The 272,447-nt window shown below is 43.3% G+C and overlaps 16 protein-coding genes and 2 long non-coding RNA genes across 30 annotated transcripts in view; 7 read left to right on the top strand and 11 right to left on the bottom strand.

The window, feature by feature from the left end:
- Positions 1-2,698: 2,698 nt before the first annotated feature.
- LOC106589476 (integrin, beta 4) lies at positions 2,699-31,176 on the top strand. Of its 4 annotated transcripts, none has more exons than XM_014179506.3 (39): positions 2,699-2,954; positions 9,397-9,482; positions 9,711-9,793; positions 9,883-9,978; positions 10,227-10,431; positions 10,534-10,630; positions 10,815-10,986; positions 11,270-11,533; positions 11,783-11,872; positions 12,009-12,131; positions 12,831-12,998; positions 13,089-13,165; positions 14,154-14,359; positions 14,644-14,747; positions 16,339-16,693; positions 17,091-17,197; positions 17,301-17,334; positions 17,470-17,664; positions 17,850-17,953; positions 18,069-18,127; positions 18,253-18,425; positions 18,531-18,710; positions 18,917-19,065; positions 19,172-19,379; positions 20,623-20,940; positions 21,092-21,261; positions 21,593-21,773; positions 21,998-22,135; positions 22,289-22,471; positions 22,666-22,794; positions 24,648-24,839; positions 25,132-25,305; positions 25,838-25,960; positions 26,350-26,499; positions 27,118-27,306; positions 27,701-27,856; positions 28,133-28,297; positions 28,499-28,780; positions 28,887-31,176. In XM_014179506.3, the coding sequence occupies exons 2-39, from the start codon at positions 9,404-9,406 to the stop codon at positions 29,033-29,035; spliced, it is 6,027 nt and encodes a 2,008-aa protein (XP_014034981.2). In that variant the 5' UTR covers positions 2,699-2,954; positions 9,397-9,403; the 3' UTR covers positions 29,036-31,176. The 4 variants fall into 4 exon arrangements, with proteins under 4 accessions (XP_014034981.2, XP_082826604.1, XP_014034983.2 ...); XM_082970478.1 differs by lacking the exon at positions 2,699-2,954 and adding an exon at positions 5,016-5,083; XM_014179507.3 differs by lacking the exon at positions 2,699-2,954 and adding an exon at positions 5,254-5,698.
- A 64-nt stretch (positions 31,177-31,240) lies between these two features.
- On the bottom strand, positions 31,241-47,527 carry LOC106589475 (butyrophilin subfamily 1 member A1). The gene is made up of 9 exons (XM_014179504.3): positions 47,354-47,527; positions 44,095-44,185; positions 43,423-43,521; positions 43,240-43,347; positions 42,898-43,056; positions 35,699-35,839; positions 35,316-35,367; positions 32,979-33,005; positions 31,241-32,880 (listed from the first exon to the last, which is right to left on the bottom strand). The coding sequence occupies exons 2-9, from the start codon at positions 44,155-44,157 to the stop codon at positions 32,294-32,296; spliced, it is 1,236 nt and encodes a 411-aa protein (XP_014034979.2). The 5' UTR covers positions 44,158-44,185; positions 47,354-47,527; the 3' UTR covers positions 31,241-32,293.
- Positions 47,528-47,904: 377 nt separating this feature from the next.
- si:ch211-250n8.1 (uncharacterized) lies at positions 47,905-74,031 on the top strand. The gene is made up of 16 exons (XM_014179502.3): positions 47,905-48,063; positions 51,427-51,534; positions 51,624-51,699; positions 51,826-51,982; positions 52,144-52,189; positions 52,835-52,893; positions 53,081-53,116; positions 53,233-53,285; positions 53,386-53,518; positions 71,487-71,704; positions 72,406-72,451; positions 72,625-72,690; positions 72,776-72,835; positions 72,956-73,041; positions 73,498-73,592; positions 73,753-74,031. Exons 1-16 carry the CDS (start codon positions 48,027-48,029, stop codon positions 73,785-73,787), a joined length of 1,311 nt encoding a protein of 436 aa, XP_014034977.2. The 5' UTR covers positions 47,905-48,026; the 3' UTR covers positions 73,788-74,031.
- LOC106589474 (histone H3.3A) lies at positions 73,945-76,303 on the bottom strand. The gene is made up of 4 exons (XM_045710104.2): positions 76,155-76,303; positions 75,173-75,304; positions 74,871-75,024; positions 73,945-74,735 (listed from the first exon to the last, which is right to left on the bottom strand). The coding sequence occupies exons 2-4, from the start codon at positions 75,298-75,300 to the stop codon at positions 74,607-74,609; spliced, it is 411 nt and encodes a 136-aa protein (XP_045566060.1). The 5' UTR covers positions 75,301-75,304; positions 76,155-76,303; the 3' UTR covers positions 73,945-74,606.
- A 99-nt stretch (positions 76,304-76,402) lies between these two features.
- On the top strand, positions 76,403-85,143 carry unk (unk zinc finger). Of its 2 annotated transcripts, none has more exons than XM_045710010.2 (14): positions 76,403-78,779; positions 79,288-79,497; positions 80,315-80,491; positions 80,627-80,757; positions 80,855-80,990; positions 81,079-81,196; positions 81,375-81,462; positions 81,579-81,946; positions 82,184-82,400; positions 82,688-82,783; positions 82,865-83,050; positions 83,207-83,388; positions 83,572-83,832; positions 83,979-85,143. In XM_045710010.2, exons 1-14 carry the CDS (start codon positions 78,649-78,651, stop codon positions 84,129-84,131), a joined length of 2,454 nt encoding a protein of 817 aa, XP_045565966.1. In that variant the 5' UTR covers positions 76,403-78,648; the 3' UTR covers positions 84,132-85,143. The 2 variants fall into 2 exon arrangements, with proteins under 2 accessions (XP_045565966.1, XP_014034976.2); XM_014179501.3 differs by lacking the exon at positions 76,403-78,779 and adding an exon at positions 78,804-79,049.
- Positions 85,070-102,519, bottom strand: LOC106589471 (protein unc-13 homolog D). Of its 2 annotated transcripts, none has more exons than XM_045710008.2 (34): positions 102,289-102,519; positions 100,667-100,699; positions 100,493-100,543; positions 100,200-100,256; positions 99,956-100,063; positions 99,713-99,772; positions 99,506-99,572; positions 99,119-99,299; positions 98,888-98,932; positions 98,722-98,793; positions 98,579-98,648; positions 98,323-98,427; positions 97,916-98,008; positions 97,730-97,830; positions 97,529-97,646; positions 97,319-97,440; positions 94,983-95,073; positions 94,825-94,881; positions 94,591-94,688; positions 94,391-94,442; positions 94,177-94,307; positions 93,928-94,048; positions 92,882-93,034; positions 92,627-92,722; positions 92,241-92,447; positions 91,993-92,067; positions 91,788-91,867; positions 91,488-91,602; positions 86,401-86,472; positions 86,169-86,207; positions 85,964-86,084; positions 85,751-85,874; positions 85,341-85,558; positions 85,070-85,264 (listed from the first exon to the last, which is right to left on the bottom strand). In XM_045710008.2, exons 1-34 carry the CDS (start codon positions 102,349-102,351, stop codon positions 85,152-85,154), a joined length of 3,309 nt encoding a protein of 1,102 aa, XP_045565964.2. In that variant the 5' UTR covers positions 102,352-102,519; the 3' UTR covers positions 85,070-85,151. The 2 variants fall into 2 exon arrangements, with proteins under 2 accessions (XP_045565964.2, XP_014034974.2); XM_014179499.3 differs by having other exon boundaries at positions 86,169-86,252; positions 102,289-102,510.
- A 4,401-nt stretch (positions 102,520-106,920) lies between these two features.
- Positions 106,921-115,799, top strand: wbp2 (WW domain binding protein 2). The gene is made up of 8 exons (XM_014179498.3): positions 106,921-107,159; positions 110,088-110,196; positions 110,318-110,456; positions 110,974-111,066; positions 111,174-111,317; positions 111,463-111,585; positions 111,776-111,846; positions 115,091-115,799. Exons 1-8 carry the CDS (start codon positions 107,101-107,103, stop codon positions 115,136-115,138), a joined length of 786 nt encoding a protein of 261 aa, XP_014034973.1. The 5' UTR covers positions 106,921-107,100; the 3' UTR covers positions 115,139-115,799.
- A 23,145-nt stretch (positions 115,800-138,944) lies between these two features.
- trim65 (tripartite motif containing 65) lies at positions 138,945-164,555 on the bottom strand. The gene is made up of 8 exons (XM_014179489.3): positions 164,103-164,555; positions 160,721-161,195; positions 160,373-160,468; positions 152,988-153,218; positions 142,751-142,919; positions 141,028-141,117; positions 140,583-140,800; positions 138,945-140,449 (listed from the first exon to the last, which is right to left on the bottom strand). The coding sequence occupies exons 2-8, from the start codon at positions 161,153-161,155 to the stop codon at positions 140,141-140,143; spliced, it is 1,548 nt and encodes a 515-aa protein (XP_014034964.2). The 5' UTR covers positions 161,156-161,195; positions 164,103-164,555; the 3' UTR covers positions 138,945-140,140.
- A 106-nt stretch (positions 164,556-164,661) lies between these two features.
- On the top strand, positions 164,662-169,653 carry LOC106589469 (large ribosomal subunit protein mL38). 2 transcript variants are annotated; one of them, XM_045710463.2, is made up of 4 exons: positions 164,662-164,868; positions 167,875-168,077; positions 168,426-168,471; positions 169,023-169,653. In XM_045710463.2, the coding sequence occupies exons 1-4, from the start codon at positions 164,850-164,852 to the stop codon at positions 169,046-169,048; spliced, it is 294 nt and encodes a 97-aa protein (XP_045566419.1). In that variant the 5' UTR covers positions 164,662-164,849; the 3' UTR covers positions 169,049-169,653. The 2 variants fall into 2 exon arrangements, with proteins under 2 accessions (XP_045566419.1, XP_014034972.1); XM_014179497.3 differs by having other exon boundaries at positions 164,662-164,908.
- Positions 169,654-169,913: 260 nt separating this feature from the next.
- Positions 169,914-192,224, bottom strand: fdxr (ferredoxin reductase). Of its 3 annotated transcripts, XM_014179492.3 has the most exons (13): positions 192,194-192,212; positions 191,519-191,785; positions 191,188-191,288; positions 181,703-181,798; positions 181,454-181,576; positions 181,228-181,341; positions 179,411-179,512; positions 177,141-177,248; positions 176,241-176,325; positions 175,024-175,223; positions 174,643-174,814; positions 174,097-174,270; positions 169,914-171,055 (listed from the first exon to the last, which is right to left on the bottom strand). In XM_014179492.3, the coding sequence occupies exons 2-13, from the start codon at positions 191,607-191,609 to the stop codon at positions 170,925-170,927; spliced, it is 1,497 nt and encodes a 498-aa protein (XP_014034967.1). In that variant the 5' UTR covers positions 191,610-191,785; positions 192,194-192,212; the 3' UTR covers positions 169,914-170,924. The 3 variants fall into 3 exon arrangements, with proteins under 3 accessions (XP_014034967.1, XP_014034966.1, XP_014034971.1); XM_014179491.3 differs by having other exon boundaries at positions 191,519-192,224; XM_014179496.3 differs by lacking the exon at positions 191,188-191,288 and having other exon boundaries at positions 191,519-192,224.
- A 2,785-nt stretch (positions 192,225-195,009) lies between these two features.
- Positions 195,010-197,217, bottom strand: LOC106589236 (uncharacterized). The gene is made up of 4 exons (XM_014178959.3): positions 197,040-197,217; positions 196,527-196,898; positions 195,921-196,051; positions 195,010-195,415 (listed from the first exon to the last, which is right to left on the bottom strand). Exons 1-4 carry the CDS (start codon positions 197,104-197,106, stop codon positions 195,263-195,265), a joined length of 723 nt encoding a protein of 240 aa, XP_014034434.1. The 5' UTR covers positions 197,107-197,217; the 3' UTR covers positions 195,010-195,262.
- A 158-nt stretch (positions 197,218-197,375) lies between these two features.
- Positions 197,376-200,233, bottom strand: LOC106589235 (uncharacterized). The gene is made up of 4 exons (XR_001324804.3): positions 200,119-200,233; positions 198,948-199,037; positions 198,402-198,746; positions 197,376-198,113 (listed from the first exon to the last, which is right to left on the bottom strand). It is a non-coding gene; the product is annotated as an uncharacterized LOC106589235 (long non-coding RNA).
- Positions 200,234-202,218: 1,985 nt separating this feature from the next.
- On the bottom strand, positions 202,219-214,774 carry LOC106589462 (nuclear prelamin A recognition factor). Of its 2 annotated transcripts, XM_082970477.1 has the most exons (11): positions 214,497-214,774; positions 212,971-213,032; positions 212,564-212,773; positions 211,918-212,050; positions 211,566-211,700; positions 210,847-210,965; positions 210,549-210,678; positions 206,668-206,740; positions 204,657-204,839; positions 204,317-204,474; positions 202,219-203,994 (listed from the first exon to the last, which is right to left on the bottom strand). In XM_082970477.1, exons 2-11 carry the CDS (start codon positions 213,025-213,027, stop codon positions 203,687-203,689), a joined length of 1,506 nt encoding a protein of 501 aa, XP_082826603.1. In that variant the 5' UTR covers positions 213,028-213,032; positions 214,497-214,774; the 3' UTR covers positions 202,219-203,686. The 2 variants fall into 2 exon arrangements, with proteins under 2 accessions (XP_082826603.1, XP_014034955.1); XM_014179480.3 differs by lacking the exon at positions 214,497-214,774 and having other exon boundaries at positions 204,657-204,794; positions 212,971-214,480.
- Positions 214,532-218,658, top strand: LOC106589464 (cytochrome b-245 chaperone 1 homolog). Of its 4 annotated transcripts, none has more exons than XM_045710439.2 (6): positions 214,532-214,561; positions 216,329-216,416; positions 216,519-216,560; positions 216,693-216,863; positions 217,087-217,231; positions 217,450-218,658. In XM_045710439.2, exons 2-6 carry the CDS (start codon positions 216,329-216,331, stop codon positions 217,598-217,600), a joined length of 597 nt encoding a protein of 198 aa, XP_045566395.1. In that variant the 5' UTR covers positions 214,532-214,561; the 3' UTR covers positions 217,601-218,658. The 4 variants fall into 4 exon arrangements, with proteins under 4 accessions (XP_045566395.1, XP_014034962.1, XP_045566393.1 ...); XM_014179487.3 differs by lacking the exon at positions 214,532-214,561 and adding an exon at positions 215,066-215,224; XM_045710437.2 differs by lacking the exon at positions 214,532-214,561 and adding an exon at positions 215,132-215,402.
- Positions 218,232-222,266, bottom strand: hexd (hexosaminidase d). Its single transcript, XM_014179481.3, has 13 exons — positions 222,084-222,266; positions 221,709-221,810; positions 221,503-221,618; positions 221,253-221,340; positions 220,897-221,061; positions 220,529-220,712; positions 220,321-220,392; positions 220,021-220,219; positions 219,764-219,846; positions 219,591-219,669; positions 219,382-219,492; positions 219,112-219,201; positions 218,232-218,951 (listed from the first exon to the last, which is right to left on the bottom strand). Exons 2-13 carry the CDS (start codon positions 221,796-221,798, stop codon positions 218,750-218,752), a joined length of 1,479 nt encoding a protein of 492 aa, XP_014034956.1. The 5' UTR covers positions 221,799-221,810; positions 222,084-222,266; the 3' UTR covers positions 218,232-218,749.
- A 3,686-nt stretch (positions 222,267-225,952) lies between these two features.
- LOC145865561 (uncharacterized) lies at positions 225,953-227,640 on the bottom strand. The gene is made up of 2 exons (XR_014383030.1): positions 226,634-227,640; positions 225,953-226,377 (listed from the first exon to the last, which is right to left on the bottom strand). It is a non-coding gene; the product is annotated as an uncharacterized LOC145865561 (long non-coding RNA).
- Positions 227,641-228,318: 678 nt separating this feature from the next.
- On the top strand, positions 228,319-264,674 carry ogfod3 (2-oxoglutarate and iron dependent oxygenase domain containing 3). The gene is given in 9 exon segments (NM_001139776.1): positions 228,319-228,479; positions 228,956-229,179; positions 230,472-230,547; positions 230,638-230,680; positions 233,118-233,182; positions 234,951-235,007; positions 240,572-240,725; positions 244,612-244,735; positions 263,520-264,674. Coding segments are annotated over 9 exon segments (960 nt in total). The 5' UTR covers positions 228,319-228,411; the 3' UTR covers positions 263,669-264,674.
- A 7,235-nt stretch (positions 264,675-271,909) lies between these two features.
- The window catches only part of LOC106589234 (urotensin-2 receptor), a 1,264-nt gene continuing 726 nt past the window's right edge, over positions 271,910-272,447 (bottom strand). Inside the window, exon 1 of the mRNA XM_014178958.3 lies at positions 271,910-272,447. This exon is cut by the window's right edge and continues 726 nt beyond it. Coding sequence (XP_014034433.1) covers positions 271,938-272,447 — 510 coding nt within the window. The 3' untranslated portion in view covers positions 271,910-271,937.

Below are 272,447 nucleotides of genomic sequence, written 5' to 3'. Positions count from 1 at the left end.
GACGTGCTCCGTCCAACGTTTTACATATGCGCGCAGGAAAATAGATAATGACGGTAGAGAATAAAAAATACCGTAAGAACTGATAATTGATCGCATTGTGCAGTTGATTATTTAATGTTATGATGGACAGCTTTGCAGAAACTAAAACATACACAGCCTCTGCTCAACAAACTCCAACTCGAAAACGAATCGTGTATCACTCTCACAGCAATCAAGCAGTGCATTCCGCCAAGACTCGTTCACACTCTAGTCCTGTAGCAGCCACAGCTAGACCTCGTTTCAAATGTATCAAGAAATAATCTAATTTGTATGCCTAGCAGTCAACAAATGTACACTGTTTAAAGCGCACGTTAATAAATCAATCACGAATGACAGCTCCAATAAGCCCCCTATGCTGAACGACATGTGAACGGTAGGCTGGTTAGCAGCATGACTCTTTATAGTTTTCAGTTCGTCGGTAGTGGGTCCTGCGCGCTCTGGGCATTACTGACTCAAATGAACGAAATTAGTCGAAGTTTTTTCTTCTTTTGACAGTACGAGTCGAAAAGATCAGAGGGAGTAAAAAGAGCCGAACTTCCCATCAATCACTACAACGGAGCTCTTAAAGGGGCAATGTCGTCTTAAAAGGCAATGACATAGAAACTGAATAATAATAATGTATCATTAAATAATAATGATTAATAATAACAATCAGGATGTTGTGTCCAATGGGCTAAATGCAGATGGAAAATCCCCATGCTTCAGCCTATTTACATTGTATAGCCACTATGCTTCATCAGTTGGGCTACGGGTGATAATGCTTATTGCTAATAGCACATCTGATAATGTAGACCGTGCATAGGCTATATGCATGGTCCAATATTTTAAAATCATTTTAACATAATTTTTACCAATATGTTATTGGGCCCATTTCTGCAGGTGGAAATTATATTTTAGATGGTGTCAGAATAATTGTATTTTCATTCATTTTGGAGTAGAAACGTGGAGTTTTTCCTAAAAGCATGATGGTCATGACCTTCTTACATGAAAGGGGAGATTAACTTGGTCCCAGACAATCAATCTGATATTGACTAAAGTTTCAGTCATGGGATTTTTCTTGTTGTTGCTTTAACCTCTGTGCCATATCCTTTCTACTGTATTGAAGATGTCACAAGTGGCTGGTTTGTCTCTGAGTACAGAGGCCTGTACTCATCAAGGGGAGTTTTGAGTGAAAGCCAATATGGTGGTAACAAAGGAAGCCATGAAAGAGAACTAAGACACATCCAAGATTCCCTGTCATGGCATTTCAGACTAATCTTGAGACATTCCAAATGAACAAACATTTAAGTGAATAGCTGGGTTAGCTGACAATGTCATGACCACAATGTGATGGGGCAGAAGTCCATGTGTTGTGTTATGGGCAGATAGCTAGCAACAATGACAAGAAGCTACATGTGGGGAATCGTAAGTGGCTCGTTGTATCTTGTTACTGATACCATGTCTTGTTTTGACTCTTGCCATGTCTATGCTAATATGGCAAAATAATCGATAGCTAGCTAACCAACAACTTTAATGATGTATTTGAGAGCAATCAAGTGCTCCTTGTGCAAATGTATTTATGTCTTTAATTTGTTGTCAAACTATGCCAACAATCCTTTGATTCTATGCCAACCCCCGTTTTGCTCCATTGTTGCGCATGCATTGTTTTTGTTGCTAAACAACCCACCCGTCTATATTGACTGAGGTTCCTGTGTTTTTCAGCTCTTTCACTGCCCAGATATTAATATGTCTATCGGGAATGTCAGCTATGAATATTGAAGATGTCTGTCATGACAGACGTTGTTCAGAGCCACTGGCAAGCACTCCTGGTTAGCATCCCATCACTAGCTCGGCTTCCCAAGATGCTCCTGAACACTAAAACCAGATGAGAGTGGAGTCTGGAGAACTAGGAACAGAAGTAAAAAAAATAAAAATAAACAGTATGAGTTTCAATATATCATTCAACTTTATTCTGCTTGTGCAAAAACAGTTTCTACTACTTTTCTCTTTCTCATCCCCTCTCAATCACCGCTCTCTGTTATCAGTATTGTTATTTGTGGGGGGGTTCTCTTCCTCTCTCCCTCCCTCCTACCCTCTGTTGTTGGCAGTGTGCTGAAATGCGTCTGTACCACGCGCGCACCCACACACACTTTTGGCTGAGCTGGACCTGTCCTTGGAACTGTGTGTGTTTCTGCACACAGGTGAGTCACGAGACGCACCCAAAGTACAGCTAAGTGCTGACCCGGCCTTAACATTGCCTCAAAAATAAGACCTGTCATCCGGTGCACTGACACAAGGTTGACTCACAATGTATTCAGTGAATAACAAGTCGAATTGTCTAAAACATTATCCTCGCCAAATTTGGTGAAGGTAAGACAGCCTTTTTTAAAGCTAGATATCCTACATAACAGGCTAGCTACTGGTCTAAGATATTTTCAGTCCATGTTTGGACAAAATGCACTGAAACACCAAGCACTTATTTAGCCTGGGCCTATAGCTTCAAGAATGGGTGTTCCACTCCTCCGAGAAACAGGCCAAATGTTGCATTGGCAGTCTTTGTACCCGTTTTATTGAAAAAAGTTCCACACAAAGACTATTGAGCAAGTGCAATGATCTAAGAACGGGCGCCTTTGTCATGGAAATCCGAGGTTGGCACTAGACAGTGGGTTTCCCAGAGCGCGAGAGTTGGAGTTGGGGACAGTATTGGGGGGACTCCCAAAAAAAGCTCTAAACTTGGACATTTTGTACGCAATGACATTTTGACTGGATTAGTGTAAAATAGGCTATGGTAGGCTAAATGTCGTCGAAGCCAGTCAATATCATGATTCACGCGCATCCCGTGGGCGCCTATACCACCTGCCATCGGTAAAGAACAAGTTGTGTTTATCGGTAACAAACAAAGTTGTGCAGCCTAACATTTTTAGAGTGGAACAAACGTGAGTATCTGTTTAAATCTGTGTTTGATTATGTCAAATTCTATTATCAATTTGCACTATTCAAAAAGCACCTAATTGTCGACAACGAAGGGCCCACTAGCCTACAGTTATGCTACTGAAGTGTCAAATATTTATTTACAGAATGTCATCGCCCCCGACATTGCGGGAGAGTAATTTTTCTTTTTTTCTTTCTTCCACTGTGCTTTTGGCATGTCTAAATGTTTGGCATTGGGAGCGCCACCCGCAGCGGTCATTTCAACAAACAGGGCACAGTCAGAATCCGGATGCCGCATAACGTTTAGAAGCAGCTTTAAAGCACATGAGTGTTTGTTAGACATCTCTCTGAGAAATCTGGCATACAATTAGTCTAGCAGGCCTATATATTACAACTTGTATTGCTTTTTTATGTTGTTCATTGAGCATTCAATATCATGCTTTTATAAAGTTGTTAAAAAAACAAAAACTCTTAGAGGTTAGAGGTTACTGGGTTGCCTGGCAGCTATGCCCTATCTGAGAAGAGTGTAAGGGTGTGTCACAAAACCAACATCCTTTTATCAAGTTCCCTGTTACCGCCACACTAGCCTGCCATGGGCTGGCTTTCCTGCAGGCATCCAGTAGGTCTCCTTTGAAGTTTCTATGTATGTGTCAGAGCATTGCGATAGTTGGTCGAATATTCACGTCAAGATGGTTTGTACAACACCTGAAAGTAACAGGTATACTGCAATAATAGGCACAATAAGTACTTACACATGTATACTGGACTGTAGTAAACCTTTTCATATGAACGTCTTACCGGTAATATTGAAGCATTGTTCAAGATTAAGGACACCCTCCTCTCCTACCGTTGCTGACGCTAGAACCCTTGCACAAATTAAAAAGTTGTAGGAAAACAACACCCTATAACTCCCTCAATCAAAAACTAAGGCAAAGTGATGTTTGTATTGGCAACATTGCCAAAAACTAAGGAGAGAAGGAGGGAAGAAGGGAGTGGTGTTTTGCAACATTTCTATTCCTCTGGAGAGGACTAAACCATTGTTAAATCCTAACTTTGTTTATATGAGCACGGCTGGGTTCTGTTTTAATGATGCCGTTTCCAAACAGTCCATTGTGGTGGAAAGGGCTGTTTTATCACCTATGAGTCATAGTATGCCAGACAGGAGTCTGAGTACTCTATGAGATGCAGTGCCTGTTCTCTCTAATTGCTGAATAAGCCTGTTTGATGTGTTTTCAGTCCTCTGTGGATCAGAGAGTCTCGGTCTCCTGAGTCTTAAGACCCCATAGATCTACTGCCTTGGTTTTGAGCTGCGTCTCATGGGCTAGGTGTGGACACTGGACAGTGGTTTGTCCAGTAAGAGCAGGTCAAGCCACAGGAGCTGTGTAACCTGTAACAGCTGGTCTGTGGTCTGTGGTCTGGTCAGGGCAGAGCTCATATCCCCTCCAAGGTGAACAGTAACAGATACAGCACAGAGGTCATGTCTTTATCTCTTTCAATAGAGCTGACGGCAGTAAAATACTATAATGTGGTCAGATGTACATATACTATATTTCACGGTGCATGAAAGTGCATGCAACTCTTCTTTAACACACACACACAAACACACACACAGTCAGAGGTTAGCCCCAGAGAGAGGGCAGTGTGCCAGGTGGGCATGGTGACTGGGTCTGGTGCCCTCTGCTCCCCCTCTTCTCACTGGTCTCTGTGCCCAGGAATGCACATTACTGCACTGCCTGCTTTTCCACCTCATTTACTCCAGCTGCACGCACAGTTTAGGAGTGTGTGTGTGTGTGTGTGTGTGTGTGTGTGTGTGTGTGTGTGTGTGTGTGTGTGTGTGTGTGTGTGTGTGTGTGTGTGTGTGTGTGTGTGTGTGTGTTTCAAGTTCAATAAATGTTCTTGTGCTGTGTGATATCATGTCACTAATTAAAGTGAGTTTGTATATTTGCACACACACACACACACACACACACACACACAGAGGTATGTGCAAGTCCAGTACTGCACTCCAGCTCTTTGTGTACTTTTGACTGTGACTGTTTCCCGTAGCCTCCAGACAGTGTTCTGTTCTCTGCCACTCCCATGAGATTGGGCCACAGAGGGAGGGGCCAGCTTCGCCAGGCTCAAGCCCACACAGGTGAGCCCAGCCTTGTAAGGAATGTAGCAGGGAGGGGGGCCTGACACATTTAGAGGTGTGGAGCTTTGAAAGTAAAAACGCCAGGTGACCTATAGGGGGAGAGGAAGGGAGTTATCTATACTGTTAGCTACTTACCTGAGCTTGAGACAGGGAGAGAGTGTGAGTGGGTGCAAGTTAGAGGAGGGATCAAATCTCAGCACACATATTTTTACACTCACATGCTCACACAAACACACTCGGTGGCTCTCACTCTCCCTTGTCTCTCTCTCTCATTTCAAGACTGTGACAATCACGGGCGCCTCGCCTCCAGGTTCAAGGGGATAGGAGTCAATATTTGACGGAGCAGAGAAGGAAGGAAGGAAGAAAGAAAGAAAGAGAGAGAGAGAGAGAGAGGGGGAAAGTAGAAGTGTGTTTCTCCCCAGTGCACTTGCATTAGAGATCCCTGGAAACGTGGAACTTGGACTTGAAGGCTCGTAAAGAAGGTTTCCCCCCCCCCAGACGCAGGTGGATACTAACTTTACAGAAGAGTGGGGAGTTAAAGAAAAGGGGATTAAGCTTTTCCTTATTTTTTTGGTTAGACTTTTGGACTTGGATTGGGCAAGGCAGACATAAGAGGTTTGTTTGATCAGTAATCTCTTTAACAATGGTATAAACTCAATAATTGCGCCCATTGTTTTCACGGATCTACCACTACTTATAGTTATCTACTTGAGTATTACAAAAGTCGTTTTATTATATTTATTTTTTATTTATCCTTATTAGAGTCCTATAGAAATATTCTTATGGGGCATGGATGTCCTGGCCACGAGGCAGCAAGCATGCAGAGGACTGTGCATTATAAGATAGTTAAAGCATATCACTTTACAATGTCTACGACCTGTGTTTTTTTATTAGAGTGTATGTTACTCAAATCAAGGATCACGAAAGTAAGTTAGAGTTGGCGTCTGTAGCTCTACTTCTTACCAGGTGTTTTGTTGTTATCCCTCTGATATTTTTCTGCATGCCATTCCTCTATAATTAACCATATTTAGACCAAAATGGGACAGAAGTGAAGACAGTTATGTAATAAGAATTCAGTTTTGCAGATGAAATGAACTCACAATAGAGGCTGTTTTTGCAGGTATCCACCTGCCCTTAGAGATAAGGATTTATAAATTGCTGATTCGAAGGGATACAAAAAGCATTTCATATATTTTATTGCAATCAGACCATATTTGTGAATAGTTTGTAAGAAATGTTGTTGCCTAACAACATTCTTCTTCTTGCAGAATGTGTTTTTTTTTCCCACCAACTACTATTGAGTACCGCTCCCTTTCTGGTCACATAGACCCAACTAGATTTACAGGGAAATTACAGTGTGCATTGTGACAGTGCAGACCACAAGGGACTCTCGTTCTGATTGCAGCAGAATGAAAAACCACAGACCGAGAAAAGGTCCTGGACATCTCTCCACTCTTGCACTCTCAGATAGCTGTTCCTACATGTATTTACCTGGTCAGATGTATTTACCTGGCTTAGATGGATTGATGGTGTGGTAATTTAGTAACTGTGTTTATACGGGGCTGACTGAGTGCTCCAGGTGTGTAGTTGAGGGTTGATTTACCTAGCTGTCTCATGTAAGGCCCTGGCTGTGCTCCCTGTCACTGACCGACGTGACGCTCCCTAATGATGTCATAACGGTTTAGGTCCCCTCCCTTTGTTGGAATGTTCACCTGGCCGCCAGGCATGTTATTTAAAACAACTACTGAGCTAGCAATGATTCGTGTCTTTTCTTGTATCTTTTTCCCTGTCTTTCTCCCTCTTTCGGTCTTTACATTCTGAATCTGTCTTTTTATACATCTCCCACTGGGCACGGATGTCATTTTAACGTAGAGTTTTTCATTTACATTTGGTTGAATTGTCAACTAACATGAAATCAACAAAACATTTCAACATATCATTGGATTTAGGTTCAAAGTTGAAATCCCTTACGTTGATTATTTTTTGCAAATCGAATCAGTTTTCCATGTTTATTCAACGTCATCACATAAAATATTTTAGTTGAAATTATGTGGAAACAACATTGATTCAACCATTTTCACCCAGTGGTACTATTGTTTATTTGGATACCTATTAACTGTTACAGTCACAACTTTCTGGGGTCCATATATTTGTCCATTTTTAACCCCCTTTTTTCAATCTTGTCTCATCGTTACAACTCTCCAACGGGCTCAGGAGATGTGAAGGTCGAGTCATGCCGTCCTCCAAAACATGACCCGCCAATCCGTGCTCCTTAACACCCGCACCAATGTGTCGGAGGGAACACAGTTCAACTGACGACCGAAGTCAGCCTGCAGGCACCTGGCCCGCCACAATGAGTCGCTAGAGCGCAATGAGCCAAGTAAAGCCCCCCCAGCCAGCCAAGCCCTCAAGACGTTGGGCCAATTGTGCGCTGCCCTGTGAGACTCCCTGTCACAGCCGGTTGTGACACAGCCTGGGATTGAACCTGGCTCTGTAGTGACACCTCAAGCACTGTGATGCAGTGCCTTAGACCACTATTCCACTCAGGAGGCCCTTATGTTTTTTCATTTAGACCAAGGTAAATTCAAGCAGAACTATATTGTTTTTTCCCTCAAACTCTTAGCATTTTAACTGTCTCCATGAGAAAGTCTCTTCAACTTTAGACATTCTTCTTCTTTGATATGGCTGTGTTTAACACTAGTTAACAGACGATCTTTAGGTACCTTACATTCCTTCTCACAGTGAAGATATCATTGGTCCTGTTTTTCTCTCTTAGCCTACTCAACCTGGTCAGTGATAAATGTGACCGGTAATACCAGAAACCCACACACACATGCACGTGCATACACACACACCTGTAGGCAGCTCAAGTTCACGATAAGGTGCTACACTACAGTAAGTGCCAGTTCCTGTGTTTTTCTGCTCTGTTTTTGTGATGGTTGGGTCAGTTTCTCGCCTAGGGGTGAAATTCCTGTTCGGTGAGTCAATCGTCAAAATAGTGTGGTGGTGGTGGGGTGGGGTGGGGGGGGGGTTGGATCATAAAACCCTCTTTCTCCTCTTATTCAATTACTAGCACATTCTGTCAGCATTCACTTCAAATGTAAGATTCCCTGTGGAGAAAATGTGTGTGGTTTCCCATGTCATTGATTGCTATCTACTACTGTATAAGACTACAGCTCCTTTCACACAACGTTTACATCAAACAATGTCTCTCTCGCTGTCTGGAAGAACATTCCCCTGAAATATCTCACACAGTTACACTTCAGCGCTTCCCCAATGCAATTCGTTTCACCATGCATGCCCCAACTCGTTTTTACAAGCTGATTCTCCCACTCCTCTGGTCTGTCTGAAGTTTGGCTGTGGAGGATCTGTCTTTAGTTTGGCATATGGATAACATAAAAGGGATTCGTGCGCTGCAGTCAGGGTATGGCAGGATATAGCTGGCTCTGTCTGGATAGAGGGTGAAATTGCCTTTAGTTTCCGTCTGTTTGATGTGCTAGGGATGGTTTTTCGTTCGAAGTTACATCTGCTTATTAAAGGGATAATCCATATTTTAGTTTTTTTTTCATTAGTCCACTGTTTATACAGTCCAAAAATGTTTTATGAAGTGGACAGTGACACTTTGCTTCTTGAAAGTCCAATATCTTGAAAACTTGACTGCTGACATGTCAAAATATGTTGGACTGTATCAGTAGTGGACTAATGGAAACAATACCAAATATAGTTTTTGAGTGGATTTTCCCTTTAAGGAGTGTTCAGTGTAGAAGTTTTTTGACAGTAGAGATATTTCTTTGGACCTAGTTGAACATGCAGATCGGCTGAGCACAGATCCTTCTCTGAATGTGTGGATGGTTCACAGTGTCTCTCTGTTCTGTAGAAGTGTACGGTCTGCGGTAAGCCCACAGAGAGACCTGAGCCAACCAGGGCCAGATGGTTTGGGTTACACCATAATATTTCTGTAGAGGAATAACCAGATACTGAGGTCACTGGAGGAATATGCGATACAGGAGGCAGATAATGCAACACAGGAGGCAATACTGGAGGCTGAAAGTCAACTTTCTTTAAATGATGACGCTCTTTGAGTCAACTTGATGATACTCTTACCTGACCTTTCCAAGTAGAAGTTGCTTTAGGCACATATCTAGGATCACCTTAACCTCTCCAAAGGAGTGAAAACGCAAAACTGACCTTCCATCAGTGTCAAGTAGCAACTTTAACCTGCAGTACTCCTACCTCACCAGATCAGTGTAGTCTAGCCCGTGGGGAAAGTTGAAAGGTCATAAGCTGTGTGTGTGTGTGTGTGTGTGTTGCAGGAGGGAGATGGGGAGATGGACATTAAATCTCATGGTGGGGGTTGTACTTCTTTCTGTCCTCACAGCCAGTTGCTACGCTGAAAAAGGTGAGAATTATTTTCATGAATCAAGTGATTGTTACTGTATGTCTCGTATTACTACAGTATTGACTCTTTCTTTGAATATTTTAATATGCCGATAGACCCCATCTTGTTTATGCAGTTGAGCAATAGGTTGAATCATCTTTACTGAAAATCAAATAATATTTTTCATTGGAATTCTACTGATGCTAAATGCTAACACAGATATTTCTGCTATGCTTCTCTGCCCAATAGTGAATCACTGTCTGGCTACGAGGGCTAGCACCTGTTCAGAATGTATTCAGTCAGGGAAGGGCTGTGCCTACTGTCCAGATGAGGTGAGAAGAAACTACTACTCAAGTTGCCCACAGACGCCGCTTACCCGCCACAAATATTTAGTGTGACCCATGTTTGTGTTTGCATACAGATCTTTGATGGACCCCGCTGCGACCTTCATGAGAACATCATAAACCACGGCTGTAAAAGCGCGGTGACAGCCAAAAGCAGTATGTCGATGGAGAGAGTAAGTATCATAATGACACTAATCCTTACTACATGGATGCGTGAATTCACAGGTATTCATTAGACTGTTCATCTGGCTACCTCGGTAATACTGTAATACAGAACAGTCTGCAGCCGAACGATGAATGTGCAAGGTGTGCTCACAAGCAAGGTGTGCTTTTTGCGGAGGTTGGAGACACTTCTCTTTGTCCTCCGTGTTACATACATGATATGACACACTCCTCCCTCCCTCCCTCCTTCCCGCTACAGAACGAGCAGATCGACATGTTGTTGAAGCAGTCCCAGGTAGCTCCTCAGGAGATGTCTATGACTCTGCTGCCAGGGGAGGAGAGGGAGATAGAGATGGAGGTGTTTGAACCAGCTAAAGGACCTCTGGACCTCTACATTCTTATGGACTTCTCCAACTCCATGGAGGACGATCTGGACAACCTCAAGAGAATGGGTGCTGAGCTGGGTAAGTTCCAGGTGAACGATGAGTCTGATTGTTACATCATTGACTGCAGTGTTGGAGTACTGGAGTAGTCTGTGGTACTGATATGTTCTGTTCCCCATACAGCTGCGTTGGTAGGTAAGCTATCTGATGATTACACCATCGGTTTCGGCAAGTTTGTGGACAAAGTGGTGGAACCCCAGACAGACATGAGACCATCCAAGTAAGAACTTTAAAACTATTTTGATCATCTCTACACAGACACACATCCAGATACAGATACACACATAGACCCAAAAGTAAACATTACTATGGTACGAAAATATCTGCATTTATACTCATACTCATGGCCCTTCCTTCTCTCTATTTTGCTCCCAACCCCCTCCTCCCTCCCTCCCTCTCTCCAGACTTGCCAAGCCTTGGCCCAACAGCGACCCTCCCTTCTCGTTCCGTCATGTGATCACTCTGACCTCTGACCTGCGGTCCTTCACCGAGAAACTGCAGAAGGAGAGGATCTCAGGGAACCTGGACGCTCCAGAGGGGGGCTTTGACGCCATTCTGCAGGCTGCAGTCTGCGGGGTAGGACAATAGAGTTAGATTTACTAAGACGGATATTACCATTCAATGTTTTGTGGTTAGGTGACACAGGCGACCATCTTTGCTGTACTGTCTGGGATGTTTAATTAGTTGAAGCTTGCTGTTTGATTGGTTAACTGTAGTGCACCGCTGCGTGACTCTTTAAGAGCCTCCTTACACATGTATAGAACTCTCTCCTTAACCCTTTTCTTCTCCTTCTCCCCTTTTTTCCAACTGTATCTCTCGCCCTCTTTCTTTCTGTCTCTTTCCTCTTCCTCCCCTCCAGGAAAAGATCGGCTGGCGTAGCCATGCCACCCACCTCCTGGTCTTCTCCACCGAGTCGGCCTTCCACTACGAGGCGGACGGTGCCAACGTGCTGGCGGGCATCATGCCACGCAACGACGAGCAGTGCCACCTGGACCCCAATGGGAAATACACAGAGGACACCAGGCAGGACTACCCCTCTGTGCCCACCCTGGTCCGCCTGCTGGGCAAACACAACATTATCCCCATCTTCGCCATCACAAACCACTCCTTTACCTATTATCAGGTAAGAACTAAAAGAGTTACTACTTACCTTACTATCCCTGACCCTGAACCTGAACCTTACTCTAACCCTACAAACACAGCATCATGCCTATTTTCACCATCACCAGTCAATCATACTTACTGTAATGGGGGTTTGGCCACTGAGTTTAGCCACTGTCTGCTCTGGGAGGCCTGAAATACCTCTTAACTCATCGTTAGCATTGCAGATAAAACATATCTTATTCATGTTTTGTGGGTTCTCCCTGTGTAGAAGCTTTATGAGTATTTCCCCATCGCTGAGTTGGGTCTGCTACAGGAAGACTCTGCTAACATCCTCAATATCCTGGAGAAAGCCTTTGAGGTAAGAATGGGCTTGTTTTACAGGTGTGGCAAATTGAACACATTAATTCAATTTGATTCTACTTTATGCATCCCTAAGGGCTATTACGTAAGGCATTGCCAGATGTCCTAATAATGCTCTCTGTCTGTCTTCTCAGAATATCCGTTCTAAGATCAGTATCCGTGCTGAGGACAAGCCTAAAGCTATAGAAGCTCAGGTCCTATCATACAGTGGCAGTGTTGCGCAGGCTGGAACATTCAAAGTCAAGCCTGGACAAATAGTAAGAAACACTTAGATGTCACATACATACATACATACATACATACATACATACATACACACACACACACACACACACACACACACACACACACACACACACACACACACACACACACACACACACACACACACACACACACACACACACACACACACACACACACACAGCTAGCATGTTAAAATTATGACAATCTTTGTATACAAACCCTGTATTGCTGATCCTATGTACTGGCCAATGAGAGACTTTAAGCCACTGGTCAGCCATATTGGTACTCCCCAGAAGAAGCAGTCCCCCATAGGAATGAATGGAATTCATCAGTATTTCAATTACATGTTTCAATACCAAAATGTATTTTAGTATTTTTGGTTGTAGTGGGGACAGTAACATTAAAACTTTCAACATATTATACTTTAAGGAAATGTTTTTATTTATTTTTCCTTTTATTTTGGGGGGTTTAGCTCATATAATATAATTCAAAAGTATGCATTTAGGTGTCTTTAATAGGATAAATATGGCTAAAACAAAATGTAGACATTAATAAATGCATTTCTTTAGCTTCCAAAATATTTTTACAATGGTGTGGGTGCCAAGATGGAGTCGCGGTGGCTTCAAAACAGCACCCCCTGTCAGTCATCTATTGTGTATATATAAATCATTTACACACACACACACACTAACCCATTCTGTGTTTTCCAGGGGAAGTTTAAGGTGCGTGTCAAGGCCAGTGAGATGGTTGGGGAGCAACATGTGTGTAGTCTGGAGCAGGGTGACAAAAAGGGGAAGATGAGAGTCAAACCAACAACCTTCAGCACAGCTCTAAACATCAACGCCGAAGTGCTCTGTAAAACCTGCGACTGTGAGAAGGTATGAAGACAGACAGACACATATGAGCACAAAGAAACACACACGGGTTTTGGTTTCTAACGGTCTGCTTTCTCTCTCCGCTTCCTAAAGACTCCCACTGAAAATGCAGCGCGGTGTACGGGCCACGGGGACCTGGTCTGTGGGAAGTGCCGGTGCTACGTTGGCTGGTGAGACAAACAGAACTGAATGTACTTTCTCTCTCATGTGCTATATCCTCCTGAGATCTTATGTTATGTAGAAAATCGAAGCTATAAAAACAAAGAGAGTCGCACACTCCGTATGTATAACCTCCCAGTAATTAGAAGAAAAAATGGGGGGGGGGCGATTTGTTAGATTTGTTAAATTATTGGGAGGTTATACATATGAAGTGTGCGACTCTCTTTGTTTTTATAGCTTCGATTTTTTTTACAGACGTGTTTGAGGTGAAAGAAGTGAAAAATTGTCCTCTGCAGTGGTCATTTAGACCTAAATATGAATAAATGAACATTACAGTGAATGGGTACAGTAGGTGAAAAACAGCTGTGACATCTGGGTGTCCACTACGGAGGACATTCCTGGATTTTATTTTATTTAGCTCTTATTTCGTGTGGGGAAAAAGTACACAGTCCTGACAACTCCCTCGATTACTCCTGAGATATTCACTTACTGGAAACAATTTCAATATCAAACTTCACAAAAATTATAATTAGTAATTACACACGCACACTTCTTTTCAAATTTCCATAAAATGTCCTAACGTTGTCAAGGTCACACCCCCCACACCTGTGAGTTGAAAAGCCCAGAATGTCCTCTCAATGGGTCAACATGACTTAATACAGTGGCTTGTGTGGCCTCAGAGATACGGACCGAGAACTGATGCCCACGAGAGAGGGTAAAAATGAGGTGCTGGGTCTCAGGAGGATATAATAATAATTGATAGTGCTTTTCCAGTGCTAAAAGCAATATTACATTATAAGGTGGGAAACTCACTCCTACCACCGCTGATGTATAGCACCCTAGGGTGATGCACGGCAGAACGCTCACCACACATCAGTTACAGTATTATGTTGGAGAGCTGAGGAGTGATATATGCCAATTAGGAATCAATTACACTTGGACAGAAGAAAGAACATGATCATAGAAGACCATCTTTCCTCCCGTGGTGTGTGTCCCCAGGCTGGGTCCGTTCTGTAACTGCTCAACCAGTGCGTCGCCGGTCGCAGGTAGTTCCTGTCTGGGCCCTGACGTGGGGGAGCCGTGTTCTGGCCGAGGAGATTGCCTGTGTGGAACGTGTGTGTGTTACAACACCGACCAGTACGAGGGACCCCTCTGTCAGTTTGACAAGTCCCAGTGTCAACGATACGGAGGCTTCCTCTGCAACGGTGAGTGTGCGGCCGTCTTCATCGCCTCAGATACCGAGCTTGTGGCACCGCGTTGCGTTAGAATAACGCTGTCTGTCGGGAGACAATGGGGCTGTCATAAGACGTGTACATCTTTGTCATACAGTTTGTGTTCCCTAAACTCCATAAAATCTGAATCTTTGTGAGAGTGCGTGAGAGAGTGAAGCACTTGAAGTAGATTCTAACCATTTCTGTGTCTCTGTGTGTGTGTGTGTGTGTGTGTGTGTGTGTGTGTGTGTGTGTGTGTGTGTGTGTGTGTGTGTTAGACCGTGGTCGTTGCTTCATGGGCCAGTGTGCGTGTGCAGAGGGCTGGGAGGGACCGGCCTGTGAGTGTCCCATGAGCAACCAGACCTGTCTGGACACTAAAGGGGTGAGCGCTACATCATCTCTCTCTCTCTTTGTCTCTTTGCCTCTGTTTCTCTCTCTCTCTCTCTCTCTCTCTCTCTCTCTCTCTCTCTCTCTCTCTCTCTCTCTCTCTCTCTCTCTGCCTCTGTTTCTCTCTCTCTCTCTCTCTCTCTCTCTCTCTCTCTGTCTCTGTTTCTCTCTCTCGTCTCTGTTTCTCTCTCTCTTTCTCTCTCTTTGTCTCTTTCTCTCTCTCTCTCTCTCTCTCTCTCTCTCTCTCTTTGTCTCTTTCTCTCTCTCTCTCTCTCTCTCTCTCTCTCTCTCTGTCTCTCTCTCTCTCTCTCTCTCTCTCTCTGTTTCGTTCTCTCTGTGTCTCTGTTTCTCTCTCTCTCTCTTTGTCTCTGTTTCTCTCTTGCTCTCTCTCTCTTTGTCTCTGTTTCTCTCTCTCCCTCTTTTGATCTGTTTCTCTTTCTCTCTCTTTGTCTCTGTTTCTCTCTCTCGCTCTCTCTCTTTGTCTCTGTTTCTCTCCCTCTTTATCTGTTTTTCTCTTTCTCTCTCTTTGTCTCTGTTTCTCTCTCTCAATTCATTTCAAAGGGGCTTTATTGGCATGGGAATCACATGTTAACATTGCCAAAGCAAGTGAAAAACAATAAACAAAAGTGAGAAGACACAAAACAACATTAACAAAAAACTATTAGAAATGAATAGTAAACATTGCACTCAACAAAGTTTCAAAAAGATGAAGACATTTCAAGTGTTATATTATCAGCTATGTACAGTGTTTTAGCAAGGTGCAAATAATTGTGGAACGAATAGTGGGGAAAGATAAATAAACATACAAATATTGGCGGTTTTTACAAATATTTTCTCATGGAAACTGGCCACAAATCTTGCTGTTGTGATTGCATATTGTGGTATTTTGCCTAACAGATAGTTTAGCAATGTTGGATTTGTTTTCAAATTCTTTGTGGCTGTATGATCTGTGGGAAATATTTGTCTCTAATGTAGTCCTACATTTGTCAGGAGGTTAGGAAGAAGTGTAGCTCAGCTCTGACTATGGCGACCTCTCTCAATAATAAGGCTATACTCAACTGAGTCTGTTCATAGTCAAGGATTTTCTTCATTTTGGGTCAGTCAAAGTGGTCAGGTATTCTGACTCTGTGTACTCTCTGTTTAGGGCCAGATAGCATTCCAATTTGCTCAGTTTTTTGGTTGATTCTTTCCAGTGTGTCAAATAGTTCTCTTTTTGTATTGCTGGCCTGGGGCTCTGTGGGGTCTGTCTGTGAACAGAGCCCTAGAACCAGCTGGCTGAGGGGACTTCTATAGGTTAATTTCTCTGTAGGTTAGGGTTTCGTGGAGGAATGTGTGGGCATCACTTCATTTTAGGTGGTTGTAGAATTAAACAGCTCTTTTCTAGAGGGTATAGTCCTGTTTCTGCTCTGCGTGGATTGTTTGGGGGTTTGCGTTGTACACAAAGTATATTTTAGTAAAATTCTGCATGTGGAGTCTCAATTGGGTGTTTGTCCTATTTTGTGAACTCTCCCTCCCTCCCTCCCTCCAGATTGCTACAATATTTTTCATGAATGATCTAACCCCCCCCCCCCCCCCCCCCCCCCCAGGGTGTCTGTAACGGGCGTGGCGTGTGTAAGTGCGGTCGTTGTGAGTGCCAGGACTCTGGCCTGGCCATGACCCCCACCTGTGAGGCTAACTTCCAGGCCCAGCTGGGGATGTGTGAGGACAAGAGGAGCTGTGTTCAGTGTCAGGCCTGGAAGACAGGAGAGAAAAAGGACAGCAGCCAGTGTGACCAGTGCAAGTTCAAAGTGGTCATGGTGGACGAGCTCAAGGAAAATAAAGAGGTGATTGAGGCGTGTAGTTTCCGTGACGAGGATGACGACTGTACGTACCACTACACCGTGGACTACCCAGAGGATCAGGCTGACAAGGAACTGGAGGTCCAGGTGCTCAAAAAGAAAGGTGAGGCATGACCAACGTTCATATATGGGTGACAGGTAGCCTAGCGGTTGGAGTGTTGGCCCAGTAACCGAAAGGTCAACAAGGTTAAACATTTTCTTTTTGATGTGCCCAGGGTCGCTGTTGATAATGGCAGAAAATGGCTACCCCACACTCTGAGGGTGTCTCAGGGAGAGTGGGATATGCAACAACAACAAAAAACATTTCCAAGTCACACAATTCACACAAGGACAAATATAGGCACCCACCTAATTATTATAATCTTTATACCTTTGTTTATATGACGCTAATACAACTATGGGCGTTCCCTGGTTTGTTCTGGAAGTGCTCAGCATCTTTGTGACTTGCACCCTGGTTGTGATGCTGATGTTATTGTTGATGTTGTCGTCTGTCCTCTTAGACTGTCCCCCTGCTGGCTTCCTGTGGCTGATCCCTCTCATCATGTTCCTCATGTTACTGCTGGGTCTACTGCTGCTCTGCTGCTGGAAGTACTGCGCCTGCTGCAAGGTACTGTCCAGTCACAACCATAACACAACCAACCATGGCCTTGCCATACTCTGAAGGAAATAATCCCTCTTTGCCTCCCTCCCTCATTCTCTTTCTCTCTCAGGCATGTCTTGCTCTACTGCCATGCTGTGGAAGAGGTGAGTTACTCAAGCCATATCACTTTTATGAACCTTTTAATATCCTTCTGTGCGTATATTACTAGATCTGCACCGTGTTTCCAGGCAGTATTATAACGTGTGATTGAACATGTGTTTTCCTATGTGTGTCTGTAGGCCGTATGGTTGGCTTTAAGGAGGACCAGTACATGCTCCGCCAATCCCTGCTCACCTCTGACCACCTGGACACGCCCCTAGTGAGGACCGGCCCGCCTAAGAGCACCGACGTGGTTCGCTGGAAGATCACCGACAATGTGCACCGATTGCCCAATCACCCGCTGGCGCAGGTCCAGCCCAACCCCAAAGAGACCAGTGAGTGTGAAGTGTTCCCGAATTCCATCTCTCCCATTGGTTGGAGTTATCACTAGAACTTCCTGGTTTACATGATCATGATTCTGAGTGATGAAACCTGAACCCTAATCCACCTCCTCTTCCCCTCTACTCTTCCTAATTTGCCTCTCCTCCTCCTGCCCTTCCACTCCTCCTACTCTCTATAGTCCAGTTCCCTCTGTCCCTGCGTCTGAACAGGTTGTTCACAGAAAGTCTGTCTCACCCCGACGCCAGAGACACGGAGATGCTACGCAGGGAGGTTGATGACAACGTGAGTGTGTTTGTGTGAGTGTGAGCAAAGCTGGGTGTATATATGCAGTATTGTATGACCATCCTTGTGACAGTGGATTGCGTGTGTATACTTTATCTGTGTCTTCTCTGTTTAGCTGAATGAAGTGTACAAGCATGTTCCTGGAGCCCAGAGGGTCCAGAAGACCAAATTTAGGTGAGTCACTTATTTCAGGATAACTTCCAATCCTTCTTGAATTTATTACAATGTGAATCACTTTTGTGCATGTTGTCTAAATCGTATTTTCTCATATCATTACTGATATTCTGGTTGTGTTTCAGATTACAGAGAAATGCTGGTAAAAGAAAAGACCACACAATTGTCGACACAGTCGTGTCCGCTCCTCGCTCCAGCTACCCCGACATCGTCAAATTGACTGAGAAAAACGTCCAGTCTGGAAACTTCCAAGACCTCAAAGTGGTGCCGGGCTACTACACAGTGGCCACAGACAAAGGTGTGTGTTTGTGTGTATGTCTGTGTGTCTGTGTGTTGGGAGTTTATTAAATGTCTCTCCATCTCGCTCTCTCTCCCTCTATCTCTCTCTCTCTTCTCTCTGCAGAGGCGGCTGGCGCCGTGGAGTTCCAGGAGGGGGTGGAGATGGTGGATGTGCGCGTGCCGCTCTTCATCAAGGAAGATGATGATGATAAGAAGCAGCTGCAGGTGGAGGCGTTGGACGTTCCTCTGGGCATCGCTGAGATAGGGAAACGCTTCGTCAACATCACCATCATCAAAGAACACGGTGAGAGCCAATCAGAGGAGCCTTATCTAACCCCTGACCTCCATACTCTTACACACACATGATTATTCAAAACCATATAGCATTACAAAACACTTTCTTACTATTTATTTCCAGTGAATGTGTATATTTCTCTTTTCTTTTGTGTACTTCCCTTCCCCTGACCTTATTTAGCTCATAATTGTGTGTGTCTTTCCTCTCCTCTCCAGCCAAGAGTATTATGACGTTCCTTCAGCCTTCCTACACCTACAGCCGACAGGACGGAGTGGCTAACATCCCCATTAGCAGAGAGATCATAGAGGACGGACACACACAAGTCACCTACCGCACCCGAGATCTCACCGCCAAGGACAAGAAGGTAGCACGCACGCACGCGTGCGCACACACACACACACTAAAAGACAGCAATAGTCTAAGTGACTGTTTATTTTTCCAATCCTAACTACTCTTCCCTCTCTCGCCAGGACTATGTGACAGTGGATGGGGAACTGTCCTACGGGCCAGGGGAGACCCAGAAGACTGTCCCTGTGCGTCTATTGGAGCTGGGAGAGGGAGACGGTCTGCTGAAGGACACACAGGTCAAACAATTTGTCATGGACCTCACTAACCCAAGACAGGGAGCCAAGCTGGGACGCTACCCCAGAACCACCGTCACCATCACTGACCAACCAGGTGAGGTTATATACTACTGTCACTATCACTGACCAACCAGGAGCGAGGTTATATACTACTGTCACCATCACTGACCAACCAGGTGAGGTTATATACTACTGTCACTATCACTGACCAACCAGGAGCGAGGTTATATACTACTATCACTGACTAATCAGGTGAGAGGTTATATACTACTGTCACCATCACTGACCAACCAGGAGCGAGGTTATATACTACTGTCACCATCACTGACCAACCAGGAGCGAGGTTATATACTACTATCACTATCACTGACCAACCAGGAGCGAGGTTATATACTACTGTCACTGACCAACCAGGTGAGGTTATATACTACTGTCACCATCACTGACCAACCAGGAGCGAGGTTATATACTACTGTCACTATCACTGACCAACCAGGAGCGAGGTTATATACTACTGTCACTATCACTGACCAATCAGGTGAGAGGTTATATACTACTGTCACTATCACTGACCAACCAGGTGAGAGGTTATATACTACTGTCACTATCACTGACCAATCAGGTGAGAGGTTATATACTACTGTCACTATCACTGACCAACCAGGTGAGAGGTTATATACTACTGTCACTATCACTGACCAACCAGGTGAGAGGTTATATACTACTGTCACTATCACTGACCAACCAGGTGAGGTTATATACTACTGTCACTATCACTGACCAACCAGGTGAGGTTATATACTACTGTCACCATCACTGACCAACCAGGTGAGATTATATACTACTGTCACCATCACTCACCAACCAGGTGAGGTTATATACTACTGTCACTATCACTCACCAACCAGGTGAGGTTATATACTACTGTCACTATCACTGACCAACCAGGTGAGGTTATATACTACTATCACTGACCAACCAGGTGAGAGATTATATACTACTGTCACTATCACTGACCAACCAGGTGAGGTTATATACTACTGTCACCATCACTGACCAACCAGGTGAGAGGACAGGGTCCAGGGTGTATCACATAGCATGAAAAAAGAAAGAAAGATATCTGTATATTATTTTGATCATTTCAGAGTTTTAATATAACAGTGTTTCTTTGGATCTTCGTCGGTTCACAGGATAGCGTCGCACAACCTGTCCCGGACATTATTATCTTGGGTGTTGAGAGCATGGCTAACAGCCGCATTTGTGGTTAGAAAGCCAGCCATAACTTCCTCCTCTGTAACATGGCCATAACACACTTCCTCTACCCTTGCTTCCCTCAGAGCCCAGTGTGGTGATGTTTATGAAGAGCACCCAGAGCTTCTCCACAGCTGACCCAACCTACTCCATCCCCGTGGTCCGCACACGCAACCAGGAGGGGCCTGCCACCGTCCACTGGAAGACCCGCAATGCCAAGCGCTTCGAGCTGTCCGGTCCCCTCAAGTTTGGTCCCGGGGAGACTGAGAAGAACATCGTGATCGACCCACGCCCTCACCCTGGACCGGTCAAACCGGAAATCTTCCAGCTGGAGTTGTTTGACCCCAGTACGAACGCTGCGGTCGGGGAGAGGAAGACGACAATGGTCACGGTTACTGACGGAGGTAATACACACAGAAACAGACACTGAAACACACACACACACACACACACACACACACACACACACACACACACACACACATACAGCAAGGGGTATCTATAAGTAATCTGATGCATGAGATGTGCATCACTAAAATAAGTTTATTCCCTCAGCACTACCAGAGATTGCCCAGAAGCAGCAGCAGGGTAAGGAGTTCATCAACCAGACAGCCATGTCTCCTGGTGGTCGTCTCTTCTCTCCCACCAACGTGAAGGCTAAAGCCACTGGTCCACGAAACATCCGTCTCAACTGGGACCCCTTAGGAAGCCCCCTGGGCTACAAGGTAAGGAACCCCCCCACTCAAGATCTAACCCCTTGGACTGCAAGGTGCTGAGAGAAACTGTCATACAGGACTTAACTTAACCTTGACTTAAACCCTTTTACCCCGTGAGGAGCACAGTTCATCAACAGAGGAACTCAATAGATTCGCCCCCATTACACACCTGCCAATTTTTGCTGTTGGAAATTAGGAGATTATTTTCCAAAAATCTTTGGAGTGTAATTTTGGAGTATAGAAATAAACGTTGGAATGTATTCCATTTAAGATTGTTCATTCCAACCAGTGTTTCACCTGTGTTTTCTATATCTTCTGTTTCCCTCTCCCTGGTCACCAGGTGAAGTATTGGATCTATGGGGACCCTGAGACTGATGAGCAGGTGATAGATGTGAAGACCACCCACGCTGAGCTGACCAACCTGTACCCCTTCTGTGACTACGAGATGAAGGTGTGTGGCTACAACGCCCTGGGAAACGGAAACTACAGCGACATGGTGCCCTGTCGGACCCTGGAGGACGGTGAGTGGAGCACACTTCCTGTTCCTGTCAAAGATGGACTACATTTATTGTCTTTCACAAATAACACTTCTAGGATTGTGGACAGTTTTTTCTTTTTCTTGTTGTATATTGTTGGGTCGACATAGGACAACGATTGTGTAGATGGTTTTCCCCCTTTCCTACCTTGTGATAAATGCTTCCTCCTTTCTTTCCTCCCCTCATCCCTCTCTCCTCTCCTCCTCCAGTCCCCAGTGAGCCCGGTCGTCTTGCGTTCAACGTCATCAGTCCAACTGTCACTCAGGTCAGCTGGGCGGAGCCTGCCGAGACCAACGGTGTCATCACCAACTACGAGGTCCTCTACACACCCATCAATGACCACACAAGTGAGTGGCCAATCAAATCGAAGAATCACCGAATGCCTCTTAATGCCTGTGCTTCTAAGACATTCTAACACGTACATATGAGAAGTCAGTCATTTAATGGGATCTCTGTGTTCTCCTCGTCCTTCTCCTCGTCCCTCGTCCTTCCCCCTGTAGAGCCGATGGGTGTAGCTAAGAAGGTTAAGATAGACAATCCTAAGAAGAGGATGTTGCTAATTGAGAACCTGCAGTCGGCCCAGACCTACTGCTATAAGGTCCGGGCTAAGAACAGCGTTGGCTGGGGTCCATTCCGAGAGGCAACCATCAACCTGGCCTCACAGCCCGTCAGACCCATGTCCAGTGAGTTCCTCTATGGCACCGCGTTGCTGTTTTGTGGAAAATAAATCCTCAAATGAACCAATGAAAACCAACTGTCGCTGCAGCCCTCAAGGACCGGAATTGTGCTGTCTCCTACTATAGAATACTATATTGAATTTGATACTTTTAGCATGACCATAGCTTCCTGTTTGAGTCTCCTCCATCTCTCCCTGCAGTCCCTATCATCCCAGACATCCCAATAGTGGACGCGGAGGCGGGGGATGAGTACGACGGCTACCTGATGTACAGCAGTGAGGTCTTGAGGTCGCCAACAGGCTCCAAGAGACCCAGTGTCTCAGACGAAGGTGGGTACGCACAGACTACGCCACCTTAGCTGGCTCTCAGGAGCCTGTCTCTCTGCAGCCTACCTTCAGTGGCGTACTGTGTGTTGTGGTTTTGTAGTGTGTTTTCAGTGGATCCCATGAAGAATAGCTGTTGCTAAGTAACAGCTAATGGGGATGAAGCTCACTGTTTTAGATGTATGCATATTGGGGAGTAGCCCCCTCATTAAGCCAGTGAGCTTCACTGCTCTGTGAAACCAAGTGAATGCAGACTGGATAGGACAGGACTGTTATAAATGGGGTCCATGCAAAGAAAGATATGTCTACACATCTTCTGTAGTCCAGTCCTCTGCTCACTGAAGGAGAGAGGGAAACAAAATAAAAACAGAAAAGGTCTTAGAGTGTCATGGTCAAGGGGCTTACAAATACGAGGGCCTCCTCCACCCTTCTCGCTCTCTTTTTGCACTCTTTCTTCTTTCTCTTTCTGCCTCTTTCTTCTTTCTTTCTCTTTATTTGTTTCGTTCCTTCCCCCCCCCCTCTCTCTTTCTCTCTACCGAGGTGTCTTTTAAGAAACTGACATTTATTTTACATCTCATGATATCATCAGAATATTTTCGTCTTCATGGCTTTGGGTTCTATCATGCCAGTCTTCATACCAGTCTTCATTTTCTTCTTTATGGCTTTATCGTGCCAGCCAAACCTCTCCTACCATTGATCCAAACTGCAAAGAAATCTGTGATTGCTGAGAGCCTCCAGACATCTGTAGTTGTAGATATCACCGAAGCTACATACATGCTGCCTCCTCCTCTTCCTCCTTCCTCCTTCACTCCTTCCATCGCTCGCCCTTTCACCAATCACCACGCTTCACAAAAACAACAACTGCCATGCAAACTATCAATCCAGACCATCACCCACCCACCCACCCTGCTTGCTTCTCCCCTCCATAACAAGGCTTTATCAAGTTGGTGGGTTCCAAGCTGGACCTGCGTTCGGTGTCCTGGAAGAGGCATGTGGATGTGATCCCCTACCACCTCAGCACAGACACAGACACCAGCACTGACGAGACTCCCCGGGCCAGTCGAGCACAGACCCCATCCCTGAAAGGTGAAGACCACCTACCTGGAGTGCTAGACAGCCAGACAAGACAGATAGATAGACAGCATGCCAGCTACTGCGCATGGCAGCCACCAACCTCCAATGCAGCTGCAGTGCCCCCTTATCATCTCCTCTCTGGCTATGCAAAATATGCACGATCGGGGATCCTTTAAGATGAGCCTGAGTCTTCAGATTGCTAATCATCAGCATGCGCCATTCCACAAATCTGCCATCTGCCCTGAAACTGCAACCTGGTTCTACTCTTATCCCTACCCCTGCTGCACCCCGCGACCTTCCACCCCAAAGAGGGTTCCAGGCATCAACTGCCCCACCTCCAGTTGATGATCGTGGACAGGCTTTTCCAGGTGCCTGTTTGTCTCCTCTGTCTGTCCTCTTTACACCTCTCTGTGGAGAGAGACCCTGGAAAGGAGGCAGCTTGTAAAGCTTGTATAAAGGCTTTTCATGGGTGTGAAGGTGGTGATAGCAAAAATATGTCCCTGTGTGCAGTCTGAGGTTGTAAGGTGGCCATTTCTCTTGCAGTTCGTTGTGATTTGTTGCCATCGATGCACTTGAATCAATTGTTTTGGTTCCAAAATGTTTGGTTTGGGTTATGTTGGGTTCCAGAATGTTTGGTTTGGGTTATGTTGGGTTCCAGAATGTTTGGTTTGGGTTATGTTGGGTTCCAGAATGTTTGGTTTGGGTTATGTTGGGTTCCAGAATGTTATTGATGTTCTTTATGTTCTCCTCTCACTTCTCCTGCTCTCCTCATCTTTGTCTGTCAGACCAAATGAACGGGAGGTGGGAACAAAACTTCCTGTTCCCCGGGGGAAATAATTCCATGTCGCGCAGTGCCAATATGTCTTCTTCCAGCTACAGCCAGCTGTCTCCCATGTCCACCCTCAGCTCCAACCACAGAGGAGGGGCCGGGGGTTCCATGACTACGGATTCCTCCACAACATACCTCTCTGGACAAGGTACGGATGGATGCAGATTCTTTCTAAAAATGTGTCAGCTTTTGAATCTTTCTGTTGACTTATGTATGATAGTGACAAGAAATTCCAGCTGGCTTGTCTTCACCAGAACAGTAGCTACACTATACAGAGTTCAGCAAACTTGGAGATTTAGAGTTTCAATGGGCAACGTGTTGACACTGAAAGTTCGAAAGGCATTGCACTCAGAATGCATGCTAGAATTCTATGGTTCTGTATCCATGTCTCTGGTGGTCATCATTGTTCTACTCCTGTCTTTTCTTCTCCTCTCCTACAGGAGGAAACTCGCTCTCCCGCACACAGATTATCGGGGGCGGGATGCGCACAGAGAATGTTGTCATGAGAAAGCGGTCAGAGAACAGAGGTTACTATGAGTATGACGACAACATCCGAGACTCCATCGTCATAGGAGACCTGTCCAGTGGATTGTCGGGATACACAGACGGCAAAAGTAAGATTAGTTGAAGTTGAGGCATATTTTGAGATAAAGAGCCGATCATTTACGATCCACACTGACACACGTCCCCGGTCACAGGCATATTTCACCGAGCCACTGAGATGAGGTCTTTGACTATGAGGCTTTTGCTGAGGAAAATGCCACTGCATAGTATTTAGATATTTCTGTCCTCTACTATTGAAAGCTGGGAGAAGCTTATCTGTTTGCCTGTAGCAGTCGGGGCTATAAATGTCAGATATACACATCATCTGCAACAGGTTTACTGAGGAGATGCATGAGGCGGATGGCTTGGATGTCAGTTATCGATTATTGGGGCTGGTGGCTGTACAGGGCTATGCAGGAGCTATGGTGACTGTCGCTCTCCTCTTCTCTCTTCTGTCGCTCTCTCTCCTTCGATCCTCTCCCCTCCCTTGCCTCTTTCTCTCCCCTCACTGTGCTCCTTCTCCCACTCCTTCAATTCCCTCCCTCTCCTGTCCTCCTTCTCTCGTCCATTTGCTCCCTTTTTGCTCGCTCCCTGCGTTCTCAGGTACATATGGCTTCAGCCCCACTCAGACACAGTACAGCTACAGTATGTCTCAGGTCTTGCGGGGCAGGACCCAGTCTGAGGATGTCAACGATGCGCTACTGAATCTGGACAGGGTGCTCCAGGGTGAGTCCGTCTGCATGCAGCACACACAGAGCTGTCCTCTCTCACACCACTGGGACTATAGCAGGGCTTAAAGCTACACCGTGGGTTCATAGTAGGACTTACCACGCCCATTGCTGGTTTGAGAGGAAGGCTTGGTGTCGCTAAAGCTGTTTTTTGCTGTGACATGTTTGGTTTAGGGAAAGTTCTCTCTTTCTCCCTCTCTCTCTCTCTTTAGTTCTCTCTCTCCATCGAGATCACTCCCCGCTCACTAATCCTATCTTACCTAGTAACTGTCACTGTAACCCCTGTAATTTACTTGACTCCACTTAACCCCTAACCCCTGACCTCTCTTTCTCCCCCCACCTCTCTCTGTCTGTCTCTATCTCACTGACCTCTCTCTCCCCCGTCAGACTCTCGTTTGGCCCCTGGGGTCCCTGACACCCCCACCAGGTTGGTGTTCTCTGCCCTGGGCCCCACGGCCCTGAAGGTCAGCTGGCAGGAGCCCCACTGTGATAGGGATGTGCTGGGGTACTGTGTCCTCTACCAGCTACTCAATGGAGGTATGGACCCATGATGATTTGCGTCACATTGTAAATACATGGGGTTTTGTTGATGTGCGGAAGAAGAATGTTGTTTTTCACTTGTGAACATAGTTCACAGGTTTTTATTTACTAGGATTTGAAGAAATGTGTCTTTAACACTTTCCTTAACCCTGTCAACTTATTTAGATCTCAAAACCTTGTCCCAGCATACCTTCAAACTTTTTCAGCGGGGACCCCATGTTTTCAGCCAGAATTTCTGGGGACCCCATTTTTTGCACAATAACTTCTCGTGACCCCACCCCAAATATAATGACACAGGCTTAAAATCGGTAAATTCCGATTTTTACTTCAACAAATAACATTAAATTCATTACATTTTCATCTCTTATCAAAATGAAAATAAACCAATAAATACATTTACTCATAAAAAAAAAAAAAAAATTTAAGTATCTTTCTCAAAAATGTTTGTATATTGTCCCATACAATAATCTGTACTCTTAATTTTTTGTTCCAACCCCCCCCCCCCAAAAAAAAACAATTGGCAACCCCACTGCAGTTCCCCCTTAGTGGGGTCGCGACCCAGACTTTGAGTACCACTGCTCTACAGTAATCAAAGCCCTTTGTCTCTCTCTCCAGGTGATATGAAGCGCATAGACGTGTCCAGCCCAGCAGAGAACTCTGTGGTGGTGCAGGACCTGCTGCCTAACCACTCCTACCTGTTCAAGGTGAAGGCTCAGAGTCTGGAGGGCTGGGGACCAGAGAGGGAGGGAGTCATCACCATAGAGTCAGCCGTCAACCCCAACAGCCCACTCAGTCCAATGCCAGGTAATCAGCAATACATCTCTGTCGATCCATTTTTATCAACACTCCTTTGCTAGCTAATTCACACCTGACCTCTGTCTCTCTTTCTGTTTTACTCTATATTTACTTTACCTCTCTCCAATTCCCTCTTTTTATCTTTAATCTCCTTTGTCCCTTCTTTACATCTTCCTATTTTTTATCTTCCTCTCTCTCTCTCTCTCTCTCTCTCTCTCTCTCTCTCTCTCTCTTTCACTCTGTCTCTCTTTCTCTTCCTCATTCTCTCTCACTCACTCTGTCTTTCCCCCCTCCAGTTTCTCCCTTCACTCTGAGCACCCCCAGTGCTCCAGACCCCCTAATATTCACAGCTCTGTCCCTTACCTCTATCCCCTCTAACTCCCGTTCTCCCCCTCTCCCTCAGGTTCTCCCTTCACTCTCAGTACCCCCAGTGCTCCAGGCCCCCTGGTGTTCACAGCTCTGTCCCCCGAGGCACTGCAGTTGAGCTGGGAGAAACCCCGCAAACCCAACGGAGATATCCTGGGCTACGTGGTCACCTGTGAACAGCTGCACGGAAGAGGTGAGACTGAGCGCTGACTCCAAATCAGATTTGGGGGATTTTAGAGCTTTTTGTCCACTGTCATTTGCTAGGATCTATACATAGGCATGCGATCAACAGAGACTTTGAATATCACAAATGTCAATTACTCTTCTATTTTGCTCATCTTCAGGTCTTCTTGACTTGTTATGGACAATGCCAGCAAATGACCATTCACTTTCATAGTCATATTTGTATTCACTTTAATTTCATATTCTAATCCCCGCCTCCCTCCTTCTCTCTCTCTCCCCCCTCCAGGTGACATGCGTTCCTTCCAGGTGAGCGGTAACAGCGCTGAGACCAGTCTGACGGTTCCGGACCTGTGTGAGAACATGCCATACAAGTTCAAAGTTCAGGCCAGGACGACCCAGGGCTTCGGGCCCGAGAGGGAGGGCATCATCACCATCGAGTCTCAGGATGGGGGTAAGAGGACGGAGTCCTACAACAGTCTTTTTTTATCCAGGGTTTTTATCTAGTGTTTAAATTGAAATGAATAATGTGTCGGTACTCACTTTAAATTTACCATACTGGGTTTCATATTTAGAAGCCGATATTCTATACGTTTGTACATTTGGAATGATATTGTATATATAATTCTCTGTCTCTCTTTTTCCCCTTCTGTAGGTAGCACGTCTCAAATAGGTGGAATAGGAGGTATGTCTCAACTAGGAGGCCTAGGTGGTATGTCTCAACTAGGAGGCCTAGGTGGTATGTCTCAACTAGGAGGCCTAGGTGGTATGTCTCAACTAGGAGGCCAAGGTGGTATGTCCCAAATAGAAGGCCTAGGAGGTATGTCTCAGTACAGCAGTCAGTCCTTGACCAAGAGAGGTGTGTTCCAACTGCCGACAGAGGTCAGCACCCACAGCAACGTCACACACACCATGATCAACGACCCCTACTTCTCAGGTATCAATTGAATCTCTTTATCTCTCTCTCTCTCTCTCCCTCACACACACACACGCAGACACACACAGTGTCTCTCTCGCACGCTAACTCCCTCTCCTACCCCTAGGAGACGGTATGATGATGACATCCCAGCACACAGAGACCAGCGGCATGGTAACACGTCATGTGACTAAGGAGGTGGTCCAGAGGAGCATGCAGGTGGCCGGTTCCAGCAGCGTCACTAAGAAGGTCGAGAGGTCGTTCTATGAGGCCTGAGGTCAAAGGTCAACAACAAGATGGCGGTGTCCCTGGGGCCCGACACATCCTCCTCACCTCTGTTACAGTGGATCCTGTCCTGTCCTGCCCTCTGTCTGACATGGGATTAATTTCATTATTTTGTTTATAGTTTTGTCTCTTGTTTCTATTTTGTTGAAAACATTTTACATTCAAAGAACTACCACCCCCACAGAGGTCTTGTTGGAAGTTTGTAATTTTTATACACAATACTCATGGCTCCCTCTATTGGTTCTAGCTGGTATTACACCCAGAGGCTTTAGATTAGGCTATTACACTGTCTGAGGTCGTATCACAATAGTTTAAAGTAGAGCCTGCACAGGTGTTAATATCTCTTGGCAGAGATTAGCTGAGAGATAATGGAGGGAGAGTGTGTACAAGTGTTTATACTGGCTGGCTGCTAGATGTCTTGCAAGATGGCTGCAGTTTGTTAAATTGATTACATTTACATTTTTTTTTAAATTATAGTCATTTAGCAGACGCTCTTATCCAGAGCGACTTACAGTTAGTGCATTCATCTTAAAATAGCTAGGTGGGACAACCAGTGGCGGTTCTAGACCATTTCAACTGCGGGGGCCAAGCTGGGGCCAGTTGTACTGTTAAAGGGGCCAGTTACATTAGACGTTATTGTTGTCATATCGTTTTCTTCACTGCATTGCAGGCATTAGCAGGTAAAAGACCATGTTCATAATCATCATCGTTGCCACTGTCTAACGGATGTAAAAAAAGAACGATAGCAAAAATGTGTTTTGTAAAAATGATTTCATACTCCACATTTAGGGGTGCCACAAGGGGGTCCAAAATTGTTGTCACAGGGGCAGTGCCCCCCCCCCCCCCCCCCAGAACCGCTAGTGGGGACAACCACATATCACAGGTTGTCTCATCTTTGTAGCAACCGCCTGCCAGTACACTTAACTATGTTTGTTTGTAGGGGCTCATAGAGAATTGCATTATTAGATTGTTGGTGATACTCGCAGTCATTACTATTACAAACATGAAATATATTAGGCTGACGTGTTTTCTTTGTCAGAAGAGATTGAATTGAAATGTTGATGCCAAATACTGTATTGCGATGTATTGTTTGTGTAAAAATATGTTTCCTATGGTTTTGCATATTTCTTTTTTTTGTACATTTTCCATGCTGAACAAAGTTAAAGAGATTCTCTGGTACTTGTGTATACTTTTTAGCCAGTAGTTCTGAAGGTAGCGCTCACAAGCCAAAAGTGGTCCCCAGAAAATTCCGTACTATATCACATATCTGCAGATATGTGCACCACGTCATTGCTCTCTCTCGTGCACTGCTGTGTGTGCTATCTTGCTATCTGTCACTCAGATGGCGAGGGGCTGAAGCTCATTGGCTGAAACTCGCCCCACATGGGGCAAAATGTAGAGAAAATGGAGCCGCACAGCTTCCAGAAAACAGTCGCTATCAAATTAGGAATTTTGTGGCTAATTGAGATAAAACAGTAATTCTGCTCATAGATTATGCATGTATGAATTACACATGGACACATCCAGCCCAAATCGGGAGCTTTAAAAAATACTTACTAGTCGCCAAAGTTCCGGAGCATGTCTTTAATAAATCCATAATGCAGATATAACATCATAAGGTATTTCCATGTAACAGTATTTCATACTTTAAATGTTTATCTCATTACTGTATAATTGTTTTAAAAAGAGTGCTTCGGTCTACAAGCATGTTATGCCTAACTAATATATTCTAGCATAGATAGAAAACTTGGTCCTTATATTTCAGAGGGATATGTTTTGTGACAAAAAGATTGTATTCTCTTTATAATGTATTTTTACACCTATGCTGTGCTTTGTTTCAATTCTAAATACTGTCCATTGGTATACTGTCTATTGTAACAAGTCCTTACACTTAGTGAAATATATGGCGAAAATAATTATACTGGTCGAATGTAGAAGTTGAATTTGATTAAAAAAAATACAAATTAAAGTCATAATCATATTTCATAAATATACCAAAAATAAATGTTTATACTTTGTCATTATAGCTATTCATGAATTACTTCGTGTAACGTTGATACAATAATCTGTTTGTTTTTATATCTGGCATGTCCATTTTATGGCATTTAATAAAGATTGAATATGAACCTCAATACTATAGTTGCATTTCTATCTATTCTCATAACCTTTGTAGACCACAAACCGGCAAAACAGATCTTTGAAAATGTTGTTCATTTATTGATGACTGAAAAAAAGCATTGTTCACACCATTATACACACGGTCAATATCATACCGCAACTTCCAAAAATATGCTGATACGCATTATGAGACTACTGCATGCTGTCTTTCTTCTGTGCGCAAACGCTCACTGAACTACATCATTTCAACTACATGGGATCTTTGGGTAATTTGGGCAGCACTTTCTTTTACAGTGTCTTTATACCATGAAATACTATGGCAATTTAACAACCAATACATATAGTTACCACTTCATTTCCAGATGGTATAAACTGGTATGAAGGCACTTTAAAAGAAAAAGTGTTGGGAGGGGTTAATGATTGCTCTTCAACCCTTGTCCTGAGGAGTGCAGGCTTTTGTTCCAGCCTAATTCGAACATACCTGATTTAACTAATCAACTAATCATCAAACCATTGAATAAGGTGTGTTAGGGCTGGAGTAGAGCAAAAGCCTGCACTCCACTAGCCTGGAATTGACACGGAATATTGCTACGTTTACAATATTAAGGGCTCGATTCAATCAGATCTGCGCTAGCCGACACCGGCATAGCTGTTGTTCTGACGTTTGTCTGAGGTGGAACCGTGTTAGAACGGTCAAATTCACAAGCGGCTCCCAGTATCATACCTATCGTGAACATTGCCATCCCAATGCAGCCTTGTTTACAAGTTCGAACACTGGAATGTGTGATGTAATCTACACATTGATTAAGCTCATAGAAATCCTCATTATTTCATTGAATGATTTTCAGTTTGAGCTTCATTACTTATGTGCAGTCATCACTTTCTCGTTCTGAACGTCTAACGTGAGTGGGACGGGTGTGGCTTCATGACAATGACTATGAGCAGCTGCTCACCGATTTGACAGCTCCAATGCAGTTACAACGCCGACACCGCCAAAACATCAGCTATGCGGGCGTCAGCTATCGCGGGTTAACGCTTAATCGGATTGAATCGAGCTTTAAGTGTGGATTCTAGGCTAGCTCTCCAGGACCAGTTTTAAAGATGCTGTGATATGTTATCTAAGCACTTAGCTTAGCACCAGAGACAGGGTCCAGGGCAGAAGCAGGGTTCCCTGGTCTGTGCTGACCTGATCACCAGACCCTTCACCACCTCTACAGTCCCAAACACAGGGAACAGTCTCTCTGTGAAGGTCTCGTTGAACGTGTAGATGTGGGACCTCTTCTCCACGTTGTAGAAGGAGAGCTGGCCTTGCTCATAGTCCAGGTAGACCCCCACCTTCCTGGGGACCAGCATCTGGGCCAGCGGGGTGGAAGGCACCGTCAGGGCCTTGAGGTCTGAGCCCCTCTCCAGCCGCAGGGTGAGGTAGCCCGTCTTTGTGTTGAGGGAACTATAACCCTTCCTTTGGGCAGAGGCTTTAGCCACTCCCAGCCGCCAGTCCCGGTCACCCACTTCAACTTCCCAGTAATGGCGCCCAGAGGTGTAGCCCTCGTTTCCCAGAGCGCACCACCAGCCATCGAAGCGACACGTGCAGTTAGGGATGTCTCGCCGCTCCAGGCCACAGCACATGCGCTTGTCGTCGTTGGAGAGGATGAGGTCAGGGTTGGCTGTCTTGGGGTCAAGGGTCACTTCCTCTGCAGCATCACAGATCCAGTTCCATACTGAGAAAAAAAGTTGTTAGGGTGAGAAATGGGATGACTGTATTTACAGTTTCCTTTACTCCTCAATAAAGCATGAGTCCAGCATGAGATTCACATACCATTATGGGGAATGTAGCGGGCTGCATCTGAAAGTGTAAACAAAACTGTGGTTAAAATACTGTTAAAGTTAAATCTTAACTCATTTTCTGTTACGTAACTGCAAAGGACTCATGTATGTTTGTCCATTCCTCTGGTGTCTACTGGAATTAGTTATTTCTTTAATGTTTTATCAGTACCAATTGGCAGCACTTCAAGTGATTCATCAACCATTCCAGCAAACATGCCCACTAAGACTGTGTTTAGACAGGCAGCCCAATTCAGATCATTCTTTTTACTAATTGGTCTTTTCACTAAAGAAGGTCTGATGTGATTGGTCAACAGACCAATTCATGGAAATAAATATCAGAATTGGGCTGCCTGTGTAAACACACCCATTGGCACAATGTGGGCCCAATGCGGGCCAAAATATTGGCCCCATGTAGGCTGCCCACACTGGGCTGATGGGCAGCCCTCACTGCCTGAAATAAACCCATATTTTCCCAGAAAACATGCCCACACTGGCATGATGTCGGCCCGATGTGGGCTAAAATAATGGCCCTATTTGAGCTGTCCACCTTATACATTTGATCTATTATTTAACCCTCAAAGGAATTTAGTGAATGACAACTATCATACATATATTTTTTCAAGAGAAACGGCTAAGTTTCTCATATGTCACATGCACGTATTTTTAATTTTTTTGGCAGTGTACTAGATCAGAATGAATTTGCATCACACAACAGAACACTTAAACTGGAACCACCCTCTCAGTAACGGGTTACACAAAAATAACTGTGTGCAAACCATGCCCCCAAATATTCTAATGAACCCCCGCCTCTACATTGTGAAGTAACAGGGCTTGTTGTGGGATAGCCTGTGTTGGGCTTGGTTTGTGCTTGTTGTGGGATAGCCTGTGTTGGGCTTGGTGTGTGCTTGTTGAGGGATAGCCTGTGTTGGGCTTGGTGTGGGCTTGTTGTGGGCTAGCCTGTGTTGGGCTTGGTGTGGGCTTGTTGTGGGCTAGCCTGTGTTGGGCTTGGTGTGTGCTTGTTGTGGGATAGCCTGTGTTGGGCTGGTGTAGCCTGTGTTGGGCTGGTGTAGGCTAGCCCTGATGTGGGCTTGCTGTGGGCTAGTCCATGCTTGACTAGAGTGGGAATGGTGTGGGCTAGCCTGTGCCCACCTTGCCCTGATGTGATATCTTGACCACTGATCGATTATTACCCTTCATCAATACTTAGTGGCATAATCAAACTAGTCATCATCTCTCATTGTCACACATTGACACACCTGTGATCTCCAACATCTCTTTGTCACTGATTGCTGTTATACTTGTGTAAAGGCTAGATTTAATCAGATATGTGCTAGCTGACACCCTGTTGCTGTTTTTTTGGCGGTGTCAGAGGTGGAACTGCGTTAAGGTGCCCACATTCTAGGTTCGGTTGCTCCTAGCGGAACTCGGCTAGGCAAAGCGAACGTCTGTGCCTCGCATACTCCCTTAAAAGACCTTCGCTTGAAAAACGAGAAAAAAGCATCAATATTACTGTTTGTCCCTCTTTAGATGCTGTAGCAACAACATAGTCAATTACACTTCCTCAAAATACTCTGAATTAATCTAAGATCAATTAAGAAATCTGTAATACATTTTGACGTCTTAATCGCGCAATTTCACATCTAACAAAGATGTTTGGTGCAGTATTTCTCAAGTAAAAAATTGTGCATGAAAATTAGTCGTCTCTCGTTGAATGACAACAAACACTTCATTGAAGAATCCCGTCCATAGTTCCCACTCCGATTTCGGCTACCAAACTTCGACTTGCCTCAAGAAAAAATGTAATGTGCTCAAACAGCCCAACAAAATGAACTGCTGAACACCAAAATGGCACAAAATGTCTTCATAATACATGCGCAAACTGTTTCGACTGGGAAGCATGTGACAGGCTTTAGAGCTGTCAAATCCACAAGCGGCTGCCGACATTATATCTATTATTGACATTGCCATTGGCTGCACCGAGTCATATTTAGAAATCCCATGCAGCTGTGTTTACAAATTTGAACACTGGAATATAATCTACATCTCCATTAGGCTGATAAGAAACCTTATTATTTCATTTTATAATTTTCAATTTGAACATAATTATTTCTATATAGCCTACACTTTCTCATTCTAAACTTCTAACGTGATTGGGACGGGTGTGGCTTCATGATAATGACCACGAACACCCGCTCACCGATTTGACAGCTCCAACACAGTTCCACCTCCTGCACCACCAAAACAGGGCGTCGGCTAGCGCAGGTTAACGCATGACCTAATTGAATCTAACACTTTCTTGATGACTCCAACAAGTCAAAGCTCTACACACCAATCTTCTGACTCCTCTGTTTTCTGATCAGCCACTGCTTGGTTACGTCCTCCTGCAAACACAGAGGATAGGCTTGAGTGAGTTTATCTGTGTGATATGTATCTAATCAGGCACATGAATTGATAATCAGTTAGTTTACATTAACATTCATTTAGCAGACGCTGTTATCCAGAGCGTCTTAGTTAGTGTATTCATCTTAAGGTAGCTAAGACAGACAACTGCATATCAGTCGTAGTAAGCAAATAGTTTCCTCAATAAGTAGCTATCAGCAAATCAGTGCTAATAAGAAAGGAAAAGTGTGAGTGTTAGGTCAAGACAGGCAAGGGTGTTCGTTTTTATTATTTGTATTATAATTTTTTGTTGACTCATTGAAACTCACACACCTTGTCAGGGCTGTCTGCACTCAACACGACCCACATGACCAGCTCCATGGCTGGGAGAAGGTTCGGCAGACGCCCCCTCCTCCACTGGAACTCCAGATCATCCAACATCATCAATACGGGCTCACCGGGCCAGATAATGGGCTAGAAAGAGAGGGAAGTCAATATGGTTATTACTTTATATACTAAGAAACTAAAAGAGGGTAGGAGAGGCGGGATTTAGAGGGAGATGGCATCTTCTGTTACTGGCCTTTCTGAATTCAGAGCTACATTATACAGTAAGTCCATATATATATGGCACACGAAGGATAGGGGATTGTTCATCTTTGATGAGAGGCCTGGGGCCTGGCATCCAGTGGCATCCACCATTTTGTGGGGCCGTCCCAGGATCCCCTACTGCTTTGCTCTTGAGCTCAAAGGTAAAATACATCCCAAACACTAGTGGACTAAACTCTGCTCCTCAGCTGAACAGTTAAATTGGGATCTGCCCACCAAGATCTCTTTGTCATTCAATACCACTCTGAAAAGTTTAGATCCCATCTCTCCTACAATATCAGTCTGAAGAGCATGTCAGCATGTCAGTACTTTGCTTTATTTTTGTGTTTTTTGTTAAATGTCTACTCAGCCCACATGCCCACAAGCTCTATATATGTAATGTATACAATCACAATGTATTTATACCATAATCGACCCATTTTATGTAATGCCCACCGCCCTCATATGCCATGTCTGTTAAAATGTTTTACTTGGTTCTTCAATGATAGACGGAACAGATAAGGTTAAGTTTGAGTCTATACAAGTAAAGACCAAAAAAAATCAAACTTATCACATGGAATGTCCACAGGCTCCATGATGGGAAAAAACATATGGATCTCGAACACCTAAAGAGACTGGTCAGCAGATGTGTTTTTTTTTTGCAAAAGTAGAAATAGTTGACAAATTGAAATTGAACATTTAAAGAGGAGCTGGGTTGGAGAGGCCTATGCTGCCACCTACTGTATTAACAGCAGAGGTGTCGGCATCCTGATAAATAAGAATACACAATTTTCCCTTATATCCCAGCATATGGACCAAGAAGGCAGTTTTGTAATGTTGAATTGTACCTTACATGTTGAAAAATGCACATTGATTTCATTGTATATCCCACCAGGGGCACATCTGGTGTTTTAGATAGAATTCAGGCTATAGTAGATCAAATCCTGACAGGAACCATTATTTTAGCAGGTGAACTAAATCAGACATTTGATAAGATTGACAGCCGTAGTAATAAAGACGGTTAATTTAGGGAGCCTCCAAGAGGCTGAACATTTTCATCTCTACAAATGATTTACAGGACAACACAAGATCTACAACTCATCCAGAACGCCGCAGCCCGTCTGGTGTTCAACCTTCCCAAGTTCTCTCACGTCACCCCGCTCCTCCGCTCTCTCCACTGGCTTCCAGTTGAAGCTCGCATCCGCTACAAGACCATGGTGATTGCCTACGGAGCTGTGAAGGGAACGGCACCTCCATACCTTCAGGCTCTGATCAGGCCCTACACCCAAACAAGGGCACTGCGTTCATCCACCTCTGGCCTGCTGGCCCCCCTACCTCTGAGGAAGCACAGTTCCCGCTAAGCCCAGTCAAAACTGTTCGCTGCTCTGACACCCCAATGGTGGAACAAGCTCCCTCACGACGCCAGGACAGCGGAGTCAATCACCACCTTCCGGAGACACCTGAAACCCCACCTCTTTAAGGAATACCTAGGATAGGATAAAGTAATCCTTCTAACCCCCCCCCCCCCTTAAAAGATTTAGATGCACTGTTGTAAAGTGGTTGTTCCACTGGATATCATAAGGTGAATGCACCAATTTGTAAGTCGCTCTGGATAAGAGCGTCTGCTAAATGACTTAAATGTAAATGTAAATGTAAGATTGCTATTCCCAACTACAAAATACTATTCCTTCTCCTTCTCAAAGTAAGAAAAGCTATTCAACAATTGAGTACATTTTCTTTCTTTTTTTAAATGCACTCAACAACTTACTGGATAAAAACATTCATGACATAGTGATATTGGATCATTCTCCGGTATCATGCTTAATAACACAGTAATAGAAAATACATTTAGCGACAGAATTTGGAGAATGAACAGAGCGCATTTTCTGAACACAAATTATATTAAACACGTAAAAAATTTTTTTTGAAACTTTACCATTACAAATGTAAACATAGAGGACAGAGAAAAGCTGACACCTGATCTAATCTGGGAATCATTTAAGGTGTACATTAGGGGAATGAAAATCTCATACTCTGAAAAGGTTACATCTGATTGAAAAATTAAACTTAAAGAAAAATAAATCACTATCTTAGAAAAAATGTATCTGAACTTAAGCAGGAATACAATCTTTTACTTCTGAAGAGAGATAACTACAGGTTAAACTCAAATAAAGCATACAACTTAATGGCAAATAAACCAGGTAAATATCTTGCAGCTCTCATAAAACGAATACATGTTAAACCAGTTATAATTTTAAAAGATAAAGATACAAAAGCGGTATTTAGAAACAACAATGAGATTAATGACAATTTTAAAAGTTTCTATGAAAATGTATATAAATCAGAATGAAATAACAGTGTGATGGATCCTATGTCCTTCTTTGACTCAACAACTCTGAAGCAACTATCAGCAGACAAAAACAATCTTTAAAAACAGCGATCACCCAAAAATAAATATTAGATATTGTTAAAACATTTGCACAGAGAAAAGCACTGGAAATGGATGGCTTTCCCATAGAATTCTATTCTAACATTTTGGGATAAAGTAGCCCCCCTATCTACACAAGTGACAACACACGTCACTTAATTCAGTACATCTTAGTTCCATGTATCAAACCGTTATTTCAGTTATATTAAAACCAGGAAAATCTGGAGAGTCCCCTGCTGATTATAGACCCATAACTTTATTAAATTGTGACAATAAAAAAGCTTACAAGCAATAGAATAGCAAAAGTCTTACCAGACTTCTACATATCAATCAAACAGGGTTTAGTAAAAATAGACACTTACAAACAAATACAAGAACATGTTTCAGTTTAACACAACACGCAAAAACAAGATATGGATTCATCAATAATGGCTGTTGATGCAGAAAAGGCTTTTGATCGTCTTGAATTGCCTTTTCTATTAAAAACGTTGTAAGCTGTCAACTTTGCAGCTTAAATAATAAATTAAATTAAAATATTATATAAATGTCCTAAAGCAAAAATATACATGAATACAGTGCCTTGCAAAAGTATTCATCCCCCTTGGTGTTTTTCCTGTTTTGTTGCATTACAACCTGTAATTGAAATAGATTTTTATTTGGATTTCATGTAATGGACATAGTCCAAATTGGTGAAATGAAATGAAAAAAATACTTGTTTCAAAAAATTCTAAAAAATAAAACATGGAAAAGTGGTGCGTGCATATGTATACGCCCCCTTTGCTATGAAACCCCTAAATAAGATCTGGTGCAACCAATTACCTTCATAAGTCACATTATTAGTTAAATAAAGCCCACCTGTGTGCAATCTAAGTGTCACATGAACTGTCACATGATCTCAGTATATATACACCTGTTCTGAAAGGCCCCAGAGTCTGTAACACCACTAAGAAAGGGGCACCACCAAGCAAGCGGCACCATGAAGACCAAGGAGCTCTCCAAACAGGTCAGGGACAAAGTTGTGGAGAAGTACAGATAAGGGTTGGGTTATAAAAAAATATCAGAAACTTTGAACATCCCACGGAGCACCATTAAATCCATTATTAAAAAATGGAAAGAATATGGCAACACAACAACCCTGCCATGAGAGGGCCGCCCACCAAACTCACGGACCAAGCAAGGAGGGCATTAATCAGAGAGGAAACAAAGAGACCGAAGATAACCCTGAAGGAGCTGCAAAGCTCCACAGCGGAGATTGGAGTATCTGTCCATAGGACAACTTTAAGCCGTACACTTCACAGAGCTGGGCTTTACGGAAGAGTGGCCATAAAAAAGCCATTGCTTAAAGAAAAAAATAAGCAAACACGTTTGATGTTTGCCAAAAGGCATGTGGGAGACTTCCCAAACATATAGAAGAAGGTACTCTGGTCAGATGAGACTAAAATTGAGCTTTTTGGCCATCAAGGAAAACGCTGTCTGGTGCAAACCCAACACCTCTCATCACCCCGAGAACCCTATCCCCACAGTGAAGCATGATGGTGGAAGCATCATACTGTGGGGATGTTTTTCATCGGCAGTGACTGGGAAACTGGTCAGAATTGAAGGAATGATGGATGCGCTAAATAAAGGGAAATTCTTGAGGGAATCCTGTTTCAGTCTTCCAGAGATTTGAGCCTGTGACGGAGGTTCACCTTCCAGCAGGACAATGACCCTAAGCATACTGCTAAAGTAACACATGAGGGAAACATGTAAATGTCTTGGAATGGCCTAGGCAAAGCCCAGACCTCATTCCAATTGAGAATTTGTGGTATGACTTAAAGATTGCTGTACACCAGCGGAACCTATCCAATTTGAAGGAGCTGGAGCAGTTTTGCCTTGAAGAATGGGAAACAATCCCAGTGGCTAGATATGCCAAGCTTATAGAGACATACCCCAAGAGACTTGCAGCTGTAATTGCTGCAAAAGGTGGCTCTACAAAGTATTGACTTTGAGGGGGGTGAATAGTTATGCACGCTCAAGTTTTTCTGTCTTATTTCTTGTTTATTTCACAAGAAAAAATATTTTGCATCTTCAAAGTGGTAGGCACGTTGTGTAAATCAAATGATACAACCCCCCCCCCCAAAAAAAACGATTTTAATTCCAAGTTGTAAGGCAACAAGATAGGAAAAATGCCAAGGAGGTGAATACTTCCGCAAGCCTCTGTAATACATTATCTGATTAAATTGTTTTAGAAAGGGGCACAAGACAGGGATGTCCCTTCTCCCCCCTCCTGTTTGCACTGGCAAATGAACCACTGGCAGAAAGAATTAGACAGGACTCAAACGTAACAGGTATCAGTATTGTTAAACATACAATTATTTGCAGATGATCTCCTGATATACCTGACTAATATTGAAAACTCAATGCCCCTTTTTTTTTAAATATTTTCAGAATAATCAAAAATCTCAGGTTATAAAATGTACGTGGAAAAAACTAAATAATGGCAATAGGAAAAAGAAAAAGAACAACTCCCGATCTACAGCAATCCTTTAAGTGGACCACAAAAAGATTAAATACTTAGGATGCTTAATAAGTGACATTAAACAGCAAATATATAAATATAACTTTATTCCATTACTCAACAATATGAAAGCAGATCTAATTAAATTAAATAATCTTCCCAGAAATCTTACAGGTAGAATAAACCTCTTTAGAATGGCATGGCTGCCAAAGTTTTTGTATTTATTTTCAGTAATACCATTTAGCCCACCGATGACATTCTTTAAAAAAAGTATACTCGGTCCTAACAGACTTTATATGGGCCAATAAAATTCATGGAATAAAAGGGAAAGTTTTACATCTTCCTAAGTCTGAGGGTGATTTTAACCTTCCAGACTTTCCAGAATTGTATCAACTTGCTACCTAAGGCTTTTACTTGCGACATATATTTAAATTCACTAAAGAGGAACAATGAGTACATGTTAAAGATGCGCAAGCTCACCCCCAGAATATTTTTACATGTCTATTTACAAAGGATAAAGCTAAGAACATGAACAACTTTATAGTTAATAACACTATAACGATATGGAAGAAAATGAAATGTATTTTACAAGTACCAATATCACTTCCTAGAAACACAACCTTATGGAACAATCCTTGAATAGCTTTTCAGAGTTCATCAATAAATTGGCTCACATGGAAAACTAAAGGCACAGAAACCGTAAATGACTTGTTAACAGGAAATACATTTATTTCCATGACAGAATTAAAAAGTAATTCTGGACTGACCAATGTAGATACGTTCAAATACATGCAATTTAAAAGTTACATATCACAAAATGTATATTTCAAATATTTTAGACATTAGAGTAACCATGAGGGAATCCTATTTGAGTCAGAAAATGATGTTCATATGATAGGGAAGATATATAAATCCTTGCAGAGATCATATCTAAGTGACAATCTCTTACAAAAAATAGAAACTATTGGAAAAAATATTGTAAAAGAACTGATGGAGGGAAAGTCGTAGCATAACTAACGAAATTACATTTAATGAAAATGTACGCTTAATCCAATATAAACTAATGTATAGAATGCATTACACAAGAGACAAATTTTACAAATTCTACAGTACAACAACAGAGTCGTCTCTCAAGTGTAAAACTAATAATGACTGAATAATCCATGCTTTCTGGGAATGCTATGAAGTCTGGAAGTTGTGGGCGGAGCTCGAAAGTTGGCTGTCAGAAGTATTACAATGTAAACTTTCTTTTAATCCGCCTGTCTGCATATTTTAAGACATGGCATATGGGGTGTAGTGAGATACCCAATGGGCTAGACGATTCCTTTTTCCTCACTCATCTTGAAAAAACGTATGCTAAAAAGTTGGAAGTCAATGGACACAATGGAAAAACCAAATGATTTATTATTGAATTATTGAAATAGCATGGACGACCAAGGAGCTGCTCCTTAATTACAGAGGTGTCAGAGACGGAGGGATAAAGAGAGAGAGAGAGAGAGAGAGAGAGAGAGAGAGAGAGAGAGAGAGAGAGAGAGAGAAATAGGAATTGGAGCAAGAGTAAGTCTTTAATCAAATAGGTGTGACAGCCTTGGAGTCTGACAGCAACAGAAATAGATGGAGAGGGAGAGAGGAATACAGAGAAAGGGAAAGAGAAAGAAGGGGGAGGCCAAGGGATAACAACAACTCTAATAAGTTAATCAGTAAACTACTCGCTGTGCCAGAGAATAAAATTAGATAAAGAAGGACAACGTGTCTTTGTTAATTTGTCAACAACAAGTAGTAGTGTAGTACAACCACTTTAGTAATACACTGGACTCACAGGAGGCTGCTTGAGGGGAAAGTGGCTCATAATAATGGCCGGAACGGACCAAATGGAATGGCATCAAATACCTGGAAATGTGTATGATGTATATGATACCATTCCTCTGATGCCGCTCCAGTCATTACCACAAGCCCGTTTTTTCCAACTAAGGTGCCACCAACCTCCTGTCGTAGTGACCCAATCCCTCCCCTATTCCATACCTCTAGTTTGTTTCTGAGCTGGTGTGTCCAGTCCATGATGACCCGTTTGTGGGATGCCATGTCATACTCTCCACCTGTCTCCAGCATACACAACAGGTGACCTTTCCACTCCCTCTTCTCTGGCCAATCAGCCTGCAGCTCTGTCTGGATGCTCCTTGGCTGCGAAAGAAAAGGACATGGGTCAATAAAGAGATCATTAAGTAAAAACTACATTAACAAGTCTCACATCAAGGCCTGATAATAGTTTATCAACAAAGAGAACAATGACAAAGGATTGATTTCAAGAAATAAAGGCTTTTAAAGTAAAACTTAGTTTCACTTCCTTCAAATATGAGTGCTCACCTGTACTCTATTCTCCAGCACGGCAGCCCACTCCACTATGCATTCTCTACACACACTGGGAGGCCAGGAGTCTTCATTGGTCCAGATGTGGGCTAGGACATTTGACCTCTGCAAAGAGAGAGAGAGTTAATAGTAGAGAGAGAGCGGTTGTGTGCATGTGTGTGTGTTTGTGTATGTGTGTACCTGGCACAGTCTGTTGAGTTCCCTGGCCAGCTCCATTATAAACAGCTGACTCTCCACTAAAGGTTCTTTCTTCTCATTTGTCACTTTCTTACGAGACTCCTAGAACAGAGAGAGAGCAATGGATGAGAGAGAAAAAGAGGGAAGGGTAAAAAAAATCACTTGAAGCACTGCTACACAGATCAACCACAGAGGGGAAATGAACCAATCCTTTCTTTCTCTTGAGTACATCTTGACAAGAACAAATATCAGTACTATTATCCATTTACTACAGTGGGCAGTAATCTTGGTAATCTTAAACAAATCTACTTTAAAACAAAAGTATACACCTCACACACATGGTTATGGGCTTCAAAAAATGAAACACCTGTACCATATCAGATATACTGTAGAGTTGAAATGTATTGCTATTTTTTCATTATGAAATGATGAAAAATGCTAAATAACATTCCACCCATGAGGCCACTAGGTCATTTGACTGCAGGAAAGGGCGACGAGGTGTCTGAGAGTTGAGGTGTCTGAGAGTTGAGGTGTCTGAGAGTTGAGGTGTCTGAGAGTTGAGGTGTCTGAGAGTTGAGGTGTCTGAGAGTCGAGGTGTCTGAGGGTCGAGGTGTCTGAGGGTCGAGGTGTCTGAGAGTCGAGGTGTCTGAGAGTTGAGGTGTCCCGGGGTCCTACCTTGAGGCGGATCTTCATTTTTTTGGCCGGCTCGATGAGGAACTGGAGGCAGTCCTTCATCATGTTGGCAGCTGGGAGGGAGAGAGAGGCCCTGTGGCACAGTGATACACAGGTTTAATGATACACAGGTTTAATACGCTGGTGCAGTGATACACAACTTTATTATGCACTGGCACTCACTCTGTCAGTGCTAGGCCTGATTTACAGCTGACTGGGCTCCAATAGCACCTCAAATCGATGTGTGTGTGTGTGTGTGTGTGTGTGTGTGTGTGTGTGTGTGTGTGTGTGTGTGTGTGTGTGTGTGTGTGTGTGTGTGTGTATGTGACCAGGTGTTCAATGCATGTACCTAGGAGACAGCCACCTTACCTTAGGTCCAGGGCTAGCCCAACATTGGACTAAACGAGCTTAACGATACTCCTTAGTCCAAGAACCTTACATGTTCTGTTTAAAGGGCAAATTGGCTCTGGAAGCCAAAACAGCCACATACTCCATCTAAACAAGAATCGATTCTCAATTGCAGTATGGTTCTAGAAACATAAATCCCTCTGCTTTCATATCCTATCAAAATCATTTCACAAATGAAAAATACACACTTACTGTACACTGTTTAAACCTGAAAGATAAGGTCCTCATAAGACATGACATATAGGGGTGTAGTGAGATACCCAATGGGCTGCAAGATTCTCTTCTCATTCATCTTGAAAAAACATTTAAAAACGTGGAAATCAATTAATCCGCCATAATTAACACAATGGGAAAATCTAATGATTTATTATCTGAATATTGAAATAGCATGGGCGACAGAGCTAAAAACTAATTGGTACAATTTAAGGCCATGTGGCAAACAATAATGCAGGCACTAAGGACGGGGGTGTGAGCATGCGGGTCGGGGCAGAGGAGATGTAGTCGTTGTTTTTGTATGTATTTGGTGTAAAAAAATAAGTTATATATTTTTTAAGTAAATATTATAAAAAATAAAAAACCATAACGCAAGCGATGCATGTTAATGTTCAGACCGAACCTCTGGGCTAGTTCAGGGTCAGCTCAGTCATGACTCCCACGGTCAGCCAGTCAAGCAGATTACTATACGTTCAAGTTTTCTCTTTGTAGAAAACTACAAAGAGGCAAGCCTAAAATAAAGAGGTTAACTAACACAAGACAACTACAGAAACTGGCAGGCCTAGATGCGTCTGGTCACAGATTGTCTATCAATCCTGATTGCCACCACCTGTTGTGCTAATCAAGGCTTCCTGGCAGAGGACAGCCTTTGACCCGATTGGTGCTGCCACCTGGGGACGGAGTGTAGAAGTGTATCCTGGTAGTGTGTTGCCTAACCGTGTGCTAACACTAAACTATCCCCATATCGAAACGGTGTGTGTGTGTGTGTGTGTTGTGTGCGTGAGTGCGTGCGTATACTGTGCAACTTTTTTATCATTACATCGCAGTTGATATCCTCTGTGGGCTCATTGGAACGGCCTCACCTAAAACTGGCCTGGCTTGACGGAAAGAAAGAGAGAGAGAGAGAGAGAGAGAGAGAGAGAGAGAGAGAGAGAGAGAGAGAGAGAGAGAGGAGAGAGAGAGAGAGAGAGAGAGAGGAGAGAGAGAGAGAGAGAGAGAGAGAACCAGGAGTGCGAGGAAGACATAAACTGCAGAATGACATGTTTGTGTGGGCCTTGATGTCAGGCAGATACCCCATGGAGATGTAAAGCAGCAGCTGAGAGCGTTTTTCCACAGCCCACCGATCGACCGTTTGGCCCCAGTGGTGTTGAATCAGCAGCAGCCCCCTGGCCTGCAGTCTCCAGTTAGTTTGATGTACAAGAGGGTACCTTTTCTGTACTTTTTGTGACAGAGGCAGCAGGGGAAACGGGCCAAAAGAAGATGCAATTCATCAACTTTCCAATGAGAACACAGCAGAGTAACAATGATGCTTTGTGTTTGGAAATGTTGCCTACAAATGATTTTCACAGCTGGTTGGTTGTTAGGGTTATTTTGGAGGCACTATGCCATCACCTTATAATAACACCTTGAAAGGACTTATCCTTAATCAGGTGGAGTTACCCTCCTGTGGGGTTTTGTTCCAACCCTGCCCTAAAACAACAGATTCTACTAATAAGGTGATGCTCAGGAACTTGATTAGTTGAATTAGGTGTGTTATAGTTGGGTTGAAACGAAAGCCTGCATAACCAGTATCTCTCCAAGAGGAGGGCTGGCCACCACTGTTCTAACACCGTTTGATCAATAAGAGCCCCTTCCCCTTAGACCTGAACTTGTAACTTGTCATTTAGACTTATTGGTTTAGATCAGAATTGACAGAATAATTTAGGCCTACACGCCAATATTTATGCACCGTAGTACTACGCAAAGATGGGAGTTTTGAATGCGGCAGTTGAGCCACTGAACCTAAACGTGATTGTAACACTTTCACAACAGGTGAACCTGCGTCTTCTATTTCTGTGGTCAAAACAACAAGCCGGAGTAGCGCATGTTCAAAACGAGTGACTGGGACACGTGCGCGCACACAGTGACCGGGAGAGTCTACCGAGGACACATGCAGAACCCGTGCCACTAATCCGGTTAACGAATTAAACGGAGTTGAGTAAACTGTAATACACATAAAGCCAAATTTGTAAACACGAAAGGTAGTTTCCGGCGAAACATAATAACTTAGGCTATCTAGTTAATGGACACCTTTATCATTACGCACCTGAAATGAAAGTTGTATTAGGCTATGCATTAGGTGTATTGTAGATTGTAGTGGATTTGAGATAAGAGGAGATCCCGGATTATAATGTACCTGTCCCTGACCACAACCTTAATGACTTTCTATTCTAGGACACACAAGACAACACCTCTGGCCGGTAAGAACAGATTATCACAACAGAGTGGGCTGGAGGTTTCCTTTGGACTGGTTCCAACGCGTAATATCACACGAGTAATACCATTATGAAGCCAATATAATAAGAACATATATTGACACAATACTTCTGTAGCTGACCCGACCACTCCCCAGAGCTCACAGCGCAGACGTCATCAAGTAATAAAAACGATTCCACTTTCAGGGCGCAGCATGCAGAACGTTAAACAATTCTCCAAACATATCCAAACTCAATGTTGCAAGACTAGCTTGGATAATGCAACCATCATTTTATGCGTAAAGCTTGCGTCTACAGTAGCCTACATGGATTATTTTAGACATCGTGGAGAAACAAACAAGAAAACATTGCATTGAAATTAAGACGTCTGAAGCAGAAATACTTACCTATGGAATCCACAAGGAAATGGTTGTAGTCCAGAAAATCACGTAAATGTTTTCGGTAGTAGTAGGGCCTATGACTAACTACTGTTGTAGCCTACTCTGCACCTCACTACCGTTATACATGCGCCAGGCTCTATCTACTGCAACTGCATTGAATGAGTGAGTGAGTGAACTTATTAGCACCCCACTGTGCGAATAAAAGTTCGGGTGTTTCCGAAAATTGACGAATACAGACGAAACAGGTAGACATCTTTGTTGAGTCTTCACGCGTTTTGATAATTCACTTTTCTTTCCACAAGAGGTCGCCAGAGTATAGAATCTCATTTACAGCGCGTCAATTTGAGAGACCACGATTAAATGACAGAACAATGTAGCCATTCAGTGTGTGCAAAATGAAGCAGTCTATTCTGAAACTGAGTAGGCTAGCTTCAATGTTTTCGAGTGAGAATTGGTTATTGCAGCTGTCACTGACATTTCCTGTCCAACCTCCCCAAAATGTGATTAATGTAGTCTATTTTGAAATTGATATCATGTTTACATTTCCCTATCTGTAACAGCCTAAGGGAAAGGGTGTCTCGGTATGTTTTAGACATGCGGAAGTGTGTGTAAGCTATGACGCGTTGTTAAATGACAGGCGTCTATATCTGCGTCTATATCTGCGCTAATAATATTCATTATGCCTCCGAAAGACCCGCTGCTCGGGACCCTCAAAGGTAAGAACATACTGCAAATGGACACCGAGTGAATGGAGACATGCATATGGGTGTTATGCGTTGTTCATTTGTAGATACACAGACAGGAATAGGCTGAGCGAGAGTATCAGCAGATATTTACTCAGCCTAGTATAGCCTAATCATTAGTCAGACGCTCCTACATAGGCGGCTCAGGTTACGCTCATGTGCTGCAGCAGGGACTATAGAATAAGTACTTTCTTCTACCAGAAAATTGCTTCATAATCTATCTTTTGTGAAGCATGTGTTATCTCTGAATGTTACACATATCATCCTCTGTATGAAATATTTTGAAGGATCACTTTCCCGATTTTACTATTGGAGCTGCGTCTTTGATGTATTAATGCAGTTTCACTGCACCTTTCACCTATTTTATTCTATCACTCAACCACCTGACGCAATCTAGTGCTGGTGAAGCCTATCAGACACTATGCAAAACAGGGGCGAAAATCTGATGTCAACTTTGGGGGGGACAATTACATGAAATTTTCTCAAGAGCAATTCCTGAGGGGGACACCAAAAGTAGTGCTGTAACACATAGCCTACATTGTAATATGGTAAATGTATATTGAGGAACCAAAGAAATAAGGTGTTTGCCGTACTCCTAACTACCGGTACCCAAAACTACACAACTACTCACAACAGCAATACCATTGCCTTTAACAAATCTTAGTTCAGTCACCAGTTTAAGTTGAGAGTGGGGGTATCCATGGCATTTTCCAATTAGGTTCCTATTTTACAAGTCAAAAAAATTGAGAACCTTTCATAATGTTGCCAAACAAAGACTCAACAAACCTACCTGAGACTCCGTCTCTGCCAGTCTGTCCCTGCATATCTGTCCCCAACTCTGCTGTCTGTGTGCCATCTGTTGCCTGCTCTGCCTAATGACATCATTGTGAAACATTTCCATTAGAATTTCATTTCTTTCTTATGAACATTTTATCAACTAGTCTTTGAGATATTAGGCTACTAGGGTTCTTACTTTGCGTTTTGGTGTACTGAAAAATATTCTGATGTCCGTCTTTTATTTTTCTGCCATTTTTCTAACTGGCTGGCTACACACACAGTGTGTAGGTTATTTACAGTAGGAGATGGGCTTCTATCATCTTATCTTTTATCATTCTATTTGGGCTTCGATCTAAAAGGTAGCTAGCAAATGTGAAACGGATTAAAATGACAAGAGTTGACAGCTGTATGAGTTCACCATTTACACAACATATGCTGCAACCTTTTGTAATTTTAATAGTTTGTTTCATATTGGCTGGCTTCCAACAATAGCTGAATTTGCAAAGCAAGCGAGCACCAATTCCGTTTCAGTGGTGTTTGCTATAATCTTTGCTACCCAGGTTAAATAAAATAAATAAATAAAAGTTCCCTTGCGACAATTTAGCTTTTGCAACGAGACCATTAAATATATTTAAGACAATGGTAGAAGAGAGTGTAGTTCTGTTCAGTTTGGACTTCAGTTTATCGCTAACCTTATCACAGGGACTTTGAAGCACTAACTTACATCATCTGCATGCTGATCTCAGAATAAATTGACGATAGCAAAGATTCCATCTTTGACGAGGCCACATAAATGGAATAGGTACTAGCTAGCTTAATGGTTAATATTTGCGCGCTAGCTCTGCATATTCAGCTAGTGTGTGCGCGATTGACTGGATTAACCTCACGTCAGTTACGTTCATTGAGTGCCTTTCAGACAGTACGACACGACCCCTCTGTTACCTTGCCAGTGGAGCTAACCATTGTGAGGAAAAGGGTGGGGGGTCACAATCTTTTGAAACTTAAAAACGCGCTACTAAGTGTCTATAATCAGCACAATTGCTTTCATTGCGTATTATTAATATTATTTAAATTACATAGTTATGTTTCAGTGATATGTTGGGGGGGACAAATCATATTTTTCCCAGGATGGGGGGGTCGTGTCCCCCCCGTCCCCCCCGGGATTTCTGCCCCTGATGCAAAACACAAATAGACAAAAGCAGTGATGTTTTCAGGTTGCCAAGTAACTGGGTCCTCCTTGGTCATCAAGTGTGGAAGAGGTGCCCTCTGTCAGTCATCATCATACAGCAAAAGGAAAGACACCACCCACATGTCTGCCATATTTTGCCCATGTATTGTGCATATATCACAAGCCTACACAGAAAATTGGCCAGTGTTGATTTCTAGTGTTGTTTAAGGAGTTAAATCTTCACTCAGTTAGAGTGAAATGAACACTCAAAATAACCCCAGTGTTGGTGTTAATAACCAGAGATATTTCCATCCAATCCACACCCATCATTATCATATTACCCTGCATGTTATGCAGGTAGATTTTTTTTGGGGGGGATTGTTTTTAATATCTGTGTTTTTGCATTGATTGATTCATCTTATGCTACACAAAATTACACAGCATACATTTTTCTAAACTAATCCAATCAGTTAGTTAGATTTATTGCACCGTTACTGAACTGTTTGTTTCCCGGTTTAAATGGTTTAGGTAGTCTCTTTTACCAGAGTTCCTAACCCTGGTAGTCAATCTGAATGTAAGTGAATAAAAATTCCAACTTGATTCCAAAACGGAATTAAACATCACTTTGCCCGCCAGCATAATGTGACTTGCAGGCCTGATGTGGCCTGTAATTTGTAATCCAGGATTTTCCTAACACCACTGTGTTAGGGTAAAACGAGGCCATCAAAGTAAGGTCTTATGATATATGTAATGTATTGTCATAAAGTTAAACCACAGAGGGGAAATGAACCAATCCTTTCTTTCTCTTGAGTACATCTTGACAAATCTCAGTATTTTAATGATAACATTCGCCTCATTTGGTGGAAGCCATAGGCCTTTAAAAGAAAATAATTAATAGGAAAATATACAAAAATAGGAAATATGCAAATTAGGCGTTACACCACATAGTGTTAAAACAACACCCAAAATCACTTACTGTAACGTTTTTTTATGTTCAACACTAGATTAACACTAGTGTTGAACATAAATAACACTGTGAGCGTTAATTACCCCATAGTGTTACATTTGAGTAACAATGGCAAGTCTAATGCTGTGTTCATTTTTTACATTATAAAGTGTTGCATTAACACTCAAAATGTAACAGTATAATCACAGTACTATTTAACACTCTGTAGAGTAGGACCATATGTTATCTGGGATGGTGTTAAAATGAACTCCCAAAGTATTGATTTAAAACTTCTAAATTGACTGTGTATGGTCTATTGTTGTGTCTATGTCTACCCATAGCATTGTTCCCTCAACGCCTGTGCACATACAGTATCTACCCAATGTGGCCCATGTAATGTGTGCGCACATATATTGCATTGTGTGTATATTTTTTCCTCGTCCAGTATGCATCCTGAACCTGCAGACAGAAGAGGGGACAGTGACAGATGTCAACCCTCACCTCTCCTCCTGCTGTGAACTACTGGAGCTCATCCTTAGGAAGGGCCTTCAGCGTGAGTATTATAACAAAGCAAAGCCATGCAGACAGGAGTACAGAACATTAGAGCCTGCCTACATTCTAACTAGTGTGTGTCTCCCTCAGAGCCAGTCCTTGGTCTAGTACACAGGGACTACTGGCAATGTTTCGAGCAACTCCTCCAACACGACAACTGTGGCAGGTAAACTACCTACAGCACATTTAGAGATTGTGTTCTAGAAAATAACATACAGTGACTACTAACCCCCCTGTTGTTGTCTTGGCTCCCTCACTGGTGTGTATATATGTTCCTGTGCGTGTATTCTAGACTGAGTGCTGTGTCGCTTGCGGTTGAACAGACCTTAGCCTGCAGGAAGCTGTTGTCAGCTCAGGGACGAGGACGCTACCTCCTTAGGCTAGCCCTCAGACGGAGAGTTCTAGAAGGAGTCATCAAACACCTGTTACACACACCCAAAGTACTAGAGGTCTGTTATCTCTCACTCATATTGGCTCTAATACCTTGTTGTTACATTGTTGTAACATTACAATTGACATTCCTTTGATGTTCAGTAATTAGGCTATATTCCAGTTATGTTTGAATAGGCTATCATATCATTGACTTGTTTTACTGGTTTCTATTTTCCAGTGGTACAACCCAGCTATTTCACTTTTTAAGAATGAGGAATTTGTAGGTGAGGCTTTTCTTCTCTTCCTGATTGTTTTGTTTTCACTGAATGGTTGCTGTTGGCATTGGCCTTAATATCAGGAAGTCATTTTCATCACAGCAGGTCAAATAAAATAAAATTATATTGGTCACATACACGTACTTAGCAGATGTTATTGGTCACATACACGTACTTAGCAGATGTTATTGGTCACATACAAGTACTTAGCAGATGTTATTGGTCATATACACGTACTTAGCAGATGTTATTGGTCACATACACGTACTTAGCAGATGTTATTGGTCACATACACGTACTTAGCAGATGTTATTGGTCACATACACGTACTTAGCAGATGTTATTGCGGGTGTAGCGAAATGCTTGTGTTCCTAGCAACAACAGTGCAGTAGTATCTAACAATTCACAACAATACACACACATCTAAAAGTAAAAGAATGGAATAAAGAAATATATAAATATTAGGACGAGCAATGTCGGAGTGGCATTGACTAAAATACAGTAGAATAGAATACAGTATATACTGTACATATGAGTTGATTAAAGCCGTGTGTAAACATGATTAAAGTGACCAGTGTTCCATTATTAAAGTTCAACTTGTCAAGTGTCCAACAACACTCATGATGACTGAGTCAAATATCCTTCCTCTCTAAGAGCCTTTCATGTCCCTGCTCATGGTCCTCTCAGAAATGGAATTCAAACTGGACATGGAGGTACAAAGTGTTTCCTTCCCTCTCCTGTTTGCCTGACTATGATGTGGTTGATGCACAGTATCAGAAAGCATGAGTCAAGTCTCTGCTTAGACTGTTGGCCTAAAACAAAATGTTGCAAATACAAAGAGTTCTCAAAACATAGAATGTCACTGCTCACATCAGCAAAATGTCTGCCTTTTCACTTAAGAACTGCAGTTTTCTGGATGAGAGCTGGCTTCTACCGGTAAGATATTGAAATGAGCCCTGTACAATCTCAGATCTATGTATGACTTCCCTTCCTCATAGTTAGTCTGTGTATATTTTGCCTATTGAAGTGAGGACTATGTCTGTGTTTTCCAGGTGTGTGATATGTATGAGGCAGTACCATGTCGTGAGCTAGGGATGGTGCTCAGGTAAGTGGCAGTGTTTGTATCCTTCCTCATAATACACAGTCATCTCTCTCTCTCTCTCCCTCTCTTCTCCTCTCCCACCTCTCTCTCTCTCTTCCCCCAGGTATCTCAGTGGCCGTGTCTTTGTCCTGAAACTGTTGCCAGGTAGCCAGGCTCAGGTGGACAAGTGTGTACATCCAGGTGACATCATTGATGAGATCAACGGAATCTCCTTACGGAATGCCTGCAATGGACAGGTAAGGAGACCTTTACAAGAAAAATAGCTCCAGTCCTAATCTAACACACCTGCTTTTTAGTCAGCCGCTCCTCAGGACCATGCAAAATCATCCGACTTAATATAAAAATAATTAATACAAAAACGGAGCTATATTGTATGCAAAGAAAATTGGACAATTCTATGATTTTATCCTAATACAATTGCTCAGAGAAAGAGATTTTGTTTAACAAGTAATACTTTTTTTCTAAAAAAAAGATAGGGGTCAAAATGATTGGAACCCTTGTTTTCAGTACCTTTTAATAGCTCACCTTGCGAGGATAAAGTCACTGAGCCTTTTTCTAAAAATGTTTTATGAGATTGGAGAACACATTGGGAAGGATCTTAGACCATTCCTCCATATAGAATATTTCCAGATCTATGATATCCTACGTCTGCGTTTATAGACTGCCCTCTTCCATTCAAACCACAGGTTTTCAATGGGGTTTATGTCCAGAGACTTAGATGGCCATTGTAAAATGTTGATTTTTGTGGTCAATTAACAATTTCTTTGTGGATTTTGTGTGCTTGGGGTTATTGTCTTGCTGGAAGATCCACTGGCAAAGGCAACCAGGTTTTGGGCAAAAATGTCCTGGTACTGGGTAAAGGATGCTGTTGACCTTAACAAGGGCCCCAGGACCAGTGGAAGCAAAAAAGCCCCACAGCAATATATTTTACAGTAGGTATGGGGTTCTTTTCTGCCTATGAATCCTTCTTTCAACGTGAAACCCACCACAGTTGTGTGTGGCCAAAGAGCTTTTTTCATGTCATCTGATCATAGCACTGGCTCCAATCCAAGTGCCAATGCCGTTTAGCAAACTCCAGGCATTTAAATGTGTTCAATAACATGAAAATAGAGCTCTTTGGCCGAGCACACCAGTGGTGGGTTTCACGTTGAAAGAAAGATGCATAGGCAGAAAAGAACCCCACAGCTACTGTAACATATAGTGGTGGCACCCCAGTGCCTTCAGAAAGTATTCATACCCCTTCACTTTTCCCACATTTTGTTGTGTTACAGCCTGAATTTAAAATTGATTAAATTGAGATTTTGTGTCACACCATACCCCATAATGTCAAAGTGGAATTACGTTTTTAGAAATTCTTACAATTGTATTACAAATAAAAAGCTGAAATGTCTTTTGAGTCAATATGTATTCAACCTCTTTGTTATGGTAAGCCTAAATAACAAGTCACATAATGAGTTGCATGGACTCTGTGTGCAATAATAGTGTTTAACTGGATTTTTTCATGACTATGCCATCATCTCTGTACCCCACATATACAATTACCTGTGAGGTCCCTCAGTCAAGCAGTGAATTTCAAACACAGATTCAACCACAAAGACCAGGGAGGTTTCCCAATGCCTCGCAAAGAAGGGCACAAATTGGTATATGGTTAAAAATAAAATAAATATCCCTTTGTGCATGGCCAAATTATTAATTACACTTTGGATGGTGTATCAATACTAGAAAGATACAGGCGTCCTTCCTAACTCAGTTGCCGAAGGGGAAATAAACCGCTCAGGGATTTCACCATGAGGCCAATGGTGACTTTAAAACAGTTACAGAGTTTAATTGCTGTGAGGAAACTGATGATGGATCAACAACATTGTAGTTACTCCACAATACTAACCTAAATGACAGAATGAAAAGAAGGAAGCCTGTACAGAACACAAATATTCCATAAAAATATTCCAAAACATGCATCCTGTTTGCAATAAGGCACTAAAGTAAAACTGCATAAAAATGTGGCAAAGAAATTAACTTTATGTGCTGAATACAAAACGTTATGATTGGGGCAAATCCCCACAACACATCACTGAGTACTACTATTCATATTTTCAAGCATGGTGGTGGCTGCATCATGTTATGGGTATGCTTTTCATCGACAAGGACTAGGGAGTTTTTTATAATAAAAATAAACACAATAATGCTATGCACAGGCAAGATCCTAGAGGAAAACCTTTCAGCAGGACAATAACCTAAAATACAAGGCCAAATATACACTGGAGTTGCTTACCAAAACGACATTGAATGTTCCTGAGTGGCTTAGTTACAGTTTTGACTTAAATCAGCTTGAAAATCTATGGCAAGACTTGAAAATGGCTGTCTAGCAAGGATCAACAACCAACTTGACAGAGCTTGAAGAATGTAAAAATATTAAGGTGCAAATATTGTACAATCCAGGTGTGCAAATCTCTTAGAGACTTACCTAGAAAGACACAGCTGTAATCACATTTTTTTTTATAACAAATGTTAGAATTTTTCTTTGACATTACAGAGTATTTTGTGTGAATTGATGCCAAAAAAATTACAATTAAATCAATTTAAATCCCACCTTGTAACACAACAAAATGTGTGAATACTTTCTGAAGGCACTACAGTACAGTATATGGGGCTATTTTGCTTCCACTGGTCCTGTGGAACTTTGAAGAAAGTTGAAGCTCATTTATTGCACTTCTATACAATTTAAAAACCCTAAAATGCTATTTGGAGAACAACAAAAACAAGCTAAAATTTCCCCAGCCATTATCACATTGGTTGCGGTAGCTTCATTCACCTCAGTCGATCTACAAACACAAAGCCTATTAGCTAGGCAGCCCCACGCACCTCTCTGATTCAGAGAGGTTGAGTTACCGTAATTTCCGGACTATTAAGCGCACCTGAATATAAGCCGCACCCACTGAATTATAAAAAAAAAAAAAATGAACATAAATAAGCCGCACATGTCTATAAGCCGCAGGTGCCTACCGGTACATTGAAACAAATGAACTTTACACAGGCTTTAACGAAACACGGCTTGTAACAAAAATAAATAGGCTTTAACGAAACACGGCTTGTAACAAAAAATAAAAAATTTGCAGTAAGCTTTAGTTGTCTTTTTGCACTGAGTCAATTCCTCACGCTGCTGTTTCCAACGTCTTATCATCGACTCATTAAGACCAAGCTCCCGTGCAGCAGCTCTATTTCCTTTTCCAACAGCCAGATCAATCGCCTTCAATTTGAAAGCTGCATCATATGCATTTCTCCGTGTCTTTGCCATGATGAGGGTGACAAAATGACTACCGTAATCAGAATGATGGGAAGTTTGAGAGCGCTCGATTTAATCTAAACAGTAAACAAAAAAGTTTTTGACCGTAACCCGTTCGGCAATTTCATTGGTCTAATGAAAGCTCCATGCCGCCAAAAAACTGAGCACGTCACAGAATATTTTTTTTTTAGAAAAAAATATTTAAAGCGGGAAAAATCCATATATTAGCCGCGTCATTGTTTAAGCCGCGAGGTTCAAAGCCTGGGAAAAAAGTTGCGGCTTATAGTCCAGAATTTACGGTAAATGCGGAAGACACATTTCAGTTGAATACATTCAGTTGGATAACTGACTAGGTATCCCCCTTTCCCCTTTACAATTAGCCACTACACATTAACGATAATTTAATACGTAGAGAGGGATCTGTTAGCAGAAAAGGTATTTTATTAACAAAAGGTAAACAAATACGTTTGCTTTACAGAACTTTTTTTGTGTACATTACACAGCTAATCTCCTGCAATGCTAAAAATTATAACTAGGGGTTGGGGAGAATTTTTTGCAGTTTTAAAAGCAAATTTCCTTTGCAATTATACACATTTTGCCGTGTTAATATTGTCACGGCTCACTTTGATAGCAGGAGGGGTGAAGTCAGGCGCAGGAGACTGAGATCCGTTTAAACGTATGTTTAATAATCCAAACAGGAAAAATGCCGCAACAAGGCAGGTTGCAAAAACAACTAGGAAGGAGGACAGTTCCAAAGATCCACAAGGACGGGGCGCAGCCCGGCAACCCGAATGCCTAAACAAGCAGCTTCACTGGGAAAACATACAAAAATTCCCGACTATCAAACAACATGACAAAGAACAATCCCGCACAAATCCCCAAACGAAACAGACAAACTAAATACCCCCACTAATTGACTAACACAAAACAGGTGCAGACCTAATCAGACAAAACCAACAGACACAGAAACATAGATCGGTGACAGGTAGTAGACAGGCGACGACGACTGCCGAGCACCGCCCGACCGGGGAGAGGCACCACCTTCCGTGGACGTTGTGACAGTACCCCCCCTGACGTGCGGCTCCCGCAGCGCACCGACGCCGGCCTCGAGGACGACCCGGAGGGCGAGGCGCAGGGCGATCCGGATGGAGACTGTGGAATTCCCGCAGCAGAGCTGGATCCAGAATGTCCCCCACCGGGATCCAGCACCTCTCCTCCGAGCCGTACCCCTCCCAGTCCACGAGGTACTGCAGGCCCCCTACCCGAAGCCGGGAGTCCAAGATGGACCGGACTGTGTACGCCGGGCCCCCCCCCCCCCCGATGTCCAGGGGGGGCGGAGGGACCTCCCGCACCTCAGTGTCCTGCAGCGGACCAGCTACCACCGGCCTGAGGAGAGAAACATGAAACGAGGGGTTAATACGGTAATATGAAAGAAGTTGAAACCTATAACACACCTCGTTTATTCTCCTCAGGACTTTGAACGGCCCCACAAATCGAGGACCCAGCTTCCGGCAGGGCAGGCGGAGGGGCAGGTTCCGGGTCGAGAGCCAGACCCTGTCCCCCGGGGTAAACACGGGGGCCTCACTGCGGCGGCGGACCGCGCTCTCCTTGTGCCGTCCTACAGCCCATTTAAGGGCCTCCTGGACGGCACTCCAGGTCTCCTTTGAGCGCTGTACCCATTCCTCCACCGCAGGAGCCTCCGTCTGGCTCTGATGCCATGGCACTAGGACCGGCTGGTACCCCAACACCACCTGAAAGGGCGACAGGTTAGTAGAGGAGTGGCGCAGAGAGTTCTGCGCCATCTCGGCCCATGGGACGAACCTCGCCCACTCCCCTGGCCGGTCCTGGCAATAGGAATAGCAGAAACCTGCACACATCCTAGTTAATACGCTCCACCTGCCCATTGCTCTCGGGGTGAAGACCTGAAGTCAAACTGACCGAGACCCCCAGTCTCTCCATAAATGCCCTCCACACCCGGGACGTGAACTGGGGACCTCGATCAGAGACGATGTCCTTGGGAACCCCGCAGTGCCGGAAGACATGCATAAACAGGGCCTCCGCGATCTGTAGGGCCGTAGGAAGACCGGACAAAGGGAGTAGATGGCAGGACTTCGAGAACCGATCCACAACGACCAGGATCGTGGTGTTCCCCTGAGATGGTGGGAGATCCGTGAGGAAATCCACCGACAGGTGGGATCATGGTTGCTGTTGAACGGGGAGGGGCTGTTGTTTCCCTCGAGGCAGGTGTCTAGGAGCCTTACACTGGGCGCACACCGAACAGGAAGAGACATAATGCCTCACATCCTTAACCAAAGTGGGCCACCAGTACTTCCCTTTCAGACCCCGCACCGTCCGTTCAACACCAGGATGACCCGAGGAGGGTAGTGTGCGACCACTGGATCAGACGATCGCGAACACCGAGCGGGACGTACCTCCGACCCGCGGGACACTGGGGTGGAATGGGTTCTGACCCATGATCCACCGCCTGCTCGATGTCCGCATCCACCTCCCAGACCACTGGTGCCACCAGACAGGAGGCAGGGAGTATGTGAGTGGGATCAATGGCCCGCTTCTCGGTGTCGTAGAGACGCGACAGTGCATCGGCCTTCAGGTTCCGGGAACCTGGGATGTACGAGAGGGTGAACTGAAACCTCGTAAAAAACGTGGCCCACCTGGCTTGACGAGGGTTAAGTCTCCTCGCTGCCCGGATGTACTCCAGATTACGGTGATCAGTCCAGATGAGGAAAGGATGTCGTGCCCCCTCAAGCCAATGTCTCCACACCTTCAGGGCCTTGACCACGGCTAGCAACTCCCTGTCCCCCACATCATAGTTACGCTCCGCCGGACTCAGCTTCTTCGAAAAGAATGCACAGGGGCGAAGCTTCGGAGGCGCGCCTGAACGCTGCGACAGAACTGCTCCTACCCCAGCCTCGGACGCGTCCACCTCCACTATGAATGGCAAAGAGGGGTCCGGATACGCCAGCACTGGAGCGTCAGCAAACAGAGCCTTCAGATGACAAAAGGCTCTGTCCGCCTCTGCCGACCACCGCAGTCGCACCGGACCCCCTTCATCAGTGAGGTAATGGGAGCTGCCACCTGACCAAAGCCCCGGATAAACCTCCGGTAGTAGTTGGCAAAACCCAAGAACCGCTGCACCTCCTTCACCGTGGCTGGAGTCGGCCAATTACGCACGAGCGCAATGCGGTCACATTCCATCACCACCCCGGAGGTGGAAATGCGATATCCCAGAAAAGAGACGGCTTGTTTGGAGAACTCACATTTCTCAGCCTTGACGTACAGGTCATGCTCCAGCAATCGCCTAAGCACTTTACGCACCAGAGACACATGCGTGGCGCGTGGGGCGGAGTAGATCAGAATGTCATCGATGTACACCACCACACCCTGACCGAGCAGGTCCCTGAGAACCTTGTCCACAAAGGATTGAAAGACGGTGGGAGCATTTTTTTACCCCATATGGCATGACGAGGTACTCATAATGGCCAGATGTGGTACTAAATGCAGTTTTCCACTCGTCCCCAGCTCGGATACGCACAAGGTTATACGCGCTCCTGAGATCTAATTTTGTGAAGAAGCGAGCCCCGTGAAATGACTCCACTGCCGTAGCGATGAGAGGTAGCGGGTAACTGAAACCCACTGTGATGGAATTTAGACCTCTATAGTCAATGCATGGGTGCAGACCTCCCTCCTTCTTCTTCACAAAAAAGAAGCTCGAGGAGACGGGTGACGTAGATAACCGAATGTATCCCTGTCTCAAGGACTCAGCGACGTATGTCTCCATAGCCGCTGTCTCCTCCTGAGACAGAGGATACACGTGACTCTTGGGAAGGGCAGCGTTAGCCTGGAGGTATATCGCACAATCTCCTCGTCGATGAGGGAGTAATTGAGTCGCCTTCGTTTTACTGAAGGCGATAGCCAAATCGGCATTTCCGATGGAAACTCCTATACACCTGCCTGAGCACTCCCTCGACCACCCCTTAAGCCCCTCTGCCTCCACGAAATCTTGGGGTTGTGAGTGGCTAGCCAGGGAATTCCCAGTACCACCGTAAACGCTGGGGAATCAATGAGGAACAGGCTTATACATTCCTCATGACCCCCCCGCGTCACCATGACCAGTGGCACTGTGACTTCCCTCACTTGGCCGGACCCTAATGGTCGACTATCTAGGGCGTGCACGGGGAAGGGTTGGTCCAGCTGAACCAGGGGAATCCCTAACTTATTGGCGACCCCACGGTCCATAAAACTCCCAGCCGCGCCTGAATCGACTAGTGCCTTATTCTGGAAGTGAGGGGAATACTCAGGAAAACAAATGGAGGCATACATGTGGCCGACAGAGGGCTCTGGGTGTGGCTGGTTCTGACTCACCTGGGGGGTCGACATGGTGCTCTGCCTGCCATCTGAACTCCCGGGCGAGCTTCTCCAGCACCGGTCCGCAGTGTACCCTCTGCGACCACAGTGGGCGCAGGAGAGGTCCCCGCCTCCGGTCCTCCTAGCTGCAGTCCCTCCTATCTCCATGGGCGTTGGAGCAGGAGGACTGGGAGGTGGAACAAAAAGGCCCCGATTGGAACGCCCCCGGGCAGCCAGCAGGTTGTCCAGCCTGATGGACAGATATATGAGCTGGTCCAGGGTGATGGTATTGTCCCGACAAGCCAGCTCCCGGCGGCTTGTCGGGAGCTGGTCAATCAGTAGTGGTCAATCAGGGCCCATTCATTCCACCCCGATCCAGCGGCGAGGGTCCGGAACTCCAAGGCAAAGTCCTGAGCGCTCCTCGTCTCCTGTCTCAGGTGGAACAATCGTTCATCCGCCGCCTTGCCCTCCGGGGAATGATCGAATACCGCCCGGAAGCGGCGGGTGAACTCCGTGTAGTCATCCCTAGCCGAGTCTGGGCCCTCCCAGACTGCGTTGGCCCATTCTAGGGCTCTACCCGTGAGATAAGGACACTCACCCTCTCCTCTTCGGGGGGGGGGGCAGGTACAGTTCTAGCTGGAGTGGGAACCCCTTGCACCCAGCGGCCGTCCCATCGAACTCCCTGGGGGCGTGATCCTCATCCCACTCGAGCTGGGTTCCGTTGGTGCCGGTAGAGACACAGGGTGGTGAGCTGGCATTGGTGTGGGTGGGGGAGCAACTCTCTCCCAGCTCTACAAACGCGCCAGCACCTGGTCCATGGCTGTGCCCAGGCGATGGAGGAGGCTAGCATGCTGTGTCACCTGTTCCTCCATGGACGGCGCTTTTGCTCCTGCTGACTCCATGTTTTTGGTGCGGGATTCTGTCACGGCTCACTTTGATAGCAGGAGGGGTGAAGTCAGGCGCAGGAGACTGAGATCCGTTTAAACGTATGTTTAATAATCCAAACAGGAAAAATGCCGCAACAAGGCAGGTTGCAAAAACAACTAGGAAGGAGGACAGCTCCAAAGATCCACAAGGACGGGGCGCAGCCCGGCAACCCTAATGCCTAAACAAGCAGCTTCACTGGGAAAACATACAAAAATTCCCGACTATCAAACAACATGACAAAGAACAATCCCGCACAAATCCCCAAACGAAACAGACTAACTAAATACCCCCACTAATTGACTAACACAAAACAGGTGCAGACCTAATCAGACAAAACCAACAGACACAGAAATATAGATCGTGGCAGCTAGTAGGCAGGCGACAACGACCGCCGAGCACCGCCCGACCGGGGAGAGGCGCCACCTTCCGTGGACGTTGTGACAAATATGATATCTGAGTGAAAGTGACTAACAAAATTAACAGGGACACTGGGCACGTGCCCTGCTTTCTGTCAGAATTCCAGTCGTTAAATAAAGGTTAAATAAAATTCCAATAAACGTTATACCCCTTGATCTTCAAGAATAGGACTTTGAAATATGGAAGTATAGATTAGCCAAATTGTTTTACCTGAGCATAACCCCACAACCAAGGACTTATTAGCCAACCCTATTCTGTTGTCTATTTTGTTGTCATGGAGGACTGATTGGGCTCATTGTTTCGAGTTGAAAAATAAATACTGCGCTCATGGAATGGCATGCTTTGAGAATGACTGAAAAGTGCTAATTACATGTGATAAATGAATGCCATATGCTGCATTTTCTATAGGCCTATTGTTTACCTTTTTGTTGGTGACACTTTGATATATTGATAATATGCAGCTGTTTAAAGGGCACATCCACAGATGAAATAATAACAAAACGGTCGACCTGCCTCTGGTTTGGTAAAAAGCTGGGGGATGGGCCTAGAGAAATGTAACCACAGTCAGATTAATAGACAGAGCTATGGATGCAAGGACTGACCATCCATGATATAAAAATTATTGTTTTAACCATGTTATGAAGCTACACAGTGTTTGTTTACATTTACAATGTTTACAAACATTGGAGAAAAACAATCAAACCCAGAAATGCTGATAGAATGTAAGATGTCGCCGGAGCAGATGGCAGACATTTTACGTGCCCCCAATGGATAGTGTTTTTTTGTTCGTAATTGTTTTATTTTTTACAATTTTTGTACATAATGTTGCCGTCTCTTATGACCGAAAATAACTTCTAATCATCAGGACTGCGATTACTCACCACGGACTAGCAGAATCCTTTTTCTTCTTTCACAACTCTGACGAGCCCGAGGCGGAGGATATACGGCTCCCTCGGGAACATGCCCTGACCCCAGTGATCTGCGTGAATAGGAGGCGGAGAAAGAGAGGCTGGAGGGCGGGCTGTCTTCTGAGGAGTCGGAGGCGATCAAATAAACCCCCACTCCCCTCAATTCTGCTAGCAAACATGCAATCTTTGAACAATAAAATTGACAAGTAATTGTGAAGATTAAACTACCAATGGGACATTAAAAACTGTAACATCTTATGCTTCACGGAGTCGTGGCTGAACGTTGACAATATCAACATACAGCTGGCTGGTTATACGATGTACCGGCAGGATAGAACAGCGGCGTCTGGTAAGACAAGGGGCAGCGGTCTATGTATTTTTGTAAACAACAGCTGGTGCACGATATCTAAGGAAGTCTCGAGCTATTGCTTGCCTGAGGTAGAGTTTCTCATGATAAGCTGCAGACCAAATTACCTACTGAGAGAGTTTTCATCTATATTATTTGTAGCTGTTTACATACCACCACAGTCAGAGGCTGGCACTAAGATAGCATTGAATGAGCTGTATACCTCCATAAGGAAACAAGAAAATGCTCACCTAGAGGTGGCGCTCCTAGTACCCGGGGACTTTAATGCAGGAAAACTTAAATCAGTTTGACCAAATTTCTATCAGCATGTTAAACATGCAACCAGGGGGAAAAGAACTCTGGACCACCTATACTCAACACACAGAGATGCATACAAATCTCTCCCTCGAAATCCATTTGGCAAATGTGACGATAATTCCATCCTCCTGATTCCTGCTTACAAGCAAAAATTAAAGCAGGAAGCACCAGTGACTAGATCAATAAAAAAGTGGTCAGATGAAGCAGATGCTAAGCTACAGGACTGTTTTTCTAGCACAGACTGGAATATGTTCCGGGATTCCTCCAATTGCATTGAGGAGTACACCACATCTGCCAAAGCTTCATCAATAAGTGCATCGATGACGTCGTCCCCAAAGTGACTGTAAGTACATACCCCAACCAGCATCCGCACTGAGCTAAAGGCTAGAGCTGCTGCTTTCATGGAGCGGGTCTCTAATCCGGAAGCTTATAAGAAATCCCGCTATGCCCTCCGACGAACCATCAAACAGGCAATGCGTCAATACAGGACTAAGATCGAGTCGTACTACACCGGCTCTGATGCTCATCGGATGTGGCAGGGCCTGTAAACCATTACAGATTAAAGGGAAGCACAGCCAAGAGCTGCCCAGTGACACGAGCGTACCGGATGAGCTAAACTACTTCTATGCTCGCTTCGAGGCAAATAACACTGAAACATGCATGAGAGCACCAGCTGTACCGGAAGACTGTGTGATAACGCTCTCCGCAGCCGATGTGAGTAAGATCTTTAGACAGGTCAATATTCACAAGGCTGCAGGGCCAGACGGATTACTGCGAGCATTCACTGACCAATTAGCAAGTATCTTCACTGTCATTTTCAACCTCTCCCTGTCCGAGTCTGTAATACCAACATGTTTTAAGTAGACCACCATAGTGCCTGTGCCCAAGAACACTAAGGTAACCTGCCTGAATGACTACCGACCCGTAGCACTCACATCTGTAGTCATGAAGGGCTTTGAAAGACTGGTCATGGCTCACCTCAACACCATTATCCCAGAAACCCTAGACCCACTCCAATTTGCATACCGCCCCAACAGATCCACAGATGATGCAGTCTCTATTGCACTCCACACTGCCCTTTCCCACCTGGAAAAAAGGAACACCTATGTGAGAATGCTATTCATTGACTACAGTTCAGTGTTCAACACCATAGTGCCCTCAAAGCTCATCAATAAGCTAAGGACCCTGGGACTAAACACCTTGCTCTGCAACTGGATCCTGAACTTCCTGACGGGCCGCCCTCAGCTGGTAAGGGTAGGTAACAACACATCCACCACTCTGATCCTCAACACAGGGGCCCCTCAGGGGTGCGTTCTCAGCCTCCTCCTGTACTCCCTGTTCACTCATGACTGCACGGCCAGGCACGACTCCAACACCATCATTAAGTTTGCAGATGACACAACAGTGGTAGGCCTGATCACCGACAACAACGAGACAGCCAATAGGGAGGAGGTCAGGGACCTGGCCAGGTGGTGCCAGGACAACAACCTCTCCCTCAATGTGATCAAGACTAAGGAGATGATTGTGGACTACAGGAAAAAGAGGACCGAGCACGCCCCCATTCTCATCGACGGGGCTGCAGTGGAGCAGGTTGAGAGCTTCAAGTTCCTTGGTGTCCACATCACCAACAAACTATCATGGTCCAAACACACCAAGACAGTTGTGAAGCGGGCATGACAAAACCTATTCCCCCTCAGGAGACTGATAAGATTTGGCATGGTCCTCAAAAGGTTCTACAGTTGCACCATTGAGAGCATCCTGACTGGTTGCATCACTGCCTGGTATGGCAACTGCTCGGCCTCTGACCTCAAGGCACTACAGAGGGTAGTGCAAACGGCCCAGTGCATCACTGGGGCCAAGCTTCCTGTCATCTAGGACCTCTATACCAGACGGTCAGAGGAAGGCCCTAAAAATTGTCAAAGAGTCTAGCCACCCTAGTCATTGACTGTTCTCTGTTACCACATGGCAAGCGGTACCAGAGCGCCAAGTCTAGTTCCAAGAGGCTTCTAAACAGCTTCTACCCCGAAGCCATAAGACTCCTGAACATCTAGTGAAATGGCTACCCAAACTACTCACATTGCCCCCCCCCCCCCCACACCACTTTCTGTTGTCATCTATGCATAGTCACTTTAATTAACTCTACCTACGGTGAGGAAAAAAGTATTTGATCCCCTGCTGATTTTGTACGTTTGCCCACTGACAAAGAAAGGATCAGTCTATAATTTTAATGGTAGGTTTATTTGAACAGTGAGAGACAGAATAACAACAACAAAAATCCAGAAAAACGCATGTCAAAAATGTTATAAATTGATTTGCATTTTAATGAGGGAAATAAGTATTTGACCCCTCTGCAAAACATGACTTAGTACTTGGTGGCAAAACCCTTGTTGGCAATCACAGAGGTCAGACGTTTCTTGTAGTTGGCCACCAGGTTTGCACACATCTCAGGAGGGATTTTGTCCCACTCCTCTTTGCAGATCTTTTCCAAGTCATTAAGGTTTCGAGGATGACGTTTGGCAACTTGAACCTTCAGCTCCCTCCACAGATTTTCTATGGGATTAAGGTCTGGAGACTGGCTAGGCCACTCCAGGACCTTAATGTGTTTCTTCTTGAGCCACTCCTTTGTTGCCTTGGCTGTGTGTTTTGGGTCATTTTCATGCTGGAATACCCATCCACGACCCATTTTCAATGCCCTGGCTGAGGGAAGGAGGTTCTCACCCAGGATTTGACGGTACATGGCCCCGTCCATCGTCCCTTTGATGTGGTGAAGTTGTCCTGTCCCCTTAGCAGAAAAACACCCCCAAAGCATAATGTTTCCACCTCCATGTTTGACGGTGGGTATGGTGTTCTTTGGGTCATAGGCAGCATTCCTCTTCCTCACAAACACGGCGAGTTGAGTTAATGCCAAAGAGCGCCATTTCACCCAGTTGTCCTCTGAATCATTCAGATGTTCATTGGCAAACTTCAGACGGGCATGTATATATGCTTTTTTGAGCAGGGAGACCTTGCGGGCGCTGCAGGATTTCAGTCCTTCACGGCGTAGTGTGTTACCAATTGTTTTCTTGGTGACTATGGTCCCAGCTGCCTTGAGATCATTGACAAGATTCTCCCGTGTAGTTCTGGGCTGATTCCTCACCGTTCTCATGATCATTGCAACTCCACGAGGTGAGATCTTGCATGGAGCCCCAGGCCGAGGGAGATTGACAGTTCTTTTGTGTTTCTTCCATTTGCGAATAATCGCACCAACTGTTGTCACCTTCTCACCAAGCTGCTTGGCAATGGTCTTGTAGCCCATTCCAGCCTTGTGTAGGTCTACAGTCGTGTTCCTGACATCCTTGGAGAGCTCTTTGGTCTTGGCCATGTTGGAGAGTTTGGAATCTGATTGATTGATTGCTTCTGTGGACAGGTGTCTTTTATACAGGTAACAAACTGAGATTAGGAGCACTCCCTTTAAGAGTGTGCTCCTAATCTCAGCTCATTACCTGTATAAAAGACACCTGGGAGGCAGAAATCTTTCTGATTGAGAGGGGGTCAAATACTTATTTCCCTCATTAAAATGCAAATCAATTTATAACATTTTTGACATGCGTTTTTCTGGATTTTTTTGTTGTTATTCTGTCTCTCACTGTTCAAATAAACCTACCGTTAAAATTATAGACTAATCACTTCTTTGTCAGTGGGCAAACGTACAAAATCAGCAGGGGATAAAAAATTTTCCCTCACTTTACATGTACATACTACCTCAACTAACCGGTGCCCCCGCACATTGACTCTGTACCGGCACCTCCCTGTATATATTGTTATTTTTTTACTGCTGCTCTTTAATTACTTGTTACTTTATCTCTTATTCTTATCCGTATTTTTTAAAACTGCACTGTCGGTTAGGGGCTCGTAAGTAAGCATTTCACTGTTGTATTCGGCCCATGTGACTAGTAGAATTTGATTTGATTTTGATTTGCTGCTCCAGATACACAAATAGTCTAAAGAAGACCAGTTTTATTGCTTCTTTAATCAGAACAACAGTTTTCAGCTGTGCTAACATAATTGCAAAAAGGTTTTCTAAGGATCAATTAGCCTTTTAAAATGATGAACTTGGAATAGCTAACACAACGTGCCATTGGAACACAGGAATGATGGTTGCTGATAATGGGCCTCTGTACGCCATTGTAGATATTCCATAACAAATCTGCCGTTTCCAGCTACAATAGTTATTTACAACATTAACAATGTCTACACTGTATTTCTGATCAATTTTATGTTATTATAATGGACAATAAAATTACTTTCGAAAACAAGGAAATGTATAGGTCACATATATATACATACATATATATATTATATATATATATATAGTTGAAGTCGGAAGTTTACGTTCACAATTTCTGACATTTAATCCAAGTAAAAATTCCCTGTCTTAGGTCAATTAGGATGACCACTTTATTTTAAGAATGTGAAATGTCAGAATAATAGTAGAGAGAATGATTTCTTTCAGCTTTTATTTCTTTCATCACATTCCCAGTGGATCAGAAGTTTACATACACTCAGTATTTGGTAGCATTGCCTTTAAATTGTTTAACTTGGGTCAAACGCTTCGGGTAGCCTTCCATAAGCTTCCCACAATAAGTTGGGTGAATTCTGGCCCATTCCTCCTGACAGAGCTGGTGTAACTGAATCAGGTCTGTAGGCCTCCTTGCTCGCACACACTTTTTCAGTTCTGCCCACAAATTTTCAATATGATTGAGGTCAGGGCTTTGTGATAGCCACTCCAATACCTTGACTTTGTTGTCCTTAAGCCATTTAGCCACAACTTTGGAAGTATGCTTGGGGTCATTGTCCGTTTGGAAGACCCATTTGCGACCAAGCTTTAACTTCCTGACTGATGACTTGAGATGTTGCTTCAATATATCCACATAATTTTCCTTCTTCATGATGCCATCTATTTTGTGAAATGCACCAGTCCCTCCTGCAGCAAAGAGCCCCCACAACATGATGCTGCCACCCCCGTGCTTCAAGGTTGGGATGGTGTTCTTCGGCTTGCAAGCCTCGCCCTTTTCCCTCCAAACATAACGATGGTCAATATGGCCAAACAGTTCTATTTTTGGTTCATCAGACCAGAGGACATTTCTCCAAAAAGTATGATCTTTGTCCCCATGTGTAGTTGCAAACCGTAATCTGGCTTTTTTTATGGCGTTTTGGAGCAGTGGCTTCTTCCTTGCCGAGTGGCCTTTCAGGTTATGTCGATATAGGACTCGTTTTACTGTGGATATAAATGATTTTGTACCTGTTTCCTCCAGCATCTTCACAAGGTCCTTTGCTGTTGTTCTAGGATTAATTTGCACATTTCGCACCAAAGTACGTTCATCTCTAGGAGACAGAATGCGTCTCCTTCCTGAGTGGTATGACGGCTGCGTGGTCCCATGGTGTTTATACTTGCGTACTATTGTTTGTACATATGAACGTGGTATCTTCAGGTGTTTGGAAATTGCTCCCAAGGATGAACCAGACTTGTGGAGGTCTACAATTTTTTTCTGAGATCTTGGCTGATTTCTTTTGATTTTCCTATGATGTCAAGCAAAGAGGCACTGAGTTTGAAGGTAGGCTTTGAAATACATCCACAGGTACACCTCCAATTGACTCAAATTATGTCAATTAGCCTATCAGAAGCTTCTAAAGTCATGACATAATTTTCTGGAATTTTCCAAGCTGTTTAAAGGCACAGTCAACTTAGTGTTTGTAAACTTCTGAACCACTGGAATTGTAATAGTGAATTATGTTAAATAATCTGTCTGTAAACAATTGTTGGAGAAATGACTTGTGTCATGCACAAAGTAGATGTCCTAACCGACTTGCCAAAACTATAGTTTCTTTACAAGAATTTTGTGGAGTGGTTGAAAAACAAGTTTTAATGACACCAACCTAAGTGTATGTAAACTTCGGACTTCAACTGTATATATATATATATACAGTACCAGTCAAAAGTTTGGACACACCTACTCATTTTTCTTTATTTTTACGTTTTAGTGAAGACATCAAAACTGTGAAATAACATATATGGAATCATGTAGTAACCACAGAAGTGTTAAACAAATCAAAATATATTTTATATTTGAGATTCTTCAAATTAGCCATCCTTTGCCTTGATGACAACTTTGAACACTCTTGGCATTCTCTCAACCAGCTTCACCTGGAATGCTTTTCCAACAGTCTTGAAGGAGTTCCCACATATGCTCAGCACTTGTTGGCTGCTTTTCCTTCACTTTGCGGTTCAACTCATCTCAAACCATCTCAATTGGGTTGAGGTCGGGTGATTGTGGAGGCCAGGTCATCTGATGCAGTACTCCATCACTCTCCTTCTTGGTCAAATAGCCCTTACACAGCCCGGAGGTGTGTTTTGGGTCATTGTCCTGTTGAAAAACAAAAGAGAGTCCCACTAAGCACAAACCAGATGGGATGGCGTATTGCTGCAGAATGCTGTGGTAGCCATGCTGGTTAAGTGTGCCTTCAATTCTAAATAAATCAAAGACAGTGTTACCAGCAAAGCACCGCCACACCATCACACCTCCTCCTCCATGCTTCATGGCTGGATCCACACATGCAGAGATCATCCGTTCACCTATTTTGCGTCTCACAAAGACACAGCGGTTGGAACAAAAAATCTACAATTTGGACTCATCAGACCAAAGGTCAGATTTCCACTGATCTAATGTCCATTGCTCGTGTTTCTTGGCCCAAGCAAGTCTCTTCTTATTGGTTTCCTTTAGTAGTGGTTTCTTTGCAGCAATTTGACCATGAAGGCCTGATTCACGCAGTCTCCTCTGAACAGTTGATGTTGAGATGTGTCTGTTACTTGAACTCTGTGAAGCATTTATTTGGGCTGCATTTTCTGAGACTGGTAACTCTAATGAACTTATCCTCTGCAACAGAGGTAATGCTGGGTCTTCCTTTCCTGTGGCGTTCCTCATGAGAGCCAGTTTCATCATAGCGCTTGATGGTTTTTGCGACTGCACTTGAAGAAACTTTCAAAGTTCTTGACATTTTCCGGATTGACTGACCTTCATGTCTGAAAGTAATGATAGACTGCCATTTCTCTTTGCTTATTTGAGTTGTTCTTGCCATAATATAGACTTGGTCTTTTACCAAATAGGGCTATCTTCTGTATACCACCCCTACCTTCTCACAACACAACTGATTGGCTCAAACGCATTAAGAAGGAAATCAATTCTACAAATAATCTTTTAACAAGGCACACCTGTTAATTGAAATGCATTCCAGGTGACTACCTCATGAAGCTGGTTGAGAGAATGCCAAGAGTGTGCAAAGCTGTAATCAAGGCAAAGGGTGGCTACTTTGAAGAATCTCAAATATAAAGTATATTTTGATTTGTTTAACACTTTTTTGGTTACTACATGATTCCACGTGTTATTTCATTGTTTTGATGTCTTCACTATTATTCTACAATATAGAAAATAGTAAAAATAAAGAAAAACCCTTGAATGACTAGGTGTCCAATCTTATGGTTGGTGCTGTATACAGCCACACCTTAGACAAACCATATATTTATTTAATATGCTGTACAGGGCGTTTTTCTCTTTGAATATTTAATTGAGACATTGTGCTTTTGTGTGTGTGTGTGTTCTCAGGCAGGTGTGGTCCTCTCCAGGCTTAAGGGGCGTCCCCTGTCCCTGCGTGTGTTACGGTGGTGTGTGCAGGACGGGGGTGTATATCGCCCCATCATCAAACTCCTAAGAGCTCTTAGAGAAGAGAACCCCTCCCTGCAGCTAGGCCCCTCCCCTTCCTCCCAAGAACCCACCAATCAGGGCCAGAGGCCCACACCCTCTCAGTGCCTCAAAGACGGAAGGCAAGTCTGAGGGATTGTTGTTGCGTTAATGCACCTGTTATTGGTTTGCAGCCCGCTAATAAGAAAGCAATTTGGTGGTATTACCAATGATGTATATAAACCCTGGATTGCTATGTATTGGACAATGAGAGGCTTTGAAGTCACCAGTCGGCAATATTGGCACTCCCCAGAAGAAGCAGTCCTCCATAGGAATGAATGGAATTCTACAGAATTTCAATGAAATGTTTCAAGGACAAAATGACATGTATTTAGTATTTTTTGTGGGGACAGTAACATTAGTACATTCTGCAAATGTTACTTTAAGGAAAAAAATGTATTTTTTCACGTTTTTATTTGTATGTTTAGCTTACATATAATTAATCAAAGGTGCATTAATTTGCAATAGAATAAATGTAGCGAAAACAAACATAGACATTAATTAATGCATATCTATAGCTTCCAAAGTATTTTTTATAACAGTGGGGGAGTTCCAAGATGGAGGTGCGGTATCGTCAGCGGTGGCTGTTAGTCATCTAATGTATATATAAATGATTGGGTACTACCATATTGCTTATACCAATCCCATCCATTCAGATCTACTGTGTTCAGGGCGTAGGGCTATTTGTAGTTTCACACTGAAATCTGTTTCTAATCTCTTATGTTAAAATAATACACAGGCATGTTTACCTAATCTGAGGCACTAAACCCCTCTCTCCCCACAGAATTGTGTACATTGTGCAGTTCTTGGGAAAGACAAACATTGGAATGGTAGATATGTTATTTTTATAATTACATGGTGTGTATTGTCTTAGTGTTTCACTGTTTGAGAAGATTTTTATTTTGTACTATTTGCACATCAATTGTGGTTTGTTGTGTACTTGTGGTTATTGTGTGTTAAATTGTGTGTGACTGTGTGTATGTTTTATCTCTTTTCTTGACAGTATGGAGGCAAGGAGGTGCTTCAACATGGAATCCCCCTGGTCTTACAGCAAAACCAGCCCAGCATGGTACTGACAAATAGAGACATGCTGACCTGACTAGTTTGTTGTAATCTAATCTAACTACTAACATATCCTCTCACTTTCCCAACAGGAAGTACTTTTAGACCTTAAGGAAACCCACTTGATCTGCACTGAGAAATCCAATATGACAGTGAGTAACTGGTACATAATATCACACGTTGGTTAAACAGGTTTTGTCCAGTGGATCGAAATTATTATATAGGGTTGTTGGTTGAAATACTGAATTTTCCCCCTTTGTGTTTATGTTTAGGAGTTGTTCCAGCATCATTATCCAGAGATCTCATGTGTAGGGCGGTTTGGCCAGCCGGACTATACCGTCTTTGCCTTCTGCGTAGTGTGAGTATTAATAAAAAAAATCAGCCATTATATCAGAGAATAGTCCCAGGCCCTCTCACCATTGCAGATACATTCCAATAAATACAAATGTTACAACCTTAAGACATGCCTTTTTACATAGTCTGTGCAAAAACACACTCAAATGAGTCATTCCTCATTGTACAGTAGACCTAATAACTGGACAGGAATAGTAGCATCCTGGTTTCCTGTCGTTCCAGCTATAAAAATACCCTTAACCAGGTTTAGGGTCAGTTTACACTATCCCCATCCTAACAATAACATTCAGAAGGGGAAATAGAGAACAGTTCTTAGATCAGCATCTAGGGGCAACCTCAATGAATTTCTAAAGCTCTCCTCTGGAGAAAACCATTAACAGCAGTGATGACGCATCCTGAGCTGGCACAGTTCCGTTGCCTGAGAGCAGATGTCAGAACGTGTAATTGGCTCCGTTTTCAGAGACTCCCCAGAAACTCCTCAGTCAACAGGATTCTGCTGTGTGGTGCTTAGAGCCAGCACGGTCAAAGAATGTGAGGAGATCGTCAACCGCATCGGTGAGTATAATTGAAGACAATTAAATATCTCTGGTATGATCATTGGCTTGTGGGATGCCATCAAGACTGTAAACATTTGAAATATTGGGATAGTCTTTCAATTAAAATCCCGTTCGTCACACTTCAAAATCAGATTTTTTTTTTTTTTTCAATTCCACAGCTACTGGTTTCAAGCACACGGAGTGGTTCGTATGAAAAGAAACCCCTTGACAACTGGATATGTGCCAAGCATCAAAATCTTGTGGCAATTGAATAAACACGTGCTTTGAAAAATACAAGTGTGAACACCAAATGTAAAAGCCCCTAGTGGATAGACATTATCCTCAGAACAAGAACCACAAACACATGAGCATTTATTCATAAAGACATTTAATAGAAAGACTACAATGTGACAATGCTTCCATAAATAGTATTAAATGTAGCTGCCAAGGTTTTGAATGTTGGAAAAATAACATGTAAAAAGCAGTTCAGAATATACAGGGGGGCTTTGTCATGCTCCTGGCCATCCCAGACAGTGTCAAGAGGTAAATCCCAACACCACTATGTAGTAGTGAAGTGTTGTGCAAGACATGCTGACAGAGGGTGGAAATTGATGAAGGACCAAGACCATTCCTTCCCCTGGCAGCTGAGAAGAATTCAGTCATCTTGAATCCCTCTTCTCCCCCCCCCCCCCCCCCACACACCTTGAACCACAAGCAAGAGCTCCAACCTCATCTGGAGCCTATACTATCCACCAGGATCCAAAAATGAGCCAGTTTAACATTTGAAGAGGGCATCTGATTGAACAGTCAAGTAATACACTATCCTCTACTCAATGTAAAAACAAGCCTCATTTGCAATTGAAGCAGATATTCCTACATTCCTCTTTCCTCACATTGGCCAGATCTGAGTTGAGGTTTGTGGAATGACTGATCTCTTATTCTAAAATACATTACAAAAAAAAGGAAACAAAAAAAGATTATGAAATGGTTAAGATAAATAGGATTATGTCTGGAGCAGGCAGTTGAACACCATTTAAGCCCTCTCTCCCCTTATCCTCCGGGCCAGCTGGATGTCTTTGGGCATGATGGTGACACGCTTGGCGTGGATGGCACACAGGTTGGTGTCCTCGAACAGACCCACCAGGTATGCTTCGCTGGCCTCCTGTTGGAGAGAAGAGAGAAAAAAAGTGGGAAATCACAAAATATGGGAATAATACAAATTGTTATCGTTCCAGTTTGCCCTGTCCATCAGGCCTCATACGATTAGTGTGATAGCAGCAGTCAGTGTGGATCTTACCTGGAGAGCTCCAATGGCAGCACTCTGGAAACGCAGGTCAGTCTTGAAGTCCTGGGCGATTTCTCTCACCAGGCGCTGGAAGGGCAGCTTGCGGATCAGCAGCTCAGTTGACTTCTGGTAACGACGGATCTCACGCAGAGCCACAGTTCCTGGCCTGGGGAATAAAAACAGTACAATGTTAGATTAGATATTAATCCTAAAAATGTGTGAAATTAGAACTGTTACTGACCCACATCTGCAGGTTAAATCTAGACAACGTAAACAAAATAATGTTGGAAAACCGGTTGAACTGCTCCCAGTACCTGTAACGATGGGGTTTCTTTACTCCTCCGGTGGATGGCGCGCTTTTCCTGGCTGCCTTTGTAGCGAGCTGCTTCCTTGGCGCCTTTCCTCCGGTGGACTTGCGGGCGGTCTGCTTGGTACGAGCCATTTTACTAGAAAATTTAAATAACGGCGATTATGGTCAGTCTGGGATTTGAAGAGGGTAATACGGATTTGAAATAGCTTTTCAAAACGAGGCACAACGTCTACGACCTTGGGCTATATGCTGCAAGTTCAGTTGCCTCAAACCAACAGCTCAAATGTTGCAGCCGAAAACGCTTAAAATTGGCCCCGTCACCTTTGCTAGGTAGTGACGATTGTTGCTAAACTCGTAACAATCGTTAATTTGAATACTCCCCCTCCCCTAGGTACCGCTCCGAGAGGAGTCTCGTCGGTGCCAGCAGCGCGCTTGATTATGAACAAACCTCCCCGCCTTAACTTGTTGCCTTCCAACATTTCGTATTTTTGCACTGCAGTGCGTACCTCCGTTCGTTTGAGCGGGCAAACGCTATAGCTAAGTGTATTAAATACGTTTTGCTATCAATTTAACGAGTCATTGTGGGTATAACGCCAGCTAAACGAAGACACTTACTGTGGCAAAGATACCGTTAAAAACGTAAATCTACAACACTGATCGACCACTAACCAACCAAGCGCATTAGCACTATGGCTAACGTTAACTAGCAACATGCCATATAGCAACGTTAACGTTCATTAAAACTCACGCTCCTGCTTGAATCGAAAGTCACATTCTTAGTAACAAAATAGCTATCTAGAAAGAAGAAAATGCAGTAAACCAAGTTAACGTAATTTACCTACAGTACTGTAGCCAACCAAGTCTGTTTAGCCTCCAGCCAGCTCAGATATCCAATTGGAATTCTATTGTTCCATATTTAAGACCGTTAACTTCAAATATTTGTGATTGGTAAGAAGAAAACTACCACAACCGCTAAAGTTACTTACCGATTGGTAACTGCCGGATTATTCCAAAACTGAACGTATTTAAAGTTACTCCGTTTCCTTCAGACACACACCACGAATAACGATAACTGGGGAAGTGAGTCAAACGTTATATTTCCCCATGACGTCAACTAACCGTTTATAAATCCGGTTGGTTGAGAACTCGAAACTCGTGAGACCATTGGTTTAAACTCCTTCAAAACGTCTCTCTCATTGGTTGTTGTCTGTCCTCTGTAGCCAATCAGCAGCCGAGACATAGGAAAATTGTTTGGTTGAAAATATTGCCATTTCAATGTTTTTTTTTTTTAACAAAATGGGATTCATAACATGTCTCAACATGGTCTAACAATTATGTGTAACTTGAATGACATCACTATAGCTCTTGATCATGTCTCTCAGTTCCATTAAATGACACATAAGAGTCATTGAACAAAGACTTCTTTAGTCGGGGGGAGTTTTGTTAAGATCCCAGAGGTTCGGTCTAAACATTAATATGGATCGCTTGCGGTATGGTTTTGGAAGCGTAAGGACCTTATCTTTCATATCAGCGAGAAAGAACAAGGACATTTTTTTAGGTTACATTGATATACACCTTGATAGGGTTAGGCGTCCACATGCTTCACAGCCGAAAAAGTTCGGTAGAGTTCGTGCATATATTATGAGGAAGTTTTGGAATTTGGAGATTTTTTTGAGGGGCTGTTCGGGCAAACCACATTTTTCTGGAGACAAGCTGAAGTTCGGAGCCTGGAGATTGGTCAACAGTAGGGATTCTTCAATAGAGCCACACAGTGGAGGTGTCATAATACCCATAAAACCTAGCGGTCAAACAGGGAAATGGTTCCAATTGATTTTCCACCATTCATTTTTCTCACAAGGGATTTTAGAAACAGGGCTGTGTCTTGTGTAGGCTTACCCTGGCGTGACGTTTTCATAATCATTTAATTCTCTCTCGGACAAGGTGACTTTTAATCAATATATTCGGCTATATTTACTCTAAGATTAAAAAAAAAATGCTCATTAGCATCAAAGTAGACATCTTTATTTAACTGACTTGCCTAGTTAAAAGTTCAATAAAAACAAATAGGCAAGTCAGTTAAGAACAAATTCTTATTTAGTATGACGGCCAAACCTTAACGACGCTGGGCCAATTGTGCGCCGCCCTATGGGACTCCCAATCCCAGCTGGTTGTGATACAGCCTGGAATCAAACCAGGGTCTGTAGTGACGCCTCTAGCACTGAGATGCAGTGCCTTAGACCACTGCGCCACATCATGCAAGACTACAAATCCCTGCACATCATCTCTAGTTGACACCTTTGCTAAGAGGTATTGTGTCAATTTCAGTTCACAGAATTGTCAATTATTTATTACTACATTTAGCTAACATTAGATAGTTCATCCAGAGATGACCTTTCCCTCGATTTGGAAGTCGCATCCAGATGATCATGGAATTTAAGAGAGAATGCAAGCACATTTGTTCGGCTAGCCGAGTTCTGCTAGGCACCAGCTGAACTGTAGCATGCTGACACCTTTGGTGTTCCCACATGACCATATCTCCATGATACAGCGCTTGGTTACTAGAAGAGATGGCAGACAAGAGGCGACCACCTGTGCTAATTAGTTATTTAGCATGCTCTGGACACCTGTGTGTAAGCTTAACTTGGGAAGTGTAGTTTCGTAGGATGGAGGAACTCATACCATAGTTGTATGGATCTGTTAACTGCTACAGTAAGTGTATCTTTTTTTATTTAAAGAAGGATTCTTTCTCACTGATGGAAGATAAGGGCATGTTTGTCTCCAGGCATAAGCAGTCACTTATGTGTAGAATTTCAGGGAATTAGCTTTAAAACTGCAAAAATGTGTCTTCACCCAATGGCAAAATGGATTAGAATTTTAGGAAATTAGCGGAAAAACATATATTTATATATTTTTATTAATCTCTACCCCATGGCAACATAAGTAGAATTGCATTACATTTTTTTGTACATATTTCCCTTACAAAAATAGATTGCATTTTTGAAACTGCAGGAAAAGTGTAGTAACTTCAGTCGTCTGTGGTATCTTGGAAGTAGTAATTGCAAAATTCTGAATGAAAGTTAAATAAAAAGTTGAGCATGTTTTGTAACGAATAGTTAATGAATGACCACACACGTAGGAAACCGTGTAATAGTATTTATTATTTGCACAGGAAAGTGCTTTGGTTTGCACATAACACATTTCATATGTGTGACTCAAACGTCAAGTACAACTGTATGTATGCTCCGTCTAATAAAGATAATTGTTTTATGTTAAAATTATATTTCTGTCTCTTCACTGACTGCAGTTTAAAGGCAAAGGGGACAGACAATGTTGAACTACATGTCCCACAGTTCTTAGCAAACCCTTCGAACTGACGCTTCCACTTCCTCGTACCAGGCGCAAGCGCGCAAAGGTAAAGAATGCGGACTTCGTCGCACACTGGAAACAGAACGCTGGTACAAAAGCTTCAAAGAGGAAAACATGTCGAAAACACACACGGGGGCTACGACCTCCGGTGGACCTTCTTCCTCCTCATCCTCCTCGCCCGCAGGTGGCACGACGTCTCCCGCCAACGTCCTGCACGTACAGCCTGAGAAACCTCAACACTACACGTACGTAGACCACACAACCTCACGTGTATAAACACACCCAAACACCACTGACGTTAGGATAATTAGTTAAATTGCTCCTGTCGGGTTTGAATTTAAGTATTTTTTACCAGCTATCTCTGATCTGCATTAGTGTGTACCAATTGTATTTAGACAATATAAGTGAGAGGCCTACTGTTGACTGAGTTGGCGTGGTTTGGATCTGTACAGTAGCCCTGGACTGTTTGGGGACATTTTGTGTCAGGATATGATAATATGCCGTCAAATTACAGTGTAAGACACTTTAATTGGTCTAACGGTCCATAAGTGGTTCATAAGTTGTCTTTATGTGTCATGTGTTTTTGAGAGCGAGTCTGAGAGGGACATGTTTACATCTGCAACATAGGTGAAAAGTTGTGATAACTAATAAGTGCAGCTTGCTATTGTTATTTTTTTGGTATTAAATATAAGACATGCACTAATGTACTACTCCTATATCTCTACCCATTTCCTCTCTTTCCCTCCTATGCAGGTATCTGAAGGAGTTCAGGACAGAACAGTGTCCTCTGTTTGTGCAGCACAAGTGTACCCAGCACCGGCCCTTTGCATGCTTCCACTGGCACTTTCTGAACCAGCGGCGCCGCAGGCCCATCCGCAGGCGGGACGGAACCTTCAACTACAGCCCAGACGTCTACTGCACCAAATACGACGAGGGCACGGGCACCTGCTCTGACGGGGACGAGTAAGTGTGTGTGAGAGAGGAAGAGGAAGATTTTTGATCTATTGGTACAAAAGACAGACACTTGTTTAAGTCACTATTTTATGGTGCACTGAAGCCAATGTTTTTGTGGGGTCTCAGATCTGCCCTAATAGGGCAATTCTTGAGTTCCCCACATTAAAGGCATGGACAGACTGGTAGGATTGCCGGCTGAGAGTTCTTTGCACCTCTGAACAGAGTGCCGGCCGTAACTTGCAAACCGATTCTACATGTAGAAACGGGCGAAAATTATGACCGTCAATGGTCCCTATAACACACCACGCCGACACCAAGTGAACAAACGTCCCGTACTGTGCAGACTGACAATCGGTCTGATGAGTTTCATCCTAAAGATACACAGAACACGCTCCACATTGCATAATAAAGCACCTAAGAATCTGAGATTGAGATTTCTTTTCAGATTGAGGGTACTGTTTATCAAAGAGGTGTACCCATTCAGTTGAATAGCTGAGGTGATCATTGTTGACTGCTGTGATTTGCAGCTGAAAACAGACCCCTATAACAGACCCCTAAACAGTCCCTATAACACACCACGCCGACACCAAGTGAACAAACGTCCCGTACTGTGCAGACTGACAATCGGCCCCCCCCCTGACAGCCCCCCCCCCCCCTGGGCCATGCCTCAGACAGATCAGGAGAAGTGCTGACACATTATCACTTTCACACACTCAGCCTATTAACACCCACAAGGGGAATGCTAATGAGGAAGACTGTGGCTCTGAGACAATATCACATGACCCAGCAAGATGTGTAGTTTGTTTTCCCCGTTTGTGATTTTCAGATGTCCGTACCTGCATCGTACGGCGGGCGACACAGAGCGGCGGTACCACCTGAGGTACTATAAGACAGGCTCCTGTATCCACGAGACGGACGGGAAGGGCCACTGCAGTAAGAACGGCTCCCACTGCGCCTTTGCACACGGATCACATGATCTACGATGTCCTGTCTACGATGTCAGGTACAGGAGTATACAGTGCAGTGGAGACACATCTTCTGTTCTTCTTCAAATGAAGGTTTAGTTTCATGACCCAAAGCCATTGTTCCACTTTCTAACGGGTCTCGTGGCCATGTGCGCCCCTCTTCCCCTCTCCAGGGAGGTGCAGGTGATGGAGTCTCAGGGGGGGTCGGGGGCTGCTGAGGGAGGAGGGGGGGAGGGCCAGTCGGGGCTGGCGGCCAGTACCGCCCTCATTGAGAAGATCTTGAGTGAGGAACCACGTTGGCAGGGTACGAATATACACATCCTTTAATTGATCAATGGAGGTTCCATGTGAAGGCCATGATTCCAATTCTACTACATTTCTCTCCCTTTCTCTCTCTGTAGATAACACCTATGTGTTGTCCCACTACAAGACAGATCTGTGTAAAAAGCCTCCTCGTCTGTGTCGCCAAGGTTACGCCTGTCCCTACTACCACAACAGCAAAGACAGGCGGCGTAGTCCACACAAACACAAATACAGGTACAAAACATGCACACATCCATTTGAACTGTTTTAAAAAATATATTTTTTACTTACACTAAAGTGTGCGGGGTCTCTCCCTCTCCAGAGCGCTGCCGTGCCCAGCGGTGAAGCACAGTGAGGAGTGGGGAGATCCCAGTAAGTGTGAGGTGGCAGAGGGATGCCAGTACTGCCACACACGCACAGAGCAGCAGTTTCACCCTGAGGTACGTGGTGCGGTCCGTCCTAACTTCAGAAACATGCTCCTTGTCTCAAATTACAACTACGTCATCCCTTTATACCATTGGCAGATTTGTGCCAAAGTTCGAGTTGGCTACATTTGCTTAACACAAATTAGAACTCTATATTAAATGACAGTGTGTTTTGTCTGATGTGCCTCTCCAGATCTATAAGTCCACGAAGTGTAACGATATGCAGCAGTGTGGCAGCTGTCCCCGGGGCCCCTTCTGTGCCTTTGCACACCTTGACAACAGTAAGTGTCTCAACACCCTAATCGTGTTGTAAAATGAAAGTTAGCAAAATCGTGTTGTAAAATGATAGTTAGCAAGTAAGTAACTGATCTACTCTTTTTCTCCTCCTGTCCCCTAGAGCCCCCTATCAGTGAAGAACCCTCGTTTCAGACCCCCAGCTCCCCACCTCTCCCCCCAGGACCCCAAGACCCTCACCCTGCCCAGGAAGGATGCTCCAGCCCTGGGGGCCGAGGTGGAAGGTCTGGGTCTCTGTCTGGAGGTCCGTTCTCCCCGTCAGGGGGGGTGTGTGTGGCAGAACAGGGCCTGTTAGGGAGGGTGCTGTCGTTGTGTGAGGACGTGTGTGGGGGAGGCGAACCCCTCTCCCCCTGGGCTGGGGAGGGGGGGTACGGTAGGGCACCGGGGTACGAGAGGGAAGACCATGCCAAACAGAAGAGTTTTACCATGGACCAGCGCAACAGAGAAATGGCGTCTCATCACAGCAAACAGGTACCGTTTTATTGGTGTCAAAATCAACCAGCTTCGAACTATAATTACACATTATTGGCTTGGGTGTCTGTTGCTGCTTCAGCCAGCTTGTCATTCATTGTCTTGATGTCTCTGTAAGGCAGCAATATCACATTGTTGAATGCAGAAACTATTAGGTGACATTGCTTATTGTACAATAACTACACCAGTCTGTATAGAAGATACCATCACCACCCTTCTCGATCTCTACCTCTCTAGGACCTGTTGGTGTTCCTCCCAGTTGGTAGTCCTCTGAGTCTGTCCTCCAGTGTTCCCTCCAGCCTAGCAGCCACCCCTCCCAGCCCTGCCCCTCCTGGACCCCTCCACCAGGGCCACCACCTCCATCATGGAGCCCCAGCACCAGGCCTCTTCTCGGGCATGAATGCCAACGCACTGCCCTTCTACCCCACCAGCGACACCGTCGAGTCTGTAGTGGGTGAGTCAGTCACACAGGCACAGTAGACTTTTTAAACCGTTATTACTCTTAGTCAGAGGAGCTAGCCATTTGTAAAATTAGCTGACTATTGTAGTTCACTTCCTAACATTCCATTCAATTAAAAAACTTTATTTATCCCTGAGGGGCAATTGCATGGGATATCTCTGAAGAATATTGCCACTGGATCACTTGATTGCTGTGGGACAGATCTGACAGACTGATGTTTTGGTTGATAATGTGGGACAGATCTGACAGACTGATGTTTTGGTTGATAATGTGTTGTATAGAGTCAGCTCTGGATGACCTGGACCTGAATGACTTTGGCATGTCTGCCCTGCAGAGAAGTCTGGACAGCAGCTCTGCTCTTCCCAGAGCCATGCTGGGTGAGTATGGAGCCTAGACGCATGCATACACCTGAGTGGAATTTCATGATTGATTGATTAAATTATTGATTGATGTTGCAGGAGGAAATCAGCTCCAGAGTTCTGCTCCTGTCAACATTCCAGGAACCCTTTGCAGCTCTGCCCCTTTCAGCTCCCCCTCGCCCTCTCCACCAATCAGAGCCCACCAATCGCCATTCTTCTCCTCCCATCTATCGCAGCCCAGCAAATCAGAAAGCAGCTTCTTGGGGCCATCGCATAGCTCTTTAGGTTTGTGGATATCTTTTTAGATCATGTATTCTTCTGCCCAAATCCTACAAAATTAGAGGATTTTAAAATGTGGATAATTCTTTAATTCTCCCATATATTCCAAAAACATCTCAGCTAAATACATGTCTCATGTGTTCCGTGTCTCCTGTATTGCAGGTCTGAATGGTATGAGCAGTAGTATCTGGGAGCACCCATCAGGCCAGGGTTCTCCCGGTACGCCCCCGGCCCTGCTACCCACCATGGGCCAGAGCATGGAGACAGCCCGGGTCCGACAGGAACTAGACGATGCTAACAGACTACTGAAACACTGGGACCACACCTGGAGACATACAGCACAGGTATGAGAAGTGGGAGTAGGTGTGGGTTTGTGTGTGTGCATGTTAGTGTACACCAATAAACCAACAGATAGGTCAGACTAAAACATTTTCCCTCTCTTCCTTCACCTTTTTCTCCCTCTGTTGCTCTCTCCCTCTTTTCTCTCATCACCCTCCCCCGCGCTCTACATCCCGCTCTCACTCCAGTCGTGGGCGGTGTTGAAGTCGGATGCAGAGGAGTCTCGTGGCTCGGCCGGTCGGTCGGCTCTTGAAGCGGAGCGGGCCAGGCAGGCTGAGGAGGCGGCAAGGAGACAGACCTCCCTCCTCCAGGAGGCGCTGGAGAGCATGAGGACAGGAGAGAACCCTCACTTGGGCCTCCACCAGCTCCAGCTGCTCCACAGACTGCCTCTAGAGTCTGTCCTCAGTTTGCAGGCCCAGCTCTGTACATGTCTACACACTGTGGAACAGGTAAAGGAGACACACCGATATTTGCAGTATACACATGCAAACTCGCATACACACAGAGCTATGCTTGTTGATGTGAAACATTCCCCAACTAACCAGCAGCCTATTCTCTTTTTCTTCCCCTCCCTCTCTTTCATCCCCCTATCCAGGTGGTGTATAGAAAGCAGTGTCAATGTTGTGTGACGTGTGGAGAGCAGGGATCGGTCTCTCTGCCCTGTGGACATGGTCTACTGTGTGACAGCTGCACCAGCTCTACAGAGTGCCCCCTTTGCCCAGAACAGAACCTAGATCAGTTATCCTGACCTAACTCAACTATCTATAGCCCAGATATAGATATGGTATCCTCACTCAAAGACCAGCCCAAAGACCAGCCTCGGGTCCATATAGTCACTGATTCAAGATCAGATTTCCTTTTTTACATGCACTACCTTTCCATAAGAAATTATTCAGGATCAGCTCTCTAACCACAGACCTGGCTTTAACCATTACAAGCTAAACCACAAATCGAAATCAAATCTACAAATCTAAAGGCATGCATGATCCAGACAGCCATCTCATGATGCAGCCTAAGTGGGCCACCATTTGAAGGAGTACAAGGTTTTAGTTTTTACCGTTAGTTATTATTGTTTTGCTAATGAGACTTCTAGTCCGAGGAAGAATAGGGCTGCATCTCAATAGTATAAAAAGGCTTCCTCTCCTTGCCTCCTTCACACTGATCTGAAACTACAGGAAGGACATATGGTGGAAGCCTACAAAGAAATTGCAGATGAAGGAAGGAAAGCCATGTTAAACTATTTGGACGCAGCAGTCTGTGTTTCTTACAGATAGTTTCTGTGCGTGACTGACTCAGGTTTGCAGTCTGTAATATTATTATTCTTTGTTGACCGGAAAGATGGGAGCATGTTAACACAATCAAGAAAAATGTACTATTCAATTGTTTAGTCTGAAATTATGCCGATTTTCATTTAATAACAAGGCGCTTCACGTTAACTCAAATGCCAGCCTTTTTTAATAAAAATCTATGTATAATGTTTTTGGGGCATAATTTACATTTGTAAGCATTTAGATATTTCACAGTATGTCAAACTCGTGTCAAATATACATAGTTGTTGTATGTCATACATGCACTGACTACACCAGGTGTCAGGCTTTGGAAACAGCAGGGGTGTGTTGATAACCAGTGAAAAGACATGATCACTACTATACATAGACCTGGCACAAAGTTCACACCTTGTCCTACTGCATCCACCAACAGTGTTTAATTTTGTGTGTTTTGGTATAGAAAAATAAAACAAATGTATATTTTTGGATGAAGCTGTGTGTTATTGTTGTTTCCCCTCCTGTGACTGTTTCTCTCTCTGTCTGCGTTTCTTCACAAACAGCTGAGCCTCCCTCTCTCCTCTCCTCGACTCCAACAGCTTCAGGATACTGTCATCTGGACAGAACACACACACTTCAGTATCATGCACGTTTTGTGTTTAATTTTCACAGAATTGAATTCCAAATCATACCGTTTGGTTTGGGGTGCATGAGCGGCAGGCGTATCTGGGCCGGGGAGGGGTCTGGCTGGTGCCCCTGTCTCTCCCCTGATCCCCCTCCAACCCCCGGCACTGCCTTCAGAGCCAGGAAGGCCTCCCCCTCGAAGTCGTCTGTTGTCAGGGTGTCATAGTCCAACACTGTCACCACCAGACACGCCCCTGCAGCCTGGCACTGCTCCACTGACACCAGACTGACAGAGGGAGTACGTGAAGAAGAAGAAGAGGGGAATGAGAGGGGATATGGGAGAGATAATTACTTGTATAGTTCCTACGGGTAGGGATGAGTAGGAGGCAAGGTTAAAGTGGAAAAGATCTAAGAGACTTGGGTTATCCGCTGCCACCAATGTAATGGCGGAAGGGCAGCAGTTGGAGCTAGTGCTTACAACTCGAAGGCCTCGTCGAACAGGGGGTTGAGGTCACAGTTCTTGATCTGGGTGGTGCGAGGCTCCACCTCAGAAAACACATGACCAGGCTCCAGACGCAACTGGACAAACGGATCACTGGAACCTGGAGAGAGACAGGAGACATACCTGATCTGTAAGAAGACCTGTCTAGTAGACCTGTCTAGAAGGAGACAAGGAGAGGGAACCAATTACCGTTGGAGTCCATGGGTAGGAGGTTAGCTGCATTCAACACTTCCACTCTGAGTCTATGGTCAGACCTCCTGTAGGATGCTAGGAGTGTGACCGCGCCGTACTTCTCTCCACTGTAAACCTTCTGTTACACACAAACACAGATTCAATGTATTCTCTATAGCAATGCTTTTTACTGTTATACAACACAAATAAATTAGGCTCTTACCTGCTCCCATATTTTTCTATCCAGGAATTTCTCTATGAGCTGCTGGCAGTTGAGAGAGTTGTGTGTCAGATGAGCTTTCAGAATCTCAATGAATGAGTAGAGAGAGGAAAGAGAGTTATTGTATAGTGTTTATAACCCAAGGCCCCCCCCCCATTTCATGTTTCTACATGTCCTTATAGAACCATATATGTTTCTAACAATATAATGTGCAATGTAACGAACATGAACTCACCTTGTAGCTGTCAATGTGAAGAGTATCCAGTGGCAGTCCATTCCCCTCAGCATGAAAACACTGCTCCAGACACTGCAACACACAGTCAGAAATGTTCTGAAGTGTGTATTTAAGAATAATGTATTAACCTGGAGTGTGTACTCAGTACTGTACTATCCTGGAGTGTGTACTCGGTACTGTACTAACCTGGAGTGTGTACTCGGTACTGTACTAACCTGGAGTGTGTACTCAGTACTGTACTAACCTGGAGTGTGTACTCAGTACTGTACTAACCTGGAGTGTGTACTCGGTACTGTACTAACCTGGAGTGTGTACTCAGTACTGTACTAACCTGGAGTGTGTACTCGGTACTGTACTAACCTGGAGTGTGTACTCAGTACTGTACTAACCTGGAGTGTGTACTCAGTACTGTACTAACCTGGAGTGAGTGCTCAGTACTGTACTAACCTGGAGTGTGTACTCAGTACTGTACTAACCTGGAGTGTGTACTCAGTACCGTACTAACCTGGAGTGTGTACTCCGTACCGTACTAACCTGGAGTGTGTACTCAGTACCGTACTATCCTGGAGTGTGTACTCAGTACCGTACTAACCTGGAGTGTGTACTCAGTACCGTACTATCCTGGAGTGTGTACTCAGTACTGTACTAACCTGGAGTGTGTACTCAGTACTGTACTAACCTGGAGTGAGTGCTCAGTACTGTACTAACCTGGAGTGTGTACTCAGTACCGTACTATCCTGGAGTGTGTACTCAGTACCGTACTAACCTGGAGTGTGTACTCAGTACCGTACTAACCTGGAGTGTGTACTCAGTACCGTACTATCCTGGAGTGTGTACTCAGTACCGTACTAACCTGGAGTGTGTACTCAGTACCGTACTATCCTGGAGTGTGTACTCAGTACTGTACTAACCTGGAGTGTGTACTCAGTACTGTACTAACCTGGAGTGAGTGCTCAGTACTGTACTAACCTGGAGTGTGTACTCAGTACCGTACTATCCTGGAGTGTGTACTCAGTACTGTACTAACCTGGAGTGTGTACTCAGTACTGTACTAACCTGGAGTGAGTGCTCAGTACTGTACTAACCTGGAGTGTGTACTCAGTACCGTACTATCCTGGAGTGTGTACTCAGTACTGTACTAACCTGGAGTGTGTACTCAGTACCGTACTATCCTGGAGTGTGTACTCAGTACCGTACTAACCTGGAGTGTGTACTCAGTACTGTACTAACCTGGAGTGTGTACTCAGTACCGTACTAACCTGGAGTGTGTACTCAGTACCGTACTAACCTGGAGTGTGTACTCAGTACTATACTAACCTGGAGTTTGTACTCAGTACCATACTATTCTGGAGTGTGTACTCAGTACTTAACTAACCTGGAGTGTGTACTCAGTACTTAACTAACCTGGAGTGTGTACTCAGTACTGTACTAACCTGGAGTGTGTACTCAGTACCGTACTATCCTGGAGTGTGTACTCAGTACTGTACTAACCTGGAGTGAGTGCTCAGTACTGTACTAACCTGGAGTGTGTACTCAGTACCGTACTAACCTGGAGTGTGTACTCAGTACTGTACTAACCTGGAGCTGTGTACTCAGTACCGTACTAACCTGGAGTGTGTACTCAGTAGCATACTAACCTGGAGTGTGTACTCGGTACTGTACTAACCTGGAGTGTGTACTCAGTACTGTACTAACCTGGAGTGTGTACTCAGTACCGTACTATCCTGGAGTGTGTACTCAGTAGCATAATAACCTGGAGTGTGTACTCGGTACTGTACTAACCTGGAGTGTGTACTCAGTACTGTACTAACCTGGAGTGTGTACTCAGTACTTAACTAACCTGGAGTGTGTACTCAGTACTTAACTAACCTGGAGTGTGTACTCAGTACTTAACTAACCTGGAGTGTGTACTCGGTACTGTACTAACCTGGAGTGTGTACTCAGTACTTAACTAACCTGGAGTGTGTACTCAGTACTATACTAACCTGGAGTGTGTACTCAGTACCGTACTAACCTGGAGTGTGTACTCAGTACTGTACTAACCTGGAGTGTGTACTCAGTACTGTACTAACCTGGAGTGTGTACTCAGTACTTAACTAACCTGGAGTGTGTACTCAGTACTGTACTAACCTGGAGTGTGTACTCAGTACTGTACTAACCTGGAGTGTGTACTCAGTACTTAACTAACCTGGAGTGTGTACTCAGTAGCATACTAACCTGGAGTGTGTACTCAGTAGCATACTAACCTGGAGTGTGTACTCAGTACTTAACTAACCTGGAGTGTGTACTCAGTACTGTACTAACCTGGAGTGTGTACTCAGTAGCATACTAACCTGGAGTGTGTACTCAGTAGCATACTAACCTGGAGTGTGTACTCAGTACTTAACTAACATGGAGTGTGTACTCAGTACGTAACTAACCTGGAGTGTGTACTCAGTACTTAACTAACCTGGAGTGTGTACTCAGTAGCATACTAACCTGGAGTGTGTACTCAGTACTTAACTAACCTGGAGTGTGTACTCAGTACTTAACTAACCTGGAGTGTGTACTCAGTACTTAACTAACCTGGAGTGTGTACTCAGTACTTAACTAACCTGGAGTGTGTACTCAGTACTTAACTAACCTGGAGTGTGTACTCAGTAGCATACTAACCTGGAGTGTGTACTCAGTACTTAACTAACCTGGAGTGTGTACTCAGTACTTAACTAACCTGGAGTGTGTACTCAGTACTTAACTAACCTGGAGTGTGTACTCAGTAGCATACTAACCTGGAGTGTGTACTCAGTACTTAACTAACCTGGAGTGTGTACTCGGTACTTAACTAACCTGGAGTGTGTACTCAGTACTTAACTAACCTGGAGTGTGTACTCAGTACTTACTAACCTGGAGTGTGTACACAGTACTTAACTAACCTGGAGTGTGTACTCAGTACTTAACTAACCTGGAGTGTGTACTCAGTACTTAACTAACCTGGAGTGTGTACTCAGTAGCATACTAACCTGGAGTGTGTACTCAGTACTTAACTAACCTGGAGTGTGTACTCAGTACTTAACTAACCTGGAGTGTGTACTCAGTAGCATACTAACCTGGAGTGTGTACTCAGTACCGTACTAACCTGGAGTGTGTACTCAGTACCGTACTATCCTGGAGTGTGTACTCAGTACTGTACTAACCTGGAGTGTGTACTCAGTACCGTACTATCCTGGAGTGTGTACTCAGTACTGTACTAACCTGGAGTGTGTACTCAGTACTGTACTAACCTGGAGTGAGTGCTCAGTACTGTACTAACCTGGAGTGTGTACTCAGTACCGTACTAACCTGGAGTGTGTACTCAGTACTATACTAACCTGGAGTTTGTACTCAGTACCGTACTAACCTGGAGTGTGTACTCAGTACTTAACTAACCTGGAGTGTGTACTCAGTACTTAACTAACCTGGAGTGTGTACTCAGTACTGTACTAACCTGGAGTGTGTACTCAGTACCGTACTATCCTGGAGTGTGTACTCAGTACTGTACTAACCTGGAGTGAGTGCTCAGTACTGTACTAACCTGGAGTGTGTACTCAGTACCGTACTAACCTGGAGTGTGTACTCAGTACTGTACTAACCTGGAGTGTGTACTCAGTACCGTACTAACCTGGAGTGTGTACTCGGTACTGTACTAACCTGGAGTGTGTACTCAGTACTGTACTAACCTGGAGTGTGTACTCGGTACTGTACTAACCTGGAGTGTGTACTCGGTACTGTACTAACCTGGAGTGTGTACTCAGTACTGTACTAACCTGGAGTGTGTACTCAGTAGCATACTATCCTGGAGTGTGTACTCAGTACTTAACTAACCTGGAGTGTGTACTCAGTACTTAACTAACCTGGAGTGTGTACTCGGTACTGTACTAACCTGGAGTGTGTACTCAGTACTTAACTAACCTGGAGTGTGTACTCAGTACTATACTAACCTGGAGTGTGTACTCAGTACCGTACTAACCTGGAGTGTGTACTCAGTACTGTACTAACCTGGAGTGTGTACTCAGTACTGTACTAACCTGGAGTGTGTACTCAGTACTTAACTAACCTGGAGTGTGTATTCAGTACTGTACTAACCTGGAGTGTGTACTCATTACTGTACTAACCTGGAGTGTGTACTCAGTACTTAACTAACCTGGAGTGTGTACTCAGTAGCATACTAACCTGGAGTGTGTACTCAGTAGTATACTAACCTGGAGTGTGTACTCAGTACTTAACTAACCTGGAGTGTGTACTCAGTACTGTACTAACCTGGAGTGTGTACTCAGTAGCATACTAACCTGGAGTGTGTACTCAGTAGCATACTAACCTGGAGTGTGTACTCAGTACTTAACTAACCTGGAGTGTGTACTCAGTAGCATACTAACCTGGAGTGTGTACTCAGTACTTAACTAACATGGAGTGTGTACTCAGTACTTAACTAACCTGGAGTGTGTACTCAGTAGCATACTAACCTGGAGTGTGTACTCAGTAGCATACTAACCTGGAGTGTGTACTCAGTACTTAACTAACCTGGAGTGTGTACTCAGTACTTAACTAACCTGGAGTGTGTACTCAGTACTTAACTAACCTGGAGTGTGTACTCAGTACTTAACTAACCTGGAGTGTGTACTCAGTACTTAACTAACCTGGAGTGTGTACTCAGCAGCATACTAACCTGGAGTGTGTACTCAGTACTTAACTAACCTGGAGTGTGTACTCAGTACTTAACTAACCTGGAGTGTGTACTCAGTAGCATACTAACCTGGAGTGTGTACTCAGTACTTAACTAACCTGGAGTGTGTACTCGGTACTTAACTAACCTGGAGTGTGTACTCAGTACTTAACTAACCTGGAGTGTGTACTCAGTACTTAACTAACCTGGAGTGTGTACTCAGTACTTAACTAACCTGGAGTGTGTACTCAGTACTTAACTAACCTGGAGTGTGTACTCAGTGGCATACTAACCTGGAGTGTGTACTCAGTACTTAACTAACCTGGAGTGTGTACTCAGTACTTAACTAACCTGGAGTGTGTACTCAGTAGCATACTAACCTGGAGTGTGTACTCAGTACTTAACTAACCTGGAGTGTGAATTTCAGACGTTGACATAACACCATGAGTCCATCCTCCTGCTTCTGCTGTGTAGCTACCTGGTATAAGGTCCTTATGGAGTTAGTCCACAACGGAGTCAACAGACTAGGGAAGGAAGGAAGAGTGGAGATGACGAGAATATGTGAAATGCTTGGCAACTACTCCTCTAAGATATTCAAACAGGTATGCTGGAGCAAAGAGGGTGATACCAGTTCAGTACCAGTTGAACCACAGGTGAGTGTGTGATCGGCACTACAGGTATGTGTGTGTGTACGTGCGTGTACCTGTACCTGTTGAAGTTCTCTTGGACTAGGTTCTCATTCATGTACTGCAGTTCTCTCTCCAGATATTTTATCAGGGGAACCACAGCCTACGATAAGGGACACATGGAACAGTTCATGTCAGTTACAGTAATATGCTTTTCATAAGTCAAGGAAAGGTTTGTCTATAAATTCAGTATTGCTGATTCGGAAATGGCTGACGCCAGTTTCTTACTTCTTCAGTGGACTTGGAGGGGATTCTGCATCGAGTAGACATGCTGCGGACGTACATCGCAATGTCTGAATTCAGCTGGAGAGAGCGAGAGAGAGATACTTCAATAACTATAAACTATATTAATGAAGGTGACTATAGGCCAATTTCTGAAGCGTTTGGGAACGTAAAAACATACTGAACGCAGCCCTGGTCTAGGTCTCTTTTGCCTCTCCTCCATTGAACCCCACCGCTCTCTCCTACACCCCTACCTTCCGTCCAACGGTCTCTAAGGCAGAGCGTATCTCTTTGTTGAGGACCCCCTGTGCATGCTGCAGCTGTGAGTTGAGCACGTTGTGGAACTGAGGGTCCCCTATCACGTGAAGGGTGCGTTCTCGAAGCCCTGCCCAGTTGAGTTGCTGGGGCAGGCGGATCAGCACTGACCTCAGGTGTTCCAAGTCATTCACTACTACACACAGCTGGGGGGGGTGAAAGAGGGAGAGACACAGAGAGATGGCGATGAACATAATTCACTTAAATGTAGTTGAGAGAAGAGGAGATAGACACAAAAACTGTGATTGAGATGGACACAAGTAGAAAGAGAAGGAAAATAAATGAAAGTGGAAGCGGATAGAGGGAGGAGTGTTCTTCCCCTCACCATGTTGACAGCGCTGCCGGGGTCTGAGTTCTCAGACAGCTCCCTGACGCGCTCCTTCAGGATACGACAGTAGTTCATCACAATCTTACACACGTCCTGAACGCACACCGCGCACACACGCGAAAAATGAGCAAAAACGTGTATGCCAACAACAGTAAATGTGTGTATGATAATGTATGATAGAGCATGTCCTTGTCTAGTTATGATGAGATACTACGTGTACTTGCATGACAATGTATGTTTATGATGCAGTACCTCAGTGAGTTTGACCATGAGCATAAAGGCCTCCTCAGGGTCTGGCCAGGAGAGTTGCTCCCACAGCTGACAGATGGGCTGGACGCAGGTCACCAGGTCTACGGCTGACGAGCTGTGTTTTATGGGCACCGGGCCCAGCTGCAGCGGCTGGAGCTTGGGGAAGACAGGAGAGAGAGGGAGGGAATGAGTGAGTATCTTACCTGGCTTTAAAAGACGCACGCCAGACATTTTTGAAGTTTTCCGTTTGAAAAACAATATCCCACGTATAAATACAGTAATGTGGACAAAAATATGTTTTGAGGAAAATAGTATTTTTTTGTTGTTGCAAACTTCAAGATGTAGGCCATTCAGGGAGTCGGTCTGATGGTGCCCTCTGATGTCATCGGCCTCCTCCGTGCTTGGAGGGAAAAATAGAGGAGCAATAGAGAACAAAATAGGAAAGTCCAATCCCCCCCACTTGTGCCAAATCACGAGGATACCTCGACCACCTATCGAGATGTGCCTTTTGTTGAGTATATCAGGTGATAAATGAGGTGAAAAGGAGACTGGAGTGCCACTTTAAGGTGTACAGTGAATATTTTAGCTGGTATCTATTCTACTTAATTATACTATTCAATTAAATTATTGTAAAAACTGGTAGACTGAAAGGACTGTATAGGTTGTATTGCTGATGTTGGTATGGGCTACCGTGGAATTGTGTCGGTAAGAACACACAGAGAGACGGAGAACAGCTCAAAAGGCTACAGCCTATTTTAATCATAGAATGTAATAGCAGGGATGATAGGATGGTACAGATAGTTTATTTTCAATAAATGCATCAACAGGTAAAAGGTATAACCTACTGAACTACTACAAACACTGAAAGGTATCAACTGGAGGTTCGTCAGGCTGCCACAAATTGCCTGCAGGTGTGTGTATTTAACCTTGTGAAGGGGCTGAAGTCCCGCCTCTGCTGGAAGGAGAATGGGCGGGAGAATGGTAGTTTTGATTGAGGAGTGGGTGGAATTCCATTCTATTCTAGGTGTAGTGTTATAATAGTATGTTACCTGGTCCACCTGTACAGCTCTCTCCACCCTGTCCTGAGTGGTGCGGAAGGCCTTTTTCAACCAATAGGGAAGCGCCTCACGGAAGCCCTCATGGAAGTTAGTCAGCTCCAACAGTTTACCCCTGAAACAACACAACAGCCTTAGCTCTATCATATAGTGTAGTAGTGTGAAGTACTGAGTATGTGTAAGGGAGTAGTGTGTAAGTAGTGTGTACTACTGAGTATGTAGCATAAGGGAGTAATCTCTGACCTTTTCTGTAGGAAGGCCTTGTCTTTGTGGATGACCTGTAGACTTAGGTAGAGAGGGAACAGGCTATTGGCTAGATTCTGTTCCATCTCACCCTCCAACAGGCTTAGAGTGTCTCTCACCTCCCCCGCCAGCTACAGGAGACAGAGGGGGAAAGGTGTGAGTTATACAGAGGAGAGAGAGGGGTAGAGAGTAAAAAACGCTGGACTCCACTTACCAGGAAGTCCAGCTTTTGGTAGACTACAGTGAACACATCCACCTGCACAGCACTACAGAGAGAGAGAGAGAGAGAGAGAGAGAGAAACAACCCCATTCAAGTCCATTCATATGATAAAAGAACCAGACCTTCTTCGTACTGAAGACAGACAATGACACCTCCCACTATACTTATGTTCTGTATGGTCGTCTGTCTGTTACCTGACAAACACTCTATTCCAGCTGTCCTTGTTGTGCTTGATGTCCTGCTGTACTTCACCTATCAGCCTAGAGAGAGCACTCACGGTCTCTGTCAGGTCCTGGGAAGAGGGAAATGGGGGGGTGGGGGGGGTGGGGGTGGGGGATAAAGTTACAGGATGTGTGTAAAGAAATGCATGATGTGCTTTGAAATTGATATGTGTGAGAGGGGTCTCTCTTCCTTTGTCTGTAGCCTACCTTGGTCATGGGCTGGTGTAACCCTTTCTTTATGGTGAACCACTCCTGTGTACCAGACTGAGGCAAACAAAGACACTGAGTCTTACAGAGTAATAGCTCTGTGGATCATTCACAGTATTAACTGTAGACTTCATAGTAGTCTTTCGATATGTACTTACATGCACAGCCTCGTTGATCTCGTCATGTAGGTCAAACTGAGCTGCGTTCAGCTTCTGAAATGCCTGTGTCTTACAGACCTGAGACAGGATCCTACAACAAAACGACACACAGGTTGTTCATTAGCTCTGTTTTAATAAACCCATAATATATGGCGCACACACGCACGCACGCACGCACACACACACACACACACACACACATTTTACAGTAAACAAATTGGCAACAGACTTTCAGCACGCTTATAGGGAAGGACATTCAACAAGCACAGCACTTACACAAATGACTGATGATTGGCTGAGAGAAATTGATGATCAAAATATTGTGGGGGCTGTTTTGTTAGACTTCAGTGTGGCTTTTGACATTATCGATCATGGTCTGCTGTCGGAAAAACGTAAGTGTTATGGCTTTACACCTGATGGGTCGAATTGGGGTTATGATAGGGGCTGCACCAAATGTTTGATGTATGATAATAATTGATTATGCTTATGTTGTATTAATAGAAGGGGAGGGGCTATGGGACCCCTCCTCTACATTTATAGGGTCCTAGACTACAGATTAACAATATATATATATGCATTGTAAGGTTTTAGAATTGTTCCACAGTCTTTTCTAAGTCTCTGCCTCTTATAAAGTAATGGGGTCTGTGAGAAAGCATTTCAAAGATAAACAAAGAGCCCTGCAGGGGAGTAGGAGAGATAAGAGGCTAGTCAGACATACCTCTATAAATCAACTTGGGGGAGTGGACATTTACTGCTGAGGCCTTAGAAAACACTGGAACTATTGTATCTCTTGCAAGTTAGTATAGCTGTGTCTGCATGGGCTTGGTCTGAGGAGTAGCAGGTAATGACGTATGCATTGACATCACAGGGGGTTGACTACAAGCATGATAAAAGCAACTTGGACTTTTCCTATGGGGCAGATCTCATGAGAGACATCACTTGTATATGTGATGTTTGATCTTCGACTTCAGTCTACAGCTGTATTTTGATTAAAATTGTTATTATTTATAAGTGCACATTTTGAGTGTTCCTTATTTGGTAAGTAAATAAAACGGAGCACAGAAAAAAACGGAACTAACACACCCCTTGCTATAACGTGGATAAAGAGTTACCTGTCTAACAGAACACAGAGGGTGTTCTTTAATGGAAGCCTCGCCAACATAATCCATGTAGAATCAGGAATTGTTCCATATATAATGTGTTTATTAAAACAGCTGCAGTCAGTTTCAGAATGGGCGACAAGGAATAAGTTAGTCCTAAATATTTCAAAAACTAAAAGCATTGTATTTGGAACAAATAGTTCACTGAACCCTAAACCTCAACTAAATCTTGTAATAAATAATGTGGAATTTGAGCAAGTTGAGGTGACTAAACTGCTTGGAGTAACTCTGGATTGTAAACTGTCATGGTCAAAACAAATTGATACAACAGTAGCTTAGATGGGGAGAAGTCTGTCCATAATAAAGCGATGCTCTGCCTTCTTAACAACACTATCAACAAGGCAGGTCCTACAGGCCCTAGTTTTGTCGCACCTGGACTACTGTTCAGTCGTGTGGTCAGCTGCCACAAAGAGGGACTTAGGAAAACTGCAATTGGCTCAGAACAGAGCAGCACGGCTGGCCATTGGATGTACACAGAGAGAAAAACATTAATAATATGGATGTCAATCTCTCCTGGCTCGAAGTGGAGGAGAGACTGACTTCATCACTACTTGTATTTGTGAGAGGTATTGACATGTTGAATGCACCGAGCTGTCTGTTTAAACGACTAGCACACAGCTCAGACACCCATGCATACCCCACAAGACATGCCACCAGAGTCTCTTCACAATCCCCAAGTCCAGAAGAGACAGTGGGAGGTGAACAGTACTACATAGAGCCATGATTACATTGAACTCTATTCCACATCAGGTAACTGATGCAAGCAGTAGAATCAGATTTAAAAAACAGATAAAAATACACCTTATGGAACAGCGAGGACTGTGAAGCAACACAAACATAGACACATGCATACACACACATGATAACATGGATTTGTGTTGTAGTTATGTGGTAGTGGAGTGGGGGCCTGAAGGCACACACTTAGTGTGTTGTGAAATCTGTTATGAATGTATTGTAATGTTTTTAAAATTGTATAACTGCCTTAATTTTGACGGACCCCAGGAAGAGTAGCTGCTGCCTTGGCAGTAGCTAATGGGGGTCCATAATAAATACAAATACACACACACACACACACACACACACACACACACACACACACACACACACACACACACACACACACACACACACACACACACACACACACACACACACACACACACCCCCGCAGGGTACCTGAGCAGTGTGTGTAAGCGAGGGGTAGCGTCCTGCGTTGGGGGAAATGTGTCTCTGTATTTGGCCACGAGACACAGTCCGTACTGCAGGAAACCACGGAGAGAGTCCCCTAGCTCCTGTTTCTGTACACATATGTTTGTGTTTATTTCATTAATGAATGATATACACAGTATATAATATGCAATAAAAGCAAAGTAAAGCCTGTCTTACCTGTTGGTAGGGCAGCTCCTGCTGGTGCCAGTGGTACTCTATACTGGTCAGCTGCTGGAGCAGCACTGAGGAGTCCACCTCTAAACTCTGGTATAGTTTACTGTAGGCCATCCACTTCCTATAAAACATATAGTGTCAATTTGAACATGTATGTGAGTGTAGATGTGTGTATGTGTTTTGAGTGTGTGGTAGCCTACTTACGCCAGGTCCTGCAGGAAAGGTGAGAGGTTATTCTGAGTGGCGTAGAGTTCCAACAGGGTCTGTCCCTCCCCACACAACTCCCCTTTCCATGGAACACTACCCTGAGGCAGGTGTATTACCTTCACAGGTTAACCACTAGATGTACAGGTATATGACTGTCAAATGTTGGAACTGAACATTTATTACCTGCTGCTGAGAGATGTGTGACTGGACAAACTGCAGTAGGATCCCACAGTAGCTGACGTAAGCACTACGACCAGCACTCAATGTCCCGTCTCTCTGTCACAGACAAACAAATACTATAATTGGTCAGTTTATTTTTTCACATAGAATTAATACGATTGTACAGCAGACATATCACCAACTACAAGTGATAACCTGAGCTTACTATAGATCAACAACTATTACTAACTGTTAATAAAACAAAGTTACTGTAAGAGAAAGACCACCCTGCTCCTGGGTGTTTCTCTCATCCGTCTGACTAGATGTGTAGATTGACAATTTTGGTTTTGTGTGTTCATTATGTTGACCAATTCTGCTTTATTAAACATAATTTGCCACTAGAGAGTTGTAGAGGGACTTGAGCTCCATACCTCTTTATGGATGAATTTGAGCTGCAGATGACACTGGCCCCGATCTGGATAAGTCTCTGTCCTTGGCTCCAGAACATACCAGTTATCCTCTGTACAATGCAGGTCCTTCACACACACACACACACACACACGCACACCCGCACACGCACACATGCGCACCCACGCATGCACGCACACACACACACACACACACATTAGGAGTGTTGCTTGGTGAGCATCAGGGTGTGTGAGCATGTGTGTTTTGGAACTGCTTTACCTTCAGTCTCAGCACAATGCTTCCCAAGTAATCATCCTGGCCTTTCTCCTTCTTAGCATCTTTGATCATCCTGAATGGGATCAGAAACGATCAACATTGGGATATTGTGTGTGTGCGAGTGCGTGTGTGTATGCAAGCTCTACCTCCTCAGTCCATGGAAATTGGTTCGGATCTCCTCTAGCTTCTGTGCCAGAGACAACTCCTCATCCTTGTCCCTATGAGAGAGAGATTGATCAGAATGAATATGAAGTAACAGATTGAGTTTCTTTTACTTCAACCTAACAGAACAGTGGTTTACTGGAAACTCACCACATCTCAATGTGGAAGCTGGCCACTGTAGTGTCTTCAAACTCCCTACCAGCCCAGGGGAAGAAATATGTTTACAATCTCCATGAGAGACACCACATGGAGTAGCTTCAGTGTTTACTTTGTCAGGATGTTCAAGGGACCAGGCTATTTCAAGGCACCCTATGTAAAGTAAACTCATAGATTTGTTATATTTATAGGTTCTAGGTGCTATGTAAACGTTCCTTCACGCACAGTACAAAGGTCTGGTTCCAGATGGGGTTGAGGGTCTGTTTCTTTGTGTCTGTCGTGTAAACCTTCTCGTCCGAGACAGCGTCCTGCACCACGGCTTTACGGGGTTTAGGTCTGGACCGCCGTGTCCTGCTCTCCTTCTCATCCTCCAGGATGGTCAGTAAGCAGTATGGGTCACTGAAACCTGGGGACAACATAACACAACCCACTGGAGGTCAGCTATAGTTGGATTCGCAGGCCACAATAGTAAAACTTCTGCTAGATCTCTAGTTCCTAAACGAACCAACCTAAATAGAGAAATCTCTTGCCAACTCCAGATAATCAAAATAGTTTACCCTAACCCTAAGTGAATTTAATTGCGTTCACAGATCTGAGGTGAGGATAACGTACCACTGACGTCTTTTCCCAGGATGCCCTTGGCTTCCTTCACAGTGGCCATCAGACAATAGACTGGAGGCTGTGGACAAGACTCAGGAACTCAGAAAAATAATAGGTGGACTCTTGCATACGACAAAACCCCCCTTAGATACTGTAAAGGTAAATACTGTTGGTTCAAATGGCTTCTCATAGACCTTTGAAACTCCTCTGCTAACTCACCTCTGTGTTCTGGACCCTCTCTGTCAGACTCTGGTGTTCATCCACTGCCATAGAGAAAGCCTAAAGGGGGAGGGGAGGGGTAGTTTGATAGCAACAAGGTATTAGTATTGAACAATGAAATAATCAGAGCACAGCATTTGGTCTGTGAGATGTTGAGGACAGAGAGAGTGTGGTTAGATGTCATGTAAATGAGAGGGTTAGTATATTAGAGGGTTAGTTGAGTTTGTTTGGTTAGATTGTCACCTCTCTGATGTATTGGTGCAGCTGGTTGTCAGTGAAGACCTCTGCCGAGGCTGGCTTCCCCAGCTTGTGGGTGATAGTGTACAGCAGCTCTTTATACAGCGACTTGAGCTGGGAGGGAGAAGATGTGGCAGAAAGAGAGAGAAGACGGACAAACATGAACCTTCAATAGGGACTCTAAAAGGACTGCTGTAGAAAAAAAGCCAATGAAAACAAGCACAATTCTTATAAGTTATAGTGATGATACCTCTTGCTCCTTATGTCTTTTCTCATTCTCTTCTGGGTTCTCATTCTCTTTAAAGTCCTGAAAGTACATAGATCATGTTATCTACTGTGTGTGCTGTATTCGGGAAATGCTGAAGTCAAAGTCATAGTTCATAAAGTCATTGTGTACAAACTTACTTAATAGTTTATTTGATAATGACAAATACAATCAAGACACAACATCATTGATTATGATACTCATTGCAGCACGAGGATTTAGCTCATACTGCTTAACCACCCGTGTCCCTATGTGGAGAACAAAGGAGCTGGACCCACCCTCGTGTCCTTCTCTTTCCTGGTCATCCCCAGTTTACGGGCAGGGGAGCTCTGAGAGAAAGAGGGATTACACACAATACCGTAATACAGGAAACCTTGGTGGTGGGAAGCATGTATAGCAAAATAGCATTCATATTTTGCGCAGATTTAAAATAGAGGTTCTTCTCACTCTACCTGTCTCTGTCTGTTCCAAGTTGAGCCACGAGTCTGTATGGAGGTAAATGTGAAAGGGAAACAACACAGTTTAGCCACTGGTGGTCAAGAAACCCCTGGCCCTATACTTATCCTAGAAATCCACGCTATAGATAGGCCAAATGTACCTGCTGGGACATATCAATTATGCAATAGTGGGGAGCTTGAGAAATGTCTGAGTTTTAATGTGAAACAAACCCATGCATAGTCAGGGTGACACAAGTCAGATAGTCATCGATTCTGGCAGGGACTTCCTCATTGAAGGCGATAAGGAAACTACACTACTCCAGTCTCTGTAAACAAATTTAGGATTGGATAAAAAATAATGCACATAAAACATGATGCACACACACACACACACACACACACCCACACACACCCCCCCCCCCCACACACACACACACACACACACACACACACACACACACACACACACACACACACACACACACACACACACACACACACACACACACACACACACACACACACACACACACACACACACACACACACACACACACACACACACACACCCCCCCCCGGTATTAAAACTATGGAGGCCTCCCGGGTGGCGCAGTGGTCCAAGACACTGCATCGCAGTGTGCCACCAGAGATTCTGGGTTCGAACCCAGGCTCTGTCGCAGCCGGCCGCAACCGGGAGGCCCATGGGGCGGCGCACAATTGGCCCAGCGTCGTCCGGGTTAGGGAGGGTTTGGCCGGCAGGAATATCCTTGTCTCATCGCGCACTAACGACTCCTGTGGCGGGCCGGGCGCAGTGCACGCTGACCAGGTCGCCAGGTGTACGGTGTTTCCTCCGACACATTGGTGTGGCTGGCTTCCGGGTTTGGATGTGCGCTGTGTTAAGAAGAAGTGCGGCTTGGTTGGGTTGTGTTTCGGAGGACACATTCTGAGCCCGAGCCCGTGCGGGAGTTGTAGCGATGAGACAAGACAGTAACTACTAACAATTGGATACCACAAAATTGGGGAGGAAAAGGGGGTAAAAAATAAATAAATAAATAAATAAATAAATAAATATGGTGTGTTTATTTTAGGAAAAGTGAAAACACATCCCTTTCCATACAGTATCATCTGACCTCAAGTTGTACCGACTAGTACCGAAGTATGATTCATGGTCACATCTTATCTAGAAATACCAAATGGACTGCATGTAATGCTTACACATTAGGTATTATGTAATGCTTACACTGCATGTAATGCTTACACAGTACATTAACAACAATTCAAGTGTTATTAAAACATCAATGATCATGACACATTTCGTCTCAATACAAAAGGTATTTTGAAGTCACTCAAAACTTAACCGCGAAAAATAAAGTTTTGCAAACCAATTTCACCTCAGCATCCGTTGAGGCCATCCTCCCAAACTGTTATCTAAGAGGACATCAAACTCTAACCACACACACACGAGCCTGTTGATATCCATAGTGCCAAAATGCAATATAAACCCTTTCTAATAAGATGGGCCAATGCCAGTACAATAAAGGTGTTTCACAGAAGACGAATGATTTATTTAGTTGCGTATTACAAATATGAACACATTAAATTAACTTATTTTCTACATGACAAAGTTTGGTACTTGCCTGATCGGGAGGTTGTAGTAGGTCGTCTCCTGTTCTGGAGAATCCATCCTGGCTTGTCATCATGGTTGAGGTGGACGAACAGCCAAATGCCCGTCTTTGGTGAGACTGTGTGACTGAGTGTGTGTGGCTGTGTGTTGTCTGCTGTGTCTAGTGGATGAGAGGCTATACGAGAGAGCAGTGCTATCGCTTAGCAACAGGAAGTCATCATTTCCTGTTGAAGGTGGTTGCTGTAACTTGCAACCGTTTCTTTATCTTTGTCCAAATGCCATCCCTCTTTCTCTTGCAAACTGTATACAGTAGTGTACACACACTCAAACGCATAAACAAACAAACACACACACACCATCCATCACTTTCAAGACCATGGCATGTTTCTCTCTCCCCTGCATGGTGTTCTCTTCTCGTTTGTCTCTGTTTCAAAAAAACTCATCAGCCCATCACCACCAAGCTTCCTCTAGAAACTACAGTGAACCTCAGTGACTTCATCAACATCTTGGTTTTGGCAACATTGCTTGGTTTAAGCTCAGTGTACAACACAATGTAAGGGGTCTGAGTTTTGCCTGACCAAGAAGGCTATAACTATGGCTCTCAGGGCCTTACACATGCCACATGGCAATGTCCTGTTATGTGTATATTAGGCAAGGCAATAAAATGTAAATATTGAACATGGTTGCTTAGCATTAGGCATGGAAATGTCCACAGAAGCAATCCTGTTATGTAAAAAATATAACACAAGACAGGGGCGCAACTTTTACTGGGGATGGGGACATGTCCCCCCCACATTCTGAAATTGCACTTTTGTTCCCCCCAGTTTTATCATTGGAAGGTGATACAAAATGAGGCAATGGTGTGCTTTAGGAACATGCGGAAGCCGGCCCACACATACTTCTTAAATCAAAATTGCGCCCTTGACACAAGATATAACAATACATTTAACTTGGATGTTGGGAGCTCAACCCCTCCACGATAAAGCACAGCACAGAACTTACAGTCAAGAGAAAGCCTTCTTGGAATATCACTGCTGAAGAAGGTGGGGAGCACCATGGGCTTTTGCAGCCTGCACTGACCACAAAATGTACTCATCAAACCTGGGGTGTATTCATTACATCTTGTAACGGAAACCATTTACCGTTTAAGAACCAAATGGAAGCAAACAGAGCAAATGACCGTTCAACATTTTTTTTTCCTGTCGGAGCTAGTTTTATCCCCAGTTGTCTTGAATGCACTGAAGTCGGAAGTCAGAGATTTCCGAGTTCCCATTTGTTTTTAACGCGGCATGAGACCTGACTAGCTGTTCTTGACCAAAAATCTCCTGCAGAGAAAATAAAATAGAAAATAATTTGATCATGAAATTAAGTTTTCATTGTTCAGTTGTGCATACATACAGGGATGACTAACCTACACACATTTGTGAAGGTTTTCTGCGTCAACCAATGTATGGTGTCAACAACAGTACTTGCACCTATAGCCGCGGGAAGGACAGTGAGGGAAAAAAGTATTTGATCCCCTGCTGATTTTGTACGTTTGCCCACTGACAAAGAAATGATCAGTCTATAATTTTAATGGTAGGTTTATTTGAACAGTGTGAGACAGAATAACAACAAACAAATCCAGAAAAACGCATGCCAAAAATGAGGGAAATAAGTATTTGACCCCTCTGCAAAACATGACTTAGTACTTGGTGGCAAAACCCTTGTTGGCAATCACAGAGGTCAGACGTTTCTTGTAGTTGGCCACCAGGTTTGCACACATCTCAGGAGGGATTTTGTCCCACTCCTCTTTGCAGATCTTCTTCAAGTCATTAAGGTTTCGAGGCTGACGTTTGGCAACTCGAACCTTGAGCTCCCTCCACAGATTTTCTATGGGATTAAGGTCTGGAGACTGGCTAGGCCACTCCAGGACCTTAATGTGTTTCTTCTTGAGCCACTACTTTGTTGCCTTGGCCGTGTGTTTTGGGTCATTGTCATGCTGGAATACCCATCCACGACCCATTTTCAATGCCCTGACTGAGGGAAGGAGGTTCTCACCCAAGATTTGACGGTACATGGCCCCGCCCGAAGTTGTCCTGTCCCCTTAGCAGAAAAACACCCCCAAAGCATAATGTTTCCACCTCCATGTTTGACGGTGGGGATGGTGTTCTTGGGGTCATAGGCAGCATTCCTCCTCCTCCAAACACGGCGAGTTGAGTTGATGCCAAAGAGCTCCATTTTGGTCTCATTTGACCACAACACTTTCACCCAGTTGTCCTCTGAATCATTCAGATGTTCATTGGCAAACTTCAGACGGGCATGTATATGTGCTTTCTTGAGCAGGGGGACCTTGCGGGCGCTGCAGGATTTCAGTCCTTCACGGCGTAGTGTGTTACCAATTGTTTTCTTGGTGACTGTGGTCTCAGCTGCCTTGAGATCATTGACAAGATCCTCCCGTATAGTTCTGGGCTGATTCCTCACCGTTCTCATGATCATTGCAACTCCACAAGGTGAGATCTTGCATGGAGCCCCAGGCCGAGGGAGATTGACAGTTCTTTTGTGTTTCTTCCATTTGCAAATAATCGCACCAACTGTTGTCACCTTCTCACCAAGCTGCTTGGCGATGGTCTTGTAGCCCATTCCAGCCTTGTGTAGGTCTACAATCTTGTCCCTGACATTCTTGGAGAGCTCTTTGGTCTTGGCCATGGTGGAGAGTTTAAGAGTGTGCTCCTAATCTCAGCTCGTTACCTGTATAAAAGAGACCTGGGAGCCAGAAATCTTTCTGATTGAGAGGGGGTCAAATACTTATTTCCCTCATTAAAATGCAAATCAATTTATAACATTTTTGACATGCGTTTTTCTGGATTTTTTTGTTGTTATTCAGCAGGGTATCAAATACTTTTTTCGTTCACTGTAGTTTGGGGGTGAGGGTGCTGTGATATTTTCGCTGACGGTGGTGGTGCTGCAGTGCTGAATAAATTTTTTAGCCCGTGCTACAGACAACTATATCGGTCCGCTAATACAGGACTACTAAAGGCTCCATTTTTTAGGGGGTGCTGCAGCGCTAGGGGTGTGCCGACATGGCCATACCCATATTTGTAATCATATCCGTAAATGTTTTAATATGCCTATGTAGATGTTAGAAAAATACATCCTTGCATGTTTCTCACTGCAAAAAACCCTGCAGATTAGGCCTATGTGTGTGTGTGTGTCGAATCAAATCAAACGGTATTTGTCACATGCGCCGAATACAACAGTGAAATGCTTACTTACAAGCCTTTAACTAACAATGCAGTTTTAAGAAAAATACCAACAAAAAAAAGAAATAAAAGTTAACAATTAATTAAAGAGCAGCAGTAAAATAACAATAGCAAGGCTATATACTGGGGGTACTGCTACAGAGTCAATGTGCGGGGGTGCAGGTTAGTCGAGGTAATTTGTAGAGGTAAAGTGACTGCATAATAAGTACATTTATGAGACTTTATGAGGCTTCTTAACAGCTTCTATCCCCAAGCCATAAGACTGCTGAACAGCTTATCAAATGGCTGGACTACTTGCATTGACCCCCCCCTGCTAAAAATGTTTTTTAAAGTATGCTGCTGCTACTCGCTGTTTATTATCTATGCATAGTCACTAAACCCCTACCTACATGTACATACTACCTCAATTACCTAGACTAACCTGTACCCCCTGTATATAGCCTCGTTATTTTAATTTTATTGTTACTTTTTTATTTTTTACTTTAGTTTATTTAGTAAATCTTTTCTAAACTTGTATTTTTCTTAAAACTTAATTGTTGGTTAAGAAATTGTAAGCATGTCACAGTAAAGTTATTCGGTGCATGCGCCACATCAAACACATCAAAAACATGGTTTACATGTGGTTGATACCACTCCATTGACTCCATACCAGCCATTATTATGAGCCGTCCTCAGAAGCCTCCACTGGTCTGAATCCGCATCAGCATTTCATATTTTTATCAGAGCAGCAGGATCAAAGCACAGCCCGCCCATCTCTTGACAGACAAAGTTAAATCTTGACAGACAAACTAGCCAGGTGGGTTATTTAGAAACTCGCACATATTAGAAAGTTGTGTGCTGACACCTGATATCTTTTTAATTTTTTAAATTACGGATAATAAAAAAATATCAAGAATCCTGCCCATATATTTATTCCAATAACTGACTACTAGGCACACCCCAACTCACCACCACTACTTCCAGCAGCTATGCTTGCACCCATAAGTAGCCTAAATATTGGGTACTGTAGAGCTCTTTCAAATTCAACTGCTAATACGTTTTTATTTCTTTATTTTATTTCACCTTTATTTAACCAGGTAGGCTAGTTGAGAACAAGTCCTCATTTACAACTGCGACCTGGCCAAGATAAAGCAAAGCAGTTCGACACATACAACAACACAGAGTTACACATGGAATAAACAAACATACAATGTGCAAATAAGAGAGGTAAGGCAATAAATAGGCCATGGTGGCAAAGTAATTACAATATAGCAATTAAACACTGGAATGGATGAATGTGCAAGTAGATGTTTAACAAAATACAGTATGGTAAACCACTTCACTGTGTACCTTAATGACATCTCTCTAAAGTCGTCCACTCTCTCTCTAGAAATGGCCAGAGAGACACTTTTCAGAGATGACATCGCCGTGTGGGCGTAACATGCCAGAAAGGGCAGGCGCATTAGCATCACAACAAAAGTGGGTCCGTGAAGCAGGCGGACTAGTGAAACTACACAACGATTTTATCCCGTTCACATTTGAGACTGCATTTGTCAGTCTTTTACTTTGTTCATTCCACTCGGTAGTTACGAAGCGACATCGCAATGGCTTTGAACAAGAACAATTCAGAATCCGGAGGCGTCATTATCACCAACAGTGAAAGGTAACGTTAGACAGCTAGAGCTAGCTTGCTCATACTAGCTAGCTAATGCTCTTCAGTCAACGTGAGCAAGCTAGCCGTAGTAGACGCACAGAGTTTCTAAACACAGATACGGAACATCGCTAGACTTCTGTGAACGCTTGCGAAGCAGACTAAACAGACCAGGCCGGGGGTTGGGGTTTGAGAAGTCAATGAGAGAAGTAAAAAAATATTAATTGGTTGTTAATTTTCATGAAATGTAAAGGCACCACCTAGATTCGATCCAATGTCTTAAGTATTTGAACATGTTATTACTCCAACCTCGTGAAAGTGACAAACTGACACGTTTTTATTTTCGTCAAAAACGACTTTATATCGAAGGAGTGCCTTTGATTTGACGGTGTACACATGCGCAGTTCGGCGCGAGACGACCCTGACGCGTTTATGCGCATGAGCTTAGCGAGCCAACGTCTCCATGACGTCGCCTTCAAGCGTGATCCGGCATTTCTATTCAAGAAGCAATTCCTTCCCGTCTTTATACTGTACTGTCTTTGGTAGAGTTACGTTAGTTAGTTAGCTGTGTGTGTATGGGAGAATCTCCTCGTCCTCTCTTCACCTCCTCAAAACCCATTTGGAGAAGGTCAGAGGGGAGGAACCTAGGAGTATGCAATTGAGATTCTCCCTACGTAGCTAGGCAGTGTCTAGTTATGTAAACGTTAGTTAGCTTTCTGTGTATCTTTCCAGCTAGCCATTCAATGTATTGTAGCTACTGTAGCTTTGACATTGCGTATTCTTTCAGGCACCTAGAAAACTAGCTAATAGATCTTGCCTTGTCAACAACTTGGCCAGGACTCAGAAGCTAACTCTTGCATAATGATGACAATCAAATCGTGTGTTGACTGTCTGTCAGTGTCACTTCAGCTCATCAGTTTAGGTTGAGTTTATGCCGCGTTCAAAACAACTGGGAACTCTTGGGGGGGGGGGGGGGGGGGAGACGACCTCTTAACGGTCATCCAACTCGGAAACTCTGGCATCTTTCTAGAACTCTGATCTGAAGATCACTGATGTCATGATTTGACCTTGTCTTCTTCTTCCTATTGTGAATTTCTGACAGACTAGACCCTTTTTGGCATATTGCTGCCTTTCTCAGTTTGGAATGTGCATTCCACATTGTGACAAAACAAGAAAATAAAGGAGAATAGCAAAGCTTAAATTGCAGCACCATCTAATCCTGCACCTATACACTATGCCCAAAAACCCACAACCCCATCCCAGTACTCAGTGATGTAAAAATACTTTAAAGTACTACTTAAGTAGTTTTTTGGGGTATCTGTACTCTACTGTTTATATTTTACTTCACTACATTCCTAATGAAAATCATGTACTTTTTACTCCATACATTTTCCCTGACAGCCAAAAGTATTCATTATATTTTGATATGAAAATGGTCCGATTCACACACTTATCAGAATCCCTGGTCATCCCTACTGCCTCTGATCTGGCGGACTCATTAAACACAAATGCCTTGTTTGTAAATTATGTCTGATTGTTGGCTATCTATACATTTAAAAAAACAAAACAATTGTGCCATCTGGTTTGCTTAATATAAGGAATTTGAAATGATTCATGCTTTTACTTTTGATACTTAAGTATATTTAAAACCAAATACTTTTAGACTTACTCAAGTGGTATTTTACTAGGTGACTTTCACTTTTGCTTGGAGTCATTTTCTATTAAGGTATCTTTACTTGTACTCAAGTATGACAATTTGGTACTTTTCCCACCACTCCCACTACTTGTCCCTAAACGATCCTACAGAAGGCCGTCAGCCTGGGAGGATGGAACCCCTTCTCCCAAAATTTCCTGTAGATCTTCTGCACTAAAATCTCTCACACCCAAATATCTTTGCTGCTGCAACTACCAGATCTATCTTCTGTGATTTTTGCTCCATCAGTGCATTGCAGTTGATCACCATGGCTATAAATGCAAGAAATCCAACCTTACAACTCATATTCTCTTGGCTCTCTCTCTTCAGGCCTACTCAATTGGGGGCTCGGAGTTGCCTAACTCACCCTTGGGCTATCCTCTACTCTCTTCACTGCCTCAGCATAGGACGTTTTCTGCCCCACTCAAACTTAGGCAATCTCAACCTGTCTCTCTCACAGGGCATTTTGGATCCCCAGTTGCATGGGCACCCCCACTGTTGACACAGGGCTTTCTCTATCCCAACTGTACACTCCCTCTGACTTTGCTCTCCTGCACATTTCTCACATCGTGGGATCTCCCGTCTACACACTGCTGCAACACGTCCGAATCCTTGGCACCTAAAGCACCGACGCTGGTCCGGAACATAGGCCCTCACAGAATAGCAACTATAACCTGACCTTATCAGGAAGAAACACTGTCAAAGCTCAACAAGACAGACTGGGTATTCTCCGTCTTGCCATTGCCACCGGGTCGACTTCTCACGTAACGGCGGGCGTCACAAACACTAAGAATATTCATTTGATCCACCTCCACACTCAACGCTATTCCACTAATCCTGCCGTTTTCCCGAAAATACGTGTTACGTATCTGTCATGCGAGCATGGCAGGTAAACCTATTAAGGTGTTGGAACTAACCGTCTAACCAGCCACTAGTGTGTCACCAAGCCTAAGCCTATTACACCTTACTAGCTCTTTACTGGAGATGAGCAATGGGCCACTTATGGTAACTGACCAGCTCAGACAGTTGCACAATGCCCCCCTGATCTCATAAGCATGCTCTTTTAAAGGTTTTCTTTTTATCTGTGGTTATGGAAAATAATCATTGTCATGTTGATTTAGGTAAATTAACACTGAATTGACTTGCAACTTCAAAATTATATGTTGACAAAAGTGTGTGTGTGTGTGTGTGTGTGGGGGGGGGGGGGGGGGGGGGGGGGGGGGGGGGGGGGGGGGGGGGCGCATCAGTGTGTTGATGAGCTATGAGAACGTGGAGCTTGTATTCTGTGAAGCTGAGTGCCTGCCTGATGCCTTCAGGAAGAGTAAGAAGGGGAGTATCTTCCTGACTCCCTACAGGGTAAGAGGAGACACACTTCTTTACCGTGCACATTTTTCATAGACCCCAACCCACTCCCTAACCCTATAGGCACTAGATATGAAAGAAAAGGATTGGTGTAATCCAGGTTGTCTGTCCCCAGGTGATCTTTGTGGCGAAGGGGGGTCATGATGCTCTGCTGTCCTTCATGATGCCTTTCTACCTGATGAAGGGCTGTGAGGTCAAACAGCCTGTCCTGGGGGCCAACTACATCAAAGGCACAGTCAGCGCAGAGCCCGGAGGTGTGTGTGTTTGTGTGTGAGAGAATGAGACTGACTGTATCCCACCAGACCTCAAAGAACTTCACACTGTCAGTAGCAGAGAAACATAAATCAAATAAAATTGTAATTGTCACATGCGCCGAATACAACAGGTGTAGACCTTACCGTGAAATGCTTGCTTTCAAGCCCTTCACCAACAATGCAGTTAGGAAAATAGTTACTAAATAAACTAAAGTAAAAATAAAACAAAAAATAATTAACACAATAAAATAACAATAGGGAGGCTATATACAGGGGGTACCGGTACCGAGTCAATGTGTGGGGGTACAGGTTAGTCGAGGTAAAGTTACTGCATAATAAGTACATTTATGAGACATACCTGGCCAAGGACCACTTCTGTGCATAAAATGGACATAAAAGGAAAGTCTTCTTGATCTCTCTGCCAAACCTTGGAGGAACAGGCTTTAGTTTAAAATCTGGAATATGTTTTATCTTTTATTTTTTGAAAGAGTTAACTGTACTTCTATCACTATCTCAGGAGGCTGGGAAGGCTGTGCCACCTTTAAGCTGGTGTTTGCTGCTGGAGGAGCCATTGAGTTTGGACAGTGCATGTTACAGGTCGCTGCACAAGGTAAAGAACTTTGGAGCTTTATTCTTGACCATTTTACCCAATGACTAGCTTCTTTTGAAATAGCTATTTTAAATGGATGTTTCCCCCTCTCCTCTTCCCCTGTGCAGCATCCAGAGGGCAGCCTGTGAGTGGTGGCTTTGGGGGCTGTCCGTACATGGCCAACGGGGCATATGCCTACCCTCCTCCCCCAGCCAATGGGTACCCGGCGGGACCCCCACCCGGGTACTCCTACCCCAACCCCCCTCCGCCAGGTACTGACCAGACACGAAGACGACTGTTGTCTTCCTTTTAATGTCTTGTACTTGTCCAATTAGAATTTAGAAAAATAGTTTCATCACAAAAAATAGTCCATGTACTATTGCATGTCATATCTAACCACTCTCTGTTTCTTTCCAGATGCATTCTACCCCAACCCCGCCGGGTTTGATGGCCCTGCGGCCTACATGCCCCCTCCTCCCTACTCCGCCCCTCTGGGACAGCAGGCCCCCCACAACCCTGACCTGCCCTCCACACCTGCAGGTCAGAATACATTTTGGTTCTTGCTTTCTCTCCTCTCTCTTGCGCTCTCTCTCCTTTTCTTTCTAACTCACTCTTGCAAAGTTCCTTCATTAGTGATAGTTTTAATTAGCGTGATGTGAGCGATCCCATGCTGCCAAAGCATTAAATAATAGGACAATTAATTAACTTGTGCTTCTCTCTCCTCCCCCAGCCGAGGCAAAGGCAGCAGAGGCAGCAGCCAGTGCCAGCTGTGCCACACTCCCTCCCACCTACCTACCACAGGTACACCTGTTTACCAACATTTTACCACTGTAAATCTGACTTTATGAAATGCACATAGATAACATTTCACTTTAGTAGGGTATGGATTCTCACCGTTATATTTAAATTGTTGGCCCAGTAGCAGGTAGGAGAGGCAGGGTCATCAGGACAAGTCAATGCAGACAGCTACCTGACCCAATAAACAAAGAGCAAGTTAGAGTACAGCCAATGAATGCCATGCAGGAAGCGGCACAGGACCAATGAGAGAGGAACAATCCAATGGTACAGAGACCTGTGAGAGACATCCCACTTACAGTGCAACCAGAGTACTGGTGCTCACTTCCTCTCAGGTGGAGAGTAGTTAGACTAGGGCTGTTGTGGTGACCGTATTACCACCACACAGGCAGTCATGACGCAGTAAAATTCCACGTAACCTTGTAATCTCCTTTTATGCACTCTGGACATGAGTTGGTCGTACCCAATTTGCTAACTACCATCAGGTTGCTAATGGCCTGGTACTCAGGGCTCTATTGTCTGTCTAACCACTCTGACATCAATGCAAATGCTATTGGAAAATCACATCAAACACTAATCATCAAAACAGTATGTGCTTTTAAAACTCACCTCACTGTGATGATCAATTTGAAGAAAGAAGTTCAACAACAGGTTGAAACTGAGTCTAAAACATGGTCTTTGTGGATGTTATTTCAAAGCCAAACACAATGAAATGGACAGCGCTTTCTAAGGGGATGGTTCATTCAAACCCCCATAAGCATATTAGAGAATTATGCAAATACATAGGCCTATATTTGACACCAAGAAAGAACGGAAATAAAATGATTGTGCCGTTATACAATACATCGCCTACTGCTTATTACACATGGCAGAGAACATAAGAAAAACTGATTTAAGATGTCTGGTACATAATTGGTCTAGCCTATACTCCGAAAATATAACGAATTCTAGTAATCTTCTTTGAGCGAGGACTGTATTATTATGCATACTGGATGGACTGGTTACCCGATGCTACACTCCAAACAGTCTATGTATGATTCTGGGAGAGAACATATAGGCCTAGGCAGGCTTACAGAGTTGGCTTCCAATTATAGTGAACTTGCAAATTCCCTAGTAATAGGGAATTTTTTTATATTTTCATAGTTACTAGGCTGACGCATGACTTTTTAGCTTTATACCGTGCATTTCCATCTCCTCTCTCTCCTACATTCCTTGCTTGAGCAAGCAGAGGGGCTGTCAACAGTTGAATTAAATGTTTCCTTGTGAAAACATTATACTATCGACGTTCCCAAACATATTTCACTTGGTTTCCCAAATGAAGCACTGGGGTAGCTGTAGGAACAGGGTTGGAGAGCCCATGGCATACAGAGCACTGGGGTAGCTGTAGGAACAGGGCTGGAGAGCCCGTGGCATACAGAGCACTGGGGTAGCTGTAGGAACAGGGTTGGAGAGCCCGTGGCATACAGAGCACTGGGGTAGCTGTAGGAACAGGGTTGGAGAGCCCGTGGCATACAGAGCACTGGGGTAGCTGTAGGAACAGGGCTGGAGAGCCCATGGCGTACAGAGCACTGGGGTAGCTGTAGGAACAGGGTTGGAGAGCCCATGGCGTACAGAGCACTGGGGTAGCTGTAGGAACAGGGTTGGAGAGCCCATGGCGTACAGAGCACTGGGGTAGCTGTAGGAACAGGGTTGGAGAGCCCATGGCGTACAGAGCACTGGGGTAGCTGTAGGAACAGGGTTGGAGAGCCCATGGCGTACAGAGCACTGGGGTAGCCGTAGGAACAGGGCTGGAGAGCCCATGGCGTACAGAGCACTGGGGTAGCTGTAGGAACAGGGTTGGAGAGCCCATGGCGTACAGAGCACTGGGGTAGCTGTAGGAACAGGGTTGGAGAGCCCATGGCGTACAGAGCACTGGGGTAGCTGTAGGAACAGGGCTGGAGAGCCCATGGCATACAGAGCACTGGGGTAGCTGTAGGAACAGGGCTGGAGAGCCCATGGCATACAGAGCACTGGGGTAGCTGTAGGAACAGGGCTGGAGAGCCCATGGCATACAGAGCATTGGGGTAGCTGTAGGAACAGGGTTGGAGAGCCCATGGCATACAGAGCACTGGGGTAGCTGTAGGAACAGGGCTGGAGAGCCCATGGCATACAGAGCACTGGGGTAGCTGTAGGAACAGGGTTGGAGAGCCCATGGCATACAGAGCACTGGGGTAGCTGTAGGAACAGGGCTGGAGAGCCCATGGCATACAGAGCATTGGGGTAGCTGTAGGAACAGGGTTGGAGAGCCCATGGCATACAGAGCACTGGGGTAGCTGTAGGAACAGGGTTGGAGAGCCCATGGCATACAGAGCACTGGGGTAGCTGTAGGAACGCGGCCTCCATTCGAGTGCATACGTCTTTTCTTTTGCCACTGTTTCTGCCATTCTAAATTGAAACGCATTTTTACATATTAGTTAAGACTAAGTTGAGAATAGTCTGTTGGGTGAAAATATGATCACTTGATGAGAGAACAACGTGTGCAGCCGAGGCAAGAAACAGAGTTTAAAGCTATTGATGATTTGAGAAAGTCATAAAAAAGCTATGGTTGCATCATGCAGCCCATATATGTTTGAATTTCAAAGGTTTGTATCATTCACAACTGAAGTTGCCAAAGAGCTCTAAATCTAGTGTATAGGACCTGTTTCAAATGATCACTTATGCTCAACATAGCCACTTCATATGCACACTCGATCCAGAATGAAAAATATCCTTTGTATTTTATTCAACTAAGTTCAATTATATTATTCTAAAAATAAAATCATATAAAATAATGGCATGGGACTTATAAGCATATATCGTCCGCTAAATGAACAAGCCTACAGCCTACGACATGGTGCATAGCCAGATAACATACAGTAGGCCAACTCGTCTTCTGTTCTTCTGAAATACAATTTCTTCATATCATAATGAGTTGAGGCCTGGAGATGCTAAATGTTTGTCAATTACTGGGAGACCCGCAGTCTTTTACATGACAATAACCAGCTGACAAAATGTAATGACAGCTACAGGCCGAAATCAGACACAGACCGGTTGGAGAAACCAGTCAAAGCAGATGTTATCCTGCTATATCTAGCATAGGAACTGACAGTATATCAGATTACCATAGTATCGATGTAGTACTTTAATCAAATGGGTTTAACTCAGAGTTGATTTTGTCCTCCATACTGTGTATATCTGTAATCATACTGTATGTTTTCCTCCTCCTCTCCAGGACAAACCTCCCCCCTACTCTCCTACTGAGGACAAGAAGACCCAGTAGAGCACCGATATCTCAGCTCCCACGGCCTCTCCATCCCTATGATTTATTTCCTCCTCTGTCTCTTCTACAAACCCCTTCTGTCTACCTGGCTCCCTTTGAATCCATCCCAACTTTCTCAAGCTCGTGTACAGGCAGTTCCTTTCTACCTGAGTTCCACTAAACAATTATATCATACCCAGCTGATTTTAACTAAACAGTGTAACTTACAGCTCTTCTAGAGTGGTTGATGATATGATTGTAGCTTGTTTGGGCCCTAAGCTGTCAGGAAACAGGGGATATTAGGTTAAGGCGGAGGTGAGGTTTAGTACTAGTCTTGTGTACCTGCCTTTTTCTGTATTAGCAAACCCTAAGTTGGCTAAAGCAGAAACGGGCAGGCTGAAGGTTTAGCAGGTTGTTTTGGTGAGAAGCTGATTTATTTTCTAAGACGACTGGACAAACTGGACTGAATGAAGTTTTTTTTCTTTGCTAATCTATCCAGTGGCTAGCGAAAGTCTGTATTGTTGATTATTTATTTATTAATTTATTATTTTTCTGTACAGGATTTTAATGTGACTACTTTAAATATGAGAGCATAGCAGTAGATCATTGGACCAGGTCTCTGTTGAAAAATAAATGTTATTGCAATGAGACTAACCTGAATAAAAAAAGGTTAAATACAGAACAGTTGGTGAAGTTTGACATATATGGTACAAATCTGAAATGATACCCTTGTATGTAGGAAATATGGTGTCATTTGAGACTCGCCCTTTGTGTTGATAGGGACCATAATGTCAGTTATAGTTGACAGCTAGTTAGAATACTAGTGAATCCCTGATCCTAGTCGAACTGTACTGAACAAAAATATAAACCGTAACATGCAACAATTTTACTGAGTTACAGTTCATATAAGGAAATCAGTCAATTTTAAATAAATAAATTGGGCCCTAATCTATGGATCTCACATGACTGGCCAGGGGTGTGCCGGGGAGGGCCTAGGCCCACACACTTGAGAGCCAGGCCCAGCCAATCAGAATTAGTTTTTCCCCACAAAAGGGCTTTATTACAGACAGAAATACTCCTCAGTTTCATCAGCTGTCCGGTTGGCTGGTCTCAGACAATCCTGCAGGTGAAGAAGCCGGATGTGGAGGTCCTGGGCTGCCGTGGTTACACGTGGTCTGCGGTTGTGAGGCCGGTTGAACGTAATGCCAAATTCTCTAAAATTACATTGGAAGTGGCTTATGGTAGAGAAATGAACATAAAATTCTGGCAACAGCTCTGGTGGACATTCCCAATTGTACGCTCCCTCAACTTGAGATATCTGTGGCATTGTGTTGTGTGACAAAACTGTACAATTTATAATCTTTTATTGTCCCCAGTACAAGGTGCACCTGTGTAATGATCATACTGTTTTAATCAGCTTCTTAATATGCCACACCTGTCACGTGGATGGATTATGTTGGCAAAGGAGAAATGCTCACTAACAGGTATGTTAACAAATTTGTGCCCAAAATTTGAGAGAAATAGCTATCTGCTACTGCCTGTGTGTATGGAGCAGTTGCCCCATGATGTAATGTCCTGTGTGTCACTCTTCTGAACATTCTAGAACTCACTCACCCACCACATCAGATCAAGGATAAGTGCTGTCTTGCTTGCGTCACAGCACTCTGCAGTGTTCCGGACTTGCACTAGCTAACGGACTAGTCAGTTCTCTCTCTTATAACAACCGTAATGGCTGTACTTCTCTTGTGATGGGTTCTTCAGTGACATGTTTGAGGTCAATCTCTGAATCACATCTGAGCACCTTAATATTTTGGCCACTCTCTTTCTCCCTCTGTTACACAAGGCAGTCACCTGATTCTTTGCACTTTAAAAAAAATATGCATCAGGCTTCTTGTAACTCCCATTAATTTGAGTATTTTATTTGAAATGGTAAAATATTTTATTATAAAGACGAAACAAAAGCATGGTCTCAATTCAACTAATTGTATTTTTCTGTACACATTGTGATGCTAGCCTGGGTACCTGACTATTTCTGCATTTATATGCTACATCATTGCCTTGTTTGACAAAACGACAAGTTCGGAGAACTTGTGCAAATCCACATCAGTATCCCAAAGGCTAGTCCGCTGTACAGAGTCTGATCCCATGTTCCAGAACATTAACATTCCAGAAGATTCCTGTGTCACAGCTGTGCTTACTAATTGCCTCCCGTTCAAGTCGGTGTCCCACAACAGGACCGTAAAAACATCTGTACAGGAGACATCACAACACTGTCATCATAAACTTTACATGTTAGGGACAGCAACAGGAGGGAGACTGGTTTGCATTCCTGTTAAGAGGATCCGCACCTTTATTTAAATTTTTGCCTAAAATGACATACCCAAATCTAACTGCCTGTAGCTCAGGACCTGAAGCAAGGATATGCATATTCTTGACACTATTTGAAAGGAAACAATGAAGTTTGTGGAAATGTGAAATTAATGTAGGAGAATATAACATTAGATCTGGTAAAAGATGATACGAAGAAAGTGTTTTAATTTTTTTTGCACCATCTTTGACATGCAAGAGTAAGGCCATAATGTATTATTCCAGCCCAGGTGCAATTAAGATTTTAGCCACTAGATGGCAGCAGTGTGTGTGCAACGTTTTAGGCTGATCCAATGAACCATTGCATCTGTCAACATTTTGTATCAAGACTGCCCAAATGTGCCTAATTGGTTTATTTATACATTTTGAAGTTCATAACTGTGCACTTTCCTCAAACAATAGCATGGTATTATTTCACTGCAATAGCTACTGTAAATTGGACCGTGCAGTTAGATGAACAAGAATTTTAGCTTTCTGTCCATATCAGATATGTCTATGCTCTGGGAAATGTTCTTGTTACTTACAACCTCATGCTAATCACATTAGCCTACGTTAGCTCAACCGTCCGCGGGGGATCCACCGATCCTGTAGAGGTTAAGGTTCCCAAAGGAATAGTCCTTTTTAAGTCACAATGTCGGGTTTGTGCGGTGGGGGTGTTGGTGGGGGAGATCTTTGTGGGCAATATTCTGCCTTGTCTCAAGTTGGTGGTCTGGTGGTGTGGGGGGCTGTGCTTTGGCAAAGTGGGTGGGGTTATATCATATACATGTCTTTTTGTAGAGCAAGGTACCACTGGATGCACAGACCACCTCGTGTACTCAAAGTCATTGAGATATGTCAAGTTTCCTTGTAGGTGGGCTTTTCGGCGGGGAAACTGTGAAGCCAGCTGTATTGCTTGTTTCTGTTTGTGTTTTATTAAAGAATGTAAAACAATGTATTTTTTCTGCTTTTCAATAAATCATGCATAGCTGTTCTTTATATGACCTAAAACAAATGTGTTTATATGGGCAGAATGTGATCTATAGGCTATAGCATACTGAATTTTGATCAATAATGAAAATAGAACAGTCCATGCTAAAACAATATATCTGGTAAATGGCCAAAATTTGAATGTTTCAATTAAAAAAGACTCACATGATTATAGAAATGGAAACAATGATTTTAGAGACACAAAGTAACAATAGCCTATGATTAAAGGGTTAGGTTATACTGGGCTCTCACCATCATCACTACTATCATTATTAACATCATTCCAATTCAAACAAGTCACAATTATCAGCTTTGGTATTGGCATCAGTGAGAAGGCTTTCCGAGTGAGGAGAGACACATGGGTAGGCCTACCAAAGGAAAATGTATGAAAACAAAAATGGTTATGACATTCGAGCCACAGAAATCCAATGTTTATATAAAATGTCTGCCTTTCCCCCTACATTTTAATAGTCTAATAAGTCCATATAATATAGGACATCACCAAACCCATTTGGCCTATGTCAGTTAATTTAGTCTCATTCTGATACTGAACATGTCTGGCTATTTCAAAAGAACAGAAAATATTTTGAGTTGACTCTATAGGCAATTACACTAAAGATCTAACTGAGGTTCAACTTTAAGGCATGGGCATCTTTCAAAACTATTTTGATACTCACCTCATGTCTTGATAATATGAATAGGAATGAAGCCCATTTTGAAATCAGTATTTGTCCATCGCTCCGATTGTTCCCATTTTCAATAAAATAAGTATGCCTGAGAGATTCACAAGACTATCATTGGAATGTTGTAAAGTCCTGCCCTACTCTGGCTGGCGAGGACACTCCGGTGAATAATAATAGGCACACAAACTAAAGGAGACTATTTTATACTTAACTAAAATATAAATGTAATATGTAAAGTATTGGTCCCATGTTCCATGAGCTGAAATAAAAGATCCCACCCACAAAAAGCTTATTTCTCTAAAATGTTGTGCACACATTTGTTTGCGTCCCTGTTAGTGAGCATTTTTCCTTTGCCAAGATAATCCATTCACCTGACAAGTGTGGCATATCAAAGTAGCTGTTTAAATACCTAGTTGTGGGGACAATAAAAATACACTAAAAATGTGCAGTTTTGTCACAATACAATGCCACAGATGTCTCAAGTTGAGGGAGCGTACAATTGGCATGCTGACTCCAGGAATGTCCACCAGAGCTGTTGCCAGAAAATTGAGTGTTAATTTCTTTACCATAAGCTGCCTCCAACACCGTTTTAGAGAATTTAGCAGTACGTCCAACCAGTCTCACCACGGCAGACCACATGTAACCACGCCAGCCCAGGACCTCCACATCCGGCTTCTTCACCTGCAGAATCATCTGACACCAGCCACCCAGACAGTTGATGAAACTGAGGAGTAGTTCTGTCTGTAATAAAGCCCTTTTGTGGGGAACAATTCATTCTGACTGGCTGGGCCTGGCTCCCCAGTGGGTGGGTTTATGGCCTCCCAGGCCCACCCATGGCTGTGCCCCTGCCAATTTATGTGAAATCCATAGATTAGAGCCTAATGAATTAATTTCAATTGACTGCTTTCCTTATATGAACTGTCACTCAGTAGAATTGTTAAAATTGTTGCATGTTGTGTTTATATTTTTGTTCAGTATAGTATTTTATTTAACTTAAGATTCTCACCAAGACAGGCAGACAGTTCAGACAGACAAACAGTACAGTAGGCTATACATTGCACATGAAGAGTATAGGCTATTTTAAGAGAATGAATGCAAATGTATGCTGCTAATGAACAATAACTAGGCCCAATCGATTACCCTTGAAACTATCCTCTTTGAACTGCCAGATCTGAATAAATGGTTTGGATGGAGGGCTTCGATTATCCAGCAATCGAAATGCAAGTCGTTCATAAACTACTAATCCAAATATTCTGCTTAAAAAGACCTTGCACTGCTACACTCAGCATTCATTATTTTTAGAGGTCAGAACAAGCAATCAGGGGCTCAGCCCCGCAAATAATCGTACAGTATTTGCAAGTCTGAGAAAAACATAGCCTTTTCTAAAATAAATTCTACCAATTCTACATCATTTTACATGACTGGACTTTTTAATACTACACGAATGACCAAAATGACAAGATACACTGTCAATGAAATACTGACAACAAAAAAACGAACAACCCATGTCTTAAACGCAACCAATAGCCAGGGTTGGGGAGTAAGGGATTACAAAAAACGGTAACTGTAATCCGTTACGTTACCAGCTAAAATATTGTAGGCTAATCAGATTACCGATACTTTTAAAAACTAGATGATTACTTCGAGGATTACTTTTAAATTCAGAAAGGATGTTTGTGGAAAAAAATCTAATGGACACATGCTCAAATTTGCACACTTTTGATATACTTAAAGGGGCAATCTGTAGTTGCTACATGCATTTTTGGACTTATAAATTATATATATCCATTGATTCTTGAAGAATATAATTTATAAATACCCTAGTTTTGAATTTAGTTCAACTGTCACACTCCATGAGAACCCAAAATATAAGCTTGTTTTTCTCCAATGTTTGTAAACATTATAAATGTAAACAAACACTTTATAGCCTCAAAACATGGTAAAACAATAGTTGTTATATCATGGATGGTCAGTCCTTGCATCTGTAGCTCTGTCTACTAATCTGAGAGTGGTTACATTTCTCCAGGCTCATCCCTCAGGTTTTTACTGAAATAGAGGTGGGGCGAGCGTTTTCTTTCATCTGTGGATGTGCCCTATAAACAGCTGCATATTATCAATATATCAAAGTGTCACCAACTATAGGTAAACAATAGGCCTATAGAAAATTCAGCATGTGGCATTCATTTATCACATGTAATTAGCACTTTTCAGTCATTCTCAAAGCATGCCATTCCATGAGCACAGCACTTATTTTTCAACTTGAATCAATGAGCTCAATCAGTCCTCCATGACAACACAATCATAAACAACAGAGTAGGGCTGGCTAATAAGTCCTTAGTTTTGGGGTTATGCTCAGGTTAAACAATTTGGCTAATCTATACTTCCATATTTCCAAGTCCTATTCTTGAAGATCAAGGGGTATAACTTGTATTGGAATGACTGGAATTCTTTGGTTTTTAATGTGAAGATATCATTTAATTGTATTATTATATGTAGTAAAAATGGATGGGTTAGAAGAAGCCTGTTACGTGGGGCGGAGCAGGTGAACCCAAGTGCAGACTCAGACGAGGAGACAGGGATAAGGTTCCCAAGGTATTTATTGAAAAACGGGGGGGGGGGGGGGGATGGGGTGCAGGCCAGGGGAAGCTCGGGCGGGTAGCAGGGAACCGGAACTGAGGCTGGGGCAAGGGGAGTAGGGGCAGGGTAAGCAGGTCCGGAGCGGAATCCAAGGAAGCAGTAAAGTGGGGGTCCAGGGCAGGGAAGCAGGACTGATGAGACGAGGGACTGGCGACAGGGACCAGAGTCAGAGCGGACGGAAATGTAGCGGAGAGAAAAGCAGCATTATGGTAGGGAAAACAGGCACCATAGGATAATAAGATCTATGCAGAAACAAACAGCTTGAAATGCAGACTGACTGATGATATATGATCTGGCAGCGTGGAAGTGGAAGGGCTGAGTATTTGTAGAGGTCTTGATATGGAACAGGTTGCAGCTGGTGGGGATCTGCTCTGACTCCAGCACACCTGTCTCCACTCACACGATCAGATACACCCATAGAGAGAGAGAGAGGGAGAGAGCACTGAGGGGCTTGCGGCAGGTTAGGGAGACACAGGATGAGAAGTAGAGGGCATGGCAGGGGCAGATGTAACAAAGCATACATAACCAACCCATAAAGTAAAATGTCACATCCATATATGGCCATCTATGTAAACTTTAACATTGATTTATTCTGCAATAGATGTCGTTCAATTGGTAACATACATTTTTTGTCTTCTTCTAATGCCTCTTAAGGGGAAAGTAATCTAAAAGTAATGAAATGTAATCAGATTACGTTACCGAGTTTGAGTAATCCAAAAGTTACATTACTGATTACAATTTTGGACAGGTAACTAGTAACTGTAACATATTACATATTACATTGAGAACATATTACATTAACCTACCCAACCCTGAATATGAGATTGTTAGGTCACGGTCATTCCCTTTCTCACCTCCCTCCCGAAGGGAGGTTCTCGACAGCTGCGCTGGACTGGGGAGGCCAACGAAGCCTTTCGTGCGCTCAAGGAATGTTTTACTAACGCATCTGTTCTGGCTCACCCTGAACCGTCTCAGCCTTTCATCGTGGAGATGGACGCCTCTGAGGTTGGAGTAGGGGCTGTTCTCTCCCAACACACTGGATTGCTGCCTAAACTCCATCCATGCGTCTTCTACTCACGGAAGCTGTCTCCCGCAGAGTGGAATTACGACGTGGGCGATCGTGAGTTGTTGTCCGTCAAGAAGGCGCTGAAAGCATGGCGGCACTGGCTGGAGGGTGCTAAACACCCATTCATTGTCTGGATGGACCACAGAAACTTGGAGTACATTCGAGCAGCGAAGAGGCTGTACCCGCATCAGGCCTAGTGGGCACTATTCTTCCCCAGGTTTGACTTTACCCTCTCCTACCGGCCGGGATCAAAGAACGTTAAGGCCGATGTTTTGTCCCGGGTCCATGACACAGAGGATCGGCGGGAGAAAGTGACACCCTATATTCCCCTATCCCGCATTGTGGCTCCTGTGATGTGGAATGTGGACGCGGACATCTGTCGAGCCCTGCGACAGGAGCCCTCACCTGCCCACTGTCCCGAGGGGCGTATCTACGTGCCCTCTGATGTGCAGGACCGTCTCCTCGCCTGGGCACACACAGCACCTGTGTCGGGGCACCAGAGTATAGCCCGTACTATCGACTGTCTCTCTGCCAAGTACTGGTGGCCCACCTTGGCCCGGGACATCCGGGTTTACGTCTCTTCCTGCTCCATCTGCGCACAGAGCAAGACACCTAGACACCTCCCCTATGGCAAACTCCACCCGCTGCCGGTTCCACAACGAACCTGGTCCCATCTCTCCGTGGACTTTGTCACAGACCTTCGCCCCTCGGAGGGACACACCACCACCCTGGTCGTTGTGGACCGGTTTTCCAAAGCCTGTCGTTTAATTCCTCAGCCTGGTCTCCCTACGGCCCTGCAGACCGCGAAGGCTCTCTTCTCTCACGTCTTCTGGCACTACGGGATCCCAGAGGACATCGTGTCTGACCAGTTCACTTCCTGTGTCTGGAAGGCCTTCATGGAATGACTGGGGGTAACGGTCAGCCTCACCTCCGGGTACCGTCCCCAATCAAATGGGCAGGTGGAAAGGGTAAATCAGGAACTGGGTAAGTACCTTCGTAATTACTGTCAGGACTGGCCGGGGGAGTGGGCTGCGTTTCTGCAGAATACGCACAAAACTCCCTCCATCACTCCTCCACTAACCTCACACTCTTTCAGTGTGTTCTAGGATATCAGCGCCGGCCCTGGCACCCTGGCACCAGAGTCAGATCGAGGCTCTTGCGGTGGACGATTAGTTCCGGTGTGCCGAGGAGGTATGGAACAACGCGCACACCCGTCTCCAACGCTTCGTACTCCGGTAAAAGGCACAGGCCGTTCGTCACAGCAGTGTGTCCCCGGTCTTTCACCCCAGTGACAGGGTCTGGCTTTCTACGAAGGACCTGCCCTCCACTTGCCCTGCCGGAAGCTGAGCCCGCGGTTTGTGGGGCCGATCAAAGTCCTGAGGAGAGTCAATGAGATGACGTACAGATTACAACTCCCCGTCAATTACCGTGTCTTAACCTCATTTCATGTATCTCTCCTCAGGCGAGTGGCAGCTGTTCCCTTGGCTAGTGCTGGACCCCACAACGCACCTCCCCAAACACCCTTCACTCATCAACCCCAGACTTGTCTCGTCATCAGTACCTGGTTCCAATCCCCACTCTATCACTATATATATACTCCCTCTGCCATTTATCTTTGTCGGTCACTGTAAATGTTACTTGTTTTCAAGAGAGGAATCTCTCCTACTATTTCCTGAGTGTTTTATATTTTGCACTTTGGGTTCGCCCTATGCCTTTTTGCTTATGAAGTTATATTTTGAGCACAACAGCATTTAGGTTTGGTCCCGTTTTGTTCTATGGTGCTTAAATAAATTCAGTAGTTCTAAACCTGCAACTGCCTCCTGCCTACTTCTCTCAATACCTGTGACACTATGCATAAATATATGTGCGAAGAAAAATACAAAGTCTGATAACATGACGATTCCCACTCTATCTTTGCCTGACTCTATGCCTTCAGGATACTTTTCAGCTGGGTTCCACAAAAATGAAGGCCCTAAAAAACCTCATGCTTTCACCCAGTCTTCCCCTTTCAAACCACAGGCTCCAGAGAGGTGTTCCCAAGCCATGTTATTTTCACTTTGCTCCCCTTCTCCTTCTTCCTCCATAGCCACCCAATATACACGTGCAGTAGCCTTTATCCACTTTACCTCATCTTGAGGTAACTCAGCACTGTATATACACGTTTCAACCTCACTACCTTCAGAAAATTATATCCCAACAATGCTACTAAAGTAACCCCTGCTACTACTAACACTGCCCATGACGTATACTTCAAAATCCCTCATTTCCCCCGTAGTCCCATTCCATGTCGTTACTCTAGCATCCTTCCGTTACTGTCCATACAGTGACTGCCGTGAGAACAACTACTGCCTGGAATCTGTTTCCTGCTCTTCTACTGTTCGTGGTTCACTAATAGATTTAGGACTGACCCTTTCATATACTCCCTACGTATCTCCCAACTCATACCTGGTCCCCTAGCCACCAACATCTGCTATGACCTCCTGTATTTATGCTGCAGTAGTTTATGTGTCGAGGTGCTAGGGTCAGTCTGTTATATCTGGAGTATTTCTCCTGTCTTATCCGGTGTCCTGTGTGAATTTAAGTATGCTCTCTCTAATTCTCTCTTTCTTTCTTTCTCTCTCTTGGAGGACCTGAGCCCTAGGACCATGCCTCAGGACTACCTGGCATGATGACTCCTTGCTGTCCCCAGTCCACCTGGCCGTGCTGCTGCTCCAGTTTCAACTGTTCTGCCTGCGGCTATGGAACACTGACCTGTTCACCGGACGTGCTACCTGTCCCAGACCTGCTGTTTTCAACTCTCTAGAGACAGCAGGAGCGGTAGAGATACTCTCAATGATCGGCTATGAAAAGCTAGCTGACATTTACTCTTGAGGTGCTGACTTGTTGCACCCTCGACAACTACTGTGATTATTATTTGACCATGCTGGTCATTTATGAACATTTGAACATCTTGGCCATGTTCTGTTATAATCTCCACCCGGCACAGCAGGAAGAGGACTGGCCACCCCTCAAAGCCTGGTTCCTCTCTAGGTTTCTTCCTAGGTTTCAGCCTTTCTAGGGAGTTTTTCCTAGCCACCGTGCTTCTACACCTGCATTGCTTGCTGTTTGGGGTTTTAGGCTGGGTTTCTGCACAGCACTTTGAGATATCAGCTGATGTAAGAAGGGCTATATAAATACATTTGATTTTATTTATTCTGCTACAGTCTACTTGTGGACAATACTTTCTTGTGCTGAGGTTATGTATACATCGCTCATCCCAAGGCCGATCTACACCCCACCCCTTTGTGAACACCCTCTTTATAGTGTAAACTTTGTGTCCCAACAGTTGATAAACAGCCACCCTCTGACATTTTCCGCTTACCGTCACTCGGTTCCAGTCTTCTGGGAGCGATGTCAAGTGTTGTCTGTCTGTTAGAAATGGATGAGAGATTAGTGACATTGGAAGAGTATCCAACCTTACACAACTCTGAGTCACATGTTTCTTAATCACACTCTGCAGGAGATGTGATGCTATTATTACAGCCTTCCGGTGATGTGGCCTCCTGTATACAGGAATCTGTGGCTATTCTTCCAAGCATTGTCTTCTTTGACAAACCCATCACTGAAATTTGAAAACAGTGTCTGAAATGCCAACACTATCTCTGCTACTCTCACCATGATCTGGGTATGTGTGAAGTTGAATTTAACTTCATAGTAGTCTATAGTGCACAGTTAGCTGTCCTCCCTCTCCTACGAGCTCTCTCCTGTAGCAATATACATAGAGGAGTGGTATCATCCCCCATACCCCGTCCTTCATTTATGAGCCCCACATTCACATTCCATTCCGCTTTACACCCTTATGTAAACATTCTGTCTCAACCACAGGCCTCGTTTGTACCTCGCCTCCTGCTACAAATACATTTGCACAGAAATCATTCCATCTAACCCATAACACATTAGTCACTACTATAGTTATAACCATACTAAAACATTGTCAAATCAATTAGTCAATATATACCAATCCCTCCTCTGGAACAATGATCACTTGTATGTTCCACGACACCTAAAAACATATTGACTTGAACAGGGAAGAGAGACAATGCATGTTTAATAATTTTACACCACCCGTGATGCGACCAAAAAACGTCCATCCGTTCGGTTCTATGCCCATGGGATGCTAGTCTTCATGCGCGTTTCCTTCATTTTCATCCTTGGGTGTTAACGCAAGACACAGACTATGAGCCTTGTATGTAATTAATTGTACCGTATCATCCAGAAATTGTTATGTATTGATGCGATTTAACATAAAAATTCTGATGACATGGTAAAACAAAAAAAACCTTCATGGTTGACTCAAGCTATCATCTAGTGTCCTCACTCTCGGAGGACATTTAAAGAAAAGGTTTCTAGGGAGAAAAAACCTTCCTTAGACCAAATCAACTTGAGCAGTGCACCCACCCCTCACAGTTTGAGAGCAACGCTCTCTCTCTCTTTCTCTCCTTTCCGAATCATAATTAAAACATTTGATAAATTATCCAACCCAAATTTAGAATGACAGTCCATAGTGCTTTACATTGAGTCTGTCACATCTGCTCCTGCAACGCCCTCTACTGCTCATTCTGTGTGTGTGCGTGATTGTGTTGTCGGAGACAGGTATGCTGGAGTCAGAGCAGATCCCCACCAGCTGCAACCTGTTCCATAATCAAGACCTCTACAAATACTCAGCCCTGCCACTTCCACGCTGCCAGATCGTAATCTCTGCTCAGTCAGTCTATGCTTCTAGCTGTTTGTTACTATTCAGATCCTGTTATCCTGTTGTACCTGTTTCCCTGCCTGACTCTGTTTTCCTCTCCGCTACAGTTCTGCCTGCTCTGACTTCTCGTCCCTGTCTCCTGTCCCACATCTCGTCATCCTCCTACTCTGTCCTGGATTCCCCAATCTACTACTCCCTTGGATTACCTCCGGAGCTGCTTACCCTGTCTCAACCCCTCAGCCTCCGCACCTAGTTTCCAGCAACCTGCCCGAGTTTCCCCTGACCTGCACTCCATCTTCCCCCTGTGTTCCAATAAATTCCTTGGTTACTTCATCCCCGTCTCCTCATCTGAGTCTGCTCTTGGGTTCCCCCTTCCACTCCGCGTAACAGAGTCTATCACTCGAATTCAAGCCCCTCAACCTAGCACACATCATCACGGTAAGAATGTAAATGTACAAACGGGACCATATATTACCGGTAATAACTCCTCTCATTGTAACCCATGTTTATCCCTGTTTTACTATCTCGAGTGGCATGGTAATTAATGACAGATCAGTATCTCAATGCTGTCTAAGTCTTCATTACTATAAATTTCACAGTTTGCAGACTTCCTCAATAAACCTGACACCCCAACTAAACAATTAAGGGCACGGTTGACCACCCTCCCATCTCCCAGCACCCATCCTTTTAGCATGTCTTTATTTGGTTCTTCTTCAGATAGCGTTCATCTTCCCATCGGCACATATGTAGCTCATGCCTGTCACAGTTGATGGCCCTTGATAATGTCCCGATTTCAATATCCAAAGAAATGAAGCCATTTTTCCCAAGTACACGAGTCTCTCATCTGAGCCGCCACCACCATTCTGCCTGGTCCATTTCTCCCACCAGTACACCAGCAGCATGAGAGAAGTTTGAATGTTATCTCTCTCCATGCTCACTCCACATGCTTGGTCTCAGGACTCATGGCGCACTCCTGCCGCCTGTACCCAGGTTAATGGCTTGGACTCAGGTCACAGGTAGGAGTGTTAAAAGTCACGGTCATATTGAACGCCTTTGTCGCTCTTTCTTCAGCCGGTTAGGGAGGGTTTTGAGTTTCACACACTATTCGTGGTCAAATGATCCCTTCCATTCATCAAGACACCATCTGTGGTCACCTTCGCCATAACTTCAGTGAGAAGAGAGCAAAATAACAATTTAAGACACTTCTGAATCTGGAACTCCAGACCATCCATTCACCGTATGACAAATGATTACATTCCCAATTTTCTTAATATTCCCAAAATCTCTAAGACGAATGTCAAAGAGCATAACCACAACTGTTGTAACCATTTTCACAATTAGCTTATACACCCTTATACACATTAGCAATACACATATCACAATCCATTTGGAATAACTGTCAACCATTACTAACATATATTTGATCTTTTATATGCAGACTGAGCAAAATACATTTGCATATTTACCAAAGGGCCAGGGCCACAGGGAACAGGTCATTTCACCTTTGAACACGTCTCACATCGTGATTCAAAAACAAACAACAAGACTGCAGGTTAAATCAATAAATGTAGAATTACAACTCTCAATAACTCCATAAGGAAATAATGGTATCCCATAATGTAATGGTAAAATAGACTAGAGACTGGTGTCCCTCATGTTCTAAATAAATCCCACATCTCTTGATAATTTCTAGTGAGGTTGATCAGGCCTCACTGTGAGAATGCTATTCATTGACTACAGCTCAGCGTTCAACACCATAGTGCCCTCAAAGCTCATCACTAAGCTAAGGACCCTGGGACTAAACTGCAACTGGATCCTGGACTTCCAGACGGCCGCCCCCAAGTGGTAAGGGTAGGTAACAACACATCCGCCATGCTGATCCTCAACACAGGGGCCCATTAGGGGTGCGTGCTCAGTCCCCTCCTGTACTCCCTGTTCACTCATGACTGCATAGCCAGGCACGACTCAAACACCACCATTAAGTTTGCCGATGACACCGACAACGATGAGACAGCCTATAGGGAGGAGGTCAGAGACCTGGCCATGTGGTGCCAGGACAACAAACTCTCCCTCAACGTGATCAAGACAAAGGAGATGATTGTGGACTACAGGAAAAGGAGGACCGAGCACGCCCCCATTCTCATCGACGGGGCTGTTGTGGAGCAGGTTGAGAGCGTCAAGTTTCTTGGTGTCCACATCAACAACAAACTATCATGGTCCAAACACACCAAGAAAGTCGGGAAGAGGGCACGACAAAGCCTATTCCCCTCAGGAGACTGATAAGATTTGGCATGGGTCATCAGATCCTCAAAAGTTATACAGCTGTACCATTGACAGCATCCTGACTGGTTTCATCACTACCTGGTATGGCAACTGCTCGGCCTCTGACCACAAGGCACTGGGTAGTGCATACAGCCCAGTACATCACTGGGGCCAAGATTCCTGCCATCATGGACTTCTATACCAGGCGGTGTCAGAGGAAGGCCCTAAAAATTGTGATGCAAGCCTACCATACGAGCAAAATGCCTTTTATGCTCGCTTTGAGGCAAGCAACACTGAAGAACGCATGAGAGCGCCAGCTGTTCCGGACGACAGTGTGATAGCACTCTATATACTAGGCGGTGTCAGAGGAAAGCCCTAAAAATTGTCAGACTCCAGCCACTCTAGTCATAGACTGTTTTCTCTGATTCCGCATGGCAAGCGGTATCGGAGCGCCACGTCTAGGTACAGAATATTTCTTAACAGCTTCTACCCTCAAGCCATAAGACTCCTGAACAGCTAATCAAATGGCTACCCAGACTATTTGTATTGCCCCCCCCTTCTTTTACACTGCTGCGACTCTCTATTTATTATCAATGCATAATCACTTTAACTCCACCTACATGTACATATTACCTCAATTACCTTGACTAACCGGTGTCCCCGCACATTGACTCTGTACCGGTACCCCTTGTAAATAGCCTCGCTATTGTTATTTTCATGCCGCTCTTTAATTATTTGTTACTTTCATTTTTTACTTAACACTTATTTTTCTTTCTTTCTTTTTTTTTACCCTTTTTTTCTCCCCAATTTCGTGGTATTCAATTGGTAGTAGTTACAGTCTTGTCTCATCGCTGGAACTCCCGTACGGATTCGGGAGAGGCGAAGGTCGAGAGCCATACGTCCTCTGAAACACAACCCAACCTAACCGCACTGCTTCTTGACACAATGCCCATCCAACCCGGAAGAACAACTGCACCAATGTGTCAGAGGAAACACCATACACCTGGCGACCTGGTCAGCGTGCACTGCGCCCGGCCCGACACAGGAGTCGCTAGTGCGCGATGAGACAAGGATATCCCTGCCGGCCAAACCCTCCTTAACCCAGATGACGCTGGGCCAATTGTGCGTCGCCCCATGGGCCTCCCGGTCGCGGCCGGCTGCGACAGAGCCTGGGTTCGAACCCAGAATCTTTGGTGGCACAGCCTTAGACCACTGCGCCACCCAGGAGGTCCACACACTTATTTTTCTTAATTGCATTGTTGGTTAAGGGCTTATAGGTAAGCATTTCACCGTTGTATTCGGCGCATGTGAGAAATTAAATTGTATTTGATTTGAAAGTCAGGACCCAGGTCATTCAACACCATTAAGTATTTCATTTTCCTTTTCTTTCCCTTTCCTTCAGAAACCATTTAAAAACATTTCAAACATTTCCATCACTCTACGTACCCAGTTTAAAACCAAATTGAAAAAACCCCACACAATAAATCCGACAGTATTAAGACCACTAACCCATATTCCTAACCGGTAAATTGTGTATGCGTGGTGGTGTGTGTGTGTGTGTGGTAAACCGTAGGTCAAAAACACACACACGAACAGGCCTTACTTATCCGGGAGCTCCTTTTACGGCTTATCCGGATACCTTTACACTTATAACACTGCAGAATTTCACTAACTGTTCTCCCAAAACCACAGTCTCGGGAAACATTCCAAAGAGAGATAATGAAACCCTGTCCTCTCCTGGAAAAGAAAGTGTAAATTTCGTTACCATTCACTATGCCCCATCTTAATCAGCAACCCAAAAGTTTTAATTACAAACCAAGTCCACTCTCCTCACTCCAATCATTAAACGTTTGTTTTAATCCACCCTCTCGTTTATGTATCCTTTATTTAGCATGTACGACCCTTAGACAAGGCGACATTATCTCGACACCGAGTCCAACGGTTCACTGGTCTCTTTTCCCCATGATTCTCTATAACCACCGCACCACAATGCCCTTCATGTTCATGAACAAAACATTGCAAAAGTTCATTTTAGGTTTGGTAACCCCAATGCAAATTTCTCGTGACCCCTCCTCCCGTTTGTCCATTCTATAAATATTTTTAATAATAAAACAACATAAAATGTAAATCTATTTCAGAATAAGACGACAATTGTGTTTGGCAGTGTTTGGCCAGGCAGTGTTTGGCCTGGTAATTTTAATTTATTACTTTTTAGAATCCCTTCCCCTGGCATTTCACACAGATTGTTCAACCCAAAATACTTTTTCCTGTGTCAAATTTAGCCAATTTCTCATCGTAAGGAATCATCAATATTTGATCCCAGGCATCTATTAAAAAGTTGTTTCAGATGTGTCCTGTCTCCCTTCACATAGAAACTGTAATCTCCACGAACCACTATCGATCGAACCGAGGCCATGTAACACTTTCCTGTCCCGATGCTTTCAAGAGGATTTGTTGCTGCTCTTTTGACAAAGATGCAAACACCTAAAACAGGACTCAGTGCAGTCAATGAAGAGCACAATCACAGGGTAAGATTTATTGGAGGAGGTTAATAAGTGTGTGGCAAAGCTGTGACTGCGTTTTGAAAAGTTATCCAGTGTGACCGCTGATGGGTGCCCAAACGTGGCAGGAAAAAACGTTGGCCATTTGAAAAGGATACAAGATCAGGTAACTGAGCTGAAACCAGATCAGAAAATTATTTTCCAGCATTGCATTATTCATCAGGAGGTGCTCTGTAAATGTGTTCTGAAAATTAGCCATGCTGTGGATACAGTCACTAAAGCGGTAAACTTCATAAGAGCAAAATCTTTAAACCACAGGCAGTTTGTCTCACTGTTGGAAGAGACAGAGTCGGGTCACGCAGATCTTCCCTACCACACAAACGTGAGATGGTTGAGTTTGGGGAAGGTGCTTAAAAGGGTATGGGACCTGAAGTCGGAGATTGCTGAATTTTTGCAAATGAAAGGAAAATATGTGGATTTCCCTCAACTGCAAGATAAAGAATGGTTGGCTCATTTTACCTTCACCGTTGACATCATGGCCCTCATGAATGAACTGAATTCCAAACTACAAGGGAAGGGCCTTTTTGCACATCAGATGTACAGCCTTGTCAAAGCCTTCAAGGGAAAATGACTCCTCCTGACCCTCCAAGTAGAAGCCAACAATCTCACCCACCTTCCGACACTACTAGTCTGTTCCCTATCAGATGACCAGTGGGAGAAGTATACATCGCTGCTGCGTGCTTTGAAAGGTGAGTTTTCTTGTCGTTTTGAGGATTTCAAAGTGTTGGAAAATGACATGCTGTTGGTTTCCTCTCCTTTCACCGTCAATGTGGATAACGCTCCCACTGACCTGCAACTTGAGCTTATTGATCTTCAGTCTGATGCAGTGATTGGAGAACTATTCAAAACAATGTCGCTGACGAGGTTCTATGCATCTCTCGATGAACAAAACTTTCCAAAGATTAGGAGTCATGCACAGAAGATGTTTGTACTGTTTGGGTCAACCTTTATATGTGAACAGACATTTTCAGTGATGAAATATAACAAGTCAAGGCACAGATCATCTCTTACTGACTCACCTCTCAGCAATCCTGCGCATAGCGACATCAGAAACTATACCTGACTTCACCTCTCTAGTCAATGCCCATCAGAGACTTCACTCCTCACACTGATTGAATAGTTTAAATGTAATGTTGAGCTCTCTCTTTCTTGTGTTTTTGTGCATACCCGTTAACAAGAGTTCCGTCCGTGGTGCTGAATGCACAATGTACTTTTCCCTCCGTGTAGTTCATTGCATGTTTAATAATGAAAATACCTACCAAAAGGAGAACATGGATGTGGTTTATTTCTGTTCATGTTAAAAAAGTAAAATAAGTAGCATATCTGGACGTAATTTACAGTAGATATATCTGTCAACACAGCCATACACATGATGTATAATCCTGTAGTATGATTCTGGCCCACGATGGCAAAAATATATTCTAACGTGGCCCTCCATGGAAAATAATTGCTCAGGCCTGCCTTAGACTAGAGCACTCAATATTTCAATAGGATACCTGATAGTTAACAATATTCAAAGTTTAGGAGTCAGAACCCAGAATCCATCAACATCAAGGAATAAAAAAAAGAATCCTTGCATCAAATCACTCTGCAGTGTTCCAGACTAACACTAAGTGACTAGATCACTGATCCAAACTATTTTCAATCGAGAAGATTGAAATACTGCTTGTTTTCTCTGAAAACTGCAATTTTCGTCCTCATGCTAGCTAGCAGTAGCCACCACAGCCATTTTGTCAGTCAATCAGCTCCTTTGTTGTTCAACGCGACATGCCATTCCATAAGAGGACGAAAAGGGCAGTTTTCCGGAAAAGTAGCAGTATTTCAATCTTCTTGATGTACAGTTTGGATAAAGGTAAAATTTGGAGTAGAGTGGCATATACCATCCCTGCATTGAGGTACGTTTTCAGACCCATATCTCACGCCAGCTCCGCGGTGTCTTAATCTAACCATGATGGCATTCCGACCCCAGTGCAGTTCAGTGTAAACAAGTGTAACGGTAACGGATCTTTTGGCGAAGTTAACAAGTAATATGTGACTACATACAGTGCATTCGGAAAGTATTCAGACCACTTCACTTTTTCCACATAATGTTACGTTGATAAAATTATTTTTCTCAACAATCTACACACAATACCCCATAATGACAAAGCGAAAATGGGTTTAAAAATGTTTGGACCGGAAATATCACATTTACATATCTATTCAGACCCTTTGCTATGAGACTCGAAATTGAGCTCAGGTGCATCCTGTTTCCATTGATCATCCTTAAGATTTTATACAACTTGATTGGAGTCCACCTGTGGTAAATTTAATTGATTGGACATGATTTGGAAAGGCACATAACTGTCTATATAAGGTCTCACAGTTGACAGTGCATGTCTGAGGAAAAACAAAGCCATGAGGTCGAAGGAATTGTCGATAGAGCTCCGAGACAGGATTGTGTCGAGGCACATATCTGGGGAAGGGTACCAAAAAATGTCTGCAGCATTGAAGGTCCCCAAGAACACAATGGCCTCCATTATTCTTAAATGGAAGAAGTTTGGAACCACCAAGACACTTCCTAGAGCTGGCCGCCCTGCCAAACTGAGCCATCGGGGAGAAGGGCCTTGGTTAGGGAGGTGACCAAGAACCCGATTGTCACTCTGACAGAGCTCCAGAGTTCCTCTGTGGAGATGGGAGAACCTTCCAGGACAGCCATCTCTGCAACACTCTCCCAATCAGGCCTTTATGGTAGAGTGGCCAGATGGAAGCCACTCCTTAGTGGCTATGCCTTCCCTGTGGCTCAGTTGGTAGAGCATGGTGTTTGCAACGCCAGCATGGTGTGTGCAACGCCAGGGTTGTGGGTTTGATTCCCACGGGGGGCCAGTACAAAAAAAAAAAAAAAAAGGCATGAAATGAAAATGAAATGTATGAAATGTATGTATTCACTACCGTAAGTCGCTCTGGATAAGAGCGTCTGCTAAATGACTAAAATGTAAATGTAAAATGTTAGTAAAAGGCACATGACTGCCCACTTGGAGTTTGCCAAAAGGCACCTAAAGACTCTGACCATGAGAAACAAGATTCTCTGGTCTGATTAAACCAAGATTGAACTCTTTCACCTTAATGCCAAGCGTCATGTCGGAGGAAACCTGGCACCATCCCTTCGGTGAAGTACGATAGTGGCACCATCATGCTGTGGGGATGTTTTTCAGCAGCAGGGACTAGGAGACTAGTCAGGATCGAGGGAAAGATGGACGGAGCAAAGTACAGAGAGAGATCCTTGATGGAAACCTGCTCCAGAGCGCTCAGGACTTCGGACTGGGGCAAAGGTACACCTTTCCAACAGGACAATGACCCTAAGCACACAGCCAAGACAACGCAGGAGCGGCTTCAGTACAAGTCTATGAATGCCCTTAAGTAGCCCAGCCAGAGCCCGGACATGAACCTGATCGAACATCTCTGGAGAGACCTGAAAATAGCTGTACAACAATGCTCCTCATCCAACCTGACAGAGCTTGAGAGGATCTGCAGAGAATGGGAGAAACTCCCCAAATACAGGTGTGCCAAGCTTGTAGCATCATACCCAAGAAGACTCAATGCTGTAATCGCTGCCAAAGGTGCTTCAACAAAGTACTGAGTTAAAAAGTCTGAATATTTATGTAAATGTGATATTTCAGTTTATTTGCAAAAAAATCTAAAAACCTGTTTTTGCTTTTTCACTATGGGGTATTGTGTGTAGATTGATGAGGGGGGGAAAAAAAAGTAATCTATTTTTTTAATAAGGCTGTAACGTAACATGTGGAAAAAGTCAAGGGGTCTGAATACTTTCCGAATGCACTGTATTTATTTCAAATTCACATTAATTTATTGAGTAATTAAAATGTTCAAATATAATATTGAAAAGACAAAACAAAAGCAAAGCATGGTCTCAATTGTAACTAATATGCATTGAATTGGGTTTTATCAAACTGATCTTGTGTGATGTGAAGTGTGTCCATTTTATTAATTTGACTGTATTTAATTGTTCTGTACACATTGTGATGCTAGCCTGGGTACCTGACCATTTCTGAATTTATGTGCTACATCATTGCCTTGTTTGACAAAACGACAAGTTGGCTAAATCAGAAACAGGCTGGCACCAAGTCTACATTAATACCAGATTTATGTCCAGTTCCAACTTCCAACACAAAGTTGTTGTAAACATTTAACATCATCTCCAGTACAATTCCAACAGGAACTTTTGTGACATTTCCTTAGCCCAGCCTTAGAGATGTGATTTTCCGTTCTCTCACGGAAAACCGGTTTCCCGTACAGTAGTCCTTTCCAGTTCCCATCAGTATCCCAAAGACTAGTCTGCTTTACCGAGTCTGATCCCATGTTTCTGAACATTAACATTCCAGAAGATTCCTGTGACACAGCTGTGCTTACTAATCTCTCCCATTTTAAGTCAGTGTCCCACAACAACAGGACCGTAAAAACATCTGTATAGTAGGTGACATCACAACACTATTATCATCATCATCAGCTTTACATGTTAGGGACAGCAATGTGAGGAAGAGTGGTTTGTGTTCCTGTTAAGGTTCCAATTAGGAGTGGTCTCTTTTAACTCACAACATTTGGCAACTACACAACTAGATTTAATTAACCTCTAGCTCTGGCTTAGAATGCTTTTCTTGATTCTTTTTTTCTTCTATATAATCAATACAACGTAGAGAAGACTGGACACACAACAAATGCTACTAACATACACATCTGGATCTAAGGAGATGAACTATGTAGTGTTTGACATAAGTTTAGGACCTGTTGCATTTTCACAACCGGGGGTCTCACCAGGTTAAGGATTTTGTTTATAAAATGCTGACTGCTACATTATCTCGCTATGGGAAAATGAGGGTTGCAGACTACAGTCGGAGAATGAAAGGTCTCACATGGGATAGGTCCCTAATACGCATTTTATTTTTTACTTTCCTACACACGTCCTAGTACCTTCCCAAACTAACTGATCTTAAAAGTCTGGATAGGTGAACAGAATATGGAGGCAACTCCGCTGAGCATAATGGAAAACCATATTGCTTTCACCCATCCAGGCATCAGTGTCCTAGTACCCAACTGGGACAGGGGCTGGAATTCAATCCAAAAAGCTACCTTTCTTCCATCTATATGTGATGACTCCCTAAAATCAAGGTTAGTGACCACAAATATAGACAATATGGTTCTAGCTCTACCTAGGCTATAGAGAATGATAGAGATATCATATTTATACATGTCCCATTATGGCGTCTGTGCGTGCGCAGGCAGCGCCATTGAGGCAATCTCCATTTTGAAGTAGTACATTTTCTTGTTCTACTACTTCTGAGTTGGCAAACAAACAGAAAGGGTGCATACTGCCACCTAGAGTGTGTTGTCTGAACAGTTATAAAGCCAAGGTTGGTGATTTACTGCCACCTACAGTTGTGTAATGTTCACGAGTAGGCTATAATTAATTGGCTGACCCTCCTGATGACCCGGATGGAATCATGTGATCCGTCCTTAACCCATAGGAAGTCCCACCCAGTTGACTACTTTAAAACGGTGGAAGCCCTCAATGGCAATGTCCATGACAAAATGGGTTTTATCCATCTAGAGTCCTCTATCTAACACTACGACCTAGTCAATGAATTATACTCATTAGGAAACATTCCATAACTGCAGGTGGCAGTAAATCGCCAGCCTTGGCTTTATACCTGTTCAAACAATACACTCTAGGTGGCAGTGTGCACCCTCTCAGTTTGTTTTACCAACTCATAGAAGTAGTAGTAGATTAAAATTAGAAGGCTTCAAGGAGCTGCCTTTGAGATCTTCGTTTCGTCCTATCCTGGATCCTTGGGACATACTCTGTACTACTCCCTTCACAGAACAGCGCAAATCGGCTCTAACCAGAATAGAAAGAGGAGTAGGAGAACCCGGTGCACAACTGAGCAAGAGGACAAGTACATTAGAGTGTCTAGTTTGAGAAACAGACGCCTCACAAGTCCTCAACTGGCAGCTTCATTAAATAGTACCCGCAAAACACCAGCCTCAACGTCAACAGTGAAGAGGCGACTCCGGGATGCTGGCTTTCTAGGCAGAGTTGCAAAGTAAAAGCCATATCTCAGACTGGCCAATAGAAAGAAAAGATTAAGATGGGCAAAAGAACACAGACACTGGACAGAGGAACACTGTTGACGTTGAGACTGGTGTTTTGCGGGTACTATTTAATGAAGCTGTCAGTTGAGGACTTGTGAGGCATCTGTTTCTCAAACTAGAAACTCTAATGTACTTGTCCTCTTGCTCAGTTGTGCACCAGGGCCTCCCACTCCTCTTTCTATTCTGGTTAGAGACAGTTTGCTCTGTTCTGTGAAGGGAGTAGAACACAGCATTGTACGAGATCTTCAGTTTATTGGCAATTTCTCGCATGGAATAGCCTTCATTTCTCAGAACAAGAATAGACTGACGAGTTTCAGAAGAAAGTTATTTGTTTCTGGACATTTTGAGCCTGTAATCGAACCCACAAATGCTGATATTCCAGATACTCAACTAGTCTAAAGAAGGCCAGTTTTATTGCTTCTTTAATCAGAACAACAGTTTTCAGATGTGTTAACATAATTGCAAAAGGGTTTTCTAATGATCAATTAGCCTGTTAAAATTATAAATTTGGATTAGCTAATACAACGTCCCATTGGAACACAGGAGTGACGGTTGCTGATAATGGGCCTCTGTACACCTATGTAGACATTCCATTAAAAATCAGCCCTTTCCAGCTACAATAGTCATTTACAACATTAACAATGTCTACACTGTATTTCTGATCAATTTGATGTTATTTTAATGGACAAAAATGCGCTTTTCTTTAAAAAACAAGGACATTTCTAAGTGACCCTAAACTTTTGAACGGTAGTGTACATGAAACAATTAATCTCTCGTTGAATGACAACATACACTTCATTGAAAAATCACTACTGTTGACCAATCACCGACAAAGGGGCGTAGACTTCAGCTTTGAACTTCGGCTTGTCTCTAGAAAAAAATGTATGCACGAACAGCCCAAAACGATCTACCCCCCCAACCCTAACTAAAAATGTTTAAAATTCAACTTCAATGGGATGATGCCAGAGTTGGGACGTCCCTAGGATCCCGTTTAGACTTTTCCGTGCTCTCACAGACGCCATAATGGGACAGATACAATGATGCAATGTCTATGATTCCCGAAAAATAACTGAACCTGTTGCCATAAGCCCCGTTTATACCTGGTTCTAACTTGTGTCCTTTGTCCTGATCCTGTCAACATCCTGATTGTGCCCACATTTTTAGACAGGTGTTGACAATCAAAAGACACATTGTAATTTGATTGTGACCGGAGGTAGTCAGACACACAGTGTCTGGATATTTTACAAGTGTAGACAGTTCCGGATAGAGAAACCATTTAAATCCTAATTATTCCACTCTCAAATCATTGATTACATCAATATGTGTCTTACAATAAATACACATTATTTTGAAAGCTGTGAAATAATTTGCGTAAAGGGACAAGGAAATCTGGTCAAAATGCAGACACAATGGACCAATAACAGGCACATTTTAATAGCATACTGTATGTAGACACATTTCTGGAAATGTAGGCACAATCAGAATGTAGGCAAAATCAGGACAAAGGTCCCATGTTCGCACCAGGTATAAACAGGGTTATAGTTTCCCAAGACTAGTCCTATAAGATTTGTTAGGTCATGGTCATTCCCTTTCGTGTTGTCGTCATGGCGAGCAGAGGGTGATGCTCACGCCCTCCCCTATCCAACAGGCGGGGAACAGCTCCTGAGTGAAGGCACAGTGGAAGGCATGCAGCCGCGTATGCCCATCTCCATAGTACGTCAGTGTTCCAGCCTCGTAGTCCAGCAGAATTCCGATGCGGGAGTGGTGGGAGTGGCCAGCCACCGTCTCCCGGCGGCCGTTGTGCCAGGCACTCAGCTGGCGCTCATCCAGCTGGAGGCTCCAGGACAGATCGTTCATTCCCACCATGCACCTTTTCCCCTTTTCCTTCCTGGGGATGCCCTCGTAAGTCACCTGGGGGAGAGATGCAGGGGTCAAAGGTAGGAAGAGGTGCAGTCAAAATTTCTAAAGACACAGGCACAATTCTATACAGTATATACAAATATTTACATATCATTCGGCTGCCATGGCCTTCACATCTTCTTACCCCCAGGTAGGCCCATGGCTTGGACAACTCCAGCTCCCAGTAGTGCTTTCCGTGTTTGAAGCCCTGGAAGCAGAGCACCTGCCAGGTGTGGTCAAAGCGAGCCTCGTGGGCTGGGACAGAGCGCGGCCCAGAGGTCAGGTGTTCCGCCCGTAGGTTCTCCTGGCAGAGGAGCAGGTGACCGTTGGCCGTGCGAGGGTCAAAGGTCAGGGTGCAGCGGTCTGAGGAGGAGGAGTTAGCATGTGAGAAGACATTTAGGTGTACAGTTTATTAGTCTAAATTAGCTCTAAAACAAAGAGTAGGTGATAGATCACGCTTATGTTGGTAAACTTCTGAACATCATTCAGGTTACTAATTATAGATTCCATAAAAAATATATTTGTTATTATTTACAGTTACTGTGTTAATATCTGAACGTTTTATGTTAAAGTAAGGAATGACCACATACATTCACTGAGGCCCTCCTTCCCAGCGGGGTGACATGGAGCAGCAGGACTGGGGACCACAGCCAGGACAGGGCGCTTATCCTGGGGAGAACCTAGGGAAGAGAGGGGGTGGGGGGATGGGGAAGAGGAGGGAGATCGGGGGAGAAACACAGACAGACATTTAAAAAGTTTGGAGATGACTATCCATAAAAACAACACACACAGCTCTAAATATAGAGCATTTACCTCAGCAAAGTAAGACAATATGCTCCGCATACAATAAGGTTACCCTGTCCTGACCTTACACACAGCCTCCTCCTTCATACAGTGAGGTTAGGTTACCTTGTCCTGACTTACACACAGCCTCCTCCTTCATACAGTGAGGTTAGGTTACCTTGTCCTGACTTACACACAGCCTCCTCCTTCATACAGTGAGGTTAGGTTACCTTGTCCTGACTTACACACAGCCTCCTCCTTCATACAGTGAGGTTAGGTTACCTTGCTTGTCCTGACCTTACACACAGCCTCCTCCTTCATACAGTGAGGTTAGGTTTCCCTGTCCTGACCTTACACACAGCCTCCTCCTTCATACAGTGAGGTTAGGTTACCTTGTCCTGACCTTACACACAGCCTCCTCCTTCATACAGTGAGGTTAGGTTACCTTGCTTGTCCTGACCTTACACACAGCCTCCTCCTTCATACAGTGAGGTTAGGTTACCTTGCTTGTCCTGACCTTACACACAGCCTCCTCCTTCATACATTGAGGTTAGGTTACCTTGTCCTGACCTTACACACAGCCTCCTCCTTCATACAGTGAGGTTAGGTTACCTTGTCCTGACCTTACACACAGCCTCCTCCTTCATACAGTGAGGTTAGGTTACCTTGTCCTGACCTTACACACAGCCTCCTCCTTCATACAGTGAGGTTAGGTTACCCTGTCCTGACCTTACACACAGCCTCCTCCTTCATACAGTGAGGTTAGGTTACCTTGTCCTGACCTTACAGACAGCCTCCTCCTTCATACAGTGAGGTTAGGTTGCCTTGTTCTGACCATACATACACACAGCCTCCTCCTTCATAAAGTGAGGTTAGGTTACCTTGCTTGTCCTGACCTTACACACAGCCTCCTCCTTCATACAGTGAGGTTAGGTTACCTTGTCCTGACCATACACACAGCCTCCTCCTTCATACAGTGAGGTTAGGTTACCTTGTCCTGACCTTACACACAGCCTCCTCCTTCATACAGTGAGGTTAGGTTACCTTGTCCTGACCATACACACAGCCTCCTCCTTCATACAGTGAGGTTAGGTTACCTTGTCCTGACCTTACACACAGCCTCCTCCTTCATACAGTGAGGTTAGGTTACCTTGTCCTGACCATACACACAGCCTCCTCCTTCATACAGTGAGGTTAGGTTACCTTGTCCTGACCTTACACACAGCCTCCTCCTTCATACAGTGAGGTTAGGTTACCTTGTCCTGACCTTACACACAGCCTCCTCCTTCATACAGTGAGGTTAGGTTACCCTATCCTGACCTTACACACAGCCTCCTCCTTCATACAGAGAGGTTAGGTTACCTTGTCCTGTCCATACACACAGCCTCCTCCTTCATACAGTGAGGTTAGGTTACCTTGTCCTGACCATACACACAGCCTCCTCCTTCATACAGTGAGGTTAAGTTACCTTGCTTGTCCTGACCTTACACACAGCCTCCTCCTTCATACAGTGAGGTTAGGTTAGGTTACCTTGCTTGTCCTGCCCCACAGCTGTAGACACAGCCTTCTCCAGGTCCTCAGACACTAGCTTGGAGATCCGTGAGAGGACGTCTGTCACCCCACTGAGCCTCTCCTGCAGGTTAGGGGTCACATCCACTGGAATGTCCTTCATACGAGGGACCTCCACCAGCCGAGACTCCTACAGAGCAAAGGATATAGTAAATTATATAGTATGATTGTCAATAATAATACAATATGGGAATTTTATCCCAAAGCTACTTAGTGCTAACATGTACATATATTTTATGTATGTGATGTATGCAGTGTTGTAGTACTCAAGTACAGGACTCGGACTCAAGTACGACTCAAATCCCAATTTTTATGTCTTGTGACTAAACTTGGACTCGCCTTCTCGACCATTGGTGACTCGGACTTGGAAATTATAGGCAATTAGCAAGACACCCCCAATAAAGGAGTGGTTCTGCAGGTGGTGACCACAGACCACTTCTCAGTTCCTATGCTTCCTGGCTGATGTTTTGGTCACTTTTGAATGCTGGCGGTGCTTTCACTCTAGTGGTAGCATGAGACGGAGTCTACAACCCACACAAGTGGCTCAGGTAGTGCAGCTCATCCAGGATGGCACATCAATGCGAGCTGTGGCAAGAAGGTTTGCTGTGTCTGTCAGCGTAGTGTCCAGAGCATGGAGGCGCTACCAGGAGACAGGCCAGTACATCAGGAGACGTGGAGGAGGCCGTAGGAGGGCAACAACCCAGCAGCAGGACCGCTACCTCCGCCTTTGTGCAAGGAGGAGCAGGAGGAGCACTGCCAGAGCCCTGCAAAATGACCTCCAGCAGGCCACAAATGTGCATGTGTCTGCTCAAACGGTCAGAAACAGACTCCATGAGGGTGGTATGAGGGCCCGACGTCCACAGGTGGGGGTTGTGCTTACAGCCCAACACCGTGCAGGACGTTTGGCATTTGCCAGAGAACACCAAGATTGGCAAATTCGCCACTGGCGCCCTGTGCTCTTCACAGATGAAAGCAGGTTCACACTGAGCACATGTGACAGACGTGACAGAGTCTGGAGACGCCGTGGAGAACGTTCTGCTGCCTGCAACATCCTCCAGCATGACCGGTTTGGCGGTGGGTCAGTCATGGTGTGGGGTGGCATTTCTTTGGGGGGGCCGCACAGCCCTCCATGTGCTCGCCAGAGGTAGCCTGACTGCCATTAGGTACCGAGATGAGATCCTCAGACCCCTTGTGAGACCATATGCTGGTGCGGTTGGCCCTGGGTTCCTCCTAATGCAAGACAATGCTAGACCTCATGTGGCTGGAGTGTGTCAGCAGTTCCTGCAAGAGGAAGGCATTGATGCTATGGACCGCCCGTTCCCCAGACCTGAATCCAATTGAGCACATCTGGGACATCATGTCTCGCTCCATCCACCAACGCCACGTTGCACCACAGACTGTCCAGGAGTTGGCGGATGCTTTAGTCCAGGTCTGGGAGGAGATCCCTCAGGAGACCATCCGCCACCTCATCAGGAGCATGCCCAGGCGTTGTAGGGAGGTCATACAGGCACGTGGAGGCCACACACACTACTGAGCCTCATTTTGACTTGTTTTAAGGACATTACATCAAAGTTGGATCAGCCTGTAGTGTGGTTTTCCACTTTAGTTTTGAGTGTGACTCCAAATCCAGACCTCCATGGGTTGATAAATTGGATTTCCATAGATTATTTTTGTGTGATTTTGTTGTCAGCACATTCAACTATGTAAAGAAAAAAGTATTTAATAAGATTATTTCATTCATTCAGATCTAGGATGTGTTATTTTAGTGTTCCCTTTATTTTTTTGAGCAGTATATTTCATGACATGCTTGGGTTCGCCGGGGGTCTCTCGGTGAATGGAGCAGCCTTGGAAAGGGGGTTTGGGCCCTTTCGCGGCACGCTTATAAGGCTCTGAATGTCCAAAATGGTTCCAACAATTCCTCCTGTTGTCCTTCTTTGTAGTTGTCCGGTATCCGGTGACTTGTTGTGTATTCCTGAACAGAATTACAGAGTTGATTTTCCTTCCATTCGCTCTTGAAGATAGGCTTAGCCAGCCATATCGATGGTTCCCCAATGGGGTGATGAGAGTAGCGTAATAAGATGGTTTGAGCAGAGTAACAGGATGGTCTTACTTAAATTCGCTTTTGAATATACATTACTTAGAACAGCTAAATCAGCCATACCAGTGATTGTCCGGGAGGTGAGTTTATCATCTCTACCTCGTGTTGAGATTCAAAGTTCAAACCATTTTAAATGCACAGCTGCCGCTTCACGCTTCTTCTGGTTCAATGTGTTAACTTCTTAACCCATCCTTTATAATTTTTCCTCAAAAGGGGCGGTTCCGGCAGGCTGGCACGCTCCCTGACCTCACTCTGGAGCGGTGATTACTCACTGTGCAAAGTTATGGAAAACAATTATCTCTTAACTTCTCAAATCACATCCCTGTCTTAACCTGTTAGGGCTAGGGGGCAGTATTGACACGGCTGGATAAAAAACATACCCGATTTAATCTGGTTACCACTCCTACCCAGTAACTAGAATATGCATATACTTATTACATATGGATAGAAAACACCCTAAATTTTCTAAAACTGTTTGAATGGTGTCTGTGAGTATAACAGAACTCAAATGGCAGGTCAAAACCTGAGAGATTCCTTTACAGGAAGTGGCCTGTCTGACCATTTCTTGAACTTCTTTTCCATCTCTATCATTTACTAAGGATCTCTGCTCTAACGTGACACTTCCCATGTCGTCCATAGGCGCTCAGAGCCCGGGAAAAAACAGAATGTCGTCATTCCAGCCCCAGGCTGAAACACATTATCGCCTTTCTCAAGTGGCCGATCAAGGGACACTGGGCTTATGCGCGTGACCCCGACCGCCCCCGCCTTTGGGATTTTTTCCTCTGTTTGCCGAAAAGGAGATTCCCTGTCGGAATATTATCGCTTTTCTACGAGAAAAATGTCGTAAAAATTGATTTTAAACAGCGGTTGACATGCTTCGAAGTACGGTAATGGAATATTTAGAATTTTATTGTCACGAATTGCGCCATGCGCGCGACACTTCTTTACTATTTCGGATAGTGTCTGGAACGCACGAACAAAACGCCGCTATTCGGATATAACGATGGATTATTTTGGACCAAACCAACATTTGTTATTGAAGTAGCAGTCCTGGGTGTGCATTCTGACGAAGACAACAAAAGGTAATCAAACTTTTATAATAGTAAATATGATTATGGTGAGTGCTAAACTTGCCGGGTGTCTAAATAGCGAGCCCGTGATGCCTGGGCTATGTACTTAGAATATTGCAAAATGTGCTTTCACCAAAAAGCTATTTTAAAATCGGACATATCGAGTGCATAGAGGAGGTCTGTATCTATAATTCTTAAAATAATTGTTATGCTTTTTGTGAACGTTTATCGTGAGTAATTTAGTAAAATGTTAGCGAATTCCCCGGAAGTTTGCGGGGGGTATGCTAGTTCTGAACGTCACATGCTAATGTAAAAAGCTGGTTTTTGATATAAATATGAACTTGATTGAACAAAACATGCATGTATTGTATAACATAATGTCCTAGGGTTGTCATCTGATGAAGATCATCAAAGGTGAGTGCTGCATTTAGCTGTCTTCTGGGTTTTGGTGACATTATATGCTGGCTTGAAAAATGGGTGTCTGATTATTTCTGGCTTGGTACTCTGCTGACATAATCTAATGTTTTGCTTTCGTTGTAAAGCCTTTTTGAAATCGGACAGTGTGGTTAGATTAACGAGACTCTTGTCTTTAAATAGCTGTAAAATAGTCATATGTTTGAGAAATTGAAGTAATAGGATTTTTAAGGTTTTGAAAATCGCGCCACAGGCTGGCAGTAGCTGTTACGTAGGTGGGACGCAAGCGTCCCACCTAGCCCATAGAGGTTAACAAAAACACTTTCATCATCTTTCATATTACATGCACAACTCATAGTATGGAAACTTCATATATGTAGTTGGTATACTTTCCAAGTTACAGTATTTGCCTTTTAACATTTTTAATGACATCACAAAATAACAAACATAATGACATTCGTGTCCTATAGCCTCTGACCATTCCCCACGTTCACCATTAGAAATATTGTTCCAGTATTCGCTTTTGAACGTGTTTGAGTTTCACTGGGAAAAAGTCTGAGACAAAGCACATTCCTTTGGTGAATCTTGAGTGCAGGCCTGGATCTTCTCCCTTGATTTACAACAGGACATGAGTTGTTAATCCCCACAAGTTCTTTCCTTCCCCCTCTACGGGTGAGAGGGGGTCTGATTGAAGTTATTCATTACAAACCTGATCTGACTTATTTGGATTCTCATGGACAGTCAAGACAATAAGCAGAATATTAGCCACACTGATGACTTTGCAAATCCAATCAGTTTTCCACGTTGATTCAACGTCATCACATTGATTTCTGGGGTTGAAATGACGTGGAAACAACGTTGATTCAACCAGTTTTTGCCCAGTGGATAGGCTAGAGAAGGGGTGTCAAACTCATTCCATAGAGGGCCTAGTGTCTTCTGGGTTTTGGTTTTTCCTTTCAATTAAAACCTAGAAAACCAGGTGAGGGGAGTTGTTTACTAATTATTTACCTTAATTTATCAATCAAGTACGAGTATATACACTACCGTTCAAAAGTTTGGGGTGACATAGAAATGTCCTTGTTTTTGAAAGAAAAGCTATTTTTTTGTACATTAAAATAACATCAAATTGATCAGAAATACAGTGTAGACATTGTTCATGTTGTAAATGACTATTGTAGCTGGAAACGGCAGATTTTTTTAATGGAATATCTACATAGGCGTACAGAGGCCCATTATCAGCAACCATCACTCCTGTGTTCCAATGGCACGTTGTGTTAGCTAATCAAAGTTTATCATTTTAAAAGGCTAATTGATCATTAGAAAACCCTTTTGCAATTTGCAATGTTAGTACCCGCAAAACACCAGTCTCAACGTCAACAGTGAAGAGGCGACTCCGGGATGCTGGCGTTCTAGGCAGAGTTGCAAAGAAAAAGCCATATCTCAGACTGGCCAATAGAAAGAAAAGATTAAGATGGGCAAAAGAACACAGACACTGGACAGAGGAACGCTGTTGACGTTGAGACTGGTGTTTTGCGGGTACTATTTAATGAAGATGCCAGTTGAGGACTTGTGAGGCATCTGTTTCTCAAACTAGACACTCTAATGTACTTGTCCTCTTGCTCAGTTGTGCACCGGGGCCTTCCACTCCTCTTTCTATTCTGGTTAGAGCCAGTTTGCACAAGATCTTCAAAGTCTTGGCAATTTCTCGCATGGAATAGCCTTTGTTTCTCAGAACAAGAATAGACTGACGAATTTCAGAAGAAAGTTATTTGTTTCTGGCCATTTTGAGCCTGTAATCGAACCCACAAATGCTGATGCTCCAGATACTTAACTAGTCTAAAGAAGGCCAGTTTTATTGCTTCTTTAATCAGAACAACAGTTTTCAGATGTGCTAAAATAATTGCAAAAGGTTTTTCTAATGATCAATTAGCCTTGTAAAATGATAAACTTGAATTAGCTAACACAACGTTCCACAGGAGTGATAGTTGCTGATAATGGGCCTCTGTACGCCTATGTAGATATTCCATTCAAAATAAGCCGTTTCCAGCTACAAGAGTCATTTACAACATTAACAATGTCTACACTGTATTTCTGATCAATTTGATGTTCGTTTAATGGCCCAAAAAAGTAGCTTTTCCTTCAAAAATAAGGACATTTCTAAGTGACCCCAAACTTTTGAACGGTAGTGTATATATACATACTCACACACTATGCATAGAAAACATTAAGAACACCTGCTCTTTCCATGACAGACTGACCAGGTAAATCCAGGTGAAAGCTATGATCCCTTACTGATGTCACTTGTTAAATCCACTTCAATCAGTATAGATGAATGATCGGTTAACCTGTTGAGGGTAGGGGGCAGTATTGACACGGCTGGATAAAAAACATACCCGATTTAATCTGGTTACTACTCCTGCCCAGTAACTAGAATATGCATATAATTATTGGCTTTGGATAGAAAACACTCCAAAGTTTCTAAAACTGTTTGAATGGTGTCTGTGAGTATAACATAACTCAAATGGCAGGTCAAAACCTGAGAGATTCCTTTACAGGAAGTGGCCTGTCTGACCATTTATTGTCTTTCTTTGACATCTCTTTCAAAAACTTAGGATCTCTGCGGTAACGTGACACTTCCCACGGCTCCAATAGGCTCTCAGAGCCCGGGAAAAACCTGAATGTCGTCATTCTAGCCCCAGGCTGAAACACATTATCGCCTTTCTCAAGTGGCCGATCAAGGGACTGTGGGCTTAGGCGTGTGCACTGGCCACCCCCGTCTTTGTGTTTTTTTCCCCCTGTTTGCCGAAAAGGAGATTCCCGGTCGGAATATTATCGCTTTTTTACGAGATAAATTGCATAAAAATTGATTTTAAACAGCGGTTGACATGCTTCGAAGTACGGTAATGGAATATTTAGAATTTTTTTGTCACGAATTGCGCCATGCGCACGACCCTGATTTACCATTTCGGATAGTTTCTGGAACGCACGAACAAAACGCCGCTATTTGGATATAACGATGGATTATTTGGGACCAAACCAACATTTGTTATTGAAGTAGAAGTCCTGGGAGTGCATTCTGACGAAGACAACAAAGGTAATAACATTTTTGTTATAGTAAATCTGACTTTGGTGAAGGCTAAACTTGCCGGGTGTCTAAATAGCTAGCCCGTGATGGCTGGGCTATGTACTTAGAATATTGCAAAATGTGCTTTCACCAAAAAGCTATTTTAAAATCGGACATATCGAGTGCATAGAGGAGTTCTGTATCTATAATTCTTAAAATAATTGTTATGCTTTTTGTGAACGTTTATCGTGAGTAATTTAGTAAATTCACCGGAGGTTTGCGGGGGGTATGCTAGTTCTGAACGTCACATGCTAATGTAAAAAGCTGTTTTTTGATATAAATATGAACTTGATTGAACAAAACATGCATGTATTGTATAACATAATGTCCTAGGGTTGTCATCTGATGAAGATCATCAAAGGTTAGTGCTGCATTTAGCTGTCTTCTGGGTTTTTGTGACATTATATGCTAGCTTGAAAAATGGGTGTCTGATTATTTCTGGCTGGGTACTCTGCTGACATAATCTAATGTTTTGCTTTCGTTGTAAAGCCTTTTTGAAATCGGACAGTGTGGTTAGATTAACGAGAGTCTTGTCTTTAAATAGCTGTAAAATAGTCATATGTTTGAGAAATTGAAGTAATAGGATTTTTAAGGTATTTGAAAATCGCGCCACTGGATTACACTGGCTGTTGCGTAGGTGGGACGAATTCGTCCCGCCTAGCCCAGAGAGGTTAAAGGATTTTTAAGACAATTGAGACATGTATTGTGTATGTGTGCCATTCAGAGGGTGAATGGGCAAGACAAAAAGATAAGTGCCTTTGAACGGGTATGGTAGTAGGTGCCAGGTGCACCGGTTTGACTCAAGAACTGTTTTCCACGCTCAACAGTTTCCTGTGTGTAACAAGAATGATTCACAACTGTGGGAAGCATTGGAGTCAACATGGTCCAGCATCCCTGTGGAACGTTTTCGACACCTTGTAAAGTCCATGCCGTGACGAATTGAGGCTATTCTGAGGGCAAAAGGGGGGTGTACAACTCAATATTAGTCTCCTAATGTTTGGCTTCGGAAAGAATTCAGACCCTTTGACTTTTTCCACATTTTGTTATGTTACAGCCTTATTCTAAAATGTATTAAATAAATAAAAATCCTCAGTAATCTACACACAATACCTCATCATGACAAAGTGAAAACAGGTTTATAGAAATGTTTGCAAATGTATTGAAAAAAAAAAACCTTATTTACATAATTATTCAGACCCTTTGCTTTGAGACTCGAAGTTGAAATCAGGTGCATCCTGTTTCCATTGAGCATCGTTGAGATGTTTCTACAACTTGTCCGTAGAGCTCCGATACAGGATTGTGGGGAGGTGTACCAAAACAATCTGCAGGATTGAAGGCCCCCAAGAACACAGTGACTGCCATCATTATTAAATGGAAGAAGTTTGGAACCACCAAGACTCTTCCTAGAGCTGGCCGCCCAGCCAAACTGAGCAATCGGGGGACAAGGGTCTTTGTCAGGGAGGTGACCAAGAACCCGATGGTCACTGACAGAGCTCTAGAGTTCCTCTGTGGTGATGGGAGAACTTTCCAGAAGGACAACCATCTCTGCAACACCCCACCAATCAGGGCTTTATGGTAGTGGCCCAGCCAGAACCTGGACTTGAACCCGATTGAACATCTCTGGAGAGACCTGAAAATAGCTGTGCAGCGACGCTCCACATCCAACCTGACAAAGCTTGAGAGGATCTGCAGAGAAGAATGGGAGAAACTCCCCAAATACAGGTGTGCCAAGGTTTTAGCGTCATACCCAAGACGACCAAGTCTGTAATCGCTGTCAAAGGTGCTTCAAGGGTCTGAATACTTATGTAAATGTGATATTTCAGTTTTTCTTTTAAAATGTGCTAAATTTAAAAAAAACAAAACAGTTTTTGCTTTGTCATTATGGGGAATTGTGTGTAGATTGATGAGGATTTTTTTTTGTTTTAATCCATTTTAGAATAAGGATGTAACATAACAAAATGTGGAAAAAGTCAAGGGGTCTGAATACTTTCCGAATGCACTGTAAGACTGTAAAAACAGGAAATCAGCTCCCAGTGATTTTAATTCCCAACTATTCCCACACATAATAGAGACAAATGTGATCGTATACAAATGTAAGCAATGCTTGAAATTAGTATGTTTTAGTCAAATATTATATATGTTTGGGCTTCTTGCTGTCATTTTGCAGTCTACAAATTATTTGTAAATATGTTCTGGCCCTCCGGGTGCAAAGGAGCAAAATAAATAAATAAATACAGTAGGGGAAGAAGTAGTTGTTTGGGCTAAATTATAGATGGGCTATGTACAGGTGCAGTAATCTGTGAGCTGCTCTGACAGCTGGTGCTTAAAGCTAGTGAGGGAGATAAGTGTTTCCAGTTTCAGAGATTTTTGTAGTTCGTTCCAGTCATTGGCAGCAGAGAACTGGAAGGAGAGGTGGCCGAAGGAGGAATTGGCTTTGGGGGTAACCAGAGAGATATACCTGCTGGAGCGCGTGCTACAGGTGGGTGCTGCTATGGTGACCAGCGAGCTGAGATAAGGGTGGACTTTACCTGGCAGGGTCTTGTAGATGACCTGGAGCCAGTGGGTTTGGCGACGAGTATGAAGCGAGGGCCAGCCAACGAGAGCGTACAGGTCGCAGTGGTGGGTAGTATATGGGGCTTTGGTGACAAAACGGATGGCACTGTGATAGACTGCATCCAATTTATTGAGTAGGGTATTGGAGGCTATTTTGTAAATGACATCGCCGAAGTCGAGGATCGGTAGGATGGTCAGTTTTACGAGGGTATGTTTGGCAGCATGAGTGAAGGAGGCTTTGTTGCGAAATAGGAAGCCAATTCTAGATTTAACTTTGGATTGGAGATGTTTGATGTGAGTCTGGAAGGAGAGTTTACAGTCTAACCAGACACCTAGGTATTTGTAGTTGTCCACATATTCTAAGTCAGAACCGTCCAGAGTAGTGATGCTGGACGGGCGGGCAGGTGCAGGCAGCGATCGGTTGAAGAGCATGCATTTAGTTTTACTTGTATTTAAGAGCAGTTGGAGGCCACGGAAGGAGAGTTGTATGGCATTGAAGCTCGTTTGGAGGGTTGTTAACACAGTGTCCAAAGAAGGGCCAGAAGTATACAGAATGGTGTCGTCTGCATAGAGGTGGATCAGAGACTCACCAGTAGCAAGAGCGACATCATTGATGTATACAGAGAACCTTATAACCTGATGTGATTTGTTTACTGGGGAGTAGAACATATCAATGGTCTGTAAATAGAGGATGCTGCCTGAATCAGGAGGGAACGGCGTCAGTGCTAAATATCAAGGTTATCAATCTTTTCAAACATTTCTATTACTCTGCTATGTGCACACTAGGCTTGAGTCTCCTAACCGACAAGTTTTATAGCAGTGAATACTTACATGTAAAACCAGCTCTGAGATAAATGATCAGCATATCGCTTTTGGTGATAGGTCATTCTGTATGACGGTAAAAATCCAATCTATTTGGGAAAATATGTCAATGCTAACCTGTATTAGCTGGATGTCGGGCAGGTTGCGAAGAGTTGCGATCTGGCTCTGGCGTTCCCTGAGTTGCTTGGCCCTCTCCTGTAGCTCCTCCAACCTAGCCTCCACCTGGGAGAGGGAAGCCTCCTTCTCCTGCTCAATGAAGTTCTCTGTAGACTCCTGTTTGTCTGCTAGCACCTTCAACAGCATGGAGAACTTGGCATTCACCCAGTGGGAGGTCTGCTGCAGGGTCACCTACAGAGGGGGAGAAGTTGGGGGTGAGAACAGTAAGAGGGAAACATTTACCATACAGCGACAAGGATAGTAGTAGTATTTAGGATTGTAGTTTTGACTGCAGTGAGAGAGGTGTCAACTTTCCAATAAACCAATATTGAAATTAGGGCTGGCTTGTGTAGCCGCCGATTACGGACGAAGACCGTCATGAAAATAAAAAAACGTCATTACGTTTACATTTATTTTTTAAACGAACTGCTGAATGCATTCGTGCGGTTGAGTGTTTCCACAGAAATATACTTTTTACATGGGCACCTTTCCCTTTCAAGTGGATTCAATAAATATCTACAGCGAGGGAAAAAAGTATTTGATCCCCTGCTGATTTTGTACGTTTGCCCACTGACAAAGAAATGATCAGTCTATAATTTTAATGGTAGGTTTATTTGAACAGTGAGAGACAGAATAACAACATTTCTTTGTCAGTGGGCAAACGTACAAAATCAGCAGGGTATCAAATACTTTTTTCCCTCACTGTAGATACATGGGCTCCGATACGATACAGGAATGATACGTTTTAGTTTTAAGTGAACCGGTTTGAATAGAGATCTAATCAATGCGATTAGTTGCGATACGATTCGATGCACTAACATTTGTTGCATAGACACATTCATTTTCCAATTCAAATTCAAATCTGCTGCTGATGGAGCTCATGAGCTGGGCCTCTCTGAGCTGGATTTGTATGAGTTGATGTGTGTGAACTTGCTTTCCTATCTTGTCAGGACCAGCTATTTTAGGTTTAACCTGTTGGGGATAGGGGGCAGTATTTACACGGCCGGATAAAAAATGTACCCGATTTAATCTGGTTATTACTACTGCCCAGAAACTAGAATATGCATATAATTATTGGCTTTGGATAGAAAACACCCTAAAGTTTCTAAAACTGTTTGAATGGTGTCTGTGAGTATAACAGAACTCATATGGCAGGCAAAAACCTGAGAAGATTCCTAACAGAAGTGCCCTCTCTGACCATTTCTTGGGCTTCTACACTCTCTTTATTGAAAACTGAGGTTCTCTGCTGTAACGTGACACTTCCTACGGCTCCCATAGGCTCTCAGAAGGCGGCAAAACGCTGAATGATGCCTTTGGAGCCCCTGGCTGAAAAACAGTAGCGCATTTGGATAGTGGTCGATCAGAGGACAATGACACTGAGGCGCGTGCACGAGGCGACACCATGTTTTTATTTTCTCATCTTTGAACGAAAACAGGGTTTCCCGGTCGGAATATTATCGCTTTTTTACGAGAAAAATGGCGCATTTCGTGACAAAAAAATTCTAAATATTCCATTACCGTACTTCGAAGCATGTCAACCGCTGTTTAAAATACATTTTTATGCCATTTTTCTCGTAAAAAAGCGATAATATTCCGACCGGGAATCTGCGTTTAGGTAAAAAGACGAAAGAAAATAAAGCATGGGGTCGACTCGTGCACGCGCCTAAGCCCATTGTCCTCTGATCGGCCACTTGCCAAAAGCGATAATGTGTTTCAGCCTGGGGCTGCCTCGATATCATTCAGCTTTTTCCCGGGCTCTGAGAGCCTATGGGAGCCGTAGGAAGTGTCACGTTACAGCAAAGATCCTCAGTCTTCAATAAACAGAGACAAGAAGAACAAGATCTTGTCAGAGAGGGCATTTCCTGTAAGGAATCTTCTCAGGTTTCTGCCTGCCATATGAGTTCTGTTATACTCACACACACCATTCAAACAGTTTTAGAAACTTTAGGGTGTTTTCTATCCAAAGCCAATAATTATATGCATATTCTAGTTACTGGGCAGGAGTAGTAACCAGATTAAATCGGGTACGTTTTTTATCTGGCCGTGTCAATACTGCCCCCTACCCCCAACAGGTTAAAACAGGTCAACATTCACAAAGCCGCGGGGCCAGATGGATTACCAGGACGTGTACTCAAACGATGTGCGGACCAACTGGCAAGTATCTTCACTGACATTTTCAACCTCTCCCTGACCGAGTCTGTAATAGCTACATGTTTCAAGAAGAATACCATAGTCCCTGTGCCCAAGAAAGCGAAGGTAACCTGCCTAAATGATTACCGCCCCGTAACACTTCATCGGTAGCCTTGAAGTGCTTTGAAAGGCTGGTCATGGCTCACATCAACAGCGTCATCCCGGATACCCTAGACCCACTCCAATTCCTATACCACCCCAACAGATCCACAGATGACGCAATCTCAATCGCACGCGACAATGCCCTTTCCCACCCGGACAAAAGGAACACCAATGTGAGAATGCTGTTCATTGACTACAGCTCAGCGTTCAACACCATAGTGCCCACAAAGCTTATCACTAAGCTAAGGACCCTGGGACTAAACACCTCCCTCTGCAACTGGATCCTGGACTTCCTTACGGGCCGCCCCCAGGTGGTAAGGGTAGGCACCAACACATCTGCCACGCTGATCCTCAACACTTGGGCCCCTCAGGGGTGCATGCTTAGTCCCCTCCTGTACTCCCTGTTCACCCACGACTGCGTGGCCAAACACGACTCCAACACCATCATTAAGTTTGCTGATGACAAACCAGTGGTAGGCCTAATTACCGACACCGATGAGACAGCCTATAGGGAGGAGGTCAGAGACCTGGTAGTGTGGTGCCAGGGCAACAACCTCTCCCTCAATGTGAGCATGACAAAGGAGCTGATTGTGGACTACAGGAAAAGGAGGGCCAAACAGGCCCCCATTAACATTGACGGGGCTGAAGTGGAGCAGGTCGAGAGTTTCAAGTTCCCTGGTGTCCACATCACCAACGAACTATCATGGTCCAAACACACCAAGACAGTCATGAAGAGGGTACAACAACACCTTTCCCCCCTCAGGAGACTGAAAAGATTTGGCATGTGTTCCATAGATCCTCAAAAAGTTCTACAGCTCCACCATCGAGAGCACCATGGCCGGTTGCATCACTGCCTGGTATGGCAACTGCTCGGCATCTGACCATAAGGCGCTACAGAGGGTAGTGCGTACGGCCTAGTACATCACTGGGGCCAAGCTTCCTGCCATCCAGGACCTATATACTAGGCGGTGTCAGAGGAAAAAAAATTGTCCTAGACTCCAGTCACCCAAGTCAAAGACTGTTCTCTCTGCTACCGCACGGCAAGCGGTACCGGAGCGCCAAGTTTAGGACCAACAGGCTCCTTAAAGCTTCTACTCCCAAGCCATAAGACTGCTGAACAATTAATCAAATGACCACCCAGACTATTTAGATTGACTCCCCCCCCATTTGTTTTTACACTGCTGCTACTCGCTGTTTATTATCTATGCATAGTCACTTTACCCCTACCTACATGTACAAATGACCTCGACTAACCTGTACCCCCAAACATTGACTCGGTACCGGTACCCCCTGTATATAGCCTCGTTATTGTTATTTTATTGTGTTACTTTTTATTATTTTTTACTTTAGTTTATTTGGTAAATATTTTCTTAACTCTTTCTTGAACTGCATTGTTGGTTAAAGGCTTGTAAGTAAGCATTTCACGGTAAGGTCTTCACCTGTTGTATTCGGCGCATGTTACAAAGAAAGTTTAATTTGATTTGATTAGTAATGACATCAAATCAAATTAAACTTTATTTGTCACATGATTATTTCTGGCTGGGTACTCTGCTGACATAATCTAATGTTTTGCTTTCGTTGTAAAGCCTTTTTGAAATCGGACAGTGTGGTTAGATTAACGAGAGTCTTGTCCTTAAAATGGTGTAAAATAGTCATATGTTTGAGAAATTGAAGTAATAGCATTTCTAAGGTATTTGAATAACGCGCCACGGGATTCCACTGGCTGTTGAGTAGGTGGGACGATTTTGTCCCACCTAGCCCAGAGAGGTTAAGAAAATATTTACCAAAGCACTTTGAATTTCCCCCCATCTCAAAATCAAATGGTTTTGACCATTTGGATGTTTTTAGAGTGATCTTCTCTCCTCCTCTCGCTTCGGCCATGCAGTGCACCTCGCAAAAGTGATTGCTTTCCTCGTTATGAAATCATCAACTTCACCCTGTATATCTAAAAATGACCATATACACTGATCGTTTAAAGCAAAACTACAAAAAATATTGCTGATGGTGAACCTGAAACCTGAATTTTTGAATGGAGGTCAGAGTGTCGAATTTGGTCAACAAAAAATATAATTGCTAATTTGCTACATGAGGCTTATTTGACCTAATAGAAGTTTCGTAATGGTTAGGTTGTTACAAATGGACATCGAGGGCTTCCACCGTTTGAAATAAGTCAACTGGGTGGGGATTCCTATGAGTTGGGAGCAATCAGCCAATTTTTTTATTCAACCTTTATTTAACTAGGCAAGTCAGTTAAGAACAAATTCTTATTCACAATGACGGCCTACCAAAAGGCAAAAGGCCTCCTGCGGGGACAGGGGCTGGGATAGAAAATCTAAATAAATTCAATAAAAATATAGGACATAACACACATCACAACAAGAGAGACACTACAACACTACATAAAGAGAGACCTAAGACAACAACATAGCATGGCAGCAACACATGACAACACAGCATGGTAGCAACACAACATGGTAGCAACACAACATGGCAGCAGCACAACATGGTAGCAGCACAAAACAGAGTACAAACATTATTGGGTAGACAACAGCACAAAGGACAAGAAGGTAGAGACAACAATACATTACGCAAAGCAGCCACAACTGTCAATAAGAGTGTCCATAATTGAGTCTTTGAATAAAGAGACTGAGATAAAACTGTCCAGTTGAGTGTTTGTTGCAGCTCGTTCCAGTCGCTAGCTGCAGCGAACTGAAAAGACGAGCGACCCAGGGATGTGTGTGCTTTGGGGACCTTTAACAGAATGTGACTGGCAGAACAGGTGTTGTATGTGGAGGATGAGGGCTGCAGTAGATATCTCAGATAGGGGGGAGTGAGGCCTATGAGGGTTTTATAAATAAGCATCAACCAGTGGGTCTTGCGACGGGTATACAGAGATGACAAGCTTACAGATGAGTAGAGTGCAGTGATGTGAACATTTACTACTTTAAAATTGAGATGGGCTCGCCTGATCTCGCCTCCTCCCGCATGCCTTCCATCTTTGAGGACATGTTTTTCCATTGTTAGAGCGGTCACTCAAATATCTTGTCAATATAATAGACAATCTTTGAGTATAGCCAGATGAAAGTTGTCTCCGGTAGCTTAGTTTTATTCCGTCAAAACACAATTTTCAACAGCGCATAGATAACAATATCCTAGCAAATTACATAGGTTGTAATTAAAAAAATAAAGCCTAATATCACGCAAGCCATTTTAGCATTTGAATCCTAAAGGTGCCGCTCATATGTGCAAGGTCAGGAACAGGCCTCCTACATCGCGTTGGTCTGCGACTGATGCTGGGCACAGTGCGCAGTTTGACTAGGCTACTGATATTGCCTGGGGTTGCTCGGCATGCAAAATGACTTGTAGATAAATGACTGTCGACAGTTACATGTAGTTCTGACACTGAAGGGGAGGATGCATCAACTCTAATTTTATTTGTCACATGCGCCGAATACAACTGGTGTAGACTTTACTGTGAAATGCTTGCTTATGAGCCCTTCCCAACAATGCAGAGTTTAAAAATAAAATAGTAACACGAGGAATAAACTAAAATACACAAGAATGGAGCTATATACAGGGAGTACCAGTACCAGATCAATGTGCAGTGGTATGAGGTACTTGAGGCCAGAAGGCAGAGTAAAGTGACTAGGCATCAGGATAGATAATAATAAGAGTAAAATAAAGAACAGAGCAGCAGCAGCATATGATGAGTATAAAAGTGTGTGCGTATATAGTTGATGGGTTCTGATTTCTAAACCTGAAATATTGTTAATCATCAGGTATCTTATTGAAATGAGGAGTGCCACAGTCTGGTTTCTACACCAGAAGTTAATCAGAAGTCAATTAAGCTTGGAATGTACTGAGTAAAGTTAAGGCAATCACATGGTTGCAGTCACTGATAAGGGTGGAGAGCTGTGGTTTAGTGAGGAATGGGGGCCAAGGTCAGGTCAGGTCACATTAAGGGAGAAGGAACAGTTTATTACCTGTATCACTTTACATCTTTATTGCTAGGCAGGAAGTTATGTTTAGAGGGAAGGAAGAGACTTCACTCAAATTGAGGTATATATACTTGTGCTGGTGGAAACACATCTTTGTCTGTTCAGCTGTCTGACCCTTTGGGTGAATAAACTTGGTTTGAGTTTTTATAGTTGTCCGTCCGTTTTTACCCTGTTATTTAGAACCTAACATAGTGTATGCGTGTGGGGTGTCAATATTGTGTGTGAGTGAGTGTGTGTGTGTATATGGTTTGTGTTTATATAGTCTAGTGAGTGTGTGTAGGGTCAGTGCAAGACAGAGTCAGTGCAGATAGTTTGGGTACCCTTAATTGACTATTTAGCAGTCTGGCTATTTAGAAGTCTTATGGCTTGGGGGTGGAAGCTGTCTCAGAGCCTGTTCGTCCGAGAGCCAATGCTCTGGTACCGTTTGCCGAACAGTAGCTGAGTGAACAGTCTATGGCTTGGGTGGCTGGAGTCTGACAGTTATCACAGAAGATGAGAGGTATTTTCGGAAGGTAGAAAGAATGTAATAAGAGCAAAACATTTTTGTGAACCGGAATTTCGTAACATTTTGAATTGATTTTTATGACCGATGCATGCTACATTTTCATTGGTTTGGGGTCCGCAGACCCAATGCACTTGTATCTTAAACATTTGAATCATGGACAGATGCCTATGTGAATAGTTACATCCCTATTTACAATGTGATTAAACTTTGCTGAAACAAGCAAGGTGTTGTAGAAAACGAGTCTTAGGCTGCCTAGACAATGCACCCCTTTCAGCAGTAGCACCTGCAGGAGTGGAGGACAAAATATGCGTCTTAAAAAATATATACTGAATGATTATAAAGTGGCCGCGGTCATATGGCTGACAAATATCCTTCATCCAAATGTCCATGACCGTCACAGCCCTAATTTGAAACAATGCGACTAATATCCGACTAATCTACTTTGCAAGTAGAGGAAACCTTTTCACAATGAACCAATGTAGGCCTATCCATTGACTATGGTACTTTCAACATAAAGGTGTAGTGACGGTCACTGTCAAAAACAACTTTACCTTGGCTTTGGTGATGTTCTCTGTCAGCTCAGCGATGCTCCTCTCAGTCTTCTCCATACATATTCCCACCTCCACACTCTTCCTCCTCAGTAGTAACTGTTCAAACAGATAGACAATACCACAATGAGTGTGTAGGATATGCAGCAGAGTATGAATTCAATTTCATGACATTTGCAGCACACAAATGTTGACCAGAGAGAATATAGTGTGTATATATAGTATCAGTGTTTTCCAGAAGTTAGTGTTGGGTCACAGGCAGCCAATGGGGCTGCGGCAGATTTTGTTTTTGTTAATCTCTTTGACAATCACAAAAACATAGGAGCCACGTACGGTCTGTCTGACACTCACCTCTCGGTTCTCCTTCTCAGCCTCCACCAGCACTTTCTCGTGGTTCTTACACTCGGAGATGGCACACTCGCAGCACACACACATGTTGTCCTTCCGGCAGTAGTACACCAGGGGGTTCTTGTGTCGGTCACACAGAATCAGGGGCGTGGCTCTGGCCATGTCGCCCCTCATAACCGGTACAGTGTCTCTACCGAATGCACCGGCACTGTTCGCTGTGGCCTCAGCCAGAACGGACAGGGACACGTTGCGTTTTAGGATTGGTCTAGTGGGGAATTTCTCGTTGCAGATAGGGCAATGCGGCCCGATGTTGGACTTGGACTTGGTGTCCCAGTGAGTCGTGATGCAGTCTCGACAGAAGGTGTGACCGCATGGGATGGTGACTGGGACTTTGAAGCGGTCCAAGCAAATGGCGCAGGACAAATTGTGGGTCTCCATCCCTCCAGTAGATCTGTGTACAGAACACACCTCTTCAGATCTGTGGAGAGAAATGAATGGGAGAAGTTGGACATGATGTAGGTTGCTGATACAGTAGCTACATAACATGCATATGGATTTCAAATCTTGATTCTAAGATTGCTTCATGCTGTAGCTAGCCATGATACTGTCACATTATTGTGTACTGGCCTACTGTAACATGTTCATTTATTTATTATCGACAGCATCACGAGACAAAGAGCCATTTAGGACAGGGGTCTTCAACCTTTCTTGCCCAGAGACTACCGCCCAGGCAAACCGGCGACCCCCATCATATGTTAGCAAAAAATGTATAATTCACATCTTATCATCAGGTGAATGCCAAGGAGAAGTAATCAACATTTTAAAATGAATAGATTTTGCATTATTTTGACCTCCCCACATTACAATTGGAAGAGGAAGTGTAAACTCTAACACAGCCAGTGGAGGGAGGTGAGGGAGGACGGCTCATACTAATGGCTGGCTAACCATGTATTTGATACCATTCCACCAATTCCGCTCTAGCCATTACCACGAGCCCATCCTCCCCAATTAAGGTGCCACCAACCTCCTGTGAACACAGCCTATTAGATAGAAAGGTAACTTTAAAAAAGATATATCTTATACTGCCTGTTTAGCTGGTTAAACGAAGGTTAGTCGTGTTCGCAAAAATTAAGTCAAGAAAGCTTACCAGTGGCAACTGGTACTTGCAGGTGCTTTTTAAAAGCCTTTGTCAGATACTCCAGTAATTGTAATTAGCTCCAATGAGTGTAACTTGCCTAATATTAGGAGTTGAGAAATAAAGTTGACATCGTGAGAAAGATGTTCTCCTCTTCTCTACTATAGGTATGCAATTCAAGGTGTGTTTATTCTGTTAGCGATAGTCACAAAAATAGTTACATGAAAAAAAGATGTGCCATATACAGTGTATATATATATATATATATATATATATATACACACAGTATGAGTCAAAAGTTGACACACCTACTCATTCAAGGGTTTTTCTTTATTTTTACTATTTTCTACATTGTAGAATAATAGTGAAGACATCAAAACTATGAAATAACACACACATGGAATCATGTAGTAAGCAAACAAGTGTTCAACAAATGAAAATATATTTTAGATTTTATATTCTTCAAAGTAGCCACCCTTTGCCTTGATGACAGCTTTGCACACTCTTGGCATTCTCTCTACCAGCTTCATGAGGAATGCTTTTCCAACAGTCTTGAAGAAGTTCCCACATATGCTGAGCACTTGTTGGCTGCTTTTCCTTCACTTGCGCTCCAACTCATCCCAGACCATCTCAATTGGGTTGAGGTCAGGTGATTGTGGAGGCCAGGTCATCTGATGAAGCACTCCATCCCTCTCCTTGGCCAAATAGCCCTTACACAGCCTGGAGGTGTGTTTTAGGTCATTATCCTGTTGAAAAACAAATGATAGTCCCACTAAGCGCAAACCTCCTCCATGCTTCACGGTGGGAACCACACATGCGGAGATCATCCGTTCACCCACACCACGTCTCACAACGACACGGCGGTTGGAACCAAAAATTTCAAATTTGGACTCATCAGACCATAGGACAGATTTCCACCGGTCTAATGTCCATTGCTCGTGTTTCTTGGCCCAAGCAAGTCTCTTCTTATTATTGGTGTCCTTTAGTAGTGGTTTCTTTGCAGCAATTCGACCATGAAGGCCTGATTCTTGCAGTCTCCTCTGAACAGTTGAACACTTGAACTCTGTGAAGCATTTATTTGGGCTGCAATCTGAGGTGCAGATAACTTGAATGAACTTATCCTCCGCAGCAGAGGTAACTCTGGGTCTTCCTTTCCTGTGGCGATCCTCATGAGAGCCAGTTTCATCATAGCACTTGATTGCAAAAACAATCATATTTTCCGGATTGACTGACCGTCATGTCTTAAAATAATGATGGACTGTCATTTCTCTTTGCTTATTTGAGCTGTTCTTGCCATAATATGGACTTGGTATTTTACCAAATAGTACTATGTTCTGTATATCATCCCTTCCTTGTCAGAACACAACTGATTGTCTCAAACGCATTAAGGAAAGAAATTCCACAAATGAACTTTTAACAAGGCACACCTGTTAATTTAAATGCATTCCGGGTGACTACATCATGAAGCTGGTTGAGAGAATGCCAAGAGTGTGCAAAGCTGTCATCAAGGCAACGGGTGGCTACTTTGAAGAACACTTTTTTGGTTACTACATGATTCCATATGTGTTATTTCATAGTTTTGATGTCTTCACTATTATTCGACAATGTAGAAAATAGTAAAAATAAAGAAAAACCCTGGAATGATTAGGTGTGTCCAAACTTTTTACTTGTACTGTGTGTGTGTGTGTGTGTGTGTGTGTGTGTGTGTGTGTGTGTGTATGTGTATGTATGTATGTATGTATGTATGTATATATATATATATATATATATATATATATATATATATACACTGTGCATATATATATTATATACACACTGTATATATATATACACTGTATATATACTGTATATTTAGGAGAATGACCATGGTGACAGTTGGACATTATGAGCAACTCGACCATTACAAAGGAATTAACGTTATACACTATGAGATGTTGTCATTTGATGCCATACAGTGAGTGGGTCAAACGATGCTACATAGGCTATAGCAAAGCCAGCAGTTTGTAGCTAGCCTAGCTATATCAAATGAATGACATCACAGTAGATACTAGCCAGGGCGCTAACGTTAACACATAGCTAATGTAGCTAGCTAACGTTACTTTGTAACCATGATTACAGTAAAAAGACAGCTATCAAGTCGAAATATGAGTAACGTTACAGTTTTATGATACTAGCCAAACGGATTAAAGGTAAAACTTTTCAAATATATAATTCTAGCTAAAATTCCACTTAAAAGTAAATGTAGCTCACCAGTGCAATATAATAAATTAGGGCATCTGACGTAAATACAGTTGCTGGGAATCCGCCTTGCCGAAATACAGCGTTCATGACAACTGGGAATTCGGAAAAAACTAGGTAAAATCACGACGTCGGTGATCTGCAGGTCGGAAAGTCGGAGCACTGGAAAGAGGCCAGATTTGGAATTCCTAGTTGGATGATCATCCAAAACATTTTTCTCAGTCGGAGTTTGTTTTTCCGAGTTCCCAGTTGTCTTGAATAAACTGAAGTCCAGGCTGTATCACAACCGGCGGTGATTGGGAGTACCATAGGGCGGCGCACAATTGGCCCAGCGTCGTCCGGGTTTGGCCAGTATATGCCGCAATTGTAAATAATAATTTGGTCTTAACTGACTTGCCTAGTTAATTAAAGGTTAAATAAGAAATACATTTTAATAAGTCGGAAACAGAGATTTCCGAGTTGGTTTGAACGCGGCAGACGCTCCACATGATGACGAAGTACGCATACACATACCTATTCCCACCTACCGGATGTTACAATTCTGCGTTTCTTCATTCACCAAAGTCAGACAGCGCCCGGTGGAAGTAGAGGTCTTGTGCGATTCTCTTGGCGCGAGTACAGTTGGTGAGAATGTGTGGACGATGGAGAAGAAGAGTAGAGTAAAAGGGGCTAAAGTTAGAAATTAACAGCAGTTTATGGTGTGAGTGCTCTTCACGAGCAAGGATATGTTTTTGGTTGACCCAGTTTACGGTCTCGAAGATGGTGAATGACGAATTGGGTAAAGTGGAATCGGTCAGAGTGATCAGGACTCATGAGCGGTATGGTGTTGATTTCGTGTGTCAAAATCGCAAAATAGGAAAGCTCTATGGCTCTTCAAGATGTCGACATATGATGTGCAAAGCTATGCTGTTCAGAGTAGATCACCGGTTAAAGGTGTTGTCTCTGGTGTCTCGCTTGACCGAGGTAAAGACAGTTTAGGGTTGAATATTCGACGGATATTCGCCTGTAGTTTTCCTTACGTCCACATAGTGACAAATCAAAAATGTCAAATTTCAATTACTCCTAAAATGTTAGAAACTGGTTCTAGCTAACCCGAAGGCATAGACACACATTGCACTTTTTTTTTGTCGAAAAAAAGTATTTTTTATATATATATATATATATATATATATATATATTAGTTTTTTTGTCAATCTCCCACTCTTTTAAATTATTTACATTTTTGAATTCCAATAGCTCTTTGTCATGTGACCTACTGACTTCAAACAAGGTTCAGAATGTTGTCAGTGGGCCTACACATTGCACACCCTTTAGTTTGTCCATTTTCATCTCACAATTTTACATGAATTTTCAATGTTTCTAATTTCAATAGCTGCTTGGTCATGTGACCTACTGACCTCAAACTAGGTTCAGAATGTCCACTGACTACCCTTCTATATTGCACAGCCTTCAGTTTGTCCATTTTCATCTCACATGTTTTTACTCCTTACCCGGTCAACACCCCTCTCCCTTGGCCTTAGAATATAGCTTACTCCCTGGAATTACTAAGACGTCTATAGTCCCACTGTCAGGAACCACGTGCACCTGGTAAACCGAAACAAGCTCTGTGCTCCTAGTGACCTGCCTGCTTTTTTCTGCTCACAGACTAAGTCCCCACTCCAACCTCCATGGCATGAGTGCTGCACCCAGCCCCCGGGTCCGACCGCCCCTGCTTGGACTCGGAGTGCCCCCCACCTTGTTAGAGGCCTCCTTGTGCACCTGGTGACCCGCCCGTTTTTATCCGCTCAGAGACTAAGTCCCCAATCGACATCAAGTGCCATTCGCAATACTTATAGGCTTGAGAACCAAATACCCCTTGCAGTATCTAGCGGCACCATCAACTGGGTGTCGGAAGAAGCAACAGAAAATAATCATCCCCTTTTAATCATTTGCTTGCCCAGTCAGCCCTCCGGGACAGAACCATAGGAACCACCTTTACCAGCCCTTCAATCGATATTCCTCACTTTGACATGAGGGGGTCACAGTCACCCAACAGGGTGATTTGAGTGCGACCGCGACAGGTGGGTATGTTCCTTTTGAAGTTGATCAAGTTGACATTCAGTGATCCGTGTCCAGTGGGAACCTAGGCTTCTTCCGTCCGTTTTATGGTTCCGCAGCAAATCAATGAGCGTGGATGGTACTGCCCACATCAGATATAGGCCTCCCTACATCTGAGCGCAGAGGAGACCGCCCCACCTACAATGTGGGGGGCCGGCGAGAGCCGTAGTCTGGGGAGATCCGCGAGAAGGGCCTGGCGTGCATCCAGAGTTGCCGCAGCCAACCACTCTGACCTGGTTTATGAACTCTCGCCTGTCCCCGACCTGCCTTTGCCTACTCCCTTTGTTATAATAATTATCGGAGCTCAACCATCTGCCTCCTATGTCTGCATTTGGGTCTCGCCTTGTGTCCTTATACTGTGGACATTCTCAAAGTAGTTTGAGGTCAGTAGGTCACATGACCAAGGAGCTATTGAAATGTTAAATTTAGAAAGATTCATGTAAAAACATGTGAGATGAAAATGGACAAACTAAAGGGTGTGCAATGTGTTGGCCCACTGAGGGTATATTCTGAACCTTGTTTGAAGTCAGGTCACATGACCAAGGAGATATTGAAATTCAAATGTAAAAAAAAAAAAAGTTTGAACTTTGTATACACTAACTAATTCAATTAGGAATACAAAATGCTGTTCACACTTCCACATGTTTATTAGCTTTGGAAAGTGAATTCATGTCCAAATCGTGTGCTATGTTGTGTGCAATTTTTTTTTCCAACATCATGACACTTATTTGGGGTCTGTGGCTCAAGTGGTTTGAAAGCGCGAATATCCAACTTCAAACTGTCTTTACATTGGTTCTCGTTTGACAGAGAGGATGTGTGGTTTAAGAATAACGTTCCAGGAGTGGTAGACGCACATCGCTTTAATCGAACAATAGGCTTATTTGCGCCTTTCTGTCTATCAGTTTTACTGTCATTTGACGAAGTGGTTCTCCCGACTTAATGTAAAACTTTTGTATGAGAAATATACGGTGACACCGTATGCACAGAAGCCGCTGCAGTGTTACAATTGTAAAACGTTTGGACACTTGGCAAGTGTTTTGTCTAAGGAATAATAAATATGCAGTAGTTGAAGGGTCAGATGAAACATGCTGCTGTAATTGTGATTGGAATCATGTTCCCGGAGTGCCCTGTAAGGATGGAGGTTGCAGTAGCTAGGATCAGTGCGATCCAGCAGGTCTCCTATGTGAAGGCAGTGAAAATAGCTGAAGGAGTGAGTAGAGATTAGATGCTATTGGATGTCCCCACAGTCTGCAGTGAATGCCATGCAGGAGAAGGATCCCGACACACTAACAGTGAAGACGGACTTTTGCGTTTATAGCGCAAGTGATACATTGCACTAGTCAAACTAATAAAAACAATCTAATTAGCTAGACATTGTGAATGCGACAAATAGATTTCTGGATCTCCAGGACTTTACAGCTGAAATGTTACAGGGAGTACTGAATGAAGAGGTTCCTGAGCCTGTGTTGGGATCTGAATAGACATTTAAATCTGACTGAAGGAGTTTTTGGTTTGGTTTGGTTTGAAATTCAGGGTAGTAGCGTGAATTTGCTTAGTGATTTTTATTTTTGATAATTAGTACGAATTTGTTCATCCAAAACATTTTGTTTTTGGGGTATTTTTTACTACCCTGTACAGTAGGTGTCAGCAATTCACCTTATGAGTGTAGTCTTTGTTGTTTTTCCAGTCAACGTCCCCCTGGATCGGGTGCAAGCAGGCTGGGAGGAGACAAGTGGCCCGTACCACGTTCAGAGGCTTGCGGATCACTATGGGATCTTCAAGGATCAGTTCCCCATGGCCTATTTCGTCCCCTGGGTCACACTGAGCTTCAGCTACGACCAAGACAGCTCAGCACAAGTTCATTATGGGAATCACTTGATGCCCAAAGAGGTAAGAGAAATGGATCGTAGGGCATACAGTAGTTCATGACTAATACGGCGACAGTTATCGTATCTTTGCTCAGATCATTTTTTAGCTCTCTGAATCCTGCATGGCTCTCTTTCATTTCACCTGCCCTCCTCTGTGTGTGACAGGCTTCTGTAGCACCTCAGGTCAGTTTTGTGGCAGAGTAGGGCTCCCTATGGACACTGCTGCTCACCAGCCTGGGTAAAAGACACTAGTACACCATATGAGAATGAGTTTTGTAATCCAGTTCTTAACATGTCCACATGGTGGCACTGTGTCCCCATGCGAATGTATGACAAAAGAAATATTTACTGAATGATTCCTTCATTTCAGATGAGCATCTGCTGGATAGTGAAGGGGAGTGTGTGCGCTGGCTGGTGTGAGTATTGCAATAATGATTATTGTATTGTGCTTTTGTCAAACTTGTAAGTGATTTAAATTGTCTGGGGGTAAGGGCAATTCTCCAGTAACAGAATAATGCGGAGACTCTTATTTTACACTTTTTTAAATGTATGCCAAACAAAAACCCACGATTGCAAGTTAAAGTGCAGATGCAAAGTTTGGTAACAGAATGACAGTACCAACAGCACAAACCGCCATTCTGTTATCAAACTTTGCATCTGCACTGTCCTTCATGTGTTTTTGTAAAAATGTTGGTAGAAATTGTTAAAAGTAGTCCTTGTGCACAGTTATGGTTTGTTTAACTTTGCAGTGTCTCAACATCACTCTTACTGTGGAATTGCCCGTAATGAACTCCTTCCACCACCAATATGATGATTAGGATAATTACCCTTTTTAGATAAATTAATCTTCATAAATTAAAAACGGATTAATTACCATCAGAAAATGTAAACCTGTAATTTAAAATGACGACAATCACAAATTGGTCGCAAAAAAAAGAGTGGGCGATTGACATCCCCTCGTTTCCAGTGGGAACATCCCAGGTGGGGCTGTGACGTCAGGAGAGGACCTGTGTCAATATCTGGCCCCGATCCCCACCAAGGCTACCGGCTTTCACCGCTTTGTCTACATCCTGTTCAGACAGGAAGGAACCATCAACTTCCATGAAGACATCTGACCCTCAGGACTAACAGGACATACAAGTATCATTTGTGCTCCATGACCACCATCCATCCGTTCATTTCACAGTAACACGCTTCCCCCCTTTCTGCTCCTCGAATGCATCTCTGTCACAGCGGATATTTAAGACTGTAGATTTCTACAGGAAGCACCAGGACCGCATGAATCCAGCAGGCCTCTCTCTCTTCCAGGGTTTGAGTATTACTGTACTGAATGGTAGAAAGTCACAGGATTGCTGTAGGGGATATGGGTGGAGATCTTTGGATTAGGCTTCAATTGGGTTGAGGTCAGGTCTCCTTAAGGGAGAAACAATGGTTTATTACACTATCACTTCATCTTCCTGTCGAACCATAAAAGATGTAAGGATTGGAGAGAAGTGCCTACATTGGAGTATATATACTTGTGTTGGTAGAAACATGTTTTGGCTGAATGCAGCTGTATCGACCCTCTGGGCAGAATAAACTTGGTTAAGCTTTCATAATGTCCGTTGAGTGTTTTACTCTGAGAATTAGAACCTAACAATCTTAAGCCATCCCTTTAAATATGGTGTACCTTTTTTATTCGAATTGTTGACCGACTCACTAGAATACGTCGAGAACTGGTTCAGAATATAGGGATCAATTAAAGAAAGCCTTTTAGAAAGTATTCATAAACCTTGGCTTATTCCACATTTTGTTAGAGCCTGATTTTAATATGGATTAAATTGATCTACCCCATAATGACAACTTGAAAACATGTAAGTAAATGAATACAGATCTCCTTTATGTAAGTATTCACACCCCAGAGTCAATGCTTTTACACACCTGGATTGTGCAATATTTGCCCATTATTAAAACAATTCTTCAAATTTGTTGTTGATCATTACTAGACAACCATTTTCAGGTTTTGCCATATTTTAAGTAGATTTAAGTCAAAACTAATTTGGCCACATTCACTGTCAGGGTAAGCAACTCCAGTGTAGATTTGGCCTCGTTTTAGATTATTGTGCTATTGAGGTAAATTTATCTCCCAGTGTAGGGTGGAAAGCAGTCAAACAGGTTTCATGTGCTTGCCTCCATTTCTTTGTATCCTGAAAAACTTTCCAATCCTTAATAATTACAAGCATACCTATGACATGATTTCAGTGACATTGTTAACCAACACACCCACATAAAGAAAATAAGAACAGCAGGTTAACTGCCTTTTCAGGGGCAGAACAACAGATTTTTACCTTGTCAGCTCGGGGATTCGATCTTGCAACCTTTCGGTTACTAGTCCAATGCTCTAACCACTAGGCTACCTGCCACCCCAAGAGTGCAGTGTATAAAGTCAGAACATCTGCTGTCTTAGCCACTGTCTGTCACCAAGAGGGTACCCCAAGGCTCGATCCTAGGCCCCACGCTCTTCTAAATTTACATCAACAACATATGTCAGGCAATAGGACACTCTCTCATCCATACATGCAGATGATAAACTTGTACTCAGCTGGCCACTCCCTGGATTTTGTGTTAAATGCTCTACAACAAAGCTTTTTTAGTGTCCAACAAGCTCTATGCCCTTAACCTTGTTCTGAACACATCCAAAACAAAGTTAATCATAGCAAACAAAAAAAATATACTAATGCATAGTACCATAGACAAGTTCGTGGCCTGTAGCTGGCATAAAAAGTGGGGTTGGACCAGAGTTGTGTGTGTGTGTGGTCAGTGGTTCTTATTCACTTCTTGGCTGTCGAGTCCTCTGGTCCCTATGACCTGTGTGTGTGGTCCCTTGTCCCTATGCCCGGGCTACCTGCAGCATCTCTCCCACGTCCAGCATCTTTTCCCTGGGCTTTCCCCTGGTCTCTCCCCTCCTCGTCTCCTCACTGTCGATCTTCTCCCAGTCAGAGAACGAAACTGGCTTCACACCTACAGTCATGCACAGGGAGGTAGGTTGTTTTTGTAAAATATTAAGGTGGACGCTAACACTTGTGGAAGTTGATACTTATTCCTCAGCAAAAAAAGAAACGTCCCTTTTTCAGGACCCTGTCTTTCAAAGATAATTTGTAAAAATTCAAATAGCTTCACAGATCTTCAAAAATAATGTTTGATCCGAGGGCATTCAAAAGGGCCCACGGGCCGCCAGTTGCCCATCCCTGATTTACATAACGGCTGGAAATCCCCTAAGGCCAATAGTAATCTTGCTGACTCCATACACACCTTTCTCTGTCACTAAGATGCCATAAACTGAGCCTGACTAAAGATAAAGGGATAATAATAACAATGTATCTCCACTGTAATGTAAACTCAGCAACAACAAAAAAGAAATGTCCCTTTTTCTCAAAGATAATTTGTAAAAATCAAAATAACTTCACAGATCTTCATTGTAAAGGGTTTAAACACTGTTTCCCATGTTTGTTCAATGAACCATAAACAATTAATGAACATGTACCTGTGGAACAGTCGTTAAGACACTAACAGCTTACAGAGAGTAGGCAACTAAGGTCACAGTTATGAAAACTAATGACACTAGTGGTGGCAAATGTGTTGTTGCCTACCCTTACCACCTAGGGACAACCCGTCAGGAAGTTTAAGATCTAGTTGGATAGGGAGGTGTTTAGTCCCAGGGTCCTTAGCTTTGTGGGCACAATTGTGCTGAACGCTGAGGTATATACTGCTCAAAAAAATAAAGGGAACACTTAAACAACACATCCTAGATCTGAATGAAAGAAATAATCTTATTAAATACTTTTTTCTTTACATAGTTGAATGTGCTGACAACAAAATCACACAAAAATAATCAATGGAAATCCAATTTATCAACCCATGGAGGTCTGGATTTGGAGTCACACTCAAAATTAAAGTGGAAAACCACACTACAGGCTGATCCAACTTTGATGTAATGTCCTTAAAACAAGTCAAAATGAGGCTCAGTAGTGTGTGTGGCCTCCACGTGCCTGTATGACCTCCCTACAACGCCTGGGCATGCTGCTGATGAGGTGGCAGATGGTCTCCTGAGGGATCTCCTCCCAGACCTGGACTAAAGCATCCGCCAACTCCTGGACAGTCTGTGGTGCAACGTGGCGTTGGTGGATGGAGCGAGACATGATGTCCCAGATGTGCTCAATTGGATTCAGGTCTGGGGAACGGGCAGGCCAGTCCATAGCATCAATGCCTTCCTCTTGCAGGAACTGCTGACACACTCCAGCCACATGAGGCCTAGCATTGTCTTGCATTAGGAGGAACCCAGGGCCAACCGCACCAGCATATGGTCTCACAAGGGGTCTGAGGATCTCGTCTTGGTACCTAATGGCAGTCAGGCTACCTCTGGCGAGCACATGGAGGCCCCCCAAAGAAATGCCACCCCACACCATGACTGACCCACCGTCAAACCGGTCATGCTGGAGGATGTTGCAGGCAGCAGAACGTTCTCCACGGCGTCTCCAGACTCTGTCACGTCTGTCACATGTGCTCAGTGTGAACCTGCTTTCATCTGTGAAGAGCACAGGGCGCCAGTGGCGAATTTGCTAATCTTGGTGTTCTCTGGCAAATGCCAAACGTCCTGCACGGTGTTGGGCTGTAAGCACAACCCCCACCTGTGGACGTCGGGCCCTCATACCACCCTCATGGAGTCTGTTTCTGACCGTTTGAGCAGACACATGCACATTTGTGGCCTGCTGGTGGTCATTTTGCAGGGCTCTGTCAGTGCTTCTCCTGCTCCTCCTTGCACAAAGGCGGAGGTAGCGGTCCTTCTGCTGGGTTGTTGCCCTCCTACGACCTCCTCCACGTTTCCTGATGTACTGGCCTGTCTCCTGGTAGCGCCTCCATGCTCTGGACACTACGCTGACAGACACAGCAAACCTTCTTGCCACAGCTTGCATTGATGTGCCATCCTGGATGAGCTGCACTACCTGAGCCACTTGTGTGGGTTGTAGACTCCGTCTCATGCTACCACTAGAGTGAAAGCACCGCCAGCATTCAAAAGTGACCAAAACATCAGCCAGGAAGCATAGGAACTGAGAAGTGGTCTGTGGTTACCACCTGCAGAACCACTCCTTTATTGGGGGTGTCTTGCTAATTCCCTATAATTTCCACCTGTTGTCTATTCCATTTGCACAACAGCATGTGAAATTTATTGTCAGTCAGTGTTGCTTCTTAAGTGGACAGTTTGATTTCACAGAAGTGTGATTGACTTGGAGTTACATTGTGTTGTTTAAGTGTTCCCTTTATTTTTTTGAGCAGTGTAGTTAATGAACAGCATTCTCACATAGGTGTTCCTTTTGTCCAGGTGGGAAAGGGCAGAGTGGCGTGTGATTGAGATTGCTTCATCTGTGGATCTGTTGGGGCCGTATGTGAATTGGAGTGGGTCTAGGGTATCCGGGATGATGTTGTTGATGTGAGCCATGACCAGCCTTTCAAAGCACTTCATGGCTACCAATGGTAGTCATTTAGGCAGGTTACCTTCGCTTTCTTGGGCACAGGGACTAACTATGGAGGTCTGCTTGAAACATGTAGGTAGGGAGAGATTGAACATGTCAGTGAAGACACTTGCCAGTTGGTCAGCGTATGCTTGGAGTACACATCTTGGTAATCTGTCTGGCCTCGCGGCCTTGTGAACGTTGACCTGTTTAGAGGTCTTGCTCACATCATCTACGTGTATAATTGCAGGTAATTAGCTGTAAAACAGAAATGCACATGTGGGTACGCCGACCCGAGAGGATCGGTGGCCCCTCATGATGAATTCAGAATTTTTGTGGCCCCCACTCCCATCAAAGTTGCCTATCCCTGATGTAAATAGTACGTGCAAGAAGTTAAAACACAAATATAGCACTGCAGGCGTAACACCGGTACACTGCTGTATTGCATTTACTGTACGTACTATTGCACACAAGAAGTTTCCTCACAGGAACATTTTTATTTGAAGTGAATCGAATCATTTCAATAATCACAGTGCTAAAGAGTTGCAGTACCTCTTTTCTCCAGGAGGGCGGAGACCCCCTGTGAGCCAGGCTTGACGGTGGATACATCCAGTGTTCCTTTGCCAATGTCCTGTAGCAGAGTCCTGGCTGTGTCAAAGCTGTCGTTCATAGTGGTGGCTATCACCCCCGTGGGACCCCTCTTCACCCAGCCACTGCAGTACAGACCTGCCGACACACACACACACACACACACACACACACACACACACACACACACACACACACGTTAAAAGGGGACAGTTCAATCCAAAGGGGATAGACGTTCTTCTCAGACCTCAACAGTGGTTTGAGGTCGATCATCGAAACCCCACCGCCTGCGGCATATATCCACCACCCTAGCGTGGGTAAGAATCCCGACCCCACTGCTATTCTGTATCTCCCTCTGGGTCACCTCTCTCCATTCATGTTAGCCCTATCTGAATTAAAAACAAATGAAAATACTTACATATATATATACACACCTTTTGGGGGGAAATGGGGCCTATCTTTCCAATTAGCTTGTGTTTAAGGCAGGCAGACGAACGCACCCATACACACCTGCAGTCTGCTGCACGCGGCCCATAGTGTTGGGGATGATGGCTTTACGGGCGTCGAAGGGGACGGCGGGGTCGATGGGAAGGCTCTTGTAGCCGATGCTGCTGATGACTAGGCCGCACTCCACATCTTCCACCTCACCGGTGGCCACTGCCCTCACCCCCTCACCGTCGCCCTGGGGAGAGGCAGAGAGAGGCCGGGGCCAGCTTAACCTAGGCGCTTCTCTGTTCCAGCTTCAGACAACATGGCCTTGTCTTGTGTTTAATGAAAAAGGTTTTATTGGGTTTATCTGGGAAGGTAAGGACAATAAATTACAACAGAGGCAAGAGGGTAAGCTCAAGAGATGATCCTACAGTATATCTATTCCTAAAGCACCCGGCTCACCTCCAGCCGGTTGACAGCCAATCGTATCCCTGCGGCCCTGATGAGGTCAGTGGAGGGGAGGACCTCCAGGGGCCTCCGGAGGAAGCGGAATCCCCAGGCCCGCTCTGCCCTGTTCCGTTTCTCTAACTCCTCCTCCCCTGGAGTCTCTATTGCAGCCTTCAGCAGCAGCTCGGTCAGACGCTTCCTGGGCCTGACCAGCGCTGAGAGGACACACACACAATTACAGTCAAATATTCAGTTCAACAGAAACTCCAGCACAGATAAGAATTATACTGACAAAAATAAACAAGTTGAACAAAACCTAGGGGGCAAGTATCAACACATACCTACAGTTCAGGCATAAACACAAATAAGACAGCCCACACACATAGGAATCTACACTAACTGTTGGTTGACACTTTCAGGGACTTTTCTAGAGACACCATATGTTGCCAAACTAGCTTCTTCATGTCACAAACTTGTTTCATTTTTTTTACTCCCTCCTATTTACGTGCAAAAATAATCCCTCAGGCTGTCTGGAAAAGCACCATTCCAATAGGTAATCTCCATTATGTCATCCACTTAGAAGTGCATGGTTAAGAGCGTTGGGCGAGTAACCGAAAGGTTGCTGGGTCGGTGAAAAATCTGCGATGAGCAAGGCACTTAATCCTAATTGCTCCTGTAAGTTGCTCTGGATAAGAGTGTCTGCTAAATGACTCAAAATGTAAGATGAAAATCCATAGTCCTATACTCAATATGGTTAAGAAAATACTGTGAATATGTGACTGACAATAGAGTAAATAATTCAGACTTCTGAAATGCCGTCGCAAGACTGTGATAGCAGAGCGGACAGTCTAGATAAGAGACAGTTCATCATGGGGAACAGGTTGATGGGAAGGCAGAGAGAGAGATGTCTTCAAACCAGCAAGGGAGAATTTACAAATGATGTTAATCTGATTCTGTAACCATTGACGATCTGGGTTATGGTAGAGCAGACATATACTGCTGCTGGTCTGCAGAGTTCTGACATGATTGAGGGGGGAGTTTGGAGCATGTTCCTTGTCAGATAGATAGATGGTAGCAATGGAGGCCTTAGGAAGGGGGAAGGGTTTACAGATGCTGTTGAGGCCTGTGAAGGGCAGTGTGTGACATCACATTACTAAGAACAAGGATAAAAGTCAATAGCAGAAGATTTTAATGAGAGAAACCTTAAGAGGAACTAAACAGCCGTGTCTCACATTTAAGAGTTTCTGCTATGCCCTCAAACTCAGACGCCTCCATCTCTGGTCTGGTGCCAGGCAGGTTCACCATCTCTCTCAGCTCCTAGACACAACAACAAATAAAACACCCACGAGTGTTTGCAAAAATAAATGTTGATTTAACTACATACTACAGGTGATGGTTATGAACGCAACTCTTAACTATTTGTAACTTAGTTGCCTTAAGTGTTCGTCAAAGAAGTAGAACAAATTATAAGTAGAAAAAGTTAGACAGGAGTAATGTTTCATGTTTTTAAATGTTTTGCTCACATATTTTAACACTATGCATACATTTTTCTTTAATCGAATAAATGTGGGAAAAAAACTAAATGAAGACATTAATAAATGCATTTCTCTAACTTCCAAAATATTTGTTACAACGATAGGGGATTGCCAAGTTGGAGGCACGGTGGTTTCAACACAGCGCGCCCCCCCCCCCCCCCATCAGTCACCTAGTGTATATATAAATCATTATCCCTGACCTGATCTGAGGGAAAGTTAATTTATAAAGATGTGGGGATGTTTAGGCAGATAAAAGGCTCAACCTTTGGCACATATACTCACATGACAAACTGTCACAGTCAATTGTATGTTGTGAATGGAAACTGTCCCACAATCTGTCCCACAATCTAGAATCACACTATGCAAAACCAACTCAAGTACTATGAAGTAATAAATACTCCCTGATTTACAGAACAAAACAATTGCACTTGGAACTTTCAATTCCTCATAAATATGATTGCATAATTTAATGTTTGGACAATAAAAATACATACAATGTTAATCATCAAATGTGAATCATCAAATGTGAGATATCAACCTGTGTTCTGCAGCCCACTGTAGTGGTCAGGGGTTAAGTGTTAGGGGTCAGAGCCTCACCTTAATAGTGCAGGCCACCTGTAAGGGTCCCCTGCGCCCCACAATGAGCACCCTGCGGACACTGCTCTCTGCCAGGGCATCTAGTGCATGCTGGGTGATATCAGTCTTCTACACAGGAATGAGACAGAGAAGGGGTGACATGGAGACACCTGACACTTAGTAATAATTATATATCCAGAGTAGAGTTTGACCGATTAATCGGAACGGCCAATTAATTAGGGTTAAGATTTCAAGTTTTCATAACAATCGGTAATCTTCATTTTTGGACACCGATTATGGCCGATTACATTGCACTCCACGAGGAGAGTGCGTGGTAGGCGGACTACCTGTTACGCGAGTGCAGCAAGGAGCCAAGGTAAGTTGCTTGCTAGCATTAAACTTATCTTATAAAAAACAATCAATCTTAACATAATCACTAGTTAACTACACATGGTTGATGATTTTACTAGGTTAACTAGCTTGTCCTGCGTTGCATATAATCAATGCGGTGCCTGTTAATTTATCATCGAATCACAGCCTACTTCAACTTCGCCAAACGGGTGATGATTTAACAAGCGCAAAAAAAGCACTGTCGTTGCACCATTGTGTACCTAACCATAAACATCGATGCCTTTCTTTAAAATCAATACACAAGTATATATTTTTAAACCTGCATATTTAGTTAATATTGCCTGCTAACATGAATTTCTTTTAACTAGGGAAATTGTGTCACTTCCCTTGCGTTCTGTGCAAGCTGAGTCAGGGTATACGCAGCAGCTTGGGCTGCCTGGCTTGTTGTGAACTGTGTGAAGACCATATCTTCCTAACAAAGACCGTAATTAATTTGCCAGAATTGTACATAATTATGACATTACATTGCACAACCTTCAATGTTACAGCAATATTTAGACTTAGGGATGCCACCCGTTAGATAAAATACGGAACGGTTCCGTATTTCACTGACAGAATAAACATTTTGTTTTCAAAATGATAGTTCACGGATTTGACCATATTAATGACCTAAGGCTCGTATTTCTGTGTGTTATTATATTAAGTCTATGATTTGATATTTGATAGAGCAGTCTGACTGAGCGGTGGTAGGCAGCAGCAGGCTCGTAAGCATTCATTCAAACAGCACTTTCCTGCGTTTGCCAGCAGCTCTTCGCAATACTTGAAGCACAGCGCTGTTTATGACTACAAGCCTATCAACTCCCGAGATTAGGCTGGCAATACTATAGTGCCTATAAGAACATCCAATAGTCAAAGGTATATGAAATACAAATGGCATAGAAAGAAATAGTCCTATAATTCCTATAATAACTACAACCTAAAACTTTTAACTGGGAATATTGAAGACTCATGTTAAAAGGAACCAGCTTTCATATGTTCTCATGTTCTGAGCAAGGAACTTAAACGTTAGCTTTTTTACATGGCACATAATATTGCACTTTTACTTTATTCTCCAACACTTAGTTTTTTCATTATTTAAACCTAATTGAACATGTTTCATTATTTATTTGAGGCTAAATTGATTTTATTGATGTATTATATTAAGTTAAAATAAAAGTGTTAATTCAGTATTATTGTAATTGTCATTATTACAAATACACACACACACACACACACACACACACACACACACACACACACACACACACACACACACACACACACACACACACACACACACACACACACACGTACGTAACAATGAAAAATCGGCCGATTAATCGGTATCGGCTTTTTTTGGTCCTCCAAAAATCGGTATCGGCGTTGAAAAATCATAAACGGTCGACCTCTAATCCAGAGATATGCAGATATGGATTGTTTTCTTTCTGTGTGCTTTAACATTTTATACACAATGGTAGGATTCAGGCTTTGACAGAGAGAGAGATCAGATATAGAATGCATTTGGGCAGATGCATGGCAGCATATCTCTAGCCTGACTCCACATTGCTCTGGCCAAACTAGCACGTCTTCTCCACAATGAGTCCGGATTTGCTTTCCTCCATTACGTTCTCTAGAATGCAAACATATTCTGAGCATTCCGATTGGTCCCAGAAACCAATGGGTTGGCCCAGAGCTGGCCTACATGATGATGTTATCAACTTTGATATTGTGATTGGTTAGATTTATTAGAGATGACCCATTTGCTGTTTAATTAGTTTTGTACAATGGCCCTCATTTTGAGGTCAACACAAACAACTTCTAGGATGGCAGTTTCAGACAATGTAGAGCGATAGAGCAGCAGAATTAAATTCAGGGTGAGTCGTCAGGCAAACATATCTTACCTTCAGAATATCTACAGGAGATAGCAGCATCCTCGCAACATCCAGTGCCACGTTACCCTGCCCCAGAATTACAGCCGTCTCACAGCTCAGATCCGGCCTAAGCTAGTAGGATGGATAAAGAGAGACGGAGAGGGACCGAGAGACAGATTTATGTACAGTGCATTCGGAAAGTATTCAGACCCCTTGACTTTTTCCACATTTTGTTACGTTACAGCCTTATTCTAAAATTGATTAAATAAAACTTTTTTCCTCAGCAATCCACACACAATACCCCATAATTACAAAGCAAAAACTGGTTTTTAGAAACAGAAATACCTTATTTACATAATTATTCAAACCCTTTGCTATGAGACTCGAAATTGAGCTCAGGTGCATCTTGTTTCCATTGATCATCCTTGAGCTGTTTCTACAACTTGATTGGAGTACACCTGTGGTAAATTCAATTGATTGGACATGATTTGGAAAGGCACACACCTGTCTATATAAGGTTCCACAGTTCACAGTGCATGTCAGAGCAAAAACTAAGCCATGAGGTCAAAGGAATTGTCCGTAGAGCTCCGAGACAGGATTGTGTCGAATCACAGATCTGGGGAAGGGTACCCAAACAATTCTGCAGCATTGAAGGTCCACAAGAACACAGAGGCCTTCATCATTCCTAAATGGAAAACGTTTGAAAACACAGAGACTCTTCCTAGAGCTGCCCCCCCGGCCAAACTGAGCAATCGGGGAGAAGGGCTTTGGTCAGGGAGGTGACCAAGAACCCGATGGTCACTGACAGAGTTCTAGAGTTCCTCTGTGGAGATGGGAGAACCTTCCAGAAGGACAACCATCTCTACAGCACGCCACCAATCAGGCCTTTATGGTAGAGTGGCCAGACGGAAGCCACTTCTCAGTAAAAGGCACATGACAGCCCACTTGGAGTTTGCCAATAGGCACCTAAAGCCTCTCAGACCTTGAGAAAAAAAGATTCTCTGGTCTGATGAAACCAAGATTGAACTCTTTGGCCTGAATGCCAAGCGTCACGTCTGGAGGAAACCTAACACCATCCCTACGGTGAAGCATGGTGGTGGCAGCATCATGCTGTGGGGATATTTTTCAGCTGCAGGGACTGGGAGACTAGTCAGGATCGAGGGAAAGATGAACGGAGCAAAGTACAGAGTACTTGATGAAAACCGCTCCACAGCACTCAGGACCTCAGACTGGGGGCGAAGGTTCACCTTCCAACAAGACAACAACCCTAAGCACACAGCCAATACAATGCAGGAATGGCTTCGGGACAAGTCTCTGAATGTCCTTGAGTGGCCCAGCCAGAGCCCGGACTTGAACCCGATCTAACATCTCTGGAGAGACCTGAAAATAGCTGTGCAGCAAAGCTCCCCATCCAACCTGACAAAGGTTGAGAGGATCTGCAGAGAAGAATGGGAGAAACTCCACAAATACAGATGTGCCAAGCTTGTAGCTTCTACCCAAGAAGACTCGATGCTGTTATCACTGCCAAAGGTGCTTCAAGAAGTTACTGAGTAAAGGGTCTGAATACTTAAGTAAATGTGATATTTACAGTTTTCATAAATTAGCAGAAATGTCTAAACCTGTTTTTGCTTTGTAATTATGGGTTGTTGTGTGTAGATTGACATGGGGAATAAAATATGTATAACATTTTAGAATAAGGATGTGGAATGTGGAACAATTTGGAAAAAGTTAAGGGGTCTAAATACTTTCAGAAGGCACTGTATATCACTGAAATGTGTGTCAAAGCCTGTGATTTAAAAGCTCAGTACTTTCTCCTAACACATTTGTAAATAGTTAGGACAACATACCTCTCTGTTTCTAGGCAGCCCATTGTACCAGCCGACAAAGTCTTTGGCAGAGTACACCCCAGCCAAGTCTTCCCCTGGTACACCCATAGTCCTGTTCCCCTCCGCTCCATAGCTCTACGGATAAACACACACACATAAATACTCACACTTAAAGACACAAAACCAACACACACACACACACACATAGTGATTTAGGGGTGTAGATCTCTTTGGGGTGTAGTCTCACCAGCACCACAGCGTGGTAGGCTTCTTGAAGCTCCTCCACAGTGACGTCCTTCCCCACTCTCACATTGCCATGGAAACTACACCTGGCATGCTGGGCCGTTTGGGTGAAGGTGTTGATGACGTTCTGATGAGACAAGAAAAAAAGAGAGAGGAGAAGAGGGAGGAGAGAGAAAGAGAGATGCCATGATTCAACAAATTATATAATTTTGTCTGCTTCTGTCTGGCTATCATTTAATCAATTAATACTGACCTTGACCTCTGGATGGTCGGGGGCCACCCCAAATCTGACCAGGCCGAAGGGGACGGGTAGACGCTCGTAGATGTCCACCTGAACATCTGTCCGAGTCTTTTACAGACACACAATAAAGTCTTGATTACATTTAAAAACATGCCAGTATGAACCAAACATATGTTGACACTGACTCAGGCCTGGGAAATTCCAGTCCTCGGGTGCCTGATTGGTATCACACTTTTACCCCCATCCCTAGCAAACACACCTGATTTAAACTAATTGCATTTTTAACTGAAGATCATGACTAGTTGATTATTGGAGTCAGGTGTGTTGGCTGGGGCAAAAGTGTGACACCAATCAGGCCCCTGAGGATTGGCGTTGCCCAGGCCTGCATACTACTTTAGTTTTACTCTATTACATTTACATTTTAGTCATTTAGCAGACGCTCTTATCCAGAGCGACTTACAGTAGTGAATGCATACATTTCATTTCATACATTTTTGTTTCTGTGCTGGCCCCCCGTGGGAATCGAACCCACAACCCTGGCGTTGCAAACACCATGCTCTACCAACTGAGCAACAGGGAAGGCTATTGACGTAGGCAGGGCTATATTTGACCCGACAGTATTTCTAGAGCAACACTGTCGGGTAGTGTCAGACTTGTTGGCTTTTATTTTAAAATAAGGGCTTTGTGTGCAAGTGCAGGAAATGTATTCATGCCATTTAACAACCGTGGACCCCAAATAATGCTATCTTTACACATGGGAAATATACAAGTAGCAGCCAGTCGCTATATACTGTATGTACCACAATACAAATGAGAGCTATTGATAAAGTGATCAGCAATTGATGACGTAATTTCCTGGTTTACGAGCAGGCTCGGTAGCTGCCTGTAAAAATATGTTCCAGGCAAATTAGGCAATTGTGCACATACAATTTCTCAGATGATCTCTTAATATCACCAAGTATGGGTAAATCCATTTGAATTCAATCACTTTTTGACAGCATCACTTTGATATGAACGAAACCTTCCATATATATTTGCCCATTGTAGAAGAGCTCAGAAAGCTACTTTTGGTACCTGAATGCCAGAACATTCAAGAGATAAAAGGTGCTCAAAGTTGACCTATTTTGTTTACCCTACCATGAGACATCCATGTCTTCATCACTGGAAAAGATAAATTGTTGAGATTTGCTGCCATTTAAAAGCTTACAAACAGGGCTGTCAAACTATTTAGTATGCATTTTTTTTTTAGTTGATGCCTTTTTAGATAATTGATGTTATAAAGTTCTTAAAAAGTTCACAAAAAAATAAGTGATTGAATTCAAATGGATTTACCTGTATTTTACAATTCAGGGGTCTTCTGAGAAGTGCAAACCATTATCTGAAGCCGACAGTGAAACTACTCTAGTAAAAAGAGTTGTCACTAGTTACCACAGCCACAAAGTCAAAATGGGCAATATCATAACATAAAAATGAGCTTTTTGATCTTAATTTATAGTTAGGCATAAGGTTAGCATTGTGGTTAAGGTTAGTCCATTAAATTACACATAAAAGTAATTGGACGAAGGCGTCTTCTGTACGGGGAGTTTTGTTAAGAGCCCCGACAGTCTGTCTATACATTAACACACATCGCTTGCGGTATGGTTTTGAAAGCATTTTGTTTTTTGAAATAATTTTCAAAATACTAAATGTTAAATTGAGACACACCTATATAGGGTTAGTGTTGCTACATGGCCATATCTCCATGTTACAGTGCTTGTTTACCGGAAGACAGACAAAAGACAGCTAATTAGCACAGGTGGTCCCGTTATCTAGCACGCGCCGAACACCTGTGTGTAACGGAAGAAGGCTACCAGAAACGTGTCGTCACTGAAAAATACTGTCGGCTGCAACTGTGATAAAGCCGGTTAAAACAGCGTACAGTAAGTGTATATTTTGCATTTGTAAAATGCATGGGGGAGGAGTCGCAATCTACTGCAAAGATAGAACTTTACAGGCTGTCATACTTTCCAGGTCTATGCCCAAACAGTTTGAGCTTCTAACTTTAAAAAGTAATCTCTAGAGAAAAAAGTATATCGCTGTTGCCGCCTATTCAAATCAAATCAAGTTTTATTGGTCACATACACATGGTTAGCAGATGTTAATGCGAGTGTAGTGAAATGCTTGTGCTTCTAGTTCCGGTCATGCAGTAATATCTAACAATTTTACAACAACTACCTTATACACACACAAGTGTAAAGGAATGGATAAGAATATGTACATATAAATATATGGATGAGCATTGGCCGAACGGCATAGGCAAGATGGTATAGAGTACAGTATATACATGTGAGATGAGTAATGTAGGGTATGTAAACATTATATAAAGTGGCATTGTTTAAAGTGACTAGTGATACATTTATTACATCCAATTTTTTATTATTAAGTGGCAAGAGATTTAAGTCAGTATGTTGGCAGCAGCCACTCAATGTTAGTGATGGCTGTTTAACAGTCTGATGGCCTTGAGATAGAAGCTGTTTTTCAGTCTCTTGGTCCCAGCTTTGATGCACCTGTACTGACCTCGCCTTCTGGATGATAGCGGGGTGAACAGGCAGTGGCTCGGGTGGTTGTTGTCCTTGATGATCTTTTTGGCCTTCCTGTGACATCAGGTGGTGTAGGTGTCCTGGAGGGAAGGTAGTTTGACCCCGGTGATGCATTGTGCAGACCTCACTACCCTCTGGAGAGGCTTACAATTCTGGGTGGAGCAGTTGCCGTACCAGGCGGTGATACAGCCCGACAGGATGCTCTTGATTGTGCATCTGTTAAAGTTTGTGAGTGTTTTTGGTGACAAGACAAATTTCTTAAGCCTCCTGAGGTTGCGCCTTCTTCACCACGCTGTCTGTGTCGGTGGACCATTTCAGTTTGTCTGATGTGTGTGCCGAGGAACGTAAAACTTTCCACCTTCTCCACCACTGTCCCGTCGATGTGGATAGGGGGCTGCTCCCTATGCTGTTTCCTGAAGTCCACGATCATCTCCTTTGTTTTGTTGACGATGAGTGTGAGGTTATTTTCCTGACACCACACTCGAGGGCCGTCACAACCTCCCTGTAAGGCCGTCTTGTCGTTGTTGGTAATCAAGCCTAGGATCAGCGGGGTGGAGATGTTTCCTACCCTCACCACCTGGGGGCGTCCCGTCAGAAAGTCCAGGACCCAGTTGCACAGGGCGGGGTCGAGACCCAGGGTCTCGGGCTTAATGACGAGTTTGGAGGGTACTATGGCGTTAAATGCTGAGCTGTAGTCGATTAACAGCATTCGTACATAGGTATTCCTCTTGTCCAGATGGGTTAGGGCAGTGTGATTGCGTCGTCTATGGACCTATTGGGGCGGTAAGCAAATTGGAGTGGGTTTAGGGTGTCAGGTAGGCTGGAGGTGATATGATCCTTGACTAGTCTCTCAAAGCACTTCATGATGACAGAAGTTAGTGCTACGGGGCGATAGTCGTTCAGCTCAGTTACCTTAGCTTTAGGGACTGATTGAATATATCCGTAAACACACCAGCCAGCTGGCCTGCGCATGCTCTGAGGACACGGCTAGGAATGCCGTCTGGGCCGGCAGCCTTGCGAGGGTTAACACGTTTAAATGTTTTACTCATGTTGGCTGCGGTGAAGGAGAGCCCGCAGGTTTTGGTAGCGGGCCGTGTCGGTGCACTGTATTGTCCTCAAAGAGAGCAAAGAAGCTGTTTAGTTTGTCTGGGAGCAAGACATCGGGGTCCGCAACGGGGCTGGTTCTTTTTGTAGTCTGTGATTGACTGTAGACCCTGCCACATACTCTCGTGTCTGAGCCGTTGAATTGCGACTCTACTTTGTCTCTATACTGACGATTAGCTTGTTAGATTGCCTTGCAGAGGGAATAGCTACACTGTTTGTATTCGGTCATGTTTCCGGTCACCTTGCCCTGATTAAAAGCGGTGGTTCGCGCTTTCTGTTTTGCTCAAATGCTGCCATCAATCCACGGTTTCTCGTTGGGGAAGGTTTTAATACTCGCCGTAGGTACAACATCTCCGATGCACTTGCTAATAAACTCGCTCACCGAATCAGCGTATACATCAATGTTGTTCGATGCTATCCGGAACATATCCCAGTCCACGTGATCGAAGCAATCTTGAAGCGTGGAATCAGATTGGTCGGACCAGCGGTGAACAGACCAGAGTACGGGCATTTCCTGTTTTAGTTTCTGTCTATAGGCTGGGAGCAACAAAATGGAGTCGTGGTCAGATTTGCCGAAAGGAGGTCGAGGGAGGGCTTTGTATGCGTTGCAGAAGTTTTGCCAGCCAGGGTCACGCATTCCATATGCGGACAAAATTCAGGGAGCCTTGTTTTCAGATTAGCCTTGTTAAAATCCCCAGCTACAATAAATGCAGCCTCGGGATATGTGGAGTCCAATGAAGTTCTTTCATGGCCGTCGAGGTGTCTGCTTGGGGGGGATATACACGACTGTGATTATAATCGAAGAGAATTCTCTTGGTAGATAATGCGGTCGGCATTTGATTGTAAGGAATTCTAGGTCAGCTAAACAAAAGGACTTGAGTTCTGTTATAGACCCCCCTCAGCTCCCAGCAGTGCACCATATGTGAAATGATTGCCCCCCCATCTATCTGCAGAGTTTGTTCTGTTAGGTGACCTAAACTGGGATATGCTTAACCTCTCTAGGGTAGGGGGCAGTATTTTCACGGCCGGATGAAAAACGTACCCAAATTAAACGGCCTACTACGGGCCCAGGAACTAGAACATGCATATTATTAGTAGATTTGGATAGAAAACACTCTGACGTTTCTAAAACTGTTTGAATGATGTCTGTGAGTATAACAGAACTCATATGGCAGGCAAAAACCTGAGAAAAATCTAAACAGGAAGTGGGAATTCTGGTCCTTGTAGTCCTTTCAAGTCATTGCCTATCGAACACACAGTGACTTAGGGTTCATTTTGCACTTCCTAAGGCTTCCACTAGATGTCAACAGTCTTTAGAAAGTTGTTTGAGGCGTCTATGGAAGTTGTTGACTCAGGAAAGTACTGGCATTCATTGGCGCGCATTCACGTGAGAGTTAGCTGTGTTCAAAAACGTTTTTCAAGACATTGCAATCGTCCGGTTGGAATATTATTGAAGTTCTAAGTGAAAAAGGCCCTAAAGATTGATGCTATACAACATTTGACATGTTTGAACGAACGTAAATAGAACTTTTTTTACTTTCGTCGTGACATTTTCCACGCGCTTCCTACATTTGGAGTAGCTAACTGAACGTGCTAACAACAAGGAGCTATTTGGACATAAATTATGGACTTTATCAAACAAAACAACATTTATTGTGGACCTGGGATTCCTGGAAGTGCCTTCTGATGAAGATTATCAAAGGTAAGTGAATATTTCTAATGCTATTTATGATTTTAGATGACTCCAAAATGGCGGGTATCTGTATTGCCTAGTGTATTTTTCTGAGCGCAGTACTCAGATTATTGCAAAGTGTGCTTTCGCCGTGAAGCTTTTTTGAAATCTGTCACAGCGTTTGCATAAAGATGTTCATCAATAATTCTTTGAATAACAGTTTAATATTTTATCAACGTTTATGGTGAGTATTTGTGTACATTGTTGTGCTGATTCACCGAAAGTATTGGAGGCAAAATATTTTCTGAACATCACGCGCCAATGTAAAATGGGGTTTATGGATATAAATATGAACTTTATCGAACAAAAAAATGCATGTATTGTGTAACATGATGTCCTAGGAGTGTCATCTGATGAAGATCGTCAAAGGTTAGTGCATAATTTTAGCTGGTTTTCTGGTTTTTGTGACGCCTGTCCTTGCTAGGAAAATGGCTGTGTGCTTTTTCTTGTGTTGGAACTGTCCAAACATAATCTAACTTTATGCTTTCGCCATAAAGCCTTTTTGAAATCGGACAATGTGGTTACATTAAGGAGACGTGTACCTTTAAAATGGTGTAAAATAATCGTATGTTTGAGAACTTTGAATTATGACATTTTGTGGTTTTGAATTTGGCGCTCTGATTTTTCACTGGCTGTTGAATAGTGTGAACCGTGGGTGGGCGCTAGCGTCCCACCTGCCCAAGAGAGGTTAACATCCCGGCCGTCCTACAATCTAAGCTAGATGCCCTCCATCTCACACAAATGATCAAGTAACCCACCAGGTACAACCCTAAATCCGTAAACATGGGCACCCTCATAGATATTATCCTGGCCAACTTGCCCTCCAAATACACCTCTGCTGTTTTCAATCAGGATCTCAGCGATCACTGCCTCATTACCTGCATCCGTTATGGGTCCGCGGTCAAACGACCACCCCTCATCACTGTCAAACGCTCCCTAAAACACTTCTGCGAGCAGGCCTTTCTAATCGAACGGGCCCGGGTATCCTGGAAGGATATTGACCTCATTCCGTCAGTAGAGGATGTCTGGTTGTTCTTTAAAAGTAATTTCCTCACCATCTTAAATAAGCATGCCCCTTTAAAAAAATGTGGAACTAAGAACAGACATAGCTCTTGGTTCACTCCAGATCTGACTGCCCTCAACTAGCACAAAAACATCCTGTGGCGTACTGCACTAGCATCAAATAGTCCCTGCGATATTCAACTTTTCAGGGAAGTCAATAATCCAATACACAGTCAGTTAGGAAAGCAAAGGCTAGCTTTTTCAAACAGAAATTTGCATCCTGTAGCTCTTACTCCAAAAGGTTTTGGGACACTGTAAAGTCCATGGAGAATAAGAGCACCTCCTCCCAGATGCCCACTGCACTGAGGCTATGAAACACTGTCACTACCGATACATCCACGATAATCAAGAATTTCAATAAGCGTCGCTCTACGGCTGGCCATGCTTTCTTCCTGGCTACCAACTCCGGCCAACAGCTCCGCACCCCCCCGCAGCTACTTGCCCAAGCCTCCCCAGCTTCTCCTTCACCCAAATCCAGATAGCAGATGTTCTGAAAGAGCTGCAAAACCTGGACCCGTACAAATCAGCTGGGCTAGACAATCTGGACTCTCTCTTTCTAAAACTATCCGCCGCCATTGTTGCAACCCCTATTACCAGTCTGTTCAAACTCTCATATCGTCCGAGATTCCTAAAGATTGGAAAGCTGCCGCGGTCATCCCCCTCTTCAAAAGGGGTGAGACTCTAGATCCAAACTGTTACAGACCTATATCCATCCTGTCCTGTCTTTCTAAAGTCTTCGAAAGCCAAGTTAACAAACAGATCACTGATCATTTCGAATCCCACCGTACCTTCTCCTCTGTGGAATCTGGTTTCCGAGCTGGTCACGGGTGCACCTCAGCCACGCTCAAGGTACTAAACGATCTCATAACCGCCATCGATAAAAGACAGTACTGTGCAGCCGTCTTCATAGACCTGGCCAAGGCTTTCGACTCTGTCAGTCACCGTATTCTTATCGGCAGACTCAACAGCCTTGGTTTCTCAAATGACTGCCTCGTCTGGTTCACCAACTACTTCTCTGATAGAGTTCAGTGTGTCAAATCGGAGGGCCTGTTGTCCGGACCTCTGGCAGTCTCTAGGGGGGTACCACAGGGCTCAATTCTCGGGCCGACTCTTTTCTCTGTATATATCAAAGATGTCGCTCTTGCTGCGGGTGATTCTTTGATCCACCTCTACGCAGACGACGCCATTCTGTATACATCTGGCCCTTCTTTGGACACTGTGTTAACAAACCTCCAAACGAGCTTCAATGCCATACAATACTCCTTCTGTGGCTTCCAACTGCTCTTAAACGCTAGTAAAATCATCTACACATCTATCACTCCAGTGTTAATTTGCTAAATTGTAATTACTTCGCTACTGTGGCCTATTTATTGCCTTACCTCCTTACACCATTTGCACACACTGTATATAGATTTTTCTATTGTGTTATTGACTGTACTTTTCTTTATTCCACGTGTAACTCTTAGTTTTTTGTCACACTGCTTTGCTTTATCTTGGCCAGGTCGCAGTTGTAAGTGAGAACATGTTCTCAACTGGCCTACCTGGTTAAATAAAGGTGAAAAAATAAAAAATAAAAATGAAAGTATGGGGCTTTATGTTCTAGAACCGTATCACAATTGAGAATCGATTCACGTTTAGATGAGTATTTGTCTGCCAGAGCCAGTCTACCTCTGAAAATAACATTTGGTCCTTGGACCTTAAGGAGTAACAGTAGGCTCCTTAAAAGAATTAAGCACACCGGGAATCTCACTGCCGATAGGTACTTATCACAGTGGGAGGCCGTTCCTTCTCTTTCCCAGTAGCGACGAACCTACCGATTTGTCTAATGCAATGCTCGTCGGTGGCCAACAACTTGACTTTGAGCCAACCAGAGACACCCCCCCCCCCCCCAAAAAAAAGATGGTATTTTCTCCATACATCCACATATGAGCCAGTCACACTTCATATGCAATGTAGACTATGGGATGGCAGCTAGCTAAGTGCACAGATGCAATGCATACAACACTAAATACTTCCACCAAGCTAGCTAAACACTGTAGATAGTGATGACATTATAATTAAATAACAATGGATTAGCTACTTTCCATGAAACAGCTGCCTTTGTTAACTGCCGAGATAGCTGCACTAACTCGGACACTGCACTATGTTGTGCTAGCTAGCGAATATGATAACATTTAGTAGCTAGCTAACCATTTGGCTATGGGATGGTACTGGCAGTAAGGGATTATGGAGAGTGAATTAAATTGTTTATTCGCCATCTTCCTAGGTGGTCATCTAGATGTGGCAATCTGGCTAGTATCATCAAGGGCTTTCTACGAAATAGCAACATTAGAACAGATAGCTTGGAATCTAGACCATAAGGAACACACACGGATATGCATTACCAAACAACGCTACTGACACCTTCTGGTTTGGAGTATTTTAACAAGGCTGAGTGGCTGACAACGTCCAAGGTCTTTGCTGTGTGAACACAAAAAAGATTGACTGCTGACACCCTGTTCAGAGGTGCCCTGTTCAGAAGTACTGTCGGAAGGCAAAAATGTGACAATCTTACCGGTGTGTCTGAACTTTAAGAGTACATCTTGGGCTATGGTTAAGGTAAAAGGTAAAATCAGATTTTAAGAAGATACATTGTAGAAATGATGGTTTAGCCATAATTTAGAGACTTTGTGGCTGTGGTAACTAGTGACGACCAAATTCTCAGCTATGTAAACAATACAGAGCTGTAGCACAACAAAGACCTGGGTCTGGTGGATTACTGTAGGTGGGGATTGGAGAAACTCTGGGTGTAAAGTACACATTGGCTGCTGTCCCTTTTATCTAATCTCTATCCTTCCTGAAGTCTGCACTTGTTAACTTCCCCTCATGGAATGGACTCTCTAGTTCACACTTCAGGGAGAAGGGCAATAAATTGGAACCGGATTTTGGGAAAGAAAGCTCTGATCCAAGATTTGTGCCTAAGGGAAGCATCTACCCGATGGTTCAAATCTTGGGGACAGTAGCACTAAGACATCACCCACCTTGACTAGGTGTTGTGCAGTGTAGAAGCCAGCTGGGCCACCTCCAACTATGCACACCTTGGGGCTGGAGGCAGGTGTGGATGTGGAAAGTCCACACACACCTGTATAGGCACATGCCAGAATGAACAATGACGACCCATGTATGTAGCTAACTCATTCTGTCACTACATGGTCATTTTATCTGTCCATATAGGCTAGTGTCAGACATATAAATAGCTGTTACTAAATCACTATTCTGTCCAGACCTGTAGACGTGTCGTTTTACACTAGGCAGGGTGAATTACTGCATGCACTTGGCGAGCAATGTCCATTGTTTGCCCCCCCTTCTTACCATGGAATCGTGTGATCCTCACGCACCTTGGCGAAGTCAGAAATAACTTTAACATCTGGACCTTGCACAACGCAGCTTTATGAGTGCTCATTTTCACAAATCGTCCAGGAAATGTCTCTTTGGTAGGCGGCTAGGGAGACTAGCTTGTAGTTTGGTCCAGACTGAGCTATGGTCATAACGTTAAACGCAGAATAGACAAGGCACTAGGACAGGAATGGATTACGGGCGGGATTATCAATCACTTCATCTCTTCCGGCGGTGTGTGCTCTCCAGTTGTCACACAATAATGAAAACACAATTAATCAGCTAGCTGGTACATTGCAAATAGGTAGCTAGCTAGCGTTAGTAATTAAATAAACGCACAGTCATTCATTAAAAGTACAATTGTTCCCCTACTAGATAGTTAACCATCCACAGTGTAGTAGCTACGTGAATGTGCTAGCCACAGTGCTGCAGATGACCGTGGGTGCGTTTGTTGACAAATTAATTCAACAGGATTAGCTAGATACCTCGCTCAACTGGTTAGGTTTATAAGCTTTAAAGTTAATTATTAGACAAACTAAGTTAGCTAGCTATTCTGAAAAATGTGGTACTTGCCATGCCTGAAGGCAGATTACATTTCAAAACAATAGTGGAAGACTTGAAACAAATGTAAATCATACGTCAAAAACTAACCGATTATCATGTGTTCCGTCCAAAGTGTCTCGTCCTGAAAATACAGCTGCATACATAGTTCCGGGTAAAAACTAACTGCACCTTGACAAATGGCATTATAGAGATAGTAATCTCTAAACCCAAGGTAATAGTGGCTCAATGTCTTGAATTTATCAGGATTTGTCTCCCCAGGGTACACACACACACAGTTGCATAACAAGACCTTGCTTTTGAATTTCTGGCGCCCTTGAATGAATGTCACTGTGTTTTCTGTTGGGTTTCTACATCAAATAAATTCAATAGCTTCTGCACCATATTTTATTGTGAAGACTCTGTGTAAAACACAGTTTAAATGAATTACTATGTCCTCTCTTTCAGACACCATAATGTATTCTAAGATTAGACATTGACGAGCCCTAGATATTGCCTCATGATATTCCCCTGTAGAGTGCCAAATTGTCATAAACTCTACAATATCTGTTAGCAGTGGCAATGTTAGCATGTAAATCTTGGTGGGGCAAACAAAACAATATTTTTTTAGATGCATGCCAGCAAAGCCACTACACAACCCAACACTAAACAATACATTAATTGCACTATAAGGGTGACAAACGGTGCCCACAAACTGTTAGGGCCTACATAAGGATGTCCCAATATCAGAGCTTTCTTTTCAGCACCATGGAGTGAATCCTTACCACTGCTGGCTATCAGCGGAGCCTTGTCTTGCAGCGAAACAGTTCATTCAGCATAATTTACTGCCTTTCTAAAAAAAACATAGCTGATATGGCTGACTTGCTTAAACAAATGTGGTTTCTACTGACAATTGAAATGTACAAACTATGGCATAAGGGAACGATGAGCAGATAAAAGGCAATCCGTAATTCTGATTAAGATATTAATGAGCGAGCTAAGACGGACAAAGTCAATATGAATTTGTTCAGCATTTTTCAAATGTACAGCAACAGAATTCAGAACATGGTCCATTCTTACAGTTTTGTCCCTGTACACCAAGTCAGAACCGTAGGATAAATAAAGGGGGCATATAAGCAGACAAAGAAAGCTCTTACAATATTCAATGATGACATTTGTCTAAAACAGGCTATAGGCTACATGTGCACCACAAAGTCAGAAAAGTAGGCTAAGTTATGAGAGGGAAAGGGACCAGATTATTAGGGTGAGGCACATGGGCTACTAAGAGCTTACTACCAACATACACTTAGTATTACTTTCTTAGCTACAGTATAAATATCTCCCTGACATATTACATCATTTATGCAGCAGCATACAATAAATTTTTGGACTCACCTTGTTGTGCTGTGCTCATTTGAATAGGAAGGTGGCACGGCGGTCCTTCTTGTGGGCAAATTTTGTCATCAAAGTCTGGCATTCTCAGGATTTATGGTGCTTTCAAGACAACTGGGAACTCAACAAAAAAAACGATGTTCATTCATGACGTTAGTGATCTTCAGGTTGGAGGTCTAGAAAGAGGCCCAAGTTTCCGACTTGGAATTCTGAGTTGGATGACTGTTCAAAAAGTATTTTCCTCGTCTGAGATTTTTTTTTCAGAGTTCCCAGTTGTTTTGAACGCGGCAGAAGTCATGCTGGATTGACAGCATGGCCAATGTATTCAACCTTTTCTGGCCCATGGTGTGTTACGAGTGAATGTTTATCCTTTTAAGCTTGGAAAAGAGACCCTTAAACCCAGACTTGGACCACACAACCACTCCACTGAATAGCAGGCTAGTGATTGCTTTGCGAAGCTTGCAGTTAGCCACTGATTCTTTCCAAACCACTCATTGTTGAATTTGCGATTTCCAACTTGTTGTGTAATGTTTATGGCCGATGAGCACCGATACGTTTTATCTTTAATTTCTCTTCATATGACAAGGATTGAAAATAATTTGCCAGTAGATTGACGACAATCAACGATATGGTAGATATAATGTGATTTGACATCATTCTATCTGTGGCCAATGACCTTGAGCCTGCTTGGTATGGCAGCACCCAAGGGGCTTGAATTTTTGAGCTCTCCTTAGATTTTGCAGAGATGTAGTGTCCCCATGAGTGACAGAACACTGAGCCAATCACGGTGCAACTAGAGAACATTACCAACCCCTACGATCCGTATTTTCCGCTGGCTGTCCCACCACCACAGAAATCACTGAGCTAGGCTGAAACACCTGCATTTTGAAGCTGCCTTACTCAAGAAAGCAAAAAGAGACCATGTTTGTATGCAGCTTTATTTTTTTACATTGTTTGCAAACTGATTTGTGACACGTATTAATGCCAAAATAACATGCAACACAGGCAACCCCAAATATATATATATATATATATAAATCAACTAAACAGGTGGGGCTCGCCACTGTCTGTTAGTGAGACCAGGGAATCCATAAATACAAAGTAACGCAGCAATATCTCTTTAAATGGGCGTGTGTTGACTTGACTGACACATGCCTATTTTATATCTCTGACCTGTATGGAATTTATATTCAGCTTGGTCACATTAGGACATGTCAGATGAAGACCAGGATAATCAAACAGATTAGCCAACATTGTCAAAACTCTTTTAAATCTGCGGGATGTGCAAAAAAACAAAACAATTGACCTGTTCACACATTAGGCAGCCCATATCTGATCGGAAAGCATGTCAGACATCAAACTGCAGGATGTGGTATGGTACGTTGCCGTACGTATCACTGAGTCACATAGAATGAGTCTTTCTGTTAACATAGACAATTTCCATAACAATCGGAAGTGGAGACACAAAAGAAGAGAAAAACAGACATTTCGTGAGAAAGAGCTCATGAGAACAGTAGCCTACAAATGCACAGAATTTCACACTATTTAATTGCACGGATGTTTCTGTAAGATGCATTGAACAGAAATGCACAACTACCAACTTGGCAAATAAACACAAATAATGGATTGCTCAGACAGACATCTGAAAATATATCTGAAATCTAGCCAAAAATAGTATTTAAAGAACATTCCATTAGTGAGAACAGACAGTAGGGCCTAACTACGTAGACACTCTACAGGTAAATTATTACCGCAATTGCAGACTAACTTCTTCCATTCCCTTCAATGTTACAGTATCCCTTTAAAGTCGACATGGCCTGGAGAGCGGTTGGAGTAGATGAACTGTGGGTCAGCAGTAGGCCTGTGCTGTGGACACACATGCTGGTGGTGGTGATGGTGGTGTCTTCTATTGTCCCTGGCTGGTGTGTAGTGCTTTTTGGTCTGTAGGAAAACATAGAGATGTTTAAATTCATATTTACACTCATCTTAGACTTCATCCAGAATGGGGGGGTTAGTGGGCGTGGGCATGGCCAAAGGCACGGTTTTATAGGCCCTTCTCTTGGCTGCAGAGTCAAAATGTTGCTGTTTTGAAGCTAATTTCCTGCAATTCTACACATTTTGTCATGGGCCTGAGAGAATCTTCAGTTTTAAAGATAATTTCCTGCAATTATACACATTTAGCCTTGGCCTATGCCTTGTTCTTATGCTATCTGAAATGACTGAAACATTACAACAAAATCATTGGGGGACCCAGCCCATGACATTTTTGGAATTTCAGATTCTCCCTGAGAATGGTGATTGTTAGTTCTCAAAGATAATCTTATTTAAAAAATATATTGCTCCAATATGTTTAATGTTACACTGAAAACGTTTTACCATTCCGGAAATTATTATAATTACTATTTGAATGTTTTTGCAGTGGCAAATAAGGGAAACACTGGCTTACCCGTGTGCATCGCCACATCAGAGCTCCAATGAAGAGGAAGAAGATGACGATGAAGGCCGTACAACTCAGCACAATCAAGATGAGTTCCATGATGGCCTGACCGCCACCACAGCCCTTCTCTGGATCGCTCTCTGTATGGAGGGGAGAGGGAATTTGAAGAAGTGGTTCAGCTTCATGTCTTCTTGAAAAACTCTGGGCCTTCATTATAGCCCTTTGAGTCTGACCCTGAGTTTTTCCTGGCCTGGTCAACTGCTCAGGGAAAACTCATTCAAAAGAAATTCAAAGGAATATGGTGAGTCCATATTGCACATATTGGAACACAATACCTAACATCTTGTGCACTAATCATGATCATAGCTAGTACTAGCCACATTAAAACCACTTACATCAGTTGTGGTATGTCGTTGAAATTGCAGAGATCGATATTTTCACACCGTATCATAAAAAAGTGTGGAACAGACAGTTCTAGAATAATGATTGGATACCAATTCTTTGTTAATCCAGGAAGAGAAAGACAATCTGAATGAAAAATGGAATTCACCCTAACCCTGATGAATAACATTTCTTCTTCTTCTTCTTCTTAAATAAATAAAACAATATTTGTACCTCTGACAATGATGATGGTGCCATTACTGTGCCGCTGTACCAGCACTTTCCTTTGGGTATCGTAGTACCTCCAGCTGCAGTAGTAACTGTCTGTGTCCTCCACCCCAAGCTGGGACAGCCTAAGTGTGAACTCACAGTACCGCTTGACCTCCTGGTCCTGGTCTGACACCACTGTGACCCGACCTCTGAACCCATTGTGGATTGTGATCCTACCGACTGCTCTGTCAGCTATCGACAAGTACAGCACATCTCTGTTGTTGTGGAATTGACCCCTGAGGTAGAGGCCTGTGGGGTCGGGTAGCGATGTGGAGCAGAGGATCTCGGCCGAGGAGTTGACCTTCATCAGAGATACGGCACTGGGGCTCTGGGAAACTTGCAGGGAGAGAGATAGATAGACAGGGGCCCAGGTTTTAGACATATTGTTATTATGAAGACAAGAATGCCCCCTTGGTCCTCCTTGTTTTTTGTCTGAAGGTTTATTGTCCATTTAGGGTCAACTAAAAACTCACTTACCTGTCCAGGTGAGCACTGCAGGTGTGCAGAGGAGTCCCAGCACACATCTCCACAACAGAACATCCATCCTGCCACCTAGGTACCAGCTGCATTTATCAGAGAACTCCACACACTCTTCCACACACGCAAAACACTCACAACTGACTGGTGAAGAACAACTGAATAAATGGATAGAGAAGAGTTTCCTCTGTTGACTTGTTCACAGGAAGTGTTGTGGTTGTTTTCTGCTGACGGATACTCTGTATGTGCTGTGATAACTGAAATGTACATTATTGTTGGTGATAATAATTCGGTACAAGACAACAAGCTCTATATGAGAGAAATAACATTATGAAGACTGGTTATTTCCAAAAGTTTATTTGTACACAAATCAATAACATTTTATATTCATAAAAAAAAACATGAATCCCAGAATATTACATCAGTTTAGGCTAAAATTAAAAACAAGCTTAGTTTAGTAGTTATGAAAACAATGCTTGTGAGATGAGCAGAATATTACAGAATATTACAACACATCAATGTGTATATATAGACCAAAACCAACTCCCTTTATAAACAAGCTTAGTAAGGGTTATGAAAAGGGTTCTACCTGGAACCAGAGTTATTTAAAGGGTTCTCCTATGGGGATGCCGAGGGAACTCTGTTAGGTTCTAGATAGCACCCTTTTTTTATGTGAAAGACAATTATTAGTGATTTCACTAACTGATTCCACAAATGTTGGTGCAAAACTAATTTAGGTGCAAAAGTGAGTAGTGTTTTATTGGTGTAGAATGCATCTGACATACAGCAACATAGCAGAGGTCAACATTGAGTTCATTTCGAAAGAACCAACAAGCCAACTGGCTCACGCTGAATGTTACGCAGACACCAGGGTAACGGCCTCTCTTGAACCTTCAGGGCTCTCATCAGTGTTGTTGTTGCTCTGGGTCATAGAACTCTTGAGTCGTTCCATCAATCCTCTGCCAGAACGAGAAGTTTTGAGAAACAATAGAACGCCCGGAACAGCGATGACGATGATGATAACAACCAGGAATAACCTTAATTGTTGGTCTCTCCTGTTGTCAACACTTTTCGCTGAGAAAATAAAGATACGTTTGCTGTGAACACACTGAATACTCACAAACGTCACAGTACAAAGCCCTATATTGAATTTATATAGGAATATTGTATTATCACATTTAATAATAATAATTACTAAAGCTTTTCCTGGTCATATCACATGATCGGGAAAAACTCAGTGCCCATTTAACCCTAGCCAATATAGACTGGTCACTGTCCGGTAAAGCATAGCATATTTTACCGGACAGTGAATTGACACAGGAGTAATTGATGTAGTGCTTTGTACTTTAGCATTGTACTCACCAGTAACTGCAACAATGAAAACGCTTGCTGTCCCTGAATCAACCCCACAGTCTGTGCCAATGGAAAAAGTGTAATTACCCTCATCAGCTTTTGTAACATTTTCTTTCTTATAACAGTAGTGTCGTAGCGGTGCTTCCATTTCTTTCATGTGACTGTTGTTTACACAATTAAATAGTACATCATTTGAACGCTTCCATGCACACCACTTAGTAACACATGTTGTGTCATTTGAAGTCCCCTCCATCCCATGGTTGGGAGTTTGTATGGCAGTGTAATCCACTGTACAGCACAGTGTCACTTGCTGGTCTTTTGGAACCAATGCATTGTCACACGTTACTTTAACCCCTGGAAAACACAAAGGATATCAATGAATGAACATGCAAGGATATCAATGACTAAAAGGATATCAATGGATGATATCAGTATGATAAATATGCTCATATATATACAATGATAAAAGTGGACATTCACATGTTCATTATCATATATAACAATGTTGTATTATATTGTAATATTACAGTAATACCATAACAAACATAATTTCACCTAAGTTTGCAGTTTGAAATTGACCTTGTCCTTGTGGAGTTCCCAAAACCAGAGACAGAAACAACAGAAGCATTTTGCCAGTGAGTGTATCTGTTTTAAAGCACAAAGAAAAAAGACCACAACACATGAATAACTTAAAGAGTATATGTACAGTGCCTTGCAAAAGTATTCATACCCCTTGGATTTCTTCACATTTTATTGTGTTACAAAGTGGGATTAAAATTGATTTAATTGTAAAACTAAATACTCTGTAATGTCAAAGTGGAATATATATACAGTACCAGTCAAAAGTTAGTACATACCTACTCATTCAAAGGTTTTTATTTATTTGTACTATTTTCTACATTGTAGAATAATAGTGAAGACATCAAAACTATGAAATAACACATGGAATCATGTAGTAACCAAAAAAGTGTTAAACAAATCAAAATATATTTTAGATTTTAGATTCGTCAAAGTAGCCACCCTTTGCCTTGATGACAGCTTTGCACAATGGGCATTCTCTCAACCAGCTTCACCTGGAATGCTTTTCCAAAAGTTTTGAAGGAGTTCCCACATATGTTGAGCTCTTGTTGGCTGCTTTTACTTCACTCTATGGTCCAACTCATCCCAAACCATCTCAATTGAGTTGAGGTCGGGTGATTGTGGAGGCCAGGTAATGAAAGTGACAAACTGACACATTTTCATTTTCTTAAAAAACAACTTTATATTGAAGGAGTGCCTTTAATTTGACGTCATGCACATGCGCAGTTCGGCGGGTGACGATGTTAGACCCGATGATGTGTTTCTGCGCATGAGCTTAGCTAGCCAACGTTGCCATGACATCACCTACAAGCGTGGTCAGGGATTTCTATTGGAAAAACAATTTCTGCTTATCTTCATACTGTATGTCTTTGGTTATACGGTAATTGTGTCAGCCCTAGTCCCACAGTACACCAAAATATTTTCAAGTTTATGCAGTTTCCTCTCTCCACAGCCTCAGTGCCATAAAACACAAACTCTAAAAGGTCATTCTGAGATAGAAACCCTGAGATGTCACCTCGAGGTCAGGTGGCTAATAAATCCTGACACACACACACACACACACACACACACACACACACACACACACACACACACACACACAATCACAATCACACAAGGATCTAAATAGTAAGAATAATGCACTTACAAGCTCACAGCCTCTGGAGGTTCTTCTGTCCTATAAATCCATATAATGCTGTGTCCCAGGTTATAACTGTGGGAGAAGAGAGTGGGCGGAGAGAGTGGATATTCAACTTTAACTTTCATTTCCTCTTTACTGAGGCAATCTGCAAATGTATGGATCTCATTGGAGGAGGTACTGGAAACAAATCAAATGTCAACAGTATGCGGTATTACACTGTCACGATGTCTCTCTCTGATCCGACAGGTTTTAACATGGGCACTGAGGGAGAACAAAGCTTGAATCGTTTTTTCCTGTTTGCGGTGGACTTTTTGTTGGGCTCAATCAACATTCCCAATCACATGTTTGTACGGGCTGTATTTGTATTTGTATTTATTATGGATCCCCATTAGTTCCTGCCAAAGCAGCAGCTACTCTGCCCAGGGTCCAGCAAAATTAAAGCAGTTTATACAATTTTAAAACATTACAATACATTCACAGATTTCACAACACACTCTGTGCCCTCAGGCCCCTACTCCACTACTACCACATATCTACAGTACTAAATCCATGTGTACGTATAGTGCGTATGTTATTGTGTTTGTGTATGCATGTGTCTGTGCCAATGTTTGTGTTGCTTCACAGTCCCCGCTGTTCCATAAGGTGTTTTTTTATCTGTTTTTTAAATCTAATTTTACTGCTTGCATCAGTTACTTGATGTAGAATAGAGTTCCACGTATTCGTGGCTCTATGTAGAACTGTGTGCCTCCCATAATCTGTTCTGGACTTGGGGACTGTGAAGAGACCTCTTGTGGCATGTCTTGTGGGGTATGAATGGGTGTCCGAGCTGTGTGCCAGTAGTTTAGACAGACAGCTCGATGCATTCAACATGTCAATACCTCTCATAAATAAAAGTAGTGATGAAGTCAATCTCTCCTCCACTTTCAGCCAGGAGAGATTGACATTCATATTATTAATATTAGCTCTCTGTGTACATCCAAGGGCCATCCATGCTGCCCTGTTCTGAGCCAATGACAATTTTCCTAAGTCCTTTTTTGTGGAACCTGGCCACACGACTGAACAGTAGTCAAGGTGCGACAAAACTAGGGCCTGTAGGACCTGCCCTGTTGATAGTGTTGTTAAGAAGGCAGAGCGTCGCTTTATTACAGACAGACTTCTCCACATCTTAGCTACTACTGCATCAATAAAAAGGAAAACACAAGGTTTAGTGTAGTCAATGAAAACAAAAGCTCATGACAAACTCATCTGAAACAATATGTAGTATGCACAGCTGAGACAAAGCAACAAACAGTCAAAGCAAACATTTTGACTCTGTTTACAGTTTGAAAGGAAAATAAACTAAACCAGGCTTTCCTGATTCCCAAAATGGAATACACACTGTACAAGAAAGAGGGAAGATCTGGGACCTGCTCCAATATCCAGCCACAGCAGCATACTATTTAGAGGTTTACTGCCATCCTCTGGGTGAGTAGTGCATTTTTATTTCAATATATACACTCACAGACATCGTCACTCCAACACAAACACACGCTCCATTTGCTCACTCACACGTCATATGCACATACATTTTATACTGGCCTACACACCCACTCACATGCAAGCTGCTGCTACGCTGTTAATCTTATATCCTGTTGCCTATTCCCCTTACCCCTAAACATATCTACCTCCATCACTCCAGTATCCCTGCACATGCAAATATGGTATTGGATCTGATTTTTAATATTTCCTGTATATTATATGCTTACTTACTTTGTGTGTTTCATATTTCCTATTCTTATTTCTCGTGTTTGTTTTTCTAGAAATACATTGTTATTGATTATTGCATTGTTGGGTTTTGAGTTTGCAAGAAGGGCATTAAACTGTACTTGTCACATTAAAACTTGCAACTATAGTTTACAGAGGTGAAAGAGCCCTAGCCTGCACTACTAAAATGCAACCTTTACACCACTTTATTTTTGTCAGAACAGAGGTGGATGATTTGATGTGTTTTCCACACATTTTCAAAATTCTAGGCTGTAGAGTCTATAGCATTCTAGAGAGAAAGAGAGAGAGGGGTTAAGGGATACATTCTCAGTCCCATTTCAGAATTATTTCAAATCAGACTGATTTCCAGGTTTGAGTTGTTTTAATGCTCATCAGTATGACACAGACACTACATGGTCAAATAAAACAATAACCTTAAAAGGTCCAATCTGCGATTGGTCCATTCAATTTTGGACTTGAAAATGATTGATGTATACCCAATAACTATTGAAAAATATAACTTATAAATGCCTGATGCTTAGATCAACTGTCGTACCCCCTCAGAACCCTAAATATGAGCTTGTTTCATCCATTTGTTTGTAAACAATGTAAATATGAACAAAACATTTGTTATTCACTGTGTATTCATTCCTCGTGTCACTAATTCTGTTTTATATCTTTAACTCTGCATTGTTGGAAAAGGACACAAAAGTAAGCATTTCACTGTTTGTCTACACCTGTTGTTTACAAAGTATTTGGCAAATAACATTTATTTGTTATGGTTAAAACTATAATTTTTAAATCATAAATGGTAAGTCTCTCTCTACGTCTCTCTTGAAAAAGAGATGTTCTCTCAATGAGAAAAAAAACCTGTATAAAAAGGTTAAAAAAAATTACAAATAAATGGAAAAAGTCAAAATAGCTTTGTCTATGAATTTGAGTGGTTATATTTCTCCATCCCTATCCCACAGCTGCTTGCCAAATTTATTGCAGTGATTATTACATGGAGGAACACACGCAATGCAAATGGCAGTCACAACAGCACTATCAGTGAGAAGATCTAGCATTTTCAATCAATTGATTGATTGATCATTTTGGAATCACAGGAGACAAAACAACATGTACATTTCACAGTTGAAACAAGTACACCTGGTTTTATGTTGAACATTTTGGATATTTTAGCCACTCTGAAATGCAATACTACTAAGGCATCTAGATCTTCTTACAGGCTTAACATTCAGTACATGTTAACAGGACACATTTGTGTGATAGTTTTCCAGCTTCATCCCCTTGGATCGAATATTATTCCTCCCAGGGTTACTGCTCCTTTGGCTGGCAGATGAAATGTTGTCCATCCTGCATATGTGTCCCTCTGGATTAAATGTTGTGGTCCGTCACATGATTGATTCCCTCTGGAATCTAGCCCACGTATTTGGCACTGGCGTCCTTTCCCCATATCTTCATTTCCTCCTCCATGGTGTGAGAGCACAGTGGACCAGCCTCCACAGCAGTGAAACAGATGGAGCAACAGCACCACCTTGTGGCGTATTGAAGTAAGTCCAGAATCAAGTCTTTCTGGGATATACTGGTCCAGTCTTTTCCATAGACTATTCTTTAGGCAGGGTGCAAAGGACCACAAAAGCAACATCCAGGTCCTCTGGCCCTCCCTGCCTATACAATGGTACCCATGGGAAGCATTGTAATGGTCCTTAGAAGAGAAAGGGTCAGTGTCCTGATTCCCCTCATATTGGGCTTTTGGATGTTGAGGTGTGTTGGACTTTTCTGTGTGTGTGCGTGTGTACGAGAGGGGAGTGTGTGTGTGTGTGTGTGCTCACCACTGTATGTGCGGGGGCTGTGTGTGTGTCCGTGTCTGGCCGGGGCTCTGCTGTGTGTACTGTGTGTGTGTCCGTGTCTGGCCGGGGCTCTGCTGTGTGTACTGTGTGTGTAGGAGTGTGTTGGCGTGCGTTGAGTCCTGTCCCTCCAGCCAGTCCTGGTAGAGAATGTGTAGGCCAGGGTTGGTGTCAGGCAGCCTGACTGGTAGACTGCTGTAGGCCTCCTCCATCTGCTGAACCAAGGCTTTATCCACCCGACCTCCTGTCTCTCCCTGCGCCTGCGCCTGCCCACGACCACTCACACAACCTGGGGAGAGAATAGAAGGGGGAGGCAGAGAGGAGAAAAGATGGGAGAATGAAGGGTCAACATTCATTGGGACAATAAAGATCACACTAAATTACTACTGTAGTTTCTACATGAATTCAGCTTCCTCAGATACATTTTTTACATTTGCACCGGTGGATTTAAGTTCAATGGCAGCCTAGTCTGGGGTTACTCAATTGTAAAAAAACGATTTGTGCAAGAATTTCTAACACAGGTTTTCACAATTGCCTCGTCACATTTACCAAAAACCAAACCAGAACTAGGAAGTAAATGTGACTGACAGGTGGCTGGGCCAATGGGTTACCTCCGGGGCAGGAGAGCACTTCCACCAATTGGTAGGGGACGTGTCCTTTCCTCATACGGTGGACCAGGGTCTGGATGTTCCTGAAGCCGTAGACGGATGCAAACTGCAGCAGCACCTCCCCATCCCGCTCCAGACACACCTCCTGAAAGTCACGGTTCCTAGAGGGAGAAAGGGAGGGGAGACAGAATGAGAGGGATATTTAAACTCCCGTCCTCTTTTACAGCCTGCTTCCTTTACCCCCTTTCCTACCCCTCTCTGCTCTCATCCTTCCCTCTCAGTTCAAGGTCTTCAATTTCTCTCTCTGTCCCGGTCATCCCTCTCTCCCCTCCTCCCAATTTACCTGAGAGTCTTGTATGTGATCTCCTCTACATCCAGACTAAACAGTTCAGAAGCAGCATATTTGAAGATGTGTTCCAGGAAGCCCTCCGATCCTCTGCCCTGGTGTCTCACCAAGGCTGGATCCCCCGCCTCACCCAGGCTAACATGGAGACGAAGAAGAACGTGGCACACTGAGTCACTGAACCTAACACACGGAAATACACTCACAGACACAGGCATAATAATAATAAACTATTTGTTTAGCGCTTTCAATACAAGTAAAAAAGTACTTCATATCATAAAATAACAAAATAGAAGTGCTAACAAAGAAACAAAATATAGATTATTCAGTTGTTAGCAATTTTCAGCCAATCTCCAACCTTCCATTCTTGAGCAAAATTCTGGAGGAATTGGTTTTCAAATAGCTAAAAGTGCCAACAGTATTTTTCTCTCTATCCTTGTACTCTTAGATTTAAGTACTGCATTAGACACTGTTGACCATGATGTCCTTCTGGACAGACTGGAGCGGTGGGTCCACTTCTCTCCGGTCCACTTCTGAATTGGTTTAGAACCTATTTAACCGGTTGAGAGAGTTTGTCACCCTTGGTGAACATAACTCAGAGAGAATACATATCACGTGGCGTTCCAAGGTTAGATTTTGAGTCCGGTACTGTTCAGTTTATATATTTTACTCCTTGGCAGCATTATCAGAAAGCACAGCATTGATTTACACTGCTATGCACACGATACACAGCTTTACATTTCTGTGTCACCAGCTCCACGGATAAACGATTTGACTGCATTAGTGATTTAAATACTTCCTACAGCTAAATCAAGATAGACCAAGGTAATTATTGTTGGAGCCAAAGCACAGAGAGATAACTGACTTGCTTAATTATTTTTTAATTAAGAACAAATTCTTATTTACAATGACAGCCTACCCCGGCCAAACCCAGATGACGCTGGGCCAATTGTGCGCAGCCCTATGGGACTCCCAATCACGGCCGGATGTAATAAAGCCTGGAATCGAACCAGGGACTGTAGTGACGCCTCTTGCACTGAGATGCCGTGCCTTAGACCGCTGCGCCACTCGGGAGCCCGCGCTATAGATGCATATTTTAATTAATGGGCAATAAAGATAAAACACCAGGTAAAAAACCTAGGTGTTATTTTAGATTCTGAACTCAATTTTGAATCACACATTAGGAATTGACCAACATAGCTTTTTACCATGGTGCAGCCATTTCTCTCTCAGGCTGATACAGAGGGACTCATCAATGCTTTTATGACAAGCAGGCTTGACTACTGCAATGCTCTGCAGTCTGGTCTACTCAAGAAAGCCATTGGTTAACTGCAAAACATACAGAATCCTGCAGCATGGGTACTGACCAAGACCAAACGGAGAGCACACATTACACCGGTTTTAAGGTCTCTGCACTGGCTGCCTGTGAGTTTTAGAATTCATTTTAAGATTCTTCTATTGGTTTTTAAATCAATCCACGATTGTGCACCACAATACATGTCAGACATGCTTTTAAGTTATGTACCCAGTAGGTCCCTCAGGTCCTCTAACGATCCCAAAGACTAGGACCAAGAGACATGGAGAGGCAGCCTTCAGTTATTATGCACCCAGCCGCTGGAATAGCCTGAGGGGGGCCCAAACTGTGGAGATATTTAAAAGAGATCTTAAAAAACATATTTTTAGCTTTGCTTTTCATTAAGGTGCTTTTTAGTTGTTCAGTTTGTCTTTTGTTTGTTTTATGTTTGTTGTGTAGTAAAACATTTCAGCTTTTATTTTCAGTTTCTTTGTTAATTCTTATAAAGCCCATTGTGTTGCATTCAATGTCTGAAATGTGCTGTATAAATAAAGCTTGATTTGATTTGATTAGGAGGAAGGACACACACACACACACACACACACACACACACACACACACACACACACACATCACTGCTTCACTGAGCAATGAGCCCCACATTGAGCACTGACACAAACTTCCTGATAAGAGGCCAGTGAAAAGTGAAACACTCACACGTGGTCTAGAGGGACAGAGTCCAGGTCTGCTAATGACACCTTCATCTGCTCCATCATGTGGAACACCTCCCCTGGAACACACACACACGGATTTACAGTCTTACATTAAACAATGGACAAATGATCAAACCTATAGGTTTACAGTATAAACATGAATGACATCCCTCACTGTCTGATGTTTCTCAACTTCTGGGGATAGAGAGGGGGTAATTAAGTGGGTCTAGGTATAGGAGACAGGGAATTTAAAGTATAGCTGGCATCCAGACATCTTGTGAGAGGAGGAGGCTGGAAATGATGAAAGGAAGAAAATAGTTGATTAAAAGAGAGAGAGAAAGAGGTAAAGCAGATAGATATACCTCTCCCTGTCTGAGTGTAATACCAACATGTTTCAAGCAGACCACCATAGTGTTCTTGGGCACAGGGACTAAGGTAACCTGCCTAAATGACTATTGACCCGTAACACTCACGTCTGTAGACATGAAATGCTTTGAAAGGCTGGTCATGGCTCACATCAACATCATTATCCCAGAAACCCTAGACCCACTCCAAATTGCATACCGCACCAACAGATCCACAGATGATGCAATCTCTATTGTACTCCACACTGCCCTTTCACACCTGGACAAAAAGGAACACTTACGTGAGAATGCTATTCATTGACTACAGCTCAGCGTTCAACACAATAGTGCCATCAAAGCTCATCACTAAGCTAAGGACCCTGGGACTAAACACCTCCCTCCGCAACTGGATCCTTGACTTCCTGACAGGCCGCCCCCTAGGTGGTAAGGGTAGGTAACAATACATCCGCCATGCTGATCCTCAACACCGGGGCCCCTCAGGGGTGCGTGCTCAGTCCCCTCCTGTACTCCCTGCTCACTCATGACTGCACGACCAGGCACAACTCCAACACCATAATTAAGTTTGCTGATGACAACAGTGGTAGGCCTGATCACCGACAACGATGAGAGAGTCTATAGGGAGGAGGTCAAAGACCTGACCGTGTTGTGCAAGGACAACAACCTCTCCCTCAACGTGATCAAGACAAAAGGAGATGATTATGGAGTACAGGAAAAGGAGGACCGAGCACGCCCCCATTCTCATTGACGGGGCTGCAGTGGAGCAGGTTGAGAGCTTCAAGTTCCTTGGCGTCCACATCACCAACAAACTAACATGGTCCAAGCACACCAAGACAATTGTGAAGAGGGTACGACAAAACCTATTCCCCCTCAGAAGACTGAAAAGATTTGGCATGGGTCCTCAGATCCTCAAAAGGTTTTACAGCTGCACCATCGAGAGCATCCTGATGGGTTGCATCACTGCCTGGTATGGCAACTGCTCGGCCTCAAGGCACTACAGAGGGTAGCACGTACGGCCCAGTACATCACCGGGGCCAAGCTTCCTGCCATCCAGGACCTCTATGCCAGGCAGTGTCAGGGAAAGGCCCTAAAAATTGTCAAAGTCTCCAGCTATCCTAGTCATAGACTGTTCTCTCTGCTACCGCACGGCAAGCGGTACCGGAGTGCCAAGTCTAGGTCCAAGAGGCTTCTTAACAGCTTCTACCCCCCAAGCCATAAGACTCCTGAACATCTAATCAAATGGCAACCCAGACTATTTGCATTGCCACCACCCCCCCACCCTCTTCTACACTGCTGCTACTCTCTGTTATTATCTATGCATAGTCACTAATAACTCTACCTACATGTACATATTACCTCAATTACGTTGACACCGGTGCCCCCGCACATTGGCTCTGTACCGGTACCCCCTGTATATAGCCCTGCTATTGTTATTTACTGCTACTCTTTAATTATTTGTTATTCTTATCTCTTACTTTTTAGGTATTTTCTAAAAACTGCATTGTTGGTTAAGGGCTTGTAGGTAAACATTTCACTGTAAGGTCTACACCTGTTGTATTCGGCGCATGTGACAAATAACATTTTATTCATACAGTGCCTTCAGAAAGTATTCACATTTGACTTTTTCCACATTTTGTTATTACAACCTGAATTTAAAATTGAGATTTTGCATCATTGGCCTACACACAAACCTTATAATGTCAAAGTGGAATGTTTTTTTATTATTTTTTAATTACACATGAAAAGCTGAAATGTCTTGAGTCAATGAGTAAGCCCTTTGTTATGGCAAGCCTAAATAAGTTCAGGAGCGCAAACGTACTTAAAAAGTCATATTAAGTTGCATGGACTCCGTGTGCAATAATAGTGTTGAACATCATTGTTGAATGACTACCTCATCTCTGTACCCCACATTATTTGTAAGGTCACTCAGTCGAGCATTGAATTTGAAACATTCAACCACAAAGAACAGGGAGGTTTTCCCAATGGGTCGCAAAGAAAGGCACCTACTGGTAGATGGGTAAAAATACAAAAAAGCAGACATTGAATATCCCTTTGAGCATGGTGAAGTTATTAATTACACTTTAGATGGTGTATTAATATATTTTTTTAAAGATACTTTGTAGTGACTGTGTACTTCCTAACTCGGTTGCTGGAGAGCAAGGAAACCACTCAGGGACTTCACCATGAGGCCAATGGTGACTTAAAAACAGTTAGAGTTTAATGGCTGTGATGGGAGAAAACCGAGGATGAAAAGAAGAAAGCCTGTACAGAATAAAATGTATTCCAAAACATGCATCCTGTTTGCAATAAGGCACTAAAGTAAAACTTCAAAAAAATGTGGCAAAGAATTTAACATTTTGTATTCAGGGCATAAAGTTATGTTTGGGGCAAATCCACACGACACATCACCGAGTAGCACTCCTCATATTTTCAAGCATGGTTGTGGCTGCATCATGTCATGGGTATGCTTGTCATCGGCAAGGACTAGGGAGTTTTTTTTTTATAAAAATAAACAGAATAAGCACAGGCAAAATCCTTGAGAAAAACCTGGTTCAGTCTGCTTTCCAACAGACACTGGGATACACATTTTCCTTTACAATAACCTTAAAACACAATACCATATATACACTGGAGTTGTTTACAGTTTTGACTTAAATTGGCTTGAAAATCTATGGCAAGGCATGAAAATGGCTTTATAGGAATGGTGAACAACCAATTTGACAGAGCTTGAAAAATTTTTTTAAGAATAATGCGCCAATATTGTACAATCCAGGTGTGCAAAGCTCTTAGAGAAACCCAGAAAGACTTACAGCTGTAATCACTGCCAAAGGTGACTAACATGTATTGAGTCAGGGGGTTGAATACTTATGTAATCAAGGTACAGGGCATTCAAGAAGAATTCAGTCGCCTTGAATTTTTCCACATTTTGTTACAGCCTTATTCTAAAATTGATTAAATTGGGTTTTTATTCCCTCAATCTACACACAATACCCCATAATGACAAAGCAAAAACAAAAATATGATTCAGACCCTTTACTCAGTCCAAATCATGTCCAATCAATTGTCCAATCAATCAAATTCATTAAAGGTGGACTCCAATCAAGTTTTGGAAACAAATCAAGGATGATAAATGGAAAGAGGATGTACCTCAGCTCATTTTCGAGTCTCACAGCAAAGGGTCTGAATACTTATGTAAATAAGGTATTTATGTTTTTGTTACATTTGCAAACATTTTTTACAAACCTGTTTTCGCATTGTCATTATGTGTTATTTAATCAATTTTAGAATAAGGCTGTAAAGTAATAAGATGTGGAAAAAGTCAAGGGGTCTGAATACTTTCCGAATGCACATTAGTGTTTTATTTGTCATAATTTTTTTACAAAAAGTTTGAATTTTTCTTCCACTTTGACAGAGTATTTTGTGTAGAATATTAACAAACAAAAAAAAGACAAATCCATTTTAATCCCAGAAAATGTGGAAAAAGTCAAGGGGTGTAGAGGTAGAGGATATGAGAGCATAGTACCTGATGTGAGGACACAGTCCACGTCTCTGCACTCCAGGAGACTGTTGTAGAACTCCTCTCGCACTGCCTCCAGTTTCTTATCAAAGCATGGAGCCACCATAATATGGTAAAGCTTGTCTGGGCTCAGCTTCTACAAACACAAAGCAGACACATATAAAACCACTATTCACCTGCTGTGTGAGATGAGTAACATGGTTAAAACACATGAATAGTGTGGCATCAATCACTATTCACACGTTCTCATGAGTTTCATTTAATTGTATGGGGTGGGTTGTTATAACACACAAATAGCGCTGACCTGTTGTTTGGTGAAATAGTCTTTGACCAGACAGCCCATGATCTGTTGAGGAGACCTGGCCGTACAGATGTGAGGAGTGACAAGACTGCCCAGAACACGCTCAGCGTACCGGATCCACCCTGGACGGAAATAGAATAATGAAATTGACTTGAGTCCTAAGCTTATGGTTTTATTATCTAAAGGGATGGGGTCAGAGAAAGATGTAGAGCGAGCAAGACTGACACAGAAAAAAAAAAAGAGAACATGAGAACGAGTACACGAGAGAGCGTAAGTAAGCATTTCACGGTAAGGTCTACACCCGTTGTATTCGGTGCATGTGACAAATACAATTTGATTTGATTTGAATGAGAGAGCAGGAGAGGGAGGGCCACTCCCCTCCTGAAAGGCCTATCTCCAGGGAAGGGAGTGGTGTGAGGCTGTGTCTATCTCTCCCTCCCAGCCCGGCTCTATCTCTACTTTGAAATAGGAGCTAGGTCCAACCCTTAATACCCTTACCTTAATAATGCCACACATCCGTCAAACAGCACACACACAAATGTTAAACTGAAACACAACAAAGCTGCTTAATATTTTATTCTCAGGTTGTGGTGTGTGTGTGTGTGTGTGTGTGTGTGTGTGTGTGTGTGTGTGTGTGTGTGTGTGTGTGTGTGTGTGTGTGTGTGTGTGCGCACGCATATAGGGAAAGAGGGGGAGGAACAAGGAGATTGTGTAAATACTACCTGGACAGGAGGAGGTGAACATGGGTAGGGCCTGGCTATCATGGTGCCTCCTGCTGTACCTCTGGATGAAGTCTCTCTGGCTCTCCAGAATACTGAAGCCTGCTGCTAGAGTAGTATCAAACACATACTGCACTCCTACAGACAGAAAGGGAGGGTGAGAGAAGGGAAGAGAATGATTCATCTGTTATGGTAGATGCCAATGAATGTACCGCACTTTTATTTCACATACACACGCTGTGTTCTACTAATCACACACACTCTATCACCATACGCACACACCCACACAAAGATATTTGAGGAAACTACAGGGCTTGTCTGGAATTCCCAGTCAACACTGTACACGCTCGCTTACCCAGGCTCTTGAGGAAGCCACAGAGCTTGCGTGTGGCCTCAGGAATGTCCAGACCGTACTTGACAGCGAAGAAAGGCAGAGACTGGGGACAAACTGACACCACCAGGACCTGGTGTTTGGACACATCACACTTCTGCAATGACAAAAAGAGGGAGAGAGGGACATGTCAAACGTCGGCCGAGAAGTGACGAGACCATTTACCTGGCATCAACACTGAATGCCCTATACATTTCAGTGAAGTGAAACCAAACAATCAGTCTGCATGCCAGGCAAAGAGACCAGCAATAACAACACACATTAAAACAAATCTGGCATGAGGTTATCTGGAAATGAAGTACAGCAAAGATAACCCAATTGTTCCTTTCCTCTCAGACAGTATACACCCATGTCTCTTTAGCTACTATTGAAGCATTGACATCATAAAGCCTCTCAGATCTCCACAAGTGCTCAGGGAGGCTAATCATGTGAGGTGTCCAGGTTTGTATTCATTAGTGACCACCTCAGCAAAACCTTTTGAAACGAAAAAGGGAAAAAAGCAGTTCTTATTAGATAAGTTCAAACAGTCCCTCCCTGTTTCAGTCCGTTTTCTTCCATTTGGTGCCTATTGACTACGACCCAGGTAGCCTGGTCAGTGGTCCAGTAGTACCTTGTTGAGGCCCAGGACGCGGGCCACCTCCTCCAGGTTCTGTTGGGAGATCTTTAGGCTCTCCTCCTCGGACACACAGCCCTCACAGGACAGACAGGCACTCAGCAACACCTGCTGCTTGAGGAGATGGGAGGAGGCAGGGACCTCTCCGTTGGCTACATCTTTCTCCGGAAGGGAGCTAATGCCTTCATCACTCTGCTTCTTGTTGCACTGGAAATGACCAATCAACCAACAAATCAATACATGAATCAATGTTAGAATTGGACACAATATATCATGTTTGACTATAATATGCAAAAAGTAATGACCTCAAACAACTGGGTCAGATACGACTGGATGGACAATTTCAGTTGCAGAGAGACACTTGCACACTGCACAGCGAAACCACAAACATTCCATGGGCTTACCTGTTTAGTGCAATTCTCACACTTCTCCTTGCGTCTTCTGATGTTCTCTCCTGACATTTTTCTGTGAAATGACGGTGGGTTTGGATTCCACACAAACACAGGATCAGTAAGCCATCCAACTCTGGAATAGACCTGGAATCTTCACAACCCTTCTACACATTTTCCTTGGACAACTGTCGTGCCAACTACTCTACGATCCAAACTAAAACGCTAGTATTTATGTGTGGGTGTGTGACTCAACTCCACCCAACTTCTACATCATTAACCCTGTCCTAACCAATCAGGATCATTCTTCTTATCTCAACAGCAGCATATAATAAAGATGGTAAACTGCCGACAAAACAGCATCCATATCACAACAAAGCATACATAATTGCACCAAGTGTGTCAATAGGCAAGCAATGAAGCTTTATTTGTATAGGCTATGACATGATAACTATTATGTTGACGGGGATCCAAAGAATGGACCCAAACCCCAAATAATCTGTGTGTCCTCTGAGTAGACTACTGTATTCAAAATGGGCTTGCATAGTATACAGTAAATAAAGACAACAATAATAATAGATTATTATTATACATCATCATAATTTATATAATAAATGTTAAATAAAGGCTGAAGCCTCTGTTATAACATAGGCCTATTATCAGGACCCAATATAAACAGCAATTTATTTAGGGTTAATTATCTATGATTATGCTTTCTGGTAGTTTTAAATCTCTAAACAGTAATTGGAGGGAGAAAAACATTCCTTGCTTGGCAACAAATGTGCAATGTCTGGCATGGCTCAGATAACCTATGACGCCTATACCAGGGCCCATCATCAGCCATTACATGTATTAGTTAAGAATGGTTCTATTGACAAAGGCTGAGGGTGTATCTCGGTTTGTTTATCCAGCGCTCTCTCTTTTTGTACACGAATCCACATGTAAGGAGATGAACAATTAATTTACCAACTGAGTGGAAAAACAAACATTCAATGTCGAAAGTCTTGGCTTTGTCCCTTCAAATGTGGTATTTCTAATAAGATAAGAGGTGCACCTAAATATTTTTTTGCACAATATGTACCCCTCCAAAACAATGGTGTCAATGTTAACAGAAATGGATGAGAAGTGTACATTCTCCAATGATGAACCTGAAACACTGACACATTTGTTTTACAGATGTTCGTACACTATTAGATTTTGGAGAGATATGTACATACCGAGTAAAACTGGTCACTTTACTGATACTCTGAACTCTTTGAAATGTAGAACTAACGTCATGATTTTGGCAAACGTTATATCCACAAAACCACATATTTTTTAATCAACCCCCTGCTTTAAAGTGTTTGGATATAATTTGTTTTAATTGAGTCTCTTAAAATACTAAATAATAAGAAAAGCTTATCTAAAGTCCATTATTATAACGAATATTCTTGTCATGTTTTGTGTGTCTTTCATGTTCTTCGCAATTTTTGAACTCAATGACATCCGATTTCTCCGTATTTATTACATCACGGCACGCACGCACTCACTCACTCACTCCCGGTTGGACGTTTTTCAGACACCTTTCAAGCTGTTTCGTAAAGGAGAAAGGGGAGTTTGAGCCAGGGTAATATGTAGCAATGTTTACTCAGCAATATCTGATGCGATTACGATACCACTGAAAGGCTATAATGGACAATATGCGACTCCGCGACGGTTTCTGTCACAAGACCGTCTGATGTAGAAATTAGTCGAGGGTTCCAGACCGGTTTTCCAGACGGCTTGGCATCAGAATTCGTGACCATTGAACTATAAAAGAACATGAGTGACTCCATTGAGCCCCGGTCAATCAAGGGCGCATGCGTAAAACCCGGTTCCCTTTGGGTGCGTCACGCGCCATGTGAAAAAGTTTTTTTTCTCACTTTTAGTGTAAATCAACGACTATATTCTAGTACTGTAAGACACTCTTAAAATCAAATATGATTGAGATGCGTTTTTTCTTCTTCTATGGGTTTGTGTTATTAAAATATCCGAGACAAGATGTTAGAAATATTGTTTCCTCTACATTTTTATCATGTGGGGGTGGATAAACTGTAGCTCTTGTCATCATCTAATCAGCATAGACGTAACCCGGAAGATATCAACACATTCCCACTGTGCGTTGTTACTGTAAAATGAAATGAATTGGGACTTCTCTAAAACTTTATACATGTAACTGTCACTATCATCAAGCCGATTTGACACATTATTCCACGTGTATCATTTTAGGATTCCAGTTGAAATGTGTAAGGTAAGAGAGAAATTAATAGGCGTATGGGGATACATTATTTCAGTCTTATAGGCGAGATGATGAATGAGTGATCGGCAACACTATGAATGTCCCGCCTACTTCCTGGATCATGCCCACTGTTTTTGAATGGAATTCAAAATTATATAATCAAATTCAAGAAAACGCGGTCATTGAAGATGTATGTAAGATTATATTCGTGGATTAATTTACTTCTATCTGATGACTTTCGTGAACGTTTTCATTTTTTGTAATTGAATACCTTCATAACGAATATAATTATAAATATATCTTAAAATATATATTTCACAGTGACCTGCTGCTGACTGTGGGGCAGGTTGTTACTGTGAGTGAGTGGGTGGGGGGACCGGAGGGGTGTGTGTGTGTGTTTGTGTGTGAGAGTCGAGAGAGCACTTCAGCTATTGGCTGAGCAGCACGCGCGCACGTCGTGACATATATTGCAGAATAACTTCTTCCATTCCCGTCAATGTTACAGTTTTCCTCGAATGAAGACGTTGTCTGGAGAGCTGCTGGAGTAGATGAACTGTTGGCCTCCCGAGTGGCGCAGCGGTCTCAGGAACAGCTTGCAATAATTATTATTTTGAGGGAAACAGATTTTTGCTTCCAACGTCATTACAAGTTACTACGATAATCCTTAATTGTCTCGTAACATTATGGAAAGGGGTTTATTGTATAAATGGCAACTCCTCTTGCTGTGAAAAAAATCTGCTCGTTTTCAGGCCTTTTGGGCACGTTTTGAGTTGTCATTGGTCTGGAAAATGTTGCTTGACCTGGCAACCCTGCTCTTAGAGAGAAGGGGGATATCTGTCAGAAGTAAAACATAGCATTTTGTATTTCAGATCTGCTTCCCCATTTCCTCAGCACTGACAATTTCCCTGTTTAAACATCCTGGTTTCCAGTAATCTGTGATCATTATTCATAACCTCAATATTGAACCCACATGGCTATGTTCTACTTCTGACATACATCCTCTCCGTTCTTTGAAGCACAGAATTACAAGAGTAAGCAGTGGTTCTTCATAATATATTGCTTTTGCCTATCCATATTGTATACCATTTTTTTCATGTCTGCCTGTCGGTCTGTAAGATGGGGTATATGCAGGTAGAGGAGTACACCACCAACATGTTACACCTGAAGAGATCGCCTGGAATCCGCTCCTGGTCGCTGCTCATAGGTATGATCATGATGTGTGTGTGTGTATTTACTGAGTTTATTTCTTTGAATGCAATGTCAGAAAATAAATTGACACAGCATTTGGTCCTTTTTCTGATTTCAGGTATTGCGTCCATTGGCCTGGCTGCTGCATACTACAGCTCAGGTACAACCTGATTTACAGGCATTACCAGTGCCAGCCTGTCCGATCTTGAATGCCAGTCATCAATTACATAATTAAGACAGAATGGGAAAAAATGTCTACCCGTCTCTCATCCCTGTTTTCTTGTCTTTCCAGACAGTATCCTGTGGAAGCTTTTCTATATGACGGGCTGTCTGTTCGTGGCCATGCAGAACATGGAGGAGTGGGAGGAGGCAGTGTTTGATAAAACCAAGAAAGTGATAGAGCTGAAGACCTTCAGTCTGTATGCCCTGATTCTCACCATGTGTAGGAGAGGCCAGGAGAAAGGTGAGGAACATCACCTAATGTGTCCTGTACAGTACTTTCACATGGAACCTCCTTTACTAATAAGGGTAGATCAGATGGGATGAGTTTTACGATTGGAATCCAGTTAGCGCAGGGGTCTTCCAACTGGGTCTCTCCCCGTCTCCATCCTTCTTCTATTGCTCCTCCCGTCTCCCTTCCATCCCCTGCCCCATACCCTTCCTCTCCTCCCGTCTCCGTCTTTCAGTGGTGATGGACATGAGGCACCTGCGTGACGTGTGTGTTCAGGAGGAGAAGGTGCGCTACCTAGGGAAGGGCTACCTGCTGGTGCTGCGACTGGCCACAGGTTTCTCCTACCCCCTCACACAGAGCGCCACCATGGGGGGACGCAGGTGAGATAGGTCTATTATAAGACCCTAACATGGAAGATGTGTGTTAAAGGATCAGAACACAGGTTTCCCAGGATCTGAAAACATTGAAGAATATTTAGTATAACAGTTCAAGATTCGCATGGAACAGAAGTAAAATCAGACAAATGTATTTAGTGTTTTGATTGTCAAAATATTCCTGCTGTCTATTCTTGATCACAACTATTCCCCCTCTCCGTCAGTGATGTGGAGGCGGTGGCTTCGTTGCTCAAGCGTTTCCTGGGTCTGGAGGAGCTCCAGTGTCGCTGGGAGCAGGAGGAAGAGGCAGTCAGGGAGGAAGATGAACTGGACCCCAGCACTGACTCCGAAGAAGAGGGGGACTCAGTGCAGTAGAAGGAGAAGAGGTGATGAGGGGAAGCCACAGCAAACTTGAAATGCACCCAAATATATTTTATAGCATTTCGTAGTATCCCTGATAGTATAAATTGCCTTAAATACACTTCAATGGTAGCGTTTTCCACAGAGTATTTAAACAAAATCATAGTTTGTTGTGTTGCCTGTTCTTCAAAAACAATCATTACTGTATTAGACTCAACCCTATAATCACAGTGCCTTTCTATTTAAATGTAATCAGTATGTGTGAAATACTCATTCAGAACATTCCCACAGTTTAGGGAACACAGTATGTTTGAGACCTCCCAAGTGATAATCTTGGTCTAGTAGGATTGTCTCTACTCACTGCAACCATCCATCCATCCATCCATCCATCTGAATGCATGTGACCGTAAACTATAATCAAGCATGGATTTCCAGGGATCAGTTCAGAATGTTTGCCTGTTTTTATGTTAAAGTAAATACTTGTATGTCTTTCAGCATTGATGGGTCCTATGACTAGGGTCAGACAGAATCTGTGGAGGCAAAACCTCTAGAATAAACTTAATCTAACAGCTTCTACATCTGCATTGCTTGCTGTTTGGGGTTTTAGGCTGGGTTTCTGTATAGCACTTTGTGACATTTGCTGATGTAAAAAAAAGGGTGTAATAAATTTTATTGATTTGATTTATTATTCATAGGGTAAACTACAGATTCCGGCTGGCCTTATATATACAAAATGAAAGACCAGTCTCAGGTAACATTCTATCCGTAGACAAATGTGTTAATAACAATAGGTATGTTTGACAAGTAAACTGTATTACATTGTATCTGGACTATATTAACTACGTTACTGCATCTGTTGGCAAGAGGAAGGTGAGTGTAGATGCCTTCTGTTGCTTGAAAGAAAGAATGCATTAGATATTTTGTGTCCAGTTAGTGTGTGCTGCTGGATGACTGCAGGTACTGGTTTTCCTTGTCTTTTTTTTTTAATTTAAAATTACTTCTATACATTTATTTGTGCTTTTTTTGTTAAAAAAACAGAATGAAATAAAAGTTGCTTTTTGATAATCATGGAATGATTTTCTCACTACCTCTTGGACCTCACTGTCTGCACGGATAGATCTCTTTCTCTGTCAAAAAAACAATCAACGGGACCCAGGCTAAACCTTACTGCCCAACCATAGAAGCAGAGACATTCTGGGGTACCATCTCTAGTAGGCTGGCTCTGGTGTCCTCCAGGATCCTCTGGAGGGGAGCCACCACGGGGCTGACATGCTGCTCTACCCACTCCTGAGCTGTGGAGGCTGGGTACAGACGCACCATCTCTTTTTTCACCATCGCCACTCTCTGCTCCACAAGAGCCAACAATCTGGGGGAGAGGAGGGTGGTTGATAGAAACACAGGTTAGCACATTTTATTTTGTTTAGGGGGAGGGCTGTTAGGGTTTTTTTTTTTTTAACTATATGGAGGGAGTGAAAAACCTTCTTAACATATAAATGGTGGTGGAATACAAACATTCAGATGCTTACGTCATGGCTTGACTCTGTAACTGCTGAGCAATAAGAGGGCTGACTGTCTTTCTCTGTCTGTGGTAAGGAGTGAACCAGCCTCTCACAAACCTGAGAACCACAGAGCAACATGTATCAAGGTTAGAGAGCTCTTTAATTCAAGGATTTTATAGTAGTAATCAAGAAATCATTAAGTGTGCCTTTATTGCAGTGGTCACCAACCCTCTTCCTAGAGTGCTACAGGGTGTGCAGGCTTTAGTTCCAGCCAATGTGGCTGCTGGCTTCACTCACATGTTGTCTTCAAAATGGCGGAGTTCTTCTGACTGCAGTATTGCTGTTAGTTCCACAACCAACTCTGCCAACCTCCTCCCTGGAAACAGCACAGAGTCACCTGTAGTGGAGCTAGGGCAGGGCACAGAGAGACAGACACTTTTAGGATTAAAAACACAACCCACTTATAACAGAGGAGCATTTTCTGTTATGAAGGGTCTCTCTCTCACCTTTCCATGGTTTCTACCTCTACAGAAGAGATGCCCAAAGCCTTTGTCACCCTGCTCTGAGCCTCCGGGCTGAACTGGCCTGTAGCACACACAGAACCACCATCAATACGGGTCAGGTGCCATTACAATACCTCAAGGATCACATCAAAGTGTATTTGGAGGAAAGTATTGACCATGTGTGAGTGTCTGTAGACTTGAGGCCAGGGAGGGCAGAGCTAGGGGCAGCAACTCACACAGCACAGACAGGTGGTCATACCTATTGATGAAATAAGATTATTAAATAGATTATGGCTAAATCATAGCATACATTTCAGCACAAATGTCCCATGATTTACGCAAAAGTCTGATGCATTGTATGATTTAGACAAGTCTGATTTTGCCCTATGACACTATAATTTAGATGAATACAAGTGAATTCTCTCCGTCTCACCTCTGCCAGCCAGTGAGGGCGATGCCCAGCATGTGTATGCCTTCAGGCAGGGCTGCTGCCACCTGTAGCCACTGTAGATGGTTGTCCACATGTCTCTGTGTGCTGGTCACACAGGTGTGGACATTAGTAGAACCTTTGAAGGCACTGGCTGCCCACAGTTCTGATAGCCCTGCACCACTGTACCTCTCCAATAGATATACTGGAGAGAGGAAAGGAGATGGGAAACATTGACATTAAGCACAAAATAGTGTTTGTCCATGTGCATAGTGAAACTGTTCTAGTAAAACCACTAGTTCTTACCAGTGTTTTTCACATCTAGGGTGGGGTTGTAGTCCCACAGCATCAACTGGACCAATCCTACCAAACCGCTGCCTGGCAAACAGGTCAAAAAAGCAAATGTTAGGGGTGGATTGCAGACTTGTCTGGCCCATAGACTACTTTCAGGCTAAAACATTGAAATGATTGTGTAACTTTGCAGAACTATCACTTTAAGAGCCTGTACCCTGACCTTTCAGTGTGTCGTGGTCCATCCCTCTCAACATGTCGTCCCACATGATCATGTTGAGGTTTGGCCATGCCTCCCTGACGCCCTTTGCTACCCTGGTCACATGACTGAGGAACAGCTGCTGTACTGTACGGCCAGGTGTGCTCAGCCAGCGTCTAGACTCCTCTCCCTCACCTAGCAGGTACACCTGAGGATGCATGACAGACATGGTGGGGGGAAAAGGCTTTCAATTAAAGTGGTGTCATGCATTGTTCATCATTAGAAAGCTATTTCAATCTTGTATGCATCTCAATATGGCTTCCTTTCCTCGTCGCCTCCCCTTCATCTGCACTTTTTTTTAATTCCAAAAGGATCAAAATACCAGGCCTCACCTCGTCAGCTCCAATATGCAGGCTGGTGCTGCCTGGGTGGAGCTCCACCACCTGGCGAAGCATCTCCTTTACCAGCCTCACACCCTCCTCTTTGTGGGGGTTCAGAGTGCCCAGGCAGTGGCCCACCTCCCTCAGCTCCCACAACGACTTGTGCTTCAACACAAACTGAGAGAGAGAGAGAGGGGGTGGGGGGGTGAGAAGTTCTGAGAGAGAATGAGTGAGAAAGGAGGCAAAGAAAGAAAAGAATATCAAAGATACCAAGACAATACAACATAAATTGGCTTCAAACTCGACGATAGTTAAGTGGGGTATGATATGAACAGGTGGGAGGCAGATATGTGTTCCCTCTCTCTCACCTCCATGTGTCCAAACGTCTGCACCAGAGGAATGACCTCTAACCCTTGGGACTTGGCCACTTCCTGAATGGACAGGACCTCCTCACGACTGCAGCAGAGAAGAGAGAGGAGAATCATTACTTGTCAGGAAGAACCATCCCCCCCCCCCCCCACTTTCTAGCGAGGCCAAGATAGTGATGTTCGAGGGATAAGAGTTGATATCAGTGATTGGCTTTAGGCCAACCTGTATGGTGGATGTGTATAGCCCAACCTGTATGGTGGATGCTGAGTGGATTGCAGCACCTTCAGCTCGCCTTCATAGGGGAACATGTCTTCATACTCCACCAATAGACCGTCAGCACCCAGACCAGAAAAAAGACCAATCAGCTGGGGAGAGTGAGAGAAAAAGGTCATGTCAGACAGACATCTTGCATTCAACACACAAATAAGGAAGAGATAGGTGAGCGGTGCTATTACCTTGTGCAAGTAATCAATTCTAGGAGGTGCTCCTTTCAGATCCAGGTGAACCAGCTTCTTCCCCTTGGGCCATGCTGGTAAAGCATCCATTGTAGCTGAAATCTGGAGAGCAGCAAGTAAATTACTGTGTACAAGGATGATGCATAAATTACTATTACAATACAATGCTCGACTTTTGATAATGAAAGGAGTAGCCTACTATACAAACGTTGCCTTTACATTCATACAATTTGCATTTAAGCTGAACCAATATCTATCTGGTCAGAGAAGACAATGAATATGACGAGTCCCCTTTCTAGCCCAGAAAGCTGCCATGTTTGTTTCCATTAGACAGCTCTGCAAGCATTATAATGTCAAAATACGTTTGTTACTCACAAAATATGACGTTTCGCTGAGCAACTATCTTCATTTACTGCAGTCCCGCCCTGTATCTAAATACAAATTTACAAGCAACCGAAAATATGCCTTGTCAGGAAAGAATCGTTATTGTTTTTGACCAAGTGCTCATGCGCCAAATCCACCATATGCAAGTTTTCTTCTTCGATGAAGTTTAACGGCGGTTGGCTTCCAATATTTATCGTGCATTACCGCCACCAACTCTACCGGGGTAAAAAAGGAAACACCGTAAGCTACTCTTCTGTGCGCGTCAGTAACGACTGATTTTATTGATGGAGGTGCCGAAGAGGTGGACTTGGTCAAAAATAATACAGATTCTTTCCAGACGTTCTAAATTTTTTCAGTTGCCTGTACATTTTTATTTACTAGTAGACCTGTTTTGCAAGTACAAACCAGGCACCTGTTGTTCACAAGCTTATCTGCCATAGACTGTAGAAAATATGAACGATGGCGTTTCCTATCAGAATACTTAGTAGCACACTTGAAGATCAGGAAGTGTCATTTCAGCATGTTACCATCTTCCAAGTCTGGGTATCTGCAGCCCAATATCACAGACAGAAGGGGAAACCTGACAGGGCCTATAAATTGAAGCACCCTTTTAGAACGTTTTCTCATCACCAAATATGGTAGTGAGGGGAAGTCCAGTCGCGGGTAGTGGAAGAGGATGGAACTAGGTGAAACTGGGCCGACAATGTGCCAATTTTCTCATCGATTAAACATCTGATCTAAAAAAATGTCTGTTCACAAAACGAAAATCTGTTACGAACACAGTGCACTAAGTTTTATAGACTTGCCAAAGTGTTCAAAAATTGCGTGCAAGGTCGAATTGAGTTTGTGCACACGCAAACTCTGACAGAGCTCTAGAGTTCTACTGTGGAGATGGGAGAACATTCCAGGACATCCATATCTGCAGCACTCCACCAATCAGGCCTTTATGGTAGAGTGGCCAGACGGAAGCCACTCCTCAGTAAAAGACATATGACAGCCCGCTTGGAGTTTGCCAAAAGGCACCTACAGACTCTCAGACCATGAGAAACAAGATTCTCTGGTCTGATGAAACCAAGATTGAACTCTTTGGCCTGAATGCCAAGCATCACGTCTGGAGGAAACCTTGCACCATCCCTACGGTGAAGCATGGTGGTGGCAGCATCATGCTGTAGGGATGTTTTTCAGCTGCAGGGACTGGGAGACTAGTCAGGATCGAGGGAAAGATTAACGGAGCAAAGTACAGAGAGATCCTTGATGAAAACCTGCTCCAGTGCACTTAGGACCTCTAACTGGGGCGAAGGTTCACCTTCCAACAGGACAACAACCCTAAACACACAGCCAAGGAAACGCAGGAGTGGCTTTGGGACAAGTCTCTGAATGTACTTGAGTGGCCCAGGGCCAGAGCGCGGACTTGAACCCGATCAAACATCTCTGGATAGACCTGAAAATAGCTGTGCAGCGACGCTCCCATCCAACCTGACAGAGCTTGAGAGGATCTGCAGAGAAGAATTGGAGAAACTCCCCCAAATACAGGTGTGCCAAGCTTATAGCGTCATACCCAAGAAGACTCGAGGCTTTAATCACTGCCAAAAGTGCTTCAACAAAGTACTGAATAAAGTGTCTGAATACTTATGGAAATTAGATATTTCCATTTTTTATTTCTAAAAACCTGTTTTTGCTTTGTCATTATGGAGTATTGTGTGTAGATAAGGGACAAAAAAACAATTTAATCAATTTTAGAATAAGGCTGTAATGTAATTTTTTTGGTAAAAGTCAAGGGTTCTGAATACTTTCCAAATGCACTGTACATGTGATGTTAAAGCTATTGGCCGTTAGCTTTACCACTACTGCCTCCTTCCAGCTGCCTGGTAGTTTCCCCTCCTCCCACACTCTGTTGTACAACACCAATACTTTATCCAGTGCCTCATCACTAAGATGGGCCAACATAACATAGCACACCTCATCTTTCCCAAGTGAAGTTAACCCAGCCTTACCTATTGCCCTTTTCATCTCTGCCATGGTCGATGGTGCATTCAACGCATCATTTACATCCTCCCTCCTATCCAGCACTCCAGGGTGCTCCTCTCTCATTTTCTCTCTCCCCCTCCTCTGACAAATTTGCAGAGCTACAGTATGCACTTGGACAAATGCCTTGTCCATCATCTGTGCCTTATTATCTGTTACTGCCACATCCTCCCCACTCGTCAACACTGGATAATCCCACTCCCTTCTGACCCCACTCATCCTCTTAATCATCCCCCTACTTCTCCCACAATTGACGCCCTTCCAACGGTGTCACAGAACTGACGCCAACATGTCCTCTTTGCCTGACGCATAGTTCTCCTCACCAGGGCCTGCTTATACTGAATCAGGTGTTGGAAGTTGTGTCCTTTGCAGTACTCTAAATGCCCTGTTCCTTCTCCTCACCATTGCCCCACACTCCTCCATCCACCATGGGACTGCTTTCCTCCTCCTCCCTGAACTCTTAGGTATAGCCTCAGTAGCTGCCCCCATTAAAGCTGTTCTCACTCAGTTATTCATACTATCCACATCCCCTCTCATATTCACCCGAGCCATCACCTGCTCACTCAGCTCCTGAAACGGATCCCACTTTGCCCTTCCAAACACCCACCTGCCTACTCCATTCACTGACACCTCCTACTCCCTCCGGCCTACTGTGCATACTATTGGGTAATGATCGCTCCCTACTGTCAACTCCTCTCATACCTCCCACTCACAGATTCCTGCCATCACACTAGATACCAGAGTGAGGTCCAAGGCAGACTCTTTCCCTGTGGCTACATCAATCCTGGTCCCTCGGCCATCATTCAGGCACACCAGATCTTTAATTTCTATTATATTTTCCATCACATGGCCATTTCCATCCATCTATCCGTTTCCCCCCCAGAACGTTTTGTGGGCATTAAAATCCCCACACCACATTACCCTACTTCTATCCTGGCCCTCCACAGCACTTCCAGGTCCAATATCTGACCTGGATTATAGTAGTTCACTACCACTAGCACCCCTCCTCTCAACCATACCTCCACCACCACATATTCCTGTTCAATACCTTTGCCTAGCATCCTGTAAGGAAGTCCTTGCTTTATGACATTCACTAGAACGCCTCCTCTCAAGATGTTGCTTACCTCTTTAATGCTGACACTCACAGGCACTCCTGTTATCACCCCTTTAATCCACGTCTTCCCTGCTTGATCAGTCCAGCTGCTCGACACCACCTTACACTTCCCTATTTGCTTCAATCTGGAGAGCTTTTTTCCTCTGCGCCATGTCCTTACAGACACGTTTGAGGAGTAACGGATTACATGTAATCCGTTACATTACTAGCAAAAATATTGTAATCAGTTTACAGATACTTTTGAAAAACTAGATTACTTTGAGGATTACTTTTAAATCGTAAATGACTTTTTAACGAGCAAAAAAATATTTTACATTCTTTTCTCAATGACAATCAAATTAGCATTGAAAATTTGTTAAGTTTGTTCCACCTGAGTGAGTCTGACCACAAGTCAGAGATCACTATGATTGACACAGCAAATGTGTTTGATCGATCGCGGGAAAAGAGCAGGAATAGGTTTCGTAGGCTACAGACCAAGCTATGTCTTCCAATGGTGCGACTGCTGTCAGGCAACGAATCTTTGTTTTTGAAACCAGTGGACAGCCTATGGAATAAAAGTGGTCCTTTTATTGCTCAATCTAATTCATGCTGATAAAAAAAAGCCATAGGCCTAATGGACACATGCTCAAACTCACACATTTTTGATAGACTTAAGAGGCAATCCGTAGTTGCTACATCCATTTTTGGACTTATAAATATATACACACAGTACCAGTCAAACTTTTGGACCCACCTACTCATTCTAGTTTTTATTTTTACATTGTATAATAATAGTGAAGACATCAAAACTATGAAATAACACATGGAATCATGTAGTAACCAAAAAAATAGTTAAAAGAATCATAATAGATTTTAGATTCTTCAAAGTAGCCACCCTTTGCCTTGATGACAGCTTTGCACACTCTTAGCATTCTCTCAACCAGCTTCACCTGGAATGCTTATCCAACAGTCTTGAAGGAGTTCCAACATTTGCTGAGCACATGTGGGCTGCTTTCCTTCACTCTGCGGTCCAACTCCTCCCAAACCATCTCAATTGGGTTGAGGTCGGGTGATTGTGGAGGCCAGGTCATCTGATGCAGCACTCCATCACTCTCCTTCTTGTTAAAATAGCCCTTACATAGCCTGGAGTTGTGTTGGAACATTGTCCTGTTGAAAAACAACTGATAGTTACACTAAGCGCAAACATCCATATATGGCCAGCTATGTAAACTTTAACATTGATTTATCCTGTAATAGATGTCGTTCAATTGGTGACATACATTTGTGTCTTCTTCTAATGCATCTTAAGGGGAAAGTCATCTAAAAGTAACTGAATGTAATCAGATTATATTACTGAGTTTGGGTAAAAGTTACATTACTGATTACAATTTGACAGGTAACTAACATTTGGAAAGTAACCTACCCAACCCTGCTTACAGAACACCAACAAGCTCCCATCTCTTAACACTTTAGCATTGACAACTGTTGATGATTAGTTATTTGAGAAGGAGACAAGTCAAGACGCTGGACCGGGTGATTCAGTTTATAGTAAGGCAGTTTATTATGAGACAAAGATATTTGGCAAAGCGTGCACGGACTCCTTCGTTTAGCTCATAGGGAACTAGCAGAAGAGAGCCCCGAAACATAGTATACATCCAATTTATACAATGAAATAACAGTGTGTTGACGTTGAGTCTAGTAGGTCCGCTCTCCTGACTGGTCGATGAGTGGAGGGACGGTCCACTCTCCAGGTGGTGTCGACTTCCCATTGGCCCTTGGCAGTGTCCTTTGTCCTCGGAGTCCAACACACCTAAGTGTGTGTGTGTGTGTGTGTGTGTATTTCTGGTAATTCGTGTCTGGGTGCTTGCGATATTCATGGAATGTTGTTCTTTACACCAGTGGTCAGTTCGTGTGGCTAGGGCTTAAGTCAGCCATCTGTCTCTGGGTGTGGTCGTGATTGGTATCAGTTGGTCGCTCAATATGTCTCTGGAATTTTGTTGTGTGCTGTTGTGAAACATGTTGTGCAAATGCCCTCCTTATATATCATTAGGTAAAACGTTAGATTATCTTTATTACACAACTCCCCCAGTCAACTATTTTATCACAGCCGTTAACCTTATCAGCCTCATCACACCAACTCTCCCTTCCTCCTTAAACTTCAGAATCACTTTATGATCTTCCTCAACCCATGCTCCCCTCGCGATTGATCTTTTCCTTCTTTGGCACTCTCTACCTCAACTATATTGCTCTCCTCAAACTTATTTTTTTCAAAATCTCTGCCTCCATAGACTTCTCGCTCCCCTTCAAACCCCTACTCCTTTTCTCTTTCCTGCTCCATACTTCCTGCAATTTCTCTGCATCATCTCCTTCCATCTCCGACCCAGTCAGAACATAGCAGTGCCAAACCGTCGCCATCGTGCTGCTCCCTCTCATTGGGTATCTCAAGTTGAAGGCCGACCGACCTACTGCAGGCTGCGATTAGCAACTTAATTATGCTTTTAACTTCGTCTGTGTGTTATTTTAAAAATAATCAGTTAAACGATATACATCTGGTGAAAAATATGCAAGTACTGGTACCATGACTGTGTTCGACTTTCTATAATGGGGGATCGTGTTCTTGAAAGAACGCTTTCAGTACCTTGGTCTGCTTCCGTGGTATCTGCCCTCTCATTGGCTAGAATGATCCCACCTGATCTTTTCTCCTCCCGCCTGCCTTCCATCTTTGAGGACATGTATTTGCATTGTTAGAGCGGTCACTCGACTATCTTGTGCATATAATAGATCGTATTTGGCCACACCCACGAAACGGGAGCAAACGTACCTCAAAAGTTGATGAAGAGTGTGCACCGTTTGGTGGAAACGTGTTGTTCAGTACATACCGTCGCGCAACATAGCAAACGATGAACGCACCCAGGCTACATCGCACGAGCGACTACACACCCATCAATGTAAACAGATTGAGGTGCTGATAGTCAGTTGATTGACTTTGACTTGGCCTGCAGAGCAATAGACTTTCGTGATGTGGTCCAATTAAAACGCAGGTTTCATTCTTCAGGAGCCAACCAGATGGACTGTTACGCATTGACCAGGAAGCAATGCCGAGTAGTGGTAATCTGAAATCCTCTACTATTTCTGCATGAAAAGAAGTAGCTAGCTATATATCTTTATGAATGTCCACTGAAAAGGGCTTTGCATTATACAATGACGATACAACGGCGAGGAAATCCTAAAGTCCCAGACGCCAACGGGATTGAGAAAAAGATCAAAAGGTAACGTCAACGACATGCATGGCCAGTGCTAGTCTGATTAAACAGCCTGTGTAATACACAATTAATTGGTATATATACACATCCTGAAACATTGGAGTGCAAAATTGTGTAAATGTTCCTTACACACCAGAATATTGAATACAATTACATTTAAACTTACTCTACCGGTTGTCTGTGCGGTTTGTTCTAAATTTGAGACAAAATATCCCCAGGAAAGTACTATATTGTTTACCCAACTTCCTAGAGAGCCAGTAGGTTTTGGTTCCGTTCGGCACCGAGGTATAATTCGTTTTATTGGCTATTCGGTCTATTGGCTATTCGGTCGGCAGAACTATTTTGTGTGTGTGTGTGTGTGTGTGTGTGTGTGTGTGTGTGTGTTAATAAGATGGGTGGAAGAGGGAAGTCTTTTTGTTTTTCTGTTCTCCTTTCACTGCAGGACAATCAAACCAAACTTCCTCTCTCCTGTCCTCTCCCAGGGGTAATGCTCTGAGGCAGGCGTCTGCATGGCGGGTGTCCCGTGGTTCTCTGCTCCTAGTGGTGGTGGCCATGGCTGTGGTGGGAACCCTCACCTGGCTCTACCTGGCCTCAGGGGACCCTTACACCACAGAGACCCTGGTCAGACAGGCTGAGGTGGTTGCTCAGACCAGGGTCTACACTGTGGATTGTTCTGAGGACTATGAGAACTACAAACGCTACCCAGGTGGGTTTAAAACAACACAGATTTGTATTAAAGCCACAATCTAAAAATGATGCGTGCCATATGAAGAGTTTAGTTGAATTAGATGCGTTAGTGCAAGTTAGAATAAAAGCCAGCACACTTCCTTTCTCTAGTTGGGGAATACGCTATGAAACTCCCGCCTACTTCCTGGATCATGTCCCATACTGTTTTTGAATGAGTTTTTAAGATTATATAATCAAATTCATGAAAACATGGTCATTTTAATATTATATTTGTATTCGTGGATTAGTTTATTTTTACCTGATGCCTTTCCTGAATGTTTTAGATTGCTTTTTTGTAATTGGTTTCCTTTATAAAAGGCTTTGGGTAGAAGTAAATGAAATTCTTGAATCCCATTAAAAACAGTATATGACATGATCCAGGAAGTAGGCAGGACTTTCATTGTGTATAGGCACAGATAGATGAGTAGAACATCTTTGGTATAGGGCTGGACTGCATTCAGTATGTTTTTATGTTCTGGAATGTTCAATTGAACGGAAACAATGCTGTACTGAACGAATGTGTTGTTCATGTAACCGATGTGAAATGGCTAGCTAGTTAGCGGTGGTGCGAGCTAATAGCGCTTCAATCGGTGACCTCACTCGCTCTGAGACCTCGAAGTAGTTGTTCCCCTTGCTCTGCAAGGGCCGTCCGTGGCTTTTGTGGAGCGATGGGTAACGATGCCTCGTGGGTGTCAGTTGTTGATGTGTGCAGAGGGTCCCTGGTTCGAGCCCAGGTAGGGGTGAGGAGAGGGACAGAAGCAAAACTGTTACATTGGTGCCGTGACCCGGATCACTGGTTGCTGTGGAAAAGGAGGTCAAAAGGGGGGTGAGTGTAACCGATGTGAAATGACTAGCTAGTTAGCGGTGGTGCGCGCTAATAGCGTTTCAATCGGTGACGTCACTCGCTCTGAGACCTCGAAGTAGTTGTTCCCCTTGCTCTGCAAGGGCCGTCTGTGGCTTTTGTGGAGCGATGGGTAACGATGCCTCGTAGGTGTCAGTTGTTGATGTGTGCAGAGGGTCCCTGGTTCGAGCCCAGGTAGGGGTGAGGAGAGGGACAGATGCAAAACTGTTACATTCAGTACAAACCACTCTGCGATATAGCAAACGTTCAATCAAACTGAACACACCCCTGGTGTCCACTGTCCTAAACCTAACTGCTCTGCCATTCATGTGCATTGGCTGCGCTCCAGTGATGATTTGGACAAAGTTGAGCAGGCAGGCTGAAGTTTCTTCTGTGATGTTGCAGATGATGTGAGATACTCTTTTTCCCAGGATGCACTCCCCAAACATGTGGCCGAGCCGTCACAGACAACTCGGTGACCAGGGAGGAGGCCATGGCCCTCAGGCGGTGAGGGATTCTATACTATCTTTCATCTGTCTCTAGCTCCTACCCCCCTCTCTTTCCTTTTCTCTGTAACTTATTTCTCTACTCCTGCAGGTTGGCAGAGAGGGGTCTGGCCCTAGCTGGTTCAGATGGTGGGGTGAGTGTCTACTTTTAGTAATGCATATTTGAACTTAAACAGGACCTAAAGCTAGGATGAAGACTGTTGCTCAGATTTCAGTTGTAGCTTCCCTCTGTCTCCACTAGAGGTCAGGGTGGTACAACCATAGAGATCTTATTAAATTCTAATTCCTAATTCTATGGGTACAACATCCAAAGTTATGTTCAGACAGGCCGATACAGTTATTAGTGTGTAATGCTATCGTACATGGCTGTTTGGTTGACCCCTCACCATCCTATCTTCCCTCCACCTCCTGTAGATCTGGTCCACAGCCATAATAAATTATTGTTTATGGCCTGTTAAGATACTGTAGTGAGGGTAGTGGAAGAAACTGGGGACATCTGAAAAAATGAACATGATTTATTTACTGGCTAAGAGAGAGCAGAGTATCCCTGGGTAGCTGACAGAACTATTTAATTTGTATCCCGCGACGTGGTTAGCCTCAGTTGCTGGGACCGCTACTATCTGTCCTGGGATACTGCCATACCCTAAAGGTTTAGCTTAACAAAACCTTTCGATATTGCCAAGCATTTCAATGACTTTCACCAGTAAACTCAGAAGTGAAATGACAACAGTGAAACATCATATTTTTGTATGTAAGATCTAATATGAAAGAAAAGGATCGCTGTTTTCAATTTGGTCAAGTTTGTGTGGGAGAGGTGGAAAAACTACTGTTATCCATCGATAATGATAGGCCAGCAGGTATAGACAACCTTGATGGGAAAGTATTGAGAATGGTAGCAGACTATTGCCACCCCTATTTGCTAAATCTTTAACCAAAGCCTAAAGGAATGTGTGTGTCCACAGGCGTGGAAGGAAGCTAAGATAATACCACTGCCTAAAAATATTAAAGCACCCTTTGCTGTCTCTAACAGCCACCCAATCAGTTTGTTGGGGGTAGAGAATTGTGTTTGACCAAATACAATGATATTTTCTAGAGAACAAGTTAACTACTGACTTTCAGCATGCATATAGTGAAGGGCACTCAACTTGTACTGCACTGACTCCGAAGACAGATGATTGGTTAAAATAAATGGATAATAAGATGATAGTTGGAGTTGTATTGTTAGATTTCAGTACAGCCTTTGATGTTGTTGATCATAAATTGTTATTGAAAAAACTCACTTGCTATGACTTTACATCATCTGCCATCACATGGTTGGAGAGTTATTTATCCAATAGAACCCAGAGAGTGTTATTCAGTGGAAGCTTCTTTAACATCCAATATGTACAGTGCGGTGTCCCTCAGGGTAGTTGCCTTGGGCCGTTACTGTTCTCTATTTTTACAAATGATTTGCCACTAGTCTTACACAAAATTAGAACAACTACGTATGCAGATAATTCCACACTCTACATATTAGCACCCAAAGTCGGTGAGCTCACTGAATTATAAATAGGGATTTACAGTTCAATCAGAATGGGTGATTAATAATAAACTGATCTTAAACACATCTACAACTAAAATCATTGTATTTGGTTCAAAACTTTCTCTAAGACCTAAACCTCAACTGGAGTTGTGTATAAAGGGTGTGACCGTTGAGGAAGATAAACTCCTAGGTATAACAATGGCTGGTCAATTATCATGGGAAAGTCATATTGACAAAGCTGTTGTGGTGATGGTGAGGAGTACGGCTGTTATAAAAACATGTGGACTAGTTGTTCAGGATCTGGTCTTGTCCCATCTTGATTACTGTCCAGTAACATGGTCAAGTGCAGCAAAGAAATACCTAACAAAGCTGCGGCTGGCTCAAAACAGAGCAGCACGCCTTGCCCTTAACTGCACATACAGAACTAACATCAACAACATGCATGCCAGTCTTTCCTGGTTGAGGGTTGATGAGAAATGAACTGCCTCTCTTCTAGTTTTTATGAGAAGTATTACTGTAATGAAAGTTCCAGATTGTTATTTGATTATGCTGACATTCAGCTCAGACACCCAGACATACCCCTCATGACATGCCACCAGGGGTCTCTTCACACTCCCCAAGTCCAAAACTAATTTACTGCAACGCATACAGAGCCATGATCCCATGGAAGCAAACCTCAAAATTACTTTAAAAAAAATATATATTTTAATTTTGTGTGACTGTCCTTGTCTATCCAGTGTGTTGTTACTTGTCATGTTTTTTTTTTTTTTAATTTATTTATTTAAGTGTGGACGCGAGTGTGTGAACTGATGCGGTATGTGTCTCTCCAGTGTGTGTGGTGGAGACTGTTACTCTCATATGCTGGCGGAGTAAGAGAACTGGGGGAGGTGCGCTGGCTGGTTGGGGTCCTCAGGAACAATAGCTGCTGCTTCGGCAAAAGCTAATGGAGATCCAAATAAACCAATAAATAACAAGTAAAGGGCAGAGAAGTAGACAGAAATAAGTTCTAATTTGCTTGTTTTCTTATTCTCATTTTTTGGCCTCTCCAGGCTTCCATCCTGGACCTGCACTCTGGGGCTCTGTCGATGGGGAAGCAGTTTGTCAACATCTACAGGTGAGGAGGAGTGAACAGTTCTCTCGCTATCTCGCTCTCTCTCTGATCCAGTGTTTTTTCCCTTTTTATATTCATAATAATGATCCTAATTAAATAGCACTTTTCATTACGAACAAGAATTTCAAAGTCTCTTTGAAAACAAAAACAAATGTACAGATCTGGCAGTTCGTGGCTGATCGTCTTCCACAGCTTCAGATGTCTGGAGGCAGTTCGGAAAGGCAGTCAGTAGCTTGAGGCAGTTTGGAAAGGCAGTCAGCAGCTTGAGCAGAGGGAGTATCGATGATACAGACAGGCAGGGAGAAATGTCAGTTCGATAGTAGGCAAGCCCAGAGCTCTTCATCAGGCATGCCGTCTCCTCCGTAGGCACACTATCAAAGTGCAGCACCCACCTGGCTGATACTTCGGCGGCTGTTAAAGTGCCAGAAAAGACCACCACACCTCGACAGTAGTCTGGAACAGTCCCGTATGAGGCGAGCCTCTGCCTTTCCTTCAAACCGCAGTCCGTGTCTTTCCAGAAATATTTACAGAGCTCTCTGCCTAGGCGACCTCATGGCGCCATGGCAACCACAGAACTCCTGGGTATACCGGTATGGATCCACATACTTGTATATATGCGGTAAAGAGGTCAATGGAATAGAAGAAGGACGCCGGATTGGCGTTCATTCAACACCTCTAATTTAACAAATTGGATATTTGTAAAATCCGTAGTGATTGATGTATTATAACAGGCCCCACGATGTGGTCACTTAAGTCCGATTTGGATATACAGTATTTGGCTGTTTTCGCTCCATAACATTTAGAAGTGGTTACTTTTCAGGTTTAGAAGAAGTGACTGATAAATGCTAACTCCCGTTTCGTATAAGCTGGTAGCATAGCTAGAGTACAGAAATCGTTGGAGGTTGTCAAAGTCGTTTTTTAACTGCAATGCAGCTGATTGGTGACGATGACATGAACATGTGTTGGGGTTGACATCCATACAAGCCTTATACATTGTTTTACCTCAGCATAGTGTGAAATACACATAAACAGTAGCCCAAATGTATAGGCACAGTTTTGCTGGGGGGCAATGAGGAGATTCGGTATCATTCCCCCATGGCGTCTTTCTCCCACGTGTTTCCATGGCATTTACATTTTTGGGTCGAGTTCCATTGAGCTCTTTACCAGATCTATGTACCGTCTATAAAGGTATTTTGATACAATGCTAAATAAATGTGAAGTTCTACAAATTTCATTACTTCACTGTCAGTTTTGTCCTAGTTTGGTTGAGTGTAAAACCATCAGGACAGAGAAAGCCCATTCCACTACTCATAAAACATATTAAGAACTTTTGAATATTCTGAAACTTAAAATACTGTCAAATACCCCCATACCCTCAAAAATGTGAAAAATATTGTGATAGGATATTTTGGCCTTATCGCCCAGCCCTACTCTGACTCTAAAACCCTATCTCATTTTCCCTCCCCAGCTATAAAACCTTGGTGCAGCTGGCTGCTACACTCATCGAAATAGAATCTAGATTAGATTTCTAGGGCTACACTACTAACTAACTGAACCATTAATCTCACTCACTCGCTCCATCAGTCTTCCGAATCTGTGGCATCTCCTGCAATCCACCTGCTTCTTTATCCTGCCCTCTTTGGAAAGTTGCTCTGTCATGGCCTCTTGGGTAATTGTGCAGTGCACTGTGCTTTCTGTGTGTTGCTGGATGGTAATGTATGCTAATGGCCCGGTTCTGTTCTGCTCTCTATGCCTGCGTGGCTGGTGACAGGTACTTTGGGGAGCAGATAACAGATGTATTCTCTGAAGAGGACTTCCGACTCTACAGGTTGGTGTGTGCGTGTTTTTAGGGCTGCATAATTCATCGATTTCAGATCGAAATTGACATGTGCAATATACATATTCTCCTTTCATTAACATTCCATTAATACAACAAAAACTACACTCTGGTACCTCTTCCAATGAGATGCGCTAGACTCCGTTCAGTCATTCTCTACATGCACAGAGGAAGCTGACCAATCACACTCTGCATGGCATGCACATACTGGCCAATCACAACCGTTCCTGCTGAGAGCGCGCAGTTCTATATTGTAGTGCTCCGCCCCCTATTGGTTTACCGTGCTGCCGAGGCAGCATCGCCTGAGAAAATGTAATTATGCACGCACCTTCAGACTATGAGAGTACATGTGGCCCTATACACTGAGTATAGCAAACATTAGGAACACCTTCCTAATATTGAGTTGCATTCCCAATGGATTCTGCAAGGTGTCGAATGCGTTCCACAGGGATGTTGGCCCGTGTTGACTCCAATTCTTCCCACAGTTGTCAAGCTGGCTGGATGTCCTTTGGGTGGCGGACCATTCTTGATAAACACAGGAAATTGTTGAGTGTGAACAGCCCAGCAGCGTTGCAGTTCTTGACACAAACCAGTGAGCCTGGCACCTACTACCATACCCCATTCAAAGGCACTTAAATATTTTAGACGAAACCTTCATAGGATATCAAGTCACCCTACGTTGTCATGAGTACGCTGGGATTTCGGTCCCTCAGTATTCCGTGTCAGTGAGCTCGGGACAGACAGCTGTTTTTTTTTTATGACCTTTCCACAGGATATATGGGATCATCAGATCATGATATTTTGTTATTTCACACAGAGGCTTGGTGATTATCGAGGCCGGGAGTGTTGGAAAGATTTTTCAAATACTGAGGAACTATCATTTGCAATGGATGTTAAAAAAACAGACTTCGCTTACAATGTTTGAGTGGAAGAACTAATGACTGAGAAGCTCAGCTTATTAGTTGTGGACTTGGTGAGTTAAGACAATCAGATATTGCCAAATGGGCCCTTTCCTACATTTGCATGCAGCAGGCCAGGTAGGTCTACTTCTATGCATGCTCAGGTGCACCCTCAACATTTTCAAGACAGAGAACCAGACACATGCTCACGGAGCACTCCAAACAAAAGACAATGAAAAGATTGACGAAACTCGTAACGGTTATGAAATAAACCAAAACTTGTTTCTCACAATTTTAGCAAGTTGGGAACTCTGCAAACAACTTTTCCACTCCGAGAATGGTAAATGACTGTAATTAATACATGTATTCACAGAAAATTATGTAACCAAATGACGAGGGATTAACGGTACATTTACTAGGCCTACTGGTGATCTATTTCATGTGGAATTTATACAAAATAAACCATCAAAGGGCAAACAATTCACACCATTCATAACAATGAATGGGCAAGAATTGACGGGAGACAGCTGAGCGCATTCTGAAGAGCTGAGGTATATGTTTTATGGAGAGAGACACTTCATATCTTTGCCACACACCCTTTGTCTTGTTACAAGTTTAAATTCAACTCAAGACACATTATCTTCACACTTATTTTAGATGTTTTGTCTGACAGCCACAACTCAATCAGCTCAACATATTGAGCTGATTGAGTTGGGCAGGCTGCCCAAATTGCTGGATTCCCAAATAGGCATAGGCCTACACACTTGTGATTTCAAACGATCCACAGAAGAAAAAAATGAAATAAGCTAATGATCCTCTCTGGTTAAGTCATGCTCTCTGGTGAAGTATTTTATTTACACAGGATTAATTTATACATTTTTGGCAAAACATCAACTTAATTCAAGGGAAGCCTGCATCCTAACAGTGCACTGTGCAACCGCAAACTTTCCTTTCCAATTCGCAAGAGGCTGAAACCAGAGAGCTGTATATAATGATGAGATGCTCATGTCTCCGCCCTAACAATGGGAATCGTTGTGACCAAGGTGGGAAGGTAGGCGACAGGCTTAGGTCTGCATATTATGCCCATAGATACGCATTGGGCTTATTCTGGACAGATTTCGGCGAGAGTGAGCCCACTTGCTTCGGAGAAACTCTCACTGGAGAAAGAATCCAAGTGAGCGAAACAGCGTCCCTCTGCCTTACTATATATAGCCCATGTATCTGATGAGGTCTGGCCAGAAATAGTATGACATGTCATACTCTTTTGGTCCAGACAGGATCAGAGACATGGTCTACACATACTGAGACACAGGGGTGCTGTTTCGCTCGCTCGGATCAATATTTCAATATTTAATTTGGATGGTCCTTGCGATGGCGACTGTCACTCCCTCTCTAACATTTTGACCAAACCGGCTCCGTGCATGCACCATCGTGTTCATGTTGATTTTGTCTATCCCCCCCAGACGCATTCATGACACGCATGTTAAAATACCAAAACCAACTGTGAACCAACTACACTGCTCAAAAAAATTAAGGGAACACTAAAATAACACATCCTAGATCTGAATGAATGAAATAATATTATTAAATACTTTTTTCTTTACATAGTTGAATGTGCTGACAACACAATCACACAAAAATAATCAATGGAAATCCAATTTATCAACCCATGGAGGTCTGGATTTGGAGTCGCACTCAAAATTAAAGTGGAAAACCACACTACAGGCTGATCCAACTTTGATGTAATGTCCTTAAAACATGTCAAAATGAGGCTCAGTAGTGTGTGTGTGGCCTCCACGTGCCTGTATGACCTCCCTACAACGCCTGGGCATGCTCCTGATGAGGTGGCGGATGGAAACTAAACATTGGTTTGTTGTTTTACCTGAAATGCATATGGTCCTTTTTTTTGTTTGGTTATTTGTAGAATTTTTACCCATGTTGAGTCATACAAAATGGTATGTTCTCAACTCTGACAATTAATCCACGGATAAAAATGGAAATCTAGTTTGTTTTTCTCTTTGTTCATTCTTCTTCTTCTGTGGATGTTATATGGTAGTTGGCAACCAACTTTAAGGTGCATTACCACCACCATATGGGCTGGAGTGTGGCCCCCGTTCATCTTTCAATCACCCACGTGCACATATGCTCATGAAAACAGTGAGGTGGGACCTGCAGAGCATCAAGTGTCTAAAATATAATTGCTATTTTAGCGCCTGGCTACGCTTGCGAGCACTTTGGATTGAATAATGTTTTTATTTTGCAACATTTTTATCACGCATGCAAAACAGGGAGTGTGGTCAGCATGTAAGAGCAGTTTTGTTTTTACTCTTTGAGGAGCCTGCAATCCAACTCGGGATTACCCTCCCCCTCTTCCTCCTGTGACGGAAGCAGCTGAGTGGGTAGGCGGACCCTACAAGTGTCTGAAGAAGGCAGATGAACCAATGGCTCCATCCATGCCAGCTCTCAAGTACATGGAGGGTGCCTGGGAAAGCCTGCTGATGGCGCCAGTGTAATTGTTCCTGCCATTGACAAGAGTGTCCGCTCTCCAAGAGACACTCTCAATGGAGATTCCTAAACTCAATGACACCATGTTCATCTTGTTCCGGGCTCCTGACCCTATAATAAAAAACCCACGCTACCGAGTCCAAAGGACCGATTCACAGCACAGCAAGCTGAAAAGTATTTCACTCTCAACACTCAGGCAGCAGCTGCTGCCAGCAATGTGGCACTCCTTGCAGCGTCGCTGTCCAAGTTATTGACGGGGAAGGATGCTCTCACGGGGAAGGTGGATAAAGTGGCTTGGATTTCTGGCGTTATCCTTCATTTGACTCAGGTCTCCGCAATATGTGCTGGGCGGCACCTGTGGCTCACCGGCACCTGTGGCTCTCTCTCACTGCCATGAAGGAGCTAGAGTGGAACGAGTTTCTCAACGCACCTATCTCCAAGAAGGCTCTTTTCGGAGCTGCTGTGCTGGAGGAGATGGAGCGCTTTGCGAAATCGGTGGATGTGTGGAAGCAGCTGGCCAAACATCTGCCCTTGGTGACGTCAGCCTTACAGCATCGACGGCCATCTTGTCATCCTCATCTCAGAGACCAGGGTCTATAGTCCGATACCGAGCCCGGCGCCAGGCAGCAGCTCCAACCAACACTCCTGCTGTCCCAGCTACCCCTGCGCCGCCAGCTGACCCAGATGCGACGCCGCGTTTGACACAATGCGGGGGAGCAGATGGGGGAACAGACTCTGACCAGTTTTACCTCCATTCCTCACGCTCCTGTTGGAGGAGACCCTATTCCACAAAGGAGACCATTTTCCATGACAAACAGATCTCTCAGGTTGCTCTCTGTCCAGAGGTGTATCGGCCCTTTTCAGGCGCGTAATGTCAGACTCGCATATCTCTGGCTCACGTGTCCAGTGCTCATCAGAGAAGATGGTGTGTGTGACAGAAAGGGCTCCGACCCACTACCAGCCCCCTTTGGAGCAGGCAGCAGTGATGAGCTTTGGCCCACGTACAGGGCCACAGACTGAGCCTGCCTCTGTTATTAGGAGACGCCGGTACTACCATTATGCACATAACTATCATAACGGCGCCACCGGATTCTCTGGTCTGATGAAACTAGGGTCGTCACTAGTTACCACAAACACAAAGTCATAAACCCCACATATTTCTAAAATGTATCTTCTTAAAATGTGATTTTTAAACTTAACCCTAAGCTTAACTCCTAACATTATGCCTGACCCCGACTTTAAATGAAGACCAAAAAGCAAATGTTTGTTTTCATGAAATTTTACGATATAGCCAATTTGTGACTGTGGGAACTAGTGCAAACCCTGAATGAGGAGCAGCAAGTGTGCATAACGATAACGGTGCAAACGTGGTAAAGGCCATCGCGTTGATTGACTGGACCAGACTCCAATGTTTTGGAAACAGTCTGCACCTTGCAATCGGTAGGCTCGATGTCATTTTTTTTAAGGCACTTTGACTTTAATTTCAATTATAATAAGGGTTGAACCTACCTATACATAATTGCACAATCATAAGCTTCCTATTCCATTTGCAGTCCATGGCTGCCTGAATACATAATTAACTTACTGTTTAACAACACATAATGGTAACATAGGAAATAGGCTCTAATAATGCTAATAATGTTGTTAATTAATTACTGTTGCGTTTATAGCACACTATATTTTGAAGATCTTGTTAAAAATGAATGTTTGTTAATATGTAGCTGTAATAATCCTATCAATTATCATCATATATATATATATATATATATAACAATGTTGAACAAGATTTTCATTAGGTTTTGTATTCAGTTAGCACAGTACGTATTAATTCATACAATCTCATGTTAGAAGTGATGTTTTCTACCCTGACATATGTTTTAACCATGTCTGATGGAATTACCAAGTTTTCACCCAAGTGTTTGATAATCGCAATTCATAATCGCAATTGCAATATCTGGCCCAAAAAAATAGCTATTTGATATTTTGTATTAATCGTGTGTGTGTGTGTTCATCTGTGTGAATTATATTTACAGGCCCAAGTTACTGTTAAGCACAATTGTAAGATGCCCTGTATGAATCAATTTTCATTCATTAATAATGGACTGATTGATTAATTGTTTTATTGGTTGATTGATTACTTCCACCCTACAGGGAGGTGCGTGGTCGTATTCAGGCAGTGATAGCGGAGACATTTGACCTGGACCCGTCTCTTCTGTACCTCACCAAGCCCACCTTCTTCTCACGCATCAACAGCACACTGGCCAAGACACAGCATGATGAGTACTGGCACCCTCACATAGACAAGGTAAGATTATTTTATATAAGATAAGGTGCCATAATATAATTAAGCAATAAGGCCCCTAAGGGTGTTGTACGACACAACGCGGAGTGCCTGGATACAGCTCTTACCTGTGGTATATTGGCAATATACCACAACCCAAAAAATAATTAAAGCGCAGCAGTAAAATAACAATAGCGAGACTATATACAGGGCGTACAGGTACAGAATCAATGTGCAGGGTCACCGGTTAGGAGGGGAATGGGGCAATGCAAATAGTCTGGGTAGTCATTTGATTAGATAATCAGGAGTCTTATGGCTTGGGGGTAGAAGCTGTTTAGAAGCCTCTTGGACCTAGACCTGATGCTCCGGTACCGCTTCCCATGCGGTAGCAGAGAGAACAGTCTCTAACTAGGGTGGCTGGAGTCTTTGACAATTTTTAGGGCCTTTCCTCTGACACCGCCTGGTATAGAGGTCCTGGATGGAAGGAAGCTTGGCCCAGTGATGTACTGGGCCGTACGCACTACCCTCTGTAGTGTCTTGTGGTCGGAAACCAAGCAGTTGCAATACCAGGCAGTGATGCAACCAGTCAGGATGCTGTCGATGGTGCAGCTGTAGAACCATTTGAGAATATGAGGACCCATACCAAATCTTTCCATTCTCCTGAGGGGAAATAGGTTCTGTTGTGCCCTCTTCACGACTGTCTTGGTGTGCTTGGACCATGTTAGTTTGTTGGTGATGTGAACGCCAAGGAACTTGAAGCTCTCAACCTGCTCCACTGCAGCCCCGTCAATGAGAATGGGGGCGTGCTCGGTTCCTTTTCCTGTAGTCCATAATCATCTCCTTTGTCTTGATCACGTTGAGTGAGAGGTTGTTGTCCTGGCACCACACGGCCAGGTCTCCGAACTCCTCCCTATAGGCTGTCTCGTTGTTTTCGGTGATCAGGCCGGGGGGCGGCCCGTCAGGAAGTCCAGGATCCAGTTAGCTTAGTGATGAGATTTGAGGGCACTATGGTGTTGAACGCTGAGCTGTAGTCAAAGAATAGCATTCTCACATAGGTGTTCCTTTTGTCCAGGTGTGAAAGGTCAGTGTGGAATACAATAAAGATTGCATCTTTTGTGGATCTGTTAGGGCGGTATGCAAATTGGAGTGGGGCTAGGGTTTCTGGGATAATGGTGTTGACGTGAGCCATGACCAGCCTTTCAAAGCATTTCATGGCGACGGGTCGGTAGTCATTTAGGCAGGTGACCTTAGTCTTCTTGGGCACAGGGACTATGGTAGTCTGCATGAAACATGTTGGTATTAGACTCAGACAGGGAGAGGTTGAAAATGTCAGTGAAGACACTTGCCAGTTGGTCAGCACATGCTCGGAGTACACGTCCTGGTGATCCGTCTGGCCCTGCGGCCTTGTGAATGTTTACCTGTTTTTTAAAGGTCTTACTCGCATCACTTTAGTTGTGTAGTCAAGAAGTGTTGGAGCCTCCTAGCTTACCAAAATGCAATGAATGTCCCCTTCTCCTGTTTCACAGTACAGCAGACCCGCTGACTGTAGTCAGACTCGTGTAAGGCATACACTTCCTCCCATCTGTGTTTAAATATCCCCTTTAATGTTTATGAAACAGATTTCATATTCAAGTATGAAACTTTTGTACAGTAGTTCTATATCAATGACTTCATAAAAAGTACAGTATGGAACAGGAAAACCTATTGAATGTGTTTTGGGGCGAGTAAAAGTTTTTGTTTCAGTTTTTCATTTTTTCTCCAAAAAGTGATTTGAAATATAGTCTTGAGGGTAAGTTCATGGTTAATTGAAAGTTGCGTGTTTTCTGTGAGATTGAATGCAGCTTTGATCGCACATGAATATATCTCATTATTGTTTAGCCAGCAGGGCAATAGAATGAAGTGATTATTTCATACCAGACTATGATTCCTCCCATTCCATCTTCCTGTGATGTCTCGACTGTGGACCTCGGCAAAGCAAACTTTTTGAAATTCATTGGGTTATTCAATTGATAGGACTGTAAGAGTTGTTTGTACACATTGAACACTACAGATAAAGGTCCCAAAGGATATGTCGGAATGTTTATATTTTCTGTTCGCTAAGGTGTGTGTGTGTGTTCTCGTATCTTTGATCATTGTTCATTTGCTGATGCTCCATCGTGTGCGTGTGTGTGTGTGTTCGCCTTCTGCCTGTGTACGTGCGCTTATTAGATATTCTGGGTATCTCTGATCATTATTCATTTTACGGTGCCCCAAAAACTTCTCATCATATCTCCTCTGAGTCTTCCGCAATATTAATTAATGTCTCCTTATCCTCTCTTTCGGCTCCTCGACAGCTGGGAAAATGTAATCCAAAACACGTGGTTGCATGCGTGCGTGTATTAGATATTCTGGGTATCTCTGATCATTATTCATTTTACATTTCCCCAAACATTTATCGTCATATCTCCTCTGTCTTCCACAATATTAATGAATGTCACCTTATCCTCTCTCTCTCGGCTCCTCGACAGCTGGGATAATGTAATACAAAAACACCAGCTCTCTCCCCCATCTGTCCTCTCCACCCTGCCCCTTCCTCCTCCACCAGGTTTAATTGGCCCAACCAGGTCCTCATTTAAATGTAAATGGTTTTAAGTGTCTTTGGGGCTGGTTTCCATCCCATCAATCTTACTGCTGAGATGGTTTCATACACACTTGGCCTCTCTGCTGCAACATGTCTGTTCTCTGTATCGCCCAGGACGAATCGGCATAATGTCTGGCATGAAGACGTGGGAAACTAATGCAGTTTCCCCTAGGATTTTTTGGTAACTTTATATTTGGGTAGTCCATCTGTAGATGCTCTACAGACTACCAGTAACATTTCTGCTAGCCCTGTCCCTTATCCTAACCTTAGACTTAACCCTAACCCTTAGCCTAACCCATATTCTAAACCTAACCTTAACTGTAACCTTAGCAAGCAGTTGCTTATCAAGAGATAGTTTGTTGATAGTATGAACATCTACAGATGGACTATCCAAATAAAGGTTTATATTTTTTATATATTGTTTTGCAGCGCTAGTGTGCCACTGTTAAATACGTATAAGGGAAAAACTGCTATGTAAAACAGTGCAAAATAACCTTGCCATGGCCATGCTCATCCAGTGAACACTGAAACACCATTATGGGAGTATGTTCCCAAATTGAAGAAGAACATTTTAGTTATGTCCCTGATGTCATTTGGTTTGATTAGATGGGTTTTTAGATGTTTTATTTGTGTTTCGGGTTGGCAGTTAGCCTAGTGGTTAGAGCGTTGGGACGGTAACCAAAAGGTTGCTGGATCGAATCCCCGAGCTGACAAGGTAAAAAATCAGTCATTCTGCCCCTGAACAAGTCAGTTAACCCACTGTTCCCTGGTAGGCTGTCATTGTAAATAAGAATTTGATCTTAACTGACTTACCTAGTTTAAATAAAGGATATATATATATGTGTGTGTGTGTGTGTGTGTGTGTGTGTGTGTGTGTGTGTGTGTGTGTGTGTGTGTGTGTGTGTGTGTGTGTGTGTGTGTGTGTGTGTGAGATTTTTTTTTATTCATCAAACCCCCTGGCTAAACAAGCACTATTGTAGACATGACAACAGTTGTTTGCGACAGTTAATCTTTCATATAGCCTAATCAAACATCAGCCCAATTAGATGTATAGATTTTTTAGAAGCTCCTTAAATCTCTCTTGCTGGCATTATTCCTTTTCGGGACATGTTGCTTGATGAAAATACTTGAATAAGGCAAAACTTCCCAAATTGTCGTCTGGTGCTGGGAAAATGAAGGCATATAGGTATGAACAAAAAAAGAATCCCACTCGGTATTACTGCCAACAAGTGAGCGTATTGTTTGTCTGCAGAGGTTTAAGAACCTGTTGTGTGTTTACCAACGTAACAGGTAACCTACGGCTCCTTTGACTACACCTCTCTGCTCTACCTGTCTGACTACGGAACGGACTTCACCGGAGGGAGGTTCATCTTCATGGACTCCAATGGCAACCGCACTGTGGAACCGCGAGCAGGTAAATCTCCATACAATGTAAAACAGCTCAAAATCTATTGGAAAACTCTTTGTAAATGCTATTCATTTTTACTATCCCTTTATTCTTCTTCTTCTTATTATAACATTATTACTTTCACTTTTGGCTGTACATTGTAATCAGCGTTTAACAGTGTTAGCAGTGCTTCGTAAGTGTCCACTCTCTTTATGGTTAAAGTAGTGTTTATGTGTAGACTAAATGAGCCCTAATCCCCTGTAAATGGGTGACTGTGTGGAAGTAAGGCCGTAAATGCTGCAGGATTAGCCGTGATTGTCCTTGGGGGGCCTCGGCTAATGCTGTTGTCAGTCACTGTAGATCATGTTAACTCTCACTCTTATCTTCTTGGTAATTAAGAGTCTGCATTTATTTATAGATGATTGTAAAGTATGGTGATTATGTGTAAACTGTTTAGTTTCAAGAGAAACTGATGTGATTAAATATTATCTCTCTGTGCCTTGTGTTTTGACACCACTGGTTGAGTGGAAGTGTATGATGTCCATATTCAGTCCTCTCCACATGAGACTCTGGGCTTGCTTTCTCTCACCCTTTCTCACTTTTTCTCTGTTCTGGCTCTCTGGCTATGGATTTATCCGCCTCTTGTAGTTTCTGAAACGATCTATTTTGCGACTTCTTCTCTCTTTCCTCTACTATGTATTTTTATTTTCTTTCTCGTCTCATGACAGTGAGTTCTGTGTTTCATCTGACAGACCTTCAGAATACACATGACCAAAGTCCTTTATTTTTAAAGAGAGAACATGCAAATGACATGTATGACTGTATGTGACTGCTGAGAGAAAGAATGGGGAAGAAAAAAGAAGGAAAGACCGTGAAGGCTTTTGAAGAGGGACTGCTGTGAATCTTCACGGCACACGACCAAAGCCTTTTATTATTAAAATAGAGAATATACAGTACCTGTCAAATGTTTGGACACGCCTACTCATTCAAGGGTTTTTCTTTATTTTAACTATTTTCTACATTGTAGAATAATAGTGAAGACATCAAAACTGTGAAATAACACATATGGAATCATGTAGTAACCAAAAAAGTGTTAAACAAATTTAAAATATATTTTAGAATCTTCAAAGTAGCCTTGACGACAGCTTTGCGCACTCTTGGCATTCTCTCAACCAGCTTCACCTGGAATGCTTTTCCAACAGTCTTGAAGGAGTTCTCACATATGCTGAGCACTTGTTGGCTGCTTTTCCTTCACTCTGCAGTCCAACTCTTCCCAAACCATCTCAATTGAGTTGATGTCGGGTGATTTTGGAGGCCAGGTCATCTGATGTAGCACTCCATCACTCTCCATTTGGTCAAATAACCCTTACACAGCCTGGAGATGTGTTGGGTCATTGTCCTGTTGAAAAACAAATGATAGTCCCACTAAGTGCAAACCAGATGGGATGGCGTATCGTTGCAGAATGGTAGCCATGCTTGTTAAGTGTGCCTTGAATTCTAAAAAAATCACTGACGGTGTCACCAGCAAAGCACCCCCTACACCATCACACCTCATCCTCCATCCTCCCCGTTGGGAACCACACATGTGTAGATTTTCCATTCACCTACTCTGCGTCTCACTAAGATATGGACATCAGACCAAAGGACAGATTTCCAACAGTCTAATGTCCATTGCTCGTGTGTCTTGACCCAAGTAAGTCTCTAATTATTGGTGTCCTTTAGTAGTGGTTCCTTGGAAGCAATTCAACCATGAAGGTCTGATTTCACACAGTCACCTCTGAACAGTTGATGTTGAGATGTGTATGTTACTTTTATTTGGGCTGCAATTTCTGAGGCCTGTAACTCTAATGAACTTATCCTCTGCAGCAGAGGTAAGTCTGGGTCTTCCTTTCCTGTGGCATTCCTCGTGAGAGCCAGTTTCATCATAGCGCTTGATGGTTTTTGCGACTGCACTTAACTTTCAAAGTTCTTGAAATGTTCCGGATTGACTGACCTTCATGTCTCAAAGTAATGATGGACTGTCATTTCTCTTTCCTTATTTGAGCTGTTCTTGCCATAATATGGACATGGCCCTATTTGGTAAAATACCATCTTCTGTATACCACCCCTACCTTGTCACACAACTGATTGTCTCAAACGCATTAATTAATTAATTTTTATTTTATTTCACCTTTATTTAACCAGGTAAGCCAGTTGAGAACAAGTTCTCATTTACAACTGCGACCTGGTCAAGATAAAGCAAAGCAGTGTGACACAAACAACAACACAGAGTTACACAAGAAATAAACAAATGTACAGTCAATAACACAATAGAAAAGACAGTGTGTGTGCAAATGAAGTAAGATTAGGGAGGTAAGGCAATAAATAGGCTGTAGTGGCGAAATAATTAGTGTGTGTGTGTGTAAATACAAAAATAACAATATGGGGATACGGTAGTTGGACGGGCTATTTACAGATGGGCTATGTACAGGTGCAATGGTCTGTAAGCTGCTCTGATAGCTGATGCTTAAAGTTTGTGAGGGAGATATGAGTCTCCAGCTTCAGTGATTTAAAAAAAAAAAATGTTTTTATTATTTATTTATTAATTTTTTTTGCAATTCGTTCCAGTCATTGGCAGCAGAGAACTGGAAGGAAAGGCGGCCAAAGGGGGAATTGGCTTTGGGGGTGACCAGTGAAATATACCTGCTGGTGCGCGTGCTACGGGTGGGTGCTGCTATGGTGACCAGTGAGCTGAGATAAGGCGGGGCTTTACCTAGCAAGGACTTATAGATGACCTGGAGCCAGTGGGTTTGGCGACGAATATGAAGCGAGGGCCAGCCAACGAGAGCATACAGGTCGCAGTGGTGCTATATGGGGCTTTGGTGACGAAACGGATGGCACTGTGATGAACTGCATCCAATTTGCTGAGTAGAGTGTTGGAGGCTATTTTGTAAATGACATCGAAGTCAAGGATCAGTAGGATAGTCAGTTTTACGAGGGTATGTTTGGAAGCATGAGTGAAGGATGCTTTGTTGTGAAATAGGAAGCCGATTCTAGATTACAATTTTGGATTGGAGATGCTTAATATGAGTCTGGAAGGAGAGTTTGCAGTCTAACCAGACACCTAGGTATTTGTAGTTGTCCACATATTCTGAGTCAGAACCGTCCAGAGTAGTGATGCTAGGCGGGCGGGCAGGTGCGGGCAGCGATCGGTTGAAGAGCATGCATTTAGTTTTACTTGCATTTAAAAGCAGTTGGAGGCCACGGAAGAGTTGTATGGCATTGAAGCTCATCTGGAGATTAGTTAACACAGTGTACAAGAAGTGCCAGAAGTATACAGAATGGTGTCGTCTGCGTAGAGGTGGATCAGAGAATCACCAGCCGCAAGAGCGACATCATTGATGTATACAGAGAAGGAGTCGGCCCGAGAATTGAACCCTGTGGCACCCCCATAGAGACTGCCAGAGGTCCGGACAACAGGCCCTTCATTTTGACACACTGAACTCTATCTGAGAAGTAGTTGAACCAGGCGAGGCAGTCATTTGAGAAACCAAGGCTGTTGAGTCTTCCGATAAGAATGCGGTGATTGACAGAGTCAAAAGCCTTGGCCAGGTCGACGAATACGGCTGCACAGTATTGTCTTTTGTTGATGGCCATTATGATACTGTTTAGGACCTTGAGCATGGCTGAGGTGCACCCATGACCAGCTCGGAAACCAGATAGCATAGCGGAGAAGGTATCGTGGGATTCGAAATTATCAGTGATCTGTTTGTTAACTTGGCTTTCGAAGACCTTAGAAAGGCAGGGTAGGCTAGATATAGGTCTGTAGCAGTTTGGGTCTAGAGTGTCTCCCCCTTTTGAAGAGGGGGATGACCGTGGCAGCTTTCCAATCTTTGGGGATCTCAGACAATACGAAAGAGAGGTTGAACAGGCTAGTAATAGGGGTTGCAATTCCGGCGGATAATTTTCGAAAGAGAGGGTCCAGATTGTCTAGCCCAGCTGATTTGTAGGGGTCCAGATTTTGCAACTCTTTCAGAACATCAGCTATCTGGATTTGGATGAAGGAGAAATGGGGGAGGCTTGGGCAAGCTGCTGTGGGGGGTGCAGAGCTGTTGACCGGGGACAGGGTAGCCAGGTGGAAAGCAAGGCCAGCTGTAGAAAAATGCTTATTGAAATTCTCGATAATTGTAGATTTATCGGTGGTGACAGTGTTTCCTAGCCTCAGTGCAGTGGGCAGCTGGGAGGAGGAAAGAAATTCCACAAATTAACAAGGCACACCTGTTAATTGAAATGTATTCCAGGTGACTACCTCATGAAGCTGGTTGAGAGAATGTCAAGTGTGTGCAAAGCTGTCATCAATGCAAAGGGTTGCTACTTTGAAGAATTTCAAATATAAAATATATTTTGATTTTTTTAACACTTTTTTTGGTTACTACATCATTCAAATGTGTTATTTCATAGTTTTGATGTCTTCACTCTTATTCTTCTATGTAGAAAATAGTAAAAATAAAGAATGACCCTTGAATGAGTAGGTGTGTCCTAACATTTGACTGGTACTGTATACATGACATGTATGACAGGGAGGCATGGGGATGAAAAAAGAATGAAGGAGAGGGTGAGCCTGAATGGTTTAAAACGAGGACTACCATGTGTCCATTTTCAGAGCCCTCGTAGTCCTCCGCTGAGTCACATTACATTATTATATGAGAGAGAAGACGGAGCAGAGCTTAAAACTGATCCGCTGGGGTTTGGCGTGTCAGTGTGCCGTTGCTTATGAAGATTGAGTAAAAGAAACTCCGGCATAATTCCTGATGTGTTATTCAGGAGCAGTTATTTTCAGGTTGGAGCCAAGTGGGAGACGTGGGAGAGACGTGTATTCATTGTATTGAATGAAGATCACCCATCTTCTGTGGTCTAATGATGCAGTGAACCCCACACTGAGATAATTAGGGCTGTTTGAGATAGCAGTGAGGAGAGGGAGGGAGAAAAATATTTTGGAGGGAGAGAGAGATTGAAAGGGGAGAAACCGATCAGGAAGGAACGGAGAGATTTAAGCTGTGAGATGGAGAGATTGAGGCAGAGGCATAGGAGGAGAGATGCAGATCCCTGGATCGGACGAAGTGGCAAAAAGGGCATGTCTGTCAAGTCACAGGAGTTCATGGGTGTTAGCCTGTAGGACCAGAGGGATTCTATACAGGTGGCTTGTCTGATTGGTGCTTTTAAGACCACGAATCCCAGTCGTCCCTCTGTGGCTGCCTGTCTGGGGGTCTTCAACCGTTTCTTGCCCAGGGACCCCCTCCCAGGTAAACCGCGACCCGTGGACCCCCATCATATTTTAGCCAACCTCGGGTGAATGATAATGGCAAGAAGTAATCTTTTTTTGTACTTTTTTAAATGAATATATTTGGTAGATAGTTTCTCATTATTTTGACCTCCCTACATTATAATTGGAAGAGAAAGTGTAATTTTTAACAGCCTGTTAGGTAGAAGGTAACTCCAAACACATTTTCGCTAAGAGCAGCTGTTAAGCTGGTTTAACAAAGGTTAGCCATGTGTTGGCAAAAATGTATGTCAAAGTCAAGAAAGGTTACCAGCAGCACTTGCCACAAGATATTGTCATATTTTCTACAGCAGGTAGTTCATGTAATTAAAAAATATTTGATGTTGTTTCTAGCGATATTCCTAAAAACATAACTATTTTTCTTTTAAATAATTTTTTGTTAAATACTTTTGGACCTCCTAGTGGGCTGCGGACCCCCAGGTGAATATGTTAACGTTTTTTTTTACCTCTATTTAACTAGGCAAGTCAGTTAAGAACAAATTCTTATTTACAATGGCGGCCAACCCCGGCCAAACCCGAACGATGCTGGGCCAATTATGCGCCGCCCTATCGGATGTGATTCAGCCTACCCACCCCTGCTGTAGACGATCCCCCTTCTACTCCTATTAGCAGATCATACAAGGATATATCAATATGTACAAACTGACTATTTACAGACACAAAGGGTTCTTTACATCCACAACGCAGGAGTTCGTTACTTTAACACTAGGGGTTTGCACATAAGTCAACCCAGGCACTTTTAATATATTTATGAAACTCCGAGATATACAGTTTAAAATCAGATTACTAATTCATGCATAACACACCTGGCAGTTTGGGGAGAAAGAAAGTGACAGTGCGGATCATTAATTATGGTGGTGTGGGAGGAATAGATTAATTGTCTGGAGGATAGGGATGCTTTTCTGCTGATGAGAGCGTGGGTGGTGTAAAGTTTATAGGCTAAGCAGCTTCTACTGTCTACAGGGTTGGATGAGTCATACACCTGCATCTATTAATAGTCTGAGGTAGCCTCCTTCCCTTCTTGCCTTGTCTCTTTCTACATCAATGGTCTCCAACTCACATCCTGGAGCTACTGTGTGTGCAGGCTTTTGTTCTAGCCCTGCACATCTGTTTCAAAGAATTGATTAAGCTTCATCCATTATTTTTCTGCCACACTGCTTCTTCCTCTCCTGTTTTTTCATATGAGTGTAGATAAAGGATAAGAAACGAAGGAGTGGATGCCACTACAGCCACTATTGAGCTGTAACCATTATTGAGCTGCAACCATGTACTTTAACTTGGAGACAGAGAACACTTATCTCCTTCATGTTCAATTGATCATTTTCACAGGCAGCCCAATTCTGATATTTTGCCCAGTTATTGGTCTTTTGACAGATCAGATCTTTGCTAATTATTTGGCAAAATATCACAATTGGCCTGCCTGTGTAGCCAGGGCAGACTAGCAAAAGCTACTAACTCTCTCCCTCCCTTCCCCTCTACTAACTGAAACTCAGCCGAAGGTTTAAATAGCCTCATAAAATACAATAGCCTGTGGGGCCATGGGCACAGCAATATCACTGGGTTGGTTTGGAGTCTGGCTGATAGGAGTCTGATTTGATTTGCTCACTAGCAGCCTCTTAGCTTTGTATCTGGTCTCATGGAGAAATGTGCATGGCCACGCTTGTGCTTCACTGGCGTGATTATACATGCAAAGATAACTTACTGTATATCCTCCTGAATATTGGCACTGCTCCATAAATCTGTAAGCCGCTAAGCTAGAGGAGGAGCAGAGGCATGTGAATTCTATTCATTGATTTGATTAAAGCTTTCTCAGATTAGATTATTTTTCTACCGTCTCTTATTGTATACTAATCCATTGGCTTGATATATAGTCAGGTCCAAAATGATTGGCACCGTTGATAAAGATGAGCAAAGAAAACTATATAATCAATAATACAAATACTGAGCTATATTGTATTTAAAAAATGTTTAGCAAAGTGTATTTTATTCTAATACAATTGCTCAGAGTAAGATTTTAATAAAAATGTGTACTTCAAATAATTTTCTCTCAAAAAGTTACGGGACAAAATGATTGGCTCCCCTGTTTTCAATACCAATACCTTGTTTTTAATACCACTGAGCCTTTTTCGAAAATATTTTATGAGATTGGAGAACACATTGGGAGGGATCTTTGACCATTCCTTCATACAGAATATTTTCAGATCCTTGATTTCTAAGCCAAACCCACCACTGGTGTGCGTGGCCAAATAACTATTTTCATGTCTTTTTTTGTCAGCCAGTGATTGTCAAGCAAATAACTGCTATATAATATAAACACATTTAGCATCTCCTGGCTACAAGCCATTGATGCAGACCTTTGTAAATTTGATTTTAAAAAGTCTAAATCCATTTAATATAGCCTACACTATCACAATAAACCCATTATTTATTTAAGACTGGTCTAACTAAACATGATATGAAGAAAATGTAGTCTTTTTCGGAAGAACAGAATAGCATACTCTTATGTTAGGCCCTGATATGCCATATGGCTGTGGGCTACACTAGTTCATTTAGCAGACAAGATTTGCTTAGAATTCGAAGCCTTTTGCGACCAAAGTGACCGCTGGGCCCTTGGGCTGAATATAATCATTAGAATTCCCTTCTCCCGGCTGCTGGGTTCCGAAGCGGCTCTCACTCACATGGCTCTCTCAGGTATCTCAATTGTTATTAGCGTATGCCTGTCAGGTGATCGGGTCCTTCTCACAGGCATCTCAGTTCCGAAGTAGGCTACAAGTGAAGACAAATGCATCCGGGACATGACTGCGTGCGTCCCTCATCGAATTCCGAGTTTCATATTGAAGCTGTTAGAAGAACTCTCCACATTTTAGCCTACTTTTTTTGTCAGCCAACAAGATGAATAGGACTAACGAACAGCAAAAGCACTAGCCTCTGTCAATCTACTATCCCCCATAGTACAAAAGTTGACATTTTATTGGTCAACTTGTCCTTCTGTGCAATAAATAAATATTCCAAACAGACTCTGGGACAGTTGTGGGATGCGATAGATCCCAAATTAATACAACCACTCGCATGGTTGTAACTACAAAATTTAAAGCAATTAGGCTGATGCAACCGATCAGAATGTTTATCTTAAAATGTTGATAAACTATTAGGATATTTCTTCACGCGAATGTTCCAAAATGCAATCAATTAGCGGGAAAACACTGTTCTCAAAAGTGACCGCAAATGCGATTATGCATATAATCGCATTTGCCCCCCTTCCTGATTTCTTATTTTTTTGCACATTTGTCACACTTAAATGTTTCAGATCAAACAATTTTTTATATTACACAAAGATAACCCAAGTAAACACAAAATGCAGTTTAAGTGATGCTTTTATTTATTAAGGGAAAAAAAGCTATCTGAACCTTCATGGCCCTATGTGACAAAGTAATTGCCCCCCTTGTTAAATCATGAATTTACTGTGGTTAATCACATTCTTTGGAAAGCTCAGTTCAATTTCACTAGCCACACCCAGGCCTGATTACTGCCAGACCTGTTGAATCAAGAAATCACTTAAATAGAACCTGTCTGACAAAGTGAAGTAGGCCAAAAGATCTCAAAAAGCAAGACATCATGCTGCGAAACAAAGTAATTGACATCTATCAGTCTGGAAAGGGTTACAAAGCCATTTCTAAAGCTTTGGGACTCCAGCGAACCACGGTGAGAGCCATGGAGAAAATTTGGAACAGTGGTGAACCTTCCCAGGAATGGCCGGCCTACCAAAATTATGCCAAGAGTGCAGCGACGACTCATCCAAGAGGTCACAAAAGAACCCACAACAACATCTAAAGAACTGCAGGCCTCACTTGCCTCAGTTAAGGTCAGTGTTCATGACTCAACCATAAGAAAGAGACTGGGCAAAAATGGCATCCATGGCAGAGTTCCAAGGCGAAAACCACTGCTGACCAAAAACAACATAAAGGCTCGTCTCACTTTTGGCAAAAAACATCTTGATGATCCCCAAGACTTTTGGGAAAACATTCTGTGGATTGACGAGACAAATGTAGAACTTTTTGGAAGGTCTGGCGTAAAAGTACCACAGCATATCAACAGTCAACAGTCAAATATGGTGGTGGTAGAGTGATGGTCTGGGACTGCTTCAGGACCTGGACGACTTGCTGTGATTGATGGAACCATGAATTCTGCTCTCTACCAAAGAATCCTGAAGGAGAATGTCCGGCCATCAGTTTGTGACCTCAAGCTGAAGCGCACTTGGGTTCTGCAGCAGGACAATGATCCAAAACACACCAGCAAGTCCACCTCTGAATGGCTTTAAAAAAAACAAAAATGAAGGTTTTGGAGTGGCCTCGTCAAAGTCCAGACTTGAATCCGATTGAGATGCTGTGGCGTGACCTTAAAAAGGCGGTTCATGCTCAAACACTCCAATGTGGCTGAATTAAAACAATTCATTCTGTGTTGGGTTATCTTTGTGTAATATTTAAATTGGTTTTATCTGAAACATTTTAAGTGTGACAAATGTGCAAAAAAATAAGAAATCAGGAAGGGGGCAAATACTTTTTCACAGCACTGTATGTATGCCAGTTAGGCTCTGCACCAGTTGTAAAGCGGATTAATGTGCTTAAAATTAAGACGTTTGAAAGATTTATTGGAATCTGTGTGTGTAGCCGGACAGGTAGGATGGCTGACAGTAGTGAAGGTGAACAGGTGGTCACGGGTCAGATGACTGAGAGGAATTGAGGAGACTGAAGCAGGAATTACTTTAACCATAAGTGGTATATTTAATGGTTAGTTTTTTTGTTAGCTGCATAACAAAGGAAACAGAACAACATGTACCAAAGTCAAATCATAATAACAATCATTCTCATTATTAACATAATGAATTAGTTCAGCAGTTCAATATGAAGCATGATTGAGTCATTTAGGATCGTAACCGTTCATCATAATGCAAATAAATCGATCAATTACTCAATCTATAATCTCAATCAGTTTGATCTCAGGATGATCAATTTTGCAAATAATAATAACATTTCATATTTCATTCTTCCAGATTTGTCTTATGTACATATAATTTCGTTACATTTTGCCATATATCAATGGTTTAATTGTCCCGTGATGATCTGTAGGGCTGTGATGATCTGTAGGGCCGTGATCATTGTCCATTGATATAACACAATAGGTTTGAAGCGTGCGCGCCAGTCTGCGCTCCGCAATAATAACTATAAACAATAACTGATGGCCCGCTCTCCCGAGCGCAACAGATAGTTCAGATGAAAGGTAACAGATTTGGTGGATTTACATTTGATTTGTCGACACACACAATGTCTGGATTAGGAGTTGGGGGAGAGAAAGCAGCGAGGTCAGGACGGTGGCCATTTCCTCCTTTTAATGAGTTGAGATCTGTCTGACATTTCCACCCGACCTAATTAAAGAACTCTCGCCCAGCTGCGCAAGCGGCCATGAATTAAAGGGCGATTCCACCAAGTCCATTGGCCTTTTCCACAGCCACCTCGGGATTTTGTTGAATTCCACACTCCTCATAAAGCTCATCCCTCCACGTCCTCTGTCATCTCAGGGAGAGGAATTATCTGGGCAAATGGCCAGATATATATGTCAGGTTCTTTACCTGGATCTCCCCTGATCTAACACAACCATCGGTCCCAGGCATGGTCTTGGTGATATGGCCCACCACCCAGGAGGGTCCATTATCATTACTATTTGGCAAGTGTCCAGGCTGGCCATTTCCCTCCTCCATTTCCCTCTGTGCTGTAGGATTGGTAAGTAATCCCACATGAATTGGGCCCAGAAATGGTCAGGTAAGAGGCCAAGCGAGCACGGGGCAAATCCCCAATTTTGGTTCCAGTTGCTCCGGCTGCCATTTCTGACATTCCATGCAGGCGTATTGGTGCTTGCGAGGGCTCCTCATCCTTTAAGTATTCAGTACTTCCACCTCATCTTCCCATATACCCTCTCTGGCCCGGTGGAGAAGCTTCTCATAACTCTTTATGAGGAGGCTGGTGAGAGGGTGTCTGGAGTATCAGATAATTGGATGGATAGCATCAGGATCCAAGACTTCTGCTTGGTGCAGCCTCCCTCCAACTCTGATCATTCTGAGTATTTGGTCGTATTCTGGGGCAAGTGAGAGAAGACGGCTGTCCTTAGCCACTTCCTTACCGGCTTTCAGAGGTTTTAGCTCCTCCGGGAAGCTGACTGCTTGGGCATGCTGCAGGAGGAGTGTCTCTGCAGTGAGGGAGGTGGGTATGGAAGCCACCCCATCTGAGGTCTGGTTGGTGGCGGTGATCAGATCCTGCAGTGTTTGGGATTGTGCTGGGTCAGGGAGAGCTGTTGTTGGCTCAGTAGAGATTTCGTAGCTTCGGATACTTGGAGGACAAGGAGTCCTTTGCAAGCACCAATACACCTGCATGGAATGTCAGAGATGGAGGGCCGGAGAAACTGTGCTCAAAATGGTGGACTTGCCCCCTGCTCGCTTGGGCCTCTTCAAACCCCCCTTCTGGTCAACAGGAGTAGATTTGGCCAATTTAGTTGTGATACAAACCTTATCAAAATATATAGGCCTATGGGCTAGGCTACATGAGGTGTGCGACTATGATTAAAAAATGCGCCAAAAAAGGCGTGCTGTTTCTTGCCTTACTGCACACATTGGGCATCATTCACAAGTGATTGGCTAATATTGCCACCCATCAGACTATTCTTAATTTAATGTTGTCTTTACATATACTAAATATAATATGTGTGAAATTAGTTTTGATTTAGAATGGACCATTATCATGCACCTGTCTCAGAACAGGGGCAGGGGGAAAAATGTATGTAAATGTAATGTAATGTAATGAAAAATACATGTCATCTATGCACTTAACGTAAACTCATTCACTTTTGTACATCGCCTTGGTCCGTACAATTGACCTTTATTTTAGCACCCAAAAAACGTAATACTTCCAGATCAACTGTAATGTCAATACCATTGTAAAGCACAATTTCTCCCCTTTCCACCGAAATCCATGCCGAGACCTCAACGCTGCCCGTTTCTGCATGATTCAAGAAGGCAATGAGCTCCGTCGGGTCTTTTTAAAAATGGCGGGTGGGGAAGCGAAACTAATGCGTGGTAGTGAGAAGGAGAGATGTCGTGTGGGAAAATGGCTTTTTTCACTCGATCTGTCCAACTTATCACCTTATCGCCTCTAAAATGTAAATAAAACACCATAAAGAGTTTATATAATGTGTCATTACATACCTATTTGAAGGTTTGTGTCGAATTTGAATCGGGTTTTTAGGGCTGTGCTAACGTGATCTTCAGAAGTAAACAGCGGCTTTGAGAGTCATGATCGCTTACAGTGATGACGCAAAAAATGACTAGGTATTCCCCCTTACCCCCGTCACTGTCCATTTTCTTGTTTTTAAACGATGAGAGAAGTGCTACACCTGGCGGAGAGAGATTGTAAGACAGAAATAGTTGCTTTATGCTTCCTGTCCGTTACGGTATGACACGTCACGATGTAACGGAGGGTCAGTTTTTTTCTACTTTTCTCCAATACTATAGAGCCATTACCTTGTCGATCAACGCTTGAATAGAAACGTAGTTCACACCCCAGATTTTAAAGTCAACACAGTCGCTACAGTCCCATTCGTTTTCTTTGCAGCCTCGTTTGAATGTCGCGGTTGCGCACGTTTGTACGGAATGGGGTGAGTTCACGTTAAATAGCGACTGGAGGATGCTTTTGCCAAGGTTCATTTTCATTCTAGCCAGGTAGGCTATACTCTGTTGTAAAGCGAAGCAATGTGTAAAGCAATGTGTGAAGCGAAGGAATGGTCTATTAGGAAAAGTGAGAAATAAATATAGTTGGCCTAGCCTACAGAAAGTGGATGGGATCCTCTTTTTAATACAGGCAATCAAAACTTTCTCACGCAATTGCATAGACTATTGAAATGTTTTATTTGCATTAATGTCTGAGTGATTAGAGGGACAATAGAGTGCTGAGTACCAGGCAGTTAGCAGGTTTGGTAGGCTACTAATTACCAACAGCAGCTTGGAGAAGACTAGTTACCGTGACTGAACGTTCACGTAGAATTTGAATGCAGTCATGACTCGTGACCATCAGTGTGGCGGTAATACAGTCACCATAACAGCCCTAATTGGCACTTGGATTCAAACAGGTGCTTGGATTTGAACCAATGGTCAGATGACATGAAAATTGAGCTCTTTGGCCATGCACACCAGTGGTGGGTTTGGTGTCGAAAGAAAGATGCAGAAAATAACCCCATATCTACTGTAAAATATGGTGGTGGATCTTTGATGTTATGTGGTTATTTTGCTCATGCTGGTCCTGAGGCCCAAAATCCACAAAAAAATGCTTTAGTTAAACACAAAATCATTATTTTGCAATGGCCATCTGTCTCTGAACTTGAACCCCATTGAAAACGTTGTTTAAGTTGAAGAGGGAAGTCCTTCAGCTCAGACAGAGGATATCAAGGATCTGTAAAGATTCTGTTTGAAGGAATGGTCTAAGATCCCTCCCAAAGTGTTCTTCAGTCTCATAAAACATTTTAGAAAATGGCTGTGTCTTTATACTTGCAAGGTGAGGTATTAAAAACACGGGCAATAATTTTGACCCCTATCTTTTTGAGTAGGAAATATTACATCTCTTTCTCTGGGCAATTGTATTAGTATAAAATAATATAATTTCCTTTTTTTTTCTTGCATACAATATAGCTCAGTATTTGTATTTTTGTCTTTTTTGCTCATCTTTATCAACGGTGTCAATCATTTTGAACTTGACTGTAGTAGCTGACATTCACATTATCAGCAATAGTGCCTTTTCAAAGTAAACGTTTCAAATATTTTACATTTCCCAGGCTCGAGAAGGATTATTCTCCAATTAAGTGTTTTTTTTTTTTACCGTTATCTATGACTAATACCATTAATTTATTAATACTCCTGCACTGAAATACCCTCCTTTTCAGTGAAGGGAAAAGCAACAGTTTGTCTATTATAGCTCTTGTCATTTCTGCCAGCGCTCTCTCTGTCTTTTGTTTAGCTGTCACCTTACTGTTTCTCTCCTTTTTCCCATTGTCTAGTTTTTCAAAGTGTAAATTCTATTAACGCCTCACGCCGTTTTCCCCTGCCATCCTTTGCAAGCAGACAGCTAGGGGGACTTATCTAAATCACACAACTTTCCTCCCAGATAATGCTCTATAAAAAAACAGACAACAATTCCGGCTTTATATTTAAATGGTAATGACAAAAACACTCACAATAGTTTTTTTTTTTTTTTTTTGTAAAATAAAAATATCTGCCCTAGAAAGACACATTGCTATTGCAGTTGAGTGTAATACTGAAGGCTTATTGGAACAGCAGTGTGCAGCAAAACCGGTGTAGAAGTGGATATACTTTTTAAGGAGCTTTTGAATCCTTTTACTTTATCCTGCAGCTACTTTTTATTTGCTGACCTAGCCAATCTCAACAGTCATGTCTAGTAAAAAAGTTGGCCTTAGACGCTAGAACTTGGTTGCATGGCTACCCATCCTTATCGATAGAGTCGCTGATGAGTTTTTGTAGAACGCCCCTCATTTTGAAGTCACACAAACGACTTCTAGGATGGCAGTGTCAGACCGAATGGATGTAGCGATCGATAGCAGCAACGGAATTTAATTCCGGGTGAGTCATCAGAACTTGGGGTTACAACCAATGATTCATATCTACACTAGATGTCTGACAGATGGCGGTGCTTTGAAGCCACCGCACCTCCATATTGGCACCCCCACTGTTGTAACAAATATTTTGGTAGCTATAGAAATGCATTTATTAATGTCAACATTTTGTTTTTGCCACATTTATTTGATTACAGACACCATCATATTTTCAAATTATAATATGTGCGCTAAACATAAAAAAAAATTGTATAGATATACACTGCTCAAAAAAATAAAGGGAACACTTAAACAACACAATGTAACTCCAAGTCAATCACACTTCTGTGAAATCAAACTGTCCACTTAGGAAGCAACACTGATTGACAATAAATTTCACATGCTGTTGTGCAAATGGAATAGACAACAGCTGGAAATTATAGGCAATTAGCAAGACACCCCCAATAAAGGAGTGGTTCTGCAGGTGGTGACCACAGACCACTTCTCAGTTCCTATGCTTCCTGGCTGATGTTTTGGTCACTTTTGAATGCTGGCGGTGCTTTCACTCTAGTGGTAGCATGAGACGGAGTCTACAACCCACACAAGTGGCTCAGGTAGTGCAGCTCATCCAGGATGGCACATCAATGTGAGCTGTGGCAAGAAGGTTTGCTGTGTCTGTCAGCGTAGTGTCCAGAGCATGGAGGCGCTACCAGGAGACAGGCCAGTACATCAGGAGACGTGGAGGAGGCCGTAGGAGGGCAACAAGCCAGCAGCAGGACCGCTACCTCCGCCTTTGTGCAAGGAGGAGCAGGAGGAGCACTGCCAGAGCCCTGCAAAATGACCTCCAGCATGCCACAAATGTGCATGTGTCTGTTTCTGACCATTTGAGCAGACTCCATGAGGGTGGTATGAGGGCCCGACGTTCACAGGTGGGGGTTGTGCTTACAGCCCAACACCGTGCAGGACGTTTGGCATTTGCCAGAGAACACCAAGATTGGCAAATTCGCCACTGGCGCCCTGTGCTCTTCACAGATGAAAGCAGGTTCACACTGTCACATGTGCTCAATCTGGAGACGCCGTGGAGAGCGTTCTGCTGCCTGCAACATCCTCCAGCATGACCCGTTTGGCGGTGGGTCAGTCATGGTGTGGGGTGGCATTTCTTTGGGGGGCCGCACAGCCCTCCATGTGCTCGCAAGAGGTAGCCTGACTGCCATTAGGTACCGAGATGAGATCCTCAGACCCCTTGTGAGACCATATGCTGGTGCGGTTGGCCCTGGGTTCCTCCTAATGCAAGACAATGCTAAACCTCATGTGGCTGGAGTGTGTCAGCAGTTCCTGCAAGAGGAAGGCATTGATGCTATGGACTGGCCTGCCCGTTCCACAGACCTGAATCCAATTGTGCACATCTGGGACATCATGTCTCGCTCCATCCACCAACGCCACGTTGCCCCACAGACTGTCCAGGAGTTGGCGGATGCTTTAGTCCAGGTCTGGGAGGAGATCCCTCAGGAGACCATCCGCCACCTCATCAGGAGCATGCCCAGGCGTTGTAGGGAGGTCATACAGGCACGTGGAGGCCACACACACTACTGAGCCTCATTTTGACTTGTTTTAAGGACATTACATCAAAGTTGGATCAGCCTGTAGTGTGGTTTTCCACTTTAATTTTGAGTGTGACTCCAAATCCAGACCTCCATGGGTTGATAAATTGGATTTCCATTGATTATTTTTGTGTGATTTTGTTGTCAGCACGTTCAACTATGTAAAGAAAAAGTATTTAATAAGATTATTTCATTCATTCAGATCTAGGATGTGTTATTTTAGTGTTCCCTTTATTTTTTTGAGCAGTGTATATTCAGAGATTTTCCTTGAAGTATAATTGTTTTAAAGTTCTATTGTTACTGTCCCCACTGCAACAAAAAAATACTTAAATACATGTAATTCTGTCCTTGAAACATTAATTGAAATACTGACGAATTCCATTCATTCCTATGGAGGACTGCTCCTTCTGGGGAGTACCAATATGGCTGACCGGTGGCTTCAAAGCCTCTTATTGGCCAATGCATAGCATCAGAAATCCAGGGTTTGTATACTTAATTGGTTTAAACCAGTTTGTGTGACTGTCTATTTAATTTTTGTTCTGATATGTCAATAACATCTCTGTTTTCTGAAGTGTTTTCTGTCTGTTGGCTTTGGAGCTCACTTTGCACAAGCTCTTCTGTCTCCATACTACAAATGTGTTACTGTCCCTTGATTGTTTTCTCTCCTCTCTGTTACTCCTTGTCACCTCTTCTCTTCCCCTCACTTCTCTATCTCTCATTCTCTCTCTTGCTCTCACCTTGTCGGTTCTTTTGTATATATCTGGCTCCGCTGTATCTTTCTCTAACTCTTTTCCTATACCATCTTTTACCTAGCCCATGTCTCCTTGTCCTCTCAATCCTTCTCTCTCAATTTCTCTCCCTTCCCTTATAACTTTCTTCCATCCTTCTTTCCTCAGCAATTTTGAATTCAGAATTTTAACAACCACAGTGTTAAATGTAACATTTTCTTAGTGTGTAGATGTGACCCAACGAAAAAGTGTTAAACTAACACCCCCAGAGTGTTGGGGCCCTAAAACTGCGGGTGTTTCAAATTCTGACTTAAAGTAACACTTTATTAGACTTGATGCTGTTACACTTTCTCAGTGAATAACAATGTAGTGTCACAGTAATTTGTTTGGGTGTGTAAACACTATAGGGTGTAAAGCCATATTTGCATATTTCCCAGAGTGCCTTTTGAATGGATGTTAGTTGTCCACCCATGACTGTTTGTTAGTGACAGAGACATGGTTGTTGCATTAATTAACTTCCAGTTCTGACACCTTCACCAAGTGACTGCCTAAGTGAAAGTGTTTGAATTAATAGTTATGGCCTAGTTTTCCTTAACAATATGGTCTTAAAGTGCAGGCTCATGGGCCACATCAGACCTGCAAGTCACAATATGATGGCTTTCAAAGTTTTTTTTATTTAACTAGGCAAGTCAGTTAAGAACAAATTCTTATTTATAATGACGGCCTAGGAATACTGGGTTAACTGCCTTGTTCAGGGGCAGAACGACAGATTTTTAACCTTGTCGGCTCGGGGATTTGATCTAGCAACCTTTTGGTTACTGGCCCAACGCTCTAACCACTAGGCTACCTGCCGCACCAAAGTGATTTGTAATTCCTATTGGAATCCAGCCAAAGGGAGGATATTCAACAATTTTATCACCTACAACCTGCATTCAAAATGACTATGGTAAAAAAAAAAACAACTGATGACTACCTAAACCATGTAAACTGGAACAACCATCTCAGTAATAGGTGCAATAAGTCAAACCACTTACATATTGGATAAGTTTAGAACAATTTCAGTTATTTATCAATTAATCAATCAATGTTCATGCAGAAACATAGATGTTAAAACAATCTATTCTGAAAATCCACCAGCAACAAACAAAGCACTCAGTTAACGGAAATTAACTCCACACAGTTGAGTAACAACAACACCATGCCGTGTTGATTCCACTGTGATTCAAATAACACTGCAGATAGCTTCAATTTCAATCCCACTGGTGTTAACCCCACTAGAATCAACACTCAGATAACACTCAATACTTTTACCTCAACACAGAGATTTGAACACTTGTACATTCTCTGCGCTTTCCCTCTTTTTAACCCCCAATCTTCTCTTCTCTCCCTCCAAGGTCTGATGATCACCACCCCATATCGATCCCCTCTTATCCCTCATTCCTAACCTCTCTTCCTCTCCAGGGTCAGAGAGACGTCGACCCATCTCACTTCTGACCCCTCTTTCTCTTCTCTTCCAGGGCGAGTATCGTTCTTTTCCTCAGGGTCGGAAAACCTTCACCGCGTAGAGCAGGTCTCGTGGGGAACGCGCTACGCCATCACAGTCTCCTTCACCTGTGACCCCGCCCACGCCATTTCAGACCCCGCCATGCCCATTACCTCTGTGTGACAGTGTCGCCTGGAGGACTCCTGCAACACAGAGATGGGAGAGGAAAGGGAAGGAGAGAAAAGGGTGGTGAGGAGAGAAAAGAGGGGGCAGATATGGGATTTTCGCTGATCATTCAGCAACACCTGAAATAATATTTTCTATATCAGCATCTTATACTTAAACAGAAATGAATGCTTTTTACTTTTCTATGTGGTGCTAATCACATCACTGATGGTAGAGGCAAGGAGAAGGACAAAGGATAATACACACTGGTCTAAGATCAGTTTTATCAGTGCCAAAGTAAACAGGGTGTACTGCTTTCTGACAATAAGATTCCACTTACTACACAGTATGTTCTTCACAATCTAAATTAAGTGATTTAAAAGTAAATTGTTTTGATACAATGTTTTGCCTTTTTTCTTTTCTTTGTCACATTTCCATTCCATGGTTATCTCTATACTGATTGTGTTGCAGAAGGGGTCAAATGTAGTCCGGGTACCAGTCTCTTCAGCTAACATTCCACTCCTCGCCACTCCTCCTTTGCAATGACAAAGAGTGTCAAGGTGTGGAATGTTCGCTAAAGAGACCGGTACTTAGGCAAGGTCAAATGCCTGTGCCCTCCATTTCTATCTAATTTCAACTTTGCCTTGTTTATTCCTCTGTTTGTTTCTCTTTCAATATTTGTGCACCAATGGTTTCCGCTCCACTAGAAACTGAATGGCTCAAAGCACAAACAGGTTTGAGAAATGGGTTTTGGAGAGGTGGAGGAGTGGTATTTGTACACCTCTTGACAACTTTCCTATTCCCTCATGTGAAAGTATCAACCTGTTGAAGCACCAAAGGGCACTTCCATGCCATTCACTCTCAATTACATAGGGAATGTGACAATGTGTTTTCTTCTGAGAAGAAACCCCACAGTTGAAAAGTAATTAGTATTTTTATGTGTCAAGCTTTATCATTTGATCAAATGGGATATTATTTGAAGATTGTCTGTGGGATTTGGAAGAAATAAAAGAACCCGAAGTAACCTAGTTTTGGACAACAAAATCATTGAAGGGGAGTGAACGAGTGCAGAATTGGGCTTACGACTTAGAAAGTTGTGGCATCACCTCACCAACCCTGGCTGTCTGAAACACACTAAGCGCCTTAGGAAGTCATTGTACGAGCCTTCAGCCATTTTACGCCCTCATACTCAGGATAAGGCATGGTGTTTCCAATTTCTAGCTAAGTACATGGTCCATGCATCTGCTTATGAAGCCTGCTTCCCTAAATGAATCGGGAGGATGCTCATGGCATCCATACCGTGACATGCATTTTTATTCTTAACCTCTCTATCCACTTTCTCCCAAACAATTTGAAATCAAATATTATTGGTAGAAAATGAATGAGCGTGTTCCCCCATGCAGCATGTATAGTGTTTATTTTGTACAAAACATTAAGAACATCTTCCTAATATTGAGTTGCACCCTTTTCCCCTCAGAACAGCCTCAATTTGTCGGGGCATGGACTCTACAAGGTGTTGAAAGCATTTCACAGGGATGCTGGCCCATGGTGACTCCAATGCTTCCCACATTTAAAGGGTGAATGGGCGAGACAAAGGTGTAGATGAAGGGGAGGAAACGGGTTAACGAAGGATTTTTAAACCTCGAGACAATTGAGTGTATGTGTGCCATTTAGAGGGTGAAGGGGCAAGACAAAAGATTTACAGTAAGTGCCTTTGAACGGGGTATGGTAGTATGAGTCAGGCTCAACGGTTTGAGTGTGTAAAGAACTGCAGCGCTGCTGGGTTTTTCACGTTCAACAGTTTCCCAAGTGTATCAAGAATGGTCCACCACCCAAAGAACATCCAGCCAACTTGACACACAGGAAACTGTTGAGCGTGAAAAACCCAGCAGCGTTGCAGATCTTGACACAAACCGGTGCATCTGTCACCTACTACCATGCCCGGTTCAAAGGCACTGCAATATTTTGTCTTGACCATTCACCCTCTGAATGGCACACATACACAATCAATGTCTCAATTGTCTCAAGGCTTCAGTATCCTTTAATCTGTCTCCTTCCCTTCATCTACACTGATGGTGGATTTAACCGGTGAAATCAGTAAGGGATCATAGCTTTCACCTGGTCAGTCTGTCATGGAAAGAGGTGTTCATAATGTTTTGTACACTCAGTGTATATTTCAATTGCCAATGCATTGATTATCAACTGACTTTTGTCACAGAATGACAATTGAGTTGGTTAGATTCTGTGGTTGTGGGAGGGAACCACATGACATATTGGAGCAGGGGTTGTATCACAATAGTCAAACGTGGCTTCTTCTCCTTGTCTCTTCTCCTTTGTACACACTAATTCACAATAAGGCATCTCCATATTGCTTTCACCTGTGCTGTTTTTTCAGTGCTGGCGAAGGAAAGGACAAGAGGAGAGGCAGCCCCTTGACACCTGAGATGTAGCCCCAGGGACTGTTATCTGTTGGGTATCAGAAGGCTGGCACACAGGCCCAGTATTGCCTTGTAATCCGTGCCAGTGAGTTGGCAGAGTTTAAATCCTATTATGTCTTTACCTGATCTTTAAATCCTCAGTCAGCTCCATGTCGGTCAGTTTATTTCACCCTCAATCAGATCAGTCTTTTTGGACATCAGATGCATATTAATAATCGAGTCTGTTGTCAGGAAGCCATGTTGAAAACATCAATAAAGCGATGATTGAAAAGAACAGCATGCCTTGAGCTATTGTAATGCATGACAAGTCTTGTTAGGGTCTGTGTATGTTCCGTTCATTTGTTTTAGCTTCAGTATGTATTACACACAGAACTAAATCCCTCCCTTCAGTTCTGTCTGTAGGGGGAATATTAGTTGTGAGTGAGCCCAATAGCTTATCTTTAGTAAGGATAGAAATTAACTTTTCAGAAGTGCATGTGAGTACAAGTGTGTTACCTAGATCTCTTCCTCAGGCACTTCATATGGGGCCTGCTTGACAGTTTTCATCTTTGAGGAGAGAAGGATGAGGAGGAGGAGAAGAAAGGGATGAGATGAGGAGTGGGAGGGAGGATGGAAGAGTGTGAAATTAGGAGAGACGGGAGGTAGCAACAACAGAATGGAACACACACGATGGAGCACACATGTCAAATAAACTGTGCAAGAAACGGTGGAAAATCTGGAGTTACATGTGTTGGTGAAGTGCTGTGCATAAGAATTCTGGTTCACACTAGGGGATGTGTTTAATTCAAAGCTGTTGGACCAATCTTTTGGGTAACAAAAACAGTTTAGGAGACCATAGAGAGGAAAAACGGCTACCACGTTGAAACGCAGGAAACCTGTGGGATTCAAGGCACTCTTGTTTGTGTATTGAAAATAATTTGGGATTTCTTCAGAAATAGCTCAATGGGTCCCCACACAGGGACTCTGATCAATAACAAGAAAATACAGGCTTTATAAACTGAAACTTTTTTTACCTCCTTTAGATAAGTGCCTTGAACAAGTTCTGACTATTCAAAGAGGACCTTGTAGGACCTAGTCTCAACTCCAAAGCGACACAGCCTACTAGCCTACGCACACATGATCACCCTTCTATATCAGTTGTCCACATTGCTGATCTCTTCTGATCATATCATTTTTCCATTGTAAAATATCAAATGAATTGGTAGATTTAGCTGAACACTGTCTTCTGCTTCTTCACTATTAAAGAAGTTCCGTAGTTAAAAACGGCCCATGAAGACTTTCTTGCGGTTACTTGATGCAAATGGAAAGTGAAGGTCCAGTGCCTATTACTTAATTTTCCTAACATGTCTTCCCTCGTTAAAACAAACTTCAAACTGTAAAACCTCCAATTGTCTCTCATTCCTGCTCCACGTACGTAACGGGCATAGCCCAGCGCCTGTTGGAGCGCTCTGAGTAATACAAGCCTTCATTGGCTGATAAAACGCAGCCGGGTGTTTACACTTGAAGCGGCTGCGTTGCGTTATAATTTCCTTAAACTGCCTATTTACCCTCCTCTGTCTTGAAAAAACAGATGGGGATAGGAAACCGCTCCGCTCTGCATTCCAAATGGCATCCTATAGGCCCTGGTCAAAAGTAGTACACTATATCAGGAAAAGTGTGCCTTTTTAGACCCAGAATGCAATCTGAGAGTATGATGAACATCAGAGAGAATGTGAAATATTCAGCAAGGCTCCGGTGTTATCTGCTGGAGTAATATATTATTATCTGGGACTAATTAGGAGAGAGAGAGCGGTACACCATCTAAGCTTTTTCACTGGCAAATGTTACGGATATGTGCAGGCCACCTGGGACTTGGTGTGTGCCCGGGTGCGTGTGTGTGAAAGGAAGTGTATAAAACCAATTTCCTGCCATTTGGCTGTGTTTTATCTGTGTGGGTGAGAGGTGAGTTTGAGGAGGTGGAGATGTGAAGGCAGATGGTGGTCTGACGTGACACTGATACGGTTCCCGTTGGAGCAGATTAGACTAAACAACCATCTGCCCAGCACAGGAGGCCATCTTAATTAGAGGTCGACCAATTAATCGGTAATCGGTATTTTTGGACACAGATTTGCTGATATTTTTTTAAACATTTTTTACATTTTTTTATACACCTTTATTTAACTAGGCAAGTCAGTTAAAACCTGTTGTGGATAGGGGGCAGTATTTTCACGGCCGGATAAAAAACGTACCCGATTTAATCTGGTTACTACTCTTGCCCAGAAACTAGAATATGCATATAATTAGTAGATTTGGATAGAAAACACTGTAAAGTTTCTAAAACTGTTTGAATGGTGTCTGTGAGTATAACAGAACTCATATGGCAGGCAAAAACCTGACAAGATTCCAAGCAGGAAATGGCCTGTCTGACAATTTGTGGTCCTTCTGTTGCATCTCTATCGAAATTACAGTATCTGAGCTGTTACGAGCTGTTGTGCTTTCGCCGAAAAGCTATTTTAAAATCTGACATAGCGATTGCATAAAGGAGTTCTGTATCTATAGTTCTTAATATAATTGTTATGTATTTTGTCAACGTTTATGATGAGTAATTTAGTAAATTCACCGGAAGTTTTGGGTGGGAATGCTAGTTCTGAACATCACATGCTAATGTAAAAAGCAGTTTTTTTTATATAAATATGAACTTGATTGAACAACACATGCATGTATTGTATAACATAATGTCCTAGGAGTGCCATCTGATGAAGATCATCAAAGGTTAGTGCTGCATTTAGCTGTGGTTTGGGTTTTTGTGACATATATGCTTGCTTTGAAAATGGCTTTTTGATTATTTTTGGCTGGGTACTCTCCTGACATAATCTAATGTTTTGCTTTCGCTGTAAAGCCTTTTTGAAATCGGACAATGTGGTTGGATTAACGAGAGTCTTATCTTTCAAATGGTGTAAAATAGTCATATGTTTGAGAAATTGAAGTTATAGCATTTTTAAGGTTTTTGTATTTCGTGCCACGCTCTACCATTGGATATTGGTGAGGCGTTCCGCTAGCGGAATGTCTGTCCTCAACAGGTTAAGAAGACATTCTTATTTTCAATGACGGCCTAGGAACGGTGGCCGTCAAACTTCCATCTATTTCTATCCATGAACAGAGATACAATACATCTTTGTTCAGGGGCAGAACGACAGATTTTTACCTTGTCAGCTCGGGGATTCGTTTTTGCAACCTTCCGGTTACTAGTCCAACGCTCTAACCACCTGCCTTACATTGCACTCCACGAGGAGCCTGCGTGGCAGGCTGACTACCTGTTACGCGAGGGCAGCAAGAAGCCAGGGTAAGTTGCTAGCTAGCATTAAACTTATCTTATAAAAAAACTATCAATCTTAACATAATCACTAGTTAACTACACATGGTTGATGATATTACTAGTTTATTTAGCGTGTCCTGCGTTGCATATAATCGATGCGGTGCCTGTTAATTTCTCATTGAATCACAGCCTACTTCGACAAACGGGTGATGATTTAACAAGCGCATTTGCGAAAAAAGCACTGTCGTTGCACCAATGTACCTAACCATAAACATCAATGCCTTTCTTTAAAATCAATACACAAGTATATATTTTTAAACCTGCATATTTAGTTAATATTGCCTGCTAACATGAATTTCTTATAACTAGGGAAATTGTGTCACTTCTCTTGCATTTCATGCAAGCAGTCAGGGTATATGCATCAGTTTGGGCCGCCTAGCTCATTGCGAACTGTGTGAAGTCCATTTATTCCTAACAAAGGCCGTAATTAATTATGACATAACATTGAAGGTTGTACAATGTAACAGCAATATTTAGACTTAGGGATGCCATCCGTTAGATATAATACAGAACGGTTCCGTATTTCACTGAAAGAATAAATGTTTTGTTTTCGAAATGATAGTTTCCGGATTCGACCATTTTAATGACCAAAGGCTCGTATTTCTGTGTGTTATTATGTTATAATTAAGTCTATGATTTGATAGAGCAGTCTGACTGAGCGATGGTAGGCACCAGCAGGCTCGTAAGCATTCATTCAAACAGCACTTTTGTGCGTTTGCCAGCAGCTCTTCGCAAAGCTTCAAGCATTGTGCTGTTTATGACTTCAAGCCAATCAACTCCCGAGATTAGGCTGGTGTAACCGATGTGAAATGGCTAGCTAGTTAGCGGGGTGCGTGCTAATAGCGTTTCAAACGTCACTCGCTCTGAGACTTGGAGTAGTTGTTCCCCTTGCTCTGCATGGGTAACGTTGCTTTGAGGGTGGCTGTTGTCGATGTGTTCCTGGTTCGAGCCCAGGTAGGAGCGAGGAGAGGGATGGAAGCTATACTGTTACACTGGCAATACTAAAATGCCTATAAGAACATCCAATAGTCAAAGGTATATGAAATATAAATCGTATAGAGAGAAATAGTCTTATAATTCTTATAATAACTACAATCTAAATCTTCTTACCTGGGAATATTGAAGACTCATGTTAAACGGAACCACCAGCTTTCATATGTTCTCATGTTCTGAGCAAGGAACTTAAATGTTAGCTTTTTTACATGGCACATATTGCACTTTTACTTTCTTCTCCAACACTTTGTTTTTGCATTATTTAAACCAAATTGAACATGTTTCATTATTTATTTGAGGCTAAATTGATTTTATTGATGTATTATATTAAGTTAAAATAAGTGTTCATTCAGTATTGTTGTAATTGTCATTATTACAAATAAATAAATAAAATAAAAATCGGCCGATTAATCGGCATCTGCTTTTTTTTGGTTCCTCCAATAATTGGTATCGGCGTTGAAAAATCATAATCGGTTGACCTCTAATCTTAATCACCGTTATAGACTCTACATAAAACATGAGGGCTGATTTAGCGATTGTTCATTAGCCGCCAAGAGGACAGCACAACCGGAACAGAAATTCTTGTACAAAATAACAAATAGATTATTTTATCTGTATCACACTAATGATATTGATCCAGTCTGATCAATTCTGGATCACACACTGATAGGGTTCCATTGATGATCAATGAAACACTGATATATGATCAGGATTAAGGAGAATTGTGGTGACTTTGTCACTTGTAGAAGGCCGGATGTAAACAAACCAAGCTAATAGCAGAGATTTCAGCACCATGGCCAGCGGTCACACTGGTGTTCCAAAGTTCCAACAGTCAGCACCACATGACAGTAGATAGCGACCATCACTCAGGTACTTGTACTGAAGTAACTCTGCACTTGGAGGAGAAAGACAGGAAGGCCTACAGTTTCCTCACCTCAGTGCAAATGAAGGACAGGAAAGTATATTTTTGACTATTGAGAACCCATTCTTCTCAGCCAGACGGTGACAAACCAGGACAGAGGGAAGAGATGCTTTTACTGTGTAACTTTCACATCTGTCTGCTATATTTTCCACCTCCATGGTGGATCTTCCTCCCACCTGCTGTGGTATTCAGTGAAAGTATTTATTAGAGTCTACCTGCCAATCACTGTAGCCAGGGATGCTAAACACTGAAAGACAGCAGGTGGGAGTCAGGTAGATTATACAAGTGTAGTAGAATATAGCACAGGAGACTCTGAGTCAAACACTAGTAAAACCAGTTTCTCCTCCACACACTTCATCGCTCTGCCATGAATTGAAACTAGTCCTGATTGACCTGTCCACTGTCAAGTCATATCTAACTTGAGGGATAGGAAGAAGGAAGGATAATACAAGAATAATATACCCAGCCATATGACAATGTTTAATATCTTAGCAAACTACTTTTGTGCATTTGACAGTTGCGTAAAAGGGATAATGATTACCTGTTGCAGTTCCAAAATCACTCTCTCTTTGCACGGGCTCACTGTCCCTGCAGAGTCCCCATCACCAGCGTCTCGGAGTTAAACTCAAACTGATTCGAGGAGGATGCCGACTTCCCGCAGGAATACAAGCTGGGCGTGCGCTGCTTAAAAGACGAGGTGTAGCGGTAGAAACTCTTGTGTCTGTTCTTCAGGTATTCCCTGTAGTTCTTGGTGAGGAGGGTGTATAGGAAGGGGTTAATGCAGCTGTTGCTGTAGGTGAGACAGGCCACCAGGTAGTTAATACAGGTGTGTGTGTGAGATGCCAGGCTTAACGGTTTGTGCTGGTACAACGGGAACAGTTGCCATATCCAGAACGGCAGGAAACACGCCCAGAACACCAGAACTATAGTGAAAATCATTACCAATACTTTCTGCTTCGGGGAGCGCTTGTTCCTTTTGTTGATGACCGAGTTCTTCTGGGACTCTAAATAAGTCCGGGCTAACTTCGTATACAAATAGCCGATAATCAACCCAGGTGCCATGATGCTCGTGCCAAACAAAACGGTCAG

This window comes from Salmo salar, chromosome 28, assembly GCF_965601325.2.
Source record: "Salmo salar chromosome 28, fSalSal1, whole genome shotgun sequence".
Lineage (NCBI taxonomy): Eukaryota > Metazoa > Chordata > Actinopteri > Salmoniformes > Salmonidae > Salmo > Salmo salar.
This window is presented reverse-complemented; position numbering and strand designations above follow the sequence as displayed.

Excerpts from the sequence above, each read along its gene's own strand:
- LOC106589476 (XM_014179506.3), top strand. The coding sequence starts at position 9,404 with ATGGGGAGATGGACATTAAATCTCATGGTGGGGGTTGTACTTCTTTCT. Across the intron at positions 9,979-10,226 it reads GCAGTATGTCGATGGAGAGA|AACGAGCAGATCGACATGTT; the intron begins GTAAGTATCATA and ends TTCCCGCTACAG. Across the intron at positions 28,781-28,886 it reads CAACGACCCCTACTTCTCAG|GAGACGGTATGATGATGACA; the intron begins GTATCAATTGAA and ends TCCTACCCCTAG.
- LOC106589475 (XM_014179504.3), bottom strand. The coding sequence starts at position 44,157 with ATGATGAAGGACTGCCTCCAGTTCCTCATCGAGCCGGCCAAAAAAATG. Across the intron at positions 43,348-43,422 it reads AACTCAACAGACTGTGCCAG|AGGTCAAATGTCCTAGCCCA; the intron begins GTACACACATAC and ends CTCTCTTTGCAG. Across the intron at positions 35,840-42,897 it reads AGCTCAGAAACAAACTAGAG|CCCATTATCTGGCCCGGTGA; the intron begins GTATGGAATAGG and ends CTCTCTTTCTAG.
- si:ch211-250n8.1 (XM_014179502.3), top strand. The coding sequence starts at position 48,027 with ATGCCTCCGAAAGACCCGCTGCTCGGGACCCTCAAAG. Across the intron at positions 72,691-72,775 it reads AGCAAAACCAGCCCAGCATG|GAAGTACTTTTAGACCTTAA; the intron begins GTACTGACAAAT and ends CTTTCCCAACAG. Across the intron at positions 73,042-73,497 it reads GTCTTTGCCTTCTGCGTAGT|AGACTCCCCAGAAACTCCTC; the intron begins GTGAGTATTAAT and ends CTCCGTTTTCAG.
- LOC106589474 (XM_045710104.2), bottom strand. The coding sequence starts at position 75,300 with ATGGCTCGTACCAAGCAGACCGCCCGCAAGTCCACCGGAGGAAAGGCG. Across the intron at positions 75,025-75,172 it reads AAGAAACCCCATCGTTACAG|GCCAGGAACTGTGGCTCTGC; the intron begins GTACTGGGAGCA and ends TTTATTCCCCAG. Across the intron at positions 74,736-74,870 it reads CTGCCATTGGAGCTCTCCAG|GAGGCCAGCGAAGCATACCT; the intron begins GTAAGATCCACA and ends TCTCTCCAACAG.
- unk (XM_045710010.2), top strand. The coding sequence starts at position 78,649 with ATGTCGAAAACACACACGGGGGCTACGACCTCCGGTGGACCTTCTTCC. Across the intron at positions 81,463-81,578 it reads CTTTGCACACCTTGACAACA|AGCCCCCTATCAGTGAAGAA; the intron begins GTAAGTGTCTCA and ends CCTGTCCCCTAG. Across the intron at positions 83,833-83,978 it reads GTCTACACACTGTGGAACAG|GTGGTGTATAGAAAGCAGTG; the intron begins GTAAAGGAGACA and ends CCCCCTATCCAG.
- LOC106589471 (XM_014179499.3), bottom strand. The coding sequence starts at position 102,351 with ATGATGACAAGCCAGGATGGATTCTCCAGAACAGGAGACGACCTACTA. Across the intron at positions 100,700-102,288 it reads TACTACAACCTCCCGATCAG|ACTCGTGGCTCAACTTGGAA; the intron begins GCAAGTACCAAA and ends ACCTCCATACAG. Across the intron at positions 85,559-85,750 it reads TTCGACGAGGCCTTCGAGTT|TCTGGTGTCAGTGGAGCAGT; the intron begins GTAAGCACTAGC and ends TCCCTCTGTCAG.
- wbp2 (XM_014179498.3), top strand. The coding sequence starts at position 107,101 with ATGGCTTTGAACAAGAACAATTCAGAATCCGGAGGCGTCATTATCACC. Across the intron at positions 110,197-110,317 it reads TCTTCCTGACTCCCTACAGG|GTGATCTTTGTGGCGAAGGG; the intron begins GTAAGAGGAGAC and ends GTCTGTCCCCAG. Across the intron at positions 110,457-110,973 it reads AGTCAGCGCAGAGCCCGGAG|GAGGCTGGGAAGGCTGTGCC; the intron begins GTGTGTGTGTTT and ends TCACTATCTCAG.
- trim65 (XM_014179489.3), bottom strand. The coding sequence starts at position 161,155 with ATGGAGACCCACAATTTGTCCTGCGCCATTTGCTTGGACCGCTTCAAA. Across the intron at positions 142,920-152,987 it reads CCGACATCCAGCTAATACAG|GAGTCTCGGCTGGTGGAGGT; the intron begins GTTAGCATTGAC and ends TTTGCTCTGTAG. Across the intron at positions 140,801-141,027 it reads GAAGGAGGGCCTCAGTGAAT|ACCGCTGCACCCTGACCTTT; the intron begins GTATGTGGTCAT and ends CCTCCTCCTCAG.
- LOC106589469 (XM_014179497.3), top strand. The coding sequence starts at position 164,850 with ATGGTGAATGACGAATTGGGTAAAGTGGAATCGGTCAGAGTGATCAGG. Across the intron at positions 164,909-167,874 it reads GTGATCAGGACTCATGAGCG|TCAACGTCCCCCTGGATCGG; the intron begins GTATGGTGTTGA and ends TTGTTTTTCCAG. Across the intron at positions 168,078-168,425 it reads ATCACTTGATGCCCAAAGAG|ATGAGCATCTGCTGGATAGT; the intron begins GTAAGAGAAATG and ends CCTTCATTTCAG.
- fdxr (XM_014179491.3), bottom strand. The coding sequence starts at position 191,609 with ATGAGCACTCATAAAGCTGCGTTGTGCAAGGTCCAGATGTTAAAGTTA. Across the intron at positions 176,326-177,140 it reads AGGTGGCCTGCACTATTAAG|GAGCTGAGAGAGATGGTGAA; the intron begins GTGAGGCTCTGA and ends TGTTGTGTCTAG. Across the intron at positions 171,056-174,096 it reads CGCCCTCCTGGAGAAAAGAG|GTGTGAAGCCAGTTTCGTTC; the intron begins GTACTGCAACTC and ends GCATGACTGTAG.
- LOC106589236 (XM_014178959.3), bottom strand. The coding sequence starts at position 197,106 with ATGGATGTTCTGTTGTGGAGATGTGTGCTGGGACTCCTCTGCACACCT. Across the intron at positions 196,052-196,526 it reads CACCATCATCATTGTCAGAG|AGAGCGATCCAGAGAAGGGC; the intron begins GTACAAATATTG and ends CCCTCCATACAG. Across the intron at positions 195,416-195,920 it reads TGATGTGGCGATGCACACGG|ACCAAAAAGCACTACACACC; the intron begins GTAAGCCAGTGT and ends GTTTTCCTACAG.
- LOC106589462 (XM_082970477.1), bottom strand. The coding sequence starts at position 213,027 with ATGTCAGGAGAGAACATCAGAAGACGCAAGGAGAAGTGTGAGAATTGC. Across the intron at positions 212,774-212,970 it reads GTGAGAATTGCACTAAACAG|TGCAACAAGAAGCAGAGTGA; the intron begins GTAAGCCCATGG and ends GGTCATTTCCAG. Across the intron at positions 210,966-211,565 it reads GTTCACCTCCTCCTGTCCAG|GGTGGATCCGGTACGCTGAG; the intron begins GTAGTATTTACA and ends ATTTCCGTCCAG.
- LOC106589464 (XM_045710437.2), top strand. The coding sequence starts at position 215,307 with ATGAATGTCCCGCCTACTTCCTGGATCATGCCCACTGTTTTTGAATGG. Across the intron at positions 215,403-216,328 it reads AAAACGCGGTCATTGAAGAT|ATGGGGTATATGCAGGTAGA; the intron begins GTATGTAAGATT and ends TCGGTCTGTAAG. Across the intron at positions 216,561-216,692 it reads TGCTGCATACTACAGCTCAG|ACAGTATCCTGTGGAAGCTT; the intron begins GTACAACCTGAT and ends TTGTCTTTCCAG.
- hexd (XM_014179481.3), bottom strand. The coding sequence starts at position 221,798 with ATGGATGCTTTACCAGCATGGCCCAAGGGGAAGAAGCTGGTTCACCTG. Across the intron at positions 220,713-220,896 it reads TGCATATTGGAGCTGACGAG|GTGTACCTGCTAGGTGAGGG; the intron begins GTGAGGCCTGGT and ends ATGCATCCTCAG. Across the intron at positions 220,220-220,320 it reads CCTAGATGTGAAAAACACTG|TATATCTATTGGAGAGGTAC; the intron begins GTAAGAACTAGT and ends TCCTCTCTCCAG.